Genomic DNA, 288,358 nt, shown 5'->3' with positions numbered 1-288,358 from the left:
TTTTCTTTTTTCCACAACGCCAGTGGGAATGAAAGCATCTTCCTAGCTTCTCCCTCCCCGACATCCTGCACCCTCATGGTCCTGAGCATGCCCTCACATACTTCTAATGCACTCCATGAATTTGGACCATGGAATTCCCCCAAAACACACAGGGTCATCAATAAGACATCCAGGATCATAGCCTCGGACTTTTCTCTGCATTTATCCTCAGTCTATGTGGATAATAAAACATCCAGCGGTGACTTTCCTTTACCTCTTCCCTGCCCTCTGAACGTTTTCTGTCTTCATTCTCCTGGGAGTCACCTTCACTCCTTTTTTCAGCTTCACTCCTTTTTTAAAAAATTATCTAGAACTTCTGAGTTCTCCTGGAACACCATACACTCCTCCATTCCAACCCAATTCTCTTGTGTTCAGACCTAGACTAAAGAGTCTTGTGTTGGGGATGGGTGAGAATATCAGAATCTCGTGGAAAGATTTTCAAAAGACATGCCTACCACTCACCACTCTGCTTCCCTCCTCCATGTGTTATAGGTTCTTGAAAAATGAGGTTTTCTTTTTTTTTTTTAAGTGACAGTATTAAGATGCTACCATCTGCTGTTTTCATTTTGAAGATTAGGAAACTAAAGGCCAATGAGGGTAAGTGATCTTCCTAACACCTTCCTTAGTAGTAATAGCACATACTATTCTATCGCACTCCTAGCTTTTTAGGGGAATTCATCAAAGGCTCTGAGGAGGTACCTTTACTTCTCAGAGGAATTCTTGGGAACCTAATGCCCAATAGCTTGTTTGGGTTTTCACTTTTTTGCAAACAATTGTTGAGTTTCTAATATATGTTAGGCAGTTCCAGGAGTTCCAGGAGAGATACAGAAATAGAAAGATGAACAAAACAGGACAGCTGCCTTTGATGAGCTTTCAGCAAGTGTAAGAGTAGATTAGTGCTTAAGAGAGGCAGTTAAAATCAGTGTGATTAGTGTCTTTACAGGCTAGAGGAATTTCGAATTTATCCCACCTCTGAGTGCCTGAGAAGGTGGCCAGTGAGCAGGTGACAATCCACTTTATGCAAATAGACCTGTTTAGATTTAGCTGTTTATGAAAGGCAGAAGTCCCGTCCTCCCTCAGGTAAGGGTTACCTCCTTGGGACCCATCATGTTTTACTCCCAACTTGGGAGCAAGACAAGGTAGAACGAAGCCTGCCATTTCCCATCATGAACCAGGATGCCACGATGTTTTGACAAGGTCTTAGGATGCTTCCCAGGCTTGGGCAGATAGAATCAATGTATGAACACACACATAAAGTGGGTGGGTCTTTAAAGTATTTATGAAGTGAGTGTGATCTTATAGGAAAGAATAGAGGTTCACCAGGTGAAGCAAAAGAAGAGATGAGAATTCTGCACAGGGGAGGAGTGTGAGCGGAGGCAAAAGTTCAGAATGCTTTCAGAGTCACAGACGACAGACTCTGGAGCTAGCCTGCCTGACTGTGAACCCCACCTCTGCCATTTCCTTAGCTGTGTGGTCTTGGGCCACTTATCCAGGAAGAGAAGGATGTTTCTGATTCTGAAACAGAGAGGCATTTGTGGGGAGGATGTGGAGAAAGCAGTGATGCTCAAACTGTAGGTTGGTCCAGATTGTAAAGGATCTTACATGAGTCTAGGCCTTAGCTGGGAGCTAGAGTAGATTTTTAAGGTGAGCACTGCAAGGGCAAAAAGATTACTCTTGCTCATTTCTTCATAAGTCCCCAGTTGTTTCCCTACCTGGCAGGGATTTGTATGAAGCATTTGAAGAATGCCTGTGCGTGAATCAGCCACAGAGTGACAGCAAGAGAAACACACATCTGACATGGGCTGAATCACATATCTCTCCAAAGCAGAGTGGAACCCAGAGAAGGAGGGAGGTATTCCAGGTTGTGGGGGTGGGGGGTGGGTACGGTGGCCCACAAAGCCAATGCTTGCACAGTTTCTGCCTTTCGGGCCCAAGAACTTCTGAAACCTCTGCTCTCTCTCTGCATTTTCAACCTATAAAAACTGCCCCTTTGATCTAAAAGGAAAAAATGGATTCAGCTTCTAGGTTAATGCTGTTGGCTAAGTACTTCAGAGAGGCGATATGACTGAAGTACAAACAGAGAACCAAGCATCAGAAGAAGCAGCTGTGGAGTAAAGGCAATCCACTTAAACTCTATGAATCACAGCATTCTCATCTATAAAATGGGAGATATAACCCCTGTCCCACACTCCTTCCCAAGGAGGGGACACAGAAGGTCATACAAGGCTAGTCTCTCCATCACTTATCTGTTGCCACATTAGTGATGTTGAACAAAACCCTCAGAAACCACAGCAGCGTACACTGGTAAACACTGAATTAGCTCAGAAGCCTGTGGAGTTCAGCTGATTTGGGCTTGGCTACTCCCACTGTGCTTGGTCATATGACTGTGGTCACCTTCAGGTCACAGCTAAATGGCTCTGCTGATATGAATGAGCTCATTCATATTCCTGGGAATTGGCTAGCCACTGCTGACCTATGATGGTCTTAGGACAACTTGGCTCTGTTCCACAGGTATATTCTTCTAAAGGCGATGGCAGAGGGTAGGGCTGGATGAATGGAAATGAGCCTCTGCTTATGTCACGTCTTCTGACAACTCATTAGCCAAAGCAAATCACATGGTTAAGCCCAACATACAAAGTACAAAGGCATAAGGTGAAGATTCAGGAAGCAGTGAAGAATTGTGGCCATTTCTTGCCATCTACTATGGCCTCTATAAACCATAAGCTATGCAAATAAATGTAAGGTAATATTACTATCCAAACACAATTTAATCAGTGTGTGCTTGTTGAATTGATTTATATGGCCATTGGCCTGTCTCAGACCTGATTACTTCCACAAGTTTTTCCAATTGCCTCATAGTTTTCGTAGCTAGAATAAAACTCCATTTAAAAACTATCTGTAAATTTTTCTTGGACAGCTTAAGCTCTCTGCTTTCTCTCTGATATTACAGTGCGGGTATGTGTATGTGTGGGGGTGGTGGGTGTTAGTGGTGATTTTCTGTTTCCATTTAGCTTAAGTCATCAACGATAACTTTAACTTGGCAGTTTCATCAGGGCTCTTTCTAAATGTGCTGACATTTCAATTAAATGTCAGTGGCATCATTCTGTTTACCAGCTGGAAAGATTTGTAATGGGGACTCTTGGTAGTGCCAGAGACTAGAGATTTCCACTTGGTGAAATGCCAGCCAATGTCTTTGCCTCTGCTGTACCCTGAGGGTCCTCTCCACATGTGTTTGACAGACTGATTGCTCCTTCAATATGTCCCTGGTGCTCTGGGTCAGGAATTTCAAACTATTCCCCAAATCCTAATTGGGAGTGCTTTAGGGGCTTGGTTATTTATTATTTTTTGTTAGAACAGGGAATAAGACTTCTCTGCCCTCCCAGTTTAATTAAGGAATAACCCAAGTTTGCAGGGCAGGCAATTAAAATTTATTCTCTACAACTACATATATATATGTGTGTATGTATATATATATGTAGTTGTGTATATATACACATACACACACACACACATAAGGCTTTTCATTGGGAGCTGCAGAAGAAACTAGTTACTCCAATCCTGGATTATGGATCTAGATTGTCTGGATTCGAAACCCAGCTCTGGCCATTCCCCAGCTATGTGATCTTGGGCCACTTAACCAAGTGTTAACCAAGTGTCTGGGTCTCTATTTCCTCCCCTGGGAATGATAATATAATCTGTTAAGAGTTCCGAGGCTTAAATGAGTTAAAATACATGAAGAACTCAGAGCTGTGCTGAATTATTAGTTGTTATGCATTATTAATACAATACAACTCGAATAAAATACAGATATAAATCAGATACTGAAGTTGATATAAAAATGCAACTGTCATCCATGGTTCCTGATTTAATCTTATTTGTTAATCAAAACAATCTCAGTGTTGTCACTGATTGACTTTGAAAAAAAGTATTATTAATTAGAAATTATAAAGTAAACACATACGTTGCAGATGTGATTTCATTTGGGGGGAAAAAAAATCCTCTGCTGCTTAGAAATTTTGAAATCCCTGTTCTTCTCCATCTCACATGATTCTCAGTTAGAGGCTTAAAAAGCAAATCAGATAAGTAAGCTCCCAACCTCCGTGGCCTTGGAGGACAGATCCCAGGTCAGTGCTGAAGTATAACACTACAGGGCTGAAATCATTCCGCCACGGCTTCTACTAGCACACCCGGTTGAACCAAACAATTTGTAAGAACATTCGGGGACAATAATCTTCTATGGAAATACATAGTAGTAATTGCCTTGTGCACTGACCAGGGTCTGGAAATAGTCCTCTAAATGGTTGCTAAGGCATGAGGAGCCCCGAAGGTATGTGCAGCTATTAACATCGTTGCTAAGCCCAGTTTTAATATTCTGGTTCAGCAGAACCCACAAATACAGCAGGACTCCAGGGGGAGCCATGGCGGGTTCCTGCCTCCCCAAGCCTGCCACCTTGTGGAAAAACTGCTGCATAACAACTTGATTCCTCAGGTTAAGGCCGAACCTGGTGGGTGGGCAAATCCAAGCGGTAGTGGTTGGCCCCCTTTTCTCCCTGGCTGCCCTGTGGAAGCTGCCCTAACCCTCCCTGTGCTTGGAGAAAGCCCTGAACAATGGAACAGCAGGGAGACACACTCCAGGGAATGCTAATAGCTACCCGTTTTGCTCAAGGCAGCTCCTCAGTAGATGGAATCCCCCCCATTTAACAGATGGGCACCCGGAAGTCTCAGTGACCCAGCAGGGCCTTGAACTAATGGTTTCTAACTCTAAGCCCATTGTGCTTTTTTATTCTCCCAGCTACCCTGAGGGACCGCTTCAAGGAGAAGCTGGCAAGCACTAGAAACTTTAACTTAAAAATAAATGCAAAGCTTGATTAGCTCACATTTTCACTGCTTTTGTTGTTATTATTATCCTGGGGTCCATTTCAGCCATTTCTGGTTTTGCTCAATGCTGTATATGCCCACGACACCTCAGGGAGATAGACTCTCTCTTCTTTTAGTTGTGCCCATTGCGGGAAGCCACATTCACCCCTGTCATGGGCTCTTATTTGCCTTTCAGTGGCTTTATATTAATCTACAGAGTAGAAATACTTTATTCTTAACATTTCTGTTATGATGACCATGTATGTTGTTTTTACTTTTTACTGTAATGTATATTGCTGTAATAAGCATCTTTGTGTTTAATGCCAAAACACCTTTGTCAGTATACAGGTATGTAATTTGTGTGTGTGTGCGTATATGTGTATATTCCCCGTGGCAAGAAAAAACAGCTCAATTCTGAGTATAGAAGGCATGCAAGCATTGAACTTGCTCAGACACCTCCTTTGACTGAGTGGAGATGAGGGATGGTGCACAGAAGGTTGGTACCAAACTGGGTCAGTGGGGCTTGGATGGCAAATGAAGGCATTGTTACTTTTTATGGGAGAAGGGGTGACACGTGCAAGCTGAGTGTGTGTGGGACTGTAAATCTGAGGTCAGGGGGTGGAACCAAATGGCGCATAAAAACAAAGGGTCAGGCCCTACTGCTGGAGTTCTGACAACTCGCTGGGTTCCGTGTCCTTGTCCAAGGAATGATTGGAAAGGTTAAGGTACAGAGGAAGAGTCCCAGTCTCAGAGCCAGGTAGACCTTGATAGAAACGCTAGCGCAGCTCCTTACCCATCCGTAAAATGGGGAGAATTTTATATATCCGTACAATTATGGTGGAGAGAACACAGACCAGTGGTTGCATAAACCTGGATAAGTAGTAACTCTTTCATCCTGTCAATTTTATGGACTGGAGGTTGCCTAAGCTGTTTTCTAGGTCAGATGTGCCTTGGTTCTATTATGTGATGAGAAAATAATTTAAAAGAATAAGAGCTTAGAAATTAAATCACTGGTTAATGGATTCATGCTTTAATCTATTTTTAAAAAAAATCCTCTCCTGGCAAGAACCCAAAGAGAAAGAATAGTTAGTAAAGGTCCAAACATTTCACTGAGGAAAAACTAATGTTGACTAGAGAGGTTTTCTTTAAAGTGTGTTTAAGTCATATCACTTGATGCCATCCAGGCCTTACAGGTCAGTTCTCACAGTTTCCAGGAGAGGAATGCCATGACATGAGGAATACACCTTGAACTACTTAGATGATAAAAAAAAAAAAGGATTAAAAATCAATAGGCTTTCTGCTTCAAGTCTTCCAATTTTGTTTTCATCTCCCTTCTGTAGAAAGAAGCATAGCCACTGAAGAATAACTGGTGCATCTGGGGGTACCTGGTGTGTTTTGCCAAGATTATAAGAAAGTTTCTCTGAGCATCACCAACAGCAAACTTCCACTGTATCCCTATTTGGCAGAGGCTGTGATGCTGTACCCTGGGGAAGAGAACATGCCAGAGCTGTGCTGTCTGACATGGTTGCCACTAGCCACGTGAATTAAAACCTCTGCTCCTCAGTCACACTAGCACGTGGCCACATGTGGCTAGTGGCTATTGTATATTGCAGAACGGGTATAGAGCATTTCCACCACTGCAGAATGTCCTGCTGCCTAGCGCTGCCCCATAGACTAATTTGCTGGTCCAGAATCTAAGTGTCCGGCTACTGGGGAGCCCAGAGGGCTGGTAGAGATGGTCCAGTCCTGCCCCCAGACCAGACTAGGAGGCAGAAGACCGAGTTCCAGTGCCAGCTCTGCTGTTAACTCATAGGTAGTCTTGGTCTTCAACTAGGGATCACCTAACTTGGTTTACTCATCTATAAAATGGGTTTAAGCACTCATTGAGTCCGTTAGTGAATTATTCTTTTAGCATCTACTAAGATGAGGCCCTATGATACCTGTTGGATTTCTAGCAGCTGATTGAAATACTGCTGTGTTACAGCTCTGCAAGTGAGAACCACCCAGATAAAGTGCATGAAGTGCCTTCCCCTGGCCTAGCACAGAGGAGGGCTCAGAGTGCTGGCTGTGCCGCCAGAAACCACTGAAACCAAGTGGTCTTTTCAGAGAGAGCTTTTCAGCTCCCCAGTTCATGTTGTGCTGGTCTTCTCACACACTTTACAAGCTGAAAAAGGCTTAAGAGAAGAGACAGAGCAGGGCTACAGAAGCTGTGTGTCTGGTCAAGGTGTGGCTTTAATCTCAGACTACCTCCCCACCTTCCCACCCCCATCTAGCCAGGTTACAGGCTCCAGGAGCCCATGGTAAGAAGCAGTCATTCAGGTTCCCACTAGAGTATCTGAAATAGAGGGAGAAGCTGGAGGAAGTGTCTTCACTTTTCATCTTGGCCCAACAGCATCCTAGCCATTCCAGCATCTCCTGTTTGTAGGCCGTAGGAGGTGGATGGAAGAAGTGAAACCCAGGCAGGAGAGATGACCAACAACACTCAGAGTGCTTGGAATCGCTGGCACTCAAGCCTCCTATGGTACCCAGGATGAGGACAATGCTTCAGGTGTCTGACCCTCATGCCCATCTCAGTACTGTCTCCATCACATGTATGCCCAGATGAGGACACCTGCGCCCCACAGCCCTGTGCTTCCAGAGAAACATTCTGGGCTGCAAGACAGGAGACCCAAGGTCCCATCTGAGTCCTACCATCACCCTAACTGTGTGATCTTGGGTAAGTCAACCAACCTCTCAGGTATGTGTATCAGCAAAATGATGATGGAAAGGAAAGGAAAGACTGTGCACAAATTAAAGCCTCAGGCAAAGGTATAGATACTTTGTGTGTAGGATGGGTACACTGGAGAAGGACTGGGGATGCCTGGAGTAAGATCCCAAGTAAGGAATCTGCAGCTTCAGGACCACAGAGAGAAAGCCGAAAGCTAGGATAAGGCTCTCCAACCTTTCCCCTATCGCTAATCTGCAGCTTGCGTGAGTACCCCAGCTTTCTTCCAGAGCCCTCTGTGGTCATGAAATCTCGGGGACAGTTGGATCCCAACCTTCACCTGTGGTTGAATATCCCAGATAGCGTCTCTGCAGGTCACATAGCCTGTGCTTGGATACCACCAGTGACTGAGACCTCACTACCTTACAAGTCTGCCGATTTCAACTCTGGGCAGTCCTAGCTGATAAAATAGCAGGACAAAAGGGGTTCTTTTTGAGAGCTGTCTCTAATTTATTGTTAGTGACTTCCTGGACAAGTCAAGTAAAGGAGGATGCTGAGGCTGTCCAGGTTCGGTGGTAGTGTGATTAATTAACCTTGTCTGCCATGGGTATCAAAGAGGACAGCTATGGAATAGATGCAACACATCTGCCCCCAGTCCTAAAAGCTCTTCTTCCTATGAGTCATTTCTGCCTCTACTATTGGTCCTTGTTTTTCTCTATAGCAAACAATGTCTGTGGTCTTTAGTTTTGTTGTTGTCTGGTTGCTAACTCATGTCCAACTCTTTTGTGACCCCGTGGACTATAGCCCTCCAGGCTTCTCTGTCCATGGGATTCTCCAGGCAAGGATACTGGAGTGGCTTGCCATTTCTTTTCCAGGGGATCTTCCTGACCGTGGGATTGAACCCGAGTCTCCTGCATTGGCAGGTAGATTCCTTACTGTCTGTGGCTTTGCCAAATGTCAATCCCCTTCCTTCCTTCCCTGTCCTGCCATGAATTTCTCCCTGATATCTCAGAAGAAGCTGACCTCTCAGCAGCTCCAGGTGGACCATGATTCGCCCTAACTAACCAGAGTAATCCCATCCTCCCTACACAATAAGTAGTTTACAAATGAGCAGGTGGCCCAGTTCCAGCCAATGAGATCAGAGATATTCGCTGAAGGCTTCTAAGAGCTTTCCTTATTTTCATGAGAGTTAGAGGAAGTCAGCTCTTGCTTTCCTATTGGAAGAGACTAAGAGAGCATACAGCCCGTAATGCTACTGGCATCCGTCATAAACATTCTGGAGGCACCAATTCAGGGCAAGGCTGCTAAAGAGTGGAGTGGAGCAATGGAAAGAACCTGAGGCCTAGATTATATCACTGAGCCCATGAATCATCCGCCCTCAAAGGCCATCTATCTCTGCACCTCCAGTGATGCAAACTACTGTATGCCCTAGCTATGGGAACCTGTTAGAGTTGGGTGTTCTGTTGCTTGCACAAAATTCATCTCCTTTGGGCCATGTAGATGTAACACATCAAGTTCATCTTGGAATGTCCAGCAATGGCCTCTCTGCTCCCATCTTTTTTCCAGGTTCAGCTTCTTTAGTTCCTTCATCCACTCCTCACATGGAATGAATGAGAGAGTGATACTCACTCAGTCATGTCCAACTCTGCAAACCCATAGACTGTAGCCTGCCAGGCTCCTTTGTCCATGCAGTTCTCCAGGCAAGAATACTGGAGTGGGTTGCCATTTCATACGGAATGGCTGAGAATATTTCAGCATTTTGGAGACTCTCTTCTGAGTACATTCATATTATTTCAAGTAATTCTTCCCTGGTGGTGCCAGTGGTAAAGAATCTGCCTGCAAGGCAGGAGATGAGGCAGGAGACTGGGGTTCGATCCCTGGCTAGGGAAGTTCCACTGGAGAAGGGAATGGCAACCCACTCCAGTATTCTTGCCTGGGAAATCCCACAGACAGAGGAGCCTGGAGGGCTACAGCCCACGGGGTTGCAAAGAGTCAGACACTATTGAGCGCACTGTACACAGTAATGTAACACTTGATACTAGTTTCTGTTTTCCATGCCTAGGCATCTGTGAGGCCAGTAGCAAAGTGAGCACCAGCTGTATACTCTGCCACTCTGCTGCCTGCCACAGCCCCAGGAACCTATGCGCTGCTAGTGGTCACATGGGGTTTCTCTTTGCTTGGCTTGGATGAGGCAGCCAAGTTCTTCCTGGCTTCTGGGTAAATAACTCATGTTCTCGTCACTGCGCGTCACAGATAGAGAGTTTTCAATGGGGTTCAGTGTAATTGCCACCATCTATCACTTTAATAGCCTAATGAAGGTGAGATGTAATTAGAAAGGGTGTCAGCGGAATATGGAGTTTGTTTTACAATTATCTATACAGCCAGGGGGACCATCGGCACAGAACATTGCCTTTTAAAAGCCCGAGAAACATGTGGCATAAATGTGCATTGTTGAGTGACTTAAAGGGACCCATGGTTTTTCTTGTAGCTCCTCTGAATACTGATGCAGGTTTGTTTGCTTTGGACAGTAGATGGGCTCAGAAGAAAGTTGCATAAAAAGTGAAAGTGAGTTTTACGGAATCAAATCTTCATTTCCTATTGAGTTACATTAACATTGCAAAGCTGTTTCACTTGCCCTGTCATCCCTTGAGTGTCTTGGCTGCCCCTTCTTTGATGAGCAGTTAATGATTTCTAAACAAACATGCTGACAAACCTAGACAGCATATTAAAAAGCAGAGACATTACTTTACCGACAAAGGTCCATCTAGTCTAGACTCACTAGTGAAAGGAACTGGTAGCATAACTTCCTTTTCTTCAAGTGAAGCATTTCTCCCTGAGGGCTTTTTTTATTGTCATAAAATATACATTTTATTACTATACATTTATAGTAGCAAATATACATTTACTACTATAGGGAGGTCTGGTGTGCTGCAGTCCATGGGGTCGCAAAGAGTTGGACACGACTGAGTGACTGAACTGAACTGAAAATATACATAACATAGGATTTACCATTTTAATCATTTTAAGTGTACAATTCAAAGGCATTAAGTATATTCACAGTGTTGTGGAAGGGGCACGATGATCAATTCCAGAAATTTCTTATGATCCCAATCAGAAACTCTATCTGTAAAACCGTAACTCCCATTTTTGCCTTCCCCTTAGTCCTTGGTGACCTGCCTTCTACCTCCTGTCCTTATGAATTTGATGCTCTAGGTACGTCACAGAAGTGGAATCTATAGTATTTGTCCCTTTGTGTCTGGCTTCTTTCACTTAGCATAATGTCATCAAATTGATTCATGTTGTAGCATGTGTTCCGATTTCCTTCCTTTTTGGGGCTGCGTAATATTCCACTGTGGGTATACACCAGCTTTTGTTTATCCATTCATCCATCAGTGGACACAGGGGTTGCTTCTACTTTTTTGGCTATTGTGAATAATACTACTATGAACATGGTATACAAATGTGGTTTAGTCCCTGCTTTTAATTTTGGGGGGTATGTATCCAGAAGGGGGATTGCTGGATCATATAATTCTATGTTTAACTTTCTGAGAAATTGCCATATGGTTTTCCACAGTCACTACACCATTTTACATTCCTATCAGCAATGCACAAAAGCTCTAATTTGTCCACACTCTCACCGACACATTTTATTTTCCATTTTTAAAAACAATAATCATCCTAGTGGGTATGAAGTGGTAATCTCATGTGGTTTTTATTTGCAATTTTCCTCTGGGTTTTCAATCTCCAAGTCCCTCAAAAGGAGCTTACGGGTGATAGTACCCAATGGTAGCAAGGCCTCAGAATTGGAAGCAACTAGAATCAATGCATAGGAGCCTCCCAGAGCCTCAGCTGCCTGGGATGCAAGCCAGAGATTTTCACTTCTCCGTAAGAGACAGGTTAAAGCACCACACAAAGAATTGATGCTTTTGAACTGTGGTGTTGGAGAAGACTCTTAAGAGTCCCTTGGATTGCAAGGAGATCCAACCAGTCCATTCTAAAGGAGATCAGCCCTGGGTGTTCTTTGGAAGGAATGATGCTAAAGCTGAAATTCCAGTACTTTGGCCACCTCATGTGAAGAGTTGACTCATTGGAAAAGACTCTGATGCTGGGAGGGATTGGGGGCAGGAGAAGGGGACGACAGAGGATGAGATGGCTGGACGGCATCACTGACTCGATGCACATGAGTTTGGGTAAACTCTGGGAGTTGGTGATGGACAGGGAGGCCTGGCATGCTGCAATTAATGGGGTTAAGATTTGGACACAACTGAGCGACTAAACTGAACTGAACTGAAGTGATACTCTAATTGGAATACAGGAGAGAGCCCCGGACTTGAGAATAACCAGACATGGCCCTCAGCACAGTACTGTCATCAGGGTGGTCTTGGGTTGGTCATTCAACCTCTCCAAATAGCAGTTTTTCATCTGTAAAATGTGGACGCCTTCCTCTCACATTGGTTGTAGAGTGTTAAACAACATAATGATATGGAAGCGCCTGGCGCCATTTAGCACATGTAAGGCCCTCAATAAATAGAATCCACCTACAGAGCAGTTCATGATTGTACCTTGACTTCTCCTGGGCTCAATCTGTCCAAAAGTGAACCTTAGTAAATCCCACGAGGGCACAGACTGAATCACACATTCCTCTCAAATCCCCACAGGCTAGTACAGCCTCAGCTATATAGGACTCTCGGTTGGTTGCCAAGACTCGTTACTTGGACCGTAGCTGTCAATCTAAGACCAAAAGAGGCAAAGTAATAGAAAGAAGGGGCTTCCCTGGTGGCTCCGTGGTAAAGAACCTGCCTGCCAATGCAGGAGACGTGAGTTTGATCCCTGGGTCGAGAAGATCCCCTGGAGAAGGAAATGGAATGCACTCCAGTCTTCTTGCCTGGGAAATTGCAAGGACAGAGGAGCCTAATGGGCTACAGTCTATGGGGTCGCAAAGAGTTGGACGTGAGAGAGACTAAAAAACAGCAACAACAATAGAAAGAAGGCTAGCCTCTGAGTCAACAGGACGGGTATGGGGGACAGTGCAGGGCAAGCAACTTGACGTCAACCAAACCCTAGACCTGAAGAGGAACAGCAGTAGCTCGCGTGTGAAGAGCACTGCATGGTCGCCGCGGCGTCTCTAAGACACGGTGTTATAATCTCCCCTAAGCCTCACAGCAGCCCCTGAGAAAGGGGTCATTCCCATTCTCATTAGGCAGGGGAACCAATCAAAGTGCAGAGAAGTTTAGAGACTTTCCTGAGGGCCAGGATCCTGGAGTCGGTGGGGTCTTCTCATGCAGGGGGCCAGGACCAGCTGATGATAGTTCATTCTGAGCTCCTCAGTCGAAACCCATTTCAGATTCCAGTCTGATGACAGGAAGGCAAGTAACAGAGATCAAGAGGCTTTCACCTTCCTCACACCCAGAACTTCATTATCCAGGGAATTTCCTGGATGGTCTGTGCCATCTATGTATAGAAGTTTGCTAAAGTGGCAGTGAGGGTTCTGTATGCTCCCAAACATTTGTCAGAATCAAAGCTCAGGGCAGTTTCTCTGGCTCAGCTGTGAGAATGACCTCCTTCTTAATCACCTTGTCTCTCCCCACCCCACCCAGTGCCCCTGCTGCCTTGGGTTTGATTGTGGTTCAACCCGCAGGAAGAAATCAGCAGCAGACAGACCCCTGGATAGCTGACCCTTATTTAAAAGATACTGTCAGAGGGACGAACATCACCACCAGATAACAATCGCCACAGCTAGATAAATGCCAGGGCTTGTCTCCTGATGGATGCTGTGTGAGGAAATAATGATCACTCACCCTCGCTTTGTCGGATTGCTGCAGGCTCACCCTTGCCAAGGGACATAGGCATCCTACGGGACTGAGCCGCTGGGGACCGAGAACAGTCTGTTTGATACCCAGTAGCCCAGACCACGGAGAAGGCACTGGCACCCCACTCCAGTACTCTTGCCTGGAAAATCCCATGGACAGAGGAGCCTGGTAGGCTGCAGTCCATGGGGTCTCGAAGAGTCGGACACGACCGAGCGACTTCACTTTCACTTTTCACTTTGATGCATTGGAGAAGGAAATGGCAACCCATTCCAGTGTTCTTGCCTGGAGAATCCCAGGGACGGGGGAGCCTGCTGGGCTGCCGCCTATGGGGTCGCACAGAGTCAGACACGACTGAAGCGACTTAGCAGCAGCAGCAGCAGCCGCCCAGACCAGGAGGCTGGAGATGCTAAACGGGCAACGGGGAGGGAAAGAGGCTCCAGCTCCAAACTGCTGTGTGACTGTAGGGTGCTTTGCTGATCTGACAGTGCCTTAGTTTCTCCAGCCTGGACTACCATGGTTGTCACTTGCCACCCCAGGCTGTTTCAGGTGTTCGAGAAACACTTGAAACCAACATTAGACTGTCAAATGGCATTCCCAGCACTGGTGAAGCACCTACATCAGCTCCGTTTTCACAGCTGGCAGGTAGCAGGGGCAGGAGGGTTAGAAGGAGAGATGATGGGGTGGGAGAGAGGCTTGAAACGGGGTTGAGAGGTGATATCCCCTCTCAACCAAGTGTGAGGATACTGGCAATAAAGTAACTCCCAGGACAACACAAAGCCCAGTTTTCCTTTCTGGATAAAAGAAGATTTAGAGTCAGATGGTCCTGGATTCCATTCATTAACTGTGTGACTATGAGCCAAACAGTCCTGTTGACTTTCAATATCCTGATTTTAAAATGGGAATAGACCCTGCCCAAGACTGGATTATTGTAGTAGCCTCCTAACCGGTGTCCTGGTTTCTGCTGCACCTGTCTTAAATCAGTTTTTTAAAACTCTGATCAGATCCTACACCTGTGTACTTCACTCCCCCTGTGGTTACGCTTCTGTTCCATAGAGAGCAAAACTCAGTCTTCACGCCGACCTAAAAGGCCTCCTAGGATTGGGTCCCATGTTCCCTCTCTGACCTTACCTCCTTTTACTCATTCCGTGCAGCTTCCATAGCTCCTCACTGCAGCTCAGCACCTTTGCACTGGTTGTTCCCACTACCTGGAAAACCCTTGCCCAGATATTTGTCTGACTCGCTCCCTCATTTTCCTCAAGTGTTTGCTCAAAAGTGTCCTTTATAAAAACACCCACTCTCATCAACCTTTTGTGCTCAATCCCCTGCATCCTACAAGCTCAACCCCTTCTGACTTTCCCAATTCACCTTATCTCACTGTATTTTTCTGTAGTATCTACTACCTTCAACCACACTAGATACTTACTGTTAACTCCTTAAATTACAGATATTTGTTAGGTTTATTGCTTGTCTCTTCTAAGAACATTTTACTACAGAAGGTGCTGGGATTTTTGTCAGTTTTATTCAGTGCTGTATCCGCAGCATCTAGAAAAGTGCTTGGCGTGTAGTAGATGATCAGTGAATATGTATTAAATAAAGTGAGTGTTGAATTATGCATGTTTTTCTGGGCTTTGTAGAGGGTCAGAAATAACAGATATAAAGCACACAGCACAGGACTGTCCCCAGGCTATGTTCTGTCATCATTAGTATTAAATGTGCATGCAAGGGGTATGGATATGGTGTGTGTGATGCTTTAAACTCTGCCTGCTTCATGGATCAACACACAAGACTTCCGGGGACTCATATGAGAATATGTATATCTCATATACATATGAAGGTCCTACAAATGCTCACAATGACTCTTTGCACAATGTAATATTATAATAATTCTCATTGGAGAGCCTCATTTTGTCAAAGTTACACAGTTGGGCTTCTAATGGAACCACTCCCCACTCCCTAGCTCCCAGTAAGGGGAATAATTATATCTATTTTTCACAATAGGTGGCTCACATTTTAAAAAATGTTTCTTGTTGAAACATTTGAAAATGAACATAAAATTAAAATCTCCCAAGCACTACCACCCAAAGCAAGTAGGATCAACATTTTAGTATGCACCCTTCAGGCATTTGTTTTATATATGTATAAATAAAATTAATATTAATAAAATTGTGTTCTGTACTATAAATATCATGTATCAACTTGCTCTTAAAAAACTATATTACAGATATTTATTTCCTGTCTTTGCATTCAGATTGACTTCATCCTTTTACTTACTATGTAGTATTCCACAATCTTAACCAATCTACTGATAGAATTTAGTTTTTCTCCAGTTTTTCCCCATTACAGATAATGCTGTTCATCCTTGTACATATTACTATTTTTGTGGGCTAGAAACCTAGAAGAAGATAGTCTAGATTGAAGTACAGGCATATTTTAAAGTTTGGTTAAGAGTCTTATTCTCTTATTAGTGAACCACTGAAGTACCTGGACCAATGAACAAAGTTTCTGTCCAAACTCACCATTCATGGGGAATTTCTCCACACACTTCTCTCTTCAGTTTGAAGAGGAGGCAAACACTTTAGCCTGGGAACATATGTTTAGAACATTTTCCCTGCAGTCTCAGATAACTAACCAATAAATGCCCCATGACTCATTAGGTTCCTACTAGAAAATCTCCCTGTATAGCAGCAGATTCTAATGCTTAATAAGCATCCAACATTTACAACCAAGTATAATGTAAACCATAAAGATTTTACCCATAAAGTTTTAATCCAAAAGAAGTTCCTTTCCCTGGGTATTATTTCATTTTCTCAAATTCTTTTTCAACATCTGCTGAGATGATCATATTATTTTTCTCCTCTGTTCAGTTAATGTGATGAAATATATTGATTTTCAAATGTTGAAATAACCTTGCATTCCTGGGACAAACTCCACTTAGTCAAGATGGATTATCTTTTTTTCTGGATGTGACTTGCTATATTTTGTTTATGATTTTTGTCCCTGTGTTCAAGAGGGCTATCATCTGTAATTTTTGTAGAAGCTTTGTCAGATTTTTGTATGAGGCTTATGGTGACCTCATAAAATACAGTGGGGCATGTTCTTCCTCTATTTTCTGAAAGCATTTATATAAGACTGGTGATAAAACGAACAATGAAACCACCTGGATATAGGGAGTTTATTGTGATTTTAGCTTTAAGACTTTAGACAAATCTAATGACTTTAATACAGGGCTTTTCAGATTCTCTAATTTGTGTCAGTTTTAGCAAACTTGCGTTTTTTTAAGGAATTCATTCATCTAAGTTATCAAATTTACAGGCATAAACTAGTTTATATCTTTATTATAATTTTTATGTTTGTGGGATCTGTAGTGATAACAGACCCCTAATATAGTTTGTGTTTCTCTTTTTTTGATCAATATAGCTAGAGGTTTTATTGATTGTATTAATCTTTTAAAAGGATGACATTTATGGCTCTCGTTAGTTTTCTTTATTGCCTGTTTTATATTTCATTAATTTCTGCTCAAATCTTTATTATTTTCTTTCTTCTATCTACATAGGGTTTAAATTGCTCATTTTTAAATGGTAAAAATGTGGATAATTAATTTTAAACCTTTCTTCTTCTCCAATGTGGGTATTATATCAATGAATTTCCCTCTAACTGCTGCTTTAGCTGTATCACACAGTTTTGATATATTGTATTCTTATTACAATTTAGTATGAAATATTTGCTAATTTTCCTAGTGATTTCTTCATTGACTCATGACTGATTTAGAAATGTATTAATTTCTAATTATTTAAGCCCGGGTATATATCTTATCTTAGGTTTCTGATTTAATTCTGTTGATATTCTAAAAGAATTAAATCTTTTGAAATGTATGGAAATTTATTTTGTGGCCCAGGATATGTTTGGGGCCACTGATTTAGAAATGTAGTGTTTAATTTCTAATTATTTAAGCCTTTATATATATCTTATCTTTGATTTCTAATTTAATTCTGTTAATTCTTTAAAAGAGTTCAATCTTTTTTTAATTTATTTTTTATTGAAGGATAATTGCTTTATAGAATTTTGTTGTTTTCTGCCAGAAGAGTTCAATCTTTTGAAATGTACTGAGATTAATTTTGTGGCCCAAAGTATGTTTTACCTTGGTGACTGTTCTCTGTGCACTTGAAAAGAACCTGTATGCTGTTATTGAGTATACTATTCTATAAATGTCAATTCAATCAAATGGTTTGTAGTGTTGTTCAGATCTGTGTCTTCGCAGATTTTTGTCTCCATTTTTGCCAGTTACTGAGAGGATGATATTGGATTTGTCTAGATCTCCCTTTAATTTTGATATGCTGTATTTTTGTTCCATATACATTGAAGGTCTGCAATCACAATAAAGGTCTGTGTTTGTGCATATAAATTTATTATTGCTATGTTTTCTTGAAGAATTAATTCTTTTATCATTATGAACAATAATATTGTTTTACTGTGAACTCACTTTGTATGATATTAATAGAACGACTTCAAAGTTCTTTGATTAATAGTTTCATGCCGTTCTGGACTTTTATTTTCAACCTGTTTCTTAATATTTAAAATATGTCCCTTGGTGGATGATATATAATTGGGTGTTGATTTTTATCCGTTCTTACAACCTCTTCCTTTTATGTTAAACCATATAATTTTAACTTATGTCAAAATTGATATCATTAAATAAGACTACCATTTTGATATTTTATTTTCTGTTGGTTCGATCAATTTTTTTTTCTGTTTTTTCTTTCCCGTCTACTTTCAGGTTAATTGAATATTTCTTATTATTTCATTTTAATATCTCTACTGATTTTTAACCTGTACCTTTTGGCACAAATTTTCTAGAGATTATAACGGAATCTTTAAGTGCTCACAGAGATTAAATATTGCACACTGAGTGTAAAGACTTTGCAACAGTGATTTTCTTCAGTATGCTCCTCCCTCTGCCATTCTCTGACTGTATGTGTCATGTAGCATCCTGGCACTGGGTCAGTCAGTTTCCGGTATCATAGGCATTTGGTTTGTTCCAAGATGCCAGCTCTTCCTGGCTGCGTGCATGCTAAGTCACTTCAGTTGGGTCTAACTCTTTGCAACGCTATGGACTGTAGCCCACCAAGCTCCTCTGTCCATGGGATTCTCCAGGCAAGAATACTGGAGTTGGTTGCCATTCCCTTTTCCATGGCCTGTTTCTGACTCAGGGATCAAACCCGCATATCCTGCATTACAGGCAGATTCTTTACTGCTGAGCCACTGGGGAAGCTCCGTTTCCTGTCTAGTAGAGATCAAGTAAGGCTTCTCCATGGAACAGGGGGTGCCCATAAGCTTGTGTTTCCTCAGGTAAAGAAAAAAACATAAAGGGACCTGGAGGTCATCTTGAAGATCCCCCAAAATATACAAATGGGATAGTGACCAGGTTCCTCAGGGTCTAACAATAACCTCTTAAGGCCTGAGGACGCATGACATTTGAAAGTTCTGAAGAATGTGCACAGGATTAGGACCAACCTGATAGGATTTATGAACATCCAAAATTAAAAACTAAAGGATAAGGGGGTGATTCTCTGTCTACAGTAGGATTCCCCATAGGGTTCCTTTAAGCAGTGAACTCCTCTACTGCCATTGAAACATTATTTGGTTTGCAAAATTTTAATTAGACCTTACATTTCCAGAACACATTTACTGTGCCCCTGGCTACTTTGATTTGATGTAGATTTCATTTGTATTTATTTGAGCATTTAATATCAGACACTGTGCTGGGCATTGTGCTCAGGTTAATAAGACTCAGTCCCTGACCTCCAGGAGATAGTGCTTCATGGAGGAGCTGGGTGTGTGCACAGCTAGGTAGAATGCAGCAATGCAGATGGTGAGGACATGTATACTGGGAGCCTTAACAGAAGAGACGATACCTGAAAAGGAGTTTCAGTCAACTATCAAGGTCACAAATATTTAGAGAGTCCCTTCCTTGTGTCAGGCACTATGTCAGGGTCTAAGGCACCACAGGAATGACAGTCAGATTTCCTGCCTTCATGGAGCCTACATTGCAGCTGTGGAGATAATGAACAGGTAAACAAGATAATTATAGACTGTGAAATGTGCTAAGGAAAAGGAAAAGAAGCTGGTGATCATCCATATGTAGGAGAGACCTATTTTAAATTCAGTGAGTTGGGAAATATTCTGGGAGGTAGCACTTAAGCTGAGACTTGAAGGATGACAGTAAGTCTCATACAGGAAGAGCTGGTGGAAGCTCCAAATGGAGAATCAGCCAGTGCAAAGGTCCTGGGGTGGGAAAGAGATCAGGTATCCTGGCATCTGGTCTCATCACTTCATGGCAAATAGATGGGGAAACAATGGAAACAGGGGCAGACTTTATTTTCTCAGGCTCTAAAATCACTGCGGATGGTGACTGCAGCCATGAAATTAAAAGATGCTTGCTCCTTGGAAGAAAAGCTATGACAAACGTAGCTGCTGCTGCTGCTGCTGCTGCTAAGTCGCCTCAGTCGTGTCCGACTCTGTGCGACCCCATAGACAGCAGCCCACCAGGCTCCCAGTCCCTGGGATTCTCCAGGCAAGAACACTGGAGTGGGTTGCCATTTCCTTCTCCAATGCATGAAAGTGAAAAGTGAAAGTGAAGTCACTCAGTCATGTCCGACTCCTAGCGACCCCATGGACTGCAGCCTACCAGGCTCCACTGTCCATGGGATTTTCCAGGCAAGAGTACTGGAGTGGGGTGCGGTTGTCTTCTCCATGACAAACCTAGACACCATATTAAAAAGCAGAGACATTACTTTACCAACAAAGGTCTGTCTAGTCAAAGCTATGGTTTTTCCAGTAGTCATGTATGGATGTGAGAGTTGGACTATAAAGAAGGCTGAGTGCCTAAGAATTGATGCTTTTGAACTGTGCTGTTGGAGAAGACTCTTGAGAGTCCCTTGGACTGCAAGGAGGTCAAACAAATAAATCCTAAAGGAAATCAGTCCTGAATATTCATTGGAAGGACTGATGCTGAAGTTGAAGCTCGAATCAGGTGACACCTGATTCGAAGAACTGACTCATTGGAAAAGACCCTGATGCTAGGAAAGACTGAAGGCAGAAGGAGAAGGGATCAACAGAGGATGAGATGATTGGATGGCATCACTGACTCGATGGACATGAGTTTGAGCAAGCTCTGGGAGTTGGTGATGGGCAGGGAAATCTGGCTTGCTGCAGTCCATGGAGTCTCAAAGGGTCAGACACGACTGAGTGACTGAACTGACTGAGGGACTGAACTGACTGATCCTAGGAAGAGAAGGAGGTTGCTATGGCTAGGGTGTGCTGGGCAATGGGGAAGGCTGCAATCACAGGGTAAAGAGTTATCTTGCTGCTTTTGGGATTAGGGGATGTTTTTAAGCAGCAGGAGGAAAGTCAATTGCTTTTAGGGTTAGGGTAAAGAATTCTCCTGCAATGCAGAAGACCCCAGTTTGATTCCTGGGTCAGGAAGATCCGCTGGAGAAGCGATAGGCTACCCACTCCAGTATTCTTGGGTTTCCCTTTTGGCTCAGTAGGTAAAGAATATGCCTGCAATGGAATACCTGGGTTCGATCCCTGGGTTGGAAAGATCCCTTGGAGAAGGAAAAAGCTATCCAATCCATTATTCTGGCCTCGAGAATTCCATGGACTGTATAGTTCATGGGGTTGCAAAGAGTCAGACAAAACTGAGCAACTTTCACTTTTAGGGTTAGCAAGAGGTGCATCTCCTGGGAACAACCTCAGCACTTCCCATCTAGTTTAGGGCAACTCTACTATCTGATGGATCCTATTGACAGTACCTTGACCTAAAGTTTTGACCTTTTATTCCTTGTACATTTTTGCTTGTACATTTTGTTTGATTTTTTCATAATATTGTTTTAGAATGTGATTTCTCTTTATTACTGAATTCTTGGCACCCCTGGAAATTTCATGCCTGAGGCAAGTGACTCACTCTCATCTTCCTAGTTCTAGCTCGGTTTTCTAAGCCCTCACCCTCTTTCTCAGAAGCAGCTCAATGGGAAGGAAGTTGGCTCAGCTTTTATTTTCCTGCCAGCAATTTTAACACCTCCCACCCTGCACCTTTCTCTGGCGTATTTATCATGTGAGCACAGAGGCATGGCTCTTCTCCACCATCTAATCGTTCTCGAACACAGAGGCTGGAAAACCATCAGCCATCCTCAGAAACTGGCAACCAAGGAGGGCTTCAAAGCAGACAGACTCTCAGAAACTTGGTGACAAGCCCCCCTCTGCAGACCCAAAGAATCTGGCTGAAGTGCCCTCTGTCCTTTGTGGGGACCATCAGTAGTCTTAAAGAGGGGTTTGCTTTCTACCTGGAAGAGATAAAGAAACCTACAGAGGTCTGGCCACTGGCAGAGAAAAATGAAAAATTTTAATGAAGTGCTTTTGGTAAGCTTTTAACTCCAAGCCAGGTAGCCACTGGCATGTGAACCTGGCACAGATTTGAATGCCTTTATCTGGTTTCTTCTGAAGCCCTGGCATACTTTCTGATGCTTGGCTAAGTAAGATGCCCTGTGAAATTTGAGCCTCTCAAATCCAGGGAGGAGCCCCGGATAGGTAAGGGGATTGGGGCTCAGTTCTATGTGACCTACTTGGCCACTCCTGTTTCATACCTCTAAGCCTCTATGATAAAATCTGTTTTTGTCATTTGGTCACTAAATTGTGTCCAAATTTTTTGTGACCCCCTGGACTGTAGCCTGCCAGGCTCCTCTGTCAATGGGGTTCTCCTGTTGGGTCTTCCTTATCCCCTACTGGACTCTGAATCAAGGGCTTGGATTTGTCTAAATCAACTTAAAAAAAAAAATCTTATCTGCAGCACACAGCATATGCCTGGCACACAGTACACCCTTAATAAATTTGGGGTTGACTGAAACTTTGAATGATGCCTAAGATTTAAAAAGAAAATTACCATTGGTGACATAAAGTCCTATGCCAAGGAGGGAGGGGCTAAAAGCACCCTGGGGCCCCTTTAAATTGTACTTAACTCATCAATCCTTGTCTTCTATTCTCTGCCTTTTCAACTGGATTTATTCTTACTAATGAACTCTTCCTCCCATCAGAGTCTAGATTGGAAAATTCTTCATTGTTCTTGAAGAACTTTGAATAATGTCTCAAGTACATTTATCATACTGGAGGGAAGGTTGGATTTACGGAAGAATATGGGTTTCATGCATTTAAGACCTAGTCTTGGAAATTGCTTTTATTAAAAAAAAAGATTTCTTAAGTATGACGTGAATTTTGAGTGCAAGAGATATGCCTTTACGCAAACTCCTCAAACTCTTGCCACAGTCAGTGTTGACCTCCTTATGGCAAATCCAGTGGGTAAGATTTTGTGTGAAATATTTTTGTGCCACTGATTTTACAAGTCCTCTCTGAGTCTGTGGCATTACTAACTGCTCTTCCTGACACCTTCTCCTCTCCTGGTTTCCATGACTGCATCTCCTTTCTCTGCCCCTCTCAGTCAGTCTTTGCTGTCTCTGTCTCCATTCCCTCCTCCTGCCCCTTAAACACTGGAATTCCCTGGATTCTCTCCCAGGAGGATCTCACTGCCCTCATGCACTGTGTCAATTCCATGCCTATGGCTTCCACATCTTTCCTTCCAGCTCACATCTCATCCTGGGGCTCCGGGTTCAAATACCCAACCTCCTTGGATCACACCACTTGGGTCTTACTGTGCCTGAAATTAAATTTGTCTGAGAGAAAACCATTTGCCTTTCCTCTCATCTTCCTTGTGGAGAAGGCAATGGCACCCCACTCCGGTACTCTTGCCTGGAAAATCCCATGGACAGAGGAGCCTGGCAGGCTGCAGTCCATAGGGTTGCTATGAGTCGGACACGACTGAGCGACTTCCCTTTCACTTTTCACTTTCGTGCATTGCAGGAGGAAATGGCACCCCACTCCAGTGTTCTTGCCTGGAGAATCCCAGGACGGGGGAGCCTGGTGGGCTGCCGTCTCTGGGGTCACACAGAGTCGGACACGACTCAAGCGACTTGGCCGCAGCAGCAGCAGCAGCAGCATCTCCCCTAACCTCCTCCCTGACCTGATCCTTTGTCTCCATTAATGACCTCACCACCCATTTAGACATGCAGAACAACCTTCAAAGCGTCCTGCCCGCTCATCTCACATATAGATAAACGCTATGGGTTGTCCTTGGGAATGTTTCTTATCTGTGCCTTTGTCTCCATATCCATTATTCCTGCTCTAGTCAAACCCTCACATTTTTTTTTTTCTCTTGCCAAAACACTGCAAAACTCCCTAACAGTTCTTCCTCTCCTTGATCTCCTTTACCAATCTGCCCTCCACTCCCTTGTCCGTTGCACTGCTGTTTCACTGTCTGGAACCTGCTGCTGGGATCACTGTCCTTCCCCAGCCCAGTGAATGAACTTGAGGCCCCACAGGACTGGCGGGTGGCTGTGACAATGCTCCCCCTCCCCATGCCCATGACCCACAGATTACCTTTCCCTTCCCCTGCCTAGGGAGGTGGCAGAAGAGTGTATGTAGCCTTCATCCACACTGGCATGGCAAGAGCTGACAATAAATCCTCCTTTGGCTCTTATTTTATATATATATATATGTATTTATTATTTACTTGGCTGTGCTAGGTCTTTGTTGCAGCATGTAAACTCTTAGTTGTGGCATGCAAACTCTAGTCGCGGCATTTGGGATCTAGCTCCCTGATCAGGGATCGAATCTGCATTGGCAATGCGAAGTCTTAGCCACTGGACCACCAGGGAAGTCCCTCCTTTAGTTTAATTTATTACCACTGTAAGCTCCCATTCAGTGGGAAACAGAAAGCCAGCTCTTAGGTCCAGCTTCAGAAAACTAAGATCAACAATTTCCAACGTATACGGAAATAGAAAAGTATAATAAATCCCAATGAACTATCATCCACCTTCAACCATTTTTAGCTCATGGCCAATCCTGTTTTTTCTTTACTCCCTACACCCCACCCCCTTCCCCCTTCTCAGCCTGGGTTGTATGCTCAGTCATGTCTGACTCTTGGTGACCCCATGGACTGCAGTCCTCCAGCCTCCTCTGTCCAGCATGGGTTATTTGGATGCAAATCCAAAAGTTGTGTTTTAGCAGAGCAGTAGCACCAGGGGTAGGAGTCCTTTGTGAGTCACAGCTTCGGTGCCTACGTGGCAGCTCTTGAGGTAAGGGCTCTACCAGGGACTCTGGGATGCAGTCACGGCTAATCAAGGCTCATGACACTTGTTCCACTCTCATCCATGGTTGACACCTTCCAGTCTATGTGGAAACTGAAAGAAGTCCTTGGGGCCTCATGCCAGGACTCCCAGCACTGTGGGTTCCGGTCAAGGCCTCCAAGCACTGCCCTCTGCTGGTGGGATCTGGAAAGAAAGTGAAAGAGAAAGTCGCTCAGTCGTGTCCAACTCTTTGCAACCCCATGGACTCTACAGTCCATGGAATTCTCCAGGCCAGAATACTGGAGTGGGTAGCTTTTCCCTTCTCCAGGGGATCTTCTGAACCCAGGGATTGAATCCAGGTCTCCCGCATCGCAGGTGATTTCTTCACCAGCTGAGCCACAAGGGAAGCCCAAGAATACTGGAGTGGGTAGCCTATCCCTTCTCCAGGGGATCTTCCTGACCCAGGAATCAAACCAGGGTCTCCTGCATTGCAGGCGGATTCTTTACCAGCTGAACTATCAGGGAAGCCCAGTGGGATCTGGAACAGCCAGCAAAGCACTGCTCTCCACCTACCCATGCGGAAGGCTTCACCAGCGGTACAGGGTGCTCAGCTGATTTCTCAGAAGTCAGAATCCATTCCTAAGCTTAATGAAGGGCTGAGTGAGAAGGAACAGCAGCTTAACAAAGGGAAGGAACTCAGATTCTGGGGAGTTAAAGTAGAAAAGATGCTATTCAGCTTCCTACGGATCCCTCAGAGGGACCCGTAAATATAGTTAGGGGCAGGAACAAGGGTGACCAGGTCACTGGTGACACAGCCAGGCCATTGGACGAGAGGAGTGTCAGGCCAGAAACTGCAGTGGTGTGCTTCCCTGGGGCCTCAGCATAGCTTTTTTTTTTTTTTTTTTTTGTAATCAAAAACATTTGCAGGGCTCTGGGCTCAAGATACAAATTTGCATATTGCTTTACATAAGTCAGCATATGGAGTTCGCTCACCCCTAACACCAAGAAAGGCAAATTAAATTCAATTAGATTAATTAGTGCAACTGATTGCAAATTGTTTTCAGACCTAATATTAAGGGTGCTGCACATAGGAACTACAGAATAGATTTTTTAATTGGGAGAGGGGTGAGGGAGGGAGGGAGGGAGCCAACTTGGGCCGCCCAGCGAGGTCTGCTAGAGAGGAGGGAAGGAAACAGCCAGGGTGGATAGATGGCATGCGCCTCTGCTTCTATGGGACATTTTAGCCCTCTATCTCCCTGCTCCTTTCTGCCCTCCCCCTTGTACACAGTGGCTTAAGACTAGGGCAGAGGTTAACTCCCCTGGAAGATGAAATTTCCAATACCCAGTGTTGCATTTTCATGTTTTGAGAGAACCCCCCTCACCAAACTGAGTTTTAGGTCCCTGGAAACCTGTATCTGTCCCCGGTGAAAGTGAAAGCCATTCAGTCGTGCCCAACTCTTTGCAACCCCATGGACCATACATTCCATGGAATTCTCCATACCAGAATACTGGAGTGGGTAGCTTTTCCCTTCTCCAGAGGATCTTCTCAACCCTGGGATCGAACGCAGGTCTCCCGCATTGCAGGTGGATTCTTTACCAGCTGAGCCACAGGGAAGCCCTCTGTCCCTGGTACTTTCCTGTTATTCCCTCCCTCCCACATTTGTTGGTTTGCTTCTCTTTTTTCCTGCCTTGTTTCTTGGAATTAATAGTGGGAGAAAAGGGCTCAAGGGAAGAGAGGTCTTGGGGGTGGGTGTTAGGGACCGCCCCTAACCCGTGAGCCAGTCCTGATTTCCAGCCAGCCACATACTGGTCTCCAGCCCCCCACCCTGCTCAGGAGTTAACTAGCCCACCCTTATCAGATATCTGCCTGGGCTCAGGGCCAATCCCATGCCTGGGACCTGTCTGTTTGGGGCCTGCCCCACCACCAAACACCTCCCTCTCCCCTCCAAAGCCCCCACTCCTGCCTCCAGCTTGCTGGGGTTGCCCAGTGTACAAGGGGGTTGAGCAGCTGCTTTGTGTCCTGGGGTGAGAGGGAACCCCCTGTCAAGAGGCCCAGCTCACCTGGCTGGGCTCGGCCATCCTGTAAGCCCCCTGAACTACCAGTTCTGCCTGGCCTTCTTCTCAACTGACAGAAGACGGAGCCTCCCCTTCCCTAGTGGCTGATGTTGCTGAGGTCCCAGCATACCTAGGACAAAACTGGGTCAGGTTCAGTTTTGATAAAAAGAGACTTCCCTTATTTTTGCTTTCCAGGCCTGGCCCCTTTGATGAAAGAGCAGAAGGCCAGGTATCATACTTCCCAGAGCCTCTGCCCTGCTGCCCTTTCATATACTTTCTTAACAAGATGTGATAGAAGGGCTTTCTGTGCAATTAAGTCACAGCTGGTGCACAGGGATTCCTGGCTGGCAGAGTCCTAGACTCTCTTCCACATGACTCAGGTTAGAAAAGTTTATTCATTCATTCAATAAACATATAATCATTTTGCATGTACAAACACCCTGAGCTGGTGTGAAATGGTTTAGTGGTGAGCCCATCCGGCCTAGTAAGGGACGTCAAGACAAGTCCAGAAATAACCATGATTTGCGACAGAATAAGATAAGCCATCAAGAAAGGCATAAAAAGGTCCTAGTCTGTTTAGGCAGGGAGGGCATATCTGGGTGGACAATCAGGAAAGACCCTGAAATGGAGACCATGTTAACTGGCCTCCTGGTGGGGTAAGGGTACAACAGGTGGGGCTGGAGGGTAGGGCCCAACATGGATGGAGCAGAAGCCATCGCAAGAGAGATGATGAGAGTCTTGCCTCTGGAATGGCAGCCGTTCAGCTCACCCTTAGGGTTTGGGTAGGGAGGACACAGACAAGTTTGGAGAGCTTAGGAGAAAGAGAAGCTGAGGAAGGAAGAAGGGGAAGAGAGGGTGGGCACCGAGTGGTGCAGTCATCAGAGGCCTCTTGTTCCTTTTTACAAATTCCTTTCCTTTCCAGCTACTCCTAGATGATGGCTAAGAGGGAGGTTGGAAGACCTCGACTCCAGGCACCCAAAGCTTCACTCTGCTCGGTCTGGGCTGAGGCCTTCGTGCATGTTTCATGCCAGCAGCAGGGGGTTCCCGGGAGAGCCCCAGAGGTCCTTCCCTGGGCCTCGGGCTTTCTGAGCCCACTGCCCTGGGCATCTGAGCAGGGGCAATGGCTCTCCACTCAGGCCACAACCTGTTCTGCATAATGACGCACCTGCCACGATGCTGCCCGTGGCTGGCTTCTAATAAACCCCATGCTGATGGGTGCAGCACTTGAGGTAATAATTGCTCTTCCTGGCTCCCTCAAGCCATAGTCAGAATTATAAAGACACATGAATCAGAGATGGCAGCCTGTAACAAAAGCTTTACCTCCAGCTGTTTTGTTCATTTTCTGAACAACAACAGAACATTCCCTCCATCTCTACCCCTCCCGCCTGTTCCTTTGTGTTTGGGATCCATTATCAGCCAAATGCTTTCGTCTAAAGCTCCAGGCTCACACAAGTGGAGGGAGGGAGGCAGACCGGGGACGGCTGAATCACAGGGGCTGACCTATGTGCATAGTTTTCTTGCTTTTGCCTCTCCTCACTGAAAACTGCCTTCCTGGAAAGAGGACCCCAGGCTCCTTTGTGCCCAGTTAAACACAGACCATTTCCCCTGCTGGCTCTGCCCTTGACCCTTTCCTGGGGCTACACCTACTTGAGGAGCCCTGCATTATATGCCAAGGCTTTGCACCAGACCCCCTGGCTGATAACTCGGCTACCGCCTTGTACCAAAGACATGGCCCACGTCACTGATACCTCTGTTCAAGTACCTGAGAATCTGCCTTGGCCTCTGCCTGGCACCATGGTTGTTCTAACTTCATTTTGTTGTTCAGTTGCTCAGTCATGTCTGACTCTGAGACTCCATGGACTGTGGCACACCAGGCTTCCCTGTCCATCACCACCTCTTGGAGCTTTCTCAAACTCATGTCCATCGAGTCGGTGATGCCATCCAACCGTCTCATCCTCTGTTGCCCCCTTCTCCTCCTGTCTTCAATCTTTTCCAGCATCAGGGTCTTTTTCAATGAGCCCATTCTTCGCATCAGGTGGCCAAAGTATTGGAGCTTCAGCTTCAGCATCAATCCTTCTAATGAATATTCAGGGTTGATTACCTTTAGGGTTGACTGGTTTGATCTCCTTGCAGTCCAAGGGACTCTCAAGATCCTTACTTATTCTTTTTTATTTGAGCTTAAATTCATATGACATAAAATTCACCATTCCAAAGTGAGCTGTTCGGCAGCACTGTTCATCCATGCACTCATAAAGCTGTGCAACCACCACTCTGTTGTTCCAAAACATTTTCATCACTCCAGAAAAACAAAAACAAAACCCCGTACCCATGAAGCAGTTACGTTTCATTTCCTTCCGCCCGCAGTCCCTAGAAACCACCAAATGTCTGTCTCTATGGATTTACCTTGCCTGGAGGATCCCAGGGATGGCGGAGCCTGGTGGGCTGCCATCTATGGGGTCGCACACAGTCGGACACGACTGAAGCGACTTAGCAGCAGCATGGATTTACCTATTCTTGATATTTCACATAAATGGAATTACACAATATGGGACCTTCTGTTTCCAGCTTCTTTCACTTAGCACAATATTGTCGAGGTTCATCCCCATTGCAGCATGCATCAGTACTTCATCCCTTTTTATGCTGAAATAATATCCCATTGTATGTAGACACCACAATTTGTTTCCCCATTTGACAGTTGGTGAACATTTGTATTGTTTCCACTTTTGGCTATGGTGAATAGTGCTGCTATGAATATGCAGATGCATGTATTTGTTTGAGTAGCTGTTTTTCATTTCTCTTGGGTATATATTTAGAAGTAAAATGGCTGGTTCATGTGATTACGCTTAACTTTTTCAGGAACCACCAACCTGTTTTTCATGGTGGCTGAACCATTTACATTTCCCGTGTGTTATATAATACAATGTACAAGTGTTCGATTTCTCCATATCCTTGTCAATACTTGTTTTCCGGGTGTTTTTTCTTTGGTATTATTCTTCTTATTATAGCCTTCCTAGTGGGTATTAAGTGGTATCTCATTGTGGTTTTGATTTGCATTTTTCTAATGACTAATAATGCTGAGTGTCTTTTCATGTGCTATTGGCCATTTGTGTTTCCTTTGGAGAAATGTCTACTTTATTCCCTCACTTATTTTTTAGTTAGGCTGTTCGTCCTTGTATTGTTGAGTTGTAAGAGTTCTTTATATATCCTGGATGTGTGTGAACTAAGTCACTTCAGTCGTGTCCGATTCTTTGTGATCCCATGGACTGTAGCTTACCAGGCTCCTCTGTCCATGGGATTCTCTAGGCAAGAATACTGGAGTGGGTTGTCATGCCCTTCTCCAGGTGATATTTCTGACCCATACTACACCCTTATTAGATATATGATTTTCAAATATTTTCTCCATTCTATAGGCTAGCTTTTCACTTGCTTGATAATGTCCTTTGATCCACAAACCTTTTAAATTCTGCTGAATTATTATTTATCTACTTTTTTCTTGTGTTGCCTGTGCTTTTGGAGTCATAGTTAAGAAATCACTGTCAAATTTGAGGTCATGAAGATTCACCCCTGTGGCTCCTTCTAAGAGTTTTATGGTCTCAGCTCTTATATTTAGGTCATCATTTCATTTTCAGTTGCTTTTTGTGTATTATGTGGGATAGGTATTCCTAACTGTTAACCCCGGCTCCCAAGCCCACTTCATCTTGTGATGCAATCTGGGTCCCCTAGCCTGCTGGCAGCTACCCTTGATGCCTGCCCTGCGACATGTTTCTTGCCCTGAATTATCTGTTGGTCTGGGACACTCCTTCAGCCTATGTCAGCTTCCATGACAAGCATTGCTTGTCTGGACTGTTACTTCTTGGATTGGATTCCATTAGATAGGACCTCCTCTCAGCCAACAGCTAGGTGTGTTCCTGCGGGCCATCCCTGTCATAGGTCTAACCCAGGCCCTCTCTCTTCCCTAAGACTGAGCTATCCTGAGATTGCATCATACCACTCTAGCAGTCTTTTGCAACAAAGTCAAGTTCATCAATAAGATGCAACTGCTAAGAGCATGGACTCTGGAACTAGAGATCAGTTCCAAGCCCTGCCACTTACTACATGGGTGATTACAGAGAGTTATTTACCCTTTTGTGTGCCTCAGTTTCATCATCTGCAAAATGGGGGAGATTATTACATCTATCTCACAGGGCTGATGTGAAGTTAAGTGAGTTAATACATAAGAACTGTTAAAAAGAGTGCCCAGGAATGGATAAAGAAGAGGTGGTACATATATAAACAGTGGAACATTCAGTTCAGTTCAGGAGCTCAGTCGTGTCTGACTCTTTGCAACCCCATGAATCGCAGCACACCAGGCCTCTCTGTCCACCACCAGCTCCAGAAGTTTACCCAAACTCGTGTCCATCGAGTCGGTGATGCCATCCAGCCATCTCATCCTCTGTCCCTTCTCCTCCTGCCCCCAATCCCTCCCAGCATCAGGGTCTTTTCCAAAGAGTCAACTCTTCGCATGAGGAGGCCAAAGTATTGGAGTTTCAGCTTCAGCATCAGTCCTTCCAATGAACACCCAGGACTGATCTCCTTTAGGATGGACTGGTTGGATCTCCTTGCAGTCCAAGGGACTCTCAAGAGTCTTCTCCAACACCACAATTACTCAACCATAAAAAGGAACAAATTTGGGCCATTTGTGAAGATGTGGATGGACGTAGAGACTGTCATACAGAGTGAAATAAGTCAGAAAGCGAAAAGCAAATATGGTATATTAATGCATATATGTGGAACCTAGAAAAATGGTATAGATGATCTTATCTGCAAAGCAGAAACAGAGACAGATGTAGAGAACATGGATACCAAGGGGGAAACAAAGGCTGGAATGAATTGGGACATTGAGATTGACACATATATGCTACTGATACTATGTATAAAATAGATAAGGCTTCCCAGGTGGTGCTAGTGAACCCACCTGCCAATGCTAGTAGACATAAGAGACCTGAGCTCGATCCCTGGGGTCAGGAAAATCCCCTGGAGCGGGGCATGGCAACCACTTCAGTATTTTTGCCTGGAGAATTCCATGGACAGAGGAGCTTGGCAGGCTATAGTCCATAGGGTCGCAAAGAGTCAGATACAACTGAAGCGACTTAGCACACACATGCATAACACTGGTAACTAAGGAGAACCTACTGTATAACACAGAGAGTGATGGTGACCTAAATGGGAAGGAAACCTAAAAAAGAGGAGATATACGTATACATATAGCTGATTCACTTTGCTGTATAATAGAAACAACACTGCAAAGCAACTATATGCCAATAAAAATTAATTTCAAAAAAGAGTGCCCAGTTCATGGTAAATCCTCCATGAGCATCTGCTCTTCTTAAGAATGTCTGAAAGACCACTGGTCACTGGAAGGGTCTTCCAACTGATCAGAACAACATTTTAGTTTGAATGAGCTCATCATTTTCCTAGGTCTAAGGTTAGGAGGGGTTACCTACCAGACCAAGGAGGACAATAAACCTACTCGTGCCAAAGGCCAGGGCGAGCAACCAGAAACAAGGAGGGAAGGAAAAGAGAATGAAGTACAGGGCCCCGAATCAATCTTGCTGGTTGCAAAATTCTGTCGGTATCTCCAGGTTAGATAAAACCACAGCATATTCAACGCATGATACCTGTGATCTAATAAAAGCAGCAGGAACTGATTCTGCTGAGTTGTCCTAGGTTGTTCTGTTTGTTTTTTTTTTTTTTTCCTTCCTCCCTGATTTGCCTGCTATTGAGCTCTGGGGTAATCTTGTTACATCCCATGTAATCACCACAGGCAGGTTTGTGTCCCGGGGCCAGAGTCACCTGTAAAGAGCCTGAGAGGAGGCCCCCTCCCTGTGGCCACCCCTGTGGCTGTGTCCTTTGCAGAGTTTTGGATGATTCATCCTCGGGAGGGAGGTTAGCCATCAGATTTATTGTCTGTCTGAACAGGCTATGTGCAGCGTGACCAAAATGAAAAGGGAAAAAAGAGCGTTGTCTCAGCAAAATCTGCTGAATCAGAATTAACAAGAAAATCTTGTAACTAATGATCAGAGATTAAAATGTACTCAGGAGCTGCGGTGTTTAAGTGAATAGCAGGGCTGCAGGGTGAGAATGTGCAGGATAATGGGACTTGGAAAGGCTTCTGTTCTGCAGTGGGAGCCTGTTCACAAGCTAATCAAACTAGGAAGGGGGGCTGGTTCCCCAACAACCTGGGGTAACATCCCTGGACAGGATGGCCTTCTCCCCTCGCCCCAGCCCTCTCCTTCTATCAGAGGGGCCTCCCCTTTCTAAATATGCCTCGGTTTACAGTCTATGGCCCATTGGATTCTCATGACAACCTCGAGGGACAGGTGAAATGGCATAATCTGACATCTTGCCATTGTACAGAGATGTATACTGAGGTGCAGAGAGGTTATGCCAGGAAGAGGCAGGGCCTGACCTAGGATTCAGGTTTTCAAATTACTGCAGTTTCTGCACAAAGGCATCCTGGTAAACACATAAATAATCTCCTCTAGTTTAACTTTTCTGCAAATCTAGATTTTCATGGATTGTGCACTTATAGGGCCACGCATACTGGCAAATATTGGTGTCTGAAGTGCAAAAGTGGGATTGTTTTCCATATTTTAAATGATAAAAATTGCTTTCATTAGAACAAAAGTCAAATCTTTTCTTGCTTGCCTAACTCTCAAAGCACTTAGTAAGTTTCACAAAGTCATTCAGATCTGGGGCTGCATCGAACCATGAATGTTTTTAGTCTCCGGGTAAATGTCTCAGAAAGCTACGGGGAATGAAAAAGGGTGTAGAATGAACCGGGCTTTCAGACAACTCTCAGGGCCGCTGAATTACCAAGATCACCATTAGCCACAGTTCACCTACCAGAATAATGGACGCCCTCGAGGGAGGAGCCTGCCTGCAGGTCTACACGCTGAGGGGGTGGCGGGCAGGGGGAGACAGTGTGATTTGATTTGAGTTTTATTTGCAAATGTCTCCCTGGGAAGACGGAGAGGAGGATGCTGTTCCCAGAGGGGAGAGCTGCTTTCTTTAATTACAGGGAAGCAGCAGGAGCAAACTGCAAGGAGAAAAGAAATCAGTCGGTAGACTGGGCTGCCAGTCTTCCTCTTAGCACTTGGTATTCTCGGGGTCTGGAAGAACAATTCTCCTCTGTGCCTCATCTCCTACATTTCTAAAATGGGGATGGGGTCTTTCCTGGTGGTCCAGGGGCTAAGACTCCACGTTCCCAATGCAGAGGGGTCAGATTTGATCCCTGGTTGGGAAACTAAATACCACATGCAGCAACTAAGACCCAGCACAGCCCAGCCAAATAAATAAATAAATGAAAACATTGAAAATAAATAAGTGAAATAGGGACAACCATGCCTCTCTTGTAGGGTTGTCAAAAGTCTCAAATAATATATATAAATTATACATACATAGACACACATATGCAGTGCTTATCATAGAGATTCATTGATAATATATATGATTATCAGCAGGAATAGTGGTAGTAGTAGTACTTGTAATAGCAGGAGACATTTGACAAGAATATCCTAGACTTGACTTCACTCTCCTCTAGAATATGCAAAAACATTCTTCCACTAAAGGTCCAGCTGCAACCCCATTTCAGTGTGATGCCTCCCTGAGATGCCAGCCTAAGGTCATCACTTCCTTCCTCTTCAGTGCTCTTTGTCTGCAGTGTTCATTAGACCAAATGGCATAGTACCCAGTAGCATCCTTTCTAGTTACAGGACCCAGAGCTCAGGCAGATCCAGGTGGGCCAGGGCAGAGTGAGCAAGATACCGGACTTGGGTGTACAGAGAGTGGTGGTGGATGACAGGAAGAGAGGAAATGAGCTCTGGAAACGGCAAATCAGCCCTCCTGAGTCCAGGAGGCCAGTGTGAGGATGAACAGCCAGGTGGGAGGACCATAGCTGAGGGGGGATGCAGACTTTAAGGTCTGGGATTTAGGCCCTGGCCAGCCAGGGCAGTGGGTTGGTAGAGGTTGGAATAGGCAGGTAGGTTGACTTAGGGACATGTGGTCCAGGGACCCCACAGCTCCAAATTCAGGCATTCCTTGCATAGGGCAAGGGTGTGCAGACCCTGTCAACTAGGAGGGCCCCAGAATCACTTTGGGGGTTTTCTCAAAATATAGATTTTCAGGCTCTAGAGCCGGGGAGATTCTGATAGAGTAAATCGGACACACTGTCGGAAGAGACAATGGGCCCTCCTGCTCTGTGAGTGCGTGAGCTTACCCGGTGATGACTAAATAAGCCTTCCTGCTCTGTGAGTGCGTGAGCTTACCCGGTGATGACTAAATAAGCCCTTCTCACAGCAATGACCTTGAAACTCAAACGCTTGATGAAGGTTCACCAAGAGGCAGAAGGACTTCAAGGCATGTGGACCAGGTACTCAGAAAGTGAGCCTGATGAGCCTACAAATACTTAGTGAAGAACATTTTTAAAAAAGAAGGGTTCCAAGAAACCAGGGTAAAATTACATAAAGAGAAAAAGGAAAACAGTCATTTCCTGAAGAAAGCTCTACGAAGAAGTACCACCACCGGGATCCCAGGTTCTCTCTTCAGGGCAGTCAGTACCTCAGACACTCCCCTTCAAACAGACCCGTAAAGAATGACTGTTTGTGTGAGAGCACGGCATAAATCAGGAAGTACTGAATCGTATGTCCTGTTGGTTGGATCCATTTCCAGGCATTATAATTTCCTCCATGTGAGAAGAGGAGGCTCAGGCTCTAAGCTAAGGCCTGTCCCCTCAGAGGCTGGGGATGAGGGCAGGACCACCGGGAGGACAATAGGGTCAAGGTGCAACAGGTAACCAAACGTATTTATTTCTTCTCCTTCATAAACATGCTCTCTGAAATGTGGCAGCTCTATTCCCTTGCCTTACTTCCAGAAAGCCAAGCCTGGCATAAATCTCCCAGGTAGGAAACCAATAGACTATTTTCTAGAGAAAATATTAAGAGTCAAGAGCAAACACCTACTGATTTTGACAACTGGGAACCCCGCCCCCCCAATGAAAAGGCCAAATCACCCTTGATTACCCTGTGGTTCAGCCCAGCAGGTGGCATGCCCTGGCCATAGATACAGAATTACCAGCTGTTTTAGTCTCTCATTCTTAAATAGACTGTTATATCTATAGACCGTTGGAAACTTGATGAAAATCCTCCAACTTGAATGACAAGGCAAATAAATCCAAAGAAAAATAGAGAATTCCCTGCGGGGGTACAAAGGAGAAGGAGACCATCTAATAATCAAAGGGATAGTATAGAGAAATCTCTAGAAACATAGGATATAATAGTCTCCAAGCTGATGTTTGAAATTTTAGAAGATGATCCAAGGGCTTCCAAGGGTGAAATAAACTACAGACAATGGCTGCGTGGATGTCAGTGGATGCTCGGGAGCAGTGTGGGGAGCTGGGAGGCAAGGAGACACCTTGCCATGTGTCTTTTGCCTTTCCGAGTGTCTGATGAGAGAGGCCCCAGCTGCCCTCTGTTTTGGATGCACTACCTTTCCAAGCATATTTGAAGAGTGAACAGCTTTGGAAGATATAGTGTTTCTGTCCAGAGCAAAAGGCAGGCACACCCATTATAAAAGATTTGGATTCCCTAAGCTCAGGGTTCCTCTCTTGTAGCACAACCATTGTCTGTGTGTGCAGGTGTCTTTCAGTCCTCTTTGTGCCCTCTATGAGAATTGGGGTTAGGAGAATAGGTGCAAAACTTGCTGATATTCTGGCTTCTCCCACTGCTGTGAGTAATATGCTGTCCTGGTGAAACTGACAGCCAGCTGCTACCTTGCAAGGAGTGTAAAACTTGACCCTTCACAGTTCTGGACAGCGATGCCTTCAAAATTTGGAAGGAAAATAATTTTCATCTTTGCATACAAAACCAAAGTAGAAAACAATTGTGAAGTAGAATAAAGACTTTTTACAACTAAAAAGTATGCCTGTACAAATTCAAAATTAAAAAATACAATGCGTCCATTCTTAGGAATGTACTCTATGATGCTGTTCAGTAAAAAAAAAAAATGGAGAAAATTAAGAAATAAGAAGATATATGAGTCAGAAAAGAGGGGAACCAAAATTAGAGGCTGGAGAAAAAAGTTCTGCTAAGCAGCATGCAATGAAATCAATGTTGGAACATTTGAACAGAGGGCTTCTAAGCGAAGACTCTTAAGGAAAACAAAGCAAAAGAAAACAAACAAACAAAAAAGAAAACAAGGAAATGAGGATTTGTTTGAAATTATGAAAACTATTATTATGACATATAGAAAAAATTGAGGAAAGGGTGAAAGATTCACAGAAAACCAGGTAAATTGACAACAAATGAAGCAATTATTAATTGTAGGCAAACAACAGATTGTATGAGAAAAGAGTTTGGTTGCATTTCACCATTTGGCTCAGTGTGTCAGGGCTGATTATTGATCTTTGCCAAAAATTATTTTATAAAATATGTCACAGGGATAAAAGGAGAGAAATGTAGGCAGCTGTGTGGAAAAATGAAATCCTTATCTACCATGGCCCAAAGTCAATCAGTTCAGTTCAGTTCAGTAGCTCAGTACAACCCCATGAATTGTAGCACGCCAGGCCTTCCTGTCCATCACCATCTCCTGGAGTTCACTCAAACTCACGTCCATTGAGTTGGTAATGCCATCCAGCCATCTCATCCAGCCATCTCATCTTTTCCTCCTGCCCTCTATCTCTCCCAGCATCAGAGTCTTTTCCAATGAGTCAACTCTTTGCATGAGGTGGCTAAAGTATTGGAGTTTCAGCTTTAGCATCATTCCTTCCAAAGAACACCCAGGGTTGATCTCCTTTAGGATGGACTGGTTGGATCTCCTTGCAGTCCAAGGGACTCTCAAGAGTCTTCTCCAACACCACAGTTCAAATGCATCAATTCTTCGGCACTCAGCTTTCTTCACAGTCCAACTCTCACATCCATACATAACCACTGGAAAAACCATAGCCTTGACTAGATGGACCTTTGTTGGCAAAGTAACATCTCTGCTTTTCAATATGCTATCTAGGTTAGTCATAACTTTTCTTCCAAGGAGTAAGTGTCTTTTAATTTCATGGCTGCAATCACCATCTGCAGTGATTGTAGAGCCCCCAAAAATAAAGTCTGCCACTCTTTCTACTGTTTCCCCGTTTATTTCCCATGAAGTGATGGAGCCAGATGCCATGATCTTCATCTTCTGAATGTTGAGCTTTAAGCCAACTTTTTCGCTCTCCTCTTTCACTTTCATCAAGAGGCTTTTTAGTTCCTCTTCACTTTCTGCCATATCTGAGGTTATTATCTGCACATATCTGCATATCTGAGGTTATTGATACTTCTCCCAGAAATCTTGATTCCAGCTTGTGTTTCTTCCAGACCAGCATTTCTCATGATGTACTCTGCATATAAGTTAAATAAGCAGGATGACAATACACAGCCTTGATGTACTCCTTTTCCTATTTGGAACCAGTCTGTTGTTCCATGTCCAGTTCTAACTGTTGCTTCCTGACCTGCATATAGGTTTCTCAAGAGGCAGGTCAGGTGGTCTGGGATTCCCATCTCTTTCAGAATTTTCCACAGTTTATTGTGATCCACACAGTCAAAGGCTTTGGCATAGTCAATAAAGCAGAAATAGATGTTTTCCTGGAACTTTTTTGCTTTTTCCATGATCCAGCGGATGCTGGCAATTTGATCTCTGGTTCCTCTGCCTTTTCTAAAGCCAGCTTGAACATCTGGAAGTTCACAGTTCATGTATTGCTGATGCCTGGCTTGGAGAATTTTGAGCATTACTTTACTAGCGTGTGAGATGAGTACAATTGTGCGGTAGTTTGAGCGTTCTTTGGCATTGCCTTTCTTTGGGATTGGAATGAAAACGGACCTTTTCCAGTCCTGTGGCCACTGCTGAGTTTTCCAAATTTGCTGGCATATTGAGTGCAGCACTTTCACAGCATCATCTTTCAGGATTTGAAATAGCTCAACTGGAATTGCACCACTTCCACTAGCTTTGTTCGTAGTGATGCTTTCTAAGGCCCACTTGACTTTACATTCCAGGATGTCTGGCTCTAGGTGAGTGATCACACCATTGTGATTACCTTGGTCTTGAAGATCTTTTTTGTAAAGTTCTTCTGTGTATTCTTGCCACCTCTTCTTAATATCTTCTGCTTCTGTTAGGTCCAGACCATTTCTGTCCTTTATCGAGCCCATCTTTGCATGAAATGTTCCCTTGGTATCTCTAATTTTCTTGAAGAGATCTCTAGTCTTTCCTACTCTGTTGTCTTCCTCTATTTCTTGCATTGATTGCTGAAGAAGGCTTTCTTATCTCTTCTTGCTATTCTTTGGAACTCTGCATTCAGATGCTTATATCTCTCCTTTTCTCCTTTGCTTTTTGCTTCTCTTCTTTTCACAGCATTTGTAAGGCCTCCCCAGACAGCCATTTTGCATTTCTTTTCCATGGGGATGGTCTTGATCCCTGTCTCCTGTACAATGTCACGAACCTCCTAACCTCCATCCATAGTTCATCAGGCAATAGATAAGGTCTAAAACTGGTATTTCAAGAAGTAGCAGGATAATTTCAAATGACAGAGGTAAATGCCAGGGGGAAGCCCTGGAAATGTGAGGGATGGTTTCTCTGAGAGGAGGAAGTGTGTATAGAATGGGGGGTTTCTTTATGTAAACATTACTTGAAGTATTACTTTGATAAAAATTAACAAATATAAATTTGAGTTTTACAAAATGACATAGACAGCTGGCCCAGCCTTTCAGTGGGCTGGATCTTTTTTCAGCCCAACTAGTCATCACATCTCAGCTTTCTTCATCATGAACAAAAATGACAATTTTTAAAATGTGCTATATTTTGAACTCCTTAGTTACACTATATACAATATCATGTTGTGTCCAACTCTTTGAGACCCCATGGACTGTACAGTCCATGGAATTCTCCAGGGCAGAATACTTTCCCTTCTCCAGGGGATCTTCCCAACCCAGGGATCGAACCCAGGTCTCCTGCATTGCAGACAGATTCTTTACCAACTGAGCCACAAGGGAAGCCCATATACAATATCAGTTTCATGTTTTTCTTGATTAGATTTTAAAGTCAGACTTTCTTGGAAAAAAAAAAGGAACGAGAATAGGGGCCTGGGATCTGGAGTTGAAAGATCCAGCCTTGCTTGTCCACCCCCACCCTCCTTACTTGTTGTGTGTCCTTGGGGAAGGTACTGCACTACTCTGAAACATATTTTCCTGCTCTGCAAACAGAGGCAAACGTCACCCTCCTCACAAGGTGGTTTCAGGCTTGCCTAGGTAAGTACTAAGTCGCTTCAGTTGTGTCCGACCCTGTGCAACACTACGGACCATAGCCCCCCAGGCTACCCTGTCCATGGGGATTCTCCAGGCAAGAATACTGCAGTGGGTTGCTATGCTCTCCTCCAGGGGATCTTCCCGACCCAGGGATCGAACCCGCATCTCATGTCTTCTGCACTGGCAGGTGGGTTCTTTACCACTAGCGCCACCTGGGAATCCTGGTTACAGGTGGGAAAGAACATTTCACTTCACCCTAGCCTCAGCAAACCCTGACTTCTTACACAATGTAGGCACCACTGAGTATTGATTTGATTTGAGCAAATTAAGAGTAGTTTCTAAAGGTATTTAAAAATAGAAGCAAATGGCTGCTATGATTTGGGGACAGGCCTGCCAAGAAGCTGGAGTTGGATTAGAAATGCTCTTTCAAAGTTCTTTTGTGCTCACTATGCTAGAATTTTCTTTCCTTCTGCCATGAGAATACACAATGCAAGGCAATGCAGTTGCAATTAGACTGGGTAGAGAAGAGGCACCAGTAATTGTACCTATTTCCCCACGAGTGACTTGGTTTCATACTGGAAAATTCAGGTTCGGCCTCACCAATTCCCAGCCGATGCTTACACATGGGAGTTTCTGGTTCTAGAATCTGAAGTGTGTCCTGTGGTTAGAATATGACTACTGGTGTCCACCTTGGTGTTCCTACAGGTTCCCCTTCTCAGGCATCACTTCACAGTCAGCCATTACCCTGAAGCTGTCAGTCTGGATGTCCCAAAGCCACCTGCATGGGGGAGGGAGGTCAGTAGTCACCCCTCTAGGCTCTTGGCCGACTGCCCTGCCTTTCTAGAAGGGCCAGTCCTGCTCAAGGCTGAATAGTCCTCGAAGACCTCGGAGCTCCTCGAGACAGTTCTGAGTGTTCCAAAGCCCCTGCTGAGTCTGTATTGTCAGTCCGCAGGGCCTCAGTGCAGAGGCCCCCGACTATCCCTCAGAGGTTTTCATTTGCCTTATGATCCAACTAGAGCCTATCAGTGCTGCTGATGTTGCAAGGGCCTGTTCTGGACAGAAACAGGTCTGTGATGCTGGCCTGACTGGTGGGATATGGAACTAAACCAGGGAGCAGCTTCACCTGGAAGGTCTAGTTTGGTCCATGCAGGTGGTTCAATTCAACACATACCCTGGGAGGAGCATCCAAACAAATGGGAGTGAGGGGCCAGGTACCCGTGCAGGCCATGGAGTAAGTGTTGCATCAGCTGTGCAGAGGGTGCTGTTCCCACAGGAGGACCTGGAGACAAAGCCTTCCATGGGGACAAAAGGTATCATGGGGACGCAGAGGGGATATCTAGTCTCCCCGAGTTCTTCCTGCTGGATGGCCCAGAAAGGGTTCCTAGGAGATGCCTCAGCCTTCCTGCCATCCCATGTTGTCTTCCAACTTCTCAATGAAGTTCATAAGGATAATGCCTCGCCTTCCGTGACTGCTAGGGCTGAGCCAGGGGCTCCGAGACAGTGTGGAGATGCAAACTTGGGTTCCTGGGTCTGCAATCCCGCTTCTCTTCCTCTAGTCCCATTGGCCTCACAGCTCAGCCATCCCAGCCTCTGAAGCCTTCCATCCCTTCCTCTGTGCCCCTTGCCTTCAAGTGATCTCTTACAGCCATAGTCACACTGAGCCGTACACCCTTCCCGACCCTCCCCCCACTCTCTACCCCTGCATCCTCCACTCTCTCTGAAATAAAGCTCTGTTCTATCCTTCACTTGTTGTCCCTGAGGGCAAGGTCAGTGGCCAGGTCCTGGCATAGCACCTGTCTTATGACAGGTGCCCAGTAAATATTTATTGCTTAGCGATTATCATATGCATTTGGGGGCTGAATTGCTCTGCTTTGAAGGCAGCATGGTCACTGAGAAGAGGCAGACAGCTTTGCCACATAACAGTTGGGCAACCTTCACTTGTTATTTCATTTCTGAGACTCAAGTTCCCCATCTGTAAAATCGAAGAATAACCTACTTCATGGGATGCCGTCAGCATTCCACAAAATAGTGACTACAGAGCCCATAAGCATATAGTTGGCACATAACTATAGCTTCTTAAGGACTTCCCTGGTAGTCAGTAGCTAAGACTCTGTGCTTTCAGTTCAGGGGGCCTGGGTTTGATCCTTGGTCAGGGAGCTAGCTCCCACATGCCAAAGCTAAAAAAAAGATCACCCATGCCACAACAAAGATAAAAAATCCTGCATGCTGTAACTAAGACCCAGGGTAGTCAAATAAATAAACAAAAATAATTATAACTCCCTTAACACTAATTCCCTTCACCCATCCTACCTCACGGAGGATGACTGATAGATGCATGAATCCGAGGGTCAACATGGCTCACCAGGTGTTAAAGATGTAGAACTACTTAGTTTGAAAACAAGTGAGCCCACTAGGGAGTCGTGCACGAGGGACTTCCCTGCATTTGTAGCCGGTTCTTTCTGGTGAGGAAAGGAATGTCTGCTATTCTGTCCCTTTAGTGAGAAGCCGCATAGTCCTGTGGTTGGAAACCCCAAACCCTGGGGTGGATTTCTTGGACTTGAATCTCACTTCCACTGCTTATTAACCTTCTTGGCTCTCAAATCACTCATTTGTAAGACGAAGATAGTAATAGCTATTATTATATTATGTCACTACTATTATCAGGAGGATTAACTAAGTTAAATTCATTAAAGCTCTTAGAACAATGCCAAGCACAGAGGAAATTGCTGTGTAAGCAGTTGCTATGCTACCAGTCTTTTGTATCTGCAATGTTTTATAATTTAATAATTAAGCCTGGTTATCAGATACTCAATTAAACATGGGCCCACGAAGGCACTTGCTCAGCAGGCAGAGCAGAATCCATCTGACGTGAAGGCCCTTCTCCCACCTTGCTCCGTCTCCTCTTCCTCCTTCTCCTCCCCTCCCACGCCCACTGCTAGAATCTCCCATGACTGTTGTCTGTTTTCCTCTCTGACCGAGAGTGACATAGCTCAGGCCTCATACTCTCTAGAGGCTACTTCTGGAATCTCCATCAGGCCCCTCTTCATAGAATCTCATCCCCAAACCATCTTACCCCAGCTCTGCCATCCGGCTTCCTCCTCCTCTTCCACCCTAGCCAATGTTACTTCCTTGCTCCAACACCTTCAGTAGCTCACAAGTACTTACCCAGTTAAATTTAGCATCTTCTGCCTGGCATTGGAAGCCCCCTCTCTGGCCTTAACTGACGCCCCCCTCCCCTGGCTCTCTGCTCTCTTCCATGTCTTCTATACCAGCAGCTAGCTGACCTGCTCCATACTCTCTGAAAAAAGCCCCATCCTTTCCTGCTTCTGCGCTTCATTCGGGCTGTTCTTACCACCCCCTGAGTCCACCGTTTTGAAGTCTCAGGTATGTTTCAAGTTCATATCCTCCTTTGAACGTCATAGCTCTTTACTGGAAACTTTTTTCAGATGTGACATTCTGTCTGAACTGCTTTGGGCCCTTGACATCCTGCCCCCTTGCTCAGAACTGAGTGTCCCACGAAGCCGGTGTGGTGAGATAGATCAGACCCCACTGCTGGAGCAGGGGACCCCACCGGAAGGCAGGCAGAAGCCTGGGGGAGTGAGCACCAGCAGCCACTCTGGACACAGCGTCCAACAGCGTCTGGGGTAACACTAAAACCGAAGGTCACACCAGGGCCAGGCGGACAAGGGAACAGGGGCAGAGTCCAGGCATGACAGCTGAACTCTTAGGGTAGAATGAAGACTCAAAGAGAGGCTTGGAAGCCAAGCTGGAGACATTCCTGGGTTTTGGGGGTATGGCATGACCACCCCGCGGAGGTGGAGGGGACTTCAGGGGGTGTGGGCCAGGCTGGGCTTCACATGCCTGTCTCACAAGCCTGTCCCCTGTCCTTGTCTGTGACACTATGGGTGCTCTGCACAGCCTGGCCTCCCGCGGAAGCCATGGCACACGTGGGGCCTAGCACACGGGTGACAGAGTCATCAGTGTGCATGCGTGAACAGTGAACACACAGGCTGAGGCAGCACCGGGAAAGGCAAACGGTGAACTGCAGGCAACGAACGGCCGAGGCCAGTGAGGGTGGGGGAAGCGGTGGGGACTGCCATTCCCTCACTGTCGTGGCCGCTCCTCTGGGCTTCCTCCCCTCCTGGCCCATCACCAATTCGCAACCAAAGAGCGAGGTTGTCAAAGCGTTCTCCTGACAACCCCATAGCGGGTCTCAGGCCCCAGTTTGACTTCTAAGTGACCTCTCGAGGACTGAGAGTCAGCCCTCCCCACTCCCAGGCTCTGCTCTGGAAGCTGGTTCTCGCAATTAGACCTATGACGACAACCAACAGTTTTCGATATAACACGTGCCTGACACCATGCTGAGAGCATCCCACGAATGACTTCATTTAATGTCACAATAAACATATACGATAGACCCAACTATTAGCCCGATGTAGAGAGGAGAAAATTGAGTTCAGAGAAGTTAAGTCATTTGCCTCTAGGCACATAGCTGGGAACTGGAAGAACCAGGATCTGAACCCAAGTCCATGGAACCAGCTACTGTGTTTTAGAGGAGCATGTTGGACAAAGAAAAAGGGGAGACCAGGGTCAAGGGAAGGCTTTTTTCTTTATGTCAGGGTAGGAGAAACCAGGACACTATTCAGTGAATGGGGAGTGGGTGGCAGAGGTGAAGTCTTAATTGTAGGAGCGAGAAGAGAGGAGGGTCAAGGCACAAGGAAGGGTCGACAAAGAAGAGGGGGAGGAGAAGCAGGGGGAGGCAGCGAGCCCTGGGAGAAAGAGGGGGACCTCAAAGCCCTCCACTAGCTGAGGAGAAAGTTATGAAAAGAAACTGAAAAGTGAAAGGCAGGGCAGGAACTCGGCCCTGGATGGATGGATTCAGTCTCTTGGCTGTGGGGCCAGGTCTGCAGGATGGAATAAAAGGCCCAGATGAGCCAGCTGCCTCCCCTGCTCTTACACCTCAAGTGTGGTAAACGAGCACAGCTTTGGCAAGAGCTTGGTCTCTCCAGTGATGCCTGTTTAGCCCCTGGCTTTCAGCTCATACAGGGAAGGGAGGGGCCTATTCTTTCCTTCATACTGGAGATGAATGAAGCCCCTCGTTGGTGCTGCCACTTTCTCTTCCAGAAGGAAGGGAGGTGCAGGGCATGCCAATGCCTCAACACCTTGCCTGGCCATCACCGCAGCAGCCCTTCACCCCAGCACTGTGGCTGGCCTGGGAGGGCTGTGCTCTTGGAGGCTGGAATTTCTCAGGCCATCAAGCAAGCCTTTTGCAGGGGTACTCCAGGCTCCTCACTGCGCTGGGCAGTGACTTATTGCAGCCTGTTATCTTCAGCAGCAGGTGGAACATCCTGGGCTGTGCTCCTTCCTGCGAGCGAAGCTAGGTAATATCTACTGCCTCCAATGAATAAGGTAACCAGCCCTTTCATAGCACAAAGGGTGCAGCTGTTACCCAAGGTTTGTTTCTTTTTTCTTTCTCCTTTCTTTCTTCATTATGTTTGTAATTTTGTTTTATTATTTCCCATTGGAAAGCTGTGAAATGAAAATGATGCAATCTACTGCTGTGAAATAATGTCGTGCTCGAGTCCTTTTCCAATAAGCCCTGAGGTTTGCTCTGTGACGGCTTCATTAAATTAGTCAGCTCCATGGCAAATGGAAAAGCGCTCGGAGCTGGGGATTTTGCTAATCTGAGCTGGGCTGCCTGAGACCTTAGACCACCGGGGAGATCAGGAGGTTGGCTCTGTGTGCTCGGGGGTGGAGGCTCCCGCCCACCGCGGAGGATGTCCCAGAGGCCACCACGTGTGCGTGGCTGCCAGACCTCTCCTGCGACACTTCGCTGTGCCCCTCTGTGTGCCAGCTGCTGCCCAGGTGCCATCACATGCCAAGGGAACAGATAAGTCATGGCCCTGTCTCCAGGAGCAATGTAGGGGGTGGGGAAAGGGAGGAGGCTTATCTCCCACGCAGGTAGACTAGGGTGGACTGCAGGTAAAAGGTGAGCCCCTCCTTGAAGGCCAGTGGGACCCAGGTTACCAGATGCCAGGTGAATATACCTGAGATGCTTGCAGGGGAGATGCGAGTGCACCCCGCTTACCCTCCCACCACCATCCCCCAGAGTTTATGAGAACAGAGTCTCTCATGCCAGGCTCTGCCGCAGTATTAAAGATTTCCATTACTGATAGTTCTTTCCAGTTAGGACTTTCAGTATTAAACTCTGTCATTATGAAGTAAAATATGCACGATCCCTAAATCTATGTGTATTATAACGAGATTTCATTGTTATAAATTTGTCTTCGCAGTCCTCCATCTCTGCCTTTGCTGTCTTTTTAAAACTCTAATGTCTGGTAGCTATAGCCAGGAGGTAATTGGGAAGTGGTACTAAAGAATCACTGGCTTATTCTTTCACTCACTCACAGAAATTTATGGAGTGTCTACACTAAGATATGGTCCCAGAGCCAGTGGGAAAGACAGTGTTGACGGCTAATTACAGCACTAAGGAATTTTGGTCTGAGCTGACACAGGAAGCTCCCTGCCACAAACACATATAAATATTGGGTAAAATACAATGAAACAATTTGAAATCACAGCTGCATTTAAGAGAAGAAAGGAGAAATTCCAGATTCTGAAAATGAGTGGGAATTCAAAGTCAGCGTGGTGAATGAGAGCTAAAGGGAATCGAAGCCAGGTATCTGTTATAACCAGGGCTGGGATTTCAACACCCAAGTGGAGGCACGTACGAAGCTTCATGAGTGGCTGGGGCCAGAGATGAGACTTAGGTCCCTGCTTTAGAAAGTAAAAGTGTTAGTCATGCCTGACTCTTTGCAACCCCATGGACTGTAGCCTGCCAGGCTCCTGGGTCCATGGGATTTCCCAGGCAAGAATGCTGGAGTGGGTTGCCATTTCCTTCTGCAAGGGATCTTCCCGACCCAGGGATTAAAGCCAGGTCTCCTGCATTGCAGGCAGATTCTTTACCATCTGAGCCACCAGGGAAGCTTTAGAAGAGCTAAACAAACCCCACCTACCTACTAGTTGGCAGGGAAGCAAGACAACAATTTGGGTAAAGAAAAGATAATCTGCAAAGAATCAAAATCCAAGCCTGTGACAAGCTTAGATGTGAGGTTCCACATCTTTCAGTGGAAACCACAACAGAAAAAATAAGTGTACAAACTGGTTTCAATTCAATGGAAACCAACAGAGGCAAACTTGACCCTTCCCCGAGGAGTACTTCCACAGCCCAGAGGAAACGATGCCCGCTGAGATGAGCTTACACAGAGCAGTCACACAGCACATAAGAAAAGAAACTGCCAAGAGAGTGAGCCTCAGATTCAATATGACACCCAGCTTGGCCACCTATGCTGACCCCAGAACTACTGAAAAACTTCTATTTCTGCCCATCTACTCCACACCATAATCCCTCCAACTCTAATCCAGGTACTAAAGAGTTCCTGAAGCCCCTGCCTCTCTCAAGTTCATAAATGTATAAAATGTATGCATGAGTTTCCTTTAATTCACACACCACACCATTTACTTAGGAGCCCATATTGCTCATATCTGTCTGCATTAGCCAGATGTGATCCCTGGTGAGGGGTTTCTGCCATACCCAGTCACCTCCTCACCTGGCAGCGTAATGAGACTGTTCCAGAGCAGTGACTCTTCAAGCTCAGTTTCAGGTTTCAATCTTACAAGCCTGGAAAATGTGAAGAGTAGGGGTCTCTTCTGTTTTCATACACTTGTATTATTAACAAATATTCACCCACAACAACCAGTGACCCACAAAGTGAACTCTCCAGCTTCCTGAAATCTGACATTCAGACTCAATAATCAGGTTGACTGAGGCCTCTAACTCAGCACCTACCTAAAGACCTGGCCTCTGGGCAAAGCTTGGCCACACATGCTCTGCTGTATAATTGTAGGATGCAGGCATCTCAGACTGGGGCATGTTGCTGTCCTATCCGTGTTTCATCACCTTTGTCTTGAACTGGTGGAGCTTTGGAACTGCTGCTATTCTTGCTTTTAAATCACAAATTACTCTTACTTTGGCTTCATCAGTATCAACTTAGTGAAGAGAGGCTGTTTGGATAACCCTACACAGTCACAGTGATATAGCTATTTATAAGCAGCTATTTGCATCAGTTTTCAAATTCTGCTTTCCACTAAGGAGGCCTTATGATGCACACCCTGCAGCTCAAATGCGAACGTTTGGTATCTCCATTAGCAGATTACTCCCCAACTCCTTCACAGAGTCTTTGTTATCATCCTGGAGTCTTTCACCAGGAAGAGGAAGTTAACCCAGAGACTAAGCTTTTCTGCTACAGCAAAGCAGCTGAGATTAAAAAAAATGTTTGCTCCTTTGGGAATTCAGTTCGGTTCAGTTCAGTAGCTCAGTCGTGTCTGACTCTTTGCAACCCCATGGACTGCAGCAGACCAGGTTTCCCTGTCCATCACCAACTCCCGGAGCTTACTTAAACTCATGTCCATTGAGTCGGTGATGCCATCCAGCCATCTCAGCCTCTGTCATCCCCATCTCCTTCTGCCTTCAGTCTTTTCCAGCATCAGGATCTTTTCAAATGAGTCAGCTCTTCGCATCAGGTGGCCAAAGTATTAGAGCTGCAGCTTCAGCATCAGTCCTTCCAATGAATATTCAGGACTGATTTCCCTTAGGATGGACTGGCTGGATCTCCTTGCAGTTCAAGGGACTATCAAGAGTCTTCTCCAACACCAGTTCAAAAGCATCAGTTCTTCGGTGCTCAGCTTTCTTCATAGTCCAACTCTCACATCCATACATGATTACTGGAAAAACCATAGCTTTGACTAGATGGACCTTTGTTGACAAAGTAATGTCTCTGCTTTTTAATATGCTTTCTAGGTTGGTCAAAACTTTTCTCCCAAGGAGCAAGCGTCTTTTAATTTCCTGGCTGCAGTCACCATCTGCAGTGATTTTGGAGCCCCCCAAAATAAAGTCTGTCCCTGTGTCCACTGTTTTCCCATCTATTTGCCATGAAGTGATGGGACCAGATGCCATGATCTTAGTTTTCTGAATGTTGAGCTTTAAGCCAACTTTTTCACTCTCCTTTTTCACCTTCATCAAGAAGCTCTTTAGTTCTTCATTTTCTGCCATAAATGTGATGTCATCTGCATATCTGAGGTTACTGATATTTCTCCCGGCAATCTTGATTCCAGCTTGTGCTTCTTCCAGCCCAGCATTTCTCATGATGTACTCTGCACAGAAGTTAAATAAGCAGGGTGACAATATACAGCCTTAATGTACTAATATCCGATTTGGAACCAGTCTGTTGTTCCATGTCCAGTTCTAACTGTTGCTTCTTGACCCTCATACAGATTTCTCAGGAGGCAGGTCAGGTAGTCTGATATTCCCACCTCTTGAAGAATTTTCCACAGTTTTTTGTGATCTACACAGTCAAAGGCTTTGGCATAGTCAATAAAGCAGATGGTTTTCTGGAACTCTCTTGCTTTTTCGATGATCCAATGGATGTTGGCAATCCTCTGGGATAGAGGCCTCCATTTCTGTTTCCCTATGTCCTTGGGTGTTTGAGAGAGACCTATGGTCACCTACACTGTGACTTCACAGGGCGAGTAAAAAAGTAATGCCACTTGATTTTGGACAAGAAATAATGTTTCCAATCACCATTTAGGAAGACATTCACAGAGAGTGTCATGTGTCAGACCCAGTGCTAGAGCTGAAGCAAGGCACGAGTCAGCTTTCCTGGCACCAGTGAAGTCCCGGTTAGGTACAGATATGGAGGGAGACAAGGACTCAGATGAGGACAGCACCAGCTCCCTTAGCTATCCTAGTATAGAATCTGCTCCCCTGACTTAGGGGAGAGGGCGCTGGTGAAACTATCTGTTCTTCTCTGTAAGCCTGGTTTAAACCCCATGGACACGTAGCTTAAGGAGCCAAGAGAACACTTCTGCTATAGGTGTCTTTACTGTGGCCTTGTCTCCTTTCCACAGTGGGAAGTGACACAGCCCCATAAAAGAGCCAAATTGTAACTGAACATAGCAACAGGAGACAAAGCGTAGACAAATCCGGCCACCAGCGGAGATGCTGGGTGTGCACTTTCAGCCCTTCACTTTCCACAGTAACAGATTTTAAAATGAGCAGCTTGAAGAGCATTGCTGAAGCCTTTCTGGATGAATGGGAGAGACACCTGTTTAGTGTATAAGATGGGAGATGGATTCTAAAACAGATCCCAGTGATCCCCACCTCCTGGCACCAGCTCTCTTGTGAAACCCTCTCCCCTTGAGTGTGGCTGGGCCTATGACTTGCTTCTCTCAAACAGAATGTGGCACAAGTGATGGAAGGTAACTTGTGAGATGAGGCTGGAAAGGGTAGTCACTTCCGTCTTGCCGGCACCCTTGCTTCCTGGCTTGCTTGCCTCTGTTGCTGGGCTGGATAGGCCTATATGGCAGAGAACTGAGGGCAGATTTGGGCCAACAGTGAGGAACCAACAACCACTGCAACACCTTGATTTCAACCTTTGAAGTCAGGATGAAGCAGGGGACCCAGTGAGGCCACACCCCATAGAAACTGTCCGATCAGAGACGTGCTTTGCTTTAAGCTGCTAAGTTTTGGGGCCATTTGTTACTTGGTGATAGACAGCTAAGACCATGACAAATTGACATGCAGTGAAGTTACCTTAGCTGAGTTTCTTTTCTTAAACCCTAGTTATTAAGAATGGATAACCACAGAACCAATTCCCAGACCACACTGGGGGTTTGTTAGTGGAAGAAACTCCTGAACCAATGGCCACAGACTATAAAGTCATAAGGGCCCACAGAGATGCCTAGGGCAGTGATTCCAGCCAGGGAGGAGCCTGGATCCTGCCCTGGATCCACTGCAGCAGGGTCTCCCCAGGCAGAGCCTGGGGTTCCTAAACAGTTGCAGCATCCCTGGGTGAGAGAGACTATGCCTCCCCTGGGAGGAAACACTGCAACTCCCCTACTTGACATCACAGGAAATGAAGGGTCAGAGAAGTTCTATCTCTTTTCAAGGTTGCACAGCCTGTTGGTGGTGCAGGGTTCTAACTCCCTGTCCTCCTCTTCATCCACAAGTCCCCATCAGCCCCATGCCCCAATTCAAAGGAGAACTTAACCTAGCTCCAAGCTAACGTAAGTGGAAAGAAAGTAAGAGACACACAGACAAAACTTCTAAAAGCTTCTTTATTTGTTTTGAAAACAACCTCCACTCTTCATCTTTCACTGGAGTCCTGGCCTAGTGACAAGGAAAGCTGTTCTTCTCTGGCCTCTTTTGTAAGACAGGGGATAAACATCAACATTTTCCATCAGATCTCTGTCTCCAGACACCATTCCAGGGCACACCCGGCCAGGACTGGAACTTAATGGCATTGAGAACATGGGGATCTGTCTCTGAGTTCCTCTTGGCTTGCATCTTTGCCTGCATCCTCCCTGAGACAACCGCTCCCGTCCTGGGGGGTGGGGGGTGCTCTGCATCCATCTCCCCATTCAGGGCTTCCACTAAGCATACGGCCACGTGCAGCCTGGTCTCCAGTCTGCGTCTCACCCAGGGAAGCACCGCCCCATGGCCCCTGCTCGTTCCGAATGCTTCCTCAAGAGCTCACCAGGTCCCAGTGCTGGCTCATGAGTGAGGACTCACACGGATTGATGACGACTTCCTTGCTAGTTTCAGTGCCGTCGCCAAACATGTCTGTGTCCAGGCAGAGGTGGGACGCCATGTGCTCGATGCGGGAGCCAGTCTTGGTCCATTGCTGGAGAGTTGGAGAGGGGAGAGGATTAAGCAGGATTCTCCGACTAAGGCCCTGGGTCCTAGCAACAGTATGAGGAGTTCCAGTGTTATCAAAAATGTTGACACCACAGGGCTAGGGTCATCCAGAGACTTGACTTCATGGTCTCAAGGAGGAAGAAAGCTGCAACTAATTGCCTTACCAGGTATTGTTGCTGGCTTTTTTAAAAAATGAATTAGAAAAAGTAAAAGCAAAATCAATATGTTTGCTAGGAAAACTCATTAGAAGGCAATAACTTTCCAAGCACCAGGCCAGAAAATGTGAAGCAAATTAGTCACAGAAGCAACGAAAGAAATGACCCACACTCGCTATCCACACTATCGTGAAGAAGTGGGAGAGAGTGGCTGGGGGGAGGGGGGCAGGTGGTGAAGCAGGAGGGATGGAAGGGCAGCTCCCTGTGCCTGAATCTCTGCTCCTCCAAAGAGCTTCAGCACACGAGGGCCCAAACAGAGAGGAGGTCTTGTGTGGCTGCATCCCACACCTCACCACACATGACAAGGAGGGAGGCGATGGACAGGTACGGGGGAACTACCGCTGACCAGGTGTCATGGATGGATGACTTGGTGAACTGCTTTCAGCAGCAGCCCTGTATGATGTACATCACCAGCCTCATTGTACAGAGGAGGAAACGGAGGCTCAGAGGCGTCCACGAACCTGCCAAAGTTCACACAGCTGGTGAGCCATAAAAATGGGCATTCCCACCAAACAAGACCCAGTTGGTGGGAACTGGGGGAAGCCAATGACTTTGCCCCCACAGGAACCAGGCATGCCATGCACCCAGAGTGCTATGAACTTTGTGGGATGTTCTGCCAGAGCCCAAGCAAGGCCCCCGAAGGCAGAGGTTCGAGTCTTGCTGATCCTAGTGGCCCTGCAGCCTCTGTCCCAGCATGCTCTGGGATCCTGGTGGGCGTCTGAGCAGGACTGGGCAGTACAGGACACACGTGCAAGCAGAGGTCCGACGCAGTCAACAGGCTTTCACATGGCAGCTGAAGGCTGCCTGGGCACCACAGAGGGGACCAGAGTTCCCCTCCTCTCTCCTAGCCAGAAGGATGTCTTCTTTAGCAACTCTCCCTCCTCTCTAGCCTCTCTCTTTCCTGCACACAGACTCAGACCTACACAGGCGGCCACCTCCCAGGGCGGACACATTGAGCACTTACCTGTCTTTTATCTCCATTCTTGCAAAGGACAAGAACCACCGGGGCGCCAGGGAACAAGGTGATAACTGACAGGCACAGCTCCTCCTGCAGGATCTGCTGGGTGTAGGTGAAGGCCCAGATCTGGGGAGAAGAGGCCAGCAGGGTCAGCTCAAGGTGCTTGGAAGCCACCCTGGTGGGACACTACTGTGCCCATGTGTGACAATTAGCACAGCTTGGTACAAAGCACTTGGGGGGGTCCTAGGAGGACCCCACTGTCAACAGGTCACCTGGGAAAATGGCACTCAAGAGTCAGAGACTCTCAGGTCACACCTCCAGTGAAGTCCTCGCCCCTACTCCAATGAAGGGGACCAGCCTGGGGCAGGCAGGTCACCTCTGGGAGGCAAGGGACAATTCTGGGCTTGGGCAGGAAACTGAACGACACCCCAGCTAAGCGTCACAGCCTCCAGTTTCTCTGTTTCGATGAGTGTCCCTTCCCCACACTTGACATTTAAAGCAGCCACCTGGCAGGTGACCAGGGATCCCCCCACCCCCTGCAGTTGTGTTTAGAACATCTCTTTGAAAAGACATCCAAATCAATGCCCTGAGAACATGAGATCTCTGACAACAGGAAGACAGAGGGACAAAGGGAACGAGGAGGTGTTCTGATGGAGGGGTGGGAGAAGAGCAGGATGGAAAGAAGGAAGTCACAAGAAAGAAAACTGTTCCAAGAGGGCGCACGCACACCAGTGCTCCAGGGGAACCCAGCACTCAGCCCTGGGGCTCCTGGAACTGGAGGAGCTGAGGAACTAGAAGGACGAGCAGAGATCTGGTGGCAGATGGGAAGGGGCATTCATTGAGGCTCATTATGAGAAAAGAGTTCCAGGTGCCACAGACCAGACAGCAACCAACAGCTGAAGCAGCTCGGGCCACTGCCTAGCTCTTAAATCAGGGGCAGGAATGCTGGCATAATAGTTGTCAAACTCGAACCTTCAAGAGGTTTTTCCCCAGGTTGTAAAACAGGTATTGCATCTGTCCTTTGCCTTCGTTACGGGATAGAGATTTGTGAATTGAATGCCCCGAGGGGAGCTGCAGAGAGGACCCCAGTAAGCGCTATACCCTTCCTCTTCCATGACACCCCCACTGTCCAGCTGATGCTCTGTTGCCATAGCAGGCCACCGGTGCCAGGAAAAGACCTAGCCCAGAAAGTCCTCCTGGGGAGTAGGATGGACATAGAGACGAATGAAGACTGGCTGTGAACTGAAAATTCCTGAAGCCTGGCATGGGTCCACAGGGGTTCTTCATACTCCTCCAACGAGTCCTATATCTATTCAAAACTGTTTTATACTAGAAACATTAGGAAATGCATAATACTCCTCTGGCCTTGTCTTAGGCGTACCATTTGCCTTCCTCCAGAGTTAGCTGAAAGGGGAAGGCACCCACATGCACGGAGGTAACACCAGAACCACGACGATACGGCTAACACCAGCTTGCATTTCTTGAGCACTTACTGTGTACCAAGAGCTGTTCTGGGAGCTTTACACATGTTAACTTAATCTGCGACTCCAGTTAGGTAGGTACTGTTATCATCCCCCTTTTATAGATGAGGAAGGTAAAGTCAGAGAGGTCACCCTAAGTCAGTTTCAGGAAGTGGCCCCTGCACCCACTCTCCCCACCTCTCTGCTGTTGTTGCTGCTGCTGCTGGAATCATGTCTGGTTCCAGGGCTCTTTTATTCAACTTAATCTCTGGAGAAGATGTCTGTCTCTGAGAGTCCCTCCTCCAGGTTGTAAATATTAAAACTAGAGATCAGTTCCTCCTTGACAGGAGACAGCTGGTTCTGCCTCTTGGCCAGCTTCCAACAGCGGCCCCTATGAGAAGGGAAACCAAGGTCACACCCCATGCTGGGGGCTGGGGAGAGGGGAGACCTGACATCGATGGGAATTGAGCAAGAATATGAGTGGAGGCCTCCTCTCCGCGGACCCAACAACAGACCAGGGAACCTACGCAGCTCTGGCTCCCAGCTTGGGCTGCCCACTTTTACTTCCTACCTTGCCTCTGTCCCCACCATGAACTCACAGCCTGCACCTCTTCACATGGTCACTCCCCTCTAAGGGGTCCCCTTGGGCCTGGCTGTGGGTACTAAGGACACAGTCCATCCTCTGCAAAGGACCCAGGGAGAGAAATCCACACGGGTCCTGAATCAGGCTCAGTGGTGGGCTCTAGGGTCCAAAACATTTGGGGAGAGTAATGAAGAAAGTGGACACAGGTCCTGGGTGTGAGCCCAGACAATCCCTTGGCCAGTGGAGAGGGGAGAGAAGGGCCGTTGTTTATGGGCAGGGCTGCCCAGGGGCCATTTGCCTAGGCCCATGGTAGAACTGGCCTCAGTGTTAGACTTCCGCATTGTCGGGAAATGAGGCTAAAGACACAGTTGGCAATGCGGAAAGATGAAGCTCATCGCTCTGTCCTGTTACCCGACCACACAGCTTGCAGTGAACCATGAATTAGCATTTTAAAAATAAACCCTGTAATTATCTTATGATTACTATAATACACCGGCGTTGTGTTTTTTTTTATATTAAAAAAGTTAACTGATTAAACACAAAAACTTAACATATGCCACAGTTTCTGGAAACCCATTTTGGCATTTCTTTTTAAGTATCTTAGGGGCTTCAAAACCCAGAAATGCTGGGGATGGCAGGCGGGAGGGTGGGGAGAGGTGGTCCTTGTGCCCCCAGACACCTCCCATCCACAAATGCCTTTCAGGAAGGAACACACGTGGTACACTGTGGGGCTGGGGGCTGAGCCGACCAACCCTCAGGGAGGTCAGACAGGGATCGAAGCCCTCACACCATGTGGACTTTCCATTAGCTGGTGCTTTACTGGCATCAGAATAATCCATTCTTGCATTTCCCCAGAGGAGCGCAGAGGAGAGGAGAGAGCTTAACGGGAAGCACAACACAGGAGCAGGCAGGACAGGAAGTGAGGAGAGGGTTTCCAATTCCCATTCTGCAGCCTGTCTGGCTTCCCAGAATGGCCGGTGATGAATGGGCTTATTAAATGAATCTCCGAGTCAGAAATGAATTCAAGAAGGCAGCACTGGTGGCTCAGGCTGGCCTGGCCTCGATCGCCAAGCACTGACAGCTCCATCGGGGGACTGGAGAAGTCCCAGGCCCCACCCCGGTGCACACAGACAGCCGTATCCATGGGAAGACCCCAGAGGCCATCCTGGAGGCGGTGTGGGCCGCCTTGCCCCACTCCGGGACAGACTGATGAGGGGCTGAGGACGAGGGCATCTTCTCCTGGCCCTTGACCTGCTTTGCTCCTGCCCTGAAAGATGAGGACTGATGATGGGAAGGGTATGGTCCAGGCTGGACCATCTGCAGGCCTTCCATGCTCAGAGGACATCTCTGCAGCTGCCAGTGTGAGTGGAAATGGTAGTGCCTGTCAGTGGGGAGCAGACCTCTCTCTAGTAAATGCCCATCTGGCCACGGCGCCCAGCCTGGGGCTCACCATCCTGTAATGGATGGAGAAGCAGAGAGGAAAGAAGTTCTCATGAGGAGATACCTGAAGGAGCAAAGTTCTGAAGGAAGCAGGCAAGAAGCTAAGTCAGGGGCTCAGCACAGGGTTTGACCCTAGAACGGTCCAGAGTCACCTCTAGCAGGTAAGAAGCAATAAGTCTAGGGTAGTGTTTCTCAGCTCAGGTGCTTTTGCCCCCAGCCACCTACCCAGGAAACATTGGGCGATGTCTGAAGCATTTTTTTACTATTATGACTAGGTTGGGGATATTACTGGCTAGTAGGTGGGGCCAGGGATGCTGTTAAACATTCTACGATGCACAGATAGTCCCTACAATGAAGAATCATCTAATACCAATGCCAATAGTGCTGTGGTTGAGAAACCCTAGCCTGGTCTAAGAGCTTGGTCTCTGGAGGCAGGTGGCCCATGTCCTGCTTTAGCAAGACTCTCATATGACCTGGGTAGCCTTGGTCAATCTATCTAAGCCTTGCTTACACCATCTGTGAAATGGGGGTACTGACATGGTTCAGACGGTTGTTGTGCAGGTGAAGTAAGAAGATGCACGTGGAACACCGAGCTACGGGCCTGGCCCCTGGAGCAGAATCTCCGTGAACAATATTTTCCCAACACGTGGGAAGGAGTGGTTGGGTGAGGACAGAGAAAGATTCCCAAGTTGACAGAAGTTAAGGGGCTGTGTTTTCCTTTAGGCAGAAGTGCACCTCATTTTCTGCTGGTGGTAAGTTTCCATTTCAAAAATTCCCCCATGTGGGGAAGAATAAACAATGGAGAAGAAACAGAGGATGGGAGCCAGCCTTGCTGGCCGTTCTGTGATTCGGCAGCCACAATTAAGTAATGCTGAGGGGTGCTCCTGTCCCAGATCTTTCACTTTCATTGTCTACAAGACCCTCACAGCCACTCTGGGAGGCAGGTACGATTTGATGGGAGGGGGACTGAGGTCAACGGTTGCTCTGGGCAATGCCAGGAGCAGAGCCCAGGGTTGACTGTGAACGTGGGACCCCCTCAGTGAGATGGGATCCAAACCTAGCATACCCGGGGCCATGGGCTGGCCTTGAACCTCTTAGGCCACACCGGGCATCACACTGGTCCATCAAACATGCCCTGGAAGCCCACTTCAGACAAGATGTTGGGCATGAATGGGTGGATTCAAGTGAACATTCAGTTTAGCTGACCTCTTCATACACCTGTATAGCTGTGGGATCCCCCAAATGCACTGATCGGCCGTCCTGGGAGTCTTCACCACCCGCAAGGACAGAGCTCAGCCACACCCAGGTTGGGGCCCTCTGACCAGGGGAGGCTCTGGGACACACTCCCCTCCTTTAGTGAAATTGAGATCTTCACTAGACTCACTCTGGAGTCTTTGTTTCCAGTCCATCCTGTCCTTTCCTCCCACGCTGTGAGAATACACCCAGTACATACTGTGTTGGGCCCTGGAGTGACTGCCGGGGCAGGGATCCTGACTTGCCTGTCTATGAACCCCCAAACCTGGATGAGCTACTTAACTCTGTGCCCTAGTCTCATCTGTGAAATGAAGGTAACAGCAGCCCCTTACATGGAGGGTGATGCACAGACGTGTCCAGACGGTGCTGGCCACGGACCAAGAGCTCAGTTACTGCCTGTTGGTTGTGCTGGTGCAGGATGCCAACAGGAGAGATGGCCCTGGAGGTCTCCCTTTGGAGGACTGCCTTTGCTTTACCTCCCAGGAGAGACATCTGAGAGGCAGTCATGCTGGGGCCATGCACAAGGGTGTGCTGAGAAAGCTGGGGAGGAAGGGTGGTGTCAGGTGGGGGAGTGACTGCTGGCAGCCTGTCCCATGTGTAGACTCATGGAGAGGCGCCAGTGCGAGTGTGGGTTTGGGGGGAAGGGCTCTGATCTTCATCTCCAGGCCACCCAGCTGCCTGCCTGAATCCTTCACAAGCCGGTAGCCTGAACTGTTGGGCTTCCAGGTAGAAGGACACACTGAGAAGTTTTATGTTTTTCCCATTTCTTTAAATTGGGATATGGCTAGACTGGTACATCTGTCTTTTCCTATCCTTCACAAATATTTTTCTAGGGAATCCAATAAAATTGACACGAAACTTATTACCCAGGAGGCTCCTGGGGCTTCACATATTTACAAACTGATGGCGTATTTCTCTCTCTACCCAAGGTACCAGGCTGCCACCATCTTGAAAACACACTCAGGTTAGCTATTTTGTTCCTAAGGTTGACAAGCGAAGAAAGGAAGGTAAGGCAGGGTGAGGGATGGATGGGGCTGGGGGTAGAGCAGGGTGGTAAGCTGGCGTTGGAGCCAGGAAACAGCCATAGTCATATGGACTTCTCTCAACATCACGGACACCCACGTGCCCGGGGCCATGCCGCCTGGGGAGTGAGTGGCCAACTGGAAGCAGAGTTCAAGGCCCCAGACCCCCATGCTCTGCTCACCAAGGACCCCAGAACCCACCACCCAAATGACCCGAGCCCAATTCAGGACCTGCATGGATCTCTCTCTCTGGGTCCATTCCAGAGGATTGACTGAGCTCCTAGTACCCACACGCAGGCCCTAAGGGGACGGTCTGGAGGGGAGTGACCACGTGGTCAGATGCAGGCTGGGAGTTCACAGTGGGGACAGAGGTGAGGTGGGAAGGAAAGGGGGCAGCCCAGGCTGGAATGCAGAGCCGTGCACCTCCCCTGGGCTGGTGTGGAGTCTGCGGAGAGCAGGCCTCCATTCTTGCTCAGCTGCCGTCGATATCGAGTCTGCCCCCTCCCAGGTCCCTGACGTGGGGTGTAGCCTTGGTTTCCTTCTCATAGGGACTGCCACTGGAAACCAGCCAAGAGGAAGAACCTCATGCCAGCTATCTCCTGTCAAGGAAGAGCTGATCTCTAATTCTAATATTTACAACCAGGAGGAGGGGCCTCAGAGACAGACATCTTCTCCAGAGATTCAGTGGAATAAAAGGGCCCTGGAACCAGTTATGACTTGAGCCGCAGCAGCAGCAACAGCAGATGTAGTGTGGCGGCCAGATTGCAAATCCTGCCTTCCTCACTTCCTAGCGTCTGACCTAGGATCATCTCTCCAGACCTCAGTCTCGTTATCCGTAAAATGAGGATAATATCTACTTAACTGGGTTTTTATATCGCTTCCTTGACATGGCCTCTCAGAGACAGAGAGGTGGGGGCAGGAGGAAAGGTGAGAGAATCCGGGTCTGAGGGGCAATGCGACATCTCTGAACAGCCAAGGGGTAGGAGAAGCCAGAGATGTGGGAAGGGAGAGGAGGAAAGGAGGGCGAGTGCATTAGCAGGAGGGGTCGGGAAACGGGAGGACAGCTCAGGGAGTCTACGCAGGAAGGAGGAGCAGACACTAAAAGGAAGAGAAAGGTAACCTAAGTCAATCCCACAAGGGTGTACCCTCCATGCACACACGGGCTCGAACACGCACACACCCAGAAACACATGCATGCTCCCCCAGGCACACACCTGGGGGACCCGTCTGGCTGAAATAACTATGTGGATTTCTCTTCATGGGTTCAACACCTTCAGAATACTTGGACAGGCACCACAGGCCTGCTGTTGGCTGTGGGCCCTGCTAGGAGAGAGCTGTGTCTAACCCGGCTTAGCCCCACCCTGTGCCCCAGCACACAGCCTGGTGCCCAGGGCACCACGCACACTCAGTAGGTGTCATCAGTTGATGAAAACTGAACATCTTCCTAACTCGTGTGTTCTTTCCACATCCCGAATTCGAACTGCTGCCACACACACCCAACTGTTCTCTCTGAAGCAGCGAGGAGTGACAGCTTGGCAAGATCCTCCAGAAAAGAACTCTTTGCTCACTTGAAGACTGTTTCCGTGATAAGCCGTAGTTTCCAACAATGACAGCTCTCTCCTCTCCCCTTCGTCACTCCACCATAACGTCAGCCAGAAGAGGGACCTTTCCTTTCCAGTTAAATGAAGGCCTGGCAGCATCTTCCTTGGCCAGGTTACAGGGGTTGGGGGGACTCCTTCCTGAGACCCAGAGAGCCTGTGGCTACCCGCTGCCACTTCTTATGCAACCAAAGACAGAAGAACCCCTACTCTGCTACAAACAGACAAGGCAAACTTCTGTTCCAGGGAAAGGGGGGGCAATGACATTCTGGCTGTTTGCAATCCCCCACGAGCAGGGCCCACACACAGAATCAGACGAGAGCAATGTGTGTTATCTCCTCACACATTTTATAAAACGCCACTGACAAGTGGTATCATTCTCAGCCATGCTGCCACACTTCAAGCACAGTTGACACCTCTGTCTCCTTCCCCCTTTCCTGTCTGACTCAGGCAGCCCCCTCCCATGTCCTGCTGGAGCAGAGATGATTTTTGGAAAAATCTCGGCAATCTGGAGGCTGGGGGTGGGGGTGTGATGCCTCAGGTGCCAGGCCGAGGCCGTGGGTTTTTGTGGCAGACACTGGGGAGCCACTGAAGGCTGCATGGGGATGGGGAACCACGGTGTGGTGACTACATGTTACTTGAGGCGGTGGCCATAATCCAACACAGTGGTTCCCAAGCAGAGTGGTCTTGTCTCCCAGGGGCCTTTGGTAAGGCCTGGAGACAGCTTTGATTGGCATGACTGGTGTGTGTTGGGGGGGATGTTACTGACATCCAGTGAGCAGGGACCAGGGGAGCCGCTAGACAGCCTACAGCACACAGGATGGTCCTCACCACAGAGTGACCCAGCCCCAGCTGTCAATAGTGCCTAAGGGCTGCTGATCTGGCATGAAGAAGTGAATGCCTGGGCCAAGAACAGCTATCCTGAGCGGAGGAGGGCTGGGCCTTGCAGGAATGGGGGATGTGGGAGAAACAGGAGCCAGAGGAGATGATGGACAGGACTGGGAGCTCAGAGCCTGGGAAAGGCGACCACTGAGAGAGAACTAGGGGCTGGCGCAATGGCTGGGGAGCCCGATAGGTGCTTGGAGCCATCTGCTGCTTGAGTTTCAGAGGGGTTTGTCATGGCCGTGGACTGACTCGATCGCCCGGTGTTTGAGAGGCAGAGTCTGGGAGGGTCAGCTAAGTGTAAACCCGCCAGCCTCCATCCATCTCCTAGGCTTGCACAGCTCCACTCCTGAGGATAAAACTCAACCTCTTCAGCTGGAAAAGAGGCTGTGATGTGCCTCTTCCTCTCCGGCCTCACCTTCGTAGCTCCCTCACATTCCACCCCTCTGACTACGTCTTGAAAGGCACCCTGCCTCCTAGGACCAGGGCGTGGTACACGCTGGACTTCCCCGCCTGCCCTTTCTCCCCTTCCTGACTCATGTGCTTCTACTCATCTCTGAGGACACCACGCCTGCTCAGGTCCTTTGGGAAGACTTCCCAACCCTCATGCAGAGGTTGGACACCCTCGCTCTGCACTTCTACAGCATCACGGACCAATCTCTCTCCAGGGCAGAGATTAGAGTGGCTGCTGACTTGTTCCTTTCTGCATTAGATCCCTCGAGGGGCCACTGATGCCCACAACATGGCCTTTTGTCTGTCCATCTCCACATTCAGCAGAGAATGTACTTGTTTGTTGAGTGAACGAATGAATGAGTAAATTCACGGATGGGTGAAGACACTGAATTTGTGAATCAGTAAGACAGAGGAGGTTACTAAAGCTGAAAGCATGAATAAAATTTCCAAGAAACCACTCACAGAGAAAAGAACAGTGAACTGAGAACCTTGGTGAATATTCACCATAAGGGTCTGAGAGCTGGGGAGAGGAGCCAGCAGTAAAGACAAGCGGTGGAAAGAACAGAAATGCAGGATAATCAGGATCATGCAGCGTCCCCAGAGCCAGGAGAGAGGTCACGAGATGGACAAGCTCTAATGCATCCAGCAGGCCAAGTGTTACAGAGGTTGAGACAGGCTGTGAATGTGCCAGTGACTTTTAAAAGAGCTCGATCTTCAGAGGGCAGAACACTCACAGAGTGTTGATGAGTCAGCTAAGGCACAAGGAAACCTTTCTGAGAAGGGGCGACCGAGGTCCCTCTGGACCTGGGGGATGCCGGAGAGAGCAGAGGTGGAGCCACAGGCCTGCAGAAGGCAGAAGAGCAATGATCAAGGGACTTGCCCAGAGACAGGAATGGTGGACGATGGGGAAGGCCGTACCGCCACTGATGTGACTGCCTGGAAGACAGGGTTAGATCAGCAGGGAGACTCATAGAGCAGGTATTCCATCCTGGAGGCAGAGGCCTTTCAGGTGGCTGTGCTGCCCACCCTGCCTGATCCAGCCCAGGTTTACCAGCAGCAGCTTGGACATCTTCATTCAACTCCTGCTAATTTAATGGTTAATTCCTAGAGGTGCTAAGTTGCCCGGGGAGGCATCATTAAGAGAAAGCCCATGCATCTGGAAACCTAGCGGAGTGAACCCAGTACCAGAGTCAGGGGCACTGTGCTTCTCCTGTTCTGATGCAGAGCTCCAGGTATAACTAGACACCTGGTTCATGCAAAAGCAGGAAGCGGAAGCAGAGGCCAAGCACATTCATATGTTCAAGTATCCTCAGCCATTCAAGTAGTCCCAGGTTACTTTACCTGGGACTTGGCATCCTTGCCTTCGGTCTTGACACAGGGGCTTAACTTGAGGCTGGAGATCTCTTGGTCTCTCTGCTTCTGAGCCTCCAGGCACTTCTGCCTCTGTCGGATACTGCCCTTATGGATGGAAGAGTCCTTGGGCACCCTAGAGGAAGGCCACGGAGGGATGAGAATCCACGGTCCGTAGGATTAACAGTAACACCAGCTGTCGGAGAGGTCGGGCAGTGTCTGGAAAATGGCAGGGGCATGTCGCCCTGGCTGTGTTACAGTGACTTGTAACAGGGCCTGAGGATGGGAGAGGTGCCACTAGGAATGAGACAGCAAGGAATGACTCAGGAGTCTGGAGCCTGGAATCAGTGAGTCCACGCCCTGAGGTCACACTCCAGAGCTCAAACCCCAGCAGCTGAGAAATACTACCAGAAGCCAACTTCAATCTCTCATGCCACCAATGAATAAAATTCTCTCTCTGGTTTCTGGGATAAGTGGAGCCAACTGGTCTTTTCAGAACTCCACCTAGTTAAAACCCCTCATACAGATGGCCACGGGCAGTCCCTTCTCCAAACCAAGTTAGCAGGGTGTCTCTCTCTGCAGGCAGCAAAGGCTCAAAGTGCAGGGCGGATACCTGAGTTCTGGGTAGACATTCTCCAGGTACCACTTGAAGCTCTGGCACTGCAGGTTCTTCCTCAGGTTCAGTCTGCTCTCGATGCTGGGGCGGCAGAGGCGGGGAGACACGGAGACAAAACACAGCTGGTTAGAGACAGGCACCAGCCACATGGCCCAGGGGCACCCACCCTCCAGGCTGGGAGGTGCCCCGTGCAGCCCGTGCCCACTCTCTGCATCCACGAATCTCTGGAGGGTGCTGGAGAAATTAACTAAGAGAGATGTTGGGAGCCCCAGAGAGAGCTATGGAAACACTTGGCAATACCTCACAGTGGAGCGGTGAAGACACCAAAGATTTGTGCTTTTACTTGGAAATAGAATTTGGGGCTATTTTTACTTTTCATTAAAAACAAAGCTATAAGAATATTTGGCGTGTTGTTAATAATTCACTGTCAGGGCTCTGGGTCTACTTACTCACAAATCCCTCTTTGGATTCTGCTCTTAAAATACCACCCTTATTCCCCCACCTGCTAACCCCCATCCCAGCCAAGCCAGCCTCAAAGAATTCTCTTTAGCTGGTTCTGGGTTTTGGCCATCACATATTTCATTTTAGTTCAGTTCAGTTGCTCAATTGTGTCTGACTCTGCGACCCCATAAATTGCAGCACCCCAGGCCTCCCTGTTCATCACCAACTCCCGGAGTTCACTCAAACTCACGTCCATCAAGTCAGTGATGCCATCCAGCCATCTCATCCTCTGTCATTTACTGAGTACCTAGTATGTGCCAGGCATTGTGCCCAAGAGGGACCTGATGGTGAGCTTTCAAGCAAGAGAGACAGGTAATGAACCAGGTGCTCACAGCCCGGGGTGGATGTGGGGTGGGTGTGCAGGGGCTGTGGGAGCACCTCAGGAGTGGCCCCTTGCTTATCAGGTTGGTGGTGGTTGGGTGGTGATGTGCAAGCTGGAAGGAAAGTGGACATTGTCTAGACAAACCAGAAAGAGGGTAAAGTGGGGGCCCCTGGTAATGGCAGGGGAACAGCAAAGAGAGATTAGTGCATGTGAAGAGGGAAGGGGTCTATTGGTGGTTGCAGTGCCGCAGGTTAGAATGTGTGTGGGGGGCGGTGGGAGAGGGGAGGTGAGCGAGAAGAGAGGTGAACGTGCAGTCATAAAGGTCCTGTGAAATACCAAGGAGGAGCTTGGCCTTTATTTTCAGGGCAATGGGCTGCCACAGATGGGTTTGAAACAGAGTACAATGTGGTAGTATTATTCCTGTAAGAGCATCTACTGATGGTGCCAAAGAATTGATGTTTTCAAACTGTAGTGCTGAAAAAGACTCTTGAGAGTCCCTTGGACTGCAAGGAGATCAAACCAGCCAATCCTAAAGGAAATGAGCCCTGCATATTCATTGGAAGGACTGATACTGAAGCGCCAATACTCTGGCCACCTGATGCGAAGAAATGACTCACTGAAGACCCTGGTGCTGGGAAAGATTGAGGGCAGGAGGAGAAGGGGACGACAGGATGAGATGGTTGGATGGCATCACCAACTCAACAGACATGAGTCTGAGTGAACTCTGGGAGATAGTGAAGGACAGGGAATCCGGGTCTGTGGGTCTCAAAGAGTTGGACACGACTGAGCGACTGAACAGCAACTGAAGGTAAATGAGTTTGGTGCCCAAAGCTGGGAGAGCAGTTAGGAGATCACTGTCGAAACCCAGAGCTGACCATGCTTTCTGGCAGGGGAGTAGGGTTGGGATGGGAGAGAAGGGACAGGTTTCATTCTCTCTACTCTTCCACCAGTACACCTGATTTCCACATACACCCTGTTCTTCCTCGGCAACCACACAGAACCAGCCCTGCTTTCTCAAGCCTCACCTCCTTTCACCCCAAAGACTGGACTGGGCGCCCTCATGATACTGGAACTTCTTATACAGCATTAACCGTATCTCCTCACCAGACGCTAAGCAACATGAGAACAGGAATGACATCATTTGAAAAAGGCTAAATGTTCAGTATTTGCAAGAATCCAGACGGTCAGTGTATGAGTGAGGCAGGATCTCTGGGACTTGGTGATTGTTTAGGTGTGGGAGGACGGGGAGAGAGAAGTCAAGGTTGACACTCAAGATTTCTGGTTTGACAACAGGATTCATGGAAGAGCTAAGGTGGGGAATATGGGGAAAAGAGCAAGTTTAGGAGCAAACAGGAAGAGTTCAGTTAGAACTTGTTGAGTCAGAGGATCCTGGGGGGCATCCAGGCAGAGATGTCCAGTTGCTATTCAGACATAAGGACTGGAGCTCAGGAGAGGTGCAGGATGTGTTTAATCGCTCTGTTGTGTCCAACTCTGCAATCTCATGGACTGTAGCCCACCAGGCTCCTCTGTCCATGGGGTTTTTTTAGGCAAGAATACTGGTTGGATTGCCATTTCCTTCTCTAAGGGCTGGAGCTCAGAGGAGAGGTGCAGGAGAGGGATAGAAACGTGCTTATCAGCAGCACAGAGGTGGCTGATGGCAGGGAAAACCTGGAGTAAAACAAGGGTTTATGACAGGTCCTCAGAGAAGACCAACATACAAGGGTGGGCAGAGAGGGTGCAGCTTGCATCTCAGGATGAGAGCCAAGACTCAGTTCTAGAAACCGAGATCAGAGGGGTGCCTGAAGGGGATTGGGTGGGAGAAGACTCATATGAATGGAGTAATCGAGGAAGGTAAGGGTTCCAGGGGGCCATGGGTGGGCGTGATCGTAGGGGATGGAGGCCATGGCCTCAGCTCACAGTCAGAAGCAGGGAAATGGGAGCCAGAGACAGCATGTGGCAGCTCTGTCATGAAGCTTGGCTCTGAAGCAGCAGAAGACAAGGTAGGTGATGAGCAGCGTTGGACTGAGGGAGAGTTCTTATAGTTTGTTTTCTTTCCCTCTCTTTTTTATTTTTTAAAACATATGTAAGATACAGAATAAATTTAAATACTAATGGGAACCATGCAATAGAGAAGAGAGTTGGGTGATCAGGGAGCGCGAAGGTACAGGGTGGGCGAAGTCCCCTGGAACAGGGGCTCCCACACTGTCTGCAGGTTAGAGTCACCTAGTTGGGGGGGGTGCATTTTTTACAAATTCTACAGCCCAGGACACAGTCCAGACTCAGTCTACTCTCTGAGGCTGAAACAGAGGTAGCAGCAGTTTTTGAAGCTCCCCAGGTGACTGAGACATGCAGAGAGTCTGGAAACCATCACCCTGGAATTCTGCTCCTTGAGTTGAGGTCCTCAGACCAGCAGCACAGCACCACCTGGGGCTCGCAGAAATGCACGCCTACTGAACCAACATCCACACTGTAACAAGATCCCCGGGAGATCTGTGTGCACATGAAAGATTGAGAAGCTGAGAGGCAGGAGGAGATGAATCCAGGCAGTGGGAACTTGATCAGTGCTGATTTATGAATGAATGCAGGAGAGAAGAGTGCATCTGGGGAACAGGTAGAGGGCTGGCCTGCCACAGCAGGAGGCACCCCTTATCCTTCCAGATAAAAGAGACAGGAGGATAGTGCAGGTACAGGGTGGTCAGGCTCAGGAAGCTGGTGCTGTCTATTTCATCTGTAAAACAGAGGTGTCATGTGCTGTGAGCGGAAGCAGGGCAGACTCCGCAGCTGGGGAAAATGGAAAAGGTACAAATGGAGGTTGAGGGAGAATGCCGGCCGGCAAGGGGGCAGGATTAAGAGCCCCGTGGAGGGCCTCCCTGAGCCGGATGGCCACAGAGGCTTAGCAGCACCGGCCGATACTCCCAGAGCTGTTCAGCAGCCTGCCCACAGGGGGAAAAGGCACAAAGTCAGGTTCACCCAAGGTCAAGAGGGAGGCCTGGGAGGGCGGGTAGATGCCCAACATGGCAAGAGATTCAAGGACAACGTCTTATAAGCACTCTGCTTACGCAAGAAAGTAGAACCCAAGCTGGAGAGGGAAGGCAGTGAAGAAAGGAGGGGTGGACAGACATGGCCAATGAACCGGAGGTTAGCTGAGGACTCAGAATGAACACTGTGGGAGGCTCTGAGGAGAAGCGGAGACCAGCGTGGGTTTTCAGTTTCAGAAATGCAAACACTTTGGCAGGCTCGTGATTTAATCTACCTGGGAGTGATGGGCTCGATCGATGGCACGTAGGCTGCAAACATGCCATCTGTTCCACAGCCTTAGTACGACTGAGGGACATCAGATGACAAAAGCCACCAGTTGCCCCCTCTCAAAAAAGATGAATATAACATCAATCAAGTTGCCATTTTTCTCTACTCAAACCAGCCCTGAGTTGGGGAATGCAACATCACAAAGTTTGGGGATCAGACAGGTGTGATTTGAGCTTCTCCTCCTATAACGGTGTGATCCATGGCAAGTACCTGAAGCTGTAGAAGCCTCAGGCTCCTTATCCATAAAACAGGGGTTATTATACCCATTTCTCAGTTTGCAGAGGACTAATGAGGCATCTCATGAAATGGCATCTGGCCCTTAACTCCTCTTCCTGTCCTCTTCCACCCCCATGAAGCTGGAGCCCTGCTCTAGAGGAGGTCTACACAGTACTATTCCTCCTAAAAAGAGGAGGATTAAGGCTTCAGTAGCTGAGGAGGAGAGGAGGAGGGAACTCTAATCTAGAAGGAGCAGGGCTGCTTAGCCCAGCATCCCACCTTTCTTTGAAAAGCTGGAAACACCAGTCCACTGCACAGGGCATGGCTCTACCCACTGAGTGGATGGTCCAGGCTGCCAGGGGTCTCCCACAGGCATGGCCCAGGGCCCTGTGCCCAGGACTAGGCAGGAGCAAGAAGGCACAGGAGGGGAGAACAGGCCCAGCCCCAGCCCTGGAGGGGCTTGGCGGCCTGGGAGACCCTCTCACCTTGGGCCAGTGAGCTGGGGCTCTGGGCTGTCTGCACAAACCAACCAGGGGAGACACTTACTTGCCAAAGGGCCTCTCCAGGGCGAATGGCCGGGAAGCATAATAGTACTGCTTGTATTCATCCATCCACACTTCAGCTGTCCGCTTAGTGTTCCTAGGGAGACAAAGAGTGTCAGGGACAGGCTATTTGAGAGGACCGGGGACATATCTAGGTAAAATACCCACCTGTGACAAGTGGGCAGTGTCACCCCCATGGGAGGCACCACGGTCCAGTAACTTTATTCTCCCCAGGGTGCTGAGCCCACCAGTCTCCAAAGGGGCCTCTCCCCCAGACACAGGATTTTAGTAGTCATGACATACCCTCTTCCCAAAAGGCACAGACCAGAGAAATTACACCAGAAATTGAACTTCCCATGGCTCTCAGAAAAGGAGAAAAAAAGCCAGGAGAACCTCGTGTGCTCCTTTGGTGCCAATACAAGAGGGGAGAGTTTGACCATCTCATCTCTGGTCATCTGTGGGCTCTTGTTCTAGAACTCTCCCCATCAGCAAAGAGTGCAGCTCTCCAAGGGGGAAGCCAGTCACGCACGAGATTTGCACAGGCATGTCATTAGCTTGGCACAGGTGTAAAGAATGAAGTAACCAAGCCATTTTGGTCAAATGTTTGCCAGGACTCTGAAGTTTTTTTTTAAATTAGCTATCTGCAGTGAGTCTGACCCCAAAGGTCACAGAAAAAGAGACAGACATGGAGGATGTTGTCACTCAGCTCTCCGGGACAACAGGGTACCAGGAAGAGAAGACAAGGAAAAACAATCAGAAGCCTGAGCAGCACCTCCCAAGGCCTGAGTGCATGGACCCAGGGGTGTCACCAAGAGGGCATGGCCTGCCCTTTAAGCCCGTGGACCTGTAGGAGTTTTGCACATGCAGTCCAGCTCTTGGTGCACTGAAGACAGCTCCTTGCCAGCTCCCTCCACTGGCCTAACCATCAACACACTGGACGCTGCTGAGGCCACACTGCCCCAAGTTTCCCCTCAAGTCCATTGGTGGCAAGCAGGGCCCAGTCTCAAATGCAAGGAACCTTCTAGAGCTCGAGGCTCTGCCCCCCACTCCCTGGCTAGCCCCCACTCCACATCATAGCCCCTTGACTTTCCTGCACCAGGCATCCCAGCTCACCTTTCCCTGTCAAGACCCCAGGCAGCCCTGCCTTTGTTCCAGTCCCTGCTAAGGGGGTTCTCATGACCCTAACCTGCCCAGCATGAGGTCAGCTTTCTCACTGGCCAAGCCTACAGCTCCCCTACACCTGTCCACACCCACACCTGTCCACAAGTGTGAGTAACTGAGGATGAGAGAAACCAGAAGAAAACACTGAAGGGGAAGAAAAACCCTCAAAGAGGCACTCTGCTCCCCCTCCCCAAAATGGACCAAATGAGGGGGAAAAGGACAAAGGAGGAATAAATGGGGAGTGAAGTTGTCAAGTGACAAGAGGACTAGAGAGAAGAGGAGAAGCTGGAGGAAAAGATGAGCAGCAGGAGAAAAGGAGGTACCGAGTCATTTTTAAAGAAGAGGAAAAAGGTTGAAGAAGAAATCATGAAAGAGACAGGTGTATGGAGGGAGCGAGGAAGCAAGAATAGGCAAGTGGGCATCGCTGGGTCACCGAGACCCTACGACCTTCGTCCTGTCCCTGGGCAGCAAGTGGCGAGCCCCAGGAAAGGAGCCCAGGGCCTCAGGGACTACGCCAGCCTGGCCGTTTCTGTGCACCTGCGAGGCCCTGGAGCGGTCATCTGGGCTGTATTTACTTGTGCTTCCCCATTCCCGAATCTTCCCCAAGGGCCTCTCCCCTGGTGACCCAGCCTGAAGGTGGTCCCTGCAGATCCCTGCAGGGGCTCTTCTAGAACTCAGGAGCAAAAATGGCTGCCCTCCCCCTGCCCCAAAGAACACAAAATACCCAGAGCCCTGAGCCCTGCAGGAGGGTGCCTGCTGCCTAGTGACTCAAAGCTCCCGAGGCCACAGGCAGGGCCTTGCCAAGCCTGGGAGAAGTCAAGGGTGGAGAAAGGCCTCAAGGCCTCCAGCCTGGACCTGGATGGGCAGGCCTGACCTCTCTCGCCCAGGCTGTGGCCCAGCAAGCATAACACGCAACCCCTGTCCGGTTCACGACACCCGGGCAGCCGAACCTACCAGAGAACCCGGGACAGCCACAGCCTATCACCAGAAAAGCCCAGGGCCACTACCACCCCCAGGGAACCCGAACCCCCGCAACACATACTCACTTTATATACGTGTTGGCGTTGCCATCTGGGAAAATATACGGGTGTTTCTTCCGGAAAACATGGCCCACTCGGCTGCAGGGGACGATCTCCAGGCTGCCCCCACACATCCATACCCTGAAGGAGATTTCTGCAAGACAGTGACGCCCCCATCACTGCTCTGCCTCCTAGACTGAGCAGCACAGGCTGGCAGCACCAAGACACCAGGCGCCAGGGAATCCCAGGTCCCAGGGCGAGGGGAGGGCTGCTAGCAGCCTGCCTACCGCGCCAACTCCACAGCCAGACTGTGTGCTCCACGGGCCTGCTACCTCGGTTTCCCTGCCCACCACGAGGATGTTAATAACTCACACCTGGGAGGGTGGTTTGCCTTAACAAGGAAACTGGCGGACACAGGGGAACACATGGAGGGCTGTGCTTGAACCTTTGGAACACTCTCAGGGGCCAGCAGGGTGGGAGCCTCTGTGTGATGCTTTGGCCTGGAACAGAGGAGCCCAAGGACTATGAGAGAACTGCTTTTGAGTATACGGATGGTTTCAGGGTAGAAGATGGATTAGACTAGCTCCTATGACCCTAGAAGGTCAGAACCAGGACTAAGGAGAAAGACTTTTCCATTAGAGACTATGGGAGAATTTTCTGCTGGTCAAGGTCCAGATAGAAGGGGTTGTCATGGAGTTAGTGCATTTCCCACTCTGACAGGCTGGCAAGCCACATGGCCAGGATGGGACAGACAAGACCAGTTCCCAGTGTCAGTGCCGGGAGGCCATTCTATCTCCTGCAAGGACATCTGAATCATCAGCCCAGAGAAGGAAGTCTGAGCCATAGCCAAGAGCTGTGAAGAACCATAGAAAGTGCTGGAAGCCTTGAAGCTGTTGCTGGGGTGCTCGCCTGGGTAGGGATTTGCACACAAACTCATTTTCCCCGGTTGGCTGCTGTAGCAGGGACCTCGGGGAGGGGGGTGAGGTAGAGTCAGCAGAGGTGGGTGGGCTGAGACCATGCTGGCCGGTGCCCTTCTCCCTCGAAGCTGCTTCCCGCAGGCTTGGAGCAGTGGTCCTGCCCGAGAAGGAAGCAGTGCTATACCAGGGTGGTGGGGCGGACCCCCTCACTGCCATTGTTTGAATGCTGGGAGGGCGTTTCATTACTGCTTGTAACTTTTCTACAGATGGTGCACCCCTTTACTGACTGCAGCCAGTGCAGCTGCCTCCTGCATCCCGCTGGATATGCCACGAGTGGGAAGAGCCAGGTTTGCATCTCGAATGCCTGCCTGGGCCATGCTTCTATTGTCAAGCTGAAGAAAGAGGAGTTTGCTTCAGGAAGCACTCAGGCTGGTGAGGGACTGCCTCCGGAAGCAGGCTGGTGTCCACGAGCAGGGACCAAGGATGTGGGTATTCTATCATTGCCCACCACATCTGATGGGCCCCGCCGCTCTGCACCTTGGGCCCCACCTTCCTGGGTTTCCTTACCATGGGGTCCTCTCCATCAGCCTCTGTCCCTCCCATGTCCTGCTGTCTTTCTCCCTTCTTTTCAACCCTGCAAGCAAGTGCTTGGACACAAATTCTTCATCCTGATCCTCACCTGCTCTCCCACCCTCTCCCTGTCCCCTCCTGACTCCTGCCTGGTGTCCCTGGGAAAGTTGTAGGCCATGCTTCCTCGATACCCGTCTCTACCTGCCCAGCCGGTAGAGCTCATTCCCAGCTTGCTCAGATTTCCCTCAGAGCAGGGGCAACGTGGACACGAGGGTGAGGAAGGGACTTCTCAGGATTGCTGCCAAATGATGGCAAGAACATATGGTGGGGAGAAACTGGAAGAACTTGGCCCTGAGTCTGCAGAAATCCACTAGCCCCGTCCCTGGGGAAACCTACCTGACCTAGTTGAGGCTGGGCTTCTTCACCTGTCAAATGAAGATCATAAAAGTACACCACAGGATTGCTGTTGGTATCATTGAAGTGGAACTTCGAGAGTAAATGTGAAAACTCTTAAGTGTGATGGAAAGCTCAGTGACACAAAACACTCCTCTAAAGCCAGTCTCTTTAAGACATGGATGCCAATGACATCACCCCCTTGTGCTCACTTTCAACTTTCTAGGTGGTTCGCAGCTTCCTGCTTCTGACACAAGAGGCGCTTGAAATCTGTGGACCTAACACTTGAGATTTTGATGCCCCACAAAAGTCAATGATATATGGTAACCTGGCGTTTGGCTGGGGCACTGATGGAATCGTGGGCCCCAACCTACTGTTTGCGGGAAATGATGAGTGAGCTTAGCTGATGGCCAGCATCCAGCTCTCCACCTTGTAGTGCTACTCGGAGGGGCGGGAGGGCTCAGTGCAGCAAACTGTGACGGTATGTGTGTGAATTTAGTCCCCAGGGCTAAGATCTACTGGACTCCAATCAACTCCTCTCCAGGATCTCAAAACAGGGTTCGCTCTAGCTCCCAGAAATGAAAACCCTCACACCCCTCAAAAGTTGAGATAGAGGCCTTGCTTATGGATATAACCTGTGAATTTTGTGCAAACTTTCTTCCAAAAATATGCATACGTTTCTGTGGTCGCTTCCTTACTTGCATTCAAATGAGACATATGTCCCTCCTCATTTGCAAAATGAATCCCTCCAACCTATGCAGTCTCCACACCCTCAGCTCCCACTAAACCTGTTTCCCTGTGCTTCCTTCACCCACCATTTTGCTTTGCTCTGAATCTATTGCCCCCCTTCTCCTCTGCCACCATCATGCAGAGATCCCCATCTCAGAAAGTACTCACCCCTGACTCTGGTCCTTCTCTACCTTCCATCTGGGCTCCTGGCATTCTCCACCCCCAAGGCCCTGGGTCTGAGTGCCTTGCTGTCCCTGCTTCCTCATCTAGCCCAACCTTCCCTTGATGCTGAGGACTCATTCCCATTCTGCCAGCCCAGCTCTCCTCTGGCTTCCAGGACCAACTCCCATGGCTGCCTGTGGCTCTGTCCAGATGCACTGGATGCCCTCAGATGCAGTACATCTACCCATCAGCTTCCTCTCATAGCCCCCTGCAGCCTGCGTCCTCTCCTCCACCTCTAAAACCATCATCCCTGCTTGTTTTCCTGTGTCTGTGCTTGAAAACATCTCAGTTCTGCAAACACAAGCCATGGGAGGAAAGGACCCCTTCATTTACTCCTGGGCTGGGCTTTGCTGGGTCCTCTTCCAGGTAGTAACTTATGAGCTGTCCCAACAAGCCCACTCATGGTTGTGGATGTTATTTTTCAAAGCAGAAGCAGTCCTGATGGGCAGCTAGCATTCAAAGCGCATCTCCCGAGGTCCAAAACTCCTGCCCCTGCCCTGACCCCACCTCCCTCAGTGTGAACACCCACGATCAGCCAATACTGCTGCAGGCACAAAGATACTGACTTCAGGGCACTCACAGATGAACAAGAGAGGCCAATCTATAACCAGCTGTCCCATTTCTACCTCATCTACTCCTTCATCCACTCCTGACAGTTGCCTGTCTCATCTCTCCTTCTGGTTAACTGATGTCCCCAGAGCCTGCAGCCTGAGATGCAGTAAGATCGTTTCTGCTCTGGAGTCCAGAATGTCGTAACCAAGATGACCTGAGCAGCGTGCCTTGCTGTACTGCGGCCAGAGTCAAGGCAGTCTGAGTGAGGAAGCTTGAAGTGTTCAGAGAGGTGTAAGGATGTTTGGGTACCACAATGTGAAGTATTTAAGACCTAGGACATCGTCTAGTTATCCTACGAATATCTACACCACAACTGCAGGATAACGCTGTGCATCCTCCCAGGACTGGCAGCCAGGCCCAGTGACTCACAGGTTTATGCTGAAGCCTCTGGGAAAGCCTTGTGATTCCAAAGCCCCAGGCAGTGGGGGCCATAGACCGAGGCATAAAGCAGTGGGCTCCCCAGGTACAGCCCTGATCCTCCACTTGTCAGCAGCTCCTGCAAAGTCATCACTTTCTCGTGTGAAGGAGCAAAAAGACAATGTAGGGAGTTTGGGGGAGGAGGTGGTTCTTGCTGAGTCAGCACCTGCATAAACTCCCTGATGACAAATGTCATGCAGACCTAAATCCACTCTGAATTCCAGGCAGGGAGACGTGTAATTATTCCATCCACATTGGGGGTGCTGTTACCTTATTTTCTTTAAACTTCAGATTAAACTGCCCTCCTCACCCTCTCTCTGTTCTCAGCTCTTCCCTTCTATCTCCACATCGACCGATCAGTAGCTTTATCAGTACTCATAGAACCCCAACCCTTTGCCAGAACCAATGTCCACCTGAGAAGCCGTGATGGTGGACAGGAGTTCAGGCGAGAGGAGACAGCTCCCTCCCGCAGAATCATACCAAATCCTCTGCCACTTGTCAGCCATACAGGTCAAGGCTGGAATTTCCTTTGATAGCCTGGTTTCTGGACAAAGGCAAAGGGAGCATTAGACCTGGCTCTACTTGAGGCAGTAAGCCTATATTGAGTGGAGCCTCACTGACTGTACACAGATATCTTTTAATCTAACAGCATCAGCCACTTAGCACTGGACAAGGTGAAATCTTGTGAGGACAAAGGGATTGGGGTGGATAGTGATGAGCAGAAAGAGACAGTTGCTCATAAGTCCACAGAGACAAATGTGATGACAAAGATTTTCCTTTCAAAAAATCTTTACGTTCTTTGGGCCACTTGGCCAGAAACCTCTGTTTTTATTTTTTAATGAGTTCACAGACTTGAGTAGAAGCAATCTTATTGAGCCACAAAGCATAGGCTTGAATCTGTGAGCAAAACTGTGCTTCACATCACTGGGGACAGTCAGGGCTGCAGCCAGGCTCCCAACTTCTGAGGTGTAAGCACAGGCTCACCATGGTCACCACGGACCGTCCAGCGAATGTCATGGCACACACCCTTTACCTCTCCACCATGCCTCTGGAAATGGGTGGTCTTAAGGGACCACACCTGGGCCTTGGCAAGCAGCCCCACCTGAGGGGAAAGATGACTTTTTATCCGACCTGGATGCTTGTCTCAGATGAGGCCACTTCTCTTCTCTTGCGCCCCTGAACCTGGAAAGGGTGAGGCTGAAGAGAAAGCGGGAGGAAACTGCTGTCGCTGCGGGTCTGACAGGGCGCTCCTCTGACAAGCCTGCTCACGCAGCCCAGAGAGGAGGCGGGCGACCCTGGGAGCTTAACGTTTCCACTGCTGCCCTAAAAAATTACCATACCAGCCTGAGGGGGGGCGGGGGTTGGGCAGGCCCTCTGCTGTCCCTCAAGGCCAAAATCAGCAGGATTGGGCTCCTGTCTGGGGGCTCTGAGGCTTTCCAGTTCACTCAGCTTGTTTGCAGAACCCAGCTGCTCACAGTTGTAGGACTGAGGTCCTCTCTTCCTCCCTGGTTGTAGGTCAGGAGCCCCCTTCTTCTTTCCGGGCGGTCCCTTCCTCGTCATACCTGGACGATCCTTCCCAGGCTGTGAATCTCTCAACTGCTTCTGCTACATCTCCTCTCTCTCCAGGCAAAGAAAGGTCTCTGCATTAAACGGCTCACCTGATTAGACTGGGCACCCCTGGATAATCCGGGCTGCTGTCCTAGCTTAGGACACAGTAGACATCTGCAAACTCAGTGAGGGAAAGTAACTTTCCCAGGGACACACAGCCAGAGATGACCACAGGATTCACAAGTAGGCCTGTCTGACTCCACAGCCCATGTTGACACACACATGGCCCTCCAAGCCTGACAGCCTAACATCCATGACTACATTCTGGGGATAGGGGAGGTGGTGGCAGCAGCTCCTCTCTGGGACCCACCTCGTCTCTCTTTCCTCAGTATTGTCTGTTGTATCTGCTATGCTTTGGAAACCACCCACTTCCATTTTAAATCCAGAAATCCCATATTCTCCCCTCATATATGTACCAAGGCCTCCACTTTGGAAATGTACACCTCTTCCCACCACACACACACACACACATATTTCTACTGGGCAATAGCTTCCTTTCATCTCTAAAGACCAAAAGCTAAAGTGAGTAGATGTATTAGATATTTTTCTTGTATCCTGTGTTATGCAAATTAGAGTTTAAACATCCAATATTAATGCAAAACAACTTCTGGGGGAAAAAAAGGCTAAAAGCCACATTTCCCTAAAGCCTGCTTCTATGTTGAACTGCAGATGTAATTATCAACACTCTTCAGTTCCTCTTAGAAACTCTTTGTGGGAATAATGGCACCACGGTCGGGCTGCTTGAGTGCATAGCAGGGTTGGCATTCAAGTGGCTGCTGAGGTCGCTCCCAAACGATGAAAGTGAGATGGGCGGGTGAGGCAGCACGCCACTGAGGATGGTCCCAGTCACCGTGGCCGGAGCCTTGTCCAGAGATCTCATGGGCTTTTGTGCTGTGAAATCAAATCAATGCAACAAAAGCAACCACATCTGGAACACACAGAAATTTCATGTCTTGGGAAAGAAGAGATATCTCTTCCTGCTGTTATTCCCCACAAAACGAGATATATGGATCAAAGGAACAGAATGGAGAGCCCAGAAATAAACCCATACACCTATGGTCAATTAATCTTCAACAAAGGAAGTAAGAATATACAATGGAGACAAGATAGTTTCTTCAGTAAGTGGTGTTGGGAAAGCTGGATAGCTGCATGCAGATCAATGAAATTAGAACACATCATATAGAAAAATAAACTCAAAATGGCGTAAAGACTTAAGTATAACACATAGCACCATAAAACTCCTAGAAGAGAACACAGACAAAACATTCTCTGCTATAAATAGTACCAATGTTTTCTTAGGTCAGTCTCCCAAGGCAAAAGAAATAAAAGCAAATATAAACAAATGGAACCTAAACAAACTTATAAGCTTTTGCACAGCAAAGGAAATCACAAACAAAATGAAAACACAACCTGTGAACTGAGAGAAAGTATTTGCAAACAATGTAACCAACAAGGGCTTAATTTCCAAAATATACAAAAAGCTAATATAACTTGATATATTAAAAAAAAACTCAATCAAAAAAGGGGCAGAAGAACTAAACAGACATTTCTCCAAAGAAGGCATACAGATGGCCAACAGGCACATGAAAAGATGCTCAATATCACTAATAATTAGAGAAATGAAAATCAAAACTACAGTGAGGTACCACCTCACACTGGTCAGAAAGGTTAACATCAAAAAGTCTATAAATAAAAATGCTGAAGAAGGTGTGGGGAAAAGGGAACCCTCCTACACGGCCGGTAGGACTGCAAGTAGGTGCAGCCACTATGGAGAACAGTATGGAGACTTCTTAAAAACCTAATAATAGAGCTACTATATGATCTAGCAATCCCACTTCTGGACATACATCCAGAAAAGATGGAAAACTCTAGTTTGAAAAGATCCATGCACTGCATGTTCACAGCAGCACTATTCACATATTCAAGACATGAAAACAACGTAAATGCCATCAATAGACAAATGGATAAAGAAGATGTGGCGCATATATGTATGTACATCTATATATAGATAGAGGGATATGTATATAGATATATATACACACAATGGAATATGACTAAGCCATACAAATAGAATGAAATAATGCCATTTTTGCAGCATGAATGGATCTACTGATTAACATACTAAATGAAATGTCAGACAGCAAAAGACAAATATCGTATGACCACATATCATAGGTATGGAATCTAAGAAAATTATACAAATGAACTTATTTACAAAACAGAAATTGATTCACAAACATAGAAAACAAACTTATGGTTAACAAAGGGGAAAGTGGAGGGTGGAGGAAGGATAAATTAGGAATTTGAGATTAATATCTATACATGACCATATATGAAATAGCCAAAAAGGACCTACCATATAACACAGGGAACTATATTCAATATCTTATAATAAGCTATAATGGAAAAGAATCTGAAAAAGAATCTATAGGTATACGTGTAACTGAACCACTTTGTGTATACCTAAAACTAACACAGTATTGTAAATGAACTATACTTCAATTTTTCTTAAAAAAATAAACAAGCATTGCTTTTTCTGGCATGTAAAATGCTATTAAAAAAAAATGTCCAGAAATTACGTTTAAAGTGCTAGGAGCTAGCTCCAACAAATGGAATGTTGGAATTGGAGAAAACAGTATTTCCTGTGATAGCTGTCTGCAGGGTTCTTTTTTTGTGTGGTTTAAACCATTTTGTGATGATTATAAAATGTCTCTCCCACAACTCCCCTGAAGTCTCTCTCTACTTTCCTGTTCCTATCAACACTTGCTAGTGCCAGGCCACTGGGAAGCCAACTAGAGGGGATCACCCTGGATGTGAGCAGATGTGTGCCAACATTGCTATAAAGAGATGGTACTGATGGCTGGGGCTTCCCAGGTGGCACTAGTAGTAAAGAATCTGTCTGCCAGGGCAGGAGACATAAGGGATGCGGGTTCCATCCCTGGGTCGGGAAGATGCCCTGGAGGAGGGCATGGCAATCCACTCCAGTGTTCTTGCCTGGAGATTCCCATGGACAGAAGTGTCTGGTGGGCTACAGTCCATAGCGTCACACAGAGTCAGGCATGGCTGAAGCGACTTAGCGCAGACGCACTGGTAGGTTGGACCAGAATGTGACATCATTGAAAATAACATGCTGCCTGCCATCTACACATAGCTGCCATGGTAAGGAAGGACCACACACACTTTGTGAGGGTCCACAGGGCAGAACAAGGCCCAACAGATGGAGGCTGGGCTTTGGTTTGACTTAGAAGATTTACTAACAATTCAACACAAACATTCTCAATGACAGAACTAGCCAGATTGTGAAGCAGCAAACACATCATCATAAATAGCATTCGAGCGGACACTGGATGACTGCTATCTATCAAAAGAGCTGTAGAAAGGATTCCATGAATGGGAAGAAAGGCTAGAGCACACCACGAAGAATCATGAGAGGTACTGTGAACATTAGCACATCTGATGGGCTCTGTTCAGAGAGAGAGAGATCTCATCCCCTTTGAGAACACCAAGGGTGTACCCGGCTCCAAGTTCTCCTGGGCTGGTGCAGGGAGATCCCACCTCAAACTCGACTCCAAAGACCCTCATGGGATCCCAGGACTGAGTCCCAGGCAGGATATTTGGTTTGTAGGAGCTGGGGTTTTCTGCTTTGTTTGCAGTTTCCAATCTGGCCCCCATATGGCAGGAGATGGATTTTTCTGATGGATTTCTTTACACGGCCCGGTTTGGGAGAACAGATGCCATTGGTCAGGCCAACAGCCATAAATTTCTGGGAAATGACTCTTGGTGACTGAAGAAGAAAGCCATAAAGCAGCCTGGAGGTAGGGACGGGAGAAAACAATGGCAGAGGACAATGCATGGCATTACCACTGAATGCCAGGAGAGCCCCATGGATCATTCTCCTGGCTCGCACCACTGCCCCGGGGGGGTGACTGTGCCAAACATGCTCCCTGGTGTCCAGAGAGGGGGAAGGGGCCCTGACATCCCAGACTCTTCCTCTTCCTCTCCTCTGGTTTATTCATCAAATAGTTACTGAAACCTCCTTCGCGGAAGGCACCATCGGAGCTCACCAAGAACAAACAGACCAAGTCCCTGCCTTGTACAGCTTACATACTGGTCATCTCTTAGGTCCCACCTGCTGGAGGGAAGGAACAGTAACTAACATGGACTGTGTCCATACGGTGCCCGGAGCTTTTACAGACGTACCTGCGTGGATTTCCACAACAACCCCCACGCACCCGTGTGTTACACTTCTAACACATGAGGAAACTGGAGGCTCAGTCAGTGTCATCAGCAAGACGGAATGGGCCTCTGACTACTTTCTCCTGTATCTGTATATGGCAGTCCTATGCCACTGTGGCCACAACTGGCAATCTGTTTGCACAGTTCTAGAGCCTGGAACCCCGCTCCTCCATCCCCTTCACTTTGCATCACTTTGCAAGAAAAGGTAAGGGCCAGTTGCCTCCAGAGCTTCTGTAGCAGTCACCCAGTTCTTATTGTTCAGTCACTCAGTCCAGTCCAACTCTTTGCAACCCCATGGACTGCAGCACGTCAGGCTTCCCTGTCCTTCACTATCCCCTGGAACTTGCTCAGACTCATGTCCCTTGAGTAAGTGATGCCAACCATCTCATCCTCTGTCACCTTCTCACCCTCAATCTTTCCCAGCATCAGGGTCTTTTCCAGTGTGTTGGCTCTTCGCATCAGATGGCCAAAGTATTGGAGCTTCAGCTTCTGCATCAGTCCGTCCAGTCAATATTCAGACCCTCCTCATTAACCCAGGCTATACCCCTAGAGCAGCCAACAGATGTGATCCAGATGTTAGTGGCAGTGCTTTCAATCTTCCTCATACTTTTATCCCCAGTCTCCTTCCAACTCTAAATTTCCAAAGTTCAGCACTCCTAGCTCAGGTCTGCCCCCAGACCGCCCTCGGACTTGGCGCTCTTCCTTGGTCCTTCTGGCTTTTGCATCTCAACTTCTCCCTAAGGGTCCCCTGGGCATGTTTCCCTGGTCCTCAGCATCCACGTGGCCCCATGGAAAAACAATCTCCTTTCCTCTCCACTTCCAGCAACCACTCCTCTGATGCCCCACCTGGTCTTCCCCCAAAGGAGTGACCTGCTGCCCCTCTCCATGGCCCTCATCACAGGCCCAGGTGATCCAAGGACACAGAGACCCCTGGCCAGGCCCCAAGACGCAGAACCAGCAACTCACCGAAGTTCTCCCCGCCCCAGATGTCCATGTCCGTGTCGTATTTCCCCAGGTAGTAGAACCAGGATTTGTCCATCACAAAGAGCCCTCCAGCTATGATGGGAGTCCTGTGCAGTTGGAAGGAAAAGAGAGAGGGTCAGTCAAGGGAGGGGGACCACGGTCATGTTCTTCTGCCCTTTCAATCCTGACGCTGAGGCTATATTCTTCCCGTTTCTGCTCCTCTTCAGAAAGACCCACACATGGTGCACTTACCCCAAACAGGAACACGCTCTGGGACTTTTCCCATTGACTGTAAATCTACTGACCCTGCAGACAGGCTAATTCGCTCATCTGCACACCTCCTGTGGGGTGGGGGTGGGGGTTCTGAATTTGCTCAGTCCATCCTTCCCTGCCTCTCTCACAGGCCCTGCCCAGCGGGGCTCTCCTGGGAGCCCTGCAAACAGAGGGCAGGGACTGTGGGCCACTGACTGGGCACAGAAGATGGGCTGGGGCAGCAGTGTGAACGGCACATCTGTTTCTTGAGACTGGTCTCTCTCCCCTCCCACCCCTTTCCCCTTCTGCTACAGGTTGAATTGTATGCCCTGAAAAATGTGTTGGGATCTTAACCCCCAGTGGGCTTCCCAGGTAGTGAAAGTGGTAAAGAACTCGCCTGCCAATGCAGGAGATATGGGTTCAATCCCTGGGTCAGGAAGATCCCCCTGGACCCCAGGAGGAAAGCATGGCAACCCACTCCAGTATTCTTGCCTGGAGAATCCCATGGACAGAGGAAGCTGGTGGGCTATACAGTCCACGGGGTCGCAAAGAGTCGGACACGCCTGGAGCAACTTAGCGTGGATGCAACCCCCAATACCTCAGAATGTGACCTTATTTGGAGAAAAGGTCTTCACAGAGGTGATAAAGCTAAAATGAGGTCATGGGGCTAGTCCCAATCCAATAGGACTGGTGTCCTTAAAAAAGGAGATACTAGCCGCAGAGACAGACATTCACAGAAAGAAGATGAGGTGAGGAGACACAGAGAGAAAGTGGCCCTCTGCAAGGCCAGGATGGGGTCCAGCATGTCCCTCAGGAGGACGTCACCCTGCTGATACCTCAAACTTGGACTTCTGGTCTCCAGAACTCAAGACAGTGCATTTCTATGGTTTAAGCCACGCAGCCTGTGGCGCTCTGCTGCAGCAGCCTTCATCTTCATTCTCTTTCCTTGGGGGCCCCTCCCTACCTCCCCTCTCCTTGACTGCTGAGAGAGATTCCAAAGAAGCTACTTGGAAAGGAAAGGGCTGCAGAATCCAGTCAAACAACCCAATGAGCACAAGGACGGGTATCTGGGCTAGGAGTAGAGGGCGAGCCCCTGGGACTGCCCCTCATTCAGTGGGTCCAGACAGAGAAGGGAGCTTCATGTCAAACAGTCAGTTGATACGGAGCAGATCAGAAGCTCAGTCTCCCGACGCCACGACATCCTACTGTCCTCTGATGACTGGAAACACTTGTCCTCTGATGAGCAGAGATATTCCCACAGGAAGAGAACCGGCCCCGAGAACCCCACCCCTGGGACAGAGAAGGGAAACCAGGGCCACCCTGTCCTTGCCTCGGCCTACCGCTACATCAAGTGACTTTGGGAGTGTAGCGAGTCCCCAAGGCACTGCTGTGCTGCATGGCCCTCAGGATGCCCAGAAGGTTCTGCTCTCCCTCGAGGAACAAGGGCACTATCTGGTGTGCCACGTAGCTCCCATCTCCCTCTCAGCATCACTCCAGATCGTGAGGGCTGGAGGAGGGAGGAGGGGCCAGCTGGTGCTTCTGACAGAGTTTCCTCTGCAGGGTTCTCCCAATCTCCACTGTCCGTCTGTCACCACTCAGTTCTTCACAGCCCTTTAGGTCTCTATTTGACTTAAGTTAGTTCATTGAAAGGGCTTCCCTGGTGGCCCAGATGGTAAACAATCTGCCTGCAATGCGGATGACCCAGGTTCGATCCTTGGGTTGGAAAGATCCCCTGGAGAAGGGAATGACAACCCACTCCAGTATTCTTGCCTGGAGAATTCCTTGGACAGAAAAGTCTAGCAGGCTACAGTCCATGGGGTGGCATAGAGTCAGACATGACTGAGCAACTTACACACACACAGTTCAATGAGAATGATCAGACATTTATTCTATGCAGGCCCCGAGATGCAGAGGTGTCCCCAAGGAGCCCAGGGCATCTCTGCATTTCTCCAGAAGGAGCAATTCTAGTTCCCTGGTCTTCTCGCCACATCCTCAAGCAATTGCTGGCCTCCTGAGGTCCCACTGGAGACAGATAAGTTTTGGCTTGGAGGTTCCCAGCAGACCTGGGACACAGGTACTCTCCAGTGTTAGGAATATCAAAGCCACACTCATGATGCTGAGACCATTACATGGATGGCCAAGCCCTCAGATGGGCCCGAACCCCAGGCAGCCATCCAGCCACTGTGCTGTGCGTCACAGTGGGGGCTGGCTAAGAATGTAGATCAGGACAGGGCCATCTACAGCACCACACAAGCAGCCCAGCACTGACGCCCCTGTGGTGTTCTCACACGGGACACAGCAGTCATGTGTGTGAGCACGCAGCAGTGGCCACGCCTTGACAGCAGCCCCTACCCACAGCAATGGCTGATGACCCTCCTGGGCTGAATCCTGACATCCAGGACCTGGAGGCTGAGGAACCTTCTTTCCCCTTGCCAGAGGCTCAAATGGGACCACGTGGAACCCTCCAACATTTAGCAGGAAGTGTAAGTACATCAAGGCTTCCCAGGTGGTGCCAGTGGTAAAGAGCCCACCTTAGGAGTTCATAAGAGACATAAGAAACACAGGTTTGATCCCTGGGTTGGGAAGATCCCCTGGAGGAGTGCATGGTAACCCACTCCAGTATTCTTGCCTGGAGAGTCCCATGGACAGAGGAGTCTGATGGGTTATGGTCCATAGTGTCGCAAAGAGTTGGACACGACTAAAGCAACTTAGCGCACATGCATGTAAGCACACCATGGCAGATGTGAACGATGCTGAACCAGTCCTCAGCACAGGCCTCTACCAGCCCCCATCCCTCCAGCAGAAATCTCCACGAGGACAGAAACCTCCTAAAATAAGGGCAAAAAGTGGTGCTAGCCTGGCAAAAGGTCCTCTTGGTTTCCGGCCAATCTTATGAGCCTCTCCTGTGGACAGCTTCCCTATAGCACGTGACAGAGGGAAGGGCCAAGTGGTAATGAATCTTCCCACCTCACCCTTGCCCTGACTCACCTAATGGGCTCAGTGGGGTCCAGGCGTCGAGCCTTCTGCTCTGGTGTGAGCTGCTCCCACTGGAAATGCAGGCTCCAGTCGAACCCTGAAACACAGCATCCACATGGTTGACTCAGTCTCTCTGATGTACCTGCAAAGCTTGCTCATTCGGGTTCATGAACATATCCAGTTTCCGAGGTGGTCCTGGGGTAAGAGGTCTCACCCAGGCTGGTTGGCAACAGAGCTGCCTGATTTCCCTTCCACGGCTTCTTCTCTTTCTCCAGCCCCTCCTGCCTCTCTGAGGCTTCTCTGCTGGGTGGACTTAGGGAAGAAGGGCAGAGGATACAGAGTGGGAGTTGAGAGACCCTAAGAGTGGTACCCAAGGGGGACATGATGGACAGTTCCAGAGTGCGGCCCTTGGCCATGAGTCTTGGGAGTGGGAGGCGTAAGCAGGAGGTCTGTGAGGGGTTGAATCACCCCCGATCAGTCTTTGGGAGACAGTGCTCAGCCCTGGGCACAACTGTGGTGGGCCTCAAGGAGAGAGAGGCACCCAGTGCTGAGGTGTCAGAACAATGCAGGCCCTACAGGGTGGGGTGGAGGGGGGCCCTGCTTCCTTCCCATCCTCAGGCCCTGGGGTGACCTGCCCCTTCTCTGATACTTCCATGCATAGTCCCCGTGGTCAGGGCCACCCTGCAGCTACTGACATTACAGGATGCAGGACTGGAGGCTCCAGAAAAACCACTAGGAGACCTTTCCTCTCTCCCCCTTGGCAACAATGACTAGGAGGAAAAAGTCCCTCTGGACGAGGGCATTGGCTGGCCCCACTCACCCCCTCTGAGCTCTGAGGCTGACTCAATGTAGTTGAAGGTGTCCAGGTGAATAATGTCAATCACAGGGCACACCACCCGCGTGTAGTCCTGGAAAACAGAAGGCCCTCACTCAGATGGTGGCATCAGGGAGGCAGGCCTGGGATGGAGGGGCGGGGTGGGGGAGGCCCGGAGACTGGTTTCAGGGCCTTGAGCAAGCACTTCCCTCTCTGCATTTCAACATTTCTCATGTATAAAGTGGGCCATCAGACACTTTCCTTTACTCCTGAGCGCCTTCTCGTGGCCATCTAGGCATGGTGGGGACACGAGGAGGATGGCTAGAGTGTGCTGCTCACTGAGGAAAGGGACATCAGGAAGAAGGGGGCCCTTCAGTGTCACGGGGCTCTCAGGAGGCAGTGGACACAGTCAGCTGGGAAGGTGACCTCAACAGCTCCCCTCACAGTGGGAATTTCCCAGTACTTAACTTTCTATGCCTGTGGTTCATGGGCAAGTTGAGAATAGTGTCTCCAGAGATTCTTAACTTCACTTGTCACCTGTGATACTCGAATCTGTAACTTCCGCCCCGATATTGCCCCTCACTTCCTGACTCAGCAGATCTAGTACACCAGCCGCCCCTCCATGCGGATTCACAAAGCACCGCAGGGGCGCCTTCACCAGCCTCCCCGCACACGTTCCCTCCCTTGGTTCCCTACTTCTGTCAACACGTCCCCCTTCCTCTCCAGCACTAACTTAAGAAGCCCCACCTCTGCCCATCAACTGGATCAACCCTGCTGACTGTAACTCTAAAACCGCTCTTCTGAATGGAACCTCTCTCTTATCCCCTCACCCCTGGAGTACAGGCAATGGCAATGAACTCCCGGCCCTCCCCCTCCCCCCTTCTCCCCCCTTCCCCTGTCATTCTACAGGTGGCTGACACACTTGACTTTCAAATCTCACTCTGCAGCTCAACAGCTAAAAACCTGAACTGCCTTGAAAATAAGGTTCAAACTCCTTAGCCCAGCATCCAAGACCATCAATAATAGGCCGAATCTAGTTTCTGCTGGGTTTCCCAGGTGGCTCAGTGGTAAAGAATCCACCTGCCACACTGTGGGAGATGCGGGTTCAATCTCTGGGTCTGGAAGATCCCCTGGAGAAGGAAATGGCAATGCACTCCAGTATTCTTGCCTGGGAAATCCCATGGACGGAGGAGCTTGGCGGGCTACAGTCCATGGGGTTACAAAACAGTCTACCACAATTTAGCAACTAAACAATAATCTAGCTTTCCAGCCTCATCACTTGCTCTTTCCCCCAGGCTACCCTGCTGATAAGCATCAAAGTCATCAAGGGGATAGTTTCAAAATCTGCAAGACAAATCTGTTGGTTGTCAGGGGCCATCAAGGCATTACATGTAGTTTTAAAAGGTTCCTTACTGCTGGGTGAACACTCCAAAACTGATGTGGAGGAGGGGAACCTGGGCCCCAAGGGCAGGATGAATGAGAGTCCAGGAGCTGGGAGGAGAACAGGCCTGGACCAGCCAGGCAGTACCACTTTTCCAGTCCTCTGCCCCCGCCTGTCCTGGTCAGCATGGGCAAGCACTTCTGTTTCTCTTGCAGCGATTTAATTTCCTGGTTCAATCTCTCCCCTAAATGAGGCTGTCTTCTTATTTTAAGCTCAGAATCACTGAGTACCTGCCTTGATGTTCACAGACTTAATCTAGCCTCAGTCTCCATACAGGACTCATTCCGACGGTGACAAGGTGCCTTTGAAGCCAACTGGCTCCCGTGGAAGGAAATGCTCATTTTCAGTGCATCGCTTCCCTCTCTGTGCACAGATGCTTCCAGCACAGTCAGTGCCGTATCTGACTGGCTGCCACAGTGCTCTGGGGCCACTGCCATCGTGTGTCCAGGTGTGTATACACACTGCATGCACACACAGCCACCCCTACTCACACCACTACAGAGACACAACCCACTCCTGACCTGAAATCTGAAATGTTCTCAGAAGTTCAGAGACTGACTTTCCTCTGTGGGTCTGACAAAGTCCTCTTTTTGCCTTTGTCTGCTGAGTTTGGCCTCTGCAGCTTCACCGAATCCTCAGGTAGGCCCTTGTGCAGCAAAGGACTGACCTAAAGATATGCTTAGCCCTTGCCTTAGCCCTTACCCAATCCCTGAGATGTATCTTCTAAGCCCTTGACTTGTTCTGCTTATAAGTGTCTCTGTTTACCTGGGAGCCCTGGGCTATCTCAGACTCTGCTGACAAGGAGATTTGTGGTGAGAGCCTTGGGGCATGTGGTACCAACTCAATTTAACCTCTGGAGGGGCATGGAGACCGTGGCAGTGATCAGTCACGTCTACACAGCTGACCTCCAATAAAAACCCTGGACACCAAGGCTGAGGTGGGCTTCCCTGTTTGGCAGTTCTCTGTGCGTGTTGCCACACGTCCTGGCGGCAGGAAGCAAGTGCTGCCCACACACCAGTTCTAGGATGATCACGCCTGGAAGTCTCCCTATGCACCTTTTCCTGGTGCTGATTTTAATCCATATCCTTTTGTGGTAATACACAGTAACCATGTGTATCTAGTGAATTATTGAACATGAGGGTGGTCTTAGAAACCCCAAACTGGAATCTTGTTTTGTTTTTTTTAAAACTTTCTCCTCAATATTTGGAAAGTGAAATGCAAAATAAAATGCTGGTTGCTTACTCTGGCCACAGACTTCCCCAGAAGCCACCCATGGGCACAGCCTCTAGGGCTATGACAGGCTCTTGGGTACTCTCCTATGAGTTCTGAGGGTTTCTGCATGCATGCGTGCCAAGTCGCTTCAGTCATGTCCGACTCTTTGTGACCCTATGAACCGTAACCTGTCACGGGGTTCTCCAGTGATATCTGAGGATGCATGATCATGCATCTCCAATGCATGAAAGTGAAAAGTGAAAGTGAAGTCGCTCAGTCGTGTCCGACTCTTCGAGACGCCATGGACTGCAGCCCACCAGGCTCCTCCATCCATGGGATTTTCCAGGCAAGAAGACTGGAGTAAGCCGCCAGGGAATTCCCACCTTCAGGGAATCTTCCAACCCAGGGATCAAACTTGCATCTCTTACATCTCCTGCATTGGCAGGCAGGTTCTTTACCACTAGCGCCACCTGAGAAGCTCTCTCAGAGCATTTCTATCCTTCTATTATTCCCATCACAACTTAGCTGCAGCAACTTCTTGGTTCAGACACAATGGAGGGCCAGTTAGGCAGAGAGGGATGTTTGGGGCTAAGTGATGTGTGGAGCCAAGACCTTAAGAGGGGGCTGCAGGGGATATTAGACATGACCTCTTAAAGCCAGGACACAAGCTTCTTGAATGACCTTTGGGGTCTCATCTGCTCCATTTTTGCATTCCTCAGCAGCCCCTGCCTACCCCCCAGTCCAGAGCCTGCTGGGCAGCAGGTGTTCATTTGGCACTGGGTAAAAGAGGGCAGCTATGAACTCCCTCTGAGGACACTGTCAGTGGCTAGAGACAGAGCAGGTGGGCCAATTATGGCTGAGCAACATGGCCTTGCCTTCTGTAGGCTCAGAGATGGATGCTGCTGCTGCTGCTGCTAAGTCACTTCAGTCATGTCCCACACTGTGCGACCCCATAGAGGGCAGCCCATCAGGCTCCCCCATCCCTGAGATTCTCCAAGCAAGAACACTGGAGTGGGTTGCCATTTCCTTCTCCAATGCATGAAAGTGAAAAGTGAAAGTGAAGTCGCTCAGTCGTGTCTGACTCTTCGAGACGCCATGGACTGCAGCCTACCAGGCTCCTCTGTCCATGGGATTTTCCAGGCAAGAGTATTGGAGTGGGGTGCCATTGCCTTCTCCAGAGATAGATGTACTCTCCATAAAGATGCCCAGATCCCCACAGGCTCCCGCCTGTGTGCCTAGGTGGCTGTATCTTCAAGGCTAGATCCACAGGTAAGCTCCAGCAGCATCTGGTGGAATGCCTGACAGATCCTGAACAAGGCCCCGCCCTCTCCCCCACACAAATCCAAGCCCACCTCCCACCCCCACTGAGAGCCAATGGCCATCAATCACCCCTCCAGTTATGTCTCTTCTTTCTCCACCATAATTAAAACCACATTGTGAATGGGCAGTCAAGAGACTTCCAGAGATGACCGTTCACTCACTGCACCCACCAGCATTATTAGAGCACCTACTATGGGTTAGGGACTGTGGTTGGCACAAAGATGATTAAGACCCTGCTGTCTGGGGAAAGTAGTGCACAGGAGAGCAGAGGATGACAGTGTGGGGTCTCTGTTAGCCTGGAGGGAGGGATGGGGGAGCAGGAGCAGGGCCAGAGACCTGGGTTCCTATTCTGGTTCTGCCATGCAGAATACATTTGACCTTAAAGCAAAGCAGCAACTCTGAGGAGCTCTGCTTCTTCATCTATGAAGCAAAAACAATCTATAATTTGCAAAACTATCCTGCCATCCTCACAGGGCTTTTGGAAGAAAACAAGAGAGGAAAGCATGGGAAAGGGCTTTGAAGCTTATGTAAGCCATTATTTATATCAACTTGCCAAATGCTATTGGGATGGAAATTTCTTAAAAGTTTTTTTTTTCCTACTAAAGGAATATGTAGATAAGGAGAAGAGGGAAGAAGACTCTGTTTAAAGAAACCCAACAATGTGGTGCTTGGTTCAAGTATCATCAAGTAATTGAAGAGAAGGAAGGGAAATCAAGGAGATTTTCCATGTGGAAAACACCAGCTGAGGACAGCTTCTGACAGCTCAAGCCCAGCCTCTCTCTTATCTCTATTTTCGAAAATCCCAAACTCCAATTACAGCTGAAAATTTCCACTTGCACTCACAAGATCAAATCATGTCTTACTCTGAGATAAGACACATCCAAAGACATGGAAACAGAGGCTGACACACACCCACACTCCCCATCCGGAAAGGGGTGTCTCAGTAGAACCGTTTCATCAAGAGGCGGGGTCTGTGTAGGGACCACAGTCAGGGTTTGTCTGAGCAATCCTCCACGATGAAAGCGTTAGGTCAGACAGCGATGGGGACTGGGAGCTTGGCCCTGGGAGCTGAGCTCACTCTTGGGGCTGTATGACTTGTACAGGAGGACGGCTGTGCAGGTGAAGCTGGCAGGGAGGCACAAGAGGACATTTTTCAAAGAGGGCTTCTGAGGTGGACTCAGAGCCACAGGGAAGGGAAGGGCCTCCAGGTTCATTAAGGCTGCCTGAGGATGGCATCCTGCAGGGACCCATCAGCTTGGAGGTCCCTACAGATCCCACGCTGAATCACTACCAACCCAGGAATTCCACTCCTTGGTATGTCCCCTAAAGAACTGAAAGCAGGTACTCAGGGGAAAACTTGCACATGAATGTTTGCAGCAGCGTTATTCACAATAGTGAGAAGGCAGAAACAACCCAAATGTCCATTAGTAGATAAGTGGATAAATAAAATGCAATATACACTGTGCTGTGATATAATAAGAAATATATTTGGCCTTTGTTCCTCTTAAAACTCTTGGAAGTTCTTGACTAATTGGGGTGACAGGAGGGACTTCCCTGGTGACTCAGAAGCTAAAGAATCTGCCTGCAGGAGACCTGGATTTGATCCTTGGGTTGGGAATATCCCCTGGAGAAGGGAATGGCAACCCCCTCAGTATTCTTGCCTGAGGACTTTCAGCAAGCTACAGAAATCCAGACAGAAGCTACAGTTCATGGGGTCGCCAAGAGTCGGACTGAGCAGCTAACACTTTCACTTTCACTTGAGGTGACAGGAACATCTTTTCTTCTCATAATGAGCCTCTTTAATTATATCTAAGTTTATACTAATGAGGTGACTCTCTGAAGATGGAGGCTGGTTTCTAGAGGAACCAGCCCTGTGATTAAAGGGCTAGAAACTTCAGCCCCACCCCCAGTCCTCTCACATTTCTTTGGCCATTGACCTCCCCTCTTTCCACCCCCAAGGAGAGGAGAGACTGAGCTTAACTAGTAAAGAAGTCTTCGTAACAACCCTAAACAACATGGTTGGAAGAGCTTCTGGATTGGGGAACTTAAGCAGGATGTGGATTCCTTTTATGTGCTCCATCCCCAATTCTTCCTCAAAACCCTGCCCAAAACAAGTGCTCAGTAAATACCTGTTCATTAATTTACAGTCAGGAAGCAAGCACATTTTCCTCCTATTCCAAATGTGTCACTTCCCACTGCATCTAGTTTCTTGTTATCATTCCAAACACTGAGCACCTTACTCTAGGCTCACCAGGAGGTGACTGGTGCCCTCTTGGGGTTTTGCAATCTGTTAGAAGAGGCAGAGAGCTAAACCCAGAAAAGGAAATTGTGGGGCCAAATGGACAAGTCTTTCTGGGAGTAATCCTAGCTGGCCACACAGTCAGAAAAGGCTTCCTGGAGGAGAGGAGACATGGATGAGGCCCTGGAGAGCAAGGGGCGGTGAAGAGGAAGGGAAGGGCATCCAGGACAGGAAGGGCTTGGTGGGAGACGAAGCACTGGGAATGTCAGGGCACAGTCAGCGGGAGAGAACAGTCCAACTTCGGAAGAGTATTAGACCCGGGAGGCTGGCTGCATTTACAGACGAAGCACAAGGGAGGTGAGAGGGTAACAGGCAAGAAGGCCAGGGGTCTCCAAATGGAGAAAATAGCCTGCAAGTGTCAGACATTTTTATCTCCCTTAAGCGGCAGGAAGAAACAAACTAGCAATATTTTTTTCCTTCTCTATACAAATTTAAAAGGAGGTTTCTCTTAAAACTCTGTGTTGCCATAATGACACCTGGTTTCACTTGAAGTTAACCAATGCCTTTTTCTTATGGAAATGTTTATCTTAAGCTATGCTAATGTACTCTACATTTACCCCAAACTCTATCTTCAAGTAGGTTCCGCCTTTTGGGCAGAACCTACTTGATAAACCAGTATGTTATACTCTGATATTGTTCCTCTAATCTATATAAATGACACTATTTTTATGGTGCTCTGCCCTTCTTCAAGATTCAAGTTAATCCTTTTATGGCCCAAGATGAACCATTTGAAACCAAGATTATCCCAAAATACATCTTATGGGTGAGGGGCCTGGTGCCATTCTAAGTTTTGAGACATTCCTTTCTTTCATTAACAGACTGCTAGTGACTATATAACATCCAGCTGAAGACTAGCAGGAGGGTACTCTTTCTGCCCCCTTCTGATGCCTATGTCAGAAGCTTTCTCTATCTCCTTTATACTTTAATAAAACTTTGTTACACAAAAGCTCTGAGTGATCAAGCCTCATCTCTGGCCCCAGATTAAATTCTTCTCCTCCGGGGGCCAAAAATCCCAGCATCGTAATTCAACAATAACCTTTCAGAGGGAGAGCTCGGAAGGGCCTCCAGTGCCTGGTGAGGCCCCTCGATAGACTGGTCTGCTCATAACCTACCATGTCTCCATCCAGACCTCTTCACCATCACACGTGTATAGGAGCCCTCCCAACTTTAGGGAAAGTGGCCATGGGATAGGTGGTAACATCCAGGCTCATGTGTGAGAACTCTGTACATCCAGCTAGGTTCTCTCATCGGATGAACAAAGTTGGAAAGGATTTCTTAGTATTCTGAGCAGTTCACGTGTCTCAATTCTTCCATTGCCTGACACTGTCACTTTGCAGGTAGGAGTCAAGGAGTCACCTCGAAGAGCGAGAAGGGAAATAACCACAGCACAAAGCACAAAGGAGATGCTGTTGAGGTGACACTGACGGTCTCAGGGTTAGTGGTACCAGCTAGGGAATATCAGTCCAAGTAATATCATTGTCCCCAAAGCCGTACCCTCATCTGTGAAATGGATATGTTAAAAAATACCTGGCCTCCCACTTCTCAGAGCAGCTGCAGAGTCAGTAACTCAGGGGGAAAATGAGCAGCATGAATGCCAGTCACAGACACTGGCATCTAAAAATGCAGGGCTTTCTGTAGATAGGGGTGGAGGGTGGAGAGATTTCGGGGGATATAAAATATTGATGGGAGAATTAAAAAAATTTTTTTTTCACTTTCAAGAGGAATAAGAGACACAGAGAGAGGAAGCAGACAGAATTCTAGAATAACATAAGGGCAGACAGAGGCAAGGAATTCAGGTCTCTTGGCATCCAGCCCCCTGTGTCTTGGTCTTTGGGTGAAAGTGACATGGCTGGAGGTACAATGGGAGCCTCAGGAACTGGGTGACGAGGCCCTGTTAATTCTTCTGCCTCCTTTTCACAAATGGCACGCATCAGGGCTCCCTTTCTGGAACCTTCTAACATCTGGGAAAAATTGATTCGGGCCGTTCTCTTGCCCAGGAAGCTGTGTGCGTCATTTTCCAGGCCTGCGGTAGGTGACACTGTGAGGTAAAGAAGACATCCTGGGCTTTGTTCTATCACTGTCTGCTACTTGACCCCAGGCAGGCCGCTCTCCCTCAATCTCTTCATCTGTAAAATGGGCACTGCTATCTGCCCCCCGCTCCACTTCCCAAGGGACTGTGGGTGCATATGAAGTGCTGAGTTGGAGAAAGGGGGACACGGAGCACGCCTCGCTCACCTCTTTGACCCTGTGCAGCAGGGGCTGGAGCCAGTCCCTGTTCACTTCACAGTGGCTGTCGAGGAAAGTCAGGGTGGTGCCCTGGGCGATGTCAGCACCTCGGATCCGGGACCGCACCAAACCTGCAGGAGGGTCAGTCTGCCAAGGGAGTGCCCCTGTCGCTCCATCGTCCAAGGAGACCACCCCGAACACATACCCAAACATGTCCCCACTCCCTGCCCCGGGCCCACTCAACAGTGCAGACCTACCTTGCCGCTCATTATTGCGTAAGCACTTCACCTTGGGCAGTTTGATGAGCTGTTTGCAGTCCTCGGCTACAAAGACAAGAGGTCACGTGATTGAGCGCCTGGGTCTGGAGGTGAACCAGCAGAATAGGTGAGGCACCCTGCCTCTCGTCCCCACCCCCAACAACACTGCCTGTCCTGACTCCAGGGTACTGTGGGCTTTGGAAGGTGCTGACTGACCATGGCTAGCCACATACAGTATGGCCCAGTCTCTGCAAAGTGGCTGTAATGGACCTCTGGAGAAGGTAGTCACACATTGGCACTTGCATACTTGCTAGAACACTGCCAGGTGGTCACCTGGGGACAGTTCTCCTTTTCTATAGCTTATTTGAAGCATGAGGTGGGAATCTAGTTCACTTTGGTAGGGTTTAGGAAAAAGATGCTGAGCTGCCGGAGAATGGATGAGACAAACTATGGCGTTTCCTTTCGGCTCACGGACTCAATACAGGAGACCCTATTTATCAGGGTATCTCTCCAGTATATCCATCAAGCAGAGCTGGTTCAACTCTCCATGTGGGGGAAATGTGTGGGGCCAAGCAAGAGACCCATCCTGGGCATTCAGCCCGGGTTGTCCTGGCTTGCCTGCCTGCCCCAGCACTCTTTTGCCTCACCAATTCTTGGCTCTGAACTCCATTATCATAAGTTGTGGTTTTGCGCCGCTGGTTTTACCAACCTTTAGTTTCTCTGCTTGGTTCTGGACTCTACGGAGTGGCCACAAAGACTTACAGGGGCTTCCTCAGAGTCAGGTACTGCTCTAAGCACTTACGTGTATCAACACATTTATATCCATATAAACCATACACATGTTATTGTTATCTCCATTTTATATGGAAACCGATGCATATAGAGACCAATAAGTTGCCCAAGGAACATAGCTAGTAAGTGAGCCAGTGACAGGTCTAGAATTTGAAGCCAGGCAGCTGGCTCCAGAGGTGATGCTCTAACCACTGAAGCTGTTCTGCTTCTAAGTAAATTCAGCAGTGTTCCCAATCTCCAGCCTGAGTACCAGCTACCTCCCGACACGGTGAGTGGTTCCCTGCCTCCAACCCCTTCCACACTGGGGAAGGGAGATCAGATCACTGAGTTTCTGAACTCAAGTCCAATCTGATCACCCTGAATCTGGTACACGAGCCACTTGTGCATAACTCCCAAGCTCCTAAGGCTATGTTAGGCATGTGGGTTTCCAGCCTTCCAACAATAGACCCCTGTGTGGTAGTGGCTCCTACGTCAAACTTTCAGCATCGGGGCTGGTGCGGGAAGACTCCACTCCCTTGGGACTCAGAGCTGTCCCCAGAGGCCATCACCTGCTTCCCCTGGTTCATCACTAAGAGGCAGTTCTGGATGTGGCTGACTGCCTGCAGTGGCACCCAGGCTGTGACGACAGCTCTTGAACAGGAATCAGCACTACCTGATTCCTACACACCTAAGCACTACATACCTGAAGTGTAACAACACTTCTGCAATGATTGTACCTGTCAAACTGAACACACAGGCATCTGAAAACTCCCGCACGCTTTTCTCGGGGAAAGTGGACTTGGACTGTGAGCTTGGGTGGGACCCAGGTTCTTGGGCAGGATAGCTAAGAGGTGGGTAATGACCAGCGGTTGGAAAGTTGGAAGGCAGCTGCTCACTGTGTCATGGCCAAGTGATGGGATGTACCAAAGACAGAGCCCCCTCATCCCCGCAAGTCCTGCCATAGGAATGAGAGGAAGAGGGAAGACCTTGGCTCATGCTGGTGGATTATCAGAGCACAGGAGTCGGAATCTCTATTCACGGGTATTGCTTCAGGGCTTGGGGTCTCTTTGAAGGTGCAGTGTCTCTTCAAGTCCAGGAATGCACCAACAGGTTGGAGGCAGTGAGATGCATGCATACACATACCAACCCCTTATACACAACCAAGTGTGTATAAGTCGCTTCAGTCGTGTCTGACTCTTTGCGACCGTACGAACTGTAGCCCACCAACCTCCTCTATCCATGGGATTCTCCAAGCAAGAATATTGGAGTGGATTGCCATACCTTCCTCCAGGGGATCTTCCCAACCCAGGGATCGAACACATTTTATGCCTCCTGCATTGGCAGGTGGGTTCTTTATCACTAGCGCCACCTGGGAAGCCCACCGACCCCATTAAGAACCTACAATTCAGATCTGGTTGGGTCCTCAAAGACTCATAGCGGAGGACCTGAGACACTGTTTCCCAAACGTAAGGTTCATGGACTTCTTGACTCGCAGGGACACTCAATGTCCTCCACACCTACTACAGACCCAGGCTTTCCTCGATCCCCAGGGAACCTGCAGGTTCACCTTCGCCCACAACGCAGAGCCTGGGAACAGACACTTGCGTCCACAGTCCAGGACAACAGTGGTACTTACGGTCATTGCTGAAGTCATCCACTAATATGATTTCCTGGATGAGATTCATAGGAGTGCGGTTTAATATGCTGTGAGATGGAAAGAGGAAAGATCACTGTGACTTCTAGAGTCAAATCTACGTATCAACCTGAGCTTTAAGTAGACGCCATTGTATCTGAAGAATAAAGACTCCAAGCAACCCAAAAACTTGTCCAGTCACATGCTCACCTTTGAGCCACTGGGATATAACTCTGCGTTGTCTTGGTGAATATCACCAGCACCCACCTAGCACCCAGAGCTCCACAGCCACCCTCAACAACCCTCCCTCTCCCCGAAATCCTGAATCACACCAGTGACCCAGAATGTGCTGGTTCTCCTTGAAAATATCACTCAGATCACCTTCACCTCTTATGCCTCCATTCTGGTTCAGCCTCTTTTGCCTGTTTTTTTTTAAACACATATTTTTTAAAAATTTATTGATTGATTTTTGGCTGTGCTGGGTCTCCTTCGCTGCAGGCAGGCCTTCTCTAGGTGTGAGGATCAGGGGCTACTTTTCCTTCTGGTGCACAGCCTCACATTACAGTGGCTGCTCTTGCGGAACATGAGCTCTAGGGTGCCGCAGGTTCAGTAGTTGCAGCGCATGGGCTTAGTTGCTCAGTAGCATGTGGGATTCTCCCAGACCAGGGATTCGAACCTGCATCCCCTGCACTGGCAGCCTGATTCTTAACCACTGGACCGCCAGGGAACAGACCACTGCCTGTTTATTCTGCAGCAGCCTGACCTGCTACCAGGCCATCCTCCTGTGACTTTCAGAGTGAGCTGTCTGAAGCACAGATCTGTTCTTCAATCGTGCGACTTCCCTCACTAACGCAAATAGAGAAGTTGGCAAAAAAGGCTCCCCACGATCTACACCCCAAACCCTCAGCATGCTCTTCAAGGCCTTTCCCAGTCTGGAGCCAGCCCCCTTTCCAGCCTCCTCACGCCCAGTGCCTTTGTCTGGAGACATCCTGCGTCTTACAACTGAGGCCCCTTCCCCCACTGCTGTCACAGCGTGAGATGCCCCTCGTCTGTCACAAGGACCCATTCAAATGTCACTTCCTCTCTAACAGCTTTCCAATCCGCTTAGTGAGAATGAATTGCTTCCTCCTCCCGGATCCCTCAGCCGTTTGTATCTGAAGGTTCCTGCATCTCCCACGGCGACCTGACTCTGAGGGCTGGTCTCCTGGCCCCTCCCAGGGGCAGTGGCCTCGTCAAGCTACTCTCTGTATTGCCAGAGTGCAGCTGCACCTTAGCCCATGACCGTCCCCTCCAAGGACGTTTAGTGCACACCTACTTTGTGCTAGGCACTGCGTACATGATGCGGACCGAGGGAGACGTGAACCCGACCCTCAGCAGCTGTGGTCTAGGAGCTACTTACTACAAGCTGTGTGAACCTGGCCAGGTTACTTTCCTGCTCTGTGCAGTAAAGTATTCCTATCCGTGAAACGGGAATAATAAGAGTAGTATCCATCATTTATAGGGCTGTAGGAAGAAGTAAAGGGAACGTTTCTAAAGCATTCAGCACAGCGTATGCTGATAACAGTGATAAAATGCTCTAACAATTATTTATTACTTTTTTCTGGATCAGTGGTGATTTTTGAACTGACTTCATCTCCCTTCCTGAGCTGGGAATCTGTTGCCTCCAGGCAAGACTAGGTTTCTGTGTTTATTCTGAGTCTCAGTCCTGACTGAGATGGCTGCATCCTGCTTCTCTAAACACACCAAACCGTGTGGTTCCTCGGAAACACTCCTGGGCCATGCCACCTGCCACAGGACACCCAGAGCCCCATGTGTAGTGGGGAGGGGTTCAGATAGGCCCGGCAGAAGCGCTCACCAAGCCCTGTTTCTGGTGAGCCGTCCTTTCAAAGCAAGATGCAGAGACTTCCCAGGAGGAGAACTTCCCCTGGAGCTACCTTTATTTATGAAGCCTTAATTCTCACCATGGCAACTAGAGTGAGGTGGAGAGAGGAACCCCAACCCCAGCCCCTGAGCCCACTGCTGCTGGGAGGTGAACACCCCGAGAGCAGGAGGTGGTGCGAGGGGAACCTCACCAACATCATCGAAAGCAAACATGCCAAACTCAACAACCAGCCCTCCAATCAGAGGGTAGGGGGAGAGGGAGGCAGAGAGAGAAGGAAAACTTGCTGGAAGAATACCCTCTAATGAGGTTTGATTACAGCTGTAGCTTCTCACGCGATTTGCATCCCCCTCCCCCTGAATCCCTGCCCACTCTTTGAAATTCAAGAGTTCTCTTCTGTGAACATCAAAAGGTAAATCGCGTGCAGCTCTGCGCTGGTTGAACTGAGAGATGATTAGCGAATAAAAAATGTCCAGAGTGTAAAAAAGGAAAAAAAAAAAAAGAACGAAATCGTCAGCAGTAAGTGCTAATTAGACTATTTCCTGGTAACACCTGGCTGGTTTTTGCTCCTCTAAACAGAGCAATTGGAGTGATGGGGGGGGTGGTGGTGTGTGCCGAAAAAGTGGCTCGGGGCTGGGAAGAACTGAATGGCAGGGGCTTTGGGCGCCTGGGGTGGCTGGAGAAGGAGAAAGGTCAAATCCAGCCCCGGGGCCCTGGCTTGGGTCCCCAGATGGTCCCCCTGGGTCCTCTCTTCTGCACACCCTACCCTCATCCCTGCCACCCAGACCCTGGGGGCTTACACCTCCCTCCCTCCTTTGGTCTCACCAGTTCTCTGCCAGGACACCTCACCAGCCCCTCTGCAGCCAAGCCAGCCCTCCCTTCTCTCCAGGGCCCAGTTTTTCCCTTGCTTCAACCCCACTCTGGCTGTTCTGTGCCCTTTCCTTTCACAATCTCACAGGGAAGTGGGTGCTCGTCTCACGGGCACATCCCGGTCACGCTGGAACCTGGGAATTATCCAGGAAATGAGTTTCCTATCCACAGCTCACTCTCTGCCAGAAGGTAGCTGCCCGCAGGGTCTACACCTCTACCCATTGCACCCTAACCACAGCTCCCCCCGCCCTAGCCCCGCAAGAGGCGGCTGGTTACGGCAGCGTGGGAGGCCATGCGGCCTCCACTGTCTACGACTGTGTGATCCTGAGCGGGACGCCAGGCAGCTCCCAGCCTTCATTTCCATCTGTAATTACATTTTCCTTGTAAAGGCAGGCGATATTAATACTTGACCTACTTCACAGGCTTTTGTGTGTATGAAATGAGGAAATGTATTTGAAATTGCTTTCTGAACCGCACGGGGCTCTATGCAGGCAGCGTTTATCAGACGCTCCATAAATGCCAGCTGAATGAAGACCTGAGGCTGGCTGACAGTTGAGTTTAGTCATTCTGGAGTCAGGCCGTCTTGGGTTCAAGTGCTGTGTCTGTGTATCTGCCATTCACTAGCTGGAGACCTTCAGGAAGTATGGAACCACCAGCATAAGCGCCTCAGCCGCAGGAAACACAGGAAACGAGCTTAGCACCCTGCCTGGCACGCAGCAACCGCTCTTGGAATCTGGGGCTTGATAATTGTGACGATACTGTCTCTCTGGTGGCTCAGATGGTAAAGAATCTCCCTGCAGTGCAGGAGATCCAAGTCCAATCCCTGGGTCAGGAAGATCCTCTGGAGTGGGAAATAGTAACCCACCCCAGTATTCTTGCCTGGAGAATCCCAATGGACAGAGGAGCCTGGCGGGCCACAGTTCGTGGGTCGCAAAGAGTCAGACACAACTGAGCAACCAAAATTTCACACTTCACTTCTGGTTCTCAACGTGTGATCCTGGAGCTAGCACAGCCTCAGTGTCACCTGGGGACTTGTTAGAAACGCAAATTCCTACTCTAGATGTATTCAGTTGGAATATCTGGGGGTGGGGCCCAGGAAACTGTGTTTTGACAAGCCCTCCAGGGGATTCTGATGTCCACTCAAGCTTGGGAGCCATGGCATTAGAATCCTACTGTCTCCCTGGGCTGGAGGTGCCTCATGGCACATGCTGTCACCTGTCCAGGCTCACTCTGTGCCAGGCATTGTTCCAAGGCCTTTAACCACCTGAACTCCTTCACTCCTCGCCACAGTCATCTGAGGCTATTATTAACAGTATTCCTGTTGTGCAGAAAAGGAAACTGAGGCAGAGAGGTGAAGAGGTGCCCAGATGTCACACAGCTGGTAAGGACAGAGTGGGAATATCTGGCCCCAGCATCCAATTTCTTCACCACTTTAATCTGAGAGACTGCTCCTCTAAATCTAGATTATTATGAAAAGCCACAGGGAGGAGAATCAAGATATAAACTGGCCATGTTCCAGAGACCCCATGGAAAGCAGGGGGCAGGAGGAGGCTCCAAAAGGAAAGAGGAGGCCCTAAGTCTCAAATATATACAAGGACTCGTGGCAGCAGCAGTCAAGAGAAACTGCTGTTCAGGGCTTTTCTCTGTCCTTAAGTGAGAAAAGTGCCCGAACTCATCAAGACCGTGACTCTCTCCCTCCCCCCATTGCCCACCCCATCGTGCCTCTGCCTGGCTCTGAGTGCCCCCGTGTGCACCTTCGCAGCCCCCTCCCCTGGCTAATGCAGGAACTTGGGCAGGGATGGGCAGAGGGACCAAGGCCTGGCCAGGTGCTGGGTGGGAGGAACCAGAGGGCAACTCAGTCCTCCCCACCCAGGTCCTCAAGCATCTTTCCCTTGCCAGAGCCTGGCAGCAAAGCCATCCACATTCTAGAGAACTAAAGATGAAAAATGGGCTTCCCTGGTGGCTAAGATGGTAAAGAATCTGCCTACAATGCGGGAGACGGAGGTTCGATCCCTGGGATTTGGAAGATCTCCTGGAGAAGGGAATGCCTACCTACACCAGGTTCTTGCCTGGAGAATTCCAGGGACAGAGGAACCTGGTGAGCTACAGTCCACGGGGTTGCATGACTGAGCAACTCACTCACTCGAAGATGAAAAACACCTTAGAAAAGATTCTTCCATCAATGACAAAAGTCAGACAAGAAGTGCTCTTCATTCAATTCCCTCCCAGTGGCTAGTGATTTATCTGTGTGACAGAACAGGGAATACAAGGGAAGTATGGATTCCCAAAGCAAGTGACACCTGGCCATGGAAGTTCCCAGAAGTAATCTTCCTCGCCTCCACCCCTAAAAGTCACTTCCACTCTGCCCACAGATGATGTTTTAAGACCATCTGATCACACCTGGCTCTTGGGCCCCCATTCCGCAGTTTTCATGGACCACAGGGTCTGAGGAGGGAGGCTGGCTCACACTGAAGCTCCGGAGAGGCAGAAAAGAGGTCCTGGGCTCGGCCAGCAAGGCACCCAGCAGAGTGTGGTGTAGCGTCTGGCAGGTCATGAGGCCTTCTGAAAAGTATGCCCTCCCCATCCAGAGTGCAGGGCACCAGGGCCTCCGAGGAGGCCCTCCTTCAGGCTGGTGGACAGAGACACTGGGGCAGACCCCTACTGCCCCGGATTCCCCCCAGGAAGCCAGAAACCTGAGTCCTGGCTCTTGCACTTCCCAGCTCTGTGGCCTTGGCCTCCATTCGCTATGTGCACCCTGACTTCACAGACCCTGATGGGGCTTCAAATGAAGTGCGAGATGGAATGTGTTCTGTGGACCATAAAACTCAGCATTAATATTAACATATTAATATTGTTATCATAAAGTATCATTATTACTATTATAAAGAGCTGGAGGAACAGCAGGAAGAAAAAGAGAAATACGTCTTAGAGCTGAAAGGGATGAGTCTGGGGGCAGTGCCTGAAGTGCCCCCGAGAACATAAACACAGTAAGGAAACATGGGGGGTCGGGGTCCTCACATTATAACAGCCCCCAAATGTTCCAGGGTAATGTCCCCTTGTGGGAAATGTGACAGAACTTGAAACATGAACGGTACTTTTATCATCATCAAGAACCAATGTGGCTAACAACATGCCCAAGGTCACAAAGCTAGGAAATGGTAGGGTGGGGACTGGACACAGGTCTTCAGATCCCAGGTGGTGTGCCCCTTTAAAAGTGCTCCAGAGCCATACAGACCCAGGAATGGCTGCTCTCGGCCAGCACAGTTCTCAGTCTTTTATCCCAATTAATCAGGGCAGCTCTAAGCTGTAGGACTGATCCGGATGCAACAGGGAGGGTAGGTAAGACATGAAGAGGATACAGGCCTTCAGCAACAGTTCACTGAGGATTACGTCTGGGAAAATGCATTAAGTGTAAGAGTTGAGATACGCAGAGAAGGAGCCCAGAAGAGATCCCTGAGGGAGTGTGAGTGTGTGTGTGTACTGAGCGGGATGGGGGTGCGTGGCCAGCCTAGAAGGTAGGGAGTCTCTCTCGGATATTCTGGTGTCCTCATGGAAACATCCAGCAGACATGCCCAGATGCGACCTTGCATGGCGGGGCAGTGTGGAATCAATTCCCTCTGCTCCCCATGGACCTGCTTTGTCTGCAAGGTTCAGAAACTCCACTCTCCCTTCAGCAGAAGCTGCTGCTAAGTTGCTTCAGTTGTGTCCGACTCTGTGCGACCCCATAGACAGCAGCCCACCAGGCTCCCCCGTCCCTGGGATTCTCCAGGCAAGAACACTGGAGTGGGTTGCCATTTCCTTCTCCAATGCATGAAAGTGAAAAGTGAAAGTGAAGTCGCTCAGTCGTGTTCAACTCTTCGAGACCCCATGGGCTGCAGCCCACCAGGCTCCTCCATCCATGGGATTTTCCAGGCAAGAGTACTGGAGTGGGGGCCATCGCCTTCTCCCTTCAGCAGAAGAGACCTAGGTAAATCATCAATTGAACCACCGCTGAGCCCTGTGCCCCCACACAACTGCACCAGCTCACAGATCACAAAGGCAGTTTATTAATCTATGTCCAGACTCACGGTGACATCTGACAGTGACTTGCGACATTTTCTTGTCAAGAGCTGAAGCCTTGCTGGGAAATCAAATTTGAATCAGGCAGTGGCTTGTGGGGTGAATGCAGAAACCAGGGCAGATGGGACAAGCAGCTGGCAGGAGGAACCAGTCAGTCTGTGGCCAAGGATAGCTGGGCACGGACAGCTAGCTGCCCCCAGAGATGTGGGAAGCGCCAGGTTGAAGACAGCGCATTTGGGCTGTGCGCTCTTGAGTTTCCAAGGGACACCATGGCCCTGCATAGTGGACATGCATCATGAGTGACAAGTGGCGCTGAAGACACTGCCCACCATCAGAGTCAGCCTGTTACCGACACCCTCCCAACACCCGGACCGCCCCGCCTGCCCACAGCCATGCCCGTACGGGAAGGAGAGCGGAAGGCATGGCTTGGTGATGGAAATGGCAAGAGTTTGGCTGTGCTTGATCGTACTCTTGGCCCACATTTAATCTCACCTCCTTCTCTCTGGGATCAGCTGACCATGTGATGGACTAGCAGATCAGGACGGGCTGTAAGGGGCTGTGTCCCAGGGACGTGGGGCACTTTACCCCAAGGCCAGCCCCCTGCTCTGCTGGAAGTGTGACTGGGGGCATCCCAGTGCCAACTCCTCCCCTAGAGAAGCTGAACGCCACCTCTGGAACTAGCCTGGCCCTGTCAGGCTGCTGAGAGCTCTGAGGTCAGAGTACAAGGGTCGAAACTCTGCCTCACTGTCATCAGCTGAGCAGCAGTAGGCCTTAATTTAGTATCTCTGAGTCTCAGTGTCCTCCACTGTGAAGTGGGCACTGCAGTGGCCAGTCCCTGAGCGCATGAGCTCAGGCGCGTCTGTCCTCCAGGGGACTCAGTGACAGTCGTGCCACCTAAGGGGCCAGTGACGCTGAGGACCTGCGTGAGGGGGGCGGGCCAGGTGATGCTGGAGGGAGGGGGCCATGGGAGGGGCTCCAGAGGAGAGGACGGGGTGCAGCATGGGGAAGCGGAGCTGACCCAACCCGGGTCTTCTGAGAGGCGGGGAGGCGAGGCTTTCTCGGCCAAGTCTCCAGGGCCCCACTGTGTTCTAAGGGGAGTTCTGCTGAGGGCGGGCACTGCATACTGAAAATCCATGCGGGCCACACACAGCGGGAAAACACCGATCAGAGCAAGGGCCTGGCCCTGACGAGGAGCCGAGGGCGGACGGAGAGGCCTGAGGGGGACCGGGGCTGGGATACAAGGTGACGGGCAAGAAAGGGGACATCAACTGTTCCCTTCGGGCTGATCTGACCTGCACCACGGTCCTTGGTGGGGGTGCAGTGGAGGGGCAGGGGCTGGGCTGGGCACACCTGGCAGACCAGAGTTCTAACCCCAGCTGAATGCTGGGGGTGGAGGATGTACTCAGCCTCTCGGGGCCCCAGCTCCCTCGTTGGCTGTGAAAATGTGAACTTCTATCCTAGAGGCAACTTGTGCAGTGGTTAAGGGCAAGTGCCCTGGGGTCAAGTCCTCTGACTCTCAGTGACCTTCCATAAGTAGCCTAATGCCTTGGCCTCCGTCTTTCCTCCCATATAACAGGATAAAGGCCACCCTCATAGGAGTGTGAGGAGTGACTACCCTAGTGGACACACGTGGAGTGCGCTGAGCAGCGCCTGGCGGGTGCTTAGAAACACTTGAACCAGTCCCCAATAAGCAGACACACCTTTACCGAGGGCCGACCCGGAGGCTGACAGACAGGAAGGCTCTTACCTGCGGATGGTTCTGAGCAGAGTGGAGCGGGCCTCGTTGTGGAAGGCGATGATGATGCTGGTGGGAGGGAGGTCTGCGCAGTACACCAGCAGGGTGCATCTGGAGAAGGAAAGACAGCAGGACAGGAAGGACTTTAGAGACAGAGCAGACATAAAGGGCTGGAACCGTGGGCATCACTGGAGTGGACAGATGCCTGGTGTCTGGTGGGGCCACCACAGCTGCACAGCACCATGTAAGACCCCAGAGCCTCACCTGGTCCCTACTGCATGGAAAGGAAGCTCTGAGAATGATTACAGCGGGATCTCCTACCAACCTCAGGGAACTTGGGCTTAGAGTTGAATTAAGTGGATATACAGGCCATTTTGGGGCTTCCCTGGTGGCTCATATGGTAAAGAATCCGCCTGCAATGCAGGAAATCCGGGTTTGATCCTTGAGCTGGGAAGATCCTCTGGAGAAGGGAATGGCTACCCATTCCAGTATCCTTGCCTGAAGAATTCCATGGACCGAGGAGCCTGGCGGGCTATATTCACTTGGAATGCAAAAAGTCAGAGACGACTGGGTGACTAACACACAGACCCTAAAGAAGGCTGAGCACCGAAGAATGGATGCTTCCCAACTGTGGTGCTGGAGAAGACTCTTGAGAGTTCCCTTGGACAGCAAGGGGATCAAACCAGTCAATCCTAAAGGAAATCAGTTCTGAATAGTCATTGGGAGGACTGATGCTGAAGCTGAAGTTCCAATACTTTGGCCACCTGATGCGAACAGCTGACTCAGTAGAAAAAAACCTGATGTGGGGAAAGATGGAGGGCAGGAGGAGAAGGGGGTGACAGAGGATGAGATGGGTGGATGGCCAACTCCATGGACATGGGTTTGAGCAAACTCCAGGAGATACTGAAGGACAGGGAAGTCTGGCACGCTGCAGCCCCTGGGGTCACAAACAGTCAGATATGACTGAGCAACTGAACAACAACAGAACATCAGTGTGGGACTTCCCGCTTCCCTGAGGCATTGCACAGTGGTTTCTGGCAGCCGCACAAGCCCAAGCTCAAACTCAGGCTCCGCAGCCCAGTCTGTGCCGATCTCGGCCTGCCGAGATCTCACCATGTTCTGGGCAAGCAGCTCCAGCCTACCACACTGTGCTGATTCCCGACCTCCTGCTGCCCCAATACCTACACCAAAATCTGGCATGTTTAAAGAGGCTGAGCCCTAAAACTCGGCATATGCAATAAACCTGTGTCTTGAAAAGACATTCATTTCCCCATGTCCAGGATGGTTTTGTATGACAATTATATCTAGGGTAATTTCAATTTAATACCTCACTGCAAGTGAAAATTGTAGCCCGCAGCCTGAAAATTACTATAATAATGGAAATAAACCCACATAGTGAGGCCGGTGCCACCAGGGGCAATCCCTAGGTAACGCCGCCTCTCTTTTCTCACTGTTCCAGGGGTAGTAAATGAGGATGTAAATAAGAGATGTTTGGCGAGTCAAACATGTCCTCTGCCTGTTTTTCTATTTCTTTCCAAGTGTGGGGCTTTTGGGGTCCAGAGACCCAAGGATGGACTTCAAGGGGACTGTGAGCCCTCTGAAATCATCTGCAAACTTGTATATGAATATGTGTTTGTTTTTTCCCTGGGAAGATGGTCCATAGCATTCTGCAGATTCTCAAAGAAGCCTGTGGACTGAAACACTTAAGAACCTCAATCCTAGGACAATGGGCCTGACACCCATTTGGCCTCCCTGATAATTATGAACATTTTTTCCTGTAAGAGCAAACCCTGAACACAGAGGCTCTAAGCAAGGCTGGATGGGCCCCTTTTCCTGCCTTGGAGGCATCCAGCTGGGAGACAGTGTGGCCCCACAGGTGCTGGGGGAGCAGAGGGAGGCAGGCCCCCGAATGGGGAGTAAAGAAGGCTTCATAGAGGAGGAGGTGCTGTGTCTCAAGGTGACATAGGGATGGATGGAGAGATATGGGGTACAGCATCCCCATCACAGCACAGTTTTTGGACCTGCATGCCAGATGCCCAGGGAAGCAGCTCACAGAATACTAGCCCCAGGGGTCTGGATACCACTGAGCAGCTGTGAGATGGTGGGTCAACCACTCACCTCTCCAGGCTGCTGTCTGCTCATCTGTAAAACAGGGCTTGGGCCCACAGCTCTCCTGCTCAAGTTTCTCCAAGCATCAGTAATCAGAAGCTTTGATTGTAGCTGACATTCAATAAGTGTGGTTGATTTGAATGAAATGCTGCAAAAACCATTCAGCAGCTGAGGCTCCGCTGTGTGGCTGGACGCTCACATTTACTAATACTTTTCTAAGACTCATCTGGAACTTGGAGATAATTTTTAAGTTGTAGATTCCCCCCCTAGATTGTGACAATGTTAGGTACTTAGCTCGACAAATAATAACTATCATGACGTTGAACCTCACACTGAAGCCTGCAGTCTCCTCCCCCCGTCGGGTGGAGCCAAGTCTTGCATGGGCTGGAAAGGCACCTTCGGTGAGTGGCTCTGCCCTGTCCCGCGGTGGGTGGGGGCACTGGGAAGCAAGAGGCGGAGAAGAGAGCAAAGAATGTAGCATCTGTGTTAGAGAAAGAAACCTGGGCTGTGACGCTGATGCAAATCCTGGATCTGCTGAAAAACTGGCTATGTGCCCTTGGACGTGTCCTTTCTCTTCTCTGACCTTCAGTGTTATCACCTGTGAGAAGAGGTGAAGACTACAGAGAATGCAGGCAAAATGTGGTATTTCACAGCTGCTGAATAAATGGTGGTGAGAACTATTACTGTTATGACTACCCAGTGGCTGAACTGTCCCTCCAGGCTACGTTCAATGCTTATGGACTAGAACTGCAAACTCAAGAGTTCAGCCAAGGAAGGGGCTTGGAGACAACCCAGTCCAGCCTCCTAAGCTGGGCTGAACTTGGTAGTGTAACAGGCCTCCGTGGGCACCTGTGCCACTGTGCTCCCGGGCCTCAGCCCCCTCCAGCCTCCTGCCCCTCCAGGATAAAGGACAGAGGCTCTTCCTGGAGGCAGGGCAGAAGCCCCATGAGCGCCTCCTGTGTGCACAGGCCCAGGGAAGGTGAGCTCTAGGAGGGAGGTGTCTTACAGCTCCTGGCACAGGGTAGTATCTTCCTCCCACCCCTGCTCACAGCTCAAGTGCCTGGACTCATCCTTCGTCTCTGACCCTCACAACAGCCTCTGAGAACCTCCACTCCACAGAGGACAACTGAGGCTCGGGATCTCGCTCAAAGTCCCGCGTCTGGTGAGTGGCCGAGATGGGCTGCACCCAGGTTCCAAGACTTCTAACATGATATGTGTCCCTAGCATCCCTCTGTGACCTCACCCAGGTAAAGGCACAGGAGCCTGAGGAGCTGATGCTGGGCAGGGCCCCCCTTCCCAAGCCCTGTGCACAAGCCACCTGCCTGCCCTTCAGAACCACTTAGGGATGGGCCCCGGGCACTGGCAGCAACAAGGCTGAGGTGCCTGGAAAAGTCCTTAAAACTGGTTGCTGTGAGGAGAGTCAGATGGTGCCTGGGCTTTCTGTGAGAGGATCTAAAAGATTAACCAAACAGCGAGATCTCTTAGGGGCACCAAGGCAATGGAGACAGCTGCCCACACTGAGATCTGGCGCCGACAGACGGACGAGAAAGCCTGTTCATAATTTATTAAAGATTCCGGGGTTTTACTGGAGAGAAGAGCTGTGAGCAGAAAAGATTGGGGGTGGGGTAGAATCAGGAGAGGAAGGGCGGGACCACCGCTGTGTGTGCAGACAGATGCCAGCCCAGAGCTGCCGTCCTGACTGCCACAGCAGCTCCTGAATAATGCACGCTCCTCTGAGCTGATTTTCCACGGGTAGTTTCTTTTTTTTCTTTTAAAGAGTCAACTGACTTCATTTCTGCAAGTTCAGGTGGGTCTCCCAGTGCATCCTAACTGTCCATTTCTTGAGTGTTCACCATCAGTTATCCACTGAGGATGCTTCCAGAGAGGTGCTCAGAGATGCTAACCCCTGGCACGGAGTCAGAGCTTCTTCTTCCATCTCTTTCCACCTCTCCACCAGCCAATCACTGCTCTGCTGCCTACCCTGCCTCGTCTCTGCGCCTGAACAGGTGCCAAAGCGGGGATGTTAGAAACACACCAAGTGAGGATGGCTGTCAGTTAACCCAGAAATGTAATGTGTGCACATGCCTTATTGCACAAGCTCATTAAACTGACAGTGGCCCGTAAACAGGGTGTTCTGATGATCTTCATCCCCATTTTATCATCAGGCAGGAGGGTTCCTGCCGGGCCTGCCCACGGTGTGCCTGCTGGGGCTACGACCATGGTCCTCTGCTTCTTAGACACATGGTCTTCCCCTGCAGGATGCCACCCTTATGGAGGAAAAAAAGTGGTCATCAATTATAAATATTCAGAATTTTATTCTCGAGTGTAAAAGCAGGAGGGACTGACAGAGAGGCAGACTCAGTAACTCTGCAGCAGAGAGGCCAGCGTAATTACTGTTACCAAAATGTCCAGAACTGACAATCCTCTGTGTCCAGAAGGCAAAATCTAGTGTCCCAGAGGGGAGGTGAGAGCAGTTAGAGAAAGGGGAAAGGTCACGCAAAGACGCAGCGTGACACAGTGGAAATCAAACAGGCCTGGGGTGGGACACACTGGGCCAAGCCCTCATCACTTGGGAGCTGGAAAGCAACTGCTGTGATGAAATGATCCACCTCAGGGAAGGTCTTTAAATGACCATTTAGTGATCCCTGCTCAGGCATGTTTAATGCTCGCAACAGCCCTACAAGGGGAGGGTTGGAGGGTGGAGAGGCACTGTATGGATTCGCTCAGGGGGAGACTGAGACGCAGAGAGGTCAGGTAACTCACTGCAGCTGCTGAGCCCAGGCCTGCCGCACGTCCATGTCGCCAAGCCACCACCTCTCCGTGCCGCTGGCCGCCAGCTGACCCTGCAGTGTACTCTTTGCCCTGCACACCGTGTGGACTGCTGGGCCCACACGCCATCACCACCCCAAGGCGCACTTTCAACCGAGCTCTAGAACCCCTCAGGGAGGGCCAGGTTGCCTGCCGTTTCTGGGTAACCACAGGAAGACCGGGATGCTGCCAACTGAGCCGCCACAGGAACATCCTAACAGAGGCTCCCTAACACCCAGATGGAGCCTGAAAAGGCAGGGGCAGGGTGACTTCAACAAGGCCCTGGGAGGCATGTGAACCTGGAACTCATGTACACCCGTGGCGGATTCATGCCAATGTATGGAAAAACCAATACAGTATTGCAAAGTAAAAAAAAAAAAATTTAAATAAAATAAAATAATAAAATTACTAAAAAAAATAAATAAACAGAAAGCTATGGTTTGTCCCTCCAGTTTCCAAAGGTCCAGCACTCACTCCACAGACCATATCAGGCATATAAAACAACTAGGTTCTCATCTCCACATGGGCCACTTGCTTGAACACTAAGGTCACAAAGGCCAAGGGAACCAGGCATAAGATGGAAAGCGGGGGTAGGGCTAGTTTCCGGTCCCCAGGGGAGTGATGATCTAGATTCCCATGCAGCTGGTTGCAGCACAGCCTTCCCTTGCTCCCCACTTTCATCTCTATCCCCCGTGTCCTCCACATGAGCCCAGAAGAGGCCCCACAGGGACCACATCTCCTCCCCATTCCCCTGCCTCCAACACTTCCCCAAAACTGATGTGTGTGACAAAGCAAGGACAAAAGGGGAAGATCTTTTGGCCCAATGACTCTTCCAGAAAGTCAGCTTCCTCTGCACGGAGACCAAGAACACCTTCTCCATCCCCAGCTCAGTTCTGTGCAAGAAAGTCCACTCTCAGCTAGGAGGAAAAGGAAGATGACCTAAACCTATGAAATGCCAAATCTGTGACTGGCCTCTAGGTTCCAACTTGACTCTTCGGAAGAGAAAAACACAAGCAGTCTAAAAAGTACAACAGCTGTAAAACCAGAAATTCCTTTTAATCTCATTTCATGGGCAACACTGATACACTGTAAGGCATGAAATTTTTACTTCATGTCAATTTCACTGGGATTTCACATGCAGATTAATTTGTTCATCCACATAAACATATACTGCTCTGACTCCTTGCCTCCACAGCCACTCTTACTTAGTGTTATAGAAATCCTGCATCTCATAAAAGACACTTAAGATAACAGTGAGATCTGCAATTCCCTGACCCTGCCATGTTTTGAACTGCTGAGCGCATAATTAAATTCTAGTGTCCTAGGAGGAGCAGGCAATGGCAACCCACTCCAGTACTCTTACCTGGAAAATCCCACAGACAGAGGAGCCTGGTAGGCTGCAGTCCATGGGGTTGCTAAGAGTCAGATGCAACTGAGCGACTTCACTTTCACTTTTCACTTTCATGCATTGGAAAAGGAAATGGCAACCCACTCCAGTATTCTTGCCTGGAGAATCCCAGGGACAGGGGGAGCCTGGCGGGCTGCTGTCTATGGGGTTGCACAGAGTCGGACACGACTGAAGCGACTTAGCAGCAGCAGCAGCAGTGTCCTGGGAAGGAGGTAAATGGGCCAGGGCAGGAAGTGAACTGCTTAGGAACTGGGCTGGGCTCTGGGCTGGGAAGCTGAAGGCTCCCAGCCCGTACCTCCTTGTGGACGGAACCTGGTGTCTTGCTTTTAAGGGACAGACTACAGTTAAAGTGATGGGATGTCACTTTTGTGATTAGGTTTCAAAAGATGGTGACTTCCCTCTTTTGGGCTAGTATGCTTTGCTGAAGCACGCTACCATGATGAGGAGCCTCAAGTGGCAAGGAACTGAGAGTGGGCTTCTGGTCCCTAGCCTGTGATGAAACGAATTCTGCCAACAACCATGTCAGTGAACTTGGAAAAGGGCCCCCCAACCCGAAATGTGCCCCAAGATGTGCTTTGAGAAACCTGCAGCCCCAGATGACACCTTTAACACTGCCTATTGAGAGACCCACCTTGGCCATGCCTGAATGCCTAAGCCACAGAAACTCTGAAATGATAAGCATTATTATTACTTTTTTTTTTTGGCTGCACCTTATTTTTTTGGTGGCATGTGGGATCTTAGTTCCCTGACCAGGGATCGAACCCACTCCCCTAAGGTGGAAGTGCAGAGTCTTAACCACTGGACCACCAGGGAAATCCCAATAAACATTATTTTAAGGCAATAATTTGTGTGGTAATTTGTTATGTAGCAACAGACAATTAATACGGGTACCCTTGGCTCCTGAAAAACCAACTTCACCAGGGTTTCTCACTCCCTGAGGAGTCAAAGGTTAATCCCCTGGGGTACTTAGTGGAAGAGCTATGCAAAGGCATCACAATTCTCCCAGCATGGAACTCCAGAACCTCCACTGGACCCTTCATTCATGCTCTGCTGGCATCAGGACGTTGTTAGGTATGGATTCCTAGGGCCCCCGTATAGAGAGGGAGGTTCTTAAGGGGAACCTGTGGGGCGGTTCCAATACTCATAGTTCTTTTGCTGTTGTTCAGTCGCTCAGTCGTGTCTGACTCTTTGCAACCCCATGCACTGAAGCACACCAGGCTTCCCTGTCCTTTACCATCTCCTGGAGCTTGCTCAAGCTGATGTCCATTGAGTCAGTGATGCCATCCAACCATCTCATCCTCTGTCGTCCCCTTCTCCTGCCTTCAATATTTCCCAGCATCAAGGTCTTTTCTAATGAGTCAGCTCTTGGCATCAGTTGGCCAATGTATTGCAGCTTCAGCATCAGTCCTCCCAAAGAATATTCAGGATTGATTTCCTTTAGGATTGATTGGTTTGATCTCCTTGCAGATCAAAGGACTCTCAAGAGTCTTCTCCAGCACCACAGTTCAAAAGCATTGATTCTTCACTGCTCAGCTTTCTTTGTGGTCCAACTCTCACATCCATACATGGCTACTGGAAAAACTATAGCTTTGACTATACAGACCTTTGTCAGCAAAGTAATGTCTCTGCTTTTAAATACACTCTCTAGGTTTGTCATAGCTTTTCTTCCAAGGAGCAAGCATCTTTTAATTTCATGGCTGCAGTCTAATTTCAGCTCTTGAGGACTTCTTAATATGAATCACAATCCATGGAAAAATTGTTGCAGTGTCTCTCTTCTCACTTCTCCCATGGATGGTGCATAACTAGTAAGTACCCTTCCATGCACAGAGAAGTTAATGCATTTCCTACAATGATGTCAGAGGGCTTAAAGGCCTGATTCACTTGCAGAAGTTCAGTTAAGAAAGATTGACCTAGATGGCATCACAGACATCCCTCCATTCCAAGAACACAAGGCCATTTGGCAGAGTACTTATTCTCAGGGTGGGCCTATTTAGGCCAATAAAAACATTCCCTTGTACCAACTATCACCTTGTTCTTGGTTGAATCTATCTGTCAGGCCAGTTCGAGGTCTGCAGTTCAATTCCCGTGCCTCAGAGGACCCTCTAGATTTCTTAGCCACCTACTTCCATTAGCATCAGGTTTATAAGAAAAATCTACATCTTGACAATTCTAGAGCACTTCCACTAACATTATTAACTGCAGGCTGTAAATCAAAATGGTGATCTCCTAAGTCAATTCTGCATTTTCCTGGTGATGTACTATAAGAATGCCCCAAAGGGTCGCTGACAAACTGGGAAGCTAACTGGGACAGGGGGTAACCAGGATATAAAGGGCCACGTTGTCTGGAGGCCCCCAAAGACTCGGTCTCTGCCTCCATTTTGCAGCCCAGAGTAGATGGAAGATCTTTCCCTCTTTGGCTCCATACAAACTCCTGGACTGCTGCTGTACTGGATAGGAAAGGACCACAGAGCTCCTCTGGTGATCAGTTCCTACACTGTGAGCTTCTGGACTGTATTTCTAAGAGAAGTCTATTCATGCTCTGTGAATAAAGTCTATAAGAGTTGTGACTTCTCTGGTGGTCCAGTGGTTAAGAATCTGTCTTCCATGCAGGGGATGCAGGTTCTATCCCTTGTCAGGGAACCAAGATCCCACATGTCTTTGGGCAACTAAGCCCCCAAGCCACAACTACTGAACCTGTGCACTCTGGAGCCCACCCTCCGCAAATAAAACCCGACACAGCCAAATAAATAAATAAATATATTTTTAGAAAGTCTACAAGAGTCAGATAAGTTTGGTGCATGAGAAATACTGGAAAACTATTCAAATACTTTTTTGGTGATTTATCCTTGTACACTGAGACTTCCACTAGGCCCTGTTTACCAAGCTTTGACCTTGCCCTGTAATCCTTCACATATAATGGGAACTCCATATTTAAGGGCTATACTGAACCACCTAACATCCTACCACACAGAATTTTGTAGGACACAGATTTTAAAACACACTACCTCCAGCTCCCCCTTTTTTTAAGATGTCTAAACTGAGGCCCAGAACAATGAGTGAATTGACCCGCCATGATCACGTTACTAGGTAGTGTCCAAGCTAAGATCTCCTAGTTCTTGTCTATTGAACTTACTATTCCCTTAAAGCACTTAGGCTTGGTTGGGGGTTGGGGGGGCGGGTCACAGGGGTGCTTTCAGATGGTTTACAGCAGCCCCAGTCCATACAGGGTTACTGGCCACTGTTTTCCGGTGCCCTTTATCAGCCTCTCCCCTCAAAACAGTCCCACCAAACTCCCTATTATTTCTCTGTGTCACTCAATCTACACTGGATCTTAGCCAAAAGGCCAAGAAGCAATCCATGTTGCAAAATCTAACAGAAACTTTTCAGTCTTTATCTTGCTGGTCAACTCTGTAGTAGTTAATATAGAAGGTCACACATATCATTAAATGTTTGGTTCTTTGCCCTTGGCTTTGGTGAAATCACCCTAGCATGGCTCTCCCCTTCTTAAGCTGTTTCTTGGTTTGGTTTTCCTTTTCTTTCTCCCCTCTGAAATTCTGGTGTTCCCCTCCAAAATTCTCTCCTAAGCCATCCTCTTCTCAATCTTCCTTTTCTTTAGATTATTTTACTTGTTTCTAAGCCTTCAGTTTCCCATCTGTTTGCTAATGATCCCAACCCTAACCTTAACCTGATGAACATCTTCTCTTGAATGTTCCCATGTGATGACCTTTTCAGCTGCCCTCTGCCTCTCTCACCTTGTCCAAGTCTGCTCACCCTTCCATGTTTCCCAACTCACCACCTACCAGGTGCCCAAACCCAAGAGATATTCTCAAATCCTGCCTCCACCTCCCCGACGTCCAATCTCACTAAACCTAGTCCTATCAATCCTTCTTACTTATCTCCTGACCTGGCGGTTTCTCTCTATTCCCCTCATGTCTTTGCTGGATTATTGCAGCCACTTCCTAGCTGACTTTATCCCTATCCAATCTCTCCTGCATGCTGCAGCTAGAATGATCATTCCAAACTGTACATCTTTAATATGTTTCAACACTGCCCAAGTGCTCACAAAATACAGTTGAAACTCCAAATCACCGCTTACCATCCTTGGTGAACTGGCACCACCTATGACTCCTCCCGTCACATCCTCCAATTTTCAGCCACGTTCTGCCTGACCTGCTCTTTCTCCCTCTGGACCTCTGAAGGTGCTGCCCCCCCTCCCATATGTCTGGAATGCATTCTCCTCTTTTCCCAGGCCTGGTTATTTTCTCCTCTTCTAATCCTGGCTTGGAAGGTACTTCCCCTGGAAGCCTTTCTTGACATCTAAGTCTTTTCTAATGTGCTCTCCTAGGACTCTGCACTCCCCCATTGGTGCGGTTTATGATCAGGCATTGGGAACTACTTCTCTTTCTCCTCTGCTGATTGTTAGCTGCAGCGAAACCCAGGGCTCATTTGTAGTTCTAACTTCAGTACCTGGCACAGTGACTAAACACAGTAGACATATATAATAAACGTCTGAATAATGAGTGGGTGGATGAGTGGGAGAGGAAGCAGGTGAAGCTTTCATGGGGTCAAAGCCAGAGGAAAATATGTCCCTTGCCAAGTGACCGGTGACACCAGCTCCAGCAAGTTGCAGAACTGCAAGCTGGGTGAAGTGCCAAGGTGAGTCACGCAGAGGAGACCAAATAAGTCACCCAAACTGAGAATGGTACCATGTAGGAAAACAGGGAGCCTCTGGCTCAGGCTGTCCAGGGAGACATCTGGGATAGTCATCTTGTGTCTGTGGAGGTTCTGAGGCATTCTCTGTTGCAGTGAAAATACTCAGCTGTTTTTAAAACGCTGAGATGTTCCCCTTGTTCAGTGAGTCCTGGGGATGAACAATGTTTCCTTACATGGGAGGGAAGAATCCTATCCAGTAGGGCTGCCAGACGTTAGCTCGGGTGCTCTCTTCTCCCAGACCTGCACTGTCCAATATGGTAGCCACCAGCCACAGGTGGCTATTGAGCACTTGAGATAAATCAGAATGGAGATGCACTGTAAGTGTGCAATACACGCAAGATTTCCAACACTGGTACAGAACATAAGATATCTCATCAGTAATTTTTTTACATTGATTATATGTCAAAATGATACCCATGAATGGTGGTAGTGCTGGTGGTTTAGTGGCTGTCGTATCTGACTCTTTGCAACCTCATGGACTGTAGACCTTCAGGCTCCTCTGTCCATGGGATTTTTCCAGGCAAGAACACTGGAGAGGGTTGCCATTTTCTTCTCCAGGTGATCGGGTTAAAATAATATATATTATTAAAATTAATTTCACTTAAAATTTTACTTTTTAAAATGTGACTATTAGAAAATTTTAAATTACCTACATGGCTTACATATATTTCTATTAGACATCATTGTCCTAGGTCATTACTAAAGCTTGTACATAATGCAGTTAAAATTTCAACATTAGTGTCAGACAATAGTTTCTAGATACTGGGTTCTTTCATGTGAGCAAAATAAAATTTTAAAAAATTATCAAGGCCATTATTAGGCTTGCACCATTTTCTTTTGCAGCAAAAATATATTTTAAAACTCTCATCATCTAGCACCATTGTTATTTTATCAAAGAAAGGGTGTTTAAACACTCAAAAGGCCACAACCTCAGAATAATTAAAAGCACTATAAACTGTAAAATTAAATTTTGAGAAAATCTCCCTCAGCATCTCCTCCTTTCCCCGACTCTACAGATCAGATCTGCACAGATATATCAAATGGCATCTGAAAGCATAGTAACAACAATGCACCTATGTCCACCCTCCACAGCCAGTGTGGACACTAAACACAGGAGACACGACATCACCACACTTGCTCTGGAACCAACAGCCCCAGCTCTGTTTTTGGCGCTGCTGATATAAATGAGTTGCTATGGTTTTTCCAATCTCTAGCCCCAATTTGGGCTTCCCTGGTAGCTCAGCTGGTAAAGAATCTGCCTGCAATGCAGGAAATCCTGGTTCAATTCCTGAGTCCAGAAGATCCCTTGGAGACGGGATAGGCTATGCACACCAGTATTCTTGGGCTTCCCTGATGGCTCAGATGGTAAAGAATCTACCTGCAATGCGGGAGACCTGGGTTCAATCCCTGAATCGGGAAGATTCCCTGGAGGAGGGCATGGTAACCCACTCCAGTATTCTTGCCTGGAGAATCCCCATGGACAAAAGAGCCTGGCTGGCTACAGCCCATGGGGTTGCAAAGAGTGGGACACGACTGAGTGACTGAGCACAGCACAGCCGCAATTTATCTCCTCATGCACTGCTGCCACCCCAGCCATCACGTGCTACCTGGGCTCAAGACACACACCTGAGCTGCAGAATGAGGACACCTCTGGTCGCATTGAGACCGCCTAGAAATGACCACGGCTCCACTTTGCACCACTGTGTTTTCCTAGATAACTAATTTTGGTCTTTTCTTGAACAGCCCCTTTGAAGGGAGCGGAACACTGAGGTCTGGTGGAAACCACAGGGAAGTAGCAGTGCCTTTTTTCCAAGAAGATCGGCTGTTCTCAGGAAGCTGCAAAGAGGCTTCTCTTGGGATGCTGCCAGGCCCCATGTCAGTTGGTACCAAGCACAACCCAGATGGTAACCGGGTGCCCGCATATGTGCATGTGTGTGTGCAGGGGAGCATGTTCTCAAAAGACAAATGCAGAGTCTAGCCAGGACCCGGAAGTGTGGAGGTGGGCCAAGGCTTATTTTTGAAATGTTTCCTGAAAAAGATTTCTCAGTGTCTGAGACTAGGGCTTCTCCAAGTCTTATTTTAGTACTGCTTGAATCACATTACACAGTAGTAATAATAGATAACAGTGACGGAACCCTGTGTCTCAGGTATTCTTCCAAGAGCTTTAAATCTGCACAATCATTCCCTGAGGAAGTGCTCTAAGACCATCATGGAGAAGACTGTGAGGTCAGAGTCAGTAAGCAGCCACATCTCAATGTCACACCAGATGGCCTGGCTCCCAACTCTGAGCTCTCACGTTCCACTAGAATGCCCCTTGATGGTCAGCCAGCTCACTCACTTGAAAACCTTTGGTTCATAATGACCTTTCTCTCTGTCTTTGCTCTTGAAGTCTGCATGCTGGAAGGTACTGAAAAGATGGAAAATCACAAGTCTGGCTGTCCAGAAGGAAGGATGTCCCCCCTTGATCTTCTCTGAGCTATTTCCTGGTATTTATCAGACCTTCCAGCTAAAGGATCAGAGAAGAGTCATTCCTTCCCTTTACCTGAAGGGGGAAATGCTCCTCTAACTGAAGCAGCTGAGGTAAGATAGCCTAGTGAAGACCCAGCACACAGAGATCTGGAATGATCTGCTTGAAGGTCAAGCATCCAACATCTCTTATTCTCCAGGAACTCACAGTGGTGGCCTTGTGGAAGGTCTGAGCTGAGGAGGTAAAAAGCCAAGACTTCTCATGCCTGCCCACACCCTTCTAGATGGTTGGTCCATCCCCAAGTTAGTCATGCCCCAAATTTTACTTCCATCCCTTTATTCTCACTTCCATCTGCCTGAGCCTGGCCCACCCTCATGGTCTGTGGGACTGCAACAGCCTTCTGACTGCATGTCATCTCATTCCTTCCCCCCAACCTTCCACATTAATCTTCCTAACATTCTGCTTTACATATCTAAGTCTCCCTACCTTTGGTAGTTACCTAAGCTAAACCTTGGCTGCATCCCAAAGCCCCCACCATTGTGTTAGCCCTGCCCAATAGTTCCCTCACCTGAGCCTTCTAGCCCAATAACCCAGTCCACTCCTTCTTGGTCATAACTGCACCATGACCTCCACATGCCTCCCCATCCAGCCATCATCCTTTCTACAGCTGCCTCAGTATGACATTTGGCCAATGCTCACCCTAGGTTAGCACCTCCACTGCACTCTTCATGGGCTCCCTGGCCTCCCTCCCACTTCTGCACAGCTGTCCCATCTTCTCCATGGGTAGTGGCCACGTTTCTACTGCTTGATGTTCCCATGGGCCAGACAGTCAACTGACTGCAGTCACTTTCCTCCTCTCTAAACCCCGGATCATAGCAAAGTTGTTGTGAGGCTTAACTGAAAGAACATATATAAGGTGCCTACCACGTGTCAGGGGAATAGTTTGATCAATAAATGTTGGCTGATTATGGTCCTGGATTTATGTGCTAACACGGAGAATTCTTTGTTGAGTGAAGGTGGTTTTAAATTTCCCGTGATTTGATTTTCTCCCTCTGCTCTGAGGATTCATTCCCACGCCTGCACTTGCACACCCTGATGTTTTCAGATCGTTTGAGAATGAATCCAGTGGGGTGTTCTTTGAATCCATCAGTCATCAGTTGAGACTGATGAAGCGTCTGAGTGCCAGGTACTCTGGGGCTCTGGAGGAGGGTGCAAAGATAAGCCAGCATTCCTGCCCAGGTCGTTCAAGGAGGGGAGAGGGAGAGCTTGAAACTGGGGTAACGGGTGCTGCTCAGAAGTGAGCACGGGAATGGGAGGTGCTGTCCTACTTGGCACAATGTCTCCCTGAAGAGGGGACCCCACCCACCCGGGTTCCTGAAAGGTGAGAGAGCATCCCGAGCAGAGAGGGCTGTGAAGATGAGAAGGTGAGAAGGCATGAACCCTCGTGCACAGTCAGGCAGCTGCAAGCCCGAGCCTGGCTGCGGTGGGCGTGGCTTTAGGGGCGGGGTGAGCTGGCAGCAGGGCAGGGCTTTGCACGGGGCTGGATGCATCCGCCTCTGGAACACTGTCGGTGGAGGAGGCATGGACGGGTGTGGGACCACAGCCCAGTGGGAGGGCAGCTGGGGGCTGCTGCTGTCACCCAGGTAGAGAGGGCAGCAGTGAGCAGGGAGCAAAGTCAGAAGCCAAGAGGTATCCAAGAGGCAGACTCAACAAATCAAGAGTGGGTGAGGAGGGCACAAATCAAGGGTGGGCGAGGAGGGCAGACACCAAAGGTTTTGGCTTGAGTCACAGGGTGGGCAGTGGGCTTGCCCTGAGACATGAAAGCAGGCTGGATACTTGATGTCTTGAGAGGCAGGCTCAGCAAGGCTTGCAGCAAAGGGAAAAAAGGAAGTGTCTACGTAATCAATCAAGGAGGGACAGGGAGAAGCGGGAAAACCAGAGAACAGAGCTAAGGAGGCCTGATGGGGCTGGCTTCAGGGTCACTGGGAGGGTAAGGTGAGTGCAGGAGGTGAGAGCTGTCGGATATAATCCGCTTCAATCCAATGTAAGTGGCTCCTCCTACTGCGTCCAGGACACCCAGGACTCCGCAAGGGGCCTCTGCTGATTGTGCCCCTCGCCAGCCCAGATGGAAGCCCAGCTGCTACATGATTCCACAGGTCCCCCAGCAAAGCCTTTCCTCCGTCCCATCACACATTCCTCAGTGAGTTTTCCTGGCACCCTGGGGCCCAGGGCTTATGTCACTTCATCCCACTGTCTGTCACCAGGACCACACGGGTGGCCTCCTTCCCACAGCTTCTCCCACCCACAGCTGTCATCTCCTCTCTGCTCTTTTCAGCTCTTGTCAAACACATTTTGTACTTCCTGGACCCCAGCCCTGAAATCACTCCCTCTGCTGGCCTTGGCATCTGTCCCTAGGATCTGAAGAGTGCAAATTTTACCAGACACGGCATTGCGATTGCCTCATGGCTTGTTTCACGTTCTCATTTTCAAAGTAAGTCTGACATTCAGGCATGTGAAGTGTTGGGCGCTGACAGCCAAGGCTGAGGCAGGACGCTCTCTGCACAACTTACCTGCCCCCGTCCCCTCCACCCCTGCCTACCTAGCTCTCGGAGAACACCATAGGGGGCAGGTGCCAAGCCAGGACCTCCCCAAACTTATCCACGTCACCCCTTTCTCCTGGTTTCAGTCACCCTCTCTACACCCACCTCCTGGGCCTGCTTTTGCCCACAGCTGTGGAGCAGTGAAAAGACCCCAGGGTCTGAGTGCTAATGCTGGTCCTCAGACTAATACCAGTTTGACTGCTCATGACCACAGCTAACAGTCACTGCATGCTTACAAGGAGTTAAAGACCAGGCTCTGCGTTTGACATGGATGGATTTGCTTACCCCCACAGCAACCCTGGGTACCATTATTATTCCCATTTTAAAGATGAGGAAACTGAGGCTTAGGAGTTGAGTAACTCACAGTAGGATCAGCAGGTAAGTGACAAAGATGCTCTCTCTCCAAGTTCACGTGGTGAGGAAACCTACCTGCCACTTAGCCAACCAGTAGCCTTTCCCGGGCCTCTATTTCATCCACTGAGAAATGACAATGGACCCTTCACCCAGAGGGTACTGAGGACATCAAGGCCTATAACTATAAGATGTGATTATCCTTATCTGAGGGACTCACCACAAGGTTCAGCCGATCACTGAGAAATTGCGGCAGGTGTCCTGAGATCCCCTGGGCCTCATTGAGCCAGTCCTGCCAGCCTTGTTTCTCTCTGCATTAGGGGCATCACACCACAAATGTTCTTCAAAGTATTAGTGGGTAATGGTAACTGCACATGCCAGCATCCCGGGTCTTAAAGGGAAAGAAGCCACATGTTCCAACTTCCTATACTTAGACTGAAAAACGTGGGCAGGACAGTTTGCAGTTTGCAGTCAAATTGCCATCCACGTGACATGTCAACTCCAGGGGCAAACAGTTTTGTTGTCATTGTGTTTAAGAGATCCTGAGATGTTCAGATAAGTGCAAAGACGGTGTTAAACCAGCTTACATTTTGATCTCCAGATGGAAGGGAGTCTGGTCACCTCCACTGGGGGGAAGGCATGAGAGGGAGGGGGAGGCATGAGAGGGAGGGGGAGGCCATGCAAGGAAATGGCCATGGCAGCAAATAAAAAGGACAGTTCTACGGATTCTGTGGGACCCTTGCCTCCTGTGTGTGAGAAGGATTAATCCAGGGCTTTGAGGAGCAGGGAGGTGCTGCTGAGTCAGAGGGAGCCCTGCATCTGGAAATTGCCTCCAACCTGAGCCACTTTCTAGGTCACTTCTGGCATGTACTGGCAGACTATCTTCCACCAGCAGCAGAGCTAGAGGTAACCTTATTCATAATCTCTGAGCTACTTCTCACTTCTTGTGTGTGTGTGAGAGTGTGTGTGTGTGTGTGTGTGTTTGCACTCGGTTGTTCAGTTGTGTCCAACTCTTTGCAACCCCATGGACTGTAGCCCGCCAGGCTCCTCTGTCCATGGGATTTCCCAAGCAAGAATACTGGAGTGGGTTGCCATTTCCTTCTCCAAGGCATCTTCCTGATCCAGGGATCAAACCCAGGTCTCCTACATCAACAGGCAGGTTCACACTGCATCACCTGGGAAGCTCTCTTACTTCTTATAGGTGAGGAAACACACCCAGAGAGCTGAGGAGGTGGGGAGCAACTTAGACAAAACTCAGCTCTTCTCATGCTCAGTCCAGTTGTTTCCCCCATTTTATCACGCTGCCCAGATACAGGACAAAATGCCAGAAACTCATCAGAAAAGGAGCAGATGACTGAGGAAGGACTGAGAGTCAGGGTTCGTGTTTGGTTCCTGGGCAAAGAGCATCGCAAGATGAAAAGGGGAGGGGCAAGACCCTTGATCAAGTATGCAAGTAGCTAATATGCTTAGGAAAAGGTACTCCACTTCACTGATTAGCAGGGAAAGGCAGACTTAAACCACAGTGATATACCACTGCTCAGGCTCTAGAAAGGCTAACATGAAAGCTTCCTTAGATGTTTGACAATATCTAGAGAAGCTGCCAGGGACACACCCTACAGGAACCTATATGCCTGTTCGCCAACAGGCGATAAATACAAGGTTACTCATAGGCCCTCTATCAGAAGAATCTCACACTGGAAAATTCTAAATAAACACTAACAGTAGACTAGATATACAAATTGTAACACTTTCCTCCAAAGGAATACTATACAGCAATGAGAATGAACAAACTGTCTTGCAAAATGTGACTGGAATTCACACATCTCTTCCGCCTCACCTCCAAGTAAACTCCCGGGTCTAAGACCCAACACCCTACCCTGAGGATGTCAGAGCCTCCGAGCCAAGATCCCACACTGCACTCCCTTGGGCGTGCTTCCGATTCAGACTGAGCTTGGTCCCCCCACCAGCAGAGGCTCTCAGAATATTGTGCTGCCCAGGGATATGTTGCCTAGGGCATCTCTCAGGGTTGCTACGATGATAAGGTAGGGCCAGTGTGATAGTAAAAGTGGACCAATGTTTACGGAATCAACTAAATTAAGGGAATTAACTAAATTAACTGAATTAAGGGAAATCTGTCTGAAACTTACAGAGCAGGCCAGGATTGGGGGTAGAGGGTGAGGGAAGAGCCTGCAGGGGCAGCAGGCAAGAGACGTGGGACCAGAGTAGAAGGAATCCTGGCCCAGAGACACCTGCTGTCTCAGCCTCTGTGGTCTTTCTTCCCCCGGACCCTGGCGAGAACCCCTTCCCGGCCCTGTAGGTGGTCCTCAGGGCAGCAGACACAGTTCTCCTGCTGAGATTCCAGGCCGTTGGGAAACTCCTCCCACTATTTCCTTCAAAGCTCTTTGAACCTCTGCAGTGCTCTGGAGTGAAGCGCTCTCAGAACTACTGTCACCAGGCTCACAAACTCCTGTGCTGAAAAACGGTGCATAGGAGCGACCAGAATGCAGTGGATGGGCAGGCCTATTTGCAAAGCTAAGTGTCTGTGATGGGTGTCCCCTCCCCTCCCTCCACCTTGATACGGAATCACCAACTCTGTGCTGAGCTAGTGGAATCGCCTTGACTCTGAGGGAATATGAACATTTTTTATGCTTAGCCATTCCAACCATAAAAATTTTTCTCCTATCACCACTAAGTGATGAGTACAAGGAGAGAAATGGTGATCATCTTCGACAGCCATTCCAACCGAGTAAATACAAGGACGGAGAAATGCAATCCTAGACGGGGCCACAGCCCCTTCATTTCCCAGGATGGAAAAGAGCAAAGGAAAAATGGCTTCCTGGTGAGATGTGTCGAAGTATGGAATTTTCCCTCCAGGCAAGCGATGGGCATCCTACTGTTCGAACCATTTAGCACCGCACTGGACAGAGCCCAGGAGGATATGCCGATTGGAACACTCAGACCCAGCCTGGCCAGGGGGAGGTGAACTAACGAGGCTTCCCAGCTCTCACCAACACCACCCCCCACCAGCCCATAGCTTCTGGGTGCATCCACCCTGCCACCTGCTCCCCTGCAATCAAAGCAACCCCATAATAAGCATTGCCAGGCAACAGCAAAAATATACATGTGCTTTATCAAAATATTTCTCTCCTTCTCAAGGGGTGTGCCTCCACTTAATGGCTTCCTGTCTGCCAGACGTTTTATGTGCTACTTGGATGATGGCAAATCCAGCTGTTGTCACCAGAATGTGCTGACGGGTGGGGGCGGCAGGCCTGGGAAACAGGGACTATTTGCTGGACCAGTCAATGCTTTATAAATAGTGGAACTCCCCTGGGAAATCTTCTCAGACTCACCCCAGTTAGACACTGTCTCTTCCTCACGTTGAAATAGTTATTTATGGCACTCCACCCCCACCCTACCCCCAACACAGGCAGCCACATCTATTCATCCTTGTGACCACTAGAAATTAAGGCTTTCATCCACATTAACAGAACTATGGGCCTTAGGGGAAATTTTGGATGCTCTGATGAAGCACCCATGTAGTCTTCACATGAGACCAAGGCGGGTGGGAGAGCAGAGTGTATGTATGTATTTATATCTGAAAAAGAGAAGGTCAACCATGGAAGAAGGAACCCATCACAACTGTGCAGCACTTGGGGAGTGAGAAGGCTTCAAGATTACCTAGCTCAAACGCAGATGAGAAGACAAACCTAAGACAGGGGCAGGGACGGGTGGAAGGCCATTGCTGGGCACCTTGCTCAACTCCTCTCACTGGGCTTGAATCGGGGATGGGGAGATGGAGCGGCAGCAAAGACATGACTGAAGACCCAAGACAGCAGCTTTCTGTCTGAAGACTGTGAAAATGTCAAGTGTTACATAAGGAATGGGGTGGGCAGGGAAAGGCTGATAACCTCATAGGGTGAGTGAACAGATTCACTGGAAGCTGTAGTCACTCATTTCTAAACTATCCTCACCACATACCCCAGGGACCCTAAGACTCCCATAAACCCTGGGATGGGGAGTTCAAAACCTGCCCCAGTCTTATCCCTTACTCTCCAACTCAGTCATTCCAGGCTACAGGTAAACCCCACTGCCTCCCATAAAATACCATGGACTCCATGGGAAAAAGGACCAAGAGAAAGATGGCGATTCTGTTCAGTTTCACGCAGAGGATCAAGCCCCCCGCCCCTCCGAGGCGTCTATCACATGATGCCCCAATATGACTAGTTTGTTGGGGGTTCCATGCCCCAGTGCACTGGCTTTTCAGCCAGCACAGTGGGCTGTTGGTGAAACCCTCACAGCCTTCCTCCTTTCTCCCCTCCTCACTCCACCTGTGCACCTGTGGATTCCTAGGCCATGCCCCCCAGTGCCCGCCCTCTCAGCAGCACCTGCTCTAATGCTCAGCTAATAGTTCTGGGTCTCAGGCACTGTCCTAATGCATCCTATAATTCACAATGCAATTACTGTGGTAGGGAAATTGGAAGCAAATTTAATAAGCTCAGCCCCCTCCTACATGCTGTTTCTTCACTCTTCTCTTTCAGTAATGAGAATTCTTTCAGGGAAAAGGCCTTTTTCCCTTTAATGGAGGCTGTTCTCCTGATTCCTTATCTGAAGCCCATGAGGATGGGAGGGTATGGAGAAGGGGACTTCCTCTAGCTCCTTTTGTCCTGTATACTCGTATGGCAGACAGGAAAAGAGCAGTCAGTTGTCTTTCCAGGCTTACTCTCCCTTTCATCTGCTCAGCTAACATTTATTGAATTCCTATCACACATCACAGATTTCTCCCCCTAGAGGGCAACTGGTGTCATAGCTAGTTGAACCTTAGCTGCAAGGCATGATGGGAAAAGGGAGAGGTTAAACTGTGTCTATGGAGTCGGGTCCCCAGGGTGGGCCAAGAGCTATAGTAGGAGCTTCTTGGTAAAGGTGATGCCAGTTGCCAACAGGATGGCAGCATATTGACCCCTGTGGTTGAAGAAACTGAGAGGAGGGGGCAGGAAGGAACCAGAGAAGCCAGAGGTCTCCAAAGGAACTGAGACAGAGCCTGTCTCCTGGGCAGAGGCAGAGGGCTGCAGCATGTAGGCAGGTAGGCATCTTTATTCCAGGGCCTGCTGTCTACTCAAACCCAGGGCCTCTAAGCTGGACCCACCCACCACCCAGGGACTTTATCTGATCCACAAAAGGAAGCCGCAGCGCCAGCTGATGCTCTGTGGTTTACAAATTTAAGCAGGCATCAGAATCACTGGTGGTGCGTGTTGAGACACAGGTCACCAGGCCCCACCCCAGAGGACCTCACTCAGTAGTTCTGGGGGGAAGTTTAGAATCTGCAGTTCTAACTGGTGATGCCGATACTGGTCTCCTGGTCTGGGAAACCACACTTTGAGAGCTATCGTTCTAAGCCTTTGCTATTCGATGTGAGCCCTGGACCATCCATCAGCAGAACCTGGAAGTTTGACAGGAATGCAGACTCTCAGGCCCCACCGCAGACCTGCTGAATCAGTGTGACAAGAACCTCAGATGATTTAAGTTCAAGAAACACTTACCTGTGGTGGCAATTCTCAATCCTGGCTGCTCAACAGGATCACTTGGGGAGCTCAGAAAAGAGATGCTTCAGCTGGTTGGAGGCTGGGATCAGCATTTTTTTAAAGTTCCCCAAGTAATTCTTAGGAGATGCCTAGATTGAGAACCGCTGGGACTCCCACTCATGACTAACACTCCACACCCATTTTTCCAGCACTGAACTTACCCCTCATGACTGTGGGGAGGGGTCGGGAGAAAGTACCTGAAAAGACGAGTGTCTGGGACCACCCGGTTGCTGGCAATCCGCTCACTCTCCCGCTGGTTGAAAGCATACAGCTTATAGGGATCGTCGCCGACACGCCACTTCTTGGCATTCAGATACCGCCGCTCATCAAACTGTTCCCATAGGTCATCCCAGTCACCATCCAAAATCTATGGGACATAAAGGGGAAGTCGGTGAGGATGGCCCCAGGCCCTCTCAGCTCCATCTGTCTGTCAGTGCCCAGAGACCAAGCATGTGCTGGCAAGGTTCAGTGCAAAGATGGGGCAGATGTAGGACATTAATAAAACCATCAGCAGTAATAATAAATGATGATGACGACAATGGCAGCTACCATTTAATGAGTGCTGTACTCATATACCAGGCACTGGGTTAGGACCTATACACTTATCTCATGTGATTCTCATAATTTTAGGAAATGGATGTTGCTCGTATCCCCACTACACAGACAAGGAAGCCGTCTCAACAGCCCAAGCACCTTGCTCAAGATACCACAATTAGGAAGCAACAGGGCTGGGACTTGGATTCTAGAATACTAACCCCAGAGGCCACCTCTCTGGGTTAATTTGAGACATGTGCTGGAAAGTGCCAGCACAATGGCTAACACATAGTAGGTACACAATGACTGCCATTCCCTGCTCTGCCAAAGGAGGGCAGCAATGGAAAGCAAGCAATCCATCTATAACGGGGGTGCTACCTGCTGGACAGACACCTTGAGTGTTCCTTCCTTTCTCCATCCCAGGCTGCTGCTGCTGCTGCTGCTGCTAAGTCGCTTCAGTCGTGCCCGACTCTGTGCGACCCCATAGACGGGAGCCCACCAGGCTCTTCCATCCCTGGGATTCTCCAGGCAAGAATACTGAAGTGGGTTGCCATTTCCTTCTCCAACACATGCATGCATGCTAAGTCGCTTTAGTCGTGTCTGATTCTATGCGACCCGTGTCTGATTCTATGCGACCCTGTGGACAGCAGCCGACCAGGCTCCTCTGTCCACAGGATTCTCCAGGCAAGAATACTGGAGTGCGTTGCCATTTCCTTCTCCAACCCAGGAATCCATAGTTATTTTTAAGAAGCCTCCAAGGGGGAGCAAGAAACAACCCTCATCATATGAGGAGACCGCACTTTAGAATGTGTAAAAAGGGGGAGCAAGAAACAACCCTCATCATATGAGGAGACCGCACTTTAGAATGTGTAAAGCGATTTCTGCACTCATCATCTCGATTCATTCTCACGAAGACCCTCTGCAGGGTAGGGAAGACAAAGTTTCAGAAAGGTTACTGGCTTGTCTGAGGTCCCCAGGTGGATGGTGGCAGAGCAAGCCCAAGCAGAACTCTGTCTCTTGGACCCTCCAGTGCAGAGCAGGCAAGGAGATTCACACAGGGGGAGGCCGGTTCCTGCCCAGACCCCGGGCTGCCGCCTCTGCCCTGCCCACCCAGCTCTGCAGCCACCAGAGATTCCTCACAGCCAGTAGGGGGTGTGGGCTTCAGGGCCTCTGCAAGTTGGGTGCTTCCCTTGATAGTCACTGCCCAGTGGATGCTAGCACTGCCCCCGCTAGGGGAGAGGCAGTCTGTATCAGCAAAGCTCAGACCTTTTAGGTTCATCAAAGCCAAAAGAACATTGCGTCTGGAAAAACCTAATGACCAGGCCCTGACCTGGACCGTGAGGGCCGGAGCCCCGGGGCTGGCATAGTCACCGAGGATGAGATGTTCATTCATGTGTTACTGACCCTTGGCCCTGTACAGGTATCTGAAGCTGCCTGGGTACCACCCACCCCATCACTACCAGGATGCCCTTCTGTCCTCCAGGCACCTAACAGGAGAGCCCAGGGCAGGCACTGCAGACAGCAGTGCAGGCGTTCAGCCCACACTTGGCAGGTAAGGGGGGCCACTCGTGCCCACGTGCACATTCATCTCAGGCACTCCTCCAGCTTATCAGGTAATTGATCTCTCCCTTTCACACTCTCTCTGTTATCTTCTTTTGAAACAGCGTTCTCCTGCTAATAGCACAAAATGAAGCATTGGAAACCAGTGATTTTTATCCAATAATTGATTTTATTAATGTCCTGTGATATTGCTGCTACATGGAGACATTGGGGGAGGGGAGTTGAAACCCCAGCCTGGGCTGTGCCATGCCATAGCCTGACAGCTGTCATCTGTGCTTGGAACATGACCTCAGGGCTACCCTGACATCCCACTCTTGCAGGAAGGGCCATGCAGCTGGCTCATGCCCAACTGAATTTACTGCAAATCTCGAAATAATTTGTGGGCCCCTACAGTGCAGAAAGTGAAGAGGAACTAAAAAGCCTCTTGATGAAAGTGAAAGAGGAGAGTGAAAAAGTTGGCTTAAAACTCAACATTCAGAAAACGAAGATCATGGCATCCAGTCCCATCACTTCATGGCAAATAGATGGGGAAACAGTAGAAACAGTGTCAGACTTTGTTTTGGGGGCTCCAAAATCACTGCAGATGGTGATTGCAGCCATGAAATTAAAAGACGCTTACTCCTTGGAAGAAAAGTTATGACCAACCTAGATAGTATATTCAAAAGCAGAGACATTATTTTGCCGACTAAGGTCCGTCTAGTCAAGGCTATGGTTTTTCCTGTGGTCATGGATGGATGTGAGAGTTGGACTGTGAAGAAGGCTGAGCGCCGAAGAACTGATGCTTTTGAACTGTGGTGTTGGAGAAGACTCTTGAGAGTCCCTTGGACTGCAAGGAGATCCAACCAGTCCATTCTGAAGGAGATCAGCCCTGGGATTTCTTTGGAAGGAATGATGCTAAAGCTGAAGCTCCAGTACTTTGGCCACCTCATGCGAAGAGTTGACTCATTGGAAAAGACCCTGATGCTGGGAGGGATTGGGGGCAGGAGGAGAAGGGGATGACAGAGGATGAGATGGCTGGATGGCATCACGGACTCGATGGACGTGAGTCTGAGTGAACTCCAGGAGTTGGTGATAGACAGGGAGGCCTGGCGTGCTGTGATTCATGGGGTCACAAAGAGTCGGACACGACTGAGCAACTGAACTGAACTGACAGTGCAGTCAGCGTGCCAAGGAGGAGGAGATGCGGAGACGGCAGTCCCCTGCCCTCCAGCGGGTTGCAACGTTGCATGAAGATGTCTATAACAGAGGAGGGATAGGAACAGGAACAGCCTCCCAGAAGAAACATCAAATGAGTTAGGGCTTGAAGGATGAGCTGGGATTTTGCTTTGCTGAAGGGGAGATGGGAAGGGAAGTGTGTGCAATGAAAATCCAGATAAGAGACACAACGGCTTAGAGCCATCGGGGAATGGCTAGCTCAGGAATGGGGAAGCCAGAGCTGAGAATGCAAAGAGAGCATGAGTGAAAGAACATTCTGGAACATAGATGGTCCTGTATGAAGCAGGTCAGGGGAAAGTGTCTGGCTACATGTTTAGGAGGGAGGGGAGGGAAGAGAGCTCTGCAAGGAGACCAGCTGAGAGGTGACCTTAGCCCTTGAGCCTGGTGGGAAGGGAAGCCTGCTGGCATCCAGGTGGATGGTTCCACCCATTGGCTGGAGAAGCTGGTGGTGGAGCAGGCTCTGTGGGAAGGTACAGGAGCTGGAGAGATAACACTCGACCTGCAGAGACAGCACTCGACTAACCTTGGCTTCAATCCCCACCCCCACTCTCTACTCACACCAGACCAGGCTCAAGGCCAAGAGGGCACAAGGCCGGGGGTGTTGCTCAGCAATCGCCACCCTAGGGCAGCTAAGCACCCTTGGCATCCTTGGTGATGGTGCCATGAAAACTGAGCTGGCTTCCAGAAATCCTAGAACCAGAGCAGCAGGCAGGCTGGCAAGAGAAACTGTCTGAACAGTCAGTCGAGGTGGCCTTGCAGGGGACCACTCCCTCAGATAGTCACGGGCATGGAGCAGGTTCACACTTCCCCACACTGGATCCACTGTGGGGATCTCCCTGTCCTGGGAGCTTGGTATTTCTATAATGAAGTCTGGATGCATTAAGTAATGGTGAGGCTGTGTTTAAGACAATGCTACCAGTTGAGTAGCAATTTCTGTTTTACAAAGTACCTTGCAGGTGCATGGCAGAATCCCCCATTTGGATGAGGAGGGGTCGGCATAGAGAGGTAAGGTGGCTCATCCATGCTTGACAGCTGGTAAGTGAAGGGACCCCCAACAGAGTCTCCTGAGAGCATCCCAGCACCATGGACAGAACAAAGGTGGTCCTCTCTACTGAGGGTGAGTGAGCAGAGAAAGACCCCCTCTGAGGAGTGGGGTGGAGGACATTCCCAGAGGAAAGGCCCCAGCCTCTCTTGCCCCACTTGTCCTCAGAATAGAGTGACCACAGTCCTCCAAGGACTTCTGAAGGGGCAGTGACTTCATAGGCCGGTTTTGGGGCTGATTTCCAAGCTCTTCAATCCATAAGTTCCACATCTGGTGTCTAAGGGTCCAGAGCATATACATTGTACCCATGCATTGGGCTCCTTGCTTCCTGGGCTCATGTAAATGCCCAGAAAGCTTCCAAACATGCATTTTCACCTTAACAAGCCTTCCCAGCCCAGGAAGTAGAATGCTGCTGCTCCAAACAAGGACACAGGAGCCCCCGAGGGCCCACCCCAGAACTGCGCCCCCTCCCATGTGGCTCCCCCGAGGCTGCCCTCACTCGACTTTCTGACCAAAATTTATTCAGTCCAGAGTGGGTGTGTTTCCAAAGAGGGGTATAAGGCCACAAACAGAAACAAAGATCATCTTTTAAACAGAAAATTTCTGACTGAGCCAGCCAACCCCCTGGCCAAGACCAGTGCTTAAATAACTTCGCACCAAAATCAAAAGCTCAAAAGCACATCTGTTAAGCTGCTTCATGTCTTTCCTCCCACCAGGCTTCTGTGAGAAATCTGGAACCCCTTCCCTCCATCCTTCCCTGGCCTATTTTCTCTCGCTCTGTTTTCCAGCTGATTATCTGGCTCAGGAATCACGGGGGTAGCCTTCCCTTCTGTTAGGTTCTGAGGCTGCCTGTATGTTCCACAAATGGTTTTGTCTCCCTCCCTCATTCCCCCAGCTTGGCACTGCTAGTTTTCTCTTATTGCTCTAATTCTCTTCCTCTTCAAATGGGAAAATCTCTAGCCCTTGCTAAGGCTTCCATCCTACTCTGAACTGCACCCGATCCTCAAGGAACATCTCAGGGTCACCCTGTAACAGCTAACACCTTGGGGGCATCTGCCACGTGTCCTAAACATTTGCATTTAACCCTCACTGTGACGTGTGCGTTGTCTTAGTCCTGCCCAACTCTACGGCCCCACGGACTGTAGCCGCCAGGCTCCTCTGTCCACGGGATTCTCCAGGCAAGCCACTGGAGTGGCTTGCCATGCCCTTCTCCAGGAGTATTCCTGACCCAGGGATTGAATCCATGTCTCTCAAGTCTCCTGCACTGGCAGGCAGGTTCTCTACCACTACGCCACCCGGGAAGTCCACAATCCTTACCATAATGGATATCAATAGGACTGTCCCTTTCTTGTATCTGGGGAAAGTGAGGCACAGAGAAACTGAGTAACTTACCCAGGGTCACACAGATAGGAAGTGTTAGAGCCAAGATTTGAACCCCAGAGTAGCCTGGCTTCAGGTCCATGTGTTCAGCCATTAGGTGACTCTGCCTGGCTTCATCTTCACTGCCATTTTCTTGGCTCTTCAAAGACGGTCTATGTTTCCCATCATTTTTCTAGGTCCAGTTCTTTCTTTTTTTAGAGATCTTCCTCCAAGCAAAGACATCTGTACACCCCTCTTAACATCCCCCTTCCTGCTCTTCACTCCCCAATCTGGGCAGCTGTTCTCCTCCCAACAGTGGCCTTGGTCCTGATAGCCCAGGGCAAGAAAAGGGGGAAGGCTGCAGGCGGATTCCTGGGAAGACGGGAATGTAATAGAGCAGCACAGAGAAGGTTGTCATTGAAAAAAATGATAGAACTGATCATTTAAAGACAGTACAGGGACTTCCCTGGTGGTCCAGTGGTTAAGGGTTCACCTTCCAGTCAAGGGGTGTGGTCCAGACGCTAAGATCCCATATGCCTCGTGGCCAAAAATCCAAAACATAAAACAGAAGCAATAGTGTAACAAACTCAATAAAGGCTTTAAAAATGGTCTACATCAAAAAAAAAACTTAAAAAAAATAAAGACAACATAATTCATCTATCCAACCAATGTGTGAAACGCCAGTGTAACATTCTGCTGGATCCAATGCACATTCATCCAGTTAGGAACACAGAGGCCCCAAGATGCCCACTCCAAGCTTCAAAGTTCTATATATAACTTCTAGAAGTTTTCTTCTAATTTTGAACCAGAATTTGTCTCCTTGTAATATCTCCCTTTGGGAGCTGTTTTTATCCCCAGGGATATTTGATGCAAATCTGACCTTCCTTTCTCATGTCCTGGAGATACTGAATGACAACTATTGTGTCCAGGCCCCCATTATGTGACTTGTATCTCAGAAAAAATGACCCAGAGGAGTGCAAAGATCTACCAAAGGATCAAGAGAACACGACTAAGTGAAGTCGGGTGGGATGCATCAAGGAATTCAAATATCCTGGAAAGCCTTCCATATGTGTGGAACAAGGAGAGAGGCATTGCTCACTACAGAGTCTAACTTTCATATGCAGACGGAAGCTGCTCTGTTAAAGTCCTGTTACTCTGACAATGCCCACTACTTACTGGACACATAAAACTACCCATCCCAGCTCCCCTGTCAGAACCCTAGAGGGAGGGGTCCCCCAAATGATGTCTAATCCTTACAAGCCCAATATTCAACAGAAAATTGCATCCCCAGTCTCCCAGTGAGGAAACAGGCACAGGGAGAATGAATACGTTGCTCAGGTTGACACAACTGAGAAGCGTGTCTCAAAGCCTACAGACCCAGCTTCTCGGCCAGCCATGCAGTCTGGAGTTCCCGTACCTCCCTGTACCCAGGGCTGCTTCCAGAACCGCAGTCTCTGCTTCCTAGCACCAGCCCGGGCACTGCCCCTGCCTTTCACCCACTGGAGCTGTCTGCTTCCAGCACCATGGCAGACTGGATGCCAGGACTTCCATGCTAAACTACAGCCACATCTTGCATAATTAAAAACAAATGTGGTTTTTAATGCATTGCTGGACTTTCTAGAAGGAAAATCTTCACCATGAGATGAGGGATGAGGCCAGGGATAATATAGGGTGGTGAAACCAGAGGTGGGATAGATGATGGTAAGTAAAGATAACATGTGAGGCTGCCCCAGGGGTAATGGTCATTGAGAACATAAAGCCCACCTCCTAAAAGATGGAGACGCTGAACCGGAGTCTTCCAAAATTAAGGCTTAGTCGTTCAGTCACGTCTGACTCTGTGATTCCCACCAGGCTACTGTGTGGAATTTTAGGCAAGAATACTGGGTGGGTTGCCACTTCCTCTTCCAGGGGATTTTCCTGACCCAGGGATCAAATCTGCATCTCCTGTGTCTCCTGCACTGTGGGCAGATTCTCTACCTGATGAGCCATCAGGGAAGCCCAGTTAAGGACAAGAACAGGGACTAAATGGTCCCAGGTCAGCTGTGAGCTGGCTCGCAGCAAAGGCAAACATAAACCTTATCTGGAGGAAAGCAGTCCCAAGGCAGGCTCCCAGGATTCCCACGTAGCTCACCAAAAGTTGAATTCACAATAAAAAATGATCATACACACAAGGAAACAGGTCACTAGAAGGGAGAGTCAGTGGAAACTATAAAGAACATATTCTGATCTGCCAAGAAATTCAGACACAGAAATTACAGTAACAGAATAAAGCATATGCAGCTTGAAATGTGGAATGAAAAACTAGCAAAGAACAAAAGTTCTTGGAAAAAGAATCAAACAGACTTTCTAGAAACAAAAAAATATATATATTAATGATCTAAAGTCAAACAAATGCTTACAATCTTCATAGCATTTTCACAAGAACGTCTCATTTATATTATGCCTACTTAGTCAGCAGGCCAGTTAGGTTTGTTCCCATTTTGTAGATTGGAAAACTGAGGCTCACCATAGCAAAAGAACTTTCTTGAGACCACACAGACAGAGAGCTCACAACTGAGACTCTAACCCAAGACTGCTGACCTCAAAACCGGTGTTCCTTCCCCATCACCAGATGTGCCACTCATTCACGGGGCCACTTTGCTCCCCCTGCTAGGCAGTCACAAGAATACAGGAGAATCTGCCCACCTCTGTACTATTCTGCTGTCAACCCATTCAGGGAGTGACCTTGTTTTTCCAGAGGGCCGGTCAAGAGAGGATAGCATGATCCCACATCAGACCAACACTGCTAGGTAAGTCCTACTTAGCAAGGGTGGTCTGTGAGAGGAGTGACTGCCAGTAACAGATTCCTCACAGTGTGCAGGATCAGCTCAAACAAAGAGGGAGGGACAAGCCAGCCCTCGTTCACCCCACCTGGGTTCACGACACAGGGAAGAGCTGCAAAATCCTTCCCCCTCATCTGGGGACAGCACATCAATTATGGATTATTAGATAAGATCTCCATTTTAATATTTCCACCATGTATTATCACCTCTCCCTCTCACTGGAATTCTGTCTGGGGAGTTATTTAACTGATGTGCAGAAATCTAAATTTAATTTATTATGATCTAACTCACTTTAGAAGCCAAATTACCCTGCACTGGAGAAGGATCAAGTCAATATCCCACTTGGCTTTCTATTTATCTTCTGCACGGTTTTCTCTTCTCTTTAGAATTCATTTTATCTCGGGTGCTGGTAATAAATTTAAATTTTCCTCAGAATTAGGCAATTGCTCCTTCAATGTTGTAGTTTAATGGTTAGTATTAATTATACGAAAGTCACTCTTAGAGAATTTGGTAGATGGAATGGACATATAATAGAGGAGGAAAGGGCAATTTCTCAGACCAAATGAGGTAGCAGATCATTCAGTAGGAGGAGTTTACTTTTCTATTCTACCTCCTTCTGTCTCTTCTCCCCACTTTCTTTCCTACCCCCACTCCCTCAAGAGCCAGGTGCCAAGGAATGGGGTCTGCTGTGGCTTCTCTGAGCTGCTGGGAGGTCTGATGGCCTGGCCCCACATCAAGACCCCTCTCTATTGCGGGATTCAGTCTCATTTGGTCTCTGACCAGCGCCACCAGCGCCTCAATCTCTCCTCCCCACCACTGCCCCAAAATACACTCACCACATCACAGCTTTGGGAGGTGCTATGAGCCTTCTGGAAGAAGACAAGTTCTGATAATTATTATAATTGCCTGAAAACTCCAACTGTGAAATATAATGTGATTAACAGAATGGACAGAAGCCCAACTTTTGTTTCTGGAATAGGAAAAAAAAGAATCTCATGCAATTTGAGTCTTATATGGAGATTAACTTGCTTGCTAATTAGCGTGAGAGGGAGATGCCAGGGAAGTATAAATCAGCGTGACTGGGCAAGAAGGTGTGGTCCCCCTGCACGTGCCAGGGTGGGTGAGCTCTAATGCTATGTGTCTGCTTGCTACCCCACACCTTATGTACACATCTACCACCAAAGACCAAACCCAGAGCTCCTTTATGGATATGGGCATCTCAGGTCACTTGTTGTTTGCTTGAAGAACACCTCCCGGTTGCTGGTCGGCAGGAAGACAGAGAGAGAGAGCCGGTCTTAGCCACAGCATTGATTCCTGCATCTTCTTTGAGTTCTAAGGTGGAACAGTAAACAGACACGGGAACACAAGAAGCCTCGGTCCCTTCCAGCTCTGGAACCCAGGGAGCAAGAGACCAAGTACAGAGAGAGCCAAGAAACCACCGCGGCTCGGGAGGAAGAGGATTTGGTGGACTGCACAGTGGTGCAAAGCGGGTGGTTGTGCCCCATCACCAGGAAGCTGGCACTGGAGGACAGCAGGCATGGAGAGATGGAACCAGTGTTCAGGAGGGACCAAGGAGAGGGCCTACACCTGGGAGAGAGGACCGGAAGTAGGCCCAGGCAGGGAGGCCCCCAGCAGAACAGAACCAGACGATGAAACTCGTCTCTGGAGTGGACAGCTGAGTTGTCGTGGGATCTCAAAAGACTGAGGTCTGACAGGTGACTGACACTGCAGCCGTGTCCCAGGGCAGGGGTGAGAGGGAAGAGGAGGCCACTTCTCCTGGGGGAGCCCAACAGCGTGGCCATAGCAGGACAGAGATAGAGCCTCACGGTCACTAGAAGCAGGGAAAAAACCAAAATGTTAAAAACAAGATTTGCATTTCCCCAGTGACAGAAGAGGTCTCCCTCTTCACCTGTACAGGGCCGGGAAATATCTTGAGGCACCATAAGAAGTCTCATTAGCCTCAAGGAGTAGCTTTGGAAGCAAGCAGTTTTCAAGGGGCTGGACTGAACCACAGTGTGTGGCAGGGGTCACATGTGAACATGGCTTCAGGGACAGAGGAAACAGAAATGTGAGCAAAGGCTTTCCAGGAGCCACACAACACCCGCCTAGTGACGCTGCCTTAAATCTCCCCTTTGGGTGGAACAGGGCTTCTCTGGGGGCTCAGATGGTAAAGAGTTGTCTGCAATGAGGGAGACCCAGGTTTGATCCCTGAGTCAGGAAGATCCCTGGGGAAGGAAATGGCAACCCACTCCAGTATTCTTGCCTGGAAAATCCTATGGATGGAGGAGCCATCCTCCATTGTTGGTGACAATATATGCCCATGGGTTGAGTTTGCAGGTTACCAAATTGTGACCCAGTGACAATCATGGAATAAAAGGAAGGGAGTAAAGAAAGATAAAGGAGGGAAGAAAGAAATAAAGGGAAAGGTGCCACTCTACATGTTAGGCTTTTGTGACATCTCTCCGCTTCAAGGGGCCCCTTGTACATTTCAACCCAATTTCAGCCAGACAGAAATGCAGCAGAGTTCTGAGGTGTGGGAAGGTGGAAGTGGGCAAAGAAAGGGATGCACAGCACCAGAGAAGATCCTGCAACTCCCCTCAATGGTCCTGAAGACGCCATAAGAGAACAGGAGTCAGGCGAGCCGGCCCCGAGCCTGGCCCTGCTACCACGTCCCTTCAACCTCTTATGGTGGAGTTCTCTCTCCACCCCAGGGGCAAGATGAACCTTTACCCCACACGATTTACAGATCTGAGTTAAGTCTCAGAAATAAGACAGGAAAAATTGCTGGGCAAAATGTAAGGCAAAAGTAACCCATTATTATTGTCAGCATTGCTGTGGTTACTATTATTCCTTTTGGGGACAGAATGCTAATGAGGAGAAAATTTACAATTTTACAATTTACACTCAGCTAATTTACGTTCAGCTTCTTCCTTCCCTGTGGCAGAAATGGGGTCTCTGACTACACCTCCTTCCTGTCTGCCTGTGATGAAACAGACAGGTTGCTGATGTTGCCTGGGGCTTGGGAGGGCTCATCCACCCAAAAGCCCCATCTCAGACATGGGTCTGAACACAGAGCCATGCAAACAACACAACCAGGAAGCAACTTTTAATCAAATCATCACCAGCTTGGAAGGCTAGAAATCTAGCTTTGCGAGGCCTCCGTGCAAATTCGCTTTATTACGTGGCTGGAGGTGGGACCTGGGGCAGGCACGGAAGCCATGCTGGGCGATTCTGGGTAGAGATCCCGGGATCTCAGAGGTGAGGTCAGAAACCAGGACCTGCTTGAGACACCAAGGCTCCCATCAGGCCAAGGAGCCTGGGCGTCAGGGCTCCCTGCTTGAGGGATGACCCCTCTCCCTCTCCGACGCAGCGGCCCCAGAGGGTCTCATCGGTGCCTCCTGGGACTTGGCTTCCAAGAGCTGGGATGGCCAGCCCTACAGTCACCCTCGCAAGGAGTGTGTTCACCAGGGTTTGCAGCTTCCCCAAATCTCCCTCTGGGTTCTTCTCAGGCCAAGGTGACCTTGGGGGAGCCAAGATGGAAATGGCTGTGGGAAGCCAGGGAAAGGGACCGGCTTAAAGAGGTGAAAAATTCGCACACCAGACACAGCCGCTCAGAACAGCAGCCACAGCTAACAGTTGTGTAGCATTTACTGTGTCAGGCTCTGCCCTAAAAATGCCACTCACTGACTACTCAGGACAACCTGAAGCAGGTGATACCACCAACCTATTTTAACTGAAGGTGAAACTGAGGTTCGAGGAACTAAAGGGACTCAGTCAAGGTGACTGAAACCAGGGCGGGTAGGCTCTGTCGTGTCCTTTACCAGGACCTACAAAGGCAGAGGGTCGTTCGTGGAATGAGGCTTCGAAACCCAGCTCTGTTTAGAGAAGGATGGAGGAAGGAGAGGGGAGGAGGTGCCCGCCAGAAGCCTGTCATACACTTTCCACCAAGGCTATCCTACAAACACCTCCCCTAATGAACAGGTCAAAAGGTGCTAAGCTGGATTTTCTGGCTAGAAATAGTTTCAGAGTTGCGTCCCTTAAGCCCTGTCATTCATTCCCCAAAGGTGACATTAGCAAGAAGCCTCTAGCGCTTGGCGGAGAAGAATTTGTTCCTCTCTCTTTGCCTCCGAGGTGCCGGCTAGATCTCCCCAGATACTGTGTGCAGGCAAGCCCCAGAGCTTATCCGCTCTGTAAATAAGGTGACACCCAGATACCCTCCAGCTCTCTCAAAACTAGGTCAGCTGCTGAATATGTAGGTATAGGGTTGGAGTAAATAACTTTAAAGGACTTTTATCTCCCAGGACTCCATGGGGGCTGCTGGCTGACTTTCAATGAAAGAGGCTCTTTTATGTCAAAAGCAGACCCAGATTACCTGACGTCATGCCCACTGAACTAGGTGGGGGCAGGATGCCCGCCTCCACCAAGGGCAAATTTAGTGCCGCAGGCAACACAGGGAGTGATGACGGCGGTGGGTCGAAAAACTGGGAGAAATCCTTACAAGCCTGACCTAAATACTGACCATCTTTACAGTCTGCCAGGAATCTCATCTATGATATCTTACCTGAAACTATAAAGAAGGGGTTTATAAAGCACTTGCTTATGTAAATAAGACCCATGGGGGCATTTCTCCCACCCCAGGAAGCACAAATAATCACTCCCTCAACGACAAGCTTGTCACGGACCATTCTTGTCCATTCATTCAAGCGCCTATGGCACAGTCGTTTCTGCAGGTTAATCCTGAGCTGAGAGGGATGTCAAGTGCCAGAGCGACATTTAAAACATCTTCTACCCTCACGCGTCATATTTCAGATTCCACGTATAAGTGATGTCACATGTGATGTCTTTCTCTTTCTGATCTGCTTCCCACAGTAGGATAATGTCTAGTTGCAGCCATGTTGCTGCAAGTGGCATGACTGCATTCTTTGTTTTCTGGCTGAGCAGAGTTCCATTGCATATATGTGCCACATCTTCATCAATTCCTCTATCAGTGGACATTTAGGTTGCTTCCACATGTTGGCTGTTGTGAACAGTGCTGCCATGAACACTGGGGTGCACGTATCTTTTTGAGTTATAATTGTGATACAAATGAACAGAAACAGACTAACAGACACAGAGAGCAGAGGGGTGGTTGCCAAGGGGGGTGGGGTTGGGGGAGGGATGGAGCGGGAGGGTAGGGTTAGCATATATAAGCTTTTATATATAGAATGGATAAACAAGGTCTTCCTGTATAGCACAGAGAACTATATTCAATATCACATGATAGACTATAAAGGAAGAGAATATACATATTTTAAAAGAATAGATATACCTATGCATAACGGAATCACTTTGCTGCACAGCAGTAATTAACACAACATTATAAATCAACTATACTTCAATAAAAATAAAACACCTCCTATCCTCTAACTCAAAATTTTAAACCCAGAGTGGTCTTCTCTTTCGCTTCTTCGGAATAAAGCTTACTCTGACTTAAACTACAAATGGGACTCTCTGGGAATCCAGATTTGCAATTCAGATACATCAGGAAGAGATTAATCACTTGGCCAGAGCTGCTTTGGTTTATGTTTTACTGCATAAGAGCACTGACTACAAGATTCCTTTAAGTAATCCATTTCCTCGGTACATGAAAATTAGACTCCAGTGACAAAAGTCAGTATCTCAACTTCTCCAGAGCACTATTCTGGGAATGAGGTAAAAACCATTAAAGCCCTATTGCCCTGTGCCTCTCCACTCCCTTGCATTCTCAGCTTGGACTCACTCTGGCCCAAGGCCCTGGGCAAGACGCTTTCCTCCTACATGCCTTTCGCTAAGTCTCATTCAATCTCTTCCCAAAAAGAAGGAGTCAAAGCCAATGGCACAGATCTGACTCTCCTGTCTTTCAACACCATCCTCAGTTTTCCAGGGACCAGATTCTTTCCACAGTGGCTCAGCAGTAAAGAATCCGCTTGCAACACAGGAGCCACGAGTTCAATCCCTGGGTCAGGAAGATCCCCTGGAGGAGGGCATGGCAACCCACTCCAGCATTCTTGCCTGGAGACTCCCATGGACAAAGCAGTCTGGCGGGCTACAGCCCATGGGGTCACAAAGAGTCCGACATGACTGAAGCAACTTAGCACAGCACACAGATCCTCTAAGCAGGTTCTTCCATCATCAGGATCTTACATGGGGGGGGGGCGGCAGCGGAGCGGTGGTGGGGAAGGTGAGAGGGTGGGGTTGGGTGCTGGGATCCTCTTATCTCATTTGCTAAGTGGCTCAGTGCCAGGTTCCCCCTGGCCTGCCATCTTTGGACCCATCAAAGAGCCTCTCCAAGCACATTAAACATTAAGGCTTACCAGGCAGCAGACACGACTGTACCTTCTGGTCTGCCTCCGAAAGTGAGGCTGGGGAAAGTGGCAGCTGAGTCAGGGTGGCCGGAGAGCGGGGTATGTAGAGAAAGTAGGTCATTAGTGGTAAAGACTACAATTTTCAAGCGGTTGTTAATGCTTTGTTTATATGGATTTCTCCAAATGTGACATTTTAATGGCATCATAATTGTGTGATTACAGTGCAGTCGACACCGCTCAGGGAGGAAAGGCAACCGGGACTCCGGCGACCTGCTGGGGGAGGCGGCTCCCTGCGCCGGCAGCCAGGGGGACTATCTCAGTCCTGCTCAGGCCAGGATGCCTGACGAGCATGGCAAGTGGCTCCCTGGAGGGTCCTCTGCTGGAGAGGAGCCATCAGTATGAGACTTGCGCCCAGCCTCGCCCTTGGACAAAATCGATGCCCAGGGATGCAGGAGAGGAGACGAGGGGAGTTACGCCTCACCCTGGGGACCACCCATCTCACTGCCCTTGTCATTCACTTCTTCATTCATCTGGTCATTTTTTCTTGGGCTCTTACTGTCCTCTGAGGGAAAAGGCGATAGATATTCAGACATATAAAAACCAATCAAGATAGAGAGAGGGGTAAGGAAAAGAAGCCCATGTCAATCGGGTACCCACTGGGTGCCCACCTCGGAGCCAGGATTTGGCTCCTTCCTCTTTCCTGAATCTTCAGCTGCATCTGCCCCAACCAAAGGCATCCCCTTCTGGTGCTATTACCTCTTGGCTCCCAGGAGCCCCTTCTCCTGGGCTTTTCCTCATCCTCTGCCCTCTTCCCCATCTTCTTTGCCGGCTTCTCCTTCTCCCTGGTTTCTAAACATTGGAACTGCCTGTGGATATAACCCTGCTTCCCCCTCCCACCTTCATTCTATGCTCCTCACAGGCGACTTCTTCCCTTCCTATGTCTTTCAAGCCTTCTACAGGTGGATAATTCTCACTACATCTTTCCAGCCCAGATCTCTTCTGAGCTCACATCTAGATTAAACAGATGCCTACTTGCCATGCCCACTTGATGTCTCACAAGTGTCTCACCCTGAGTAGGTCCCATATGGAACTCTTGCTCTTCCCATCACAACCAGCGCCTCCTCCAGCCTGTCCCCACTAAGGAAACAGCACCACCATCTGTAAAGCTGCTCAGCCAGGAATCTGAGTCACCCTTCACACTCCTCTCTCAACATCGTCTTTACTCTGATCACTTGTTCCCCCTCCCCAACACAGAGCTAACCCATCACCACGTCCTATGAATCCTACCTTCTCCATCCTTCCCCTCACCATCTCCGTCTCTGCAACAATGCTCACCACCACTGACTCCTTTGTGAAATACTGACTGCAATAGGCCCCAACTCCATATTCTACTTCCAGCCCCGACAATTCATTTTTAGGAGTCACCTTTGTAAAATGACACCCGATCCCCTCTCTCCCATTCTGGCTCAAAATCCCTCCTGGGACTCCTGCTATACTCAGAACACCATCTGCAATCTGCACCATGGCCCTCCAAGTCCTTCCTGATCTGGCCCTGCAAATTCTCCAGCCTCATCCACTTCTCCCTTCCCTTCTTTATTATACTGCAGTCACAATGGCCTGTCTTCAGCTTATAAAACAAGTCAAGCTCTTCCCCATCTGAATTCTGGCTCTCCCGGATTCATCTGTTGAAGTCTCCAATACCTCAGAGCATAACTATGTTTGGAGACAAACCTAGACAGCACATTAAAAAGCAGAGACATTACTTTGCTGACAAAGGTCTGCCTAGTCAAAGCTATGGTTTTTCCAGTAGTCATGTACAGATGTGGGAATTGGACCATAAAGAAGGTTAGGCACTGAAGAATCAGTGCTTTCAAACTGTGGTGCTGGAGAAGACTTTTGAGAGCCCTCCTTGGAAGGAAAAGTTATTACCAACCTAGACAGCATATTAAAAAGCAGAGTCATTACTTTGTCAACAAAGGTCCGTCTAATCAAGGCTATGGTTTTTCCAGTAGTCATGTATGGATATGAGAGTTGAACTATAAAGAAAGCTGGGCACAGAAAAACTGATGCTTTTGAACTGTGGTGTTGGAGAAGGCTCTTGAGAGTCCCTAGGATCACAAGGAGATCCAACCAGTCCATCCTAAAGGAGATCAGTCCTGGGTGTTCATTGGAAGGACTGATGTTGAAGCTGAAACTCCAGTAATTTGGCTACCTGATGCAAAGAGCTGACTCATTTGAAAAGACCCTGATGCTGTGAAAGATTGAGGGCAGGAGGAGAAGGGGATGACAGAGGATGAGATGGTTGGATGGCATCACCGACTCAGTGGACATGGGTTTGGGTAGACTCTGGCAGTTGGTGAAGGACAGGGAGGCCTAGCATACTGTGGTTCATGGGGTCACAAACAGTCGGACATGACTGAGCAACTGAACTGAACTGAACAGCAAGGAGATCAAATCAGTCAATCCTAAAAGAAATCGCCTTCCTCAGCAATCAGTGCAAAGAAATAGAGGAAAACAACAGAATGGGAAAGACTAGAGGTCTCTTCAAGAAAATTAGAGATACCAAGGGAACATTTCATGCAAAGATGGGCTCGATAAAGGACAGAAATGGCATGAACCTAACAGAAGCAGAAGATATTAAGAAGAGGTGGCAAGAATACACAGAAGAACTGTACAAGAAAGATCTTCAAGACCAAGATAATCACAATGGTGTGATCACTCACCTAGAGCCAGACATCCTGGAATGTGAAGTCAAGTGGGCCTTAGAAAGCATAAAGGACCAAAGCTAGAGGAGGTGATGGAATTCCAGTTGAGCTATTTCAAATCCTGAAAGACGATGCTGAGAAAGTGCTGCACTCAATATGCCAGCAAATTGGGAAAACTCAGCAGTGGCCACAGGACTGGAAAAGGTCAGTTTTCATTCCAATCCCAAAGAAAGGCAATGCCAAAGAATGCCCAAACTACTGCACAATTACACTCATCTCACACGCTAGTAAAGTAATGCTTAAAATTCTCCAAGCCAGGCTTCAGCAATACGTGAACCGTGAACTTCCAGATGTTCAAGCTGGTTTTAGAAAAGGCAGAGGAACCAGAGATCAAATTGCCAACATCTGCTGGATCATCAAAAAAGCAAGAGAGTTCCAGAAAAACATCTATTTCTGCTTTATTGACTATGCCAAAGCCTTTGACTGTGTGGATCACAATAAACTGTGGAAAATTCTGAAAGAGATGGGAATCCCAGACCACCTGACCTGCCTCTTGAGAAACCTATATGCAAGTCAGGAAGCAACAGTTAGAACTGGACATGGAACAACAGACTGGTTCCAAATAGGAAAAGGAGTACGTCAAGGCTGTATATTGTCACCCTACTTATTTAACTTCTATGCAGAGTACATCATGAGAAATGCTGGGCTAGAAGAAGCACAAGATGGAATCAAGATTGCCAGAAGAAATACCAATAACCTCAGATATGCAGATGACACCACCCTTATGGCAGAAAGTGAAGAGGAGCTAAAAAGCCTCTTGATGCAAGTGAAAGAGGAGAGTGAAAAAGTTGGCTTCAAGCTCAACATTCAGAAAACGAAGATCATGGCATCTGGTCCCATCACTTCATGGGAAATAGATGGGGAAACAGTGGAAATAGTGGCTGACTTTGTGTTTTGGGGCTCTAAAATCACTGCAGATGGTGACTGCAGCCATGAAATTTAAAGACGCTTACTCCTTGGAAGAAAAGTTATGACCAACCTAGATAGCATATTCAAAAGCAGAGACATTACTTTGCCAACAAAGGTCCGTCTAGTCAAGGCTATGGTTTTTCCTGTGGTCATGTATGGATGTGAGAGTTGGACTGTGAAGAAGGCTGAGCGCCGAAGAACTGATGCTTTTGAACTGTGGTGTTGGAGAAGACTCTTGAGAGTCCCTTGGACTGCAAGGAGATCCAACCAGTCCATTCTGAAGGAGGTCAACCCTGGGATTTCTTTAGAAGGAATGATGCTAAAGCTGAAACTCTAGTACTTTGGCCACCTCATGCGAAGAGTTGACTCATTGGAAAAGACTCTGATGCTGGGAGGAATTGGGGGCAGGAGGAGAAGGGGATGACAGAGGATGAGATGGCTGGATGGCATCACTGACTTGATGGACGTGAGTCTGAGTGAACTCCGGGAGTTGGTGATGGACAGGGAGGTCTGGCGTGCTGCGATTCATGGAGTCGCAAAGAGTCAGACACAACTGAACGACTGAACTGAGTGACTGAACGGAAATCAACCCCAAATATTCATTGGAAGGACTGATGCTGAAGCTCCAATATTTTGGCTACCTGATGCAAAGAGTGACTCATTGGAAAAGACCCTTATGCTGGGAAAGATTGAAGGCAAAAGAAGAGGGAAGCAGAAGATGAGGCAGTTTGATAGCATCACTGACTCAACAGACATGAATTTGAGCAAACTCCAAGAGAGGGTGAAGGACAGGGAAGCCTGCGTGCTGCAGTCCATGGGGTTGGAAAGGGTCAGACAAGACTGAGCAGCTGAACACATATACAGGGCCTTTAGAGGTAATTATGGTTAGATGAGGTTATTTGGGTGTGCTCTGCTCCATGTGACTGCATTTGGAGATAGGTCCTTCAAAGAGATGATTAGGTTATAAAAGGCCATCAGAGTGGAGCCCTAATCCCATATGACTCATGTCCTTATAAAAGGAGGTAGATGGATTCCTTGGTGGTCCAATGGTTAAGCATCTGCCTTGCAGTGCAGGGGACGCTGGTTTGATCCCTGGTCCGGAAAGATCGCACATGCTGTGGAGCAATTGAGCCTGTGAGCTGCAACTACTGAATCCTGCATGCCCTGGAGCCTGTGCTCTATCAAGGGAAGCCACCGCAGTGAGAAGCCTGTGCACCACCGCAGAGAGTACCCCGTCCCCCACCACAACTAGGGAAAGCCATGCACAACAGTGAAGACCCACCACAGCCAAAAAGTTAAATAAAAACTAAATCTTAAAAAAAAAAGACTTAGAGACACCAGGTAAATCTGCCCTCCTACAGAGAAAAGACCACAATGAGAAGGCAGCCATCTACAAGCCAAGGAGAGAGTCCTCAGGAAAAGCCAGCATTGTCAACCCCTTGATCTTAGACCTCAGGCCTCCAGAAGTTTGAGAAAACAAACTTTTGCAATTTAAGCCTCCCAGTCTTATGCAATCTGCCTCCCAATTTGTTATGGCAGTTCTTGCAAAAAATACATCATCTCAGACCTCCATACCTGCCATGCTCTCTGCCTGGGATATTCTTCATCTTATCAATTCCTCTTCATCCATCGGCTCTCAAACCAAGTGTTATATTTTTAAAGAGGGCTTCTATGAATCTTGAGGTTGAAAAACAGTCCCGCCTACATTCTCCTAAAACCTAATACATCTCTTTCATAGAATTCGGAAGTCACAGCCTATATTAGGCAAAATTGTCTCATTATAATATATATCTCATGCCTGTCTCTCCGACTTGGCCATGCCCTTCTTTGAGCAGGAACTGTTTCTGTTTTGTTCACCACTGTGGGCATAGTGCATGGTACACAGTGCACATGCGTGCTCAGTCCTGTCTGGCTCTGCGATGCCATGGACTGTAGCCCGCCAAGCTCCTCTGTCCATGGAATTTTCCAGGCAAGAATACTGGAGTGGGTTGCCATTTCTTCTTCCAGGGTGTCTTCCCGACCCAGAGATCAAACCCACAGCTCTTGCATCTCTTGCATGGGCAGGTGGATTCTCTACCACTGCGCCACCTGGGAAACCTGATACCTGGTAGGTTCTCCAATATTTGTTGAATAAATGACTCAATGGATGTTAATTATCTCATTTAGTCCTCTTAAAATCCCCAATATTTGGATATTACTATTCCCATGTCACACACAAGCAGAGCTAGGAGAGAAGTAAATATGCCCAAGGGCAGTCACCAAGGAAAATCATTTACCTATGAAGAACCTGCAGTGGTCCTGTCTTCCCAGAGACCAGGAAGACCAGCAAGGGCTGGGCCCATCAGAGAACGCTGCAGAGAGGGGGAAGCCCTGGTTTGGCCCAGAGAGAAAGAGCAGACTGAGACAGGAGTCCAAAGAGAGGGGAGGTGGGGTGGGTAGAATGGATGCCCCAAAGAGTTGCGTGTGTCCTCTCTGTCCTCCAGTTACTGTCTCTGACCTTGGGCAAGCAATTAGCCTTTCCCTCTCCACTGGGAGAACCTTGGCTGCCTAGTCTGTAAAATCATGATTCTGTTTTGTGAACAAATAGACTAAGTAAAGCACTGGGCACTGTGCTATGCACACACAAGCACTCAGTAAATGGAAGTTACAACTTCATTTGTTCGTAAAGTGAAGACAATATGGTGACCTGTGGAGCAGGAAGTGATCGACCAGAGAGGCATTGAGAACTCCCGGAAGGAGCCGGGAGATCTGACTTTTAGATCTGCCTTGGCCACTCCCTTGCATCCTTACGTAAACTGCTTCTACTCCCTGGGTCTCTGGTGAGTTTCCCTCACCTGTCAAGTGCAGGAGTTAGATAGAGCAGGCATTCCTAACTATTCTGAGGATAGACAGCCCCCTTTTCAATGTGATGGAAGCCCCTTTCCCCAGAGAGATGTCTTTACAGACACAAACTTCTGCTTATAGTATCAAGGACCCAGGCCCACCCTGGAGCCCCAGGAGGTAGCTGGCTCTCAAGACTAGTACAGAGGTGTGAGTACCTCCCTGAAGATGAGCTCACATGGGCAGACCTCTGTGGCAGAGGAGGAATCAATGATTTTCTCCTCCCCCCACCAACCCAGCTAAGTTCCCCAGCTCTGCCTGCCTCTGCCCATCCATGCTGAGCACAGTAATGAGGCCTGCTGTGCAGAGGAACCCCATAATTGGTCCCTGCTCTGTGCTGTGCTGGGAAAACACAACAACCTTGAGATCTATTATCCAGATGTGTAGCCCCTGGCCCTGGCTGCCATCTGGACAGCTCTAGAAACCATCTCCAGAAGTCCACGAGGGAACAGCAGTGGGAGGAGAAGCTGGGCGTTCTTCAGCTGCCCTTAGAAGCTAAGGGTGTCTGTAGTGGGGCAGGGATAAGGAAGGGGAGTGGCTGTCAGCCTGTTTCAGAAACTGCTCTACTGCACAGAGCCCCAGCTATGAGTACAAAAGATATTCCCCTGGCCTTTTTGCTGCAGTTCACGGGGTCACAAAGAGTCGGACACGACTTAGTGACTAAACAACAACATGGCCTCTTTGCAGAGCTGACCAACAGATAAGCTTTGGAGATGTGTTTAATTTTCACACTGCTGCTGGAGAGACTTTTCTAAAATATAGTTGGATCCTACTGCCAGACTGGGGCTTCCCAGGTGGCGCTAGTGGTAAAGAATCTGCCTGCCAATGCAGGAGACATTAGCAATTCGGATTCAATCCCTGGGTGGGGAAGACCCCCTGGAGGAGGACATGGCAACCCACTCCAGTATTCTTGCCTGGAGAGTCCTGTGAAGAGAGGAGCCTGGCGGGCTACAGTCCACAGGGTAGCAAAGAGTCGAACACGACTGAAGCAACTTAGCACCTTTGGGTGAGTCACAGAGTGCAGAGGAGGAACGCTCAACTTACTGAAGAAACTAGAAGAGAGAAAATAAAACACCCTGAAACAGCAAAGGTAACCCAACATCAGAAAATCAGCGAACCTGAAGCCGGGGGAACACACAAAAAGGTATTCATTCTTGTTTTTTTTTTTTTTAAGCCCCTGATAAGAATAAAGGGAGGCCTGGCGTGCTGTGGTTCATGGGGTCTCAAAGAGTCAGATGCGACTGAGTGACTGAACTGAACTGAAGAATAAAGAATGGAATGTGTACAACCCAAGAGTACACCGTGTTCCACGAAAAACTGATGCGGAACAGCTGCCCCAGAGATGCTTCTTGATTTAGGTATTGAACATAGTCGACTGAGACAGAAATCAGCAAGAACCCAGGCAGAACTAAGTCATCTTCCCATCTACAAAAGGGAAAGCACTTGCTGACCTCAAGCCTCCCCAGAGCAACATTCATCGACAGTGAAGGAACAGACGCAGAGGCTGACTCCAGGTGTGACTGACAGCATCTCCACCTGTTCAAGCATGGAAGGCGAGACTGACATTCCCACCATCAAGGACCTAGGGGATCACAGCACCTCTGAGTCCATTTTGAACAATCTACTGAATCAGGGGTCCCCAACCCTGGACCAGTAACAGCCTATGGGCTGTTGGGAGCTGGGCTGCACAGCAGGAGGTGAGCGGCGGGAGAAACTTAAAGCATTCTCCTTCACCACACAGCCCCCCCGCCCCGTCCCCCCCGCCCCTGCCCCCACCCAGGTTCATGGAAAGACTGACTTCCATAAAAACAGCCCCTGGTGCCCAAAACCCTGGGGACTGTACTAAATGATAACATCCAGCCAATGAAGAGATGGTTCAGAATGAAAAGCCCAGGAATGGTGCATAAGAACCAGGATCACATTGAATCTATTTAACAATGAAATTAAAAAGAAACAGCTATGGGAATGGCCATATAAAACTGTGAAAATGTTATATACTCTGACAATCTGAAAATAATAATAATGTGGATAATGGCTTTAGGCTCCTATCTCTATAAGCGATCATAAAAGCTGCTAATAAGGAACAAAAATAGACCTACATTTTCTCAAGACCTGGACTCTGATGCTAGCTCAGACACTCACTATCTGTGCAGTTTGGAGGAATCTGCCTAACTTACTTGAGCCTCAGTTCCTTTACCTGCCAAATGGGGAGACTCATGCCTATCTCACAGACTTTAAGGATTCAATGAAAATGCATATAAAAAGCAGTGACTTGCACATAATAACTGTTCCCTAAGAGGTGAAGGACCAGATGCCATGATCTTCGTTTCCTGAATGTTGAGCTTGAAGCCAACTTTTTCACTCTCTACTTTCACTTTCATCAAGAGGCTTTTTAGTTCCTCTTCACTTTCTGCCATAAGGGTGGTGTCATCTGCATACCTGAGGTTATTGATATTTCTCCCAGCAATCTTGATTCCAGCTTGTGCTTTTTCCAGCCCAGCATTTCTCATGATGTACTCTGCATAGAAGTTAAATAAGCAGGGTGACAATATATAGCCTTGACATACTCCTTTTCCTATTTGGAACCAGTCTGTTGTTCCATGTCCAGTTCTAACTATTGCTTCCTGACCTGCATATAGGTTTCTCAAGAGGCAGGTCAGGTGGTCTGGGATTCCCATCTCTTTCAGAATTTTCCACAGTTTATTGTGATCCACACAGTCAAAGGCTTTGGCATAGTCAATAAAGCAGAAATAGATGTTTTTCTGGAACTCTCTTGCTTTTTCCATGATCCAGCGGATGCTGGCAATTTGATCTCTCATTCCTCTGCCTTTTCTAAAACCAGCTTGAACATCTGGAAGTTCACAGTTCACGTATTGCTGAAGCCTGGCTTGGAGAATTTTGAGCATTACTTTACTAGCATGTGAGATGAGTGCAATTGTGCGGTAGTTTGGGCATTCTTTGGCATTGCCTTTCTTTGGGATTGGAATGAAAACTGATCTTTTCCAGTCCTGGGGCCACTGCTGAGTTTTCCAAATTATTAAAAAGCAGAGACATTACTTTGCCAACAAAGGTCCGTCTAATCAAAGCTATGGTTTTTCCAGTAGTCATGTATGGATGTGAAAGTTGGACTGTGAAGAAAGCTGAGCGCCGAAGAATTGATGCTTTTTGAACTATGGTGTTGGAGAAGACTCTTGAGAGTCCCTTGGACTGCAAGAAGATCCAACCAGTCCATTCTAAAGGAGATCAGTCCTGGGTGTTCTTTGGAAGGAATGATGCTGAAGCTGAAACTCCAGTTCTTTGGCCACCTCATGCGAAGAGTTGACTCATTGGAAAAGACTCTGATGCTGGGAGGGATTGGGGGCAGGAGGAGAAGGGGACGACAGAGGATGAGATGGCTGGATGGCATCACTGACTCGATGGATGTGAATTTGAGTAAACTCCGGGAGTTGGTGACGGACAGGGAGGCCTGGCATGCTGCGATTCATGGGGTCACAAAGAGTAGGACACGACTGAGCGACTAACTGAACTGAACTGAACTGAACTGAAGAGGTGAAGAAGACCAAAGGTGAGGTCGAAGCTGGGAATGAAGGTGAGCACCCGCACCCCAACCCGGTCCTTAAGAGGCAAGAGGAACCACCACTCTTGGTCTGGATACTGGCGGGAGACTCTGGGTTTTCTGTCCGGTGCCCCAAGACACAGCAGAGGGAAGCCTTCCCCACAGCCAGCCGTGGGGCCCCTAGTTTACAACCAGGCGGAGACAGCAGTCTCCTTTCTCAGGACTGAGGACAAGAAGCCAGGACAGGAAGCCAGACTCCCCCCCAGGTGAGGAGCAGGGTAAGAGGTGATGAGGTTCCAGGCAGCCAGTCAGCAGGGACCTCCTCCTGATCTCTGCAGGATCAGCCCCGAGGGAGGGGGCACCCTGGGGAACAGATAGCATAGAGGTCAGGAAGCCCAGTTCTAGACCCAGCTGTGGCATTCACTTATTCCTCTCCACACCTCTCTGTGTCTTTCCTCACCCGTGAAGGATGAGGGTGGGAGTAGGTGATCTCCACGTTCTCTGGTTTACTGTAAGTGTAGTCTGCAGAGTTCTGAGCAGACTGCAAGCCCCACAGGGAGTCTTTGTGGCCACAATTGATTCAACAAGCAAACCAAAGGAAGGAGGGGGAAAGGCCAGGAAACGCGGGGACTGAAGTGTAAATGAGCAGGGGAGGGGATGAGGAAAGGAAGCAGGAAAGGGTAACAATGTTCCCCTGACAGAACCAACCGTGACTACCAGCCAGAAAGGGCTGTCAGCTGGCTGCCTGCAGGGAGGACTGGGAGGCACTGCCTTCCACCTGCACAGAGCCCCCTAAATTCCACTCCTGATCAGAGAACTGCGGAAAGAAGTCAACTCCACCTTATTAAAAGAGTCCAGGAAATGGCATAAAAACTGCATCCCTCTATCCTAAAACTAGCGTCAAATCAGGATATTTGACTCAATATATATATACTGAAAGTATATCCCTTTAAGATTTTTTAATTACAAAAGGGGAAAATGGTTAATTTCACAATGGAGAAAATGGGCAGGTACCACCTTAGCCAAGGGGACAAGGTTAACGCCACACTAATAAGACATATTGACACAGGTACCCCCGAAATGATGCGCCAAGAGTGGCCTCTGTAGCACCCTCACCCAAAGCACAGAACCTCAGTCCAGTCAGGAGAAAACATCAGACAAACTCAATTGAGACATTCTACAAAATTACTGACTGGTACTCTTCAAAGTTGTCATGGGCACTGAAGACACAGAAAGAAAGAAACTGTCACAGACTACAGGGGACCAAGGAGACAGGACAATCAAAGGCAAAGTGGGATCTGGGATCAGATCCCAGAAGAGACAAAGGACATCAGTGGAAAAACAGGCGGAAGCTTTTAAATTGCAGCCTAGTTTATACTAGGTCTGCAGCTTGGCTAACTGTATTATACCAGTGTTAATTCCCTGGTTTTGATAATTATACTATGGTTATATAAGATGCTAATATTAGGAGAAGCTGAGTGAAGGGTATAGGAGGATTCTTTTACTATTTTGCAACTTTTCTATAAATCTAAAATCATTTCAAAATAAAAAGTTGTTTTTTAAAAAGCTTTCATCTGTCCAAATCCATGGGCCACTGAACTCTGAAATTAATAGTCTTCCTACCTCGTTACTTAAGTCCACTCTACTAATGCCAGACACTCCTGCCCCTGCTGTGCCCAGTGTGTGTGTGTGAGAGAGAGAGAAAGAGAGAGAGAGAGAGAGAGATGCAGGCCTTGGTCTAGCAGCCTGGAAAGCAGTGAAGCATGACAACGATGTACATAGTCCCAAATTCAAAGAATGGAGAGTGTGGGTTCAAAGCCCAGCCTGGACACTTACTTGCTAGATGACCCCTGAAATACTACCCAATCTCTCTGTGCCCCAGTTTCCTCACTGGTAAAATGAGATCTGAACAGCAGGTCCGTAGAGAGGATCCCAGGTGCCTTCAGATGCATTTGTGTCCCACCCTGAGCCTCTTCCTGGGCTCAGGATGCTCATCCTTCAGCTGGCTCTTGGCTGCTGATAGCCTAATGACTCAAAGCTGTCTCCTTCTCCATAGAATTCACCCCAGTGAGCAGGAGTCCAGCAGGGTCCTTTTCTGGGAGGAACCCAGAAGTCAGTGAGCGACAGGCACAGGGCACCCCACACCAGTCCTCTTGCATGAAAGTGGGACCAACTCTGAAGCAACTCCTAATCCAGAGCTCCCTGTGGGACCAGGCTAAAGTGAGGTTTCCAGGGAGCACATCCCTGCCCTGTCCTGCTTCCCCGAGGTCCCTCCCCCAGGAAGCCCATCCCAAGCACGTCACTTTCACAAGGGCCCCTGTCTCGGGCTCTGCTTCCAGGGTCAGACTCTAAGGAGATGGATAACATACTGGCTAGATAGCAACAGGACCCCAGCACTGACTGCAGATGGGAGAAACTGTGTTATTGCTAACATCTGTGTGGTAGACCAGACAGGACACAGGTGAAAAGGTGTGTCCCAGCAGGTGGAATCAGGTGGCTGCTGGGGAATTAGGTGGAGAAAAACAGTTATTCCTCTTTCAAAAAGGTAACCATAGCCAGGTCTTTTGAGGACTATAAATTTCAGGGTCTAATTTGTTACTGACACCTTGTGACCCAAAGTGCCATCACAGTCCCTCTGCTGGACTAGGGGCAGAGAGGGGTCAGCTAAGAAATGGAGGCCTGGCCCAATCCACAGGCCTACCTGGTGGTCGTTTCTCTGATTCTTCAATATAAAACTGGAAAGGACATACGTACAACAGATAGCAGAAACACCACATTGCTTCTCAGACCTATAGTCTAAGAGCCACTGTGATAGGAAAGGACAAGTGGAAGACTCCGAAATCCTGTTTCCCCTGGGAAATAAGCACTACTCACAAAGCTTTAAAAATGACAAGGCAGTGATGCCTATCTGAAGTGAAGTCACTCAGTCGTGTTCAACTCTGCGACAACCCCATAGACTGTAGCGTACCAGGCTCCTGTGTCCATGGGATTTTCCAGGCAACACTACTGGAGTGGATTGCCATTTCCTTCTCCAGGGGATCTTCCCAACCCAGGGCTCGAACCCAGGTTTCCCACATTGTAGACAGATGCTTTACCGTCTGAGCCACCAGGGAAGTCTGATGCCTATCAGTGCTTATTTAAATCACCATCTTACCCTGGCCAAGGCTAAAACCAGATGGATTATGGCAGATGATAATAAACAACCACAGATCTAACCGGATAGTGGACACAAGAGAAGTAGCTATGCCAGAGGTGGTGTCTTCACCAGAACAGACTGACACAGCCTTGGGTCACGGCTACTGATCTGGTGATGCTTTTATTCACACCCTTCAAGAAGGACTTCCCTGGTGGCTCAGATGGGAAAGCATCTGCCTAAAATGCGGGAGACCTGGGTTCAATCCCTGGGTCAGGAAGATCCCCTGGAGAAGGAAATGGCAACCCACTGCAGTACTCATGGACCGAGGAGCCTGGTAGGCTACAATCCATGGGTTCGCAGAGTCTGGAGACTGAGCAACTTCACTTTCCCTTTTCAAGAAGGAAGACCAGAAGTTTATTTTCATATGGAAAGGACAACAACCATACATTGACAGGCTAGCTCCAGGGCTATGTTAATTCTGTCACAATATCATCCAAAAGACCCCAGACTATCTGGACATACTTCAGAACATCACATTGGTCCATTACATTGATGGCATCATGTTAATTAAGCTAGAAGAGGAGAATTAGCAAGGATCTTGGAAGTCTTGGTGAAACACATGTGCTGCACAGTGTGTAAGATACACCCTACGAAGATGCAACGCCTTGACCAATGGCTAAGGTTCTAGGGATCCCAGGACCTGGGGACTGTCAGGACATCCCCTCCAAAGTGAAAGACACAGGCTCACACCTCGAACCTTCCCACTGAAACAGAAGCACAGCACTTGCTAGGTGTCTACAGGTTTGCAATCAGTGTATTCCATACTTGGGAATATTGTTCCTACACATTTTTTGGGTAACTTCAAAGTTTACTGGTTTTAAAAAAGACCCAGAACAAAAACAGGCTCCACAGAAGATCAAAGCTACATGCCAAGCAGTTCTGACACTCAGGGCATATAACCTGGAAGAGCCCATGGTACTAGAGGTATTGGGGTAGAGAAAAACACTGCATTAGCTTCTGGAAGGAACCAAAAGGGGAGTTGCAACATAGAACCATAGGACTTTGTAGCAATGTTACATACACCATTGAGGCATGGAGCTATAAGCCAGGAGACAATTCTGGGCTCTAGTAGAAACAGAGTGTTAACACACACACACACACACACACACACACACACACACAGACACACACACACACACACCCCTAACCCTGGGAAAAGCATAGAAAAATCTAACCATGAGACATGAAGCAACCACAGAGCCCAAACTACTCACAGTGAACTGGAGAGTGTGGGACCTAGCAAGTGATAGGTTGAGTAGGCCCTAGAGAAGCCATCACAAAATGGAGCTGGAACACCCAGAACTAGGCTGAAGCACATCCAGAAAGAAGACTGCACAAGCAAGTGGCCCAGACCCCTCCCCCTTGTCATCACTTACAATGACTCCACCCACACTGCTCACTCAGCTCACCAATCTGGCCTCATGGGGAAAGGGTGGGAGTTTCCCACGACAGATAAAAGGAAAAGTTTCAGTCTTATTCACAGGTTAGTTGGATCCATAGATGGATGCAAACTACAAACAGATTGTGGATGCATTAGCCACACCCTGATATGGCCTTGGAATGAGGCCAAGGGAAATCCTCCCAGTGGGTAAAGCTGCAGACGAGGCACCCAGTTCTGCACCTGTGTGGAGTGGCCCAAGGAAAGGACATCCATGGCCTGATGAGCAGTGGTGAACGGCTGAGCTGGTTGGTCAAGGGCCTGGAAGGAACAAGATTAAAAGACTGGAGACGAGGAGGTCTGGGGTAGAAGCATGTGATGGCCTTGTGGATGCTGGCACGTGTGAGGAACTCTCACATGCTCATGTCTACCAAGAACATCCATGGCAGAACAGGCAGTGGCCCTGACAACTCCTCAGAAGCCAGCCAGCCTCTGTCCTCAGCCACCCTAGTGCGTTCCCAACTGGCTCAGGAACGAAGCAGTAGTCATGGGGGCAAAGACAGAGGCCATGTGTGGCTTTAGTAGCTTGGGCTCTCTCTCACCAAGTCTGAGCCAGCCACAGCCACAGCTGCATAGTCAACCTGCTGACAGTGGGGGCCCAATGCTGAGCCCAGTATAGCACCATCCATTGGCTGCTGGAGACCAACCAACCACTGGGTGCAAGTTAATTACAGTTGATCCTTAAACAATGTGCATTTGAACTGTAGAGGTCCATTCATACATGGGTATTTTTCAGTAGTAAATAAAACAGTACTACATGATCTGTGGGTGGCATCTTTGGACACAGAGGAACTATGGATACGGAAGGCCAACCATAAGTTATATTCAGATCCTCCCCTGTGTTGTTCAAGGGTGTACACTGCACCCTTCCACAATGGAAGAGGCAGCCAGAGATTCATCCTTTCCAGATGAACACACATTCCAGGTATGTGTTTGAATCTCCTGTCCACAGAGCCTCGACTAGTACCACTGCTGAGGCTCACAGGTCTGACCTACCAGCAGAGGATTCTCCACAGTGATATCATCCTATCCCAAGGGACTTGCTTTATCTCAAAGAGGAAAAGCAGTGTATACAGGACTTCAGATCCACTGATCCTAAAACGTACCATGCCATCGAAAAGCCACGAGCCCTCGAGAGCACAGCGGAGGCACCAGCATGGTCGTGGTGCCCTGAGAAGACAGGACGCCCGTCCTCAGGGTGCCACGGTGCGCCTGTGGCCAGGAAACAGCTCTAGAGCCAACACTCAGAGCTCACGGATGGATCTGGAAACCGGGAAGTAGGAGTGGGCCCACACGTGCGTCACTCCATACAGTTATGGCTGAGCACCTGTGTGCCAACGGATGCTTCCACCCTTCAGTCCCACCTAAGTGAACAGAGCTCCTTGCACTTAAAGCTATGGCTGCCACCCCTTCAGGTTTCATTCCTCTTATCAAGAGACCATCAGGCACAGAAACTAGTTAAATAATCTGACGGGAAGGGTCACTGAGGTAAGGTGAGGGGACGGAGCAGCTACATAGCAGGGGAGGGGAGGGATAGGCTTGGCACGCAGGGTGACTCCCTGGGCATCTCCTGCCACCCAGGTGCTCAGCCATAGCTGTACAGAGTATAACCACTAACTGACGGGGTCCTAACAATACGAACATGCCTCTTTCTATTACATCTTTGCTTAGTCTCTCAGTCGTGTCCAACTCTGCGACCCCATGGCTGTAGGCTACCAGGCTCCTCTGTCTATGGAATTTTCCAGGCCAGAATACTGGAGTGGGTAACCATTCCCTTCTCCAGGACGGGGTCTTCCCAACCCAGGGATCGAACCCAGGTCTCCCACTTTGCAGGCATATTCTTTACCATCTCAGCCACCAGGGAAGCCCGTTACATCTTTAATGACATTCGAATTTACTGTAAGTTTTTTATATATATATATATATATATATACACACATACATACATACATACATACATACACACACATATATGGGGCTTCCCAGGTGGCACTAGTGGTAAAGAACCTGCCTGCCAATGAAGAAGACATAAGAGACAGGTTCCATTCCTGAGTTGGGAAGAGCCCCCGGAGGAGGGCGCGGCAACCCACTCCAGTATTCTTGCCTGGAGAATCCCATGGACAGAGGAGCCTGGTGGGCTACAGTCCATGGGGTTGCAGAGTCGGACAAGACTAAAGCAACTTTGCACGCAGACGTGTGTGTGTGTGTGTGTGTGTGTGTGTGTGTGTGTGTATACTGTCCATTTTTATGACTACCTAAATTTCCTCCTAAAAAAAAAACCACAAGATTTTAACTTTTACCTACAGGGGATCCAGGTTCTTAGACAGACTGATGAAGGTCTAACGACTGGAATCATCTGCCTCAGGTACTGAGTCAGATACGGGTGAGAGGAGAGTAAAGCCCATAACCCTTTCACGGTGCCCAGTTTTCACGGGGACCACTCTGCAGGGAAAGGGAGCCGGCTAGCCTCTGCCCCATGGCCTTGCAGTCCACAGAGCCCACTGGGGGAAGACCCAGAAAGCCCAGCAGCCCCTCTCACCTAGGAACATGGCAACCCTGCTGCACCGGGTGATGAAACGGTTGAGAGAGAGGGCACTTGATGAAATTAAAAGGCAACCAATTTAAAAGAGATTAAGCACGGAAAAGGAGATTTAATGATCAGCTTTTGCCACTGTGAACTAACTGAACCCACTGGCACGAAGACTAATGGTTTAATATGTTGTTAAACAAGGGTGAGACGTGTGTGTGAGTAATAAGGGCGTCTGTAGTTATAGCAACAAGGGTGAAATTACCCTCCGCAGGCCCTGGACCCTGGGGGCGGCTCTCTGCTTGCATCCTGACTCAGGTCAGGACCAACAATTCAGTGGCCTCCCAGCTCCAGGAAAAGCAATTTTCCTGAGAAGAAAGGGGCCTGGGGATGTGTGAAAGGGAGAAACTCTTAAAGACCAGGAGGGCAGGCCAGAGCTCTGGGGCTTCACTCCAGCAGGGCAGCAAGGCCTCTGGGCCGGCCTGGAGGATGGAAGGAGGTCACTCATCTCAGACACCCCACAGCATCAGCTTCGAAGGGCTTTGGAGGAATAATCAATCGCCACTTATCATTCATTTCTGCTAAACAGTCTGGAGGAGTGGACTATTTTCTTTCTTCCTTTTTTTTTAAGGTATTAGAGACAAATGATCTCCAATATTGGGCTTCCCTTGTGGCTCAGCTGGTAAAGAATCAGCCTGCAATGCGGGAGACCTAGGTCCAATCCCTGGGTTGGGAAGATCCCCTGGAGAAGGGAAAGGCTACCCACTCCAGTATTCTGGCCTGGAGAATTCCATGGGCTGTATAGGCTGTGGGGTCGCAAAGAGCTGGACGCGACTCAGTGACTTTCTCTTTCACTTTTCACTTTCATTGGAGACAAATGATATCTGGAACAGTGAAGACTTTCGGGGAGGGACAGAGTGAGGAGTAAGGAAATGCGTGCAGGTTCTTGGGGATGCGAGAGCATGAGGTCAGGGGTGGTGATGATAAAACACACAGTTTTACTCAGCATGTCACCCTCAGGACCACATGGCCTTTCACAGTGGCCTGCAGGCCCAAGGTTGTGCGGTGGACCCCTCGGCCATCTGCCTGGCCCAGGCCTGGCAGGGCAGATGGATTCAAAGCAACTGGTCATTAAACGGGTGAATGAACAGTGACCCTGGGCCCCACAAATAATCGTGTGGCAGGACTGGTGATGGACGAGCTAGGCGTCTGCAGGCATGACACTTAGTGCTTTCTTGGACATCATCTTATATCATCCTCAGAACAATGCCATGAGGTAGGAAAGATTAAGTCACAGACCCAAGGCCACAAGCTGGCAGAAGGCAGTCAGACATTCTAAATCACCACCCTAGGTGCCTCCAGGGTGGGAGGGATGGAAGCCCCAAGGATGGGACCTTCTCAGGGTGGAGGCGGCCATGCCTCCACTGGGCTCCCCAACTAAAACTCCGTTGTTATTGTTGTTCAGTCCGCTAAGTCGTGTCTGACCCTTTGTGACGCCATGGACTGCAGCACTCCGGGCTCCTCTGTCCTCCACAATCTCCCAGACAGTGGAGTTTGCTCTACTTCATGTTGACGGAGTCAGTGATGCTATCTAAGCATCTCACCCTCTGCTGTCCCCTTCTCCTTTCGCCCTCAGTCTTTCCCAGCATCAGGGTCTTTTCCAATGTGTCAGCTGTTCACATCACGTGGCCAAAGTATTGGAGCTTCAGCTTCAGCATCAGTCCTTTCAATGAATATTTAGGATTGGTTTTCTTTAGGATTAACTAATTGATCTCCTTGTAGTCCCGGGGACTTTCAATAGTCTTCTTCAGCAGCACAATTCAAAAGCATCAATTCTTCAGCACTCAACTTTATAGTCCAACTTTCACATCCATACATGACTAGTGGAAAAAACATAGCTTTGACTAGACAGACCTTTGTCGGCAAAGCAATGTCTCTGCTTTTTAATATGCTGTCTAGGTTTGTCATAGCATTCCTTCTATGGAGCAAGCATCTTTTAATTTCACGGCTACAGAAACTCTAGGTCAACATGAATCAATGCAGACTTAATTTAGAATCAGACAGGTTGAGAATTTGTTGACATCAGAGCTTACTTTGAGTGGATGTTGCTTTAATTTTCATTTGTAAAGAATTCTTCCTTCTGGAATTATAGTTTGACACCTGATGTGTCACTTAGGAAGAACCCAGGGTCGCTTGTCCATTCACCCATTTAATGATCACTCATTGAGAATCTATCTGTGCCCTGCAGGGCCTGGGCTAGGCAGCAGGCCACACACACACACACACACAAACACACCATCTGAGTCAGGAGACAGTAGGCCGCACGAAAGGTCGTGAAGGTTATGACAGGGCTGGCCTGGCAGATGCAAGCATTTCTCCTCGATATTAACCAGCTTTGTCCCTTCTCAGAGGCCAGTACTTGGTCCCTGTGTGACCTCAAAAGTCCAAGCTTGGAGCCTCCATTAGCCCTTCTGTAGAAATCATGATACCGGAGCTACCTAAGCCACAGGGTCACTGTGGGAACAAAGTCAAAAGGTGCATATTCAAGTGCCTTGACAACCTAAGAGCTCTCTACAAGGGTAAGAGAGTATTACTGTGCCAGAATCTAGCATAGAGTTGTACTAGAATACAAGTGAGAGGTCCTCAAACCATCTACCCTACAAACAGCATCCCTGCTGGAGGGGCCAGTGCTGATTGATCAGGGACTGGGAAACAAACACGCTAGACAGACATGTTTCATTGCTAAAACATGCAAAGCAGTGCAGGATCATTAGCCGGGACATGAACACAGATTCATGCTATAGATGTTACATTTTAATTGTGTTAGTTAAAGGGGGATTAAACTAAAGACAACCTACAGTGAAAGCTGGTTTTTGTAAAAACAGTTTCATTAAAAAAAAAAAAAAATGGCTACAGTTGTTAGTACCTTCCTGTGGGTCAGTGACACCCAGAAAACAGAGAGGCTTAGAGAGAAGCAGGGGACCTCCTCCCCACCATCAACTATTGTCAGAGTTCCACCCCCCAGGCAGCATATAGAATTCCTACCTTTGCCTGGAGTTCAAGGTGGCCTTGGGGGTCAGGCAAAGATGGTCTATTTTACACACCCCCAAGGGACCCAGCACCCTGGGGAAGCTACTTAATTCTCTTCTCCTCAACAGTCATGCTGGATCTGGGAATGGTCCGCCCAGACCCACTTCTCCTGCCCCATGCTGGGGGGATGTTGCTGCTATGAACAACTTACCTTCTGTCTTTTCCTAACCTGCCTCTCGGCTCCCAAGCATCATACAGTCTACAAGATGAGGACAAAGTAGCCCCCACCTGCCGACCCAGAATTCATCTAGCTCATCCCTCCTCTGGGTGAGCCAGCCCTGCCGCTCAGAAGAGAACATGGTGTGGGACAGAGACAGGCTTCTCCAGTAGCCTGCATGATTCTGAAAAGCCAATTACATGCTTATTACTCCTCTCCAGGAACGAAATCCTTGTCCCCCGTGGACAGCCCCCTTCCCCAGCACACGCTCGCTTATCTCAGCCATGCGGTCCCTCCTGCCAGCCACTGCTGTCAGAAATGTAGAGTTGGGCTCTTAATCACCTGCCAATGGGCCTAGAGGGAAGCCAGGAGTGGAAAATGCCCATACTGGAGCTAAGAGAGACGCACGCGGGACCTGGAAAAGCCAGCAGGCGCTGCAGGCATGGGCCTGTTTGTAGACAAGGAAGGAACCCCGCAAGGGCCTCGTGAAGCTGGGGTCACAGAAAGGCGTGAAGGGAGGAGACACTTTGAAGGAGGTCTTGGGTCCTCTCTCTCAGCCCTTTGGACCAAATCCAGCTGCCACCTCCACTGATAAAGTTTTATGGAAACCCAGTCACACCCACTCATTTATACCATGTGCTGCGGGACGGGGGAGCCTGCTGGGCTGCCGTCTATGGGGTCACACAGAGTCGGACACGACTGAAGTGATTTAGCAGCAGCAGCAGCCTTCTCACTAGAGCAGCAGAGCTGAGGCCATATGGCCTGCAAAGCTTAAAATATCTACTATCTGGGCCTTTATAGGAAATGTTTCCGACCTCTGATGTAGTAGAAAGAGCACTGGCCTGGATCCTGGGAGCCAGGAGACTGGAGGTTAGCGTGTGCTCTGTCCTGTTCTGGCTGAGTGCCCCGCATAGGTCTCTTCACTTCTCTATGGATCAGTTTTTCTCGTCTGTAGAATGGGGATGTAACATCCACTTTAAAGGGCATTGTCCTAATTCGTAAAAATGGGATAATCTGTGTGCACAGTGAAGCCTGGAAGGCAGACGCATCAATAGAAGAGATGAACCTTTCTTCCCCTGTGGCTCTGAAATATACAACCTCTGTAGACTATTCTCCGTGGGTTAGAATATTTTCAGAGACCCTGACTGTGTTTTGTGAATATGTGTATGGATGGATGACAGGTGTGGGGCAGAAAGGAAAGGAAGAGAAGGGAGAGAGGAGAGCTGTTCTTTGACATCCACTTGATTTTCTCAGGAGAAATATGGATGAGCACTCTAATCAAAGCCCTTTTTCTCGTTTAATGTGGACACCAGCATACTCGAAATATGGCCACAAAGCCCCCAGGGGTTCTCCTCGGAGGCAGATGCTAGGATGTGGGGTCCATTGTAACACCTGGCTTTGGTCAGCCTCCCCTTGGGCTGAGTCTATGGATCATGACCCCAGTCTCATTCCTGCAGTCCTGCTCTCCCCAAGTTCTGCAGTATGACCATTCGTCACCACCACCCTACCCTTCTCAAAGTCAGAATACCATCCCACACGGGGTCTCCAGTTGCCATGTTAACACTTCTGCTAAACAGTGTTTTCACACTGAGCAAATCTATCTTTAGGAGCTAAGGAGATGCCTCAGGGGCCCCAGGACAGGTGGGCTGCAATGCATCCTCAAGGCACTCACAGCCTCCTGAGGGAAGAAGGGGGTGTGAGGGTGATCCGATGAGGATCTTTAGGGCTCCTAAGGCCAGAAGAAATCATGACGCCTCCCATGTATGATTCTAAATAAACACAACATGCCACAGTAAAGCTTACAAGTATATTTACAAGTATATTGAAATGAACAGTAGCTCTGTGGCTCTTCCAATACCAAAATGCTGGGTAAGCTGATGGGAGCTGAATTCCCTCCCTCACTCCCCACCTTCAGTGGTCCTGCTATGCTCTTGCCCTCAGCATGATCTTCATCTGCTTAGTGAAGTCAGCACTGATGATAAAAGTGCTCGGAAAGCCCAGGCAGACAGCACAGATGGCCAAGAGGGACCACTTCCGGGACAGGCCTTATGGGAATGCTACTTGCCTGCCCTCTTGCCTCCTCAAGGAGTTCCTTCCTGTAATTGCATCCTCTCGTCTCATCTTACATCATCACAGTTTCCCCCTCCCCTGGATCAGCTCACTAGCACACACACCTAGTAACATATTTGCCATTTTAAAAACACTCCCTTGACCCCTAGATCGCTCTCCAGCAATAATCCCCTTGTATGAAAAAAGATCCCATATTTACAGTCTCCTTCCCTTTTCTCTTGAGCCCCACCTCATCAGGCTCTCAGCTCTGCTCTCTACTGAAATGGCCCTTACAGAGGTCAGCTATGATTTATGAGTGAGGTCATCACTCATATATGGAGGTCATTCTTCCACAGAGGTTAAATCCTATAGACAAGTCCTAATTCTCAGCATGCTTCATTCAACAGCATCACTGCACAGCAGCTTCAGCCCTCCCACTGGGGTGCCTTCCTCCTTCACCTCTGCAACCCCACTCTCTCCAGGTCCCCTCCCACCTCTCTGACCACCCCTTCTCAGCCTCTTCCTCCCAGCTAAGCACTGAAGTGCCCCCATTCTGTGGCCAGTCACCTTCTCTTCTGCATCCACACACACTCCCCGCATGATCTCATCAAGTCCCAGGATTTCAATATAGAAATGACTCCTGAATTTATATCTTTACCTCCAACCTCTCTCCCTCTTCATTTCCAACTGCTTACCCAGCATCTCCACTCTAAGGTCTAAAATATATCCTGAACATACGTCCCCGGCCCAAGACCTGATTTCCTCTCTGAACATTCTCCTCTAAGCCTTCCCTGTCTCAGTATGAAGCAAACCCATCCTCCTCGATTCTCCAGCCTTCAGTGTATCTGTCACTCTTGACCCCTCTCACTGACAGGAAACTTGAAGTCCATCCCAGGCGACCTCTCAGCACCCCCACCACTATCACCAGAGCCCGAGCCAAAGTCCCCCTCATCTGAACTCTTAACTGGCCTCCCTGTTTCTCCCCTTTCTCCCTAGAGGTTATTCTCCACACATAAGTCATCAGTACTTATCCTTCGAACATGTAAGTCAAGTCATGACACACTTCTTCACCAAACCTGGCTGAACAGCTCTCTCAGGAACAAAAACCTTACAATGGCTCAAGGACCACACACATTCTCATCTCGTGCTCCTCCTCCTCAGTCACCCCATTCCAATCATACTGCGGTCCTGGTTATTCCTCCACCACCCCTGCCAAGCACCCACCACAGGGCCTTTGCACGTGCTATTACTTCCACCTGAAAGTCTTTCCCTGAGATAGCTGCATGTCTCACCTCCTCCTGCTTACATCTCAGCTCGCCTTTCCAGAGGACTTCTCTGAGCTACCCTTCCCTTTATTCCGTTCTATTTCTCTTCACAGCATTCATTAGCACCATGGAGATTTTTATGCACCTATTTGCCTTCTCTCTCCTCTCACTGGAATATAACCCCCATGAGGACAGGAACTCCAGTGGGTATCCTTAATACCCAGTCCAAGGCTTAGCATATAATCCTACTCAACAAATATTTGCCAAATAAGTGTCAGGTCCCAAAGTATTGATTTTATTTGGAGAAGCAGTGGGGAGCCACTGAAAACTTTGGAGGAGAGCATTCCACACAGCTGGCTCCAGGACAGCCTCCCCGGCAGTGATGGTGAGCTGTTGGAACAGGAGAGAAAGAGCCAGCGACTAGAAGTCAGAACATCTGGCAGGTGTCTCCGCTACACCACAGACTCTTCAGCAGGCCAGTCACTTCATCCCCATTTGGGTCAGTTTTTTTTTTCTGTGATAACAATGAAACTAACATTGATCCGAGTATTTATACTGGATTAAACACTTCAAGTGACTCACCTAACTTAATCCTTCTTATAACTCCAAGATGTAGGTGTTACTATTGTACCTACTTCAGAGATGGAAAAACTGAGACAAAAAGATTTTTGGTATTGTGAGGGAGTTGACAAGCCTGGATCCCAACGCAGGAGGTCTGATTCCAGAACCGATGAGCTAGATCTCATGATCGGCAAGCCACCCTCCCACCACTAATAGTCTCTAATATGGAGAGGTGGAGAAAGAGTGCCTGAGACAGCTACAGAGGCTACCGCAATCGCTCTGATGTGCGAAGCTAAACAGGACCAACCAGAGAATACTAAGTCAGGGCTGGATGTGAGATGGGCAGTACCAAACGACAGTCCCACAGTAGTGGGAAAACCATCACGGACTTGTGGGCCCCCTGGATGTGGATGGAGAGAAGAGGAGGCCAGAGATGAGGTCAGCTCTGACAGCTCTAACCTGGGTGGGGAGGAGGGCGCAGGGACCCGGGACAGGAGAAGATCTGGCAATAAGTCGAGGAAAGTATTCATCAGGCTTCTCCAGAGAAACAGATCCAACAGGAGAGAGGGAGGGATGTTAAGTAATTGGCTCCAACAAGAGTGGATGCTCGAGTCCAAAGCCTAGAAACGTTGGCAGGCTTTCTAGGATAGCATCTCGAGGAGAATTCCTTCTTCTTCAGGAAACCTCACTTGAAGTTTTCAAAAGATTGGATGGGGCCCACCCACACTCCCAAGTGTCAGCGGCTTGACTCCAAGTCTACTGATTTAAATGATTATCATATGTCTATAATACCTTCACAGCAATATCTAGACCAGTTGCTTCCAAACAACTGGGCCCCATAGCCTTGCCCAGCTGACACCTGGCATTTAAGCCGGCCGGAGACCCAAGGGCACCTCCAGGAGGTCATTTCTCCCCAGTGAGGGGCTGGGACACTGGCTTTTCTCCAGATTTGCAAAGGTCAGACTGTCCATCTTGATTCCCCCTCTCCTCTTCTTAGTTTGCCAGGTCCCTGAGGCCTTATAGAAGCTTCTTCCTTCCCACTATTATGGCTGCTGTTATTATCCTTCTTAATCTTGGCACGAGGATGCCCTGGCTGGCTTCCAAGAAGGAGAATTACTGTCTCCCTTACACTCTCCTATTGCTTTTAATTGGATGCAGAATATCTTGTCTTCTCTTCCCAGACAGACTCTGGAGTGTGGACTATAATGGTGTAAGAGGCCGCCCTGCCTTGGCTCAGAGATGAATGAGGCCGAGGATGGGGTGACTCGGGGTTATCCTGGCTGTTCCATGGAGACGTTTGCTTCTAAGAAGATTCCTAATGCCCTGTGTCTATGGCTTCTCAGAAGGGGGCCTGGGCAAGGATCACAAAGGGTTCCAGTCCTGCCTTGGTCACTAATGTGTCAGATGACGGTGGACCAGCCTTTCCCAATCTCTGGCCTTGAGTTTCCACCTGTGATACGTGCTAAGGTGCTTCAGTCATGTCCGACTCTGTGCAACCCTATGGACTGTAGCCCACCAGGCTCCTCTGTCCATGGGATTCTCCAGGCAAGAATACTGGAGTGGGAAGCCATGCCCACGACACGCTGCGGCCAGTTCACCCACACGGCACACACACCTGCAAACACAGCAAAAGCTAACATTTTATGAATGTAACTCTCCCTTTCTGCTTGTACTGCTTTCTTATTCAATCCTCCATGCATTTAAAAGAAAAAAAATACAGTTCAGGGATGCGTCAAAATCCATGTTAAACCAACTCTCTGGGCTACCTCCCACTAAACGGGACACCAATGTGCTCTCACCAAGAGCTAGAGACAAGCTCTGCTGTCAGCATCTTCCTACACTGAGGCATCACAGGGCCCAATCAAGAGAGCAAACCTGAAAACTCGGTGGTCCTGGGCCAGTGCACAAGGAGTCTAGACCAAAGTGGTCCTGGGTGAGATCAGCCAACCATGGCTACTTTAAGAAGAAACCTGGTACATGGATAACAGTGGCTTAACAGTGTGTCCCCAGCCTTCCTTGCGGGACTGGTATAGAGTATCTATTGCCCATTACCTGTGTGTCTCCTTCTCACCACAACTTCATGTGCCCACACTTTGTGGTTAAAATAGGAACCAAAATGAAATTCACACCCACCATTGCGTACCTGTGTACACTGCACACCTCCATAAATAATAGTCTTTGCCTCTAGAAGGCTTTAGGCAACAAATGCTAAGAGGGTTACTGTGTGTGTGTGTGCATGTGCACATGTGTGTGCGTGAATGTGTGGGTGTACATGGGGGCAGGGTGTTGCATGGTGACACCCTTCTCAGATAACAGAGGTCTGCTGAGTCCATCATTCAAATGTATGCAGTGAGCCATGGAACCCACATGAACATGCCTATGAGCCAGATCCTCTTCAGTGTCTATTCTCATCCTTACTGTTACCTGCGTAAACTTTTTCTCACCTTCCTCCTGCTCCCCACTGCGGAAGTCTGACCTTCTCACCCATAAGACTGCCAAGGGAGACAGGCATGAGGGTGCCTGGCCTCTGTGAAGAGCCTTCACGACCAGCACTTAGCTGCCACGGGCTCCCCCACACTACAGTCGCTTCCTTCTCCAAGATGCTGGTCCTCTACCCCCAGGACAGGACGGGCTGAAGCTGCCGTTCAGCCCAGGTCTCTGTCCTCCTCTGCAATCAGCTGGAGCCAGAGCGGGTCTGGCTCCGGGGCCCAACGTGACACAGCCCCTCACCCAGCCCTGCTGGAGGGTGATTTCAACACCCCAGGGCTGTAGGACTGCTGCCCGCAGCCAGGCCCGGTGACTGGGCCTCCACTCTCTACCCTTCTCCCGCGTGTCTCCCACACATAATAGGCTGTGTCAGAACTACTGCTCCTGTATTATAAATATGCAAAGCTTGGGAGGCAGCAGGCGACGGGGATAAAACACTAGGGATTATTTACGAGTCTCTGGCTCAAACGCTGGGGCTTTATTTGCTTAATGAATGGCCGGGGCCAGCCATCAGCCCGGGGATTTATTTGTCACTGGGAGCAGAAGACACTAGGATGTGGAGATGTAAAAATGACAAATTCCCCGACTCTGCCAAGGTGGTATTTCATTGCGACGATGTCTAGCAGGGAAAGGAAGGTGAGGAGCGGGAAAGGACAGCTCACATGCTAAGTAGCAGCGGGTGGAGAGGAGCTTACAGTTGAGGGATCAGCTGTGTTGGGAAAAAAAAAACCCAAAAGCTCTGCTTTTCAGAAGGCAGGTGGGGAGCCAGGAATGAGGGCGTCTGTGGCAAGTCTCACATGTTCCTACAACCCTCAGTTTCCCTGGGTGCCCTCTGTGCCCCCACGCATCAAATTGTTCCACCCAAGAAAACTCTAACCTACGTGAAGGGAAGAATATTGGCCCAGAAGAGCAGAGGCCCGGCTCTGAGTTTCTCTTCGGCAACTCAAGAGTGGTGTGACCTTGAGCAAGTCACTTCAACTCTCTGGATCTGTTTTCTCATTTGCACAATGAAGTGTTGGATAAGCTCCGTGACTCTCACACAAAGAACCCAAGTCAGGAACAGCCAGGCTGCCTGTTCACACGTATTCTGCCCCGTGCCCCCACCACATTCACTGCCACAGGTGCCTCTGCTACCTCCATCACCCCCAGTGCCTCCACCACCATCATCCCCAAACGCCTCCTCATGGCCACCAGCATCCCACCTGGTCCTCCAGTAGCACCTGCGTCCCCTGGCAGTGAAGCCATTCGGGCAAAGACTGGTCTTTGTCTCCTTGAGTCTCTCTCCATTCATTCATTTGGAAACACAAAGTGAAAGTGAAAGTCCCTCAGCCGTGTCCGACTCTTTGCAACCCCACGGACTGTAGCCCACCAGGCTCCTCTATCCATGGAATTCTCAAGGCAAGAATACTGGAATGGATAGCGGTTCTCTTCTCCCGGGATCTTCCCAATCCAGGGATCGAACCCAGGTCTCCTGCATTGCAGGCAGATTCTTTACCAGCTGAGCCACTAGGGATGCCCGAGAATACTAGAGTGGGTAGGTAGCCTATCCCTTCTCAAGCTGATCTTCCCGACCCAGGAATCGAACCAGGGTCTCCTGCATTGCAGGCGGATTCTTTACCAGCTGAGCTACCAGGGAACAGAAGCTCTGACCTTCAGCTGGTCACGCTCACCCAGCTAACGACTGTATTTCCCAGCCTGCCTTAGAGCTAGATGGAACCACCTAATGAATAGATGAGTGGATATTACGTGTATAACGTACAGATCACACTCCTTATAAAGGAAATGGGCTGTCCTTGCTCCTCTCCTTCCCTCTTCCCCTGCACTGGGACATGGATGGGATGGTGGTGGCCAGTCTCAGCCCTGGGGACAAGGATGACACACTAAGACGTGGAGAAGCAACACAACAGCTGGGCTCTCCATGTGAGTTCACACTGTGGATCAGGGCCCACCTTGGACCACCTCTGGACTGTTCAGAGAGAGAAGCAGCAGCGTCTATCTTGATGGAACCGCTATCATTTTTGGTGTCTTTATTACAGCAGCTCAGCCCATATCCTAATAGATACACTTACTGTCCTTCCCAGAAGAGAGTCCTTCTCTGCTCCGGGCAGCCATGGCGCACCCACTCTCTGACAAGCACTCTATAAGGGCACATCATACAGACTGTAACATGTGCGTCTTCCAAACAGTGAGCAGCTAGAGCACATGGCTGTGTCCTCTTCATTCTCAAACCGTCCCAGCTTTTTGGCACACCTCTCGAAATCACAATGCATCCAAACATGGTGGTATGTAGTAAAAGGAAGCCTTCACATGCCCTGCCTGAGCCTTAAAAAGAGCTGCCACCCTTCGAGTCTCATAAGGAAATGGGGCTTTGGGTGCAGGATCTTGGCTGTATATCCTGACTTGTAAGAAGGGGCAGAGGCTCCCTTCCTCTCCCTACCAGGGGAAGGAGCAGCGTGGGGGTGGGACATACCCTGGGTAACGTGTTCTGGCTCCAGTAAGTCTCCTCCGGTTGGGACCTGCTGTCCCTGGCATTGCCCAGCTGTGCCCTGCCCCCTCCGCCACCTGTGAGGAACTCCTTGGAGCTGCCATACTATCTGCTGGGGAACATCCTGCCTTTAGAAGGAGTCTTCTCAGTCCTTCAGGAAGGCCATGCTGAAGCCATGATGGGCTTGGAGAGGGATGGATGCTCAGGGCCAGACTCATGAATACAAAGAAATCCTTCAGGTCTATGATGTTGAGACCAGCTCCCTAAAGTGGGTGACTAGTCAAGGGCTCAGGCCCAGAGCCCTTCTCAGAAAGTCTTCTGTACCCACAGTCCCTGGGAAACTTGTGGGGCTGGCTGGTTGGGGGTTCACCCACTTGAGATGCCTCCAGCCACTGACACCCCAGAACTTTCATTCCTACCTGAGCTCAGGTTGGGGAAGAGGAAGTCAGGGTGTGGGGATCAGGTAGGGAGACTACCGTGCTAGGCTCCAGGATGTCTTGAACAGCAACCAAAGGAGAGGCAATGTTCATTTCCAGGCTTTAAGAAATAGATGATGCCAGCAGTTCAGGGTAGCTGAGCTTGACCTTTGCTGCTTTTACTTTTCTGGTGCCTTATGAGGTCCAGCATATTAAGAAGCATCCTGAGATGGGAGGGGAGTTTGGAGGAGAATGGAGACATACCCATGTGTGGCTGAGTCTCTTCACTGTTCACTTGAAACCATCACAACATTGTTAATCAGCTATACCCCAATACAAAATAGGGCTTCCCTGGTGGCTCAGATGATTAAGACTCTGCCTACAATGCAGGAGACCTGGGTTCTATCCCTTGGTCAGGAAGATCCCCTGGAGAAGGCTATGGCAACCCATTCCAGTATTCTTGCCTGAAGAATTCCACAGACAGAAGAGCCTGACAGGCTACACAGTCCATGGGGTCCCAAAGAGTTGGACAGGACTGAGAGACTAAACTTTCACTTCACTTTCAATACAAAATAAAAAGTTTAAAAAAAAAAAAAAGCATCCTGATACATAGGAATAAACAACTTCTTCATCCTGGGAGCTGACCCAAGTTTGAAAAATATTTTAAATCTATCTAACAGATATCAAGTAATTTTCACTATCTACTTATTTCATGTCTACTTATCTCTTCACCTGATGTGAAGAGCCAACTCATTGGAAAAGACTCCGGTGCTGGGAAAGACTGAGGGCAGGAGGAGAAGGGGACAACAGAGAATGAGATGGTTGGATGGCATCACCGACTCAAGCAACATGAGTTTGAGCAAGCTCCAGCAGATGGTGAAGGACAGGGAAGGCTGGCGTGCTGCAGTCGATGGGGTCGCAGAGAGTTGGACACGACTGAGCGACTGAACTGAACTGAACTGAACTTGAATTGTCTTCTCCAGTAAGCAAATAAGTAGAATAAATAAGTTAAAAAGTAAATAAGTAGATTGTTGTTTTTCAGTCGCTCAGTCGTGTCCGACTCTCTGCGACCCCATGGACTGTAGCACGCCAGCCTTCCCTGTCCTTCACCATCTGCTGGAGCTTGCTCAAACTCCTTTCCATTGAGTCAGTGATGCCATCTAACCATCTCATTCTCTGTCCTCCCCTTCTCCTCCCACCTTCCATCTTTCCCAGCATCAGGGTCTTTTACAATGAGTCGGTTCTTTGCATCAGGTGGCCAAAGTATTGGAGCTTCAGCTTTAGCATCAATCCTTCCAATGAATATTCAGGACTGATCTCCTTCAGAATGGACTGGTTGGATTTCCTTGCAGTCCAAGGGACTCTCAAAAGTCTTTTCCAACACCACAGTTCAAAAGCATCAATTCTTCGGCGCTCAGTTTTCTTTATAGTCCAACTCTCACGTCCATACATGACTACTGGGAAAACCATAGCTTTGACTAGATGGACCTTTGTTGGTAAAGTAATGTCTCTGCCTTTTTTTTTTTTTTTTCAAAAAGCAGAGACAATTCAAGCTCCTCCCATATAGAAACAAAGAGATGCAAAATTATTTTTTTTAAAAAAAAGCATCCTGGGACTGTGAAATTACAGAAGCAGCCCAGAGAAGCACAGTCACAACTTGCTTCTGCGATCTTCCAGCCAGGGGAGCTGTTGAGAATGTTCCTCCCTGCATCCCCACCTCCACCCTCCAACTCCTTCTGGCCCAGGAAGCCCCTACTCAGCACAGGCCAGCAGCACCGCTGAGCCATAAAGGTCAGATCAACCTCCCACGGATCTGCCTTGAAGAGCAGAAGATGAGTCCTGCACTTCAGAGCCAGGAAGCCCTGCCTCGGGCAGCACTTTGCTTCATGCTGGAAAAACAGCTGGGCTCTGCCAGGCTCTGGGAGAGATGGAGCCAGGAAAGGCCGCCTCCCACACCCTAAGGGCATCACTGAATCGGTTAGCTCTCAAAGAGGCCCTGAGCTGGGAGGGATATGGAATCACGCCCACCCCAGGTTTAGCTCTATACTGTGATCGGCAACAGTTAGCTTGGGGAATGGATTGGCAGCAGGGGAGGGGACAGATGGCAGTCAAGGCATCAAGTCACCAAAATGAGCACTGCTGGCTTGGGGTGAGGGTGGGTGGGTGCGGGGCTGCTTCTCCAGGTGCTCAGACAGGCCCTGAAACTTGGCTTTAGGGTGTCTCTAATTTGTGAGCGTTTCCCTCCTGCGCCTGTGGATGGGGGTCCCCACCTCTATGTGATGTGTGGCATGGCTCCTACTTGCAAACCCGCATGCACCTGTCCAAGCTGGTGGCTCCCTCATGACCCTGACACTTCACACAGTAGAACCACAACAGAGTTTCTATTTCAAAATAAAGAGCAATGAGACCTCAATGCAAGACTCTGAGACTGTCCCAATTCTCTCATCCAAAGCCAGTCATTTAAACGAACGCTCTCTCCCATGACCTATCTTTCCTTACCCTTGATGCTCCAGCTAAAATCAGATAAGGCTGCATTTGCTTCCGTCGTGTAGTTCAGATACCCCATCATCCCCAAACCTGTTACCTTCTCCCTCTCCCAACTCAGAGCTGAGGCTCTGAGAAACCCTGTCCCCAAGTGAGTTCCCACTTCCTTCCCACTCTGGCCTGCCTCTGCCTCTAAGGAGACCCATCTCCCAGCTGGCAGATTCCTTGCCCACCCCACCACCACCCAACTCCTCTTCCTGAGATAGGCAATAGGCAAGTCAGGCACAAACGTTGGTTCTGACACCAACTTCTCTCCAGAATTCCACTCACATCTCCAACCATTAGCTCAACCACTTGGATGGTCTCACTACTGAAAACGCACATCAGAAACAGAACTCATGATAACCGCAAACAAACCCTCATACTGGTCAAGAGTTTTGAATGTTTACAAGTGGCTGTTACACCTCTTTTATGCCCATTATTCCATTTCAATCACATAAAAAATCCTAGAATATAGGCCAGGCGAGCACTGCTAGTCTCGTTTCATAGATGAGGGGCCTGGGGGCTCAGAAGAATAGCCTAAAATCAAATAGCAAGTCCATGATGGAGTCAAGACTGAACTCAGTCTTGCTCATTTCTTTACTTCTCGAAGCAAAGATCCAGACAGCCATCAAATTCTATGAAGTCTTCCTTCTGTACGAATCCGTTTTATAGTAAATCTGTCCTTTCACTGCCGTGGCTTGACCCTGGACTTCTGTCCCTGCTGCCTGGACTACTGCAGTAGTCTCTAGCTTCACTTTACTGATTTCATTCCTTGGCCTTTAAAATGCACTGAACTCCCCAAATAATGAACACTGACTCCAGATAATCCTTTAGCATACTTATCTCATTTTTGTTACTCTTCCAGGAAAAAAGTTTCAAGGACTTTTCCCAGCCCACACTTCAAAACAGGGTGCTTAGTCCAGCACCAGGACCTTCCACAAAATGGTACCCATCCTTGGCAGCCCTGCCTGGAGTGTTCCCCTGAGCCTTCTAAGGCTGGGTACTCCAGCCACTGACTTGAGATCTTTTTCTAGTCTTTTGATTGCTTGTCTATTCTCTATTTGACTTATTTCTTTTTTAATCCTTATTCATTTCCTTCCCTCTCTTTGATCTGCTTTTTTCTAATTTCTCAAGGTGGAAATGTGGGTTATTGATTTGAGATCTTTCTTCTTTTTAAATATAGGCATTTGCAGCCATCAGTTTCCCTCTAAGCACACTGATTTATCAGCATCCCACTGATGGTATGTTGTGTTTTCATTTTCACGCTTCTCCAAGTATTTTCTAATTTCTCTGTGATTTCTTCTTTAATCCATTGGTTATTTAGAAGTATGTAGCTGAAATTCCAACATATTTGCTCATTTTCCAAATTTCCTTCCATTAATTGCTTTCCAATTTGTCTCCACTATGGTTGGGGAAATATTTTGCATGATATCAATCTTTTTAAATTTATTGAGTTGTTACATGGCCTGATACATGGTTTACCCTGGAGAATGTCCCACGTGCCCTTGAAAAGAATGTCTATTCTGTTATTGTTGGGTGAAGTGTTCCATAGATATCTGTTAAGTCTAGTTGGTCTCTAGTGCCCAAGCCATTTTTTCTGTCAGCCATCTGCTGAGTTTTCAGTTCTGTTAATTCATATATTTTGGGGTTCTGCTGTTAAGTGATTATGCTTATATTTGTTATGTCTCCCTAATCAATTGACCCTTTTATCATTATAAAATGTTCTTGGTCTCCAATAAAAATTTGAAATCAAGTTTTTCTATTTCTATTATGTCTGATACTAGTATAGCTCCATTTGGTTACTGCTTGCCTGTTATAGCTCTAACTCTCCTTTTACTTCTAACTGATTTGTGTCTTTGAATAGAAAATATATCTCTTGTAGACAGGATCGTGTGTTTTTTTAAATCCATTTTGCCAATGTCTGCCTTTTGATTAAAGTGTTGAGTCTATTTAAATACAATGTAATTAGAGATAAGGTAGGATTTATGTCTGCCATTTTGCTATTTGTTTTCTATATGGATGTCTCTATTTCCTTTATTTCTCATTATTGACTTCTTTACATTATATGGATGCTTTCTGGTGTACCATTTTATTACCCACTGTTTCTTCTTCTTCTTTTTTTGGAACTATTTTTTTAATGAGTTCCCTGGAAATTACAATTAACATCTTAATTTATAACAATCTAGTTTGGATTAATACCAATTTATTTTCAATAGTATATAAAAACTTGGCTCCAATATAGCTCCATTCTCTCCCCTGCTTTATGCTATTACTGCCAAACAAATCATATCTTTATGCATTATAAGCCTATCAACACAGCTTTATAATTATTGCTTTGTATAGTTGTCTTTTAAATCAGATAGGAAAATAAAAGAATAACAAATAAAAAATACATTTACACTGTAAAGTAACTTTTCCTACTGCTCTTTATTTCTTTGCATGGACTCGAGTTCCAGCTCGTGCTTTTTTACTTTTGCCTGAAAGACTCTCCGTAGTATTTCTTGTACAGCAGGTCTTCTAATGACAACTTCTCTGTTTTGTTTATCTGAGAATGTCTTAATTTCTCCTTTACTTATTTTTTAATGAATATAAAATGCTTGGTTGACAATCCTTCTCTTTCAGCATTGTGAATATTCCAAACCACTGACTTCTGGCCTCCAAGCTTTCTGATGAGAAGTCAGCTGTAAATCTTACTGACATCCCTCGTACATGACACATCTCTCCTGCTGTTTTAAAAATTCTCTCTCTGTCTTTGACTTTCTATGTTTTGTGGTGTACCTAAGCGTGGATTTTGTTGACTTACTCTACTTATAATTCATTGAGCTTCTAGGATGTGTTGATGAATGCATTTCATAAATTTGAGAAGCTTTTGCATATTATTTCTTCAAATATTCTTCATGTCACTTTCTCTCCTCTTCTTCTGGGACCCAATTACCCACACGCTGGTATGCTTTATGGAATCCCACAAGTCTCTTATATTTTGTCTATTCTTCGACATTCTTTTTTCATTCTGTTCCTCAGACTGGATAATCTCAATTGACTTATTTTTAAGTTCACTGATTCTTTCTTCTGCCAACTCAACTATACTGCTAAATTTCTCCAGTGAACTTTTCATTTTAGTTATTATACTTTTTAGCTCCAAAATGGCTATTTGGTTCTCATATGTGTGTGTGTGTGTATACATATATATAGTGATATATATGTACCACTATATATATATATATATAAAATATCCCTTTACTGATATTCTCTATTTAATGAGACAATGTTCCTATACTTTCATTTAATTCTCCTATGTCTCTTAAATCCATGACAGATCCTCAGACCTATTTCATTAGACCTGTCAAGTATGAGGTGGAAAAAGGTCCACCTTGGAGGAACTGTTTTCTCATTTATCTCCACATTATTTCTGAAACCCTGGAGGGTAACTTAAAAGATGATGCTACAGATACGAAATAGAGGGAAAAAAAAACAAAGCATATGAATTCACAGTGATTTCATCAGCACCTATTCAAAACCAGGCATCATGAGAGACACTAGTGATTCAGTGATGAAGGTAAGAGTCCCAGCTCTGATGCTCAAAGAGATTTCAGCAGGAGAAAAAATTGGCCAAGAGCAATCAATAACCAAAGGCAATATCAGGAGCAAAACCTACCTGTGCAGACTGGACATAGATTTGGGTTTACTTAGGTCATGATCTTTCAGTTCAGTTCAGTCACTCAGTCGTGTCCGACTCTTTGTGACCCCATGAATTGCAGCATGCCAGGCCTCCCTGTCCATCACCAACTCCCAGAGTTCACTCAGACTCACGTCCATTAAGTCAGTGATGCCATCCAGCCATCTCATCCTCGGTCGTCCCCTTCTCCTCCTGCCCCCAATCCCTCCCGGATCAGAGTCTTTTCCAATGAGTCAACTCTTCGCATGAGGTGGCCAAAGTATTGGAGTTTCAGCTTTAGCATCATTCCTTCCAAAGAAATCCCAGGGCTGATCTCCTTTAGAATGGACTGGTTGGATCTCCTTGCAGACCAAGGGACTCTCAAGAGTCTTCTCCAACACCACAGTTCAAAAGAATCAATTCTTCGGCACTCAGCTTTCTTCACAGTCCAACTCTCACATCCATACATGACTACTGGAAAAACCATAGCCTTGACTAGATGGACCTTTGTTGGCAAAGCAATGTCTCTGCTTTTGAATATGCTATCTAGGTTGGTCATAACTTTGCTTCCAAGGAGTAAGCGTCTTTTAATTTCATGGCTGCAGTCACCATCTGCAGTGATTTTAGAGCCCCAAAAAATAAAGTCTGACACTGTTTCCACTGTTTCCCCTGTTTCCCCATCTATTTGCCATGAAGTGATGGGGCCAGACGCCATGATCTTCATTTTCTGAATGTTGAGCTTTAAGCCAACTTTTTCACTCTCCACTTTCACTTGCATCAAGAGGCTTTTTAGTTCCTCTTCACTTTCTGCCATAAGGGTGGTGTCATCTGCATATCTGAGGTTATTGATATTTCTCCCAGCAATCTTGATTTCAGCTTGTACTTCTTCCAGCCCAGTGTTTCTCATGATGTACTCTGCATAGAAGTTAAATAAGCAGGGTGACAATATACAGCCTTGACGTACTTCTTTTCCTATTTGGAACCAGTCTGTTGTTCCGTGTCCAGTTCTAACTGTTGCTTCCTGACCTGCATATAGGTTTCTAAAGAGGCAGGTCAGGTGGTCTGGGATTCCCATCTCTTTCAGAATTTTCCACAGTTTATTGTGATCCACACAGTCAAAGGCTTTGGCATAGTCAATAAAGCAGAAATAGATGTTTTTCTGGAATGTGCTTGCTTTTTCAATGATCCAGCGGATGTTGGCAATTTGATCTCTGGTTCCTCTGCCTTTTCTAAAACCAGCTTGAACATCTGGAAGTTCACGGTTCACGTATTGCTGATGCCTGGCTTGGAGAATTTTGAGCATTACTTTACTAGTGTGTGAGATGAGTGCAATTGTGCGGTCGTTTGAGCATTCTTTGGCATTGCCTTTCTTTGGGATTGGAATGAAAACTGACCTTTTCCAGTCCCGTGGCAACTGCTGAGTTTTCCAAATTTGCTGGCATATTGAGTGCAGCACTTTCACAGCATCATCTTTCAGGATTTGAAACAGCTCAACTGGAATTCCATCACCTCCACTAGCTTTGTTCCTAGTGATGCTTTCTAAGGCCCACTTGACTTCACATTCCAAGATGACTGGCTCTAGGTGAGTGATCACACCATTGTGATTATCTTGGTCTTGAATATCTTTTTTGTACAGTTCTTCTGTGTATTCTTGCCACCTTTTCTTAATATCTTCTGCTTCTGTTAGGTCCATACCATTTCTATCCTTTATCGAGCCCATCTTCACGTGAAATGTTCCCTTGGTATCTCTAATTTTCTTGAAAAGATCTCTAGTCTTTCCCATTCTGTTCTTTTCCTCTATTTCTTTGCATTGATCGCTGAGGAAGGCTTTCTTATCTCTTCTTGCTATTCTTTGGAACTCTGCATTCAGATGCTTATATCTTTCCTTTTCTCCTTTGCTTTTCGCCTCTCTTCTTTTCACAGCTATTTGTAAGGCCTCCCCAGACAGCCATTTTGCCTTTTTGCATTTCTTTTCCATGGGGATGGTCTTGATCCCTGTCTCCTGTACAATGTCATGAACCTCAGTCCATAGTTCATCAGGATCTTTAGTAGATGTTTATTTCCACCTTTGTTCCACTTAGACTGTGGTGTGGTAATGATATCAATAATATCTGGCCATACTTAGACATGTGAATGGAAGATAAAGGTAGCAAAAGAAGGAGCCAACGTCGGTGCTCAATGCTCCCATGTGTAGGGCCCTGGGCACACTTGCACACCTAGGTGGTTAACAACAGGCACAAGTGACAGTAACAGGACCTGCATGGGAGGTCTCAGAGGCTTAGCTTCATGTCCCCTCTAATCACAAGAGAAATTCAGTTTAGAATCAAGTAACAGAAAAATCTTTCCCTCTCTTGAGAGACTGATTGTTTCTCCCTTTCTGATAATAGAGTTATGATTCTTCCTTTCTGATAAACAATGTTATGAAGCCACATCTCCCTTTTCACTTGAACAACAGAACGTTTAGAGTCAAATGTGAAGCTTAACTATAGCAATTAGAGCTACTGGGACTTTGAGTTCTTTTCCTGGTCCAAATTTATTATTTCTATGTCTATACTGTCACAAAGTTATAACATGTGTGCTGAGCATAAGTCAGTTTATTGATATGTATGACAGAAAAATCACTCTGGTATCGATTTTAGGAAGGTAATACTGAAATAGGCTAAAAAGAACAAGAGGTATTTTTCCTCTCTCATGTGGAGGAATTTTTGAGAATATCCCCTGGAGTGATAGAGCCTGGTTTCTGGAGAAATCTTGAGTGGTAGAGGCTAGGGTTCTTCTCCTTGTAGTGCTGGGGGACCATGGGAGAACTCAGAAAGTACCTGATACTTCCAGCCTGAGCCCTCCCCTGCAGATCATGTGAGCTAGGATGTGACCGGTATGGACCCCAAACAAAAGGATCCTTCCTCAGCTCCTTGGAACTAGTGAGAACCCTGAGGCTTTTATACAATTCTCAAAGGGAGGATGGGAGCGGGGCCTCTCAAAAGACAGATTGAATTTCCTGCCAGCTCAGCAGGTGGAAGCTTGGCACTGATTAAATTTGATTTAGAGAAATAAAGAAATGTGACATTTCTTGCACCCTACGGTTGTGGCCTGAAATTTGTACCTTCCACGTGGGATATAAATAAATGAATGAATGAATAAACAAACCAGAGGCCAGAGTGCCTGGGATGAATTGCCAATTTGCTGTATTTCTACCATTAGGGCTGTACAACCTTGAAACAGAAGGGCTAATGGAAAATTCAGCACTTAGCATAATAAACACCATCTATGGGGACTGTCCCTCATAGCTCAGTTGGTAAAGAATCTGCCTGCAATGCAGGAGACCTGGGTTCGATTCCTGGGTCAGGAAGATCCCCTGAAGAAGGAAATGGCAATGCACTCCAGTATTCTAGCCTGGAGAATCCCATGGACAGAGGAGCCTGGCAGGCTACAGTCCATGGGGTCACAAGCATTGGACACGACTTAGCGACTAAAGAGAGAGAGTGAGAGAGATGAGGACTGTAGGCTTCCCTGGTGGCTCAGTGGTAAAGAACCTGCCTGTCAATGCAAGAGACGCAGGTTTGATCCCTAGGTCAGGAAGATCCTCTGGAGAAGGGAATGGCTACCCACTCTGGTATTCTTGCCTGAGAAATCCCATGAACAGATGAACTGGTGGGGCTATAGTCCATGGGGTCACAAAGAACTAGACACAACTTAGTAACTGAGCATGCATGCAATGGGGATTGTACAGTAAGGATGGACGTAAAAAACCAAAGGCAGTTACAGACTTTACAAAACTTATAACTTAATGGGGGCAGCACACGTCAACAGTAAAACATGAATAAGAAAAAGGAAAAGGACAGCTGTACAGTCCTATAGCACATCTTTATTAAGCACTCACTTCACATAAGACATGAAAGAGAAAGGTGAGGATGAAGACAGCTCCCAGGAGGTCATTTCTGTCTGAAGAACAGACTTTCTTCCAGTAGGAAAGGACGCTTGGGAGGTCTCTGAAAATGGAAAGGATCTGAGCAGAATAAGTCAGGCCAAGGGGCACTCCAGGCCAGGGGTGATGAAGGTGCATGCAGGCTGGTAAAGGTAGGGGTTTGGATGACACACTCAGGTATTTAGTTGCAAGCTAGAGGCAAGGTGATGGGGAGATTACAGGTCTTTGAGCAGAGAAGGATCATGATAAGAGTGATGCTTTTGGCAGTTTGCTCGCATGGCTGAATGGGAAATGATGCATTAGAGAACAAGCTAGAATTGTTACAGGGAGAAGAGTTAAGAAGTCCATGTACCTAAACTATAAAAGAGGCAGAGGGTCAAGGAGAGAATGCAGGAGACACAAGGGAGTTCACAGGCATGAAGTGACAAGCCAGGGCGACGAGGGACAGACAGAAGGGCAAGGACAGACATCAAGAGATGACTCTGAGGTTTCAGGCCTGAGTGAAGCAGGGAGTACAGAGGGACAAGGCTTGAGGAAGAAAATGATGCACTCGGGTGAGAATGCACTGAGTCTGAGGTCCCAGTGGGCCCTGGAACATATGCCTAGCAGGTGCCTCATGTACGGAGACATATCATGTAAGTGTGCAATCAGTATTATACATCTTCAACCTGATCTTTCAAAACTGATAAATTACTAGAGATCCATAGTCATCCAACAAAAGTATCCTTCACCTTACAAAAGCATTAATAATCGAGCACTTTGAGTAGTTCATTCCCCTGGTGAACATAAGACAGGCTTTAATGTTTTTTTTTAAAGGTGACTTATACCTCTCTTTTTAAAAACTCTCCTGTTAAGTAAAACATATCTCTGTATGAATACGGAGTGAACTGGGGGACTTCAGCCAGTTAAAATTAATCAAGGTAGATGTCATAAAGGAGGGGATGAATCTTGAAGAGGGTACCGAACAGGCAGCATTTGAAGTGGTGAAGAAAAAAGATTGAGAGTTCAAAACAGAAGAGGGGACTGTCATCTCGCTGGGATGGGTGGTCTTCCACATTCTCCCCACTCCTCTTCCTTCCCAGGAAGGGAACCAGTGCAGTGGGTGGGGGAGGGGCACCCAGCTCCACCCACAGCCCTTCCATCACCTAGATGGCAATTCCATCCCTCCATCTGCTAAGGGGAAAACCTTGGGTTCCCCAGTAACCACTCCATCACGAAGCCCTCCTGACTCTTCTCTCCACCTCAACTGTGGCTACCATCTTGATCCAAGCCACCAGCATCTTGGCCCTGGATCATTCAATAGTCTCCTAAAAGGTCTCAGGCTTCCCCGGTGGGTCAGTGGACAGCTTGCATTCTTGCCCTCCTAATGTCTGTTTTCAACACAATAGTCAGTTCCCTTTAAAAAACAAGTCAGATCATGTCATTCCTTTCTTTGAAACCCTTTAAAGTCTCTCCATGCGTGCTTCATTGCTCAGTCGTGTCCAACTCTTTGTGACCCCATGGACTGTGGCCCGCCAGGCTTTTCTGTCCACGGGGATTCTCCAGGCAAGAATACTAGAGTGGGTTGCCATGCCCTCCTCCAGGGGATCTTCCCAGGGGATTGAACCCAGGTCTCCCGCATTGCAGGCAGAGTCTACCATCTGACCCACCAGGTAAGCCCCCGACATCTCTCCATTTCCTTCCAAATCTAAGCCAAACTCCTATTTACAGCTTGATATGGCTCTGGTTATCTCATCTCCTACACCTCCTGCTACACTCATCCAGTCCACTCCTCTCTGCCTGCCCCTGGCTTTGACTACTCCAACCACACTCTTACCTTACAGCCTTTGCTTTAGTTCTTTTCTCAGCCAGAAACACATTTCTCCAGAGAGCAGTAGATGGAACCTCTCACCTCCTTCAAGTCTTTGCTCAAATCTCACTTTCTCACTCTCACCCCATGAAACGCTGTAACCTACTGCCAGCTTCCACCTCAGTATTTCCAAGCCCCCTTCTTGTTCTCCTGTTTCTTTCTTTAAAAAAAAAAAAAAAAAACCCTCACATTTATTGAATACCTAGTATTGAACAGGCACTGGGGAAAGTGCTTACACATTTTTGGGGGGTGCTGTGTGGCATATGGGATCTTAGTTCCTCAATCAGGGCTCAAACCTGCACCCCCTGCATGAGAAGTACAGCATCCCAACCAGGGCACTGCCAGGGAAATCCCTCTCCTGTTTCTTTTTTGCATAGCATGACTTCCTTCTGACATACAATATACTTTCCTTATTAATTATGCTTATTATTTATTGGCTATCTTCCTCTGCTAAAACAGAAGCTCCATTAGCATTCTTTGTCTGTTCTGTACCTAGCCCACTGTAGCTGTTCAATAAACAACATAAGAATGAATCAATGAACGAACGTATAAAGAAGAAAAAACAGTATAATCAAACAAGAAGGGGAAAAACTACAGCTTGACAATTCCAGCCAAAAATGCTGCAGTTGGACACAAAGCTAAAGACCCAGTCTGTGTGGGCCACATTCTGGATCTAGGGCTTTGGACAAGGTTTTAAAACTCTCTGGGATCCTTCGCCTTACCAGAAGGGATGGACCAGGTAGTTATTTTTTACTGTTTCTCCAAAATTGATGTATTCAACAAATATATATGAGGGCCTCCTCATGTTAGGTCTTGTGCATGTGAAGATTAATACAACATCACACCACACTGGTCCCTCTGCACATTCCAGAGAGATCAACATGTAAACAAAGAATTATAATGCAATACAATATTGACATCTATACGAATCATAGGTGCAACCGGTGAAACTGGTACTGGAGTGGACAGGGGTAAAGGATGACCAGGGAAAGGGCCAGCCAGGCTACCGGGTGCCTTCCTGCATCGCAGACGTCAGTACCAGAAAGACCCACCATCTGGGAACAGTGTTGAGTTTCCTGACTGCCCATTTCATGTACTGGACCCTATAGCAGCACAGCAAAGGACCAACAACTTTTTACAAGGTCCTTTGGTTCAGATGGCAAAGAATCTGCCTGCAACGTAGGAGACCCGGGTTCGATCCCTGGATTGGGAAGATCCCCTGGAGAAGGGTATGGCAACCCACTCCAGTATTCTTGTCTGGAGAATCCCCATGGACAGAGGAGCCTGGTGGGCCACAGTCCATGAGGCTGCAAAGAGTCAGACACTGCTGAGCGACTAACACTTTTACTTCACTTTAATCATTCAAAAATCAATTTTTTTCAATAATTGTTTCTTCATGTTCCATTAGTAAGACTTTTAAGGACATGCATTGTTGTAAAAAGAAGGCCTTTTGTCCTGACACATCAGAGTTCCCAAAAACATTTGGAAGGACTCAGCAATAGAATAATGCATTGCTCATTTCATCCAGCAGTGGTTTGCAAAGTCAACACACTGCCCTCTTAAAATAAATACATTGCACAGAGCTTGCTTTCCTCTGAAAACTCATGGTTTGCATTTAAACCAGGTATTATTTTCTTCTTGTGCTACCCCAATTATTATCATTTACTGACACTACCCCCATCTTCATCAGGACACTGCTTTAAGTATCCTTCTGTGCATAGAATATAAATCAGAGTAAGATAAACAGATGTGTGGTCTGTGTACTCTAGAAAGCTGTACTTGAATGTTCCATATTAACAGTGCACAAACCAGAAAGGAGTCTTCTAGAAATTACATACTAGTGACATTCTCTCCTAGGAGCATTTGGGTAGTCAGAAGTATGGGGTGTCAGAGCTAACAAAGGCATTGGGAACCCAAGTCAGTATGCTCACAGGAAGTCACCACCCAGAAACCACCAGGCTTCCCTGGTGGCTCAGTGGTAAAGAATCCAGCTGCCAGCTCAAGAGAGATGGTTTCGATCTCCGATCCGGGAAGATTCCTTATGCCAAGGGACAACTAAGGCCGTGCACCACAACTACTGACCCTGTGCTCTGGAGCCCAGGAGCCACAACCGCTGAAACCTGTGCACCCTAGAGCCTGTGCTCCTCGACAAGAGAAGCCCGCACACCACAACCAGAGAGGACCCCCCCGCATACTGCAGCTAGAGAAAAGCCCGCGCAGCATCAGAGACCCAGCGCGGCCAAACTAATAAATAACTTATTAATTTAAAAATTTCAATTTATTTTTAAAAAAGAAATAAAGAGCTCCAAGATGGGAGGAGAGAAGGCAGATGTCAGAGCTGTTGGTATGTCGGCAAGAGAAGAATGACCAGTTTGCTGCGGGAGAGGGTTAGGTACAAGGTGCAGACGAGGATAGACCCACTGAAATATCTGAGCAGCGCCCGTGATCTGGCACATTCAGGAAGATGAGAACACTGGCCTAAACTTTGAGGCACTAGCCATGAGGGGACAATTTCCAGGTCCCAGCATCTGGGGACCACTGAGGTTTAAAAACAACCAAGCTATCATACTGGGCTCAGACATGCCAATGAGGAAAAACTAGTCTCCAAACTCCACACATCTATTATTCAGGTACATTCACAGTCATTTCAACCAAGGACAAAAGTTTTTTCCACTTTTTTTCCTGAACAAAAGATAAGGGTGGATCCAGAAGGAGCTTCCATGATCCCTCTTCCATTTTGATAAGAAGCTTATAACTGGCCATTTCTTCCTGGGCTCTCTGGTTAACAGGAAGCTCAAACTAAAATACAAACTTTCCAAAGGAACCACATGAGACCTCTGGGGTCACCCTTGTCTGCTCTTAATTTCTGACTCTTCTTTACCACTGTCTCTTATCCTGTGTTACCATTGTTACTACTGCGTATGGCCCTCCAATCCTTTGTGCAACAAAGCAGAAAAAAATAACAATAACACAACAACAACCATCATACTGGATTTTTACTTAGAAAGTTATGGGCACTCATTAGGCTAAGCTTTTTATGGACTGTCTCATTTAATCCACACAGGATTCTAACGATGTAGGTGCTGTTATTATCCACATTTTGCACACACACACAAATGAGAGTAGGAAAAATAGAAACAACATAATAACATGTCTAAGCACCAGAGGTGAGATGGCTTTCTTGCCCTGGGTTCAGGGTAGTTCTCACGAGGAGAGGTGCAGCTGTTTCATCCCATCCCATCACTTCAATGGCAAATAGATGGGGAAACAATGGACAGACTTTATTTTCTTGGGCTCCAAAATCACTGCAAAAGGTGACTGCAGCCATGAAATTAAAAGACTCTTGCTCCTTGGAAGAAAAGCTATGACAAACCTAGACAGCATATTAAAAAGCAGAGATATCACTTTGCCAACAAAGGTCCGTCCAGTCAAAGCTATGGTTTTTCCAGTAGTCATGTATGAATGTGAGAGTTGGACCATAAAGAAAGCTGAGCACCAAAGAACTGATGATTTTGAATTGTGGTGTTGGAGAAGACTCTTGAGAGTTCCTTGGACTGCAAGGAGATCCAACCAGTCAACCCTAAAGGAAATGAGTCCTGAATATTCATTGGAAGGACTGATGCTGAAACTGAAGCTTCAATACTTCAGCCATCTGATGCAAAGAACTGACTCATTGTAAAAGACCCTGATGCTGGGAAAGATTGAAGGTGGGAGGAGAAGGGGACGACAGAGGATGAGATGTTTGGATGGCATCACTGACCCAATGAACATGAGTTTGAGCGAGTTCTGGGAGGTGGTGAAGGACAGGGAAGCATGGCATGCTGAAGTCCATGGGGGTGCAAAGAGTCGGACACAACTGAGCAACTAAACTGAACTGAACTGAAGCACCAGAGACCAGATCTGAGTCTAAACAGGCTGACTCTGGAGCTCATCTCTTAGAGCCTCTACACACACACACACACACACACACACACACACACGTAAACATATGGGGTTTCCCAGATGGTGCTAGTGGAGACGCAGGAGATCTGGGTTCGATCTCTGGGTCAGGAAGACCCCCTGGAGTAGGAAATGGCACCCTACTCCAGTATTCTTGCCTGGAAAATTCCATGGGCAGAGGAGCCTGGCGGGCTACAGTCCACAGGACTGCAAAGAGTTGGACATGACTAAGCAACTGAGCTCAGCACAGCACATTATATATATATACATATATATAAGTCCAGGCATAAAATACTTTGCAGGGCATTGTTGCAATGCTACTATATCATAGCTGATGGACATGGTATGGAAATCTATGACAGCTACCTGACTTTTGAATAACACTTGACAGTAAAGGTGAACTGCTGGCCTGCAAAGCCAAATTTAGGTCCCATCTATGAGCTATTCAGAGCCAATAGTATTGACTTTGTCTAATTGAATCCAGTTCTGTTGTCCAGTTCCCTGCAGCTCCCACCATTCCTCACTGCCCAGCTCACTCATTTAGTCCCATATAGTAAGTTCATGGACTTGCTTCAGGAATTTCAAGATATTCTCCCATCTCTCACTCATAATGTTTCTATAGAGGAGGCAAGACAGAAATCAAACCCCCGCCCCCCTTCTGCCAATGGAGAAACTAAGGCTCAGGGAGGCTGAGCCCTCACCTGGGCATAGATGCTAGGAAGTGATGAGACTGGAAATAGACTCCATCCAGGCCTCCTGCTTCCTTCTGAGGGGCTAAATCTCCCAGGACAGACTGCCCTCCCCAGTGGAACCCCAAAGCACAGACGGAGCACAGCACCAGCCACCAACCGGGCTGGAGCACTCCTCCAGGAGAGCACAGAGCAGAGTCCATCTGGCAGGAGGCTGAGAATGGGCCTCACGTAGCTGAGAGAAGCAGCAAGGAGACTCCCTAGCAGCCCTTCCTCCTCCACCACTGGCAAGAGCCAGTCATCCTCCGTATGTTGCTCCCTACCTCATCCCTTCACTATAAGACAGGGTGTCTCTGGGGCCCAGGCTCCATTCATAGCTACTTCCTGGGGCTCTGAATAGCTTCAGAATCAGGTCTTCCCAAGGACTCTATACTCTGAAGTCTAGTGGGCACTACAGTAACATTTCCTCCCTCTGTATAACTAAAATCAAATTAGAGGAAGGCCCCAGGATGTTACCCAGTCTCTTTCCCACATCCAAATCTATGACAGCCTGGGCTACTCACCTTGAAGGGAGTCTTTCTAGGACGGTGGATTTGAGCAAGTTTTCCCAAATCTGGCGGCAGGCATGTCAGGACCACCCAGGAGATCTTTGTCAAAATGCAGGCCATACCCCAGACACACTGAAACACAAACTTGGCGAGAAGTCCCTGGACTCTGCACATCAACCTTCTGCAGATGGGACTCCCTCCCTAAGAGGACAAAGCTGGGGTGCAGTCTTCTCAGCAGCCAGGACCAGAAAGAGGACCCACCCAGCTCTGTCTCCAGGCTCATTTTCAGTGCCAATGTCTAACCTATTTGGAGGAGTGCTGGCTTGCAGCCAAGTGCTAGCCCCTTGGGGCTCCAGCTTATGGTCCATAATAGGCGGATTTAGAACATTTTAATCCAAAGCTGCTGAGCATGTGGGATGACTCCAAATGCCAGAGAGCCAGCTCCCAGCTCTCTGGGAGAGATGGCCCAGATGCAAAGACCATGAACCCAGTGGGTGTGGGCCCAGATGGGGTGATATTCAGAGTCAGGGATACTCACCTACATTCATCTTTCTTCCTGCTTTCTGTTAGGAACTACAGGCTTGATGTGTTGCTGGCTCAATGGCTTTTGGCTAAGGGGTATAGGAATGCCCAGATGTACCTTGGACCAGTCCCTTCTCCCCCTGGAGACTCTGATGATGGAGAATGGCAGAGGGAGGAGAGGGCTTGACTTCATTTGCTGATTAGCTGACAGCCCTCATGGAAGCTGGACTGCAAGGCCCAGACTGGGAGCTCCAGCCTGGAGCGGGCCTTACCCCACCTTCATCCAGTTTCCAAACTCACCACTTGCCAGCCTCTGAAGGCTAAAGCAATGAATGGCCAGGTTCTTAGCAGAAAACGTGAAAGAGAGGGAGACGGAATGCTAGAGATGACCAGGCCTGGGGACAGCCTCCCCACCCTGACACCTGTCTCACCTGCCTCCGTCACACTGCTCCTCCATGCTGAGCCCGCAATGTGAGCCACGGTCTCACCCTCTCTCCCTCGATATGCCGAGAGCTCTGTGCTGACTCCTTCACTTTATGCTGCTGCTACTCTCTTGAAAGCTTCCCTGGTGGCTCAGCAGTAAAGAACCCGCCTGCCAAGGCAGCAGATGTGGGTTTGATCCCTGGGTCGGGAAGATCCCCTGGAGAAGGAATGGCAACTCACTCAGTATTCTTGCCTAGAAAACTTCATGGACACAGGAGCCTGGTGGGCAACAGTCCATGGGGTTGCAAAAGAGTCGGATATGACATAGCGACTAAACAACAACAATATCACTCTCTTGACCTTGGGCCAGGTCAGCTTTCTCCCCCAGACCCCAGACCACAAGCCCCTCGGTCCCTGTGATAAGGACTGAATTCCCCCACGACCAGGATTCAGGGCCCTTCCCCTGACCTGCTCATTCCCACTAGGACCCCTTCACTGGATTGATGCCCCGTCCAGCCCACAGACCCCTCTTCCTTCCTTTTCCTCCCTTCCCCTCACCCTGCCTGGCCAGTCTTCCTGCATGAATGAGGAGGGAGCATCCGGGCCATGACAAGTCTCCCCTGCTATCCTCAAACACCCTGCAGGTTCCCGCAATATATATTTCATGCAGCTACTTCTCTGCACTGTAACAGACCCACTCCCTGGCTCACTTGTTTGCTGTACTCGGGGTGCAGCTGTCTGTCTGTCCACTTCAGGGCCATCTGTCGTGGGTCCCCACTTCTTAGGCTCTCAGCTTGCTCTCAGATATCACATGCAAACGTGTACTGGTGAAATGCTCAAAGCGGGAATGACTATCACTCAAGACAACTAAGAAAGAGGACCCAGGATCCTCGTAAATCCCCAAAATCCAGTCGGAGGCTCCTGAGTGCTCCAAGCCAGAGCCGCGCTGATCAAAGGTCCCCAGGGACAGTGGGCCGGTGCCAGAATGAGGTGCTGAGGAACCAGCAGGTGGCTGACGCCCTCAGCCATGGAGGACCCGGAATTGGGTGTACACATGCCAGGGGTCAGGAGGACAAATGGGGGTACACAAGGGGTGCGCAATGGGGTGCCAGCTGAGTAAAGGAAGCAGAAGCCACGGGGCAGAGCAGAGTGGACCAGGAGGCCAGCGCTCTCCTTAGCGTGACAAGCCAGCAGCAGACGAAACTGCAAACCTGAGGATCTGTAAGATCCGTTTCTCCTTCATTTCCGATTCCGCTCAGACCTCCTTCACTGATTCCCCTGTGACTTCACATTAAACTTTACTATAAGGCACAGCTTGTAAACGGCATCAAAACAATTTACTGCAGCCTTTATGTGCCCTGGTTTAAATAATAAATATTTTTATTTCACTCGTCCGTGAAATGAAACTCCTGGGGGGCCAAGTACAGAAAAACAGAGGTGGGAGAGGAGGTAGGGGTGGGGGGCAGGAGCAGGAAATAAGGCAGTTTGGGGCAACGAGGGACTCCCAGACCCAGCCAGAGGAGAAGCCCTTTCCACTCTGTCTCTGGGCTGCATGTTAAGCGCCGTCCTTCTCATTCCAGACAAGAAAGCCAGGTCCACGGGGAAGGAGCCGTGTTGATGGGACAGCTCATCGGGGTCCCTGTAGGGCTCAGACACAATAGGCTCGGGATGACACCCCAAGGGTACAGGCTGGGAGTCGGGCTGGGGAGAAGGAGGCCACAGGGAGAACTTTGGGGGAATGAGGTTTGGGGCAGGGGAGACATTCTAGGACAGAATTGAGCAGGAACCTGGCGAGGTCCCTAATGAGTCTGAGGCTGTGGGGACCCTGGCTCCTAGGTCCTGCGGCAATCAGAGCTCTGCCGCAAGACGCAGCAGAAGCCAGTCACTTCGGGGATGCTCGAGCGGCACGCCGGCACTAAAGCTTCTTAAAGTAAAAATCATTCAAGCTCCCAGGTCTCTCGCTAAACCTGAAGCGTCAGCAACCAGCCAGCTTGTTACTGTCTTTAACGAATGCCTTTCTATTTCCTGCAGAGTAAACAACTTGATTCCATTAGATGTTATAAAATATTTACCAAGTGGCCAGAGTGGCTTCCTTCCTCCCAGCATGAACGAGGGAAGAAAGCTCCAGGTTAGGCCTCTGCAGAAAGATCAACAGACATGGCCACGAGCTCTGGTCAGTGACACGCATCTGCCGGGGGAGCGGGGAAGACCTGGAAAAGGTGTGGTGAGAAGAAGCAAGACACCAACAGACCCAACCGGTCTGGAAAGTGGGGGAGCGCTGAGCACAACGGGGCCCCTGGACGGGCTCCTGAACAGAACCAGTGACGCCCACACAAAGCCCAGAATTAATGCACCCATGTAGTTTCTTATGCTGACAAAGGTTCCACATGATGTAAGAGGATAACATTTGTGGGGAACTGGGTGAAGGTACGCAGGAATGCTGTCCTATCTCTGCAACTTTCCTATGAATTGAAAATTATTCTAAACTAAAAGTTTAATTAAAAAAAAAAAAAACTGAATGTGCTACCTTCCTGGAGGTGAGGAGTCTCCATCATGGGTGGTGGGTGCGGTTTGGGAGCAGCCCACATTGAAGGGGACCTCCCTGTGTGCGACCTCACCCCAGGTCCCAGTGACACCCCTCTGTGAGTCTGGAGATGCTGACACCCCTTCACTGGTGCTCCCCAGCTTCATCATTCCCTCACTGAAATAAACAGCTCATATTGATCACCTTAAGAGAATGCCTTTCCCCGTACTCAAAAGGGACAGGAAGTGGCAAACATTTCAGACATAGCTTAGTGGACATCCCGTCCGCCTCTCGTTTTCAACTCAAAAATAACAGCCCATCACTCAGCTACCCACAGCCATGTGCGCCTGGGCTGACCGGAACTCCCCCGGGGAGGAGAACAAACATGCCGGCTACCAAGGAGATACCCTCACTGGGGCACCGGTTAGCGTGGCACAGAGCGGAACCAGCCACTGGGGCGGGCTGCTTTCCTTCTCTCAGCGTCAAGGAAACCAGTAACCTCCACGGAGCTGCTGGGAGTCGCAGGTCAGGGTGATGATGTCCCCAGCACCCCACACGGCGCACAGTCACTCATCTCCCGTGAGCCAGGCCCTCCCCACCCACGTAGTTGGGTGGATGACATCCTTGAGGTCACATCCTAGGTGTCACTGGAGGACACACTCAAGGACAAAGTAGGACATTTTCACTTCGGACAGTTTTTCAGGAAGGGGAGCAAGGAGCAGCAGCCCGGGGCCCGCTGGGACATCCTCCTCCACTTGGCCTGGACACCCTTTCCCTCGGCCTCAGCCCAGCCACTCGGGCTGCTTTCTTCAGGCCGGTGGCTGACCCAGGGGCACGCTGTCAGGAGCTGGAGGAGAGGCATGGGCTCCAGCAGCCTCGACAGCCAGGCAGCCTATGTGCCAGAAATCAGCAGTTTCTTTGGGAGCGTTGGTATTTTGCCTTCAAATCAGGGTTGCCAGATTGAGCAAATAAAAATACAGGATGCCCAGTTAAATGTGCGTTTCAGATCAACTACAAATACACTTCGTGTGACATCTGGGATACACTTATAATGAAAAAATTATTTGTTGTTTCTCTGAAATTCAAATATAACTGGGCGTCCTGTATCTTATCTGACAGCCCTACTTCCAGCACAGGAGAGCCGGGGCCAGTGGCGGGGTAGGGAGGGGGGTGACAGCATCAGGCCCTGCTGGTCCCCAGCCTCCATGCCTCTCATTCCATTTCCTCACAGCTGGGCCCACCGCTCAGCTGAGACAGAAAGGGTTTAAGTAGGTCCAGACACAGCAAAGCATAGCCCCAGTGCTCCCAACAAACCCTCCCTTGGCCCCAGGCCTTAATCTTGTGATCCCCTTCTTAAGCCTATACTGAGGTCCAGTTCAGCCCCTCTTTGAGGCCTGGTGAAGTGAAAGTCTCTCAGTTGTGTCCGACTCTTTGCGACCCCATAGACTATACAGTCCATGGAATTCTCCAGGCCAGAATATCCAGTGGGTAGCCTTTCCCTTCTCCAGCAGATCTTTCTGACCCAGGAATTGAACCTGGGTCTCCTGCATTGCAGGCGGATTCTTTACCAGCTGAGCCACAAGGGAAGCCCAGAAATACTGGAGTGGGTAGCCCATCCCTTCTCCAGCAGATCTTCCCAATCCAGGAATTGAACCTGGGTCTCCTCCACTGCAGGTAGATTCTTTACCAACTGAGCTATCACGGGACCTGCCTAAAACACAGGCCCTTTGCCTGAGCTTGGGTTGAGGGCCTAAAGCCGGCACACTGTGTGGAAGTTGGGGCATTAATATTTCACTAAAGACCTTTCATTTGCCTGCAGTCTTCAGACCACACTCTTCAAGGGACTAGCAGATCAGTCCCTTGAAGAAGGCTGGGAAGACCCTTCCTGACTCCACTTACCAGTTCCCACCCATCTTTGAGCCTCTGTCACTACTTGGCAAGAATGGGCCACCACAAAGCCTGAGCAGAGTGAAAATCAACACTGCCTTCCTCCCTCCCTCCCTTCCTCCCTTCCTTCCCCCACCCGCTGAATTTACTGCAGGCCTCCCCTGAGTTAGGCACAGCATCAGGCTCTGTGGCTACAGGGAAGAGCAAGTCAGGGTCCCCGTCTTCAAAGGGGTCACACATTATTTAGGGAGGGAGACAAGGAGACAGATACTTCACAGAAATGTGACAAGTGCTTCAAGCCCCTGGGGTGAGCTGTCTACTTTATGGCTGTTCTGACTTTTTGGAAAAAAAAAAAAAAAGCTTGGCAACAAGACTGAAGTCACATTTATGCGTGTGTAGCCGTGCCAGGCCACTCTGTCAATGTGGTCGAGGGTAACCTTGCTGTGGCTGGCTCCCTCCTGTCCTTCTTGTCTCACCTTAAATGTCTCCTCCCTCAGAGACCACCCCCACCTGCCTGACCCAAAGTGGCCCCATCACTCTCCCTCTCTGCCTCCTGTCCTGTCATGATGATGGCATTTCTCAGGGCCTGGCCTCCCTGTTCACCGGTTCCTCCTGCATTCTTGCCTGTCCCCTTTGAAGCTACACCCTCAGCACCCAGCAAGTGCTGCCTCCAGTGAAGTGTAGAGCACAAATGAAGGACAAATAAACAAACAGAAAGAACCACCACCCAGAAGTTTCCAACCTCCAGGACTCCTGTGAGTTAATTTCCTATATTCCAAAGCCTAACAGGCTTCATCTGTTTGCTTACCCTTGATAAAGCCCCACAAGAGAAATAAGATGTCACCTTTTCTTTGCCTTTGACTACAAGGATCTCAACTTGGTTAGTATTACTGGCTCCCTTGCTAATCAGACACTCTAATTAGTGAATATGTTTTGACTATTAAAGGTGGGAAAACAAAAGCATTATAACATCAAAGCTGTTTATTAAGTGGAAAACATCTTTCAAGACAGGAAACCTCAGAGCAAGATTTAAAAGTATGGAATAATATAAAATATGGAAAACTAGGAATAGCTGTCCATTTTCTGGATGGCAAGACTGAGGCCCAAGCCTTATTGAGAGCAAGAAACCTGGGCCAGAGGTCTGCCCAGTAAACCATCAGAGCAAAAGAGGCTGACACTTGGCCATGAAAATAATGCACATAAAAGAAATCCCGTTCTAGAAAAGAGAGTAATTTCCATGAAAGCTGAAATTATTTGCAGCACAGATATTATGAATCTTCAGGCTTCCTATTGTCAAGCAGCTCATCCATATAACACTGGCAATCCTCAGGAGGGCTAATGAAAATTTGGAAAGTATGCACCCATTAGCAAGGTGCCAGTAAACTGCTTCTCATTTTCCCTACTATTTTAAAAAGCCTAAACGACAAGAAGCTGACCTTTGAACAGCTCTTTAAATGCTGGGATTAAAGATGCTGGATAAACCACTGCCTTGTCATTTCACTTGATCCACTGACTGGCCATTGCAATGCAAAACTTTTAAGAGTAGAAAGAGAACAGCCCAGGTCAGCTGCGATTCCAGCCATTGGAGCCAAAGGGGTCATTAGACCATCACCTGCTCTCTGACCCTGATGTGCCCCTGACACCCTAATGTCTGCTCCACCCACCTGCAGTGTACTGGGTGCTGTGAGTGGCCTCTTGTTGTAATGAGAAGCTTTGAATAGGCTCACTGCAAAGGGCAGATACTCCCTACTGGCCAGTCCCTGGCTACGATCGCCTAAAGGACTTGAAGGTCTCTACTTGAAGGACGGTCCATGGATCTGTTTCTTCTTGTGGCTTCCAGAGCAGAGGAGATGAGACCCTGTTAGTGCAGTCCCTGGTTGCCTTATTTCTCTTATGAAAAGTGGTCCAGCCAGAGAGGAGCTGGAGCCACAGTTGAACCTGATAAGAAGACTGCGCTGGACAGGAGCCAGACAGACCAGCACCATTTGAGAAGTCATGAATCTCTTCCCATGCACACTTCCCTCCAACTGGACTGGAACTTCGTTTAGAAGTTAAATGTGTTCTTGAAGACCCGGCTAAAACCTTGAACTTTAGGTCAAATTAAAAGCCCCAGGGCACAGCCAATCAAAGCAGCAGTCTGGGTCTCAAATATCAGCATGCCTTCAAACCACATAAAATCCCTAAGAAATGTAGACTCCCAGGTTCTGCTCCCTAAATTCTGATTCAGGAGGTCTGGAGTGGGAATCTACATTTTAATAAGCTTCCCAAGTGATCCTGAGGAAGGCAGGGGATGAACAGACCACACACTGAGGAAACTCTTGAGTTGAAGGTGATGAGCTGGTTTACCCTTGTCTACCTGGTAGGTTAAGGCTTATCCATTCCCACTTTCCCTCCTCAGGACACTTGTCTCAGAAGTGTGATCCTGAGAAAGGATCGGTGTTTGCTTCAGTAAATCCAGAGGCAGAAAGAGCCAGAACCATCCCAGAACTCTGATTCTTGGCCCAGGGCTCTCAACCTCTGGACCTGGGGAGCCCCTGGCTGGGTCCTATGACCTAAACCTTAGAAGCATCACCACAATCCAGTTGCAAGACCTATTGCTGCAACAGCTTATGCAGGGTCCAGACCATCCAGAGGTTCTGAGCCTTTGGTTGAGGCTACGTGCTGTGGGGAAGCCCTTCTCAGAAAAAGGCTTATACATGCACAAAATTAAATGCATAGTGTTACAGAGGAAACATTCTATTCAAATATGGTTTTTCAACAAATCTTAAGTTGATATAGCATATATGTGTTTCTTTATTAATGCATTCAATAAAATCTAGCAGTGGTTTAAGAACTATTATAATTTCAAGTCAGTAACAAGATGGAAAAGGGCTTCCCAGGTGGCTCAGATGGTAAAGAATCCGCCTGCAATGCAGGAGACCTGGGTTCAATCCCTGGGATGGGAAGAGCACTTGGAGAAGGGAATAGCAACGCACTCCAGTATTCTTGCCTGGAAAATTCCATGGAGACTGGTGGGCTATAGTCAATAGGGTTGCAGAGTCGGACACAACTGAGCAACTAACCTTTCAACAAGACGGAAAAAAGTTTCAAAAGAGCTGTAGCAGCTGCATTGTGTAGTGTAAAGCTAGGGCCAAGTTAAGAAGCCCCGTTCAGGCCCTGAGGCACCAGGTCTGGCTCCCGGAGCAAAGGACAGGTAACAGCCCTCTTTACAACTGTCAGGAAGGACAGTCACCAGGAGCTTCACTTTTGTGTCATCGCCTGACAACTACAGGCTACCTGAGAGCACATGTAACAGTTAGCTGAGCTGAGTGACATGGTAACGAGGCCCGATTTTGATGCCTGAGAATCAGGTTGGCAACCTGTTATTCTCCATCTGCCCTCAGATATATATTCTCTGACCATTCCCACCCTGCTCTGCACCCTAGGAGCTGACCCCTGCAGACCCATCCTGTACCTGGGCACCTGCTACAGTAACACCACCCCTCTCCTGCCCCTCCAGCTCCAGAGACCCAGGGGGTTCTCTGTCCCCTGCTGGCTTCTTTACCCTTGCCTACAGCTCTTTACAAAGAAACAGTACTCAGTCAAAAAAGAGTGAATTTGAGTCAGTTGAACTGAGATGAATGAACCTAGAGCCTGTAATACAGAGTGAATTAAGTCAGAAACAGAAAACAAATATCATATAGTAACACATAAATATGGAATGCAGAAAGATGGTACTGATGAACCTATTTGCAGGGCAGGAATAGAGACTCAGACTTAGAGAAGAGAATCAACTTGTGAACAGAGTGGGGGAAGTTCAGTTCAGTCACTCAGTTGTGTCCGACTCTTTGCGACCCCATGAACTGCAGCACGCCAGGCCTCCCTGTCCATCACCAACTCCCGGAGTTCACTCAAACTCATGTCCATTGAGTCGGTGATGCCATCCAGCCATCTCATCCTCTGTCGTCCCCTTCTCCTCCTGCCCTCAATCATTCCCAGCATTGGGGTCTTTTCAAATGAGTCAACTCTTTGCATCAGGTGGCCAAAGTATTGGAGTTTCAGCTTCAGTATCATTCCTTCCAATGAACACCCAGGGCTGATCTCCTTTAGGATGGACTGGTTGGATCTCCTTGTGGTCCTAGGGACTTTCAAGAGTCTTCTCCAAAACCACAGTTCAAAAGCATCAATTCTTCGGCCCTCAGCTTTCTTTATAGTCCAACTCTCACATCCATACATGACATACTGGAAAAACCATAGCCTTGACTAGATGGACCTTTGTTGACAAAGTAATATCTCTGCCTTTTAATATGCTGTCTAGGTTGGTCATAGCTTTTCTTCCAAGGAGTAAGCGTCTTTTAATTTCATGGCTGCAATCATCGTCTGAAGTGTTTTGGAGCCCCCCAAAATAAAGTCTGACACTGTTTCCACATCTATTTGCCATGAAGTGATGGGACCAGATGCCATGATCTTCGTTTTCTGAATGTTGAGCTTGAAGCCAACATTTTCACTCTCCTCTTTCACTCTCATCAAGAGGCTCTTTAGTTCTTCTTCACTTTCTGCCATAAGGGTGGTGTCATCTGCATATCTGAGGTTATTGATATTTCTCCTGGCAATCTTGATTCCAGCTTGTGCTTCTTCCAACCCAGTGTTTCTCATGATGTACTCTGCATAGAAGTTAAATAAGCAGGGTGACAATACACAGCCTTGCCGTACTCCTTTTCCTATTTGGAACCAGTCTGTTGTTCCATGTTCAGTTCTAACTGTTGCTTCCTGACCTGCATATAGGTTTTTTAAGAGGTCTGGTATTCCCATCTCTTTCAGAATTTTCCACAGTTTATTGTGATCCACACAGTCAAAGGCTTTGGCATAGTCAATAAAGCAGAAATAGATGTTTTTCTGGAACTCTCTTGCCTTTTTGATGATTCAGCAGATGTTGGCAATTTGATCTCTGGCTCCTCTGCCTTTTCTAAAACCAGCTTGAACATCTGGAAGTTGTAAAATAGATAGCTAGCAGGAAGTCACTACATAGCACAGAGAGCTCAGCCTGGTGCTCTGTGATGACCCAGAGGGGTAGGATTGGGGAGGGGGTAGGAGGGAGGATCAGAAGGAAGGGGATATATACATACCTATAGCTGATGCATGTTGTTGTATGGCAGAAACCAGCACAACATTGTAAAGCAATTATCCTCCAATTAAAAATTTTAAAAAGTTTTTTAAAACCTCTTCACTAAGATCCCCTGAGCCACAGTGTGTGCCAGCCGTTTCTTGCCAGCTGATACATCCCTGCCCTGCTACATGACCTTAAACAAGGCACCCAACCAATATGAGCCTCTTAATCCATGGAAGGGGAATTGCAGCACCCACTCCTATGGAGGGGCTGTGTGGATGAAGCAGGACGGCGTGTATGGAGGGTCTAGCAGGGTGCTGGCTGGAGAAGCTCCTGGCAAGTCATCTTCACATTGGAGCCAGCAAGGTGCTCCAAGGAGAGGTGACCCTGCTGCTTGTTTCAGGTAAACAGACCTAGAGGATCTCCAGTCCAGAATGGCCAGAAGCACTCTGGAAGAGGTCTCTTGGAGACACACAGGGCTCAGAGGCCTCTTGCTCCTCAGAGCACTCAGCAACCAGGGGACCATTCCCCGTGGGAGGAAGAGGAGGAAGGCAGGCTGGGTGCTGGGGAGCCATCTGGCTTAGGGGGTGACACCCCTAGATTTCCTCTTCATTTCCCCTCTTCTTCCCACTTCAGTAATACATCCCCACACCTGACAGGTACACGGAGCTTTCAGAGATGATGCCCATTTGATCTTTACAATATTATAAAGTGAGCCTTACTACCCTACATATTTGGGAGTTGAGACAAAGGTCAGGGATATGGAAGACTTGTCCAGCATCATACGTCCTCCTGAGAACCAAATCCAGACCTCATCCTTAAACTTTCTTTAGCAATGTCTCAATTGCTTTCCCAGCAGAAAGAGCTCAGAGAGACTCAACAAAACCCCCACCCTTCAGTAAGTCTTTGGGTTGGAAAGGCAGCTGCTTGCAGAGAAAACATAAATGCACCAAAGAGACAAGGCTGTCTGTCTACTAGTCATTGAGTGTTTATGGTTTGATCGTGTAATTTAGTGAAAGTAATGTCAGGAAAAAGCAGAGTGATTAAAGAAGCATCTTGGTGGTAGGATGGTTTAGTCACTCAATCGGGTTCAACTCTTTGGGACCGCATGGACTGTACCCCACCAGGTTCCTCTGTACTGGAGTAAGTTGCCGTTCCCTTCTCCAGGGGATCTTCCTGACCCAGGGATCGAAGCTGGGTCTCCTGCATTGCAGGCAGTCTCTTTACTGACTGAGCCACCAGGAGAGTCCTCAAAGGAAGTATCTTATGTTTAAGTAAAAGTTGGAGAGTTTAAAGTCCTAATATTTTTTTTCATTTCCCAAGGGACAACATTTTTTTAACCTTTGTTTTAAGGGCAAGTGAGCCTGCCTGGAGTCTCTGCCTTCTTCCTCACCCATCCAGCACTAAGGAGAAAACAGTGGTAGTTTTCTTGGGTTAAAAGCAGACATTGCAGCCCACTCCTTCCTGAACAGAAACAATCCAGTGCTTTCTGTATCTCTCCTAAAATGTGACTTGGCCTGAATAAATATTACCAGAAATTCAATTTAATGTATGATGTATTGGCGACGCCAAATTATATTCCACCCCCTCACCCCCACCTCCGGCTTTCAACAGGAATTCCCAGCACCCCTTGAACACTCAGCAAGGACGCCACCCCCAGCCCTCTCTCCCCTCCCCACTGTTTGAGATGCTTCATGGTCATTAATCCCTACAGCACACCCGAGAGGGCGAGAGGTGTTATTAGCTGTACTTCACAGATGAGGAGAGCAGAGGCAGAGAGAAGCTAAATGGCTCCACCAAGAGTGATGAGGAAACTAGCCTTGCAGCCGGGACTGGAAGCAGGAAGGGCCCAGGTCAGGGGTTTTTCTATCAGGCTGGGGAGATGCTGTTATGATCGTGCAGTTGTTCCAGCAGCCCCTGTCTGCCCAGCATCAATCAGTCCCTCGAGCCTCCGCTTTGCCAACAATCCACATGAGACCTGCAGAAACACCTGCCTCCCACCCAGGGCCTCCTGCTGAACTTGGACAGGACCAGTGCTAAAGAGGCTTCCCTGGTGGCTCAGAGACTAAAGCGTCTGCCTGCAATGCGAGAGACCTGGGTTCCATCCTTGGGTCAGGAAGATCCCCTGGAGAAGGAAATGGCAACCCACTCCTGTATTCTTGCTTAGAGAATCCCATGGATGGAGGAGCCTGGTAGGCTACAGTCCACGGGGTCGCAAAGAGTCGGACACGACTGAGCGATTTTACTTCACTTCACTTCAGGGCTAAAGAGGCCGCATCTCTGCAAGGGAGAAAGCCCTTCGGTGGAGGGAAGGAGCTGACTACAGACTCTGGAGCTTAACAGGGGAAAGCAAATCCATTCTGAATAAATTGAATCTGCCTTCACAGAGCACGAGGAATCTGTTCATAAAACATTTGCTAACCATTAACTACAGTCTGGCTATTAAACGCTGTTCGTAGCAGCACCTCAGAGGGGTGCCTCCTCAGTCTCAATGCACCTTTAACAGGCCCACGGCTGTCAGCGTGGTTCCTGGGGCCCAGCTGCACATCCCACGGCCAGGGTTGGGTGATGCGTCTAAGTTAAAGAGCTCTCCCAGTGAGTCTCGGCATTGGGGCCCAGTGGGGTCACCTCTCTCCAAGGGAAGCCAGTGTGGCCCAGGAGACACTCAGTTCTCCAGAACCAGCTGCTCTTCCCAGAGTCTGACTGCACCCCACCTCCCCAGCCAGGACTCCCGTGGGGAAGCCCAGGACACAACGGGCCCCAGGACAGATCTGCAACGAACACGCTGCAGGAATCACAGATTTCTCTCCAGTAGGCTTTTAAGAGCAAACAGCTCTTCTCCTGGCTCTTCGTCCTGCATTTCTTCTCATCTTCCTTTCCATTTCCTTAAGTGTTGGTGTTTCTCTTCCCAGCTTTCAAGTGACCGCCCCCCTCCAGTGGCCATCCACACTCAAGCAGTCAGCCATCACCCAAATGCCAAACTCCACCAGGGCTCTTTCCTGAGCTGCAGACTCCGTACCAGGGGTCCTGCTTGGACATCCCATCAACCCTGCAAACCCAGCTTGGTTCCAGCCTTATCTCCACCTCCCAAGCCCAACGTGTTCTTTCTCCACCCAGCTCCAAACTCAGCCGCAAGTTCTTTCCTCCATTCAGCTTCTCAAACCAGACATTTGGTCTCTTCCTTAATTTCTCTTCCTCAACCCTCACAAGCAGGTTTATTAATTCTCCTTCCAAAGATGTCTAGCATCTGCCTCCTTCCTCGCTCCCATTCCAAATAAAATCATCCCATCCAAGTCTGGACTCCCATCATCCCTCCTTAGGACAACTGAGTGCCTCTTGCTCCTCACTCCAATTCGCTTCCTTGAAAATGTCACCAGGGTGGTTTCCCCAAAACTAAGGAATGACCATAAATTTCCCCTTCTGGAAACAAACTCTTCAAACTTTCCCCCTTGGCACCCAAACCCTCTACCTAGTCTCACCTCCAAAGACCCTCCCCACTTACTCCAGAGTACTGTGCAACCTTGAGAGCTCTAGCACCATGATACTCACACTATTTCCCCTGCCTGGACTTTTCTTTCCTTCGTCGCTCATACTTTCAGTCCAGTTTCCTGGCCCTTTCAGAATAAAGTCTTACAACCGACTCTAAACCTGCTTCTTTTCTGAGTATTCATCACTACATCTTATAAACCTGCCTCCATGTACCTACTGTCCCCACTCACACTGAACAGTCCTTGAAGAAAGATCTAAGTTTAAGTTCATTCCTACTCCTAACATTCCATACAGTGCCTGAACCAAACAGGTTCAATAAAATCTTAAAAATGAACTGAATTCCTCCCCGGTAGCACGTGAGAACACTCTTGCCTGGAAGCAAAAGATTTGAAAAGACAGGAGGGGACTTCCAAGATGAGAATTTCATTCTCGTTTCAACCCTATTGGGCACAGTCCTCTTTCACAGATGGCAAGAGAGGAAAACGGCAAGTTTCCTAGCCAGGTCCACCAGAACATGGAACGGATGTCACATCTACACTGGTGCAGAGTGGCTCTCTCCTCTGAAGAACCTGCTGCAAACCCTTGATTCCAGTGGCAACAGAGATTAAGACTCCAGTGGGCACAAATCTGTTTTTGTGCTCCTATCGTGTGTACAAATCAAATGGAAGGTAGTGGCTGCCCGCATGACTTTCAGGCTCCGTGGAGTCTAGACACAACCAAGTGAATAGGATAATGTAAGTTAATTTCTAGATTATCAGAGCTGGAGACAACCTTCGGGGCCAACTCCTCCAGTGCTTTCCCCTACCGCCCTCAGAGACCCAGATTCTATAGGGGCATGGCGGGGAAAATGGGGCTGTAGAGTCTGTCCCAAACCCTGGTCCCCTAAAACCAAAGCTACACTTTAATCTGGTTCCTATCTGTGACATGGCAGACATCAATGAGACGAAAAGGATTCACCAAGGGTAACATGTGAAAATTAACATCTATTCTAATTCCCTAGATCATTCAATTAGCTTATAGAGTAGACAAGACTGTATGTTTACATGTCAGAATACATGGCTCGGGGGAAACTGATTTCTATTGGACTGGCAGATTTCAGATCATCCAACTGGATCTTGTCAGACACCTCTGCCCCTTCAGATCTGAAGCCAAGAGGGTACTTATGTCTCACTCCCCACCCAGCATGGGTCCTCTGCCTTTGCAGCACTTTCCCACCAAGGCTCTGGCTCAGGAAGTGAACGTCTCTGTCTTAAGGAAGAGCTGTGCTCCTTGTGCTGGGTATCCCTCAGACCTAGGCTTCTGGGTCCTCCGCTGGCCCTGCAAGGCCCAGGCTGCAGTAGTCAGAGCTCTCAGGTTCCGCACCATACCCCGTGCTGCTTCTCAGAAATGGCTCTGCTCTCAATAAACGTGGTGGGGGAAGGCAAGCAGGACCAGGAAAGAAGGACTGAGGATATTTTTGAAAACTACACAGCCAGGTCCTCTCCGGGGAATAACTTTTCCTTTGTCTGTATTGATCTCCAGAATAAACAAGAGAGGAGAAGGGAGAGAGCAGTGAAAAACTGTTAGCACGGTTAAAGAGATTCATCTCCTTCATTCCCGGCAGATTAAGTGCTCACAGTCTCAGGCTGGCCGTGCTTCTCCTAGGGGATGAAAAGTGGGGGCAATGGAGGAACAGCTGGAAGCAAGCCCCAAACCAAATTCTTCCTTTCCAGATCAGCCCTGAAGACCCCCTCTGGGCTCCCACTGAGTTAGAAATCTATGCATCCATCTACATACTTTATCACTCACTCTTTTATTATTTTAACTATTATATGGATGCTTGAAGTCTGCCTGGAGGGCAGAGACAATGCCTGATTTTTGTTTGCTTTCTATGTTTTTGTTACTTTATATTGGAGCATAGTTGCTTTACAATGTTGTGTTAATTTTTTTCTGTACAGCAAAGTGAATCAGCTGTATGTATATGTGTGTTTGTGTGTGTGTATCCCCCCTTTTGTGGATTTCCTTCTCATTTAGTTCACCACAGAGCACTGAGTAGAATTCCCTGTGCTATACAGTAGGTTCTCATTAGTTATACATCTATCTATTTTATACATAGTAGTGTATATACGTCAATCTCCCAACTCACCCCACCCTTCCTTCCCCTCTTGGTAAGGTCAGTTTGTTCTGTATATTGGTATCTCTATTTCTGCTTTGTCAGTAAGTTCATCTGTTTTACACTTCTGTCTCTAAGCCTCCCCCTTCCTCTCCCCTCCCTCCACAAAAGGCTGAGATGACCCGGGAAGAGCATTGCTATGAGTTAGTCCAGATGCCTCCCTTCTATTACAAGGTTGTGGGAACTTAGGCAAGTCCACTGACTCTGGCTCCATTTTCTGCACAGGAAAAGTAGGAGAATAATTTTCAAGAGTGGTTAGAATTAAGGCCAAGTCTAGTTCAATGTCTGATAAATCTCAGTGGACAAGATTGGCAGGGTGCTGGGTGGGGTCACCAGCATCCCATCAGTAAGAGGCCAGGAGGAAGGCCTGGGATGGCCCGATGCTGCCAGGCACCTTTCAGACCCATCAACTTGGTAATGGCCCCTCCTGAGCCTCATAGGTTTCTAGGTTCTGCTCACCATCATCAGATTTAAAAAACACTGTGTGAGTCAAAGCATTGTGAAAGGACTCACATTCAAATTGCATGGGAACCTTCTGCTCTGAGAAAGACCACAAACAGTCATTTCAGACATCCTCCCCAGATGCCCAAAAAATCCTGGGTGTCCAACAAATTTGCCCTGGGCGCCTAAGGGGAGCAGGACAGCAGGGCGGAGGGAGGAGGTGAGCCTGGGTCTGGGTTCTAGCTTTGATACATTCATGCCAAATAGCCCCACCAACTGCCCCAAAAGGCAGTAGATTGCAAGGCCCAGAGTGTATGCCTTCAGCTCAGGATTCAAATCCCTGCCCAGCCTCTCCCTAGCTGTGTGACTTAGAGCAAGTGCCTCAACTTCTCTGAGCCTCCTGTTCCTCGGCTTGCTCCCAGGGCTGCTATGTGAGAGAGATGAGATCCAAGGTAAGGTTCCTCCCCCAGAGCAGGACATGACATGGCAGATGCCCCCTTCCTGGGACCCCGACACCCCCTTCCCAACAACCCAAATGTACCACTCTGTGTACCCACTGTAAGATGCTTTTCACCAACAGACCCCTCAGCTGCACCATTCGTAGGCCACCCCAGGGACCAGTGCATCACTGTCAGAAGCAGAGGGAAGCATTTATAACACCCTTCCCTGCTGTAAAGCACTCAAGAGCCTGTCAGAAGCTAGAAGAGTGAGGCTGAGGCTGGGCCAGTGGCCCAGTTACTCACGGACTCTGACCAGGACTCCCAGCGGCCACCAGGGGGTGGAGCTGGGGGAGAGGGCACCCAGCCCCCTGTTACGGGTCTTGTTTTGCTGGTGCAAGAGAAATAAGGGGCTTCTTTATGTCCTCGGGCTGAGCAAGAAGGGAAGGATCTGTGCAGGGAAGGCTTTAATTAGAGCTTTTCCCCTCAGAAATGCTGACACGGGCTGGGCAGGAACTACCTCTCGGCCAAAACATCCTCATCCTAAAGATCTCGCCGTAAAGATAAAATCGGCTGCAGATACTGGTTTCTGCGCTGAGCAGAAAGGCCAAGAAGGGGGAGGCTGGGAAGGCACTGGCTGCAGGTCCACCTCACCCACGTGCAGGGATGCTCAGGACTCCAATCCCAACCCCCTCCAGCAAGGGGTGCCCACACCCACCAACACCAGTGATGCGCTGGATGGTGCCCACTTCTGGCTGAGCCAAGGACTTCTTTCTGCCCCCAGCAGCCACAGCATCATCCTTCCCTTAGGGACTACTTTATCCACTCAGACTCCCCTCCGGTTCCGGGGGAGCAGAGGCACCCTGTCCTTCTCACCCAGCCACTAGACTCCCTGGCCATCAGTTCTCAGTTCAGTCGCTCAGTTGTGTCAGACTCCTTGCAGCCCCATGGACTGCAGCTCGCCAGGCTTCCCTGTCCATCACCAACTCCTGGAGCTTGCTCAAACTCATGTCCATTGAGTCAGTGATGCCATCCAACCATCTCATCCTCTGTCATCCCCTTCTCCTCCTACCTTCAATCTTTCCCAGCATCAGGGTCTTTTCCAATGAGTCAGTTCTTTGCACCAGGTGGCCAAAGTATGAGCTTCAGCTTCAGCATCAGTGAATGTCAGCTTCAGCATTCAGTGAATATTTAGGACTGATTTCCTTTAGGATGGCCTGGTTGGATCTCCTTGCAGTCCAAGGGACTCTCCAGAGTCTTCTCCAACACTACAGTTCAAAAGCATCAATTCTTCGGTGCTTAAGCTTTCTTTCTGGTCCAACTCTCACATGCATACATGGCTACTTGTAGACAAGGGCAAGGTAAGCTAGCAGGAAGATCCCCTCCAGCCCGGATGATCCAAGCAAAGATGAGGAAGAGAACTGGGGGCCCAGCCTGGCACCCAGATAGCGAGTCCAGAGACCAGAGCAGCAGCCCCCTCTCCGAGCCAAGGACAAGGGGCAGAGGCCCATGAGCTGGTGAGGGCAGAGGTGCAGAATCACTGAGGCCTGGGGTATCTCCACCGCATCCTGAGGACTTAACAGAATACTGAGGTTCTCCCTGAGAGTCCTGCGACAGGCAGACACATTTGCTCAGGAAAGTGGGGCATATGCAGGTGAGTGGATCTATCGTGAAATGGGGCAGGATCCCTAGCTCAGTCCCTAGGGGCACTAAGACTGAGGTCACCTCCCATGCCACAGTTTACCCAGCATCAAGGGTAGGGGAGCCTGTCCTATTGCAAAGCGAGGACACAGGCGCAGATCCCACTCGTGCAGTAAAAATGACCCTCTGTTACAGATGCCGCACTCACCTTCCTCTCTCATCAGCTCACTGAATTTTCATCTACATTTTAGAAAGTGGGTGACTCACTCCACTTTTTAGACAAGGACTGGGGCTCAGAGGTGCTCAGTGACCAGCTCAATGACCCCTGTGGCTGAGCCACCTCCAGGCAATCTGGACACACTCGGCAGTAATGTTCCCATGAGTCGCATTCTGGGGGAGATGCGAGCAGAAAGGCTGGGGCCATGGCGCCTCGTCCCTGAGTCTGCCCTGCCTTCCTGCAGGTGTAGATTCTCCCCGTCTAGACAGCAACAAACTTTAGGAGCCTCCACTCCCCATCCCGCCCCCAGCTCTACCCAGAAAGGGGATCCAAGTCATTCCCCAAACTGGAGCCTCTGGTCACGACTGTGGGGCCCAGCCCTGCAGGTACCTGGGTTCTGGCTGATTTTGAAGGAGAACAAAGGGCTGCACCCCCAAGAAAGGCCCCTAGCTAACAGGATACTCACTTTAAGCGAGCCCCCTTCTCCTCCCAACCCCAGAGGATCCAAACCAGATGCTGAGTCACCCTGAGAGCAGCACACGGCCACTCACCACCAGCCCCTGGCAGCCCAGGACAGCAGTGGAGCCCTTGGGTGTTTAAGAGGATGCTGGGTTATTCACAATACAATGGAAACAACCCAGGTGCCCACCGACTGAGAAACGGGTGAATAAAATGAGATACATCTATAGGAGGAAATATTATTTCCCAATTATTTATGCTACCATGTGGATGAACCTTGAAAACAAGTGAAAGAAGCCAGTCCCAAAGGACCACACATTGTATGCACTCATTTGTATCCACTGTCCAGAACAGGCGAATCCATACAGACAGAAAGTAGCCTAGTGGGCATCAGGGGCTGGCGGGGCGGGGGTGGTGGGATGAAGACGCTCTAAGAATACGATGGTTATACGGACAGTGATGGCTGTACGCCCTGTGGATACCCTAAAATACTGAACGTATACTTTCTATGAGTGGGCTTTATAAACTATATCTCAAGAAAGCTATTAAAAAATAAGAAGATGCTGGGTCATGCCCTTTATCTTCCTTTCTGGAGAGGGGTAGGGAGCAAATCAGTATCTCAGAAACAGCATCAAACATCCTCATGATTATTTACCCCCAGGCCACATCAGGAAGGCCAGAGGGTCTGTGTTCATTGGAGTGTATTTGTCCATGGACAGGTTAGATGCCGGCACCTACAATCATCACGCTTATCACTGCCTGCATCCTGGTCCATCCTAAGCACTCTGCTTGTATCCCCTCATTTATCCTTCACGATTGCCCTGTAAAGGAAATGCTTTTATTACCCACACTGGACAAACGAGGAAATGGACTTCCGAGAGGTTACATGTGCTGTCTTGCCCAAGGACAGGCAGACCCAGTGTGAACCGGGAGGTGCATCTCCAGAGCCCTCCCTCTTCCCCCTGACCCTGGAAGAGCTCGCCGCAGGAGCTGGCCCCCCCACAATAAAAACCAAACTCGAGATAGGAAGATGTCTTTTTCTTCCCAAGAGGCCTCGGGCAACAACGAGATGGATCTCCTTTTAAATGACTGTCCACTGTTGTGTGTGATGGCTCCTTGGTTTTATCTAATCCTCCTCAGCTCACGTTACTGCTGTCATTTGTCTCCCCCACCCCGATGGGCTGATGAACAGCCTTGCTCGGTGAGAAGCCGGCACTGTGACAGGGAGGAGAGAGATCCATCAACACTGGCCCAGACCCGGTGAAGGAACAGAGAACAGCTTAATCACTCAGCCCACAGCCAAGCCACACTCTCCTCCATCCACCTACACCTCTCCCCAGAGTTCCACAAAGCATCCTCCAAGAGCCTCTGGGAGGAAAGAGACAAACCACCTGAGCGGAGTCCCAGGACGTTCAACGCAATCGTGCATTCAAGCCTGCTTCCCGTGTTCTCACCCACTTGCCAAGTACCAGTTGGAAATCCAGCCAGTGTTTGTCTACCATCCCAAAAGGAGCCCAGAAACAAACCTAGGATGTCAGTTTGAGGGCTATAAAGGGGACACTCTAGGTCCTAACATTCTTCTAAACACAAAAGGATTGTAGAAATCTTGCCCAGGAGGTCCTGTCCTCAGACATAGAGGTGTTTCTGTCCCCCTGTTGGGGCCCTGACTCATAGGCTGTCTACTTCCACCTGCCATTTCACACTGAACTTACACAAGCTTGCAGTTAGGCTCCACAAGCCCTGGGATTCATCCATTTTCTACCAGCCCAAAAACTACTCAGCAGCAATTTATCAGTGTGCCCAAGGGGAAGCGGCTGACAGCCATGAGCCGGTGCAGCCGAAACAAGCAATGCTGTGAACCACGCTTCTAATTTTAATTTGAAATCCTATATCCTGGAGCTTGAATTCTTTTCAGGTGCATCCAAATTCCAGTGTGTAGCAAATGCCCAAACCATTGAGTGGGTGGAACAATCCAAGATCCTTTGGCCAATTGCAAAACTGCGGATTTGGAAGTGTGGGTTCAATGTTTGCAGGACAGAGGGAGGCGGCCCTACTTGGGCTTGGGCACATGCTTGCAGGAGCAGTAAGGGCCGTCTTTACTGGCAGAGAGATGCCAGGGCCTTCCTTGAACCTAGAGAAAAGTAGAACCAGGGTCAATCAAGGATGCTTATCATGAACCTGAGTCCTTCTCGGACTTGTGCTTCTGCAGCTGTTTCTTGAACAATGTCCAAAGGACAGCGGAGCATAACGGAGAGCCAGAGGCTTCAAGGACAGTCACTTGGATCTAAAACCAAAGGTGGATGGAGAAGCTTCATTCAGAAACTGCTGAAGCGTGACATCTTCTTCCTCATCGCAGCTGTTCCAGGTTCTTTCATTGCCCAGCCACACAGAGTCAGGGCCCAGGAGCTTCTGACTCTGAGTGTCCCTACTGGCCTGTCCTGTCTTACAGAATTGCTGGGCTCACCTGGCCCCAGGAACTTGCCCCACAGCTTCTGAGCTGCTCCCAGGCCCACCTCCTCACCTGGCCTGGTGTGTCTGGGCCTCCCTTGCTCGCACCTCTATCCTCTCAGTTCTGGTGTCTCTCCCATCCTTCAGACCCCTCAGTGGGCTTCTAGTCTCTGAGGCTGGACTGGCTTCATCACCGGTAGGTCCCAGTGCAAACAAAAGTGCAGTTTGTTCTGCTCCTGTTCAAAAAATCATTAAGAATTTCAAGAGCAGACTTGAAGCCAAGCACAGAGCCGTGTGCGGCTGCATGAACCACAGCCCAGAAAGCCAGCCATGCTCTGGGAGCTGCCCTGAATCAGACATCTGGACTGGAGGTGCTGAGCACCCCCAGAAGAGGAGCTGTCACCCTGGAACAGTGTGGACTGTGGGGTACAGACTTCATTATGTGTAAGCAAAGAGGGAATCGGGAGGAGCAGAAAGGGAGGTGACAGAGACACACGGAAGAAGAGACGAACCTGGGGAAAGAGAAGCAGGTTGAAAGAGAAGGGTGGGAGGACGGAGTGGAGGGACGATCACCTTGTGCCGGGTGGACGGGGTGTGCGGGAGCCTAGGGTGGCCCCGGTTCAGGGGTGCTCACTCCCCTCCCCTGCTCTAGTTTGCCTGGACAGTTCTGCCTTCCTCGGCTTCCCCCTTAGTGGACCCACTGACCCACAGACTCCTGCAGCTGAAGGAGACCTGGAGGACATCCTGTCCCACGACAGACGATGTCCCTACAGGACTCCTCACAGTGTGTGGGGACCAGCAGACTTCCCCTCCCCTTGCAGATGGGGCCAGAGGGTGAGGGAAGCCATTCACGCTAGGACCCCAGGCAGAAGTGTGCCGAATGGGATGGCCTGGCGCCCAGACTCCAACCTTGTGCTCCTGCACCATGCTCTGGCCTTGCTAACTGTCTGTGTATCTTAAGCCCTACTTTTTCAACATATGATGATAAACTGTCTTGTGCACTTAAACACCTGAGTGTTGGATACATGGAAGAAGATGTGGGTAAGGAAAATACCCAGATTCAGAGGAAACACCAGGAATCAAAGAGGCCAGGCAATCTCTGCTGGGAAAATCACCTCTTCTTGGTGATGGAGCTAGCGATCGCCTGGGAATAGCAACTTAATGGCTCTTACTGGAGTCCAACAGCCTGGACCCAACACTCAGCAGCTCTAGGATCTCGGACAAAAGATGTAACTATTCTATGCAGAGCGTGATTCAGAACAAGGCTTCCACCATCCCCATGCATCTTTCACATGCAAATCTGGCTCAAGCATCCTTGAGCCTCCCCACCTCCCCCAGCCCCTGCCAAGAAGTGGCTCCAAAAAGACCTCTTGACTGATCCTGCAGACAATCGGAAACAATCTAAGGGTGGTAGAGACACAGGTTGGAAAAGTGTTTCCTGACTGGTACAGGATGCATGTCACAGCTGGTTCTCACAGCACTTCCGAGAAATAGAGACAAACCTCAGAGAGAGGTCTGGCTGGACTGCGCCCAAGCCCAAGAGTGACAGCATGTTTACAAGAGCTATTAGGGGCTGCTGCTCTTCGTATGCTTACGGGGTGATTTACTCCACTGGGGCTGGCAGGCTGCTCCTTTGCCTTTCACTGTTGAATTGATTATTGAATCACAAATATCCCGTTTGCATAACATGAATGAACTTCAAGGCAAGCAGGAAGTACCAAGCCCATGGTAGGAAGACCTCTCCCCAACACTGGGCTCTGAGACTCTGGCGGCTTCTACACATGGGTTCATGAATCTGGGAGAAAACTCTCTAAAGTACCCCAGAATTCCGACAGCCATGTGAACTGACCTGTTTGTCAATCTGGCCAGAAACTGTCTTCTCACAAGCAGACCCAGGTCACCCATGGACCAGAAGCAACAATATAGAAGGAACAGCTGGGAGAAGTGGAGGAAAGACTGGGAAGTAGCAGGCAGGGACATGGTGCTGCCCATGTGTATTTAGAGGGCTGTCCTGCTCAGGGTTCCCACTTATTGAGCATCCGCTACAGTCAGGCACCATGCAATGCAATCCTTCCAATAAACCTCCCAGGCTACTTACTCTTCTATATGAGCAAATGGAGACTTGAAGAAATTCAGTGACTGACCCAGGAGAAGTTGAGAGTGCAAACCCACAGTCAGTCCACAGTTCATTTAGAACCAACTCTGCTTCCCTTGTTGGAGAAGGCAATGGCACCCCACTCCAGTACTCTTGCCTGGAAAATCCCATGGATGGAGGAGCCTGGTAGGCTGAAGTCCATGGGGTCGCCAAGAGTCAGACACGACTGAGTGACTTCACTTTCACGCATTGGAGAAAGAAATGGCAACCCACTCCAGTGTTCTTGCCTGGAGAATCCCAGGGATGGGGGAGCCTGGTGGGCTGCTGTCTATGGGGTCGCACAGAGTTGGACATGACTGAAGCGACTTAGTAGCAGCAGCAGCTGCTTCCCTTGTAGCTCAGATGGCAAAGAATCCTACAAGGCAGGAGACCTGGGTTCGATCTCTGGGTCGGGAAGATCCCCTGGAGAAGGGAATGGCAACCCACTACAGTATTCTCGCCTAGAGAATTCCATGGACAGACCATGGGGTTGCAAAGAGTTGGACATGACTGAGCAACTAACCCTGCTCCTATGAACACTGTCCCCACATCTCCTCATACCCGATGTCCTCTGATGACTCCCTCTGAGCAATGAAGGAGGGGCTCATAAAGCAGTAACAGTGGGAGGGGAGGGTCTTAGAGAGATGACCACTTAGAATGAGGGCGCTACCTCTCTGTCTGGTAAGCACTGTTGAAGCACTGATGTAAACACAGAAGAAGTACTAGATTGTGTGTGTGTGTGTGTACCTGTGTGGATATATACACACAGACTTGCATGTACGCATATAGAGAGTGGTCTCAAGAAACTCATAATCCATTTAAGAAAATAGGAAACAACGAATAATACAAGAACACTGTCTAACCGATTTAGAGAGTAAGAACCACATGTAGGATACCTATATGACTTGTCATCTACACTGGAACGCTCTCGAGAATGAAAGGCGATGCTGCTAATAATTGCACTGGGAAAAAAGATATAAATGGAACTGGCCAAGGTGAACCAGGATGCAAGGTCACCTCAGGTAGCTGGATGGTCATAAACCCCAGCCAGACCTACACAGAGTGCACTTCCAAGGGTCCTATACAAGTGCTGAGTTCTGCACAGTACCACCCCATCACCTCTTTGTTCCTGTGACAGCAGCACTGAATCCTGTTATTATTTATAGTATTATAGTAACAATTCTTTTAATAAATGCAGTTTTGCTGGTTAGATATGCCTGACACTGTGCTAAGCCATTAGACATCAGCTTGTTTGATTCTCATGATAAGAGAGAAGCATTATTTAGATCCATTTTACAGATAGTAAAACAGGGAACAAAGAGTTTCGGTTAAGTGACATGTCCAGTGGCCACAACAGTGAGTACTCCAGCACTGCCTGAATATAAAGGGCATTGTCTTCATTACAAACTGTGGGTTCTGACCTGTATTCCTCAAGGAGGTTATGAAATCCAATATACACACCCATCTTTCACCACCCACAGCTCAGCTCCTGCCATTTCAGGCAGTTTTCTTCTCTCCGTTATAACATCTGTTTCCCTACTTAACATCTGTCCTTGCTTTCCCTTCAGTTATCTCAGGAAATAATACTTTTTCCTTCTCTCAAAATATCACTTTCTCCATTTCCATTCCTGTTACAAATCTCCAAAGATGCTCACTAATCTTGTTTGATAAGCCTGAGTTCCTTCATGAAGGCAAATGAAACTCTAAGTTGTAAAATAAAATTTAAAATAATAAACAGTTATATCATCCAATAATGACACTGAAAGTGCCCAGAAGTTTCCTTGTACAATTCCCAGATATCTCTATTTACCTCTTCATCTGTCTTTAATTAAACCGACTTTTCCCTAGGTACCAGCAAAATACACTCATTTCTCACTCAGTTTCATCACCTTTGGGTTTCATCCCCTGAAGAGGTGGGCAGCCACAGCACTGCCTATTTTCCATTGCACGTGCATCGCATTTCAGTGTAGGTCTACACTGAAATGCTATGGTGGACGGGCCGAGGAACATAAGATTCATCGTGTTGTATCCATGGGAAGTGTGTACCAGGTCACAGATGGAGTTGGTTCAGTACCACCCTGGGGACAAGAACAACCAGGGGAGGCCACAAGGCTCAGGTTGGGAGCTAAGGACATTGCTACGTCATGCCAGAAGTGACAGCGCAGGAGCAAAAGTGCAGAGATACAGGCAATCTTAAGAAAAGACCGGCTCCAGCAGAGACTGTGCTGGGTCTGAAATGAGTAGGCTGGAAAAAAGGCCACAACCAATTATGTTCATTAGTCAGTAGGGATAACCATCAAAAGTATCAGGTTCTGCTAGGGCAGAAAAGTTCAGGCTTGTTAAGGAGGAGAAAACTTGAATGCTAATGATCCTGCTCAACAACTTGCGCCTTTCAGCCAGGTTTTGAAGATGGTAATTAGGTTTGATAACATTAGATACGTAAGTTCACCAGGTTTGCCCCTCCATTCCTGTCTTAATCAGCCCTTCCCTTATTAAAGGAACACAGATTGATAAGAAAACCCTATTGTTTTAAAGGTTACCAGAAAATTGCATCCAGAATTAAAGCCAACTGAATGACTTTAGAAGAAAGGGTCAAGATTGGAATTTCGGGTTTCTCTTTCCATTCCCTGGACCCGGGTCAAACCAGCCCACTTACCCTGCTGACGTGAGCTGTCTTGGGGCTAGCCTTGCTGCAGTGCCAGGACCAGGGAGCCCCCAGGCTCTGGCCCCTGCCCACTCTGGACAGTGTTCACTCATGGCAAAGATTCAGAAGCTGGGCAACCTGGTGAGGCCACCAAGACGATCAACAGAGAAGAGACAGGTAAGTGAGGTCAAGGCACGGGACAAGATACAGGCTGGGAGAAAGCAGGTGCCAGAGAGCAGGGCAAAGCAGGGTTAGTGCACAGATCACAGGGCTGCGGATGCAGGCACTCCAGGTCCGCTGGAGCAGGAAGCTGCATGGGCAGGTCTTCCACTGTGCACGCCCATCCCCAGCTGTTGGAAGCCAGCGTGAGGAATTCCACCTGTGACAAGGTCATGCGGCAGAGATCTGATGGGCAGGGTCAAGTCAGATCTCAGGTTTTCCCCCTGGCATTTCCTGAGCGTGTACCCCCAAAAATAAGAATCTGCCTGCTTTTCCACTCTTCTGACATTCTCTGGAAAAAGTCAATTCAGGGCTTTAGTCTTCTGCATTTGAAAGAGTGTTTCAATCCAAAAACCCCTCTGATGGCTTTCTAGCCTGCCTGTGGGACTCGTACAGCTGCGCATGTGATTGTTTGAGGCCTCCTGACCGCTTGAGGCACAGAAGTTTAAAACATCCTAGGAATGTAGGGGCTTCCGAGGAGTCAAAATCATTAGAATAGGTCTGATTAAAAGTTTCATTTGTTGAGCCAATACTTGCTGCCAAATTTTCATATCCTTTATTTTTAGATATAGTTGGTATATAGAAAAACAAGTAGTAGACCTGGTATTAGCAACATTAGATCTTTGAGTTAAGTACCTTCTTTGTTATAACCCACTGCACCTTTGTTCTATAGAGATGTAACTTTAGTGCTTTAAGGAGATGCAGATTAAAGAAAAACACTTCAGAGGAAACGAGATTAACATTCATTAAGAAAGAGAGCCAAAAAAGTGTTAGCAAGCCTCCTGGCCAGAAGATAATATAAATCACCTGAGACCTTTTGTATACAAAAAAGAAATATAGAAAGGGTCAGGACTGCTGCCCCTGCGTGACTCTGTATCTTCCATTATGTAAAATTAAGGGTATATAAACACCTTTTAAATAATAAAGTTGGGGGGGTTGGTTTGCACAAGCCTGGCCTCAGCCTTGTCGATTCTTTCTCTTGCTCCCTCCCTCTCCTTTTCAGGCTGATCCCTTGGAACATGGAGGCTCACTGTGTCTACTTACTTGTCCCGGCTTCTAAGATGATCCGTAAGAGAGAGAGCCCAAGGCGGGGCACTCTCCGATATTCAAACGGGCGCCGTAGACGGTGCAAGTTCCTTGTCCGGAACTTTATTGGTTTTCCACGTAGGCCAAGCTAATCAGCCTCTTTTCTCCACTAAATTTTCCTACTACACTATATCTTCCTAATCTAATCTTATATTAATAAATAAATTAAGTTTTTTCCTTGCCGACTCCGTCTGCCCTTCGAATTCCCTGGAACCACCGGGGCTAGACCCCGGCACCCAGCCCTTGGAGGGAGAGCAAGGGAGCTTCATAGCGGGCCCAGGGTTGGATTCAGAGATGAGGGGCCCAGATCCTCAGCTGTAGACCATTTTTAATTCACGAAAACATCAAGAAACAAGAAACAGAAATGCATGCTTTGATATTTGGCTCAAGTGACAACATCTTTGGGAAACCACCTTGTCTGAACCAAGAGCCATAGCCCAGGCACCACATCCAGAGGGAAGATGATGGCCAGGAAGAGCTGCTCCTGCAAACAGTCACACGTGCTCGTGCTTGTGCTTAGAAATAGCATGGGAAACCAAATAAAATATATTACCCTGAATAATAGGGAGAATAGGATTGCCAGCTAAAATACAGGAGCCCAGTTAAGTTTTGGTATAAGTAAAACTTATATTGCTTCATGAAATATCTGGGACATACTTACACTAAAAAAAGTATTCATTGTTTATCTGAACTCCAAATTTAACTGGGCATCCCCTAGCTTCATTTGCTAAATCTGGCATCTCGAAAACCATGTAATATCTATTCTATACCTAGACTCTAAGTGCACTTCTGTGAAAGTCCAGCAAAGGACAGCTATAAATAAACAAACGTTAGATGTTTGTATATGGAAATTAGTTTTTAAAAACCATTACTTTCCAGAAGAGGGAGACTAAGAGGAGAAATTACTCAAACCCAAGCATGAATTATTACAGGAAAAACCGTGCTAAGAGACTCAGAGGACACGGTTTCTTGTCCCAGGCTTGTGACCTACGCAAGCCACATACAATAATTTTACGTTAAAGAATTAGTTTGAGGATGGACTAGGAAATGGCAACCCACTCCAGTGTTCTTGCCTGGAGAATCCCAGGGATGCGGGAGCCTGGTGGGCTCAGTCGAATACGACTGAAGCAACTTAGCAGCAGCAGCAGCAGGAAATATGTATTTTCTTTCCAATCCTAAAATGTTATCATTCAATTCAATTAGAAGTATATGAACAGGGTCAAACAAATGTATTTATGTTCCAAGTCCTAGAAAAACAAAACAAGAGGGCACCCGTTTCAGCTTAAAAGATGCGGGTTCTTTCTTTGCAGGTCTCTTCTTTCTTTTTTAACATATCCATCATCTCACATAGTTACTTTGGGGGGAGGGTAAGAACAATTAAGTTTACCCTCTTAGTAAATTCCAAGTATATAATCGAATTAACTAGAGTCATCACGCTATATATTAGATCTCCAGAATTTCTTCATCTTTCATAATTAAAACTTTGTACCCTTTGCCCAACATCTCCCCATTCCCACCCTTCCATAACCACCATTCCACTCTCTGCTCCTATGAGTATGTAACTGTTTTAGATTCCATATATAAATGAGATCATGCTGTGTTGCTCTTTCTGTGTCTGGCTTATTTCACTTAGCATAATGTCCTCCAGGTTCATCCACGTTCTCACAGATGATAGGATTTCCAAATTTCTTATGGTTGAATAACATTCCATTGCATATATAAGCCACATTTTCTTTATCCATTCATCTACTGGTAGACACTTGATTTCCCAGCAGGCATAGAATTCATGAGGTCCTGCCCTAAGAGAAAATGTCATGAGTTGAGGACAGAAATAGGATCAGAAAAGATGAACCCAAGTAAGTTACCTGGACGTCTACTACTGTATGGGGGTCCATCCCAAAACCTTCCCAGGCTGATAAAAGGAAAGAGAATAGCCCTTCCATAAACAGCCCTAGTAAGACTGTATCCAATTCCAAAGGTATGTCTTAAAAGGTTTTGTTGTTTTGAAAATACTTTCTGAAATAAAATCCACTGATCCTCATGACGACAATTTGTTTCAGACAGGGTAAAGCTCAATTAATCACGAAAGATGCTGACAAAGCTTCATGAAGGTCGTACCAAAGGCTGGCAGAAGTCAAGCACTGGATTCTCAACAACGATTAGGACAAATATCAAGTTTGTGTGATCACAGCTATTTCTTCTCTACAGGTTCAAGTTCAGTTCAGTCGCTCAGTCATGTCTGACTCTTTACAACCCCATGGACTGTAGCACGCCAGGCTTCCCTGTACATAACCAACTCCCAGAGCTTGCTCAAACTCATGTCTATCAAGTCAGTGATGCCATCCAACCATTTCATCCTCTGTCATCCCCTTCCCCTCCTGCCTTCAAATCTTTCCCAGCATCAGGGTCTTTTCCAATGAGTCAATTCTTCGAATCAGGCTGCCAAAATATTGGAGCTTCAGCTTCAGCATCAGTCCTTCCAATGAACATTCAGGACTGATTTCCTTTAGGACTGACAGGTTCAAGAAGGTCTCCCAAAGAAGACAAATTCAGTCTAAACTTTAAAATCACTTAGGAACTACAAAAGTAGAAAAACTTACCCTTTCTTTCCTAATATGCACGTAAGCAGAAAGGAAAGGTAAAGACTGAGTTAACTCCAACTATAAAAAGTGTTTTGGGGTTGGATCTGCCCCAAACAGCCTAATTTCATCTCAGCAAAGACACATTTTTACATTTACAGAAAAAAATAGTTAAACATTCAAAAGTGCACATGCTTATTTTGTTGGGAAAATTATACACATTTGTTTGATTAGCTTTGGTAAATAAAATAACCAAGTCATCACTCAAGACTCAGACGTGGCTGCAAAATTGATTCAACGAAATGTCAAAATAAATCACAGCTTAAAAATGCATGGTATGTAACTTCTAAAAATGAAAACCACATCTATCTCTGTCAGAGTTGTGAAGGCTGTGCATTAAAATTATATCAAAAACGAATGCATTTTTGAAGGGAAAATATTGATTTAATCGACTCTTCCTGACTAGTGATTCAAATCATGATTTGAATCAATTTGATTTTAATCAAGCCCACCCTTTCCAAAAGTCATTTATACATGCCTTTGGAGTGCATGATGTTATTTCCAGTGGTCTATTTGTCTCTCTAGTTATAGGATGTTCAGAGTGATACGAAAAGGGCTGTGCTCCCCACGCCTTGCCAACACAGCAACAGCGCAGCCTTCTGCAAGCCCAGACCAGTTGCAGATAATTCCAGGAAGGCCAACCAAGCACCAACGATAATCACTAAGTGACGAGCAGGCAGCCACATGAGATCCAAGTGCAGGTATAAAGGCCAAGCCTCAGCGGTAGAAGTTCAAGTGTGACAATTCAGGCTTTTGTTCAGTTCCAGGATGGGAGTCAGGAACAAGGCTGACCTTGGTCCTGGGGGACTGCAGTACTCAGCAGATGTCAGCCAGGCTGAGAGCCAGAGACCAGGACAAGGCAGGATTTTAGGGGGAACCAGAGGATTAGAGAAGCCCCTGCAGGAGGCTGACCTGCTGCTAAGAACATGAATTAGGGGTTCGGGGAAAGAGAGTCATGCAGCAACTGACCAGGTAAATTAACTGTCACCTCTGTCTCAGCTTCCTGAAGGGGATTATCGACTTTCTAAAGATTTAGAATGTGTGGCACAGGTCAACTTGGTACATGAGAAGTGCTCAGTGTTAGTAATTGCTGATGAGGAGGCAGATGAAATAGTCCCTGCTAGTGTAACCAACTGTCCAGTTTACCCAGAACTGATCATTTCCCAAGATGTGGTTCATCCAGTACTAAACCAGGCAAACCAGGATGGCTGGTCCTTCTCGCCCTTCAAACTGATCACAGAGCCTGGGGTGGGGCAGAAGCTGCAGGTGGGCTTAAGTGCCTTCAGCTGTGGCCATCAGAGGCCAGCAGGGTCAGGGAGCCAGGTACTGCATCTTCCTGGGGGGAAAACTGAGTTTTCTTATTTGCGGATCATGGTCTGGCCTTTCCCGTCACAGCACCTGGTGAAGTGAACGTGGTGAATCAATGATCGTTAACGAGCTGCCCAGTCTAATCATTTCCTCCCGTCGGTTCCAGTTAAAGAAAACAGAACAAGAGGACGGGAGTGAATGGTAGGAAGCCGGGTCTGGCTGCTCCTGGGATCATCGAGTTTCAGCTGGTCTCCCCACCCTTCACTGGGTACCTACAGAGCCTCACTCACTGCAGGAACCTGGAGGGTGGTGGGCACTCAGCCTCACGCATGGCATCCGAGTAAGTGGTGTGACAAGCCCAGAGTTCTGATCTGCTGCCTCCTGGGATGTCTCTGCAGAGAGGCCTAGGCTCTCGGCTGGGGTTACTATCAGGGAGCCCTGGTTCAGTGCGCAGGCCCTGGTCTCCTGGTTCAGGGGCCAAGGCTTAAGGCCTTCCCTATAATCCATCACCAGACCCTAAATGCAACCCAACAAGAGGGCAGTTATACAACCTCAGAGGCTTCCCTGGTGGTTCAAACAGTAAAGAATCTCCTTGCAATGCAGGAGACACGACTTTGATCCTTGGGTCAAGAAGATGCCCTGGAGAACAGAATGGCTACCTACTCTAGTATTCTTGCCTGGAGAATTCCATGGACAGAGGAGCCTGGTGGGCTGCAGTCCATGGGGTGGCAAAGCGTAGGACATGACTGTGCAATGGAGTTCCTACTCCCTGTCCTGCTGCTGGCGAATCCCACAACAAGGGAAACAAGTCTCGCCTGGAGGACGCTTGGTGAGAGGTTGTTGGTGGGAGAAGCTGCCAGGGACCCCTCAGTTCCCTGAGGTTTTAGGGTCGGGCTTAGGAACATGATTCCTAGAGGCTGCTGCTATATAGTAAATTCGGAGAAAGCACCCTTGACCAACAGAACTGTACGTTTGCTGCTGTGCTCTGCCGTGTTTGACTCTTTGTGACCCCATGGACCGTAGCCTGCCAGGCTGCTCTGTCCATAGAATTCTCCAGGCAAGAATACTGGAGTGGGTTCCATTTAATTCTCCTGACCCAGGAATCGAACCCACATCTCTTGCGTCTCCAGCATTGGCAGGCAGTTTCTTTGCCACTGCGCCACCTGGGAAGCCCGAACCGCATGTTTATCACCCTCCAAATTCAGCCTGAGCTAACACACGCCAGACAGGCACTGGGAGCAGCCACCGCACAAGGCTATTTTGCAAATTTTACCCTCATTTAATTCTCAGCATAAGACTCCAAAATAAGCATTACTATGTCTCTTTTTTTTTTTTTGGATGAGGAAGCAATCTCAGCGAGGTGGAATTCAAGGCTAAGAGAAGTGAGCTGTTCACGCAACGAAGCTACTGAGGATGTGCTGGCTGAAGCAAAACCAGTTGATTCTGGAACTTTAAAGATGTGGGTGGGGATGGGGATTAGGAACATGCTCCCAACTGATGGTGGCTGATGTGAGGACCCAGGGACCGGGGGCCGGAGGAAGTCTTCCCTGGGCCAGCCATCCCGTGTGGTGTTTGAAGCCTGGTTGATGTATCCAGCTCCTCTATGTTTATTAAGCTCTTTGACACCCTTACCTGATGCTCACCTTGACTGGGTCCTGGGAGGTGGGATGGACAGGGGGCTCCTCTTTGGAAACACTGCTGTGGTGCCTACTGAAGGAGAAGCATGGCTTCGTACACCCCACAGGCTAGGACTGGAATCATGGCTCTGCCCCTTGGTAACTAGGCAGCCTTCAGCAAGTCATCTAACCTCCCTGAATCTCAGTCTCTTCATCTATAACCTGGCTCACCCATAGCTGGTGTGACTATTAAAAAATAGCACGTTTGACATGCTTAGCACTGCATGTGGTACAGAGTAGCCCTCCATACATAGGGAATATTATTTTGAGCAACATTTGCTAACCCACCCGGGTGCCAGGTCATTAAGCCAAACAGAGTCAATGCGCGTCCCCCTATTAACAGCTTTTAACCATGCCAGACTGACCTGTCTAGCTAGGAGCCTGACTTGAAGCCTCCATTCCTCACTCCTGGTCTTGCAGTCATCCCAAAAGGCAAACCAGGATCAGAACAAGAAGGGCTTCCAGAGAGAGAGAAGGGAGCCAGTGCTCAGACATAAACTTCAGAGTCTCTAAAAGATGCTCCCAAGCACAGCCGCAGAGTCTGCCTCTGCAGCCCCGGGCCTGAGCACTGGTGGCCCCACCAGGAAAACCCAAGCTGCACTCTGACTTCCGCCACCTCCGTCACTTTCTCCATCTCCATGTCATTGCTCCCCCACCGCCTTCTAATGAGATCATTGGAAATCACTCCACTCCCTCTCTGTGCACCGCTGTGGCCCCTCAGCTCGCTTGTGCCTTCTCATCACTTCTCTCACTGAAATGCTCAGTTCCTGCCCGTGGGCGACACTTGCTCTGTCACACCCCACCCTGGCCATCAGGCCTTCACTATGTTCCAAGACCTCTGGACACACCACACTATTCCAGGCTAAAGTGTGATTTCTAGGCACATAGAGTTGTCACCTCTTCAACCCTTTCACTTGCTACTACCCTCCAAGTCATTGCCTTTTAGTCTCATCCGTCAGCTCAGGCTTACGGGCCCGCCTGCCAGCAGAAGCGGATCCCTCCAGAGCATCTGCTCACAGCATGCTCTTAATCAGCAGGCTGCATGGCTCCCCAGGCCCCTGACCTTTACCTCCCATCCCCCTCCAGACCTTCCTACTGCTGCAGAATGTGACCTTGAGAAAGTAACTTCAACCCTCTGGAGCTGGGTTTGCAGCTCTAAGGACAGAGTTCTATGAATTATGTTAGAAGGTAAGATAAAAAGACCCTGTAAATGTAGTAATACCTTCAAATGAATTTGTACCTTATTCATTACAATACCATCATTTGAAAAACAGTAGTACATAGATGAGTGAGGTCTATTATTACTGGCACACTGTGGCTTCCTGGACCCAGGGTAATAATTCCACAGTCCCCCGGGGGTCCACAGCCTGTAGGTTGGCAAACAGAGGACTAGATAATCTCCGAGGGCCTTTCAAGGTCATTAATTCAACAAATACTTACTGAGTGCCTGCCAGGAAGTGTACATTCTAGTTAGAGTGACAGAAAAAAATCCAAGAGAACAAATGAGTTCGAAAGAATGACTAAATTATGGTAACTGGTAGGAAACACAGGACATAAAGAATGAGCAGTGTGAGGGGAGTGGCCTCCTTTAGAGAGAACAGTTAAGGAAGGCTTCTTGGGGGTAGTAACACTGGACGATATGGTCTGGACAATGGCAAGACACCAGCCAGGGGAAGCGGTGTGGTGGGGAGAAGGAGGGTAGAAGGCTTTCCAGGAAGAAGAAACAGCCCTTCCAAAGGCTCTGAGGCAGGTGACAATGCAGTCTGTTTAAGATCTTTATGGCTGCAGATGGGGGCATTAAAGGGGCACATTATAGAGAAAAACAATTCCATTTGGATGTACTGACTTCAAGAGCTGTGCATGGCATCCCAACAGCACCATCAAGACAGCTGAATACAGAGGAAGCGAACACCCAATCCCTGAGCCAGACACCCACCTACAGGAGTCGTCAGCACAGAGATAGCACCTCAAACTCTGTGAACAGTGATGGAGTTTAGAGAAAGAAAACAAGAGTGGCTTCAGATCAATCCTGAGAAACACCACCACTGAGCTGGTGGAGAGAAGAGGGAGATGAGGAGGGGCAGTCGTGGAGGGAGAGTAAAACCAGGATCCAGTGGAGCCATGAGATCCCAAAGAGAAAGGAATTCTGGAAGGAGGGAGCAGCTTCCTGGGTGGAATGCCGCTGAGCGATGGAGAAAGTAAGATGAGGATGGAAACACATCACTGACTTTGACAATGTGGACGGTGTTGGTGACCTTGACCCGAGGGGCCTTGACCAGAGTGGAGTGGTTGTGACAGGAGCCACTGGAAGAGACGGAGGCGGAAGAGACAGAGGCAGAACAGGCGGTGAGGAACTGGGGACACCCACATGCAGGCAAACCCCTTCCGGAGGTCTGGCTATCAGTAGGAACAGAACAAAGGCACTGACGATGAAAGAATACGGTAGATTATCGCTCATCAAGCACTCGCTCCCTCTCCCACCACCCACAGGAGAGGAGCGTGTTTCCCACCCCGCTAATGTTGGACTTGGACACCTGACCTGATCTGGCCAATGAGATGTGCAGACATGCCCTGAACAAGGGCTTGAAATGCGCTTGCCTGATTGGGCCCACTCTCTGTGGCTCCCGCCTTTCTCGACAAGAAGAAGAACACACCTTGGGTAGCTTCTGGATGAAGGAGGATGAAGGACATGTGGAACAGACTAGGACACAACCCACAACTTGAAACCCAGCTTAGATCTATGGACTCCTAGTCAACACAAAGGCCAACGAGCAAAAAACAAACACTTATATGAATGCCTGAGACACTGTGTTTATTTGTTATGCAGCATGATTATGGATATGACTGACTGATACAAGGGGAAGTATGTATTCAAATATCTTTATTTTTTTTTAAGATAGGTGATACTAGAGTATGTTTGTATACTAATGGGAAAATGATCTACTGACATGAAAGAGCATTTTGCTGCCTGGGAGATGTGAGATAGCTTTGGAAGGGCATCATCCATGAGAAAGCAAGAAGGAAGGAGGTCCTGAGGACAAGTGGGGGCATTGGCCTAAGGTAAGTGGAGGGTGATATAGCCTCCATTATAATAACAGAGGAAAAAATGGGTACAGACATCAGATTTAAAAGTCTGGTCGAGGGACAATGAGGAGTTCAGATTGGATGGACTCGAACTTCTCAAGGAATAAAGATGCAAGGTCATTTGTAGGACGTGTCCTTGGTGGTAGTGAGGGGGGCCTTTTTGCCTGCTATATGCCTTTCCTTAAATGTCTAATTTTCACCACTGATTTAGATTTTAATAAGCCCTGCTCTCCCCTTGAAGCCTTTTCCCAACCACCCTAGATTACCATGACACCTCACTTGTCCTACAGCATCTGTAATCTCAACCCCCGTCCATTACCGATTAGCTTTCTCAATGTTTCCTGCAGGACTAATGCCTCCCCTTCGCTCTGCTGGACCTGAGCCTGATAAGACACGTGGGCCATGCCGTCTGCTTACCAATGACATAGTGATGGTCATGCTGAGGAGGCTTAATAATTACATGTTAACTGGCTTAAGAAGAGAAAGTATTTGTCTGTCACTGTTTCATCTTCTAGAATAGCTGACTTGGACCAAAACAAATCAGGCAAGACTAGCTGTTCAAGAGTTAGCCACTAGAACTATTGTTTTTGGAGACAGACACATTTTCTGGTTTGGGGTTATTTTATTTCTCACTTCTTATGCCAACTTCCCTGAAGCCTGATCCGTCTTTTTTTTTTTTTTTTCTAGACTGCTTCAAAAATTCCTTCATCAATCCTGCCTCAGACGTACTGACATCTTCCCTGGGAAAGCAGAAGGGTTATTTTCCAGATGTGCTTTAATGCCATTGCTTAGAGGGCTTTCTGTTTTATTTTTAATGAAACAAAAGGCAGCAGGTCTGACAGGTGATGCTTGGGAGCCTGTATTTCATACAAGGGGTCCCAGAAATAACAAGCAGCCAGACTGCTTCCTGCATCCCAGTTATGCAGATCTTATTTATACCTGGGAGAGATCAGAGGGAGCTAGCTCTTGAGGGCCTTCCCAGCCTGAGCCAGGGCAGCCGAGTGTGCCTTGAAGTCTCAGTTCAAGGAAGCTGACAGTTTCACAAGGCCCTTTAGCACCCACCAGTGATGTGTGGAGAAAACAGGACTGGTCCAGAGAACACCCCAGGCTGCAGGGCTACCACAGCAAACATGTAAAGCTGGGGAGGCCGCTCACCTTCCATCCCCTGGAGGGGCTCAATCTACCCTCCCAGGTTCCCCTCGTTTCCAGACGCCAGAATCATCAAACCAGCCCACCTTCCCTTCTCTACTGGAGCAAAGCATCCCTCAAGAAGGCTTCCCAGATGGCTCTAGTAGTGAAGAATCCACCTGCAGGGCAGCAGACAGAAGAGATGTGGCTTGAGCCCTGGGTCAGGAAGATCCTCTGGAGGAGGAAATGGCAGCCCACTCCAGTATGCTTGCCTGGAGAGTTCCATGGACAGAGGAGCCTGGCGGGTTACAGTTCATGGGGTTGCAGAGTCAGACACGGCTGAAGCGACTTAGCATGAACACATGCATGTCCCTCAAGAAGCCCTCCAGTCTATGGCTGGGCTGGGTGAAGGTCTCCTCTCCTGAGATTCCAGAAGCACCCTACTCTTACCTTCTACCCAAACAGTAACAATAACATTAGGTATCTAAAGACCTAAGATACCTGAGCCTGAGTATTTAAGGCTCTAAGCTCTCTGGGTCTGGGGCTGGGTCTTACCCACCTGTATTTCCTTCTCTAGCAGTGTGCTAGGCACAGGTGGGTGCTGAATAAATGTTTTGCTATAGCCTAACAGTGGAGGCAGCAGAGAATTCAACCTGCCTGGACTAAGCCTAAGCTCTGCCTGAACCATGGAGCCGGAGGCAGTCACTTCATCTTTGAGGGGCTTCGGCCTCTACTGTGAAGCTAGATATTTTAATATATACCTCACAGCTTCCGCGAGGATAGAATTAAATAATGTGTGTTAATGAACTGGCTAAGCATTTTACAAGGTAAGTCATTAATAGTGATTCATACTAAAGACTGTAAAGATTGGATTCCCTCACCCCAAAATATTTTCCCTTTTAAACAGACTCTCTGACCTCCCTTCCCTTTTACATGGAAGGCAATATTTCCATCTTCATCAATGGTGGTATTTCCAGCATGGATGAAATACCATGAATTGTATTTTTTTTTTTTTTGACTGAAGGAGATCCTCAGATCTTAAATACAGACATAGACCAGAGGTCAGCAAGCTATGGCCCACTGCCCAAATCTGACCCACCACCTATTTTTGTATGAAAGATGAGCTAAAAACAGTTTTTACATTTTTAAACAGTTGGAAAAACAAGTCAAAAGAAGAGTATTTTGTATATGAAATTCAAATTAGTGTCCATAAATAAAGATTTATTGAAACACAGCCATGCTCTCTTGTTTATATATTATCTGCGGCTGCCCTCAAGCTATACCAGCAGAGCAGAGTAGCTGCAACAGAGACCATATGGCCTGTAAAGCCAAATTATTTACTAACTCGTTCTTCAGTGGAAAAGTCTGCCAACTTCTGATATAGACTGCTTTCTACTTACCCCAAGGCTACTCCAGAAAAAGATCTAGAATGAGTCTCAATTTGACTCTGAGAATTCTACTTTAATAGAGGTATGGGCAAAATAGATCACATTCAGGCAGTCAACAGGGAATGTCCTGGGACTCAGACACATGTCACAGGAAAAATGGCTGGAGACACAATTAAAGGGGAACCTTCAATTATCCAAAGTGCTATTAGGAAGAAGGAAGATAAGGATCTTTCTCCATGGCTGTAAGAAGTAAGGGAAAGACTGAAAACCTATTTCAGCTCAACCTAAAGAAGCATCCTGGCTATCGGTGCTGCCTCAAGCAATGAGTTCCCCATCACGACAAATTTCCAAGTAGTGAATATACAATGTTGTGAATATAAAATGCAGTGATCAGTGACCAGCACCTGTTCATCTTTTAGAAGACTGCTCATCTTACAGAGGCTTCCTTAATTACACCATAAGCATCCGCAGTGTAGAATATTCCCAGAGGCCATGTTTGTACAACAGAGAAGGCCATGCCACTTCTGGAAGCAGTGCCTGGGAACTCCGGGCTGCACATCCTGAGCAGGGCCCAAAGACATGGTATGTTGATTCCCACACACCAGGCCTCTGTCTCTCCTCTTTAGGAGGAAGATACCGCGAATCTATCATACCACACTGCTGCAAAGAATAATGAATAGCAGCGTTAACAAATGACAAGCGCTACATTTCTTATTATTATCTATCATGTATACATCACTTTATTTCTGTAGCATCCAGCAGGTGTTGAATGCAAATGGACTAAAAAACCCTTTTGCAGACTTGCAACCTCTTATAAAGAAAAACAGCCAGGAACATAACAGTAAGGCTGCCAGGTTATTCCAAGACCTATGCTGAGCAGGACTTGAGAAGTCCCTCCCAAGCATGTTGATGGGATGGAAGCCCACTGAATTCAGGTCATTCACATTTGTTTATGGTGCAATAAGATCTACCCCGGCTACAAGCTTTAACCTGGTCCCTTCAGAGACCAAAGCTATTTGTGAAAGTGGCTGTGAGCAACATGTGGCCAGAAGCACTTGATCACTCTCTTTGCAACAGGATGTCCTTGAGCTTCCCTTGATTCATTTTTATTGCACATGCCAGACTTTACCACTCCCCAGGTATCTCTCAGCTTCTCTGCTCTCTCCATTTTGCTTATGGAGAATGGAGGTTTATGATTAAGTAATTTTCCCATAGAACATGAGGCTGGTATTGAGACTGGAAGGCACAGGCTGCCCCTGATCCAGCAATGATGTCCCCACAGACACTGTGGGCAACGTGCTGGTGAGGAGCAAAGACTGGAGTAGAGGCAAGTGGGCTCTGGTTCCTCTGCCCCAATAACACGGGACCCCACGTGGGTCATTTCTCCTCTCTGCCCTTAGTAGCTCATCTGTCCAAGGAACGGATTGGACCAGAAGTCAGGTTAGAGGCACGGGGGAGGAGTATCAAGATCAAAATGAGAAAGAGGGTTGGACACTGATACAAAAGAACCACCAGGTAAACGTCAAGTCTCAGGTGGAATCAATGAGCATATTCTGGCTGAGTCACTGAGCGTACAAATAATGTGCTGAGCTAAAGAGGGATGAACAGCAGAACAGTCACGGATGGGGAAGGAGGTGGGGGGGCGGTTCAGGAGGGAGGGAACATGTATGCCTATGGCCAAGTCATGTTGACATATGGCAAAACCCATCACAATGATGTATTTATCCTCCAGTTTAAATAAATAAATTTTTTTAACTCAAAAAGTATTTGAAAATAAGTTTAATTATATTATTATAAATCAAGCTGTCATAAAATGTTTGAATAAACCAAGAAAACTACTACAAAAGAAAAAAGACCAATCATGGAAACAACTGGGAGTGGAAAAAGAAAGGTGGCAAAACCAGAGATGACTGCATCTTGGCAGAAATCTGTCACTGCAATAGCTTAATGTCATCAACACAAAACAAGGTAGGGTAACCACTTGGATCCCACCCAGAACTCAGTGTCCTTGTTCCAGGTGTGCTAACAAAGATGCCTCAGCTTGGACAACAGAACAACCACAAGCTGAGTATCTGCCACAGCACGGGCCCTGCATTAAGCTACTCCTTTCCTGCATGCATGCTCAGTGGCTTCAGTCGTATCCGACTCTTTGTGACCCCATGGACTGTAGCCCACCTGGCTCCTCTGTCCATGGGGACTCTCCAAGCAAGAGCACTGGAGTGGGTTGCCATGCCCTCCTCCAGGGGATCTTCCTGACCCAGGGATGGAACCCGCATATCTTACCTCTCCTGCATTGGCAGGCGTGTTCTTTACCACGAGCGCCACCTGGGAAGCCCACTCCTTTCCCACCTAGGCTAACTGAACACAGGGTAAATCATCCTAAAAAAAAAATAAATGCATGTGCCAAAGTCCCCACTTCCACTTATACGAAAATGGTTTCTGCCTCAACTTCCTACGTTTTACCTTTCACCAAGATGTTCTTTGGTCCTGAGAAGGTCAACCTGCCAGCTCATCAGGACAAGCAATGATTACATCAGGTCACTGACAAATTTTACAGCTCCTGCCCCTCCATAGAGGGAATGCAAGCTAGCTAAAAAGAGAGGAAATTTTATTTCTGAGACTAGCTATTTAATATCCTAATCTTTCCCAGGCTATCTCCCATAGTATTTATGGAATATTTTCAGCGTGGCAACTCCTTTATCTAAAACAAATTCCCAAAGTAGCTGACACTTATGACCTAGAAAAAGTCCCTGTTCCTTTCTGTGCCTAGTTAAATGTGAGGGATGGGACCTGTATTCCTTCTCTATGGCTGCCGTAACAAACTGCCATAAATTAGTGGCTTAAAACAATGTTTAATTTATTCTCCTGCAGTTCTCCACGTTAGAAAGCTAACACAAGTCAGTGAGCTAAAATCAAGGTGTCTGCAATGGTGCGGTCCCTCCAGAGGCCCTAGGGGAGAGTGGGTTCCCTTTTCTTCTCCAGCTTACAGAGACCACCTGTATTTCTTGACTTTGTCTTCTATCTCAGCAGGCCCCAACCTTTTTGACACCAGGGACCAATTTTGTAGAAGACAATTTTTCCATGGACTTGGGGGGTGGGGGTGGTTTCAGGATGATTCAAGGGCATTACATTTATTGTGCACTTACTTTCTAAGCTAACGCCACTGCTGATCTGACAGGAGGTACTGGTCTGCGGCCTGAAGGTTGGGGACCCCTGCCAAAGCCAGCCACACTAGATTAGTCCTTCTCACACCATCACTCTGACCTCTCCTGCCTCCTTCTTCCCCTTTAAGGACTCTTGTATTGATATTTACATTGGACTCACCTAGATAGCTTCCCTGGTAGCTCAGATGGTAAAGTGTCTGCCTCCAATGCGGGGGAGACCCAGGTTCGATCCCTGGGTCAGGAAGATCCCCTGGAGAAGGAAATGGCACCCCACTCCAGTATTCTTGCCTGGAGAATCCCATGGACTGAGGATTCTGGTAGGCTACAGTCCATGGTTTCTCTCGCAGAGTCAGACACGACTGAGCGACTTCACTTTCACCTAGATAACCCAGGATAATCTCCTTATTTTAAGGTCAACTGATCAGCAATTTAACTCCCCTTTGTAACATAATATACGTATTAGTATGTAACCTAACATACTCACAGCTTCTAGGAATCAAGACATCTTTGGATTTCAGTCCTCTGTCTGGCTGTGTCCCACTGGAAGTTTCCTCCTAAAACCATACTCCTCTTTTCTTGCTGTTAGACTCCACACCATCAGGTTAGTCCTGGGTCTAGATCAAGGAGAAGCAGTCAGGATCCTCTAGCTGGGGAAGGACTGGGGAGAGTCCCACTGTGCAGTGTGAGTATTAAGCGGTGTGCGAGGTGCCTATCACCATTATGGAAGCTTCTCCCCAATCTCTTGAGTCAAATCCAACAAAAGGGAAAACATGTTTTCCTTGTGCCCTAAGAAGACATTTTTTAGGGCACAAGGAAGGCGAAGAGAACTAAAGATTACCTGAAAGTCTTTGAGGCACGGTGGACATTTGTTATGTTTCAGTGGACATTTGTTATATTTTGGCCTCATGCCAAAATTTATTATATTTTGACATCTATTTGTCACCTCTCAATGTCTTTTGGGGACAATTCCTCTCCGCACACTTAGACCACATGTTTGCTCCATCCTCCATCCTCTACTCCAAGGGCATAGAACTCCTCCCATGAGTAATTATTGAGCACCTGGGATTTGTTCTTGGCATCAGAGGTACAGGAGTAGGCAAGCCAGATGAGGGCTCTTCAGTCACAGCACTAAAAAATAAACAAATGAACAACAACAACAACAATCCAGCAAGATCTTTCTGAGAGTGTTATGGGCTATGAGAAAATAAAATAGGGTTTTTGTTACAGAGAGAAATCAAGGGTATTATCTGGACTTTGAGCTTCAGTTCAGTTCAGTTCAGTCACTCAGTCGTGTCCGACTCTTTGCGACCCCATGAACTGCAGCACGCCAGGCTTCCCTGTCCATCACCAACTCCCGGAGTTCACTCAAGCTCACGTCCATCGAGTCGGCACTTAATTCTTTTGTTTCCTGTTGTCCATGTGCCAAGTGTCCTAACACAGGGGCATCCATCCTCCAGTACTAGGCCTCCTTCATCCTGTCCACAGAGACACACTGTACTGACCCGGCCAAGACCTTTGTGATCATGGGGAAGGGGAAGATAGGAAAGAACCCAGAACTGGCAGGTTCCAGCTCAGAGCCTCAAGGCTTTTGTTCTAGCTCAGCACTGACTAGCCGAGTGCCTTCCACGAGGACCAGTGAATTCAATGATCCATTCCACGCCTGCCAGTTTACATCCTAGGCTGCCTTATGGTCAAGACTGGTATTAGTCATCATTGTACATCTCTATTAAAAAGCTGCAAAACAAGCATCTAACACTTGATCCACATCCATACCAAACTGTCAAGGGAGACGCAAACCGCACACTCAGCAACTGCACTGCATTCTGCAAACAAACACTCCAGTGCCTCATAAAAGTCAGTGATTCGAGATGATGCTGACGTTACCTGAAAAACTCACAGTGGACTCAGAGATGCTCTGCCTCTACCTTCACGACTTATTAAGGGGGGAAATGTTTAGGCAAATTACATCTTGTTGGAGTAGAAGCAGATGTAACTGCTCTGTAGGTAGGGGATAAGAGGATGTGCATTTTGTGATATAAATCTATCAGTGAATATGACATAATCCTATTAGTATAATAATCCCTTTAAAAATGAATGCATTTACATGTTGGGGGAAAAAAGGCACACAATGAAAAGTTTGCCTCCACCCCTGTCCACCCTTAGTTCACATCAGCACCCCTAAATGCAAACCACTGTTAGTCTGTTACATATCCTCCCAGAATTTTCCATGCATATAGAAGCAAATGTAAATACATATCGAGTTATATCAGATTTTTCTTCTACAGCTTCTGGGTTTAAATCTTGGTTAGAAAAGCCTTCTCTGTGTTTTCTTTTGACATCTTTATAGTTTTGTTTTTACATTTAAATCTTATTTTTGTTTTGAATTTTATCCTGGCATATCTATGGTGTTCCAATTTTATTCTTCTCCCATAGGGATCTCTTTAAACTTTTATACTTTTCTCCAGTGACTTGATATGCTACCTTTATCAAACACTGAATGATCACACGTATTTGAGTCTATTCCTAAACTATCATTCTGTTTCACAGTGCCCACAACACTGTTCCATGAATGACTGCAGTGTGCGCTCGGTTGTGTCCAACTCTTTGAGACTCGCCAGGCTGTAGCCTGCCAGGCTTCTCGGTCCATGGGATCTTCCAGGCAAGAATACTGGAGTGGGTTGCCATTTCCTCTTTCAGGGGATATTCCTGACCCAGGGATCGAAACTGCATCTCCTGAGTCTCCTGCATTGGCAGGCAGATTCTTTACGACTGAGGCACCAGGGAAGTCCCTCAATAAATGAGGCATTATGATAAATCCTAATATCCGGTAGAGCCTGTTTTTCGTTTTCAGAATTTTCCTGACTGTTCTTATTCATTTTTGATGTGAATTTTAAAATAAACTCACCTATTTTTTTAAAAAAGGGATCTACTGGTACTTTTATTTAGATTGTATTAAATTTATAAGGAGAATGACATCTATTGTTTTTCCATCAGTGAACATGAGCTATCTCTCCATTTGCTCAAGGTTCCTTTTGTAACCTTCTGTAATATTTTAAAATCTTTTTATATACCCTGTATATCTTCTTGCTAAGTTTTATTACCATTTTATGTTTTTTGTTGTTATTAAAACTGAGGGCTTTTCCAATGTACATTCTGTTTGACATCTGTATATATGCAAGGTATTGATTTCTATTTACCAATTTTTGTATGTTGCCATTTCATGGGATTCTTTTACTGTCTGAAATAGTTTTACAGTGATTTCTTGCATGTTCTCCAGTCATGCAGCCACATTATCTCACATAGTGACTATTGCCTCCTCCCCATTTCTCTCTTCTAATTGTTTTCTCTTATCTAGTTGCACAGGAAAGTATCACCAGCTCAGTGATGAATAACAGTACTAAAATAGTAGAGATCCTTGTTCTTTTCTTTAGTAAGAATTCCTGTAGCATTTCCCCATTAAGAATGAGACTGGCATTTAGTCTGAAATAAATGTATTTTTAGCATGTTAAGAAAGTACCCAGTTGTTCCTGTTTTCTTATATATACATTTTTTATAAAACATGATGAATGAATTTTCTCAAAGGCTTTTCAACATCTATGAAGATAACCATATCTTTTTTTATTGGAATATAATGCTTTACAAAGTTGTGTTAGTTTCTGCTGTACAATGTGAATCAGCTATATGCAAACCTATCATCCCTCCTTCTTCAGCCTCCCTCCCACCACCCCCACCCTATCTAGGTCATCACAGAGCACAGAGCTGAGCTCCCTAAGCTATACAGCAGCTTCCCACCAGCTATCTATTTTACACATGGTAATGTATATATGGAAGGAAAGTTATGACCAACCTAGAGAGCATATTCAAAAGCAGAGACATTACTTTGCCAACAAAGGTCCATCTAGTCAAGGCTATAGTTTTTCCAGTAGTCATATATGGATGGGAGAGTTGGACTGTGAAGAAAGCTGAGCACTGAAGAATTGATGCTTTTGAACTGTGGTGTTGGAGAAGACTCTTGAGAGTCCCTTGGACTGCAAGGAGATCCAACCAGTCCATTCTGAAGGAGATCAGCCCTGGGTGTTCTTTGGAAGGAATGATGCTAAAGCTGAAACTCCAGTGCTTTGGTCAACTCATGCGAAGAGCTGACTCACCGGAAAAGACTCTGATGCTGGGAGGGATTGGGGGCAGGAGGAGAAGGGGACGACAGAGGATGAGAGGGCTGGATGGCATCACCGACTTGATGGACATGAGTTTGAGTGAATGCCGGGAGTTGGTGATGGACAGGGAGGCCTGGCGTGCTGCAGTTCATGGGGTCGCAGAGTCGGACACGACTGAGCGACTGAACTGAACTGAATGTATATATGTACGTCAATGCTACTGTCTCAAGATAACCATATCATTTTTCTGCTAATGTTCACTCGTGTAAAACTATATCTTCATTCCAAGACTAAAACTCTCTTGATTATGATTTATTAGTCTTCAACTGTATTGCTGAAATTGCTTTGCCATTTTTCCCAAAATTTTTGAATTGATATCATAAGTGGGATTAGTCTTTGTTTTTCTATTTGTGCCTTCTTTGTTAGATTTTGTTAACTATTTATCTTGCTTGCTTATGCTCTGGGATGTACTGGAATTGCCTGTTTCTTCAAGGTTTGATAAAATTTCCTCTGTAAAACCATCTGCATTGTTTTTTTCTTTGCGGTGGAGTATCCCCATTTGAAAAGGAATTTTTGTTTGTTTTTTGTGTTCTGTCTTAGACATTTTAGATTCTTTTCTGAGGTCAGTTTAGTGAATTTTATTTTCTTGGAAAATAATACAGTACACTCAGACTTTCAGATACATCTACATAAATCTGAGCAAAGAAGCATTTGTGGTTCCTTTAACTTTCTTTTTTTGTCACTATTTCCCTCATATCATTTCTCCCACATATCTCTGCACTTGCTCCCATAAACTAGCAATTTATCTATTTCATGGTTTTTTCCCCAAAACCAGGTATGAAATTTATTCCAATTGCTTTGTTTTCTAACTCCTTAATTTTTACTTTTATCTACTTCTTCCTTCTGCTTTCCCTCTACTATAATTTTTTTATTGTTATAACTCCTTAACTTAGATGACTTAATTCATGTGTTTTCATTCTTTTGTGTAAATATTTAAAGTCATTATTTTCCCTCTGAGTACTGCTTTAGCTTTATCACATCTGTCCTGATTTTTAGTGTTTATATCAGTTGCTATTTTCCAGAAAATCTGAAATTTCTGTTTCTGTTTTCCTCTTTGAGCCATACATCGAAGTGGTCTTTTTGTTCTGATTTGATTTTACTTTTAATGGAATGGCCTTTTGATTTTCTGAGTTAGTATTATTTTCTAGCTTAATTCTGCTTAAACAGAGAATACCGTTTGCATTTTTTCTTTAACTTGGGGGATTTATTGAGGTTAACTTTGCCTGCTAATATATGGTCAATATCTGTGAGTGTTTCATGGGCCCTTGAAAGGTGCATTCTCTTCACTTAATCTCCTGGGTCTGCTATTTATCAATCAGATCTGCTTTATTACTTATGTTAATTAGGTCCTCAATATTAATTTTTATTCTTGTCCAGCTATCTGGAGACTAAAGCATGCAAATTAAAGTGATCTGTTACTAGTGTGCATTGGTCTATTTCTCCTTACATCTCCTGACATTTCTTTTTTCTCTATATTGCTGTTTTTTTATTGTGAAATGCACAATTTAGCATAATGAAATACCTTTATTTCATTTAATACATTTTAACTTGGGCTTCCCTGATGGCTCAGGCGGTAAAGAATCTGCCTGCAATGCAGGAGACCCTGGTTCGATTCCTGGGTCAGGAAGCTCCCCTGGAGAAGAGATAGGCTACCCACTCCAGTATTCTTAGGCTTCCCTGGTGGCTCAGATGGTAAAGAATCTGCCTGCAATGCGGGAGACCTGGGTATGATCCCTGGGTTGGGAAGATCCCCAGAGGAGGGCATGGCAACCCCTTCCAGTATCTTACCTGGAGAATTCCATGGACAGAGGAGCCTGGCAGGCTTCAGTCCATAGGGTCACAAAGAGTCGGACACAACTGAGCAACTAAGCACAGCACACACTTTTTCTGATGCAAGCCTGTGATTATTACTTTAGTTTTATGCTTACTTTTTATTAACCACTTTAAGCATTTTCCTGGTGCTCCTTTAGAAGTTTCAGACTTTCTATATCACGTTCCTTAGGGGTATCACTCTAAACAACACAGATTTGGGTTGTGATTTGTTATCCTATCTGAAAATCTTTTTTAAAATGTGAGTTAAATTCATTTATATTTAGCAATATGACAAATGGGTTTGTTCCTCATTCTTATTTTATATCATGTTTCTTGGCATTATTTTTAGTCTTTCTGTGACTGTTTATCCTGTAGGATTCTTCTGGGAAGGTTCATGTTTTTATTCTAGCGGTTACATTTCATAACTACAACATTATACAATAATCTTAATCTATGTCTTTAGATGTGATTTATGAGTCCTATAGTACAAGCAAAGATAAAATTGGTGTATTTCCTCCTTTCCCTTTCACTTCCCTTTCCACAGAGGCAGAACAGCAAAGACATGGTTGGGGTGGAAAGAGAAAAAGACACATATCCCTGGATGCCGGTTATAAAAATTCACTGAGATTTAACACAGTGGCAGCTGCACACAGGGAGGGAGATGACAAACACATTACAGAGCCCCTTGGGCACCATTTGCTCTGGCTAGGCTGTGTTTCTCTTCCATCACCTGATTTTAGTCAATAGTGTTATCTTTCGTAATGTTTACCATTTATTGTTAAATATAATTATGCTTATATTACTTCATTTGTCAGCTCTAAATTTTATTATTTGACTCCCTGCTAGTATTGAATGAGGCAGACAACTAACTTTTACCCCTTCCCCTTCCAGTATTTGTTGGCTGTATTATTTCTGCATTATCAGGGCACAGAACATTTACATTCTCCTCTGTCACTCTAATCCTTATATTTGTTTTAGTTTTAGATTGACGGTTAGAACTACTCATTGTTCACCCTCTGTCTTCTCTTTGTTGGCTGAAGTTCATCCTCTACTAGTTTGCTCAGGAAGCGCTCATGGGAACAATATTCCCTGAGTTATCACATGCTCAAAACTCTTTATACGTAAAAGACAGCTAGGATGGATGTAAATTTTGGCTCATATCCTTTTCCCTTGCTTATCTTGTAGACGTTTCACTGACTTCCAGGAGTTTAATGCTTCTGCAGAGGAAATTGGGGCCAATCTGCTATTTTTCTCCTCCTAAGTGACTTGATTTCTTTGCCCAGATTCTCCATGAATTTCTTTTTCCTATCTTTTTTTCCCTTGTCTTTCTTTCTTTTCTACCTTTCTTTTATTTCTTCCTTTCTTCTCTCATTCTTTCTTTGCAACTGTCTTTTTCACGGTCCTTTTGTTAATTTTGAAGTAATCTCAAACCTTGGGCATTCCTGGTGGCTCAGATAGTAAAGAATCTGCCTGCAATGCAGGAGACCCAGGTTCCTGGGGGTCAGGAAGATCCCCTGCAGATGGGAATGGCTGCCCACTCCAGTATTCTTGCCTGGAGAATTCCATGGACAGAGGAGTCTGACAAGCTATAGTCCATGGGATCACAAAGATACAACTGAGTGACTGGCACTTTCACTTTTTCAAACTTAAAAAAAAAAAAAAAAACTACAAGAACAATACAAACTCTTAGACCCTCTCCACACAAATTATCTAAATGAGAACATTTTATTGTACTTTTCCTATCTGTGGAAAGATATTTTTCTTTTGACATGGTGTCTATCATCTCTAAATACATGTATGCATCCCAAAGATAAGGATCCTTCTCCTAAGTATAACCACCATACAAACCCTTCCAGTCAAAAATTCAGCACTGATATGGAACAGCCTGATCCACAGGCCCAGTCAAATTTCTCCAGCTGTCCTAACAAAGCCTCCTTTCCCTTCCCAGTCTAGGATTCCATCCATCAACATGTATCCCACTTAGTTGTCAAGTCTTATCAGTTTCCTCCAAGCTGGAACAATCCCTCAGTCTTTCTTTGTTTCTCAAGTCCTTCAGGGCTTCAGTTTCAGGCCTTTCGTTCTGAAGGGCGACGGTACATTCAGTGCTTCCCCATGACCATGCATTCTTGGCAGGAATACAAGAGAAATGATGCCGTGTTCTCAGCGCATCACATCCAGGGTGCCCTAGGCCAACCCACTCCACCACTAGTAATGCTAACTTTGATTATCTGGCCTAGGCAGTGTCTGCCAGGTTTTGCCACTGACAACTTACCATGTTTCCACTTATTTGATTACAGTTTGGGGGGAAGCTATTCCTGTTTGCCAGAAACACTGAGTCGTATGAAATCTCCATCCACAAGACTTAGCATCCATTGACAACTCCTGCCGGTTTAAACTATCATTATGATAGCTGTCAAGTAATGAATATCTATTTCCATCATTTCTTCTATGTTTCTCAGTTGGCATTCTGCTATAAGGAAAATTTTCCCCCTCCCCCCCACTTATCTCTTTATCTATATATTGACTGATTCATCCATCCATCTGTCTATTTGTTCATTTATAACATGGATTCCTATCTTATATAATAGGTTGTAATCTGATACTCATTATTTACTTTGATGTTCATACTGTCCTCAATTTGGCCCGTAGATACTCCAAACTGGTTTCTGTGTCCTTCTGACATGTTACAATCTTTTCCAGACTTTCTGAAAAACAATATTTCAGGTTCATTTTACACTTTCTCTGCCCCATCCCTTAAATCAGCCATTTCTCTGAGGAGCTCCAGTAATTCCTAGTGGAAAATAGGACTTAGAGTCCAGGATCTGAGTATTCAGCATGCAGTCACTGCTGCTGCAGCTCTACCGCCTCCAGACCATCTCAGCAGAATGAGTTCGGAAATATGTGCATGTATGTACACACATATATACACATGGGTACTTCTAATTCCATCCCAGCACCCCAGGTTCTTTCTAGCTCTCCCTCATTTACTTGTTTATAAATCTTCTCCCAAACAGTGAAAAACTTGGGTCCAATTAGCCTCTCTATATACATTCACTTGCTCAATAAATTAATTCACTTGCCCCATAACTAATCTCCCAATCATCTGGCCAGCTTCTGTGCCAGCTCCACACCTACTCTCTACTCTGCTGTGAAGGGGAGGAGAGGACACGGAAGAAGAGGCGGAGGAGAGAAAGAAGGAAAGAAGGGACTGATCTCCTTTCTTCAATGCCTATAACTTTCAAAGGCTATATCTTGGTGTTAACTTTTCTGGGTAATTTTCCCCCAAAAGCCCAAATTTGTGTTCTTTCAACATTTAGATATTAAATTGTCTTGTATATCATGAAAGCTTTCTTAATCTATATTTTAAATATGTATTCTATTCAATTCTTTGTGTTTTCCTTTAGGAACTTAAATGATGCTTCTGTTGGATTTCCTACAAGTCTTCTACATTTACCTTTTTTTTTTCGAATCTTTATGAGCACTTCCCTTATTTCAATTGCATTATTCACTGTCCTCATTTCTATTATCTGTGTTCTGCACTGAATTTTCTAGTGTCTATTTTCCCTTGAGGTCCTTCCCACTTTATCTTCATTTCTGAAATAGATTTGCCTTTTTTCTCCTATTTCCTCCTTGAGTTCTGACAGCTCGTGTTTCACTACCTCTTGCCATCTTGTCATCCTTTCCAGAATTCTTGTTTCTGCTTTGTAGTTTTTTTTTTTTTCATAGAAATGATTGATTCATTGGGTTCTTTAAATTCATGGTGAAATACTTCACTGCAATTATTTTCATCTCCTCCTTACATTTACCTGGGAATGTTCCTTATTTGGGATAATTTTTATGGCTACTGTTGATATTTTTCACTGTAAAATCTTTGCTTCTATTCTACCAATACTCTCAATTTCTTATTTCTCTTTTACTACTTACTGTTGTATGAGTGGACTTTCTCTGACCAGCTTTTTTGCAGGAAGTCCTTGAGAAACAGACAGAAGAACCAGGGTAACCCTTCACTATTTAAAAAAAAAAACAGCTCTTTGTGGGAAGGGATAATGACTGGATGACTGGGAAGAGATACAAGGAGATTTCTTGGGTGCTGAAAATGCCCTAGATTGTGAACTGGGAGATGGTTACACAGTGTACACAAATATAAAATTTCATCAAGCTAAAAAATAGTTACATGCTTTATTGCATGTATGTTAGATCTCAAGAAAAATGTAGGTAAGAAGGAAGGGAGGGAGGAAGAGAAGGAGGGAGAAATGATGTTTTTCTGTTGCCACAGATATTACTTTCTGCAAATAGGTCTTTCTGGAGGATCTTTTGTATCAACCCACCTCCTCTGCTTTTCTAAAGCAAAACAGAGGACCAAGAGGCACCTTCCTTTAGTTCGGCTCATGCCAATCCCTGCCCAATATTTACAAATAAGGGATACAGCTGGGGCTCTTTGGGATGCCCTTGCACCTCCAGGACACATATCTTGCTGACACTCTCTGCCATCTGCTGCCCTGAGGCCCTCCTGCTGCTCTTCTACACCTCTTCATATCTGCCAGTGGCCTCTCCCGAACCCAGCTGCCTGAGTAGCCCTTGCACATATTTCAGATTTCACAGATTTCAGACTATCCCTATTCTCTAATTCCACGTGAAATGACACTTTGCATTTTTAAGTCATTCTCTATGTTTTTTGTAGAATATCCAAGAACGGAAAGCAAAAGAGGGTGTCTTACACAAACAATCATATGCCGGAAGTTCCACTTGCCTGTTCTACTGGGTCAACACAACATCTCAAACCTGTCACCCCATGAGCCTCAGTGTCCCCGTCAGCAGAATGGGCAGAAGGAACAGCTGTCCTTCCAGCTCCTTCTGAAGATGATGAAAGCAGAGTATGGGAGGTGCAAATGTGAGGCAAGTCTCCCTGCGGTTATGAAGGGTGCTTTCCATGGTGCTGATCTCTTACCTCCCATCCTACTTCCCTTTCAGCACCAGCTCTTCTGTAGACCACCAGCCAGGGAATACCTGGTTCTTTAAGACTAGACTCCAGACTCTCACCACCTCCCCAACACCACCCACACTCACACCCACAGACATAGCAGGTTCTTCAAAACACCAATTTGCTGGCTGCCCTGTCTCATCTCCCTGGCTGGCTGCAAAAGGAGCAGTAAGAATGTGCCACTACTTGGCACCATCCTCCTGGCTGTGAGCAAACACGGGCTCCCTCAGCCAGGTGGTGTGGTTCAAGAAATACCAAACTCATGACCCCACATGAACCCCAGAGTTTCAGCTACAGATAAGCAATGTCAAATCACCAAGGCCCCAGGACTCTGCCGTCACCGTATCAGTCACAAACATCACCCTTAGTAATAGAAGTGGCAGATGGGAATATAAATTCTTCAAAAGCAATTTGCTTGCCAAGGACTAGGGAACATATGAATGAAGTGTGAACAGCAAATTTTTTCAAGTTGGGAGGCTGGACACGTCACCCGCTCAGCTATACAAACAGGCTCTAGAAGACCCGACCCAGTTTTCCGTCCAGCTGAAAATCTTCCTCGCTGATTTCAAGGCAGATATAAAGGTTTGTTCTCTCTTCTTTCTCCTCCCCTTCAAGGAAGGCTCAGAACTACAAGTGTGAAACGAAAGCAAGGCAACATGTGGAGGAACACTGGGCATACCATTTCTCCAAAAGAAGAAGGATAAAAACAATCCTTTGATAAAACAATCCTTTGAAATCATATGCCCTCATTCAAAAGGCTTTGTGGAATGGGAAGAGTTTCCTTGGGGAATGAGAACTATACAAGTGCTCACTGTCTGCACGCTCCATGATGGTTTTCATGGCTGGAGGGTGCAGTGGGCCCCCCAACATCCCCCTCAGCCGCTCCCCCCTCCCCTCTGAGCTCTACACTGGATGAAGGCCAATGTACCCAGCTTGAAACAGGCAGCATGCAAAGAGCTGGACTCAGTGCCAAGAGGCCAGGTTCCAGGCAAGTTCCACCACCAACTAGTGAGTACTCCTGTGCTATGGTTAGCTGCTCGGTCATGTCTGACTCTTTGTGACCCCACTGACTGTAGCCCGCCAGGCTCCTCTGTCCATGGGGATTTTCCAGGCAAGAATACTGGAGTGGGTTGCCCTGCCCTCCTTCAGTGGAATTTCCCAAACCAGGGACTGAACCCAGGTCTCCCACATTGCAGGTGGATTCTTTACCAGCTGAGCCACCAGGGAAGCCCAAGAACACTGGAGTGGATAGCCAATCTCTTCTCCAGGGGGGCTTCCCAACCCAGCAATCAAATCCAGGTCTCCTGCATTGCAGGTGGATCCTTTACCAACTGAGTTACCAGGGAAGCCCCGAGTACTATTGGGAGGGTACCATTTCCCTAGTCCCAACACCTTCAGATGTAAGATGAGCAAGTGGGTCTGATAAACCCAAAGGCTCCCTGCGTCAACATGTGAGAATTCCAGTTTACTCCCCAGAGCCTGTCTATTATGTCATTCCCAGCTCTGATCCCCCTAACCCCACACTGCAAGGGAAGGCCTTATGCTTTCTGAACCAGCCACGACTTCTCCCAGGCCTGGAATGTAGCTGTCGCCGTGGCAATATGCAGTCATTACTTGAAAACCGACAGGGATGGCAAATCGCAGAGAAAATAAAATTCAGCAAACTCTTACTGCAAAACCAAACCCACAGATGAAAGAGTGGAGGAAGTGACTGCCTAAGTAGCATTTCTCTAAATTGCCTACCTTTTGCTTCGCCACGAGAAACAGACAACAGAAGAAAACCACCCATGGAGTCGGAAAACACATCACCCCTTGTTCTCAGATGAATTCAGGCAGCTAATAGTGCCAATACTTTTAGAAAACCGAAGACAAGGAATCTCAGGCTTAAAAGGAGCCTGTCAGAATGTGAAATGATGCCCTTTCTCCCTCCTTGAAAGTGTAAACTGGTTTGGCCCAAATTATGTCCAATTAGGGCACAATGAAAATGAAATACACATAAGTACACGTACACAGAGATGCTTGTGCCCTGGCCTGGCCCCTCTGTCCTCTGGCAGTGAGGACAGATTGGAATGGACGTGATGCGGTACAATCATTAAACATCTCTCCAGCTTATTTGTGTGCAGTGTGTCTCAATAATGTGTTATGAGGTGTGTTTGTAATTGGCTACTGCTGATAGCGGTCCTTGAGAGGGAAATGGAGTGTGTCTAAATGCAGACAAAGCTACTTAGCACACCAGGACAAGATGGGACGCTCCTCACAAGGTCCAAATGGGATACTCAGGGTTTCTTCCACCCATAGCTGGGGAGAGAGAAGAAGGAATAATCTGTCTCAATTTTCTCAGCTCCAGAAACAATATTTATAAAATAGAAGGTGATTTCAGAGCTCATTTATTTTCCTGGTTCACAGTCCCCACTCTCTGCTGACATCATTTTCTAACCAATTTTATTTCCAACAATTGCAGGAACAGCCTCAATTCTACTTGAAATCGTTAAAAACAAATCCATTCTTTCCTTGTCTTTGAGCCCCATCTCTTTTTAAAAAAAATGGTTTAATTTCTGCACTGCCTGTCTTTGAAACAATAATCCAGGTGTCTGAATTGCCAGACTCAATCCTTCTTTCTCCCCTTCTTACTTCCTCAATCTCTTTATTCACTATAGATACAAAGAAGCACACAAATGTCTCCTCCTGGCCCCCATTTTCAGATACTCCACTCATCAGGGCAAAGGCTGTCTACCTGCACTAACCCCAAAGAACACGCCTTCCACACACTGGGCGTCTTGGAAATTAAACAGGCCAAGGATTTAAAAAGTCACGCAAAGAAAGAAAGAACCCTGCTTCTTACCCAGAAGGCAGTCTTTAATGAGCAAAACAAAACCAGAACGGGAGATACCAAGCCTGGCGCTGGCTTCCATGAATACTGTGGCTGTGTGCTGGCAGAGAGGACTGTTAGCACTGTCTCCCCTGGGCTGAGTGCTGGGAAGGAGTGACTGCACACTGGCTAGATGCTGGCCCTCCCTTGCTGTGTCTTTGCCCTGACCCAGCCACAGAAGGAAGACATGCTTTGTCCTGAGAAGAGCCATGTTAGCCCTGGAAACCATCACATTTTTTTTCTTAAGTGCTCAGAAAACCATCTGCTTGAAAATCTGGGGGGATTAATGTCAAGCTGATTGGTCTTCTTCTCTGAATGAGAAAACTGACTCACATCAACTCTCCCGTAGGCACTCGATTCATAAGGGGAAAAAAAAATCTCCAAGTTAGATTTTCAAAGATGTGACTCAACCCGACTCTTGTGGGTTAAGGGAACTTGGACTGTAACTCCAAATCCCTGAATGACTTGGAGTCAAGGACTTTAGTCCTCCCTGGTGTATGCAGGCCATTTGTAAGACACAGCTAGACAAACCATCCCCTCTCCCAGTAAAGCAAGAGAACTGAAACCCGTGGGTGCTCCAAAGTCTCAAAGGAACAAGCTGGGGTGAGGCAGAAAACACAAGCAGGCCCCCTGCTTCCTTTCTGAAGCCCCAGGGAACCATCTAGGCTGCAGATGTGGAAATGCTATCACTGAGCTGCCCAGAAGGCAGACCCCAGGACTCTGCAGAAGCGACCCCCAAGGACATGTGGGCCTCCCAGGGCGGCTACCCTGCAAGACTTCACAAGTCTCCAGGGATATGGACCAGGGCTAAATTTTTATTCCCACAAGGCTGAGTTCCTCCCTGGACACACAGCAGATGTTCATCTAAACGTTTGTAGAATTTAATCTGTTCACTAAATCAATGGCAAGAAAGCCCCTCTCTGCTGGCTTCCAGGCTGGCTTGACTGGGACAGCTTTCCTGTCCACCCCCTGTGTGGCTTTCATCCAGGACTTCAAATCATAGCCCATCAAACTGAAAATAAACTATCATAGACTACCCAAAGCTCACCCTTAAACCTAGCCCTCTGGAGACTCCTGAAGTGTACCTTGAGAGCTTCTGTTTCTTTTTAAAATGAGGTGAGTTGAGGCAGGTAAGTTGATATTTGCTTAAGACTTTTTTCAAAGGTCCTTACCAGCTTTTGTCATTTTTTTCGATGCAAGAGGGAGTTTCAACTTGATTTTCTCTTCCTTTGACTACATCTGTTTTGCTTCTTTCTTCTATCTTATTTGCTTTTTATTTTTAAACTAGGCCACCAGAAGCACCATTAGCAACAGGACAGTCCCCCACACAGCTGTTGCCTCCACCAATGAAGCTGGGCACCTTCTCTCTTTACAGCTTTGTGTGTTTTCTTCATCTTTTCTTCTTTGTATGCCTCCTTGTTCCACAGGGGACCTGAGCTACTATTTCGAGCCCATTCTGTAAAAGGCTGCCCTTGGGGAGACCACCAGTGGTCACACTCCTGCCCATTCAGCAGAAGGTTCTTGAAACATTCCTCACAGAGGGCCAGCACAGGGCACAGGGTAACCAATGCACCGCAGTTGCTTTCTTATTCCGACCACCATTTGAGTAAATTCTGGGCAAAATCCTATGCTTTTCAACCACACTATCACATGGGAGTAGGGCCTCTTGCCCAGCAAATAAATCCTGCTGGGCATTTATTGACCTGTGACCTTGAACTAGTCACTTCACTTTTCATTCTTGCTCTTTAGGTAAACTGGGGAAACACTGCTTAACATAGATCATTGGGTGAAGAGTAAACCAGATGGGTGGGAGGGCACTAGGCACACTTTTTTGTATGGAACCAACGTTTAATAAATTCTGAAAAACACGAGGATCTCTTGAATTCTTCATAAGGTAGGCTGTGTGACAGGTCATGGTCTTCAAGGGCAAATGGCCAACATTCATGACCTAGGTCATATTCCAGTTCTCCAAACCTAAAAGGACATCTGATAACATCTTGACCAAAGAATTTTCCAGTGATCCAGGGTCCACTTGGCATCCTGTCCACTCTGTGGAGCAAGATCCCATGTCATTCTCATTATCTACAACACCATTGAGTCTGGCCCTGATTCTACTTCAAACCTTCTACTTCCTGCCAGCCCCAATTACTCCTCTTTGATCCTCAGGCTACACCAAGTCCTCCTTCCTCTGAGAATCCCACCTCCATATGCTTCTGGAACTCTTACTTTGTGGTGGACTAAACGACCCCATAAGGAAGTAATTTTGGTCTAGATAAATTCAGCCAATCCAGTGGTATTATCATATGCAGCTACTATAAAATCACAGTAACATTTTCCAATGCATAGAAATTCTTTCAAAACTAAAGTAAAACCCCCTCTCCTTGAAGGTGTGAGTGTGGGGCGGGGGCAGTGTTCAGTCATGTCCAACTCTCTGTGACCCTATGGACTGTAGGCACCTCTGTCCATGGAATTTTCCAGGCAGGAATACTGGAGCAGGGTTGCCATTTCCTCCTTGAGGGGATCTTTCCAATCCAGAGATCGAACCTGAGTCTTTTGCATTGGCAAGCAAATTCTTTACCACTGAGCCACAAGGGAAGTCCCTCCTGGAAGACGGCAAGATACAAAAGTCGAGACAAAGACTCTGTCTTCTCATCTTCCTCCTAGAACTCAACTGTTTCACAAAAAAAAGACCTAAATTTCAAAACAATGTGCTGGAAAGTTTCTGAAAACTCACTGCTGAAAATTCAGGAGTTGATGAAGCAATTTCAGATGATGGTCTTGAACATGCCCCTGCTGACAGTTGGAGTTGTCTCTCTCAATGCCAATCCGAATAACTGCAGGCTGCTGTCATGAGCCTGCCAGTCGCTGAGGCCAGCACGCAGGTGTGGTCTGGAGTCTATGATGAGAGAGACCTCAGGTCCTGCAGAGCTGGATGGAAAAAGTGATGCAGGGTTGAAAGAGAGCCTGGAGAGCAGCAGAAGAGAGGCCAGAGTGAGCTCAGAGCTCCCAAAACCCTGTGGGCAGCCTAGCCCAGAGCGGGATGGACCCCAGGAGCAAGGCAGCTCAGTTGGTGTGAGTATTCAGAGAGGACCTCCTGCTCTGTGGCCCAGAGAAAGGGGTCTAAGCTGAACAGTCCTGCTAAGTCCCCTCCAGCCTGGAGCCAGAGCAGCTCAGGAGTTCCTTCTGGTGTCTCAGGGAACTGGCTATCTGTCAGGTGGAACCACTCCAAAGTACAGGAGCCAAGACTGTAATCCCATCACGGCTCTCTGCTGCTCTCACCTGAAGGCAGCGACTCATCCAACAGACAAAGGAAAAGAGTTGCCCACAGAGAGGACCTGAAGCCAGAGAGATGAATGAGCAGAACACAGAAGGGGAAGTCTGCTGATGAAACAGAGATGCTGGAGAAGGCAAGTGAAAGTTGCTCAGTTGTGTCCAACTCTTTGCAACCCCATGGACTGTAGCCCGCCAGACTCTTCTGTCCATGGAGTTCTCCAGGCAAGAATACTAGAGTTGGTAGCCGTTCCCTTCTCCAGGGGATCTTCCAAACCCAGGGATCAAACTCAGGCCTCCCGCATCACAGGCAGATTCTTTACCAACTGAGCCAGCAAAGCCAAAGAACAACACAAACAAAAACAACAGCACTTACAGCTGTTCCAACAGCACCAAAAAGAGAAGACTTTTTAGAACAAAAAATCATGACTCAAAGTAAAAATCTCATCAGATGAATGCATAAGGGAATGGTTACAGTACTGACCAGACCTGGAGCTCAGAAGATCAAATAGAAAAAATTAAAAATAAATAAGAGAAACATACAAAGAAATAATAATTAGGGAAAAGAAAAATTTGGATAGCAGATCTAAAGACCTAATTTGTGAATAAGAGTAATCCCAGGAGAAAAAGGAACAAATGAAAGAACAGACAAGAATTAAACAAATGAAAGAATAGGGTTTCCCTTGATGTCTGCAAATGGAACTGAGCTTCTTGCAGGAGTCTCGGGAAAAGACTTAACCCAAAGTATGTTAAGTTCTGAAGGTAAGAAGGAAATCTTACAGGCTGCCAGAGAGAAGGAATAAGTAACTTACAAAGGAAATGAAATTAGCTATTAATTACCTGCCATCTGCAAAATGGGAACCTAGAAGACAGTGGGAAACCATCCACAGACGGCCAGACAGCTAAGCCAGAGGTTATCTCGCCTGTCTGACTGGGAGGATGTATGTGGATATGCAAGCACTCGTAGAAAATATAACCGACATACCCCATCTCAGGACAATACTCAGGTCAGAAAATGAATGAATTCAAACAGAAATCTCAGGGTGAATGAGATGAAGAGAAAACAGTGGTGACTGATGAACTGTGTAATTTGCACAGCTGACTCTAAACAGATAATATAAAGTAACAAAAGTGACAGGAATACTTGAAAAAGAGACAATCTGCAAAGAGAAAATTGGAATTTAGTTCTAGAAATGTTAAATTATCTTAGCAAAACCTAGAAATTAGTGGCGGTGGGGAGGGGGTGAGTAAAAATCTTGTAAAGGTCCCCCCTATTTAAGTGTAAGACAGAGTAAAGCAGTACAAGTACTCTTAAAAGGCCTGATGTATTAGATTGATAATAAATAAGTGAAACATTTTTTGTGGGGAAAACTCGTCTGTATCTTGTTTTTATAGAAGTACTTATTTGAATGTCCTGAAAAAGAAGGTAACAGTCAGTGTTGATGGTAAAGTAAGATGTCCAGATTCAAAAAGGAAACAGAAATTGAAATAACAACTGGCTAAAATAGTGACAATAATAAAAAGGAGAAAGAAAAATAAGAAGTAAATATTCAATATATCAATTATCTCACTAATGATGATATGTTGAATATTCCTATTAAGATACTAACTTTTTCAGATTGGATTAAAAAATGAAAATAGGTATTCAAGGGAATCAAGGGCTACCACTTAAGAAGTTAACAGCTTCAGAGCTGAGTTTTTATGTATCCATTAAAGTACAGATATGTCAAAGTTATTTAAACTATTATGTTAACTATTTAACATTTAAGAAGACACAAATCTCTCGAATCCACTTTATGGAAGCAGTATTCTCTTAAATTTGAAACCTGATAGAGTACCAAAAAAACTATAAATCAATCTAATTCATGAACATAGCTGTTAAACTTCCAAATAAATGCCAACAAATAAAATCCAGTAGCATAAATAAAAATAAACTATAACTATGAAGGGTTTATTCCAGGAAAGCAAGGATGGTTCAAAAATAAAGAAGTCAAAACAATTCACTGCATCAATAAAACAGAAAAATTATATGATTCAATCAAAATATAATTAAAATCCAAAAATATTTCTAATAAAAACCTTAAGTAATGCAGGAAATGAAAGGAAACTACTACAGTATGATAAAGAATATTTCATAAATGTGAAGTAGTAAATAATAAAATACTATAGCCATGTGCATTAAAATCAAGAGTCTTATATTGCCTTGGTATTTCATTTTGAATGTCCTCATGAATGTGACAAAACAAAATAATAAAATAATCAGATCAATATTCAAAAAGAAGAGATAAATTTAATTCATTTTTATAATGATATGATTTTATGCCTAGAAAATCTAATGGAACTAATTAACACGTAGCCTCTAGGTTTACTAAGAAAATTCTAGTAAAAAGTATGATATTGGTATAGTAAGATAAATAGATCAATAGAGCAGAGTAGAGTTCCTAGAGTTAAAACTCAATGTTTAGTGGAGAAAATGATGACATTTAATTAATGATACTGACACAAATAACTATCCATTCGGAAGAAAATGGAGTTAAATCCCTACCTCAAACTAGAAATTAAAATAAAATCATATTAAGTGCACATACAGATGCACTTAAGATTCAAAAGTTTTTTTTGAAATTCATATAGAAGAGGAAATTTAGGATGTTCTATATACAACTTAGTAGTTAGGAAGATCTTTCTAATTAAAAAAATAAGACAGAACACTCATTAACTACTTTTAAAGACATATTTAAATATCTAAAAACAGGCAAAAACTTATATGGTAACATATACTATAAACAAAGTCAAAAGTTTAACAATTAACTAGAAACAAATCTGCGCTACATATGACCAATAAAGAGCTATCTGTTACTTTCCTGCATTGGAGAAGGAGATGGCAACCCACTCCAGTGCTCTTGCCTGGAGAATCCCAGGGACGGGGGAGCCCGGTGGGCTGCCGCCTATGGGGTAGCAGAGTCGGACACGACTGAAGTGACTTAGCAGCAGCAGCAGCAACTTGCAAAGAAATCATTATTGACAACAAAAGATAAACAGCTGCTCAGTGGAAAATGGGCAGAGGATATGAAAAAACACTTCACAGAATAACAGATCCTTAAGAGCAATAAACATGTGAGAATGTACTCAACCTCTCTAGTAGTCAGAGGACTATAAAATTACAATAGGATTCAATTTTACACCCAAAATGGGCAAAAGGAAAATGACAACATTCATGCTAAAGGGGCTACTGGGGAAAGAATACTCACTTTACTAGTGGAAATGTGAATTATTACACTGTTTTTAAAAGTAATCTTAATATATCTATTAATATAAAAATTAGATTCCCTTTGACTCAGAATTCCCTCTCTTCCAAAGCTATCCCACAGAAGTAAAAGCACCAATATGTAAGAATAAGTACACATAGATATTTACTGCAGCACTGTGTGTAGTGACAAGAGGTAACAGACAAGACAGATACCCATTACATGGAAGAGTTGACTAGAATAAGCCACTACCATGCCACAGAACACTATTCCGTTATTAAAAATAATGACCTGAGGATTTCTAAGATACGTGGTCAATGAAAAATAAGATACAAAGAAGTATGTATAATATGATCACTCTCTTTCTATCCTTAATAATGATCAAAATAGATCAATAAATGCTTATATATGTTTACATACTGACTAGAAGGTGCACAGAGAAAGACATGGAAGTTTACACATCCAGGTTGTTCAGTTCAGTTCAGTTGCTCAGTCATGTCCGACTCTTTGCGACTGCATGAACCACAGCACACTAGGCCTCCCTGTCCATCACCAACTCCCAGAATTCACCCAAACCCATGTCCATTGAGTCAGTGATGCCATCCAACTATCTCATTCTCTGTCGTCCCCTTCTCCTCCTGCCCTCAGTCTTTCCCAGCATCAGGGTCTTTTCAAATGAGTCAGCTCTTCGCATCAGGTGGCCAAAGTATTAGAGCTTCAAATTCAACATCAGTCCTTCCAATGAACACCCAGGACTGATCTCCTTTAGGATGGACTGGGTGGATCTCCTTGCAGTCCAAGGGACTCTCAAGAGTCTTCTCCAACACCACACTTCAAAAGCATCAATTCTTCGGCGCTCAGCCTTCTTCACAGTCCAGCTCTCACATCCGTACATGACCACTGGAAAAAACATAGCCTTGACTAGATGGACCTTTGTTGGCAAAGTAATGTCTCTGCTTTTGAATATGCTGTCTAGGTTGGTCATAACTTTCCTTCCAAGGAGTAAGCGTCTTTTAATTTCATGGCTGCAATCACCATCTGCAGTGATTTTGGAGCCCAGAAAAATAAAGTCAGCCACTGTTTCCCCATCTATCTGCCATGACGTGATGGGACCAGATGCCATGATCTTAGTTTTTTGAATGTTGAATCTTAAGCTAACCTCTTCACTCTCCTCTTTCACTTTCATCAAGAGGCTCTTTAGTTCTTCTTCACTTTCTGCCATAAGGGTGGTGTCATCTGCATATCTGAGGTTATTGATATTTCTCCTGGCAATCTTGATTCCAGCTTGTGCTTCTTCCAGCCCAGCGTTTCTCATGTTGTACTCTGCATATAAGTTAAATAAGCAGGGTGACAATATACAGCCTTGATGTACTCCTTTTCCTATTTGGAACCAGTCTGTCCAGTTCTAACTGTTGCTTCCTGACCTGCATACAGGTTTCTCAAGAGGCAGGTCAGGTGATCTGATACTCCTATCTCTCAGAATTTTCCACAGTTTATTGTGATCCACACAGTCAAAGGCTTTGGCATGTCAATAAGGCAGAAATTGATGTTTTTCTGGAACTCTCTTGCATCCAAGTTGTTAGTTTGCTTATTTTAAAGTGGAGGGGAGAGATGAGTGGAGGGCATTAGGGAGAAGATAAATCTAAATCAATCAATCAATTAATAGACAGCAATGAGAAATACGTGGGCCCCCCTGGTGGCTCAGATGGTAAAGAACTCACCTGCAACACAGGAGACCCGGGTTCAGTCCCTGGGTGGGACGGTCCCCTGGGGAAGGAAACAGCAACCCACTCCAGCATTCTTGCCTGGAGAATCCCAAGGACAGAGGAGCCTGGCAGGCTACAGTCCATGGGGTCACAAAGAGTTGGACATGACTGAGTGACTAACACTTTCACAGTGAGAAATACAACATAGACAATACCCACTTATGTAAATCATCCACTGTGATGTTTTAAAATTTTTTCAATAGATTTCTTGCTTTTGAATTGTGCTGTTGGAGAAGACTCTTGAGAGTGCCTTGGACTGCAAGAAGATCAAACCAGTCTATACAAAGGAAATCAGTCCTGAATACTCATTGGAAGGGCTGATGCTGAAGCTGAAACTCCAATTCTTTGGCCACTTGATGTGAAGAACTGACTCATTTAAAAAGACCCTGATGCTGGGAAAGATTGAGGGCAGGAGGAGAAGGGGATGACAAAGGGTGAGATGGTTGGATGGCATCACTGACTCGATGGACATGAGTTTGGGCAAGCTCTGGGGGTTGGTGATGGACAGGGAAGCCTGGAATGCTGCAGTCCATGGGGTCACAAAGAGTTGGACACGACTGAGTTACTGGACTGAACTGATCTTGCTTTTAACAAAACAGGATGCTACTATGGACAAAAGTTTGAATCCTTTTTTTTTAATTTGGCACATCACATGTCCACTGTGTAGGTCCTCCCTTAGTCTAGTTTCCCAAGAAGATAATCTGGAGAGAGATACAGTGGACTAGCCATACATTTCATCAAATGCCAGCAGGGAAGGCATCAGCCTTTGGGTTACCTGGTATATATAAGAATAAAATCTCCCTGGCCTTGATCTCAATCCATCCCCCTGGTAACACCAGCCAGGATGTCTTCACTCCTTGATCCATCAATGAATACATATAGACTCAGGTCTTCTGAACTCAGAAGACTTCACTATTCTAGGCAACTTTTGGCCATGGCCCTGCCAAGACCTCATTCAAGACGGAAAAGATGACAGCTCCATGAGGCGTTTCTCTAAGAGCAGCTACATGAACTAAAGATGAAAATAGGTGGTCAAGAAAAACCAGAATCAGCCTTGACGAGAAACACAGAACACAGCAGCTCTCATTTAGGCCAGGGAGTAAGAGAAAGGTAATGCCACGTTCAAGTTTCACGGAATTGCCCCTTTAAGAGCAATTAATGTACTCCAAGCAGTTAAAAATTCTTAAATTAAAAACATTTCTTGAACAAAGTCCCCAGTGAGTAGACTATAACATTCCCAACTGAAGAGATCCATTTACTTTCATACACATTCACATCTGAGAACAAAAATAGGTAAATGGCTTTATTTTCAGACTCCTCCGCCATCTGGGCTGCTCCTGGTTTGCGTGGACCTCTGGCCACTCTTGCTGAGTCCCACTAACTTAGGAAGAACTTCTCCACTCCTGCCACCCACACAGTTGCCCTTTCTCTACATTCCTTCAGAATTTCTTCTTGTTCTGCAGGAAGATATCCTAGATTTGCCACTGCGTTGTGCTGGTCATGTCCCCCACCTGCACCCTCATACACCACAGTGGAAGAATAATGTACCAGGATCCTCATTTGTATTCATCCTCACTGCATTCCACCCACTCACTCGCACCCCAGCCCTGTACCAGCCCCCAACCTCAGCATATAACCCGACAGGACACTCCCTCCCTCCCAGGGAAATGGTATATAAAAGCTTAGGTATGTTGAAAGAATGAGTAGCCCAGAAGGTGATGGAAAAAGGGGATTCCTCCAGCTTGGCAAGATAACAAAGGTAGCCAGTCCTGAAAGTGGTGGGTACCCCAGGGACAGCAAGGTCCAAGAGGAATGGCTGTATGATGCCCCGAGGGAGGCTGGGCCCGGGGCTCCAGGCTCCCAGCATCACAAGGAACCCACCAGCCCAAGAACATTAAAATAATGATGTTACAGACATGAGCATGATGCTAAAAGGGTCCAGGCTCTTCCCACATCACCAGGCAATGAAGAAGCCTTCTCAACCCTTGTGAACCTGTGATAGATGTGGAATCCCCATTTCAACCCAGGGGAATGGGAGGTCAGAATCAGGCTGAATTCAATAAATAGGGAAATGTGGCACCGACTCCAGACCCCAGGCCCTAAAGTGTGATTCACACTAGCTTTTTGTGAGCAAGAGTGTTGTCATCTGATACAGGGCTTCTCAAAGGCTAATCGCCCAGATACCACCTGAGCATCTTGGTAAGATGCAGATTTTCAATCAGTAGCTGTGGAGTGGCCCGAGAAACTACATTTCTAACAAACTACCACCAAAACACACTTTGAGAAGCAAAGGTCTAAGGCAGGGGTTAGCAAACTTTTCCTAAAAAGACAGTAAAAATTTCAGCTTTGTGGCCCACCTAGTCTCCATCTCAGCTATCATCTTCGCCACCCACAGGCGGGTGAGAGCAGCCACAGACAACACATAATGGAGGGTGATGGTTCCCATAAGACTATATTTATGGACATTGAAATCCGAATTTCAGATAATGTTCATGTGTCACAAAATATTTTTCTTTCTAGTTTTTTTTTTTTTCCAACCACTAAAAATATTTTTTTAAAAAACACAGACTAAGCAGTCTGTGAGACTAAGCCCACAGACTAAGCAGAGGAGGAGGTGGGGTCTGAATTTGGCCCATGGGCCAACCCTGGTCTACAGTGTCCAAAACAGTATAAAAGCCACAATAGGCATCCTTGACTAAATTAAAATGGGTTGCTCAGTTAGCCTATTTTTCTATCCCGAGACTGGTTTTCCTTTTCCATTATCCTTCCACTAGTGCTGTGCTTTTCAAAAACCAGACACTTTGGGGACAAGTGGGTCCTGGCAAATGGACTTCTTCAAAACTCACTGAACTGACTTTAAAAGGCCGCCCTAAATCCTTCTACTTCTAATAAGAGGCCCTGTGGAATAACAGGTTCCTGTTTTAGTGAAAGAGCTTTAAGGAGGAGATTAAACTTCAACCACAGTTTTCTGAGCTAACAGCAGACTGACATGATCAGGGGAAGAAATTCAACCTTGCAGAACAACTGCTAGTAAATTCAAAAGCAATTGTCTCAAACTTCTATCTGGCGAACCCGTGTAAAGATTCTCTCCATTTCCCTTGGCCTTACATCCCATTTTAACTCAAAAGACAGAAAAGACTTCCAGCCATCTTGCAGCCCCTTTCACCATTAAACAGCCATCCCGGGCCACAGTTCTATCTTTCCAGGAATAAAGCAACACCGCTTAAAGTCCAAGAAGGAGTCAGGGCTCTAGAGATAGAAATAGCCAGGCACCAGCTGGGGGCCACAGGGCCGCACTCTACTATTCTCACTCTAAGAATTCATCCAGGGCAAGACAGGCAGAACCAGGCTCAGTCATCTCCCACACCCTGCACAGCACTTCACACCCAGCAATGCCCATATAGGTTTGCTGGATGAACAGATGAGCTTGACCCCATGGCCTGGTGCAGGGGAACTGGCTCACTCTGTCTCCCCCTGTTTGACAAGCCTCTCTTCCCACGCTGAATGGGTGCTCAAAGGGAGATACTCCTTCAAGGAGATCATTGTCTTTCTCACTTGCTGACTCCTTCACTGGTACCCTTGCATCAGCCAGACCTGTCTTGGCTCCAACACTTACAAGCTCTGTAGACTTAGGCAAGTTCCCACTGGATGCTATAAAACCTCAAGTTCTTCATTGGTAAAATAAAAGTAAGCAATACATCATCCAGAGATAATATTCAAAAGAGAACATCTGAACAATCTCTATGGCTGTTTAATCAGAAAAGTGCCAGTCTTAAACACCAAGTATGACTGTACTGGGAAGTACCAGCTAAATCTCGCCTGCCTGTCTTGTGGTAGGCCTTGGAAAGAACAAATACTTAACACAGATAGAGCAACTTGCATTTCTCCTGATAGGCAGCTGTTCACCCTCTCCCCAAGGAAGCTTCTCCCTCCTAGCTTATAATGGTGGTCACAAACAAGTTCCATCACCAGCACTTTCTGCAGGACTCCTGAGAGTCACTTTCACCACTTCTTGAGGGCGTGGCCAGAGCTGCCCTCTGACTCCTACCATAGCCAGCTGCTCCCTGCAGACATCCCAGGGTGCTCCTGAGAGCTCCTCCCACATGGTCCTACCCACAGAACACACATCTGCCCTGGGCACAAGATAGCTAGAATCTCATTCTACTGGGAATGCATTGTCAACCTACTTGTAGGAAGATGGCTTACTTGCTGGGGAGGGTGGGAGCAGACACTCAAAGCACCCAAATGCCCATCCCATCTCCTCAGATCGGGAAGACAAGGACCAAACCTCAAAGTGCCACAAAAAAAGCAACTGGGTCATTTCTTTGGCAATTAACTCCAGCACGTATTTGACAGGGGAAAACGTACAATCCCTTGTGAAAAGAAAGTGTGAAAGTGAAAGTCGCTCAGTCATGTCTGACTCTTTGTGACCCCGTGGACTGTAGCCCACCAAGGCTCTCTGTCCATGGAGTTCTTCAGGCAAGAATACTGGAGTGTGTAGCCATTCCTTTCTCCAGGGATCTTCTCAACCCAGGGATCGAGCTCAGGTCTCCCACATTTGCAGGCAGATTCTTTACCATCTGAGCCACTAGGGAAGCCCATACATCCCCTTACCCCTTATAAAGACGTTGTGCCCCTTGGGAAAGACCTGGATCCTGCTCTGGAATAATCCTGACTTCTCCCCTGAAAACACCTAGCATGTCTCACATAGGGTCTGACATGTGACACTCACAGTTTGTCAGCATTCTCAACCCCTTTTGAGACTGGAAGGAAACAAGAAAACCACTTGGTTACAGCGGAACAGACGACAATGCTTAATATGACTGGGGAAAATGGGAAGTCTTGGCACAGAGAGGGAAGAAAGGAAATTGCACATTATAAAAAGGAATATATATTTAAAAGTAGGAAATATCATAAATGTGGCTTATTCATGGTTAATAGCAGGTATTTGTTTTTGGTGCTAATAATCTAATTAGTAGTCAATCCAGAGTATCCTTTATTATCAGCTGATCCATAATTACTGCTCCATGCTGAGTATTTTCCCGGCACATGATAGCTTTCAACTCCTCAGTACAAACAACCAAATAATTGGTGTTATTATGCTGAATACAGGACTATTCCTCTCCGAGGGGTGCTGTGGGGGAGGGGTTGTTTTCCATTCACGACAGTCTTTGCATTTTCAGCATCTGTTGATTAAGTCCAAGCCATCCCCTCTTTAATCAGTCTGGAGGCATACCAAAAGCTCCTTCACACTCTCAAGAAGGTGACAGCTTGAAGACATCCTTTTTTAAAGTTTAACCCTGGGACCAGAAACATCTCCAGTCCTCTATAGGTTGGACATGTTCACAGGGGATAGCAAACAAAGCTGAAAGCACAGTATATTTCTCTTTGAAAGTGTTGTAAAGTTTCTCCTTGCCTATTGTTTTAAAATGACTTGTCCTGGAAGAGATAGCTTCTGATATAAACTATTTCATTCAATAGCTTCTGGTCTCAACAAGATGTGTGTAATTCTAGGAAGCAGAACAAAGCCCAGCTATAATGACAGGTTGCTAAGGGGAAAATATATTCAGCATCTCTTTTAGGAGACCAGATTTGGTTTGACTGTGAGGGGAGAGAAAGAAGCCGGGGTGAGCATGGTGAAGTGGGAAGAGGTGGTTCTGGAGCCAGACAGATCTGGGTTGGAATCCACTTCCTCCACTGGTAAGTGGCATGACCTTGGGAAAGTCACTTAACTTCCCTAAGCCTTGATGTTGCTCACCTGAAGAGCAAAACTACCTATGCCTACTGCATAGGGCTGTTAGGAGGACAGATGTCTGACACAGGAAGCACCTGGCACTCACAGGAGCTCGGGTTCTTAGTACTCTGCTCTTTTGCTGGATGGGAGGTGGCAAGGAAAGCTAGTTTTCTACAAGCCAGTAGCTTATGCCATATAATTCCATCACTGTAAGTAGGGCTTCCCTGGTGGTTCGATGGTATAGAATCCACCTCCCAATGCAGGAGACAAGGGTTCAATCCCTGGGTCAGGAAGATCCTGGTCACTCCCATATTCTTGCCTGGGAATCACATGGACAGAGAAGCCCAGCGGGCTGCTAGGCTGTCCATGGGGTCGCAAAGAGTCAGACAGGACTGAGCAACTAACCAACAACAAATATAACTAAGCCTCCACGTCTTAACCAAAGAAAGGTAGATTTCAGCCCAGATTCACTATGGAGCAGCTCCAACAGCCGAATTCCTACTGGCAGTCCCCATTGCCTGGGTCTCCTTCAGAATTCCCCTCCCTTATCCATCTTCCTATGATTCAGCAACTAAAAGGTTAACTCTTCCAGGTATGGTATTTCGGGTGACTGGTACCTTTACCACACTAGCTGTGAAACATCTCCCTGTATGTAAAAGGGAATAGGAATTGGGAAATTGGGAAGATCTATTAAGACAGTTCTCCGTTCAGAAACAGAAGCCAGTGGCTACAAGAAGAATGAAAACTTCTGCACGCTGACCTCAAAGGAGGTGCTAATACCCAGAGTCAGAAGCCACCAACTCAGTTTATTCTTTTCTTTTAGAAGGCCTTATTAAGGTGGCGTGGCTCAGAGGTTGAAGCATCTGCCTGGAATGCTGGAGACCTGGGTTCGATCCCTGGGTGGGGAAGATCCCCTGGAGAAGGAAATGGCAACTCACTCCAGTATTCTTGCCTGGAAAATCCCATGGAGGGAGGACCCTGGTAGGCTACAGTCCATAGGGTCGCAAAGAGTCAGACACGACTGAGCAACTTCACTTCACTTCACTTCACGCAAACAGAAAAGAGCAAGCATTCAGTGAATTTCCACAAAGCGAACATACTCAAGTTACAAGCACCCAGATCAAAAAACTAACAGAGCACCAATTCCCCAAACGCGCCCTCCCCGCTCCCCCGCTCCACAGATTCCCTTCTGGTCACTGAGGCCAACCAAGGGTCACCATGAAGCTGACTTCAAACACCGCAGATTAGTTTGGCCTGTTCTTGTACTCTATAGAATTCCACAGCTAGTTCATCAGTCGGGAAGATCCACTGGGTAAGGGAGAGGCTACCCACTCCAGTATTCTTGGGCTTCCCTGGTGGCTCAGCTGGTAAAAAATCCTCCTCCAGTGTGGGAGACCTGGGTTCGATCCCTAGATTGGGAAGATCCCCTGGAGAAGGGAAAGGCTACCATCTCCAGTATTCTGGCCTGGAGAATTCCATGGACTGTACAGTCCATGGGGTCGCAAAGAGTCGGACACAACTGAGCACTTTCACTTTCTTTCCACAGCCTGAAGGCCAAATCTGGCCTGCCACCTGTCTTAGGACACCCTGCAAACTAAGAATGGCTTTTACATTTGTAAATCTTTGACAATCACGCCAAAAGAGATGTATTTCATGAGATGGGAAAACTACATGAAACTCAAATTTCAGGGTCTATAAATAAAGTTTTACTGGAACACAGCCACACTCATTTCATTTACATAATGTCTTTCACTCCACAATATCAGAGTCGAATAGTTACAACAGAAACCATACAATCTAAAAAAAAAAAAAAAAAGATTCTGAGTACATCCCCAACATATGAACCTTCAAATTGCAAACTTTCAAAGATGCAAACGTGCATTCCATCAATGTCAGGCATGAGTGAAATGGCAGCTTGCCCTCTGTCTCCTATTGCTGACGGTCCTTCAGCTCTACCTTCTCCCACCTCCTCTCCCTTCTCCAGCCAGTAAATCTTCTTGCCTGTTCACTCGATGCCAGCCCCTGTATGCCAGTTGTTGTATACTGTGCTTTTCAAAGTACTATACCGTAAGATTCTGTCTCTTTGGTCGCTAAGTTGTATCCGATTCCTGTGACCCCAGAGGACCCCTGCCAGGCTCCTCTGTCCATGGGATTCTCCAGGCAAGAATAGTGGAATCGGTTGTCATTCCCTTCTCCAAATTAAAAATGTTTTATTTTTTGTTTTTTTTTAATGTATTATTTGTGTGAAAACTATTATAAACCTATTATAGTACAATACTATATAGCTGATTATGTTAGTTGGGTACCTAGGCCAACTTTGTTGGACTTAGCGATCAAACTGGACTTATGAATGTACTCTCAGAATGGAACTTATCTGTATATAGAGGACTTACTGTATCTGACCCTTTACAGAAAAAAAGTGCTGACTTTAATTGGAATGCAAGGCGTTCGTTTTAGCAGAAAAACTAAAACTTGAAGCAAAAGCCATAATCTCAGTGTTAAGAGAGGCAGGGAGAATTACAGAGAGTTTATCTGATCCAGAATTAAACAAATGATTAGAAAACCATCAGGACTTTTGAGCAGAGAGGGAAAATACCAGAGTTCTCTAGGTTTATGTTTCCTTTCATTCTTACTCCAAGCATATCCTTAAAAAATATTGTCCCCATTAATGTTGCCATGCGCTGCAGAAATGCACAAGAGTGGAAAAGTCATGTTTCCGCTCCGGATCCCGCAATACAGACTGTGACATTCAGGCCACATCACAAAAGCATTACCAGGAGCTCTCTAGTAGCTCACCAGAATTGCAGACAAAAACACCAGGATGTCATAACTTTAAGCATATACAAGGACAGCAGCTCCCTTACTCACACCCAGTCCCCAAAGCAGCCACCAAATCGCTGAACCGTGGCCCTTCAAGGCCGAAGAGCAGGACGCAGGCAGGGCGCCCTCTATCTTTGAGCCGTGAGGCTCTCTCCGGTGATGCTGGGTACCTTCCAAAGTCACTTCCCTGGAGTCACTCCCCCATTTACATTACTCACATTTCAAATCGGATGTATGTCTTAGGTTCTTTCAAATGACATTTTTCCTCTTAGAGGAGAATTGCTTCTGATTGTTTAAGAACCACATTCATCACGAAACGGATACAGATCAACAGTTTCCATCTTAATTGCAGGATCCCATTGACTTCTGAGTTGAGCAGCCTCCTGAATGACAGCAGAGCTTCATTTCCTGCTGTCAAACCTTGCCAATCCTGGGTGGGGGTTTGGGGTGGGGGTGGTCACTAATAGAAAGACAGAGCCAGTACCGACAACAGGACTGAAGGGGCACGAAAGCCTCTCTCCACCTCTCCTAGGATCACGAGTCTGCCAGTCCAGCCCAGGATCTTCCCCAAATCACCTGCAGCATGTTTCTGTTGGGTCTGAGACTGAGTTAAACTTGGCCTGTCCTGGGAGAAAACACAAAGTCCTGGTGGCCCTTCAGAGACAGGTTGTAGAGTTCCCTTAACCTGACCCACCATTCCCCTTTAAGTGCAGAAAGGCAATGCTGGTGTTTTATCAGAGGTAGAGAGATCATTTTTAAGCAAGAGCATGAGATTTTTGTCCAGATGAAAATATACACAAAGCACATACACATATAAAAGAACTGCCACTTCCCCTGGAAAAGGAAGCTAGCCGGACACTGAGCACAGCCAAGTGAGAAACAGCACAGGCTTTACAGTCAGAAGAGTGAGTTCAAGGCCACGCAACGGCTGGGCGAGCTTGCCCGTCTCCTCCCTATTGTAACCTGTTTTCATCCTACTTCAGAGAACAAGGGTAACAATAACACCCATCACACGTGGTTGCAGGAAGAATCAAAGGAGGCATTTGTGAATAAAAATGCTCTGTAAACTCTGTAACATCACACGAAAAGGAGGAGGGAGGAAGGTCTCTCTTAGCCTCCAGTTTCTGATTCACCTTTAATCATTCAGGTCTTTGAGCAGTCCCTCTGCAGGTGAAGACCACCAGCCCACCACAATCAGGACCTGTCAATTCAGCACTCAGCTGGCAGCTATCAACTGCCCGTCTATAACAGCCAATTATCTGGGTGGCTTAATTAATCCATGGACCACGTGGTCTGATCTCCCAGAGGTCCTAGAAAACAATGAGCCTGAAACACGAATGCCAGCTAATTTCTCAATGACCATCAAGGAGTTTGGCCTCCACTATGCCTACACATTGCAGCTGCAAGTGATAGGAGCATAAATATTGATCGGCTCAGTCTCTCTGTGGCTACGGGTGGGGGGAAATTAACGATTAGAGTACTCTCAGAGGAACAACAGGAGCTACATAAATCCTCAGCCTGGGCCATTAGAGGGAAAAAAATCCTAATTTCCAAACCTTAGTGAGGACTGAGGAAAGGGACCGATTGCCTCTTGGGAAAGAGCGTGTCAAGATGGGCCGGTCCTACCCAGCCTGGAGACATTCCTCATGCTCTCCTGGCCGTGAATGAGATGCAAATTGGGTTCAAACAATGTGATCATTAGAAAGAGGCAGCTGGGTGATGGCTCTCTTTGGCTGGGCACTCAGATCCAGTGGCAGGAACAAGTGCCTGTGCTGCTTGCCCCTGCATTCCCTTGAAAGATCTCTGTAGTGCTCACAGTTAAGAAGACAAGTGATATGAGGAGGATTTAATTATTTTTTTAAGTGCCTAATCTCGTTTCTGGGAAATGGTAGGCAGAAGAGACTCTGTACTTGAAATCGGCATTGTCTGGAGGCAGTGGTCCCCTGGCCCCTTAATTCCAGCCAAGAGGGCTTGTGCTGATATAGGGCATCTGAGCAGAATGGTTCAGGGTGGCCAGAGCAGCCACGTCCCTCCTTCGGAAAGAACTGCCTTTGCATCCAGACCAGCAGCTAGGCAAGCCGCTCCTGACCTTGGTCAGAACCTGCAGGAGGTACTAGGCTCCCAGGCCTCCAGACTTCTTTCCGGGACTCCTGATGAAGTGCCCTGTGCCTCTCTGCTCCAGGGCCCTCTTGCGTCCCAGAAAATGTGAGTAAGAGAAGGAGGAAGAATGTGATAAAGGGAGGAGAGAAGTGATGGAAAGGAAAGCAGGAGGAAAGAGGACTCCCTGGGAGGCATATATACATTCCTCGCACTGTAGACGTATCTTCCTTCCTCTTGCCATCAGCTTCCTAGTGTCCATTAGGTCCTGTGATGGCGGCAGCTGCTACCAAATGCAAAGGCTGCTGCCCCAGAAGGTCATCTCGGGCCATTTATCCTCAAATACCAAAATGCCAGAGCCAGCAAATTTCAGGAGCTTCTGCAGAATTCCCCAGGGTGCCAGTGTACACGTGAGTGTGCATGCGCATGCTTTTCACTGTCCCAAAGGGGCTCTTTCTTAATCAGCTCAACATCTCAGGACGCAGAAACTGATTTAGTGTTTGGTTAATCTAGCGTTTCTGGTAAAATAATTAAAAGATAAGTAATAGACTCAGGGTATCCGTGGTATAATTATTTAAAGCCATGAGGTTTCACTTCAGAGTTATTCACAAGTAACGCAAAATGACTCAGACTGCTGGCAAGGCAAGTGGGAGATGGATAGATAGGGCTGTAGCGTGCTGCTCCCATTTCACAGATGATGAGACTGAGCCCAGAAAAGACTATCTGAGTGATCCCGGCGCCACCAATGGCAGAAAGAGACACCCGGGCTGCCAGGTGTATTAGAAAAACCAGACGGCAAGCCCACACTTGACTATGGCATGATGGGAGCCGCCACGAGAGGGCTGGGGTCCCCATTTTCCGACCCGGGTGCACAGTTTGAGTCTCTGAGGTCCAGACAAGGAGGAAGGCCAACTACCCAGCTCTGGGTCCCTGTGGGCAAGTGGGAAGAGGCAGCAGCCAGCTGTAGAGACTCACTTCCCCAAACAGATGGCGGGTCTATAACACTGATCTCAAGCGGAATGTGTAAAAATCATAGTGGGGGTCACAGACGCCCCCAGAGAGGGGAGCTGTGGGTTTGTCCCTACTTTCTAATTCAGATTCCTTTTCCGAAAAATACATCAGGGACTTCGAAATGCTCTGGAAGAATGACATCACTGTAAACGTTAGAAAGTAAACAGAGGCACAGAGACACACATTTCTTCAATTTCAAAATTTGTTCCTGGGTGGCTGATAATGCATAAGACTATTTTGGAAATTTGGGATGGGAGAGGTGTGGGAAAGGATGCAGGCAGAGGAAGCAGATGAGATGGCATGTGAACCTGGCCCTGGAAAGATCCTGGGCCTTAGGCACCAGCCAAGGGCAACCTCATTCTGTCCCTGTTGAGCTAATAAATGACCTCTTATGAGTGGAGATTAGCACTTTTAAATGATACAAACAGATGAGCAACCTTGGAAAAGGGTAGTCTCTAGACAGGCTGGGGAAGCTTGTGACAGGGACATTAATTTCTCTTTCCTTTCTGGTTTTATCCCTGTGTCTTCTCTGATTGCAGCAAGTATCATTCTGGGCCTCTGGGAAATCTTAAGACAGGGATTCCTGGTCTTTGTTTCCAAAAGCACCAGGCAACTTAGGAGAACAAGGGTTTAGGGACAGAGAGGGAGAGAGAGGTCCCCAGACTGACCCAAAGAGATTCCCTTAAAATAGATCTGTAGGTCCCTGGGATGCGGCCTGGGGGAGAATACCAGCTGGGACAAGGATACAACCCCAGGCAGGCCAAAAATGACCCAGGGAAGAGAAATTCCCACCAGCGTGACAGGGCTGATCAAGGCAAGAGAGGAGTACAGGGGAGCTCAGGGTTTGGTTTCTTTTTTGGGAGGTGGGGGGCAGGGGCGGTGGTTTGTTTTGTTTTGCTTTAAGCTTGTTAATATCTAGAAAGCAAGGCGTGCTATTTCTTGAATACCTGGAGTTCTAACCTGCTAGTCTCATATTTCCCAGCTTCTCACGGTAGCCACATCTGGGCCATGAAGGCAGCATCATCCCTGCCACCTTCTCCAGGAATTGCCTTAGATGGGAAATCAGCACAGTGCCCAGCGTGGGCACCAGCACACACAAGCACGAATGTTTACGAAGGATGAAGGTTCATCTGAAAACGGGCTGTTTCTGGTTGTGCCAGAGTTGAAATTCCCTGAACAGAATCTAAAATATACCCACGGAGCTTCAGCAGATTATTAGGGCCTCTCTCTCTAAAACTGATGAATTTTTGTGTGTGTGTGGAAGAAATTATCTAATAAATGAGGAATACAATAACAGTGCCATATACATAAGGCGTGTGCAGTATGCAAATATTACAGAAAACAAGCTCCTTTCTGACAGTGTTTGCCATATTTCTAGCACAGCACAAATACATTTACATGGGCCTGAGGCACTTTACTCAAAGCCTTTACATTTCCAATACCTTCCTCCAAAAGTACCCTCAGGTCTCAAATTCTTCTTTTACTAAGCCCTAAGTCCCTGGCCTCGGAAAAGACAATGGCACCCCACTCCAGTGTTCTTGCCTGGAGAATCCCAAGGACAGGGGAGCCTGGTGGGCTGCCATCTATGGGGTTGCACAGAGTCAGACACAACTGAAGTGACTTAGCAGCAGCAGCAGCAAGCCCCTGGCCTAAATTTAGTTTCTTGAAAATAAGAGAAAAATTTGCTGTTTAAAAAAAAAAAAAAATTCTGTCAGTTATTGTATAATTCTCCAAATGGCAAACAAATGATAGAGGAGAAGAGAAATGGAAACATTTTTCTCTTTTTTTTTTTAGTGGTACAGTACTTATTGCTAAAATCCTGTTTAAATGAAAGCATCAAGCTTGTTACATGATTTTCAATTAGGAATTAGAGCTTTGCTGAATTTGGGGGTGGGAATCCCCATAAAAATCAAATCAACATTGAAAAGTCAAACTTAAAGAAATCTTTATTTGAGCTATTAATAGAACAGCCCTTCTTGAAACTAAGAAAAAAATCCAATTAATTTTCTTAAACCAAGGGTGCAGCCTGGCTTCTCCGTATCACTTGGATTGTGACGGGGCATAGGTTTTATTTTATTATCAGGCCCACTTTGGAGATCCCACTGCCAGGTGAGTGAGGATATGTCCTAACACTGAGGAAGAGAGTTAGGGCCTAGTCCCCAGCAAAGGCAACTGGCTGCATGGAATGGACAAGCTGGGAAGTCCCCAGCCAAGGAGCCCTGGCTGCAGCCCTCTCCTGTCCAATCCCTCCACCATTTCAACTTCTCTAAATATTTCAGAGGGAAGGGAGCCCACTGCTTTTGCTTTGGAAAATAAACTGACCCCTCTACCACACTGGGAAGAGCCCTAGGCAGAGTCCCCACGGATTCCGACACATCCAAGGCAAGAGCTCTCCCCAGGACTGGGCAGAAGCATCGTCTAGAGAAACCTGGGATACTGAACTCACCCAACAACCAAATTTTTTGCCCTACAATAGACAAATATCCTTGGATAATTCTTACTGTTGAGGAAACAATCTCTGCCCTGGCAAATGATTCCTAGACCAAGGGTGCTGCAGCCACCCAATGATGCTGCAGCCTGCTAGCAGCGTTCACTCTGTCCAGACAGAAGCGCTTCCTCGGTCCCAGATGGCTTCCTCCGTGGGTAGGGCAGGATTCCCTCTGAGATGGTTTCCCCACAGAATGCACCAACCTCCCTGGAGCTCCACAAAGACCAGCACCTAGGGATGAGTCATGAAGTGCTTGGAAAGTAGGTGGGCACCGTGCAGCTGTAAACATCCCTGACCTCACCCCATCATCTCCTAGCAAAGACCCAGGCATCCGGGTGGCTTGTGGCAAGGAAGGAGCACAGGGTGTGGGTGGTTGCCAGGATGATCCAATTCCATTCTTGTGCTGATGCTGCCACTTAATTATAGCCCTGCTATCTTGGGCCAATTGTTTAACCTCATTACTCAATCTCCTGTGCATTAAAGTATGGTCTGCCTTATTGTTTGTGGTCATTGTGAAGCTTAAATGAGCTAATACATGTGAAACGGAGTTTGTGAATTTGTAAAATCCAATGCAAATGCTAGCTATTGTTATTTCACATGAATGCACATGCTCACACAAGCTTGGACCACCAGGAACTCAAGAAGAATGAAATTATTCGGCCATATTTACACGGGGCCCACTGAACCACAAAAAATACCCCATAGACTTGCTATTCTTCATCTAGCTTCCAAAACCATCCATCAGTAGGCTACTTCAGATTCACATGGGGCCCTTGTAAAAAAAAAAAATACTGATTCTAGGACCTTCTACCAAAACCCACAGAATCATAATCTCTGCAGTAAATATAAAAATGTGTACATTAAATGAGCTCTCTTAGGTGGTTCTGACATGGAGTCAGGTTTGGAATCCTACTGCACTCCTTGGGACCCAACATGCAAATTTCCTGATAGATCAGTGATGGGAACAACTGTTGTGGCACTGAGAAGGACCTCTCTCTGTCTCTCCATCCCTCCCCTCAGATACATATGCACCAAGATACAGAGGGGTGCTCATCCACTAGACACAAAATACACCCATGAATATACACAACATATATAAGTAGACAGACAAAGTCGTAATACAGGTGAAAGAGAGAAAGAAGAAATAGACTAACAAGAAAAGGTGACCAACAATAAGAAGTATCAAGATTGTTAAAGTCTAAAGAATTCATGGTTATAAAGGAGACAGAAAATGGGGGGGAAAGAAGATGTTAAGACAAAGAGCAAGTGGTCAAAACTAGGAGGCCCCTGTTCCATGACTGCACAGCACTATATCTGACATTAGACCACTGGCCTCACCCCATCCCACTACTCATTTGTTTGCAAGTCTGCCTCAGCCAGGAAGTTGTGAGAGCCACCCCCAGCCGGCAGAGGCAGAGTGTGCTCCTCATAGCAATGCCCAAACCCAGCACAGAGCCTGGCCTGTGGCTGCACAGGATACATGTGTGCTCAACGCACGGCGGGATGAGAAGAAGCAGGTAAGGAAGAACAACAAAGCGCACAAAGGAAGAAACAGATCTCTGGTCCCAGCTCCCTGGAGTAACCTAGAATAAGCAAGCTTAAGGCAATGAAGTTCAATGCAAAACAGAGAGTTCATGTCCCCGCAGGCATCATTAACGGCATCACAAGGAGCAGAACCACCCAGGGGAAAAAAAGGAAAAGCTCCCCGTATCTATGGACGGGTCCGAAGTGAGTGAGAAAATTGATCCAGTGTGATGAAGGCTGTTGGAAGGCATCCATCTGACCTTGTCACGCCCCTGCTTAGTGCAGCCTCAAGGGCCCCTGGAACGCTCAAGGTGCTACCCAACAGGACTCTTACACATTACCCCCAACTTCATCCCGGCCATCAGCCACAGGCTTTGACGCTCGAATTGTGCCAAACTCACCCAGCATGCTGTGTCATTCCTCTCGGCCTGTTTGGTGCAATTAACCTCTACCAGGAATGCCCTCCCTACCTAGCGCCAAACCTACTGTTCTTCCTTCTCTACTCAGTTCCCTGTGCCCTCCTCCTCCTCCTCCATTAAGTCCCCAGGCCCCCATGACACCTAGTGCACACTGTATGGTTCTGGTCCATTTGTGAGCAAATCCCCTGCCCGCAGAGAATAGGTTCTGCATCTCTGTACCCACAGCAGCTAGCACACTGCCTGGCACACAGCAGATCATCAATAAATGCTTGGGGAATTCAATAGAGCATTGGCAAGATTTCAGAATGTAAGTGCCCAAAGACAGTTAAAAGGCAATCTCAGAGGCAACTTGATATAGTGGAAAGATCCTGAATATCGGAGGTCTGAGTTCAAATCAGTAGCTCCTAAGGCAAGACTGAATCAGTTCCTAATCTATGGAATAAGGAGAATCCCACCCAACTCCTACAACTATTTATGAAGCACCCACATGTACCTGGCACCTAGTCGGTCCTCTGCACTGTACTTACTCCCCTCTCTCCCCCATTATTTTCAGTCTCCTGCTTGGGACCATAAGCTTCTCCAAGGGCTCCTTCACAGTTACTGGACGACCTCTCTGGACCCTGTTCATAAATGTTGCCTGGCTGGTCAAGAAACCCCCCTGAGGCTCCCTTCTGTGTCCCACGGCCAGGTCTGTGGAAGAAGAGACTGAGGAATGGGGGCTCTGAGTAAAGGTAAGACTGAGCCTGCAGGGAGAGCCCAGAGGCTCCGCTCAGATGAACCGCCGGGGCAGGAGTTGGAAAAGCCACTTAGACTCTCATTTTCCCAACTCCCCACCAATACCAAGGCGTCTGTTTTTACAGGCTCTTTATGATGTTCAGGGCACATTCATTTCAACTTCCAATGCAGCTGAAGAGATCGAGGACAATTATAAAGCAAGGGTTGCGACAGGCTGGGGGGGCCCGGGCGGCAGCCGCCCGGGACGCTGCAGGGCGCTCGCCCGCGCCGCACACGCGCGCGCGGAGCACCCCCGGGCCTCCGGCCTCCCCTGCTCCGGCCTGGCAGCTGCGGGAAGGAAGGAGGTCAGCGCGGCCGCCAGACTTCTCTCGGGCGCCAAGCGCCGGCCGGCCCTGCCACCCGACCCCCACCACCTACTATCTCGCAGCGTCCACGGACCACCAACCCCCGGGCGGCTCGACCGCTGCGCCCCCGCCGCCCCGGGACCCAGGCAAGCTGTACCCAAGTTAAGAGCCCCGCTCCGCAAGCCAGCGCGCGCCCGCCATCCACACCCACTCCCACTTCCACACAGCGCGGGGCCGGGGATGCCCCCTGGGCTTTTGTAAAATCCAGAAATATCACACTGTAGCCGCATCCGGCGCCGGGTTACCTGCTCGCAGCACCCATACCCCCGCCCTGGCTTCCCGGGAGCCCGCAAACCCCGCGCGCGAGCTGCGCGCCCTCCTGCCAGCCACTGCCCCGCGCTTGGCGCGCAGCCAAACCCCGTACCTTGGGGGTCTGCACTTCGGGTCCGGTCGGCACCTCCAACTTCTTCTTGGTTACCCAGAAGAACAGCAACACGGTGATCCACAGCACCCCGAAGATCGGCAGCACCAGGCGGCGACTCAGGCGCCGCATGGTCCCGCTTGCCTTCTCCTCTTGGCGTCACTGCGCCCCGGGGGCACCCCCTGGCGGTCAGGGTCGGCGGGGCAGGTGTCCTGGAGAGTGCCCTGCTCCCGCGAGCGCTAGCCCCGGGATCCGGAGCAGAGGAGGTCCGGCGGGAGCCCGCCAGGCGCCCCGCCCGCTGGGGAGAGGAGCGAGCAGAAGGGGGGACCACGCGGTGCCCCGAGGCGCGGCAGGCGAGGGCCGAGGGGCCGCCACGCTGGACAACCGCTCCAGCCGGAGAAGCGCGGTGGCCGCCGAGATGCTCCCCGCGCCGCCGCCGCCGCCGCCGCAAGGGAAACTGACTCGAGCTGAGGGGAGGGAGGAATCCGAGGCTGTGCCCGGCACCCCGCGAGGAGCTCCAGCGGGGAGTGGAGGGAAGGAGAGATGGGGAAGGGAGGACCGACAGACAGACCGACTCCGAAGGGGAATCCGGGCGGGAGTGAGCTGGGCTCTGAGAGCGGGCGCTACCGCCGCCCGCCCACCGAGACACCGCCGCGAGCTGTTCTGGGGCCGCCCGCGCCGAGCCCCGCGCGCAGCTCGGGGGCCATCCTGGGATGGGGCGGGGCGGGGCTGGAACGGTGCGTCCGCGAGACCCGCCGCCCCCAGCTGCACGCCGGGACCCAAAGGCCAGCTGGTGCCGGGACGAGCGGTGCTTGGGAGGACTTTCCCGCTCACCGCGGGGGTCTGCCCGTGGCACTCGCAGCCTGGTCCCGCTCTCTGTGCACCCGCCCTAGGGGAGCTGGCGCTGGGACCTTAGGACGCTGGCAGGCCTGCTGCCTCACCCGGGGGTCACTCTCCTGGCTGTTCAGGGCCAAGGCCGAGTTCAGCCAACTCCCTAGGGTGTTTCTCTGCCTGCCTGCAGGTGCCTGGCAACTTTTTCTGCTTAATGGAACACTGAGTTGGTCTAAATTTAACTTTAAAGAAATCCTTTTAAAAATTAAGGTGTAATTACCTCCCTTAAGAGTTTTCTCTCCCTGAGGATCAGGGCTCTGTGTTTGCAGAAAGGGAGTGGGGGTGGGGTCCAAAGTTGGGTCAACCATGTGGTTGACGCTGCAAAGTCAACACTGCAAAGTGACTTGGAGGGAGGCGGGTAGTGGGTGCAGAGGGCTATCTTTCAAAAGCCCTTTTCCCCAAATGCCTTTTGGAAGTGCATCCTTCTTCCTCTTGAAGATTAAAACTACTTGGGTCCAGAGGCAGAGCACAGTCTGAACTGGATTCCTACATGGGCCTCAGCTAGGGTGGAATGATGCTGATAACACTGGATGAGGGGTTCCTGGCCCCAGTCAGCTGCAATAGCTGTGTGAATCATGGAGACCTCAGGAGGCTTAGATTCCTCATCTGTAAAATGAGGACGATTTACAAATGAATGAATAGTTGTGAAAGCTAAGTGCAAGGTGCTGGTGTTACTTGATCATCTGATCCCTGAAAGAGGGGGAGAACGACACCTTGCTGTCCCTGGGGAACAGTGCCATCTTATGTGTGAGCCTGACTTGGAAGAATGCTTATCTCATCAAGTTGTTGGTGAGGTGAAAGTGATGCATCTGCTACTGTGGCCGTCATCCTCTTTGCCTCTCCCCACAGGCCCCAGCATAGGAGGCAGGCCAGGTGTAAAGTAGGGCTCCAGAATTCACTCTTCAGGAAGACAAAGCCAGCAAAAAGTGGAGTCAAAAATGGAGGCATCTGCCCCTGTATTTGGTACATTGTCTTTCAGTCACAGAACAGTCATTCCTCCTAGCCCCATTGTGTTCTTGGCTAGGCTGTAGGTAAGAAGTTTTGGGTGGGAACAAAGATAGAAAATGAAACAGCCCAGAAAAGCTGAGCACTCTTGCCAGCCCATCTCAAGATTCAGCTGAGCTCTCAGACCATCACACAGAACCATTTGCCTTTGTTAGAACTCTGTACTCTGAAAGGTGGGGGTAGGCCCCCCAGCCACTGCTTTGGCTGGGCAGAGGTCCAGGTAGATCACGGTCTGGGAGGGCTGGGGGCAGCAGCAAGAGAACCCCTCTCTGCAGTATCATGAGCTTCCTGGATCCCTTCCAGCAGCCTTGCCCTGGACCTGCGGTGTGGGGCCTGCAAAGTGTTCTGCGGCAGGCTCTGCAGGGGACCCCCAGGCAAGTCGCTGAGATGCTGTCAGCTCCAAGCAGGAGCCGCAGCTCCGTAGTCCATTGCTCAGCGCTTTGTGGTGCTGCTTCTGAGTAACAGATGGCAAACAGTTACACAACACCACCGCCAAGCTTTAGAGATGGTTGCAGCAGCACACACCGCCTGCTGCTGAGGATGTAAGGTGCTTCGTGCTGTCTGGCATCTGGCGAAACTGAGGCCCTGGTTCTCCCATGGCAGTTCCATCCGGGGCCTGTGATACCTGGGAGTGCGGTTATCAGCTTTCAAGGTGTTTGCTTCTTAATTACTTCTTTGTCCTCCATTCAAGTGGAGGAGATTCCCTGGGCCTATGAAAGCTGTCAAGAGAATCCAGTTTTGCCAAGTGTCATTACCTGATCCAGCCAAAAGCCATATTAGTTTGGTTTATCAAGCCAGTCACTGTCATTAGGGTTGAAATTGATTTCAGATGGGACTTCAAACATCTGGAAGCTAGGTTGAGTCTCCATGCAGAGCCCAGCCCTTTAAGTCTCTCCCAGCCTATCCAGCGATTCCCCCAAATATTTAAAACTTTAATAACCAGCTTAAGTAATACAGAGCACAGTTGATCCCAGTGAGGGATTAGCTATCATTGATAATTAATCCAAGTGACTTTTTTCTCATCACAGTCTATATGGTGAAGAAAAGCTCCTAGCAAAAGATTTAACATGACAGGAAAATAAGTACATTCTGAATTAGGACTGTCCTATTGCCCTTTAATGTTCTCCCCTCAGGTCTTGATAGTCTGGAGCCAATTCCTCATTTCCCAGCAAAGGTCTTGCCCTCTCAAAGGCCTTCCAGCTCACACCTATGGGGTGGTAACCTTCCTCATCCCTGAATTGAAGCTCTTTTTTTTTTTTTGCCACTCCTGTCAATTGGCAAGTTCTCTCCTAGCAGCCGAAAACATTAGAGACTGAATTGGGTATTGGAGCAGATGTGAGTCATCCGCGTTCGTATAAAAACTATGGAATAAAACCCATTATGGCCCGGGAACGCTATGTGAAGCAGCATATGGAGCCAATGTAAGCTGGGAAGAGGAAGAAGCTGTGAAGTCCAGGGCATATGCTCCCCAGCGCCTTTGGCTGTGGGTTTTCACACTTTGCTTCTGGTTGCCTTTAGCTGTCCTCCTGTCACTCTCACTCAGCTCACTGCAGAGACTGCAGCCTTTTGTTCCTTTCGGATCTGATTCTCCACACCCCTCCTCTCTGCCCACTGCATGACTTCAGTGAGAGTGTGTGTGTGCGTGCGTGTCTTCCATCTGCATGCTTATTAGACCTGCCACCACCACCGAGATGCCCTCTGTGCCCAGCCTAATGAGACTGCACCTACAGAGGCCCAGCAGCTTCCTGTTGAGAACTTTACCCCTTCTGGACCACAGGGAAATGTAACCGAGAGCAGGGCAGATTGGAGCACAGCGATGAGGGGACACACAGGCATGCCGGCCCAGCACTGACAGAGGTCTCCAGCAGCAAAAGGTACAGCAGTAAGAATTCAGAGGTGTCTGCCTTTATTCCACAGTCGTACAAACATGAGTCTTTGGGCCTGTTTTTGCATCCTGCTTTGTTCAAGTTCTCTGCCTGTAAATAATACATCAGCTCCCTTTTTCTCTGTGTTCCTCTTCTTTTTCCTTTCGACTGTAGATTCTGTCAAACTGTATGTCCCGTGTCTCCTGCAACTCATTTTTATAAAGTGAGTGATAGGATAGTTCAGGCGATATGGTAAATGAGAATGAGCTGTTACCAACCCTCTTACTTCCTCTCTCTGCCACGCTGGTGAATCTTTGTCAAAAGAGTAAAGCCAACCGGCTTTTCCTCTTATCTTCGCTGAGTAGATGGGTGGCTTTATCTGAGGGATCTGAGCCTCACCTTTCTGGATCTTTCTCTATCCATTAAACACCTCCTTTCACCACCCTACTCCCCTCAACCCCTCCTTCCCTTTTTTTTCCCTTCTGTTCCACTGTATAATTTGCCTCCTGGAAAGGGATTTATATCTTTGCATTTCAAAAGCCTGCTCCTTTCTTTCATTATTTGAAATGCCCCCAAACTTTCTTTGTTCCTCACCCAAATGCCAAGTATAAAACTCACTTTTGCTGCAATGATATGCCTTTGCTGGTTGTGAAAATGGTGTGATCTTCAGAGCTGGTGTCCTGCAGGGACCTGAGCCAGGGACCACCCCTCCCCCCATGGAAAATGTAAAGTTCTAACAGCATGAATGGATGACCCAATTAGCTTAAAGAAAAGTAGAGGGAAATTCTTTAACCTGAATTACCTAGCAGGGTCTCTGAAAGAGGGAAACAGGAGCAGAAAAAGAAATGGAGAGATCCAAACAGAGATTTCATTCATTCCCCAGGACCCAAATTTCAGAGAGCCACATCTAATAGTCACATGCATCATCTCTGAGAGTCAAAGACAGTCTTGTTGTTTAGTTGCTAAGTTGTGTTCGACAATTTGTGACCCCATGGACTGCAGCACATCAGGCTTCCCTGTCCTTCACTATCTCCCTGAGTTTGCTCAAACTCATGTCCATTGAGTCAGTGATGCCATCTTAAGTTTAGAGCATCAGTGAAAGGTAGAAGTGGACAGGAGAGGTCAATTCCTGGAAGAAATGGAAACAGGATGAGTCCTCTCCAATCTGGCAGGAATTTCAACAATGAGAGGAGCCACGCATGCCCCAGGCATGGAAATGGGAGGAATCTGGCTCCCAAGACAACCTGCTGCGGCCAATGGCAGCTTTTTGTAATCAAGTCATTAGGGAGTGTTGCACATTGAGCAGGGTGACCACACGCCCCAGTTTGTTTAGGGAAGTATTTTCCTGGCATAATTATTAATAGTGCCCCCTTTCACTTTTAAGAAATTCCTATTTTAGGCAGTAAATTAGATGGCCACTCTAATGGACAGGGGGATTCTGCTGATGTTGCTAAAAGAGGATTGATCATTTTAGGGACCAAAGGGTCTTTGCTGTTCGAATTCTTTTGTGTATGTGCTGAGTTTGGGTAGCCTCAGTGTTCCTGTGGGGCACTATTCTGAGTGAATGATATTCAAAACATTTGTTCAAAGGAGAGAGACAATGTGGACATACTGAGCTGGCTTTAAATGGGAAATCATTGTGCTACCCACATCAGTCAGTGGATGTCTGATCCTATCCACTCAACTGAAGGCACTTTATCCACCTAGAAACTCACACATCTCAGGAAACATCCTGGCACGGATGTCTCTTCAAAGGATAGGAGGTTCCTGACATTGGATTCTAATTATTCCTCCAACTCTCTCTTCCTCTACCCACATGCCTCTGTGGGCCATGAATGAGTGAAGTGGGATGAGGTAGGGGGCAGCATAAACACAATGAAAACAATGGGACTGACATTCGCTTGTTGGAGACACAGTGGGAAGTGGTGGGGTCCATTTAGGACTCACAAGAAAGTAATCCTAATTGATCATTGCGCGTGAAGATGAAGCAGTACCAGAATTTTCCAACATCTCAACAGAAACACAAGTCTAACTTCAGGATATATCTTGGATTTTAACTGTTGTAAACTAATTCAATTCCCACCCTTCCTCCAAAATAATATTAGGTAGGCTAAACTAAACAGATCTGCAGACTGGATCCAGGCTGCTGCTTGCCAGTTTACAATCTGTACTCAGGCAGAAATGTTTCAATAAGCACCGAGATTTCCTGTGTACCATCAGTCCACTAACTTAGAACAGGCACACCCAGTGAAGACAAAGGAGAAATAGTGGATCAAACTATGTTAGAACCAGAAGAGGTCTTGGAGACCATCTACTTCAATGCTGCTTCTTTTGTAATTGAGGCAAGTGCAGCTTAGAGAAGCTACCTGATCTATTTTCGGCAAGACAAGTTCTTCAGTAGAGCTTGCATTATAATGCCTCTACCCCAAACCCCTAATTCTCCCAAGTGACACCCCTCATTAGGTTCAACAGACCAAATGAAACAGGGAGCTGAGATGTTTCGGGGACTAATAAGCCCAGAAGTTTCAGGTAATCAGCCAAGCAATCAACAAAGATATTGTAGACATAGATTCTGGGCAATTTGCTGTAAGGAATACCAATAAATACCAGCCTGTTCTCATCTCCTCAAGAAAGTGTAAGCTGGTGATTAGGATGCGGGCTTGAGCGCTGAAAGATCTAGTCCATCCTCTCAGTTTCCACTGAGTTCCCACTGAGTCATGATAGGAACTCCAGGTAGAGGTGCTTCAGTCTGCCTGAGAATGAGCTAACATTGCAACAGGAAAATCGTTTTTGTAGCCATACTCTGCACCTGTCTTCAGATACCCTTGCTAAGTGCTGTACAAATATTAATTAAACATAGATTATTTGAAAAGTGCTTTTAACATTTGAACTCAACAGGGCTGCCTCAGAGGATGATATTAAAACTAACCCCCTGTTGGCAGGATGCTGTTTATAAAAAAAAATAAAAACTCTTTCCTTTTTGCAGTTTTCCCCAACATAGACAATTTATTTTGCCCATCCTCTGGCTAGCTCACCTTTTGTGTCATCGTTTTCATGAGACAAGTGAAAATAATATTTCCCTTGTGCTCCTTAGAGCCAAATCCGTTTTTTTTTCTGGCTTGATCCAAAGAAGGTGGGTTTGAGCAGTAATAGATGCCTGATGTACAGGCCAAGCACAAATCCTCAGGGAGAAATAATGCATCTCTTGGGAAAAAAAATAGCTTATACTTATGAGGTAGGAGATTTTCAATTTATAATGGTTTTCTATTTCCTTCAATTGCCAGGATAACTGCATAACAGAAAGGTTAGGTTTTCCATATATAAGGCAGACCTGCCTCTTGGATCTGGAAGGTAGATTCAAAAATGATGAGTGATAAGCATCCCTCTGCCTCCCCCTGGACTACTGTCCCAGGGATTTTGATGCAATGCAGATCAAAGGGTTAAAATCCATTACCCAGAGAGATGGCAAAGTTCCTTTCAGTGACTGATCTTCCCCCATCACTGCTCTCAGGCTTGAATTCCAAATTGATTTCCTTAATAACTATTAAAGATCTTTTTAATTAAACCAGGCATCCTCTTCCTTGGCAAACTTTTCTCGATGACATCTCTGGTTAATTAAAGGTTTAAGCTGCAAAGACGTATTACATAAGAACACAGGAAGCTGCTTTGTGGCATGCCTGTGAAAGACCCCGCTGGTTCCTGCTGCAGAAACCAGGGCTGCGGGGAGGTTCCTGGCTTCTCTGAGGGTGGTGTAAGGCGTCCCAGGAAGTGTTCATAACAAAGGTAGTTGGGTGAGGGGGGAGTGTTCTTTTTTTTTTTTTTGTCTCACAAGGTTCAATTTCTCCTTTTAGGCTTGCCATGTAAGTGTCCATCAAATGTTTTTCATTAAAAGCATGGTTCATTTGGATCATAGTTCACTGATACTAACAAGAGATTTTTTTACCTTTTCATCCAAAATTCTTGAGGTAGGAATATACTTGGTAATCAGAGAACAACAAATAAAGCCTCTTTTCTCACCAACAAAACGCAGCCACCTCTATGATAGACTGCATCAGGTTCTAGTAAGAAGGGGAATAAATTATGTATGTGTTTACAATATTACATTGCTCTGATCCATTCACCTCCTTTGTCCTGTTTCTTTTTTAGTTTTCCCTTTTTCCCACCAGGACCCCTATTTTTAAAGTGATAGAATAGAGTGAGATGTGCAGGATATCATTAAGGAACACAACTTTACTTCCTGCAAAATTAAATAGCTCTTCAGTTTGGAAGCAAACCCATGAACTTGGCTTTAAGATCATTGTAGTCTAAAATATGGCTCTCAGATATAGATGTATCAGAATTACCTCTGATGGCTGTTAAATCAGATGCCTGTGTCTCATCCTAAGCGTGCTGAAATTCTCTGGGTGGTGTTCCTCGGCACCTTGGTTTGGGAACCAATGTTCTAATCAATACCTTCAAGTTGAGTCAATGTCACCTCTAGATCTGCCTGGAAATGTTAGAGATGGTTTGTCATTCCAGTGCTTTGGTCGGACAGATGACTCAGACAGGAGACACACAGCCATGGGAAATAGAACCTCACCAGTACTGCTGAGGAAAAGTGATTCCAATTTGACAAGACACCAAGCAGGGAATTAAAAAGATTTTTCCACTCACACATTGTCATTGGTCAGTGGCTCACAGCTCCACATCAATGGGCTCAAACCATTAGAGAAGATCAGGGTCACCTGGAAAACTTGTTTTACCAGTCATTTTATTAAAAAATACTCTCAAACGTATAGGAAGTTAGACTAAGAGTCTACTCAACAGCCAGGCACAGAACACACGTACCACCAAGACTCAAATATTAACATTTGACCATATGTGTGTATACACACACAAGTCTGCATCTATAATTGCTGAGCCATTAAAAAGTAAATTACAGACATGATATGTAACACCTAAACAATAACTCAGAAACACTTTGTCACACAGTCCTCCAAATTAATGACATCCTGGCCATAACCACAACATTATGATCACACCTAACTGAATTAAAATTTTGGCACTGGAGAAGACTCTTGAGAGTCCCTTGGATGTCAAGGAGATCAAACTGGTCAGTCCTAAAGGAAATCAACCCTGAATATTCATTGGAAGGACTGATGCTGAAGCTCTAATACTTTGGCCACCTGATGTGAAGGGCAAACTCTTTGGAAAAGATCCTGATGCCGGAAGACATTGAGGGCAGGAGAAGCAGGGGGCAACAGAGGATGAGATGGTGGGATGGTATCACCAACTCAATGGACATGAGTTTGAGCAAACTCTGGGAGATAGTGCAAGACAGGGAAGCCTGGTGTGCTGCAGTCCATGGGCTCACAAAGAGTCGGACATGACTTAGGAGCTGAACAACAACAACTGAATTAAAATTAATTTCCTAAGATCATACAACACTCAGTTCATAACCGTGTTTCTAGGAAATTAAAAACACAAAGCAAAACTGAAAAGCAAACCTTTCTGATCAGATTCTCAAAAAAGTTTATTCAGGTAGGTGATGATTTTTGATGGAATGATGAAGAGGTTTGTCTTGCCAATAGCCGAAATGCAATTTACTTTTTGTACTTGAAAATTGCTTGGTGATTTGCAAGGCACCTAGTCATTATTTCATGATGTTCTTAGCAGTGGTTCTTATCTAAAGTAGATAGGAGTGATGAGGCAACTGGGACCAAGAATTGTCACGACGTGCCCAGGTCCTGCAGGTAGGTGGATCTCAGTGACGGCTTGGACTCTGACTTGGGGTAGTAGACACAGCACTGACCTAAGAGCCCGGAATTGGGAATGCTGGTTCTCCTACTGCTTCTAACCCTGCCTGTGGAGCTTGGAGCGTTAGGCCAAACTTCCCCAGCCTTCAGTGTCTTCACCTGTAAAGTGAGGCACTAAGTTAATGGTCTCTAAGATTCTTTCCACTTCAGTCTTTCTTTGATTCAGTGCCCTTCTGGCCCCTCCTCCTAAACCTTTGGCTTATCTCCATTTGGTTCTGCAGCAGATGTGAAAAGGGGTAAATTGAGTCATGGGGAAATACTCATTAATAAAACGTTAATGAGAAGAGATGTACTTGACTAAAGTCTTCCTGCTTGCTACGGCCAAGTAGGTCCAGGTCCTTCAAACTAAAGAAAGGTATGAACCAATATCACAAAACTCCTTCAGTAAGTCAGATGGGACAGAGGATGTGTGAGGAAGATTCTTCTTCTGTCTGAGCCAGGAAGGCAACCCCCTGGAGAGAAGCCATGGGGCCGAGATGCTGAGCAGTTGCCTCTGATGCCGACTGCCTTAAAGCAGCATGTGTTAGAGAAGAGAGTGAATATCTATACTGGAGCAGGGACCCACACATCCTCTTCCTCACTCCTTGAAAAGAAAACTGCAAAAACCTAAGAGAATATTCCTGGCAGAGTCCACAGCTTCTAAACGGAAAGGGTAGGTTCAGCTAGAGAACCTCCCATTTCATTAAAAAGTGACCCCAGCTTCCCCACCCTTCCCTGTATAACAAGGGCTCCATGCTGCCTTAACCCCCTTCCTGGTTCTCCCAAATCCCCTGGAAATGGTCCACGGCAGACCTGCGGTCTGACAGGTGAGGACTAGAGCTATTTAAAATTCTTCACTTGGAGGAGACGTTAATTTTATATGTATCATGTGAATTTTTTACAACCAGAACATATTCATGCATTGCTTATGTAATTAAAAATAAATAATTAAAATCTTTGACGGCTGATGGGTTTTTCTCTTTGGCCTCTCAAAGACAAAGCAATCCCCAGGGTGCAGCAAATAGCTCTGAGGTTTTCACGGGTGGTATGTATGTGTGTGAGAGAGAGAGAGAGATGAAAGGGGAGAAGGTGGTATAGGCTCACATTTACAGGAACTGAATAGAAATGATCCAGTAATGCTCACACAACAACTATAAACATATTTAAGCACTTACATACAGACCATGGGTACATTAAGCGGCAAATGAAAACTAAGGCTACATCACTACGGTGGAAGCTGGACCAGTAATGGGAAGTGGGAGAGAAAGATGTAAAGAACCTACTCCTCTAATTCGGTCTGTTTTTCCCCCAACTTCTCTCAGAATATCCGCTCCTTTTTGCCCTCAGTGCTCCCAGACCTGTCCAGTTGGGAGGCATGTCCTCATAATGTTACTCACAAAAAATCTCCCACCAAGGCTCTGAGCATGCTCCTTCTGCAGGAGTCCTTTTTCCTCATTAGGAAATTAATCACCACCAGCAGCCTGTCCTGGTCACCTCACCTCTGAAGATGCCCCCTCCACCGTGGGAGTCTGATCTGGTCCCATCCCACTGGAGCATTCTGGCCACTAGCCCCTGATGTTGAATTGCCATCGGTTTGCGATGACTCCTATACTTAAGCTTTACAGTTTGTGTGTATATGTTAATAGTTGGTCTGAATACAGCAACTCTGTTTTTTAAAGAAAGCAGTCTGTCCCTGTCCTTTAGGGAAGGAGCCCACCAGCGGTCAGGGTGACCGCCCTCAGATGACAGCATCCTGCCATCTCACAGAGGGGAGGTAATATCTAGAGCTTCTCTCCTGAAGGAGTCACACACGCTAGAGTGAGCCCTCCTGATGGAGAGTCAGACAGGAAATGACCTCCATGCTTAGCTGCTCGATGTCCTGCTTCTCACTTAGCCTGTCCTCAGAGGGTCTCTGGTGATCTGGTTTTAATGACACACCACATCTCCTGAAATCACCTGAGGTGAACAGCATCCCTTAAAAACATGGGACTGGAAAGGACAAGTTCTAATCCTCGAGGCTGAATAAAAGGCATGACATGATGTCAAGCCAGTCTGACTTAGCGGCTAAGCACAGAGGGATGAGAGTCAGAGCCCTGGGTTCTAATCCCACCTCTGCCATCGGCTGCAGACTTTTGTCAAGCTACTGAATCCTTCTGGACCCCAGTATCTCCAGGCCAGAGTTGGTCAGACAGACCTCTGCTTGTAGTCTAGGATTTGCTGCTTCTTAATTGTGTAATGTGGGCGTGTTATGAAGCCTTTCTAAGCACCCGTGTCATCATCTGAAAAAAAATGGCATTACAAATAGCTCCTTGCAGGGCTGTTGTCAGGATTTAGAGACAACAGATCCAAAGCACCTGGTGCAGAAGGCAATCAATACACTAGTCATCCATCATCACCACTCACCACCATGCGAGGATGGCTCGACAAGCTATCACCCTGAGGGCAAGGACCCTGTCTTCTGACCTTGGCACCCCTCCCCCACCACTTAGTGACATGATGAAAATACTCAATGCTCCATTTGTTTGATGAATTTTTAAAAGCCAGCATCTCCTTCCATTGTATTGACAGAAAGAAGGACTCTGGAAAGAGATGCCATCTCCCCAGTGGCACCAGACATGATATATTGGCAGCTCTGGAGGGTACGTGACTCTGTTTGGCTGCCTGCATCTGAACCCCGTTCTATTTAGGGGGCATTCCCTCCCTCATAAGGAACTGAAACAGCCTCTCTCAAAAGAGTTGAAGAATACCAGCACATCCTTTCCCAGCCTCCCTTGCAGCTAAAACCCAGATTTATGCTCTCCTGAACAGACCACTTGGCCAAATTTTTACATGGGAGCTGATGAGACAAAAGAGAAAGAACAGAGGGGTGTGGGAGTCATGACGGCTGAAATGCTGAATTTCTGGCACAGAAGAGGCCTGGTACTCACAGCAACAGCAGAAGCTGAGTACCTGCACAAAAATGGCAGTGGTGCAAATCTGGTATCTAGTTGTGTGCTCATCAAACCAGAGCAACTGGAGGCAAACCTCTCAAAGCTTAGCCCTCGTTCTCTGCGAGCTTCCCAAATTCCTTTTAGTATCTGCTTCTATCTGCCAGAGTAATCTTCTGGAGCTTGCAACCCAGAATTTGACTGATCAGACAACATGCTTAATCTCAGGAGTTGCTTCCCCATCTTTACAATAGGGTTAATTCCTTAGGGATAGAAAAAGATGGCCTATGTTCAGTGCCTGGCATCAGAGAACTCAAGAAATACTGTTTCCCTTAAACACAAGTCCAACAGCAGTCAGAGCCTCAAGCTACAGTGTTTTTTATGTTCCTTTTTGACACTAGGGTATCTGTGGTATCTTGGGGATCCACAGAGTTCTAGAGAGATCCCATCTTGTTGGTTGATTCTCTAGCTAGACTGAGATCAAAAGGCCAGGAATGAACTGTACCCCAGGTTTACATGTAGAATCACTCAGAGCCATCCAGAGTGATGGGACCAGACTCCAAGACAGGACTAGCAATAGACAACTAATATCTCGAAGTTCCCTGGAATCCTCCAGATGAAACGGGTGGATCCCAGCATGAATAAATAGCCTTTTAATGCTTTCAAGATTTTAATTTCTTCCATTTTCAAAATTTGCTAAAATTGGGATAAGAAATAGTTACATTTATTATCTCTTATGCTCACAGACTGGTTTCTGTCCCTTTGTTAAGGCGCCTGCACCTCAAGGGAACCGGCGCCAGGTGGAGATAGAGAGCCATGTGTTCTGACTCAGGCACCTTGACAGAAATTCTAGGGTGACTTGCAACTGCTTTAGACTCACCTTGTGGATTTGTAGATGACTTTGAAATCCGATAACTGCAAGAAAATGAAAGCCACTCAAACTGGCTTAAGCAAAAAGGGGTGATTCACTAGATGTACAGCAGGGGACCTCACAGAACCCAAGGAGAGTAAGGACAGCCAGGACAGCCAGATCTCAAAAGAATCCCTCTCTCCTTTTCTGTGGCCAGAGAAACCTTGTCCCTAATCCTCCCAGCCACCCCCTTCACTCTTTCCTCCTAGGTCGCTACCTTTATTGTTCCCTCGTTTCACTTTTCCTGTCCTCTTTACCTAAAATAGCAGCCTCTCGATTCCATCTCTCTCTCTGGTCCTGGTGACTTTTCTTTTTCTTCATAGTGTTTACTACTGCCAGAGCACAGAGTGTACGTTTATTTATTTTATGTTTCCCTTTTGCCCGACTAGAATGTAGACTCTACGAGGAAATGGACTGTGTTTTACTTATTGTTGCATCACCTGTGTCCTGAGGGGGGTACAGTGCATAGAAGTAACTCAGTGAATAGCTCTGAATGGATGGGTGAACAAAAGAATGAGTGAATAACCCTTGCCTCCCCTGCTGCCCGAGTGCTGTTCTCTGTGTCTGGGTACTCGTGCAGACATGGCTGTCTAGCACAGGTGTCCGTGTCCTGCCCTCCCCACTCAGGCTCCTGACTAGCAACTAATTCAGTTTTTTAGTGCAATTCTTGAAGATAGAATCTGATTGGCTGTGTCCAACCTATAAATGAGTTCCTTAGGAGTCCACCCTAATTCCAAAGACCTTTGGTTGCATAACTGGGTTCAGAGCACCAAAAGGCAGCCAGGACTACTGGCAGAAATGATTTGTATCCCTATGTCAAAAACCATTATGGGCATGTGCTAAGCCTTGTCCGACTCTTTGTGACCCCATGGGCTGTAGCCTGCCAGGCTCCTCTGTCCGTGGGATTCTCCAGGCAAGAATACTGGAGTGGGTTACCATGCCCTCCTCCCCAGGGATCTTCCTGACCCAGGGATCGAACCCCCATCTCTTATGTGAAGCCCATTATGGGCACAGTCTTTGTTTAAGTGTGTGTGTGTGTGTGTGTGTGTGTGTGTGTGTGTGTGTAATCACAAAAACCAAAGAGTGATTGCCCCAAATAATCCATGAGGAACTTGAACAGTCACTCCTTGTTTTCTGTGATGACATACATACACACAAAATTAAACAAAATCTACATGGGTGTGTCTTTCTTCATGAATTCCCAACTGTTTCTACAAAAGCCCTTCTAAGTGATCTTCTCAGGAGCCCTGATTGGAAGGCTAAACTTTGCATGAAACCTGGACCCCAACTCAACCCCGAAGCAATTAAGCTTTTCCCTTGACAGACCCTTCGTGCTGTGGTTTCCTTCTGTCCTAAGAAACCCTCAACCATTTCTCTGCTGAACATCCACTTGATTATGAGCTGAACTCCTTTCGTCTGTAACTCCCCGCAACGTCAGTTCTCTCCATGTCTGGTCCCAGTTGGCCTTAAACTGAGACAAAGCCTCTACTGTGAAACTCCTTGTTTCTCTCTCTCCCACCCTTCACAGAGAAGAAAACACCCCAGCCAGCTTCCTCTTCTCTAGAAGCTAGAATAGGGTGCCATCACTGCAATGTTAATTAACTAACAGACTCTTGGTCTGGTTGCCCTGGCAATGCTCGCCGAAGTGTCAGAACCCTTCCAGAACAGCACGTGCAGCGGGCAATTAACAGTTTTCTTCACACATATAAGCCAAATGCAAGAGCGCCTGGTACAGAGATGGGCACCCAGGGACTCTCCATAAACACCTGCTGACTAGGTGGCAGTGCCTTGGCCAACAAGGACAGTGCAGGGTCTGCTGGCTCGAACATCTGAAGGCATTTAGGGCTGGTGGCTGAGACACCATCCAAGGGGACTAGCAGCCAGCGTGATTTTACAAGAGCATCAGCGTGCTGCTAACACCTTAGAAATAACCTAGAAGAACAGAGAAAATTCTGTATAAGCCCTTTGCCAGGCCAGGCTGCCCTTGGACTGGAAGAGGGAAGAGCTAGGTCGATTCCTTCTGTGCCTGTCAATTCTACGACCGTCTCCCGAGGCAGCAGCAAAGACTTTCCACATTGAACCTCAGCCTCAGCAGTTCCCCCACAGCAGGCTATGAGCCCAAGTTGTGCTGGGTCAGATATCCAGTCAGGAAAGTCTCCCTCACTCAACTGTGAGTAACAGAGAATGTTGACTTTATACATAAAGACAGGAACTGGCTTTCAGCTCAGCTACAGACAAGCATGATGTTTCCAGGCTGCTTCTTCTTCAGCTGTGTTTGTGGCACCCATCTTTAAGAAAGGTGAGTACACCCAGGTTCATCTCAAATTCAAATGTAAACGGTTTGCTCCATGACATGCCCAGTTGCTTCTCACATTTCTTTTTGAAGATAAAAGAATGAATGAGACCCACTCAAGCTGGCCTACTTAAAGGAGAGTTTACTGAAAAGATATAGAACTCACAGTCACCCGACTCAGGCAAAGAAGCAGCTAATGTCATAAACACCAGCAGGATGATGGAGCTAGGGCTGAGCCAACTGTGCTCCAGATGGGAAAAGGGGGTGGGTTTGGAAACCACTGAGAGCGGTGCGGTCTGCTGAGAGAGACAATGAATGTACATAACCTGCGTGAATTAACTTATTTTACATGATATGCAGAAGCTGGCTGGAGAGAAGGGCAATGTTAACTCTATCCAGAGAGGGAGTCATAGAGAACATGGCTTGGAACTGGGGCTTATTGGAAGGTGGATAGATGAAGTCCTGCAGGAATGGAGGGGGAATGGGGACTCAAATGTTGCCTTGTTAGGACCAAACGGAAGCCAGGAAGCCAGGACAGACACTCGGGCAGGCTAGGCCCGAGAAAAGCTGAAGCTCTGGGAACTCCCGCAGGCAGTGTAGCTCGACCAATCAGAAAAATCCCCATAGCCCTCGCCTGCGCCAGACCCGAGCCAATCCAGATAGGGATGCGAGGTTTAAAAGTCCCGCACGCGCGTATGGTTTAACCAATCAGCTATGCTGTTACAGAAACAAAAAACCGTCTATATAAAAGTATATGTGATTCAGCGCTCAGGGCCTTTGTCGGATTCCACTGTGCTGGATGAAACCTGGGCCCTGGCTCGAGCTGGTAATAAATCCCTTTATGCTTTTGCATTGCTGTGGACGTCTTATTCTCTCAGTTTTGGGGACTTGGACTCTAGGCATAACAGCCTAGGGTATGTTTCAGGCTGGAGGAAGAGTTGTCACACTAGTGTACTTTATACATAGCCTTCTGATTGCCCAGCGAGGAGTAAAACTTGAAAAAATAAACCAGGTATTATGGAAAGTGTGTGGAGGTACTCATTTAACTTTGACCAAAGCGTGTCGGGTGTCTCTTCTGTGATAGGCACCGTGATTCACCACAAACCCACAGCGCACAGGCACTGCCCTGAGGATGCTTAGGTTGCAAGCTCACCATCTTTACAGCCCGCGGAACAGTCTCTAAAAGTAGAGTCTGAAGAACACCTGGTCAGTGTCACCTGGTCAGCTTTGGGAATCCAAACACAGATTCCCAGGCTTCTCCTGGGACTAACCAAATCAACTCTCTGAACTAGAACCCCAGAATCCTCCTTTAAAGCAAATCCACCAGAGAGTGTGTATGCATCTCAAGCACGAGAATGGAGTGAGGGGGCAGAGGAGACAATAAGTATTTTACCAGTGACTGTACACTAGGCGTGACAAGCATTTTTCATAGTAATTCCTGTAAATCCTCCCAGTGACACTACAGTGTTTATATTACTACCTACATTTTATAGATAAAGGAACCAAGATGGAGAGAGGTTAAATGTTTTACCTAATGATAAAACATGTAGGTTGTAAAATAGAGGTTCCAAGAAAAATTTTTAAGTTCAGTATAACAGTTAAAAAATTGAGGTGGACCACCATGTTTTAGCTCACCCACAGAATGCCGTCAGTCGTTTTGATGAAAATGCCAGATGAAGATTTACAGATGATTTTCCCAACAGAGACAAGCAGGCATAGTTCCTATGGGCAGCTCCAGGACAGGGGACATAGTCAGGAAGGAAAAGGGAGAATCAGGGAAGAAGAACATCAACTTGCAAATTGGAAAACTGAGTCAGGTAAATCCAAAGATCACCACGAAATGGCCACTGGAAGACTTCATGTGCTTTCACTTGGTAAAGTCATTGACTGGCAGATAAAACTGCCTCCCTAGCACTGAGACTCTGTGAGAATTCACTG

General features: G+C 47.7%; 1 protein-coding gene across 2 annotated transcripts; it reads right to left on the bottom strand.

Annotated features, from left to right (window-relative positions):
* Positions 1-51,100: 51,100 nt before the first annotated feature.
* Positions 51,101-271,355, bottom strand: GALNT14 (polypeptide N-acetylgalactosaminyltransferase 14). Of its 2 annotated transcripts, XM_040224145.1 has the most exons (16): positions 270,759-270,913; positions 127,240-127,409; positions 105,020-105,118; positions 96,468-96,535; positions 94,061-94,126; positions 93,813-93,934; positions 85,312-85,399; positions 84,504-84,588; positions 81,267-81,370; positions 70,624-70,750; positions 68,421-68,513; positions 63,527-63,610; positions 62,905-63,049; positions 52,878-52,997; positions 51,573-51,684; positions 51,101-51,384 (listed from the first exon to the last, which is right to left on the bottom strand). In XM_040224145.1, coding segments are annotated over exons 1-16 (1,614 nt in total). In that variant the 5' UTR covers positions 270,888-270,913; the 3' UTR covers positions 51,101-51,382. The 2 variants fall into 2 exon arrangements, with proteins under 2 accessions (XP_040080079.1, XP_040080077.1); XM_040224143.1 differs by having other exon boundaries at positions 51,101-51,684; positions 270,759-271,355.
* Between the last annotated feature and the right edge of the window lie 17,003 nt (positions 271,356-288,358).

Source organism: Oryx dammah, unplaced genomic scaffold (genome assembly GCF_014754425.2).
Source record: "Oryx dammah isolate SB20612 unplaced genomic scaffold, SCBI_Odam_1.1 HiC_scaffold_25, whole genome shotgun sequence".
Taxonomy (NCBI): Eukaryota; Metazoa; Chordata; class Mammalia; order Artiodactyla; family Bovidae; genus Oryx; species Oryx dammah.
Note: the sequence above shows the minus strand (reverse complement) of the source record. Positions and strands in the feature narration are given on the sequence as shown.

Coding starts and splice junctions, on each gene's coding strand:
- GALNT14 (XM_040224143.1), bottom strand. CDS start 270,887: ATGCGGCGCCTGAGTCGCCGCCTGGTGCTGCCGATCTTCGGGGTGCTG. Junction 96,536..105,019: donor CTGCTCAGAACCATCCGCAG/GTAAGAGCCTTC, acceptor TCCATCTCACAG/CATATTAAACCGCACTCCTA. Junction 84,589..85,311: donor AGCCTCAGAGCTCAGAGGGG/GTGAGTGGGGCC, acceptor GCTGTGTTTCAG/GGTTCGACTGGAGCCTGCAT.